We start from the raw sequence: 247,392 nt of genomic DNA, 5'->3' as shown, positions 1-247,392 counted from the left end.
TTTTCTCTTTGTTTTTAGTTTTACAAGTTTTACTATAATGTAACTAGATGTGGTTTTCTCCTTCTTTTTAAAAAATCTGTTTGAGATTGGTGAGATTTGTTGAATATATGGCATATCATCTGTCATCAACTTTGAAAAATTCACATTCTTTCTTCAAATAGTACTTTTGCCTCATTCTCTCTCAAATTTGTGGTATCTTCTTGCTGTATCTTTTTTCTTAATCGTTGCCTCTATGTTGTCCATTAATTTATCTCTTCACAGTTCATTCTGAATTATTTGCTCTGACCTATCTGCCATTTCACCAATTCTCTCTTCATCTGTCTTAAAGTCTTTGTTCAATCCATCTACTGAGCTCTTAATTTCAGTTGTTATCTTTTTCAGTTCTAAGATTTCCACTTGGTTCTTTCCTATAGTTTCCAGTTCTCGTCAAAAATTCCCAGTCTTTCCGTTTGTCTCTCTGAACATAGTAAACAGTTAATATAAGACTTTTCCTGATACTAATTACCATATCTGAAGCTCCTGTGGGTCGGTTTCTGTAGTTTGTTGTTTCTGATTTTGTTCGTTAGTTTGTTTCATGTTGTCTCATCATCTACTTGGTTATTCTTTATTGTGTGCCCAACGTTGTATTTGCAGCATTGCCTGTAGGATCAACTTTAGGTCTAGGGTGACATTTTCCTCCAGAGAAGAATACCACCAATTTGTTTTACCTCAATCCAAGCTCAGAGATGAGCTCTTGTGAAGTTGAGCTCCAATCCTTGTAAGGCGTTTCTAACTCCAGTTCACCCTTATTCCTAGAGTAATCTTTTTGGGGTCTCAATTTAGAATTCACCAGAGGTCCCCTTGGTGAGCACTAGTCCAATATGACTGTCAAAAGTGACCTTCAGCCTTTGAGCCAGCTCCTTCAGAGTGGCAAAAGTCCCCAGGGAAAACCATCTCCACATGCTGGGTCATTCCTCAGCCTCTCTCCTCTAGCCTGGGAATTCTTTGTTATCTTCATTCCTCTCAGATGCTCTCAAGCAGGCATTTAAAATATTTTGTCCCCCTCTTCTAATTTTCCTCAGTGGCTGTACTGGTTTAAGTTAGCCAGTCTATCATTACCAGAATCTCAGCAATTTTTAAAAAATGAGTATGGAATCTACGTAATGACACCACATCATTACATCACTGAGGTAAAAAACGTATATCTCAGTTCCAGAGTGATGTATTCCATTTCTATACCAATATTAGAGTATAAAAATACTTTTTCTTATATTAGAAACTAGGAAGAAAACTGCCAAAATTAGAGTCACAATTTGGGGATTTCCAATTTTTTTCTTATGGTATGAAGTAAACTGATATAAGATGTCTCTCTCTTCCCATTTTCAGTCTTCAACTCTAATTTTTAAACTTATTTTAGATATATTCTCACAGGGTAAAAATATATAAATGTAGAATTGCATAAATTTGGTTTGGCCTCTATTCTTTTAAGGAAAGTGTGAAAATGTTTTGGCCCTTGAAAAACTCAGACTTCAAATTTTTAAAAATTCTATATTTCTAAGATTTCTCCTCCTTCCCAAAGAGTATTTAGGTCCTTTCTCACTGGTGGCTATCTTGTGCCAGAATCCCGGGGAATCCTCACTTTAGAGGAACCAGCATCATGGTCATAAGACAGCAGTAAACGTGGAATTTTAAAAATTTAAAACAGGCAATGGTATCTAAGGTCTGAGATGACCAGAGTCCAAGGAAATCATTGAAATTAACATGTGCTGGAGCCTCTGGAATTGGGATTGAATAATTCCTGAGCTCAGTATCTTGTCAAAGCAGATTGAAGAATGGTTTTTGCTTGATATATTTTCCAATTAAATAATCGTATACACTATGCTTCCCCATAACTGCACCATTATAACTGGATTAGAGCATTTGGGATTTGCTTTCTAAAAAATCAAGCAATTTATATGTAGATTGGAAGATTTGGACTTAAAAAGTTTGCCCAGTGCAATCTTGATACTCCCTTTACTGAGGTATGTAGATTAGAAGATCCTTTCAAGTAGATGGTGTCTCCTTTCCATCATAGCAGGTACCTCTAGTTAGGTGAGTGAGTGACTGACTGACTGTAACTTCCTGAATGAACTATTGTTGGAATTAGAGCGTAACCATCCTTGCTGGAAATGCTAACTGGCCACACACCAAGATCAAGCAATCCCAGTCAAAGTTGCCTATTCATTTTATTCATAAAAAACATTTATTGAGTACTTCCCATGTACCAGCACTGGGAATAGAGCAGTAAAAAGTCAGACTTGGTCCTTGTCTAATGGGACTTATGTTCTAATAGAGGAAATATGATAATAGTACTTAGCAGATAAGCTAGAGAATTGCAAGTTGTGCTGTGTCATCAAAAAATAAGCAGGATGATGTGAAAGAGAGTATACAGAGAGGCCACTTTAGATAAGGGGATAGGGGAGAGTCTAAGGAAATCAACCTTGGCCGGAGGCATGAGACTGAGCCAGCCATACAAAGATCTGGGGAGAAAGAGGTCCAGGCAGAGGGAACAGCCAGAAAGGTATAGTCAAGGCCCAGAAAGGAGGCCCCATTAGAATATAGAGAGAGCAGGAAAAAAAAAAGAGATTAGGAAGGTGGGCAGGAATCGTGTTTTTAGGGATTTAGAGGCCTTTGTAAAGGTTATATGTGAATCTAATGGTGAGTGAATATTTTCTCAGTATGGAGTGATCCAATATCCTCCCCATAAGGCCAAGGAAATTTATCAGGATTGATCTGTCATAAACTGCCTAGAGGTCTGTATTCTATGGGAAAACACCGAATCACTAAACCCAAAGTCAGGCCACCTGGAGTATTGGTCTCAGCTGTGCTCATAGTAATGGGATCATAATGATACCTGGCCAATCCATTTCATGAAGGTCTTATCAAGTCTAGATGGACAAACTCATCTGAAAGCACTTGTCAACATGGAGAACTGCATGAATACACAGTGTTATTCTTTTGATTTCTGGCACAATCTATCACCTGTAATGATCCTTTCAAAGAAATTTCAGAGGAGTGACAAGCCATCTGGGTGTTACATCCTGGGTAAAGCAGAAAAGCCTGTGCCCACCTACAGGGCTGTAGGAAGGATTAAATGGAGTGGCCTGTGTGTATGTGGCACCCCCAACACCGGCCCCAGAGGCTGTGGCCTCCGCCTCCTACCAATCTTGGTTCAGTGCCTTCTGTTCTATGTTTATATATACTATATCACCTCTAGTCACCACTTCAAAACATACCTGTCCTTTCCTGATGAGTAGTGATTTGAGCATATTTTCATAGACCATTTTTATGTCTCCTTTTGTAAAGTTTCTGTTCAAATATTTGCTTAGTTTTTTTTACATTGGGTTGTTTAGCTTTTATTGTTGATTTGTAAGATTTCTTTATTCTAATTTTTTCTTTATATATTCTTGATATGGAATTTTTGTTTTAATCCATGAAAAAGGTAATAAACAAAAGCTTAGATGGGTACAAGGCAAAAACAAAACAAAACAAAAAAACTTACCTATCCTGTGACCCATGTTCTCATGATTCTTCTCTGTAAGGTAAAGAAGGATTTATTTATGATATTCCCACCAAATTATACCACTCAGATAAAATGCACTAGTTTCCAGAAGGCCTAAGCAATAACTTTGATTTGGGGAATATCAGGTACTGCAGAAGTCATCAGTAAGACAGAGAGAGAGAGAATTCTGGATTTTTCTGGACTCCCCAAATTACATGGAGTGCATAGCTGTTGATTCTGCCCATAGGTAGTGTTGGCTTTCTCCAGAATGTTAGGCAAAATCAACACAACATTGATTGTCCATACATTTTCCCCCTCATTTGAGTCTTATTACCCAATTCCAGGCCAGATCACCCCAATTAATCTACTGCTCTGACACTCTCCACACTTAATCCAACATTTTCAGCAGTTTTCTCCTACCTTCCTCACTAGAATACCTATAGCTAAGGTGACAATATATATCCCAGGATGATCATGGATTCTACCTGTTTTTCTGGCATAATTATCAATATATTGATCGCTCTTTCAAATGTGTGCTAGTTTGGAAAATAAAATACATGGTAACCTTACCTGTAACTGAATGAATTTGAGCGAAGCCTGAAGGCATATCTAGGGTGAGGAAAAAGAAAAAGCAGAGCTATAAGACCAAGTTTAGAAGGTGCCAACCATTGTCTCTCCTGCATCCCCATTCCCCTACTCACTGGTCCTCAACCAGATTTGCTGGCATCATAGTGGGGATGAGACTGGTTCTCAGGAAAGGTGTCTGATAAGCAAACTGAAAGCAAGAGATTCACAGAAATTAGAGGTGAAAAGACTCAAAAGATAAGGGAGGATGGTCTTAAGGGGGCATCAAAAGGTTATATACACCCCATGAGGATGTGTGAAGACAGCATTTTGTTGCTTGAATTTTATCTGCATTCCCGAGGGGTTGGTGAGGTGCACAGTACTGGCATCTGGGCTGATTCCCTTTTCTCCTTACCACTCAGGTGTTCCTGCCAAGGACCATAGAGGACTCACCCTGACCAGGCAGGTTGCCAGGATTAGATCTGGTTGCCTGGACAAGGAGGTAGGAGACCATTTGTCACTTGGTGACCATGAGAGTTATTTTCACTTTGATGAGCAAGTTTTTAATCTGCAAAGTAAAGAGAGCTAAACCAGATAGTCTCTAAGGCAATAGTTCAAAATATTTGTATATTGCTTAAAGAATTTGAAGAACTTTCTCCCTTAGGCAATTTTACATTATTTAAAATGTTTCTTTAACACAAGATGTAATTTCCAACACATGATAAATATGGACATTTTAAAAACCTTGTTACATCATTCTTTAAAATGTATCCAAATACCACAGCCATTTTATACCCACCATCATCATTTTGAAAATATATCAAAAAATTATTCTTAAATACATGGAAATTTTACATTGTTCCCTTTTCAGTTTGAAGTCATTTTATTCTACTTCCCCCAAAGAATTTTACCCTTGATATAATTTATCTGTATGCTTGAAAGCTTTTTAAAAAAATTACTCTCGGGGCTTCCCTGGTGGCGCAGCGGTTGAGAGTCCGCCTGCCAATGCAGGGGACGCGGGTTCGAGCCCTGGTCTGGGAGGATCCCGCATGCCGCGGAGCAGCTGGGCCCGTGAGCCACAATTACTGAGCCTGCGCGTCTGGAGCCTGTGCTCTGCAGCGGGAGAGGCCGCGATAGTGAGAGGGCCGCGCACCGCGATGAAGAGTGGCCTCCGCTTGCCGCAACTGGAGAGCACCCTCGCACGGAAACGAAGACCCAACACAGCCAAAAATAAATAAATTTATTTAAAAAAAAAATCACTCTCTCATTCTTTGATACAACAAAAGTGTGTGAACACATGGAAATTTAAACAATTTCCTGTGACCATAAAGCTCAAAGGTAAAAAAAAGAAAAAAAAGAAGAAAAAAACTTTAGATGGAATTATCACTACAATTGATCTGACCAACTGTAATCATTAAACATAAAAGTAAAATTTTATTGGAAATGTATCTCTTGGTAAGATAGATAGAGCTGCCTTAGTTTTTGTTTTTTAATAAATTTATTTATTTTTCGCTGCATTGGGTGTTCGTTGCTGCGCGCGGGCTTTCTCTAGTTGCGGTGAGTGGAGGCTACTCTTCGTGGCGATGCACAGGCTTCTCATTGCTGTGGCTTCTCTTGTCGCGGAGCACGGGCTCTAGGCGCACGGGCTTCAGTAGCTGTGGCTCACGGGCTCTAGAGCGCAGGCTCAGTAGTTGTGGCACACGGGCTTAGTTGCTCTGCAGCACGTGGGATCTTCCCAGACCAGGGCTCGAGCCTGTGTCTCCTGCATTGGCAGGCAAATTCTTAACCACTACACCACCAGGGAAGGTGGGATTTGCCATAGTTTTTAAGCAAGTTCAGTTATTTATGGTTGAGTATGATTTGTCACATCAAAGTTATTCCCCTTTTTTTGTTTTTACAAATGTCAATGCTGAGGAACATTATTTATATACGAGCAGATGGCAATGGAAGGATTTTTCTTACAGCAGTATCACTCTTTTCTTCGAAGTTCTGAGTTATATGTAAAAAATGGCCCTGTGATCCATTATTAAAAATAATTTTTAATGTTCTATCAGCTGATAGCTCAATAGGTCCTCTTTCAATTATTTTGAAAGCCAAAACTTGGAAACTACCTTTCGCAAGAAATTAGACTTGCAAAAGGATTTATTTCCCAATCTTTAAAGTTGTTCACTTTCTCAAAACCAATGCCAATATTTTGAAATGTTCTTTTGTTTGGCCTCCCAGGGGTCTTCCCTATCTGGGCAACACCCAGAATAAAATGCAGGACAGGTGAGACTAACTTTTGTCAAGTAAGAAAAGGAGGACTGGGAGAAAAGAAGTGAGAAAGTAGAACCAGCCCGGCAAGGTACTTTCCCAGACAAATGAATTTTAGGCACGAGCACTTGTATTCATTCTACATCTAGAAACTGATTCCAGCCTCCTAACCCATGAATATACACCCTGGAAGAAAATCTTCCTGATCCTCGGGACTACATGAACCTCAGTTTGAAGATCCAGCTCTAATATCTAAAAGTCCAGACAGTGTTAAGTTAAAGCAAAACAACTGAAAGAGAAAAATTTCAAGTTCATTTTATTTATTTATTTCTGATTAGGTAATACATTCACCTGGTATAAAATTAAGAGGCATTGAAGCACATGCAGTAAATCTCCATACCCCCAGCCCCTCCCTGTCAGCCATCCATTCTTTTCTCCAAGCAATGGGTGTAAATGTGCCTTGTGTAATTTGTGGAGATGATCTATGCATATTCATGCAATTATGATCAGAGATATTCTTTTCTTCCTCCTCTTTCACAACTGCTACTGTACTGTACATACTGCCTTGTACCTTACTTTTTTATTATTGTTTTGCTTAGAAATTACATTGCAGGTTTTTTTTTTAATATCATCATACAAAAAATACCCTCATTCTTTGTTGAACTGAAGAGCATTCCATTGAATGTTATAATTTGCTTAAACAGGTCCATATTGGTGTCCTTTTAGGTTGTTTCCAATTCTTTCTATTTAAACAGTATTGTGATAAATATATTGTACGTATATCACTTTGCATATGTGTGAATATATTCATTGGGAAACTTCTAAAAGTGGAATGTCTGGGCCAATGGTCTGTATGTATTGATTTTTTTTTTTTTTTAATGAGGATCTTGAATCAGATGCGTATGTTTGATTGATTGATTGATTGATTGATTTTGGCTGTGCTGGGTCTTCGTTTCTGTGCGAGGGCTTTCTCCAGTTGTGGCAAGCGGGGGCCACTCTTCATCGCCATGCGCGGGCCTCTCTCGTTGCGGAGCACAGGCTCCAGACGCGCAGGCTCAGCAGTTGTGGCTCACGGGCCCAGCCGCTCCGCGGCATGTGGGATCATCCCAGGCCAGGGCTCGAACCCGTGTCCCCTGCATTAGCAGGCAGATTCTCAACCACTGCGCCACCAGGGAAGCCCTATGTATTGATTTTAATTAGACGTTAGTAAATTGCTCATCTCCAAGGAGGATATACCAATTTAATCTACCACCAGAAAGATATGAGAGTGCCTATCTTAGGTATCTATAAATTCTGTAACTACTCCTATAACAAATCATCCCAAAACTTAGTAGCTTCAAACATCAGTGATCATTTCTTATCTTTCATAGTTTCTGTGGGTCCAGATGATGAGTCACTTGGCTGGCTCATTCTGGTTTGGGATCTCTCAGGAGGTGCATTCAGCTGGTGGCTGGGGTCATTTCAAAGACTTCTTCAGTCAAGTGTCTGGTGCAGGACTGGGAAGAACTGAGTCTCCAGGTGATGGAATTGTGGGGACCACTCCGGTGTCTCTGTCCTTTCATGGTCTTTCTACATAGTCTCTCCAACCTGGTGGCATCAAGGTCGCCAGACTTCCTTTGAAAGAAAGAGGCAAGAGAGGTCTCTGGACCACAGGGTTTAAGAGGGCATTTTTTTTGAAGGCTGACCCTACACTTGCACACCCTTGAAGAGGAGTGCTTTCTGACATTTTGCGCCCTGGCCCCTCTCTTGCCTCATCCTATTCCCAACCCTGCTTCTATGTCACGTAGCATCTCTTCCACACTCCATTCTTCAGAAGAGTTACAAGCCCAGAGGCAAAGGGAGGGAACCCAGAGGGAACTCCATCTTGATAAGAACAGTGTCAGTCACATTGTATAAAGGGCATAACGGATATATGCTCAAGTTTTGTACCTTTCCAATCTGAGACATGGCTTTCTATGTTTTTTAAAATGAACTTCTTTCTGAATATAATTGAATTGTGCTTTTAAATTTGCATTTCTCTTATTGTGAGTGAGATAAATATCTTTTGAGTGTTTACTTCCTCTTTGGCTGTCTTTAGCAGCTTTGTTCATTTTACTATTGGTTTTCTATTGGTTTATGCCCATTTTTCTATTGGTTAAGCCAATGTGGGAGGAGGGGAGAAAGCTAATTGTTCTTTTGTCTGTGATGTGAGTTACAAACATTTTTTCCAGTTTATTGTTCACCTTTTGACTTTGCTTATGGTGGCTTTGCTTTTTTGTTTTGTTTTGTTTTTAATTTACTTTTGGCTGTGTTGGGTCTTCGTTTCTGTGCGAGGGCTTTCTCTAGTTGCGGCGAGCAGGGGCCACTCTTCATCGCGGTGCGCGGGCCTCTCACTGTCGCGGCCTCTCTTGTTGTGGAGCACAGGCTCCAGACGCGTAGGCTCAGTAGTTGTGGCTCACGGGCTTAGTTGCTCCGCGGCATGTGGGATCTTCCCAGACCAGGGCCCGAACCCGTGTTCCCTGCATTGGCAGGCAGATTCTCAACCACTGCGCCACCAGGGAAGCCCCTGGCTTTGCTTTCTTTTTTTTTTTTTTTAAATTGAAGTATAGTTGATTTACAATGTTGTGTTAATTTCTACTGTACAGCATAGTGATTCAGTTATACATATATATACATTCGTTTTTCTTTTCCATTATGGTTTGTCACAGGATATTGAAATTAGTTCCCTGTGCTATAGAGTAGGACTTTGTTGTTTATCCATTCTATATATAATAGTTTGCATCTGCTAATGCCCAAACTCCCAATCCATCCCTCCCCCATGCCCTCTCCCCCTTGGCCACCACCAGTCTGTTCTCCATGTCTGTGAGACTGTTTCTGTTTTGTAGATAAGTTCATTTGTGTCATATTTTAGATTCCATACATAAATGATATCATTATGATATTTGTCTTTCTCTTTCTGACTTACTTCATTTAGTATGATAATCTCTATGTCCATCCATGTTGCTGCAAATGTCATGATTTCATCCTTTTATATGGCTGAGTAGTATTCCATTGTATATATGTACAACATCTTATTTATCCATTCATCTGTTGATGGACATTTAGGTTGTTTCCACGTCTTGGCTATTGTGAATAGTGCTGCTATGAACATAGGGGTGCATGTATCTTTTTTAATTATAGTTTTGTCCAGATATATGCTCAGGTGTGGGATTGCTGGATCATATGGCAATTTTATTTTTAGTTTTTTGAAGAACCTCCAAACTCCTTTCCATAGTGGCTGGACCAACTTACATTGGTGGCTTTTCCATGAAAAAAAATTGTGTGTGTGTGTGTAGTTAAATTTCTCTTCTTTTAACCTTCTGGGTGTTTTGTCATATTTGGAAAGGCTTTTCTCACTCTGAAATTGTGAGTGTTCCCATATTTTCTTCTATTCTGTGTGTGTGTTTGGCTTGGTTTAGTTTTTGCATTTTTACCTTTGATGCAGTTAGTATTTATTTTAAGGTGTGAAGTGTGGATTCAAATGTCCTGTTTCCCAATGGCTAACCAGTGTTGCCTGTGTCATGTTACATTCATGAGCTCTGCATGTCTTTTCCTTCTGTCCCGCTTGTTCCTGTGGGTTTTTATGTGATGGTCCCACACTGTTTTGAGTATTGTAGCCACATCATGTATTTTAACACCTGGTAGGACTACTTCCCCTTATTTATCATTTTCCTAATTATCTAGGCTATTCTTTCTAGTTTATTTTTCCATGAAAACAATTTCTTAAGTTAATTGCATGGTGATATTACCGGTCATGAACTGTGATTAGGCTGAGATATTTGGGATTTTCTGCACATAAAAGAAGGAAATGGGAGGTAACTTGATGTCCTAGAAAGAAAATTGGCACTTACAGGGACAAATTTCAATCTCAAATCTGCAAAATATTCTGTGGCCTTGATCTAAGCCATGATGATACTTAAATAGAAATGACCCAGAGCAGTAAAGATTAATGAGGAAAAAAAAAAAAAACCCTAACTTTTTATAAGGTCATTTTCCTCTCTTAAGAATTTTAGTGTGCCAACTCTCTCAGGGTAATTGAATCTTTCTTAATGATTAGGAATCATGCAAAATTTCTGATTGTTTGTCTGTATTACAGTTTGGATCTAGTTTGCCAAAAAAAGCAAATTGTTCCTGAAAGCATGGTAAGGGGGTAGTGGATGGGATTCAGTCTTTAGAGGTTTTATTCACAAATATTGTGTTAGGCTTTTCCATATTTGTCAACAAACCAATGAATCTAACGAAAATCTCTTAGAAGTACATTTTTGTTACTTTTCCATTTCAGTTTCAGGGTTGTAAACACTCACATTTCTGTGTTCTGACTAATGTACAACAATAATAAAATCATAGAACTTGGCTCTTATTGCAACTTTCCTACTGAAGGGATCAAAGGCATTTGCTATTGTTCCTTCCCTGTTCTCCTGGGATACTGTGAGATCCTTCAGAGTCTCTTGCGTTACATACTTGTAAAATGCCCTGGATTTGCAGAGGTTTTGCTATTATTATTTAATAATATGTCTCAGAATTTCAGGATTTCTATCATGGGAAAAAAACCAAAGCTCGAAAGTTCAAATAAAGCATGAATAAAAAGCAAACAGAAACTGAAAACTGTATTGTATATCGAATTGTGGCTCCAAAAAGAGAAGTCCAAGTCCTAACTTCTGTACCTGTGAATGAGACCTTGTTTGAAAATAAGATCTTTTTTTTTTTAAGTTAGTTCTTAAATTGAGATATAATTGACATATAACTGTGTAAGTTTAAGGTATAAAACATGTTGATTTGATACATTTATATATTGCAGTATGATTCCCACCATAGCTTCAGCTAACACATAATTATCATTTCTTTTTTGTGGTGAGAACATTTAAGATCTAGTCTCTTAGCAATTTTGAAGTATCTAATTCAGTATTATTGAATATTGGAAATAGGGTCATTGCAGATGTATTTTAAGTTAAGTTTCTCAAGAGGACATCATCCTGCATTTAGAGCGGGCCCTCAATCCAACAAGTGGTGTCCTGGTAAGGGAAAGGAGAGAAAGATTTAACACAGAGAGACACAGAGGAGCAGTTGGTGTCAAGACGGAGGCAGAGACGGGAATGATGTGTTTACAAACCAAAGAACACTAAAGACGTCCAGGCAGTGAGCAAAAGCTAGGAGACAGGCATGGACTGGATTCTCCCTCAGAGCCCCCAGAAAGAACCAACCCTGCTGACACCTTGATTTCAGACTCCTAGTCTGCAGAACTGTGAGAGAATACGTTTCTGTTATTTTAAGCCACCCAGCTTGTGGTAATTTGTTATTGGCAAAAAAAAAAAAAAAAAAGGCAGACACAGGAAACTAATATAGACCTCTTTACCCATCAAGAGAGGCTGAGCAGAAAAGCTTTCATTCTCAGAGTCCAGGAAAATCGTGAAGTAGAAGAAATACCTCTACCCAGCTTCCTCGCTCCCCTCAGGTCCCCCCTATTGGGGCTCCCAAGCCCCAGCACCCGCTCTGCAGGCCTCACTCAGACTTCTCCTCTGTGATTCACTCTCTCCCAGATTCAGGAGTATCCTCACTTCCTCTTCAAATTTTCTCCTGTGCCCAGACATCCACCCATGATCAGCTTACAACAGCTTGCGAGCTTGTTCACAGCATGGTGGAAACCAATAACGTGGGGTGTTGACCTTCTCAGGAATAGTTTTATTTTTAAAACAGTTGGAAAGGGCCCTATCACAAAGGAATTCTCTCTCCTGGAGGAATCTCTGGAATTGGCATGTGGTGGGGTGGATAATTTTGCAGAGGGTCTTCTCCACCACTTAGTCCTCCCTGCCTTCTCCCCGTCACCGCTTCCCCAGGACCCTGGATTCTGTGGCTTCATCAGAGCAAAGGAAGGATCCCACCACCTCCAGCTGCACAAATGCCCTTTCCAGGCCCAGCGCCCTGCAATGAGTGGAGGCCCGGGTGGGCAAGGCAGATTGACCTGGAGGTTAAGGCTTGTGGGGTGCTGTGGAGAAACTGCTTTGAAGGAAAGGAGATCTTCCATGAGGGTTGTGTGGCCAGAACTGGTTACATAATTTTCAGGGCCCAGAACATATTGAAAATATGAGCCCGTTGTTCAGACTCATTAAGAATGTCATGATGGTGACAGCCGAGCACTGAACCATGGCAGCGCCCTTCTTTTTTTTTTTTTTTTTTATGGGGTATAGTTGTTTTACAATGTTGTGTTAGTTTCTACTGTATAGAGAAGTAGAGTTCCCTGTGCAATACAGCAGGTTCTTATTAATCTATTTTATACATATTAGTGTATATAGGTCAATCCCAATCTCCCAGTTCATCCCACCCTACCCCACCCCTGCTTTCCCCACCCTGGTGTCCATACATTTGCCCTGTACATCTGTGTCTCCATTTCTGCCCTGCAAACTAGTTCATCTGCACCATTTTTCTAGGTTCCACATATATGCGTTAATATACAATATTTGTTTTTCTCTTTCTGACTTACTTCATTCCGTATGACAGTCTCTAGGTCCATCCATGTCTCTACAAATGACCCTATTTCGTTCCTTTTTGTGGCTGAGTAATATTCCATTGTATATATGTACCACATCTTCTTTATCCATTCATCTGGTGATGGACACTTAGGTTGCTTCCATGTCCTGGCTATTGTAAATAGAGCTGCAGTGAACATTGTGGTACATGACTCTTTTTGAATTATGGTTTTCTCTGAGTATATGCCCAGGAGTGGGATTGCTGGGTCATGTGGTAGTTCTATTTTTAGTTTTTTAAGGACCCTCCATACTGTTCTCCATAGTGGCTGTATCAATTTACATTTCCACCAACAGTGCAAGAGGGTTCCCTTTTCTCCACACCCTCTCCAGCATTTATTGTTTGTAGATTTTTTGATGATGCCCATTCTAACCGGTGTGAGGTGATACCTCATTGTAGTTTTGATTTACATTTCTCTAATGATTAGTGATGTTGAGCAGCTTCTCATGTGCCTCTTGGCCATCTGTATGTCTTCTTTGGAGAAATGTCTATTTAGGTCTTCCGCCCATTTTTGGATTGGGTTGTTTGGTTTTTTGATATTGAGGGCACAGCCCTTCTAAACATGGGGCCCTATGCCACCACATGAGTTGCATGCCCATGAGGCTGGCCCCGCATGGGAGTCACCAAAAGCTTTGAATCAGAAGTGAGGGGCTGTGGTAACCTGGGTCAGTGGGCATCTATTTGTGGACTTGAGCTCATTCCAGAAACTGTGTAGCACAAAGAGAAGCTGCCACCATCAAAGACATGGGCTTGGCAAGGGGACCTCAAGGGAGGTGTTGTTCAGGCTGCCCAGATGAGTTGGTATAGGTGATGGGGAAAAAAAAAAGTAAAACAAACATGATCAGGTATTTAAAATTCCTCTAGCAGGAACGCTCCTGGTAGCTAAGGAAGCTCTTGTTTTTGGACCCCAAGGTCATCTTGCCTCTGCAGGATGCTCTTGCCTTTGCATGAACCAAGGGGTAAGGGCGTTGGAATGGGGAGTTTAGGGCGAGGGGGAAGGTTAGTTTGCTGATGCTGAGGGAGCTTACAGGGAAGGTGAGAGATCTGGGAAGAAAGACACATCTAGGGGACTTTTCTAAGTGCAATTCTGTGTGGGTGGTGTAAACACACTGCTTCTATGCCCCTGGGCCCCACTCCCACCCCACACCCTGGCAAATCTTCAGTAAAGGAATGACTTCTCAGGAATCTGTGTAGTGAGCTTTCTTTGGGGGCATGAAGAGAAGGGTTTAGTTCAGGTAAGGGCAGAGAGTTGGGGTGAGGGCTAGTGTATTGCAGCCTTGTTAGCACAGAGAGGTAAGCTTCTGCAGAAGTCACTGAATTGAAGGGGGCAGCTGAGCTGAGCAGCCTCAGAAAAATCTCAGTGAAAAAATTTTGCATTTCTTTTTGGTCCCTGAACTTGGAAAAATCAGGAGGGGGAAAAATATGGCTGGTGGGCCCAGTCTGGTTGGGGTGGGTCCAGTTACTGTGGAGAGAGGTGTGTGTGCTGGACTGGTGTTGGCTTAGTTCTGGAAGCCAGGGGCAGAGTCCGGAACAGTACTGAAGCCTCAGGCTCCCTCCTGGTTGACAGCAGATAAGGCCCTGAGAGTCCCTGGGGCTAAAGCCAGGTAATTTCTATTCCTCCTGCCAGACTAGCTTTGGGCTGTTTCCTAACCAGGTTCAAAATTGTTGCACTGTTACATTCGCTCTGGCTCCGGATATTTTGCTGATGGGTATAACCTTATTATTTTCCTAGTCAGCAAACACTGGGAACTGGTATTTAGTCTAGAAAGTGTTATCTCTATATAACTAGTTGGTGGGTTGTGAGTATATTTGGTTGAACTCACTTGTCAAACTGGTCTGAGGCCAAAGTACACGTTTTAGTAACTGTCAGTTCCTGAAACGAACTCAGCATATTTTCTCTTTCAAGTAGCACAAAAAGTTTTTATTTGTCTGAAGTAAATGGCCAACAATGTCCCACCTAAGCAGGTTCTGCAGATGAAATACCTCAAGATATAATGTGCCCCCTAAAAACCCTGAGAATGTGTCCACTAATGTTTAATTTCTGTAAACTACACTGGTGTGAACGAAGCAGGAGCCGTGGTTGATGTTTGTCATTCTTGTGTTGGGTGGAGCAAGGTATTTCCAGTTACCTGGTTCACCTCTGAGGCCACTTTTCTGAGAAACACCACCACCTTTTACCGCTCTTCCAAACTAAAACCTTAGCTGACCTCAGCTCTGGTGAAATTCCCAGGCACAGCCCACTTGCATATGACACAGCGGGGGGGGGGGGGGGGGGGGGGGGGGGGGTGGGGGTGGCGGGGGGGGGTGGGGGGTGGGGAAGACATTTACTCCTAGCTGGCAGGTTTTACCTCCAGTTCTCAGGCACAGAGTTAACTCAGGGGGCTTCCCTGGTGGCGCAGTGGTTGAGAGTCTGCCTGCCAATGCAGGGGACACGGGTTCGAGCCCTGGTCTGGGAAGATCCCACATGCCGCGGAGCAACTAGGCCCGTGAGCCACAGTTACTGAGCCTGCGCGTCTGGAGCCTGTGCTCTGCAACAAGAGAGGTCGAGATAGTGAGAGGCCCGTGCACTGCGATGAAGAGTGGCCCCCACTTGCCGCAACAAGAGAAAGCCCTCGCACAGAAACGAAGACCCAACGCAGCCATAAATAAATAAATAAATAAATAAAAATTAAAAAAAAAAAAAAAAGAATTAACTCAGGTATGTAATCTTCTAAAGCTATGGCTTCAAATCTACTATATGTACATTGGTCTCTGCTTATGGAATTGCTATTTGTATTCATTTAAGCAGGCCAGAAAATGTTAATATTATGAACTCCTAAAATGTCATTTGGTAGCAAAGTTTAAAAATATATTGTGCCCTTAAGCCACAAAAATATAGTAATACTTAATTTTAGGACTCTATATTTTAAGTTAGGGTTGTATGCGGCATTTGATCCCTGAAAAGTGGTGTTTGCTAGTTTCAAGTAATCCTCTGCCTTTTTCATCCTTTACCACTTGTTATCTCTCCATTCCAGCCCACCACTCCTCCCTCACCCCCCACCAAGAGAAAGCCTGCAGGAGGCCAGTGGTTTTATTCCATTGTTTAAAGGACTGAGTGAAATCAACCACTTGGGGATTCCATCCATCAAATCCAATGTTTGGGTTTGTGTCGTTTGGTAGATGAAAAAGTCCAAATTGGCTGTTTACCAGTCCATTCTATATACCACCATGTGAAAGCCAAGACCAAGGGTCCTCCCGGGAAACAATAGAAAATAGGTAATTCTGTGAGCTAAGAGGCCAACAGTTCTCCATCTTTCCCACCAAAGCCCTTTCAAATTCCAACATGTTTGCTTGTCCATAGTCTCCAGAAGTGGAGGGCAAAGGAGCAGTCACAGCAGCCAGGTTCATTCAATTCATTCATTCATTCATTCCAACAAACATTTACTGAGCACTTACTATGTGCCAGACACTGTTCTGGGTCTTGTGGCTACAGCTGTGATCAAGATGTTGATGTGGAGGAAGAAGGTTCAAGAACCCACAAATCATGCCATAATAGATGTAAGGTCAACCCCGGAGAGAATTATAGTCTGAGAACCTTACGCCAAGGACATTGTCATCTACTGTCTCTGCCTCTGCCCTCCAACCCACATCCATCCCACATCCATCCCACATCCATCCCAACAAGTGAATATGGCCAATGGCGGAGACCTCTCTCTTCTCATGTAAGACTACCCTTCCCATCAGTCCCAGCTTTGCCCCCTAGAACTTTACAGAACCATCATGCTGTTTCTCCCTGTGATCACCCTTCCACCGTTTGAAAGCAGCTGCCATGTTTCTATTATTCTTCACATGAAATATAGGGACAAGGGTGTGGGAGGATAGCCCCAACTGAGTCCATGCTAAAGTGCAGAAATGCCTGGGCTTTTCTGGAAACTGCTGGGGTGTCTCCACCAGAAGTCTGTTTGAATGAGAATGCGAAGATCCTATTAGGAATGAATTCACCCAAGGAGAGGAGTAAGACTAAGGTAACAGCTTGACCCACCGCTAAGCCTTAATCACTGGGAGAAAGGGACAAACCTGAACAGAACTCTGGGTCCCAAAACAGAGTTTTAAAATACACAGGTGTGGGACTTCCCTGGTGGCACAGTGGTTAAGAATCCGCCTGCCAATGCAGGGGACATGGGTTTGAGCCCTGGTCCGGGAAGATCCCACATGCCACGGAGCAACTGAGCCCGTGCACCACAACTGCTGAGCCTGTGCTCTAGAGCCCGCGTGCCACAACTACTGAGCCCATGTGCCACAATTATTGAAGCCCGTGCGCCTAGAGCCTGTGTTCCAGAACAAGAGAAGCCATTGCAATGAGAAGCCCGTGCACCGCAAGGAAGAGTAGCCCCCGCTCGCCGCAACTAGAGAAAGCCTGCACACGGCAACAAAGACCCAATGCAGCCAAAAATAAATAAATAAATTTATAAAAAAATAAAAAAATAAATTTATAAAAAAATAAAAAAATAAAAATGAAAAAAAAATAAAAAAATAAAAAAATAAATAAAAATGAAATACATGGGTGTGTATATGCATAGAAAAGGAGGTAGACAAAATGGTGATTTTTCTACTTTCTGAGAGGTGGGGTGATTTTTAATGTTTTCTTTATACTTTAAAATATTTTTAATATTTTCTACAATAAATACATAAAACATACTAATAGAATAAAATTTTATTTAAAAAATCATGTAGAAACTAATTTTCCATAGTGATTGACTTTCTCCTCCTTTTCACTGTAGAACAAAGGCCCTTTAGTTTACATAATAAACAACCTTCGTAAAATGCTGTTGAGATCAGCAAGTATGCATTGTACAATTGTTCCCGTGTTATCTGTTGGTATTAGCCCTCTCTCTCTCCAACTGTATGACAGAAAGCACCTGGCACCAGGTCCGTAAAGACACTTTAACAGACCTTAATGACTTTCTTTAAACAAGCTGCCAGCAAATCTTCATTAGCATCTGTATAGTTTGAAAAAATAAAAGTGACCACCAGTAAAAATCTATTTCTCCTAAAAGATTGCGAATGATCTCTCTGAGAAGGCTGGAGACCAAGACATTAGGGCAAAATTTCTAGAGCAGTTAAGCACTGCTTCTTAACACATAATCACGTTCAACTAAAATTGATTTTCAGACTTTTAAAAGATTTACAAAAGTGATCAGAAACATTCACATGTTGGAAAATGACCATCCGGAGAACTTGGGTTGTAGTTACAGGATTTAAGGAAAGAGTAACTCTAAATTATATTTTGCGACCAAGTGATATTGAACGCATGGGATAAGATTTCTGGTAGACATCCTAATGCTTCCAATACTATGAATTCCGTTTTTCTTAACTCTGATTGTTGGGTGGTCATCAGATTCTGTTTCTTTCTAACGTGATGGTAATCACACAAACATGCTGTTTTCTATTTCTTTGCTGGGTTTAAGGTTACAGGGTGAAAATGGTCACAGTATACCAATTTTAAGGCTGGCTTACTTCAGACACATGTTTCCAGATGGGCCCTGGGATGGGATGGGATCTCCTTGGAAACCAGAGGCATTGAGAAGTTCGACAAAACGGGGTTAGGAGTAAACTTGACTCATTGACATTCCATTGATGGTCTTTGGTCTGGAAAATGCTCTTTAGTGTAACTGAAATAAGTATTTCAAAATCGAAGTGGAGCGGGGAAGACTGAAAAGGTTAAAATTATTGCCCAAGACTTGAGGTTTTATGGACCAGTTTTTTTTTTTTCTTCTTCTCCAACTCTTATTTAGTCTTTTTTTTTTTTTTTTTTTTTTTTAACAAATACTTTTTTTTTTTTTGGCTATGCCTTGCAGCTTGTGGAATCTTAGTTCCCCGACCAGGGATCGAACCCGTGCCCCCTGCAGTGGAAGTGCCAAGTCCTAACAATTGGACTGCCAGGGAATTCACTATTTAGTCTTATATAATGATGACATCTTCACAGTTGCTACAGAGGTAACTAATTTAAATGGGACACATTGAAGTGACTCTTGTTCCGAGAAGGAAGTATTGTATACATGAGGGATGACTCTCACCTCAGATGCAAGGTGAGTTTAGGGAAAACAAACTTGGAAAAGTTCACTTTTTTAGCTTTAGGAAAACATATTTGGGATCCTCTAAAATTAACTTGAAATGAACCCCAGGTTGCATCTGAGCTAGTGATCTAGTAGTTCACCCAAACATTCATTTAAAGTCAATTCTCAACTGTTAGTCAATTCTCAACATTCTTTTGTGTGTTTGGGAGATCTTCTTGCTAGAAGCACAATTTAGTGTCCAAAACTTGAACTCTGAAACCAATCTGAGTTCAAATCCCAGCTTCATTACTTACTAGTGTGACCTTGAGCAAGTCACTTAATCTCCCTGTGCTTTGGTTTTCCACATCTATAAAGAGGAAATAATAATAGTAGCTACCTCATACAATTGGTGTTAGGATTAAAAGAGTTAATATACATAAAGCAGAGAGAATAGTGCTTAGCGTATGGCATGTAACTCCTCTCTATGTTGTTATTATTATTATTTTTAGAATTAGCCCTTTCTTTCCAAAATGTGTGAAAAAATAAGAGTAACCACTGTTATTATTGTGGCCTAAAGGAATGAATATTCTTCCGGAAGTTTCTAATTTATTATCAAATTGAAAATCGAGCATTGGAGAGAATGCAATCCCATATTTCAAAATCATAAAGGTATTTGTTTCTCTACAGGTTTCTTTTTTGTGGTTCATTTTCAAATGTGTCAGATGTGCCTTTTTTAAAGGGGTATTTGACGAATTCTGTATATGGGAGAAAGGCTGGAAATGTCAGTTTTTTTCAAGATAATAAAGCAGTGAACCTAAATGAGATTTTAATCTAAACCTTCTATAGGAGTAACAGCCCTTGCTATCATATTATATCATCTTCCCGTTCACTCCAGCGTCCTGTTTACCATTTTTTCCTGCAGCTGTTTGTTGTTTGTTGACACTGGAAAATCCTCTACTCCCAGGACCCATTTAGCCTTCCAGGTCTTCATGAAACTCATTCTTCCCCGGACAAGATAGATTTGTTTTGTTTTGTTTGCTTTTCTTGTCTTTGGTTCACTTTTCCTTTTATATTTTCATTTCCTTCAAGAGTTTTAGTGCAATTCTTTCTTTTCTCTTCCATTCCCTTTAATAGTTACTTGGCGTTTCCTACATGTGGGCTACACTTTCTGAACTCTGTTGCTCTGCACCTCTTTGGAAGACCTGCTTTCATTTTTCCTGTCCAGGTCATTTGTGCAAATCATTCAAGTTAGAGAATTAGTACTAATGACTGGTCAACTCCATCAATGCAGTCTTCCCTCTGTGAAAGTTTACTTTCCTGGTTCAATGTCTTTTACTGCAAAGCTTGTTAAGAGCCGTTATTGCTTGAAGAAGGTGCCTCCTGGAACCTTAAGACTTCCTATTCATGCACAGGGCAGGGCCCCGTTGAACTCTTGACAGTGTGGGCAGCTCCTGAGCTTTGCCGAAGAGCTTCAAGTAGGATCCAAGAGGAACCACGACTGGGACTTAAAAGCAAGTGTCTGCTTAGCTGCCATGTCTCTGCTAGAGGCTGTGAGAAAGCACCCAGCCAGAGCTGGGGACAGATTTGGTGCTGCCAGTAGAGAGGGCTGCACCAATGTCAGGGTCCCAGCAGGGCTGCCTTTGAGTCTGAAAGTGTCCCGGCTCTGGAAGAGGAAAAGTTACCCTCTTCAAAGTCCCCGGGCTGAGTGGATAAAAACCAAGGACTGAGTTCCCATAGTCGTGGAACCAGACAGACTGTTGTATTTAGCGCCTGTTCATACAAATAGTGTTTATAGAAAATCCAGACTTCCCCAAATCCCTTCAGTGTCCACCAGGGTCTAGAGGGGTCATAATCTGTTTCCGCTAGAGTGTGACACTTGTCACAGATCTGAGCAGGTCTGCAGGAGCTCAAAGTCTTCTGTCCCCTGCTGAGTTTCTAAGCCCTACTCTGTATCAAATCCTCCCTCTCTATAAAGCTGTCCCTATGGAATAATTGTTACTCACAATGCCAGCAAACTCCTGTCTCCAAGCAGGGGATCTCTTCCCAGACTGGGGAGTGGGGCGCTTGAGGCTAAATTAATCATTGGAAGCTGCTTGATGAAGCAGGATCTCAGCAGGGAGTCCTGGAGAGGAGCCAGGACAAACCCAGCAGGCTTGCCCCCATGGTGTCAAGTTTCTGGGTCAGGAAGAACCAGATGAGGCACTCGCCCACATGGCCAGAGCAGCAAAGCCAAGGAAAGAGTGTGCATTTTTCATCATGCAGGAGGGAAGAAAGCCATGGATTCAGGACCAGCCCCCTGAGGGGGTCTCACCCAGGCCTGGAGAAGCATGTGCCCCTAGAATGCCCACCCTCCGGCCAGGTTCTTGCTAGCATGGCCCTGAATAAAGCTGGCATCATCTTGCTTCCTGGTTCCCTGTTATCCGGGCTCCACACCATTCACTCCCTTCCTGTCGGTGCAGTCATATTCCAGGTAGCAGGTGAGACACAGCTCTGTTCCAGTATAGTCCTCCTAGATTAGACATACAGGGTTAGTATGTGTTGTATTGTTAAAGCCCACCGCCAGTATTCCTTCTAACCAAGTTCCAACTGCGCAATTGTAGAGAAGAGCAAAAGACTCCTTAAGGTTATCATGTCTTCCTCCTTTTAAAAGCCATTTTCATCCTTATATGCTGGCCTCACAATACTGCTTATCTCTTACCTCAATAATCCTGTGTAATAAATGACCACAAAATCTCCATGACATATAATGGTAACCAGTGTTTTGCTTGGGTGTCTGGGGTGGTCAGCCAGGCCATCTGCTGGGGTGCCTCACACATCTAAGAGTGGGCTGGCTGTTGGCTGGGTGACCAAGGTGACTGAGTTCAGCAGGCTAGCCCGGGCGTGTTCTCATGGCATGGTGGAGGAACACAAGGGAGGGAGTGGAATCACACAAGCCACTCTATTTTCTGTTTATGAGGTGTTGCTAACATCCTACTAGCAAACTCAGTCACACGGCCAAGCCCAGATTCAAGGAGTAGGGAAACACATTGCCTCTTTAGGGAGAGGGGCCATAGAGTAACATGGCAAAGGGTGCTGGATACAGGGAGGGTTGCAAATATCACCCCCATCCTGTGGGTCTCAACTGGGGTTAGGCTCACTCCATAGAGAAGATAAACTCCCACAGTAGCAATCCCAACATAGTGATGAGTTACAACCCACAAAGTCAAATCTTTGTCCCCATGAACGATCTAGAGAAAGATCGCTTTGTTAGAGTGTTAATAACAAGAAATATTTGCCACAAAGTTGGTTCTGGTTTTTTAAACAAGTGTTGGGAGATAATTCTCCATGGATCGCTCTCATTTCTTCATGTCTTGTGAATAGAGGCACTAACTGCCATTTGTTCCTAGCTGTATTTCCAAGTATGTTTATATAGCAAATAGACTTGGAAGGTAGAGTGGCTCCCTGTGGAGCAGGGTCAGAGAGCAGATGTTTTCCTCTAGAGCAAAAGCCACCAGACCTGCTTACTGCCCACTATAAAATATTCAAGCTCCCCAAGCCCAGGGTCTCAGTTGTGACACAAGCCACTATCTGTGCACATTCACCTGTGTCCCTCAGCATTGCCCCCATGGGATCTGGGAGGGAGGGGGTGTCAAGAGGCACCAATGCAGATGTGAAGCTCATGCTGCTTGCTGTACCATGAACAATAAAATTTTTTGTCTCTGGCTCAGGAGTCTTCTACCAGCATCCATGAAACTATGGCAGGCTACTTGGTTAGTTTGTAATTTGGGCAAAAACTCAGACCCTTCATGATTCTTGACAAGTCAAGTAGCATCTTCCCAGTCATGTCCATGTATCTTGCTCCTAGAAACACCATGATCTATAGCCACTACCACAGAGCCCTCCCTGTTGGCCAGAGCACCCTGATTGCTGCCCTGTCCTTCCCGTCAATTATGGCAATTCTGTCTCCTTTGCTCTGATGGTTAACTGCCACCATCCAGTCTGTCATTTCAGAATTCTGTCATTTCCATTGATACTAGGGAGCCCATTTCTGTGACAGCATCTCCTACTGTCAACCCTGGTCCCTACCAAGAACAACCACCACCAAACTTCTCTAGGATGTCAGTGCCTCCCTCACCTGTACCCATTATTGCCTTAGTGAAGGGAACTTTCCCTTGGTCATCCTGAGGTGTATAGTACATTGGTGGCTCCTATGGTCTTGCACAATAAATCTGTTCTAACATTCCCACATATCTGAACTTTATGACCTCTTCATCAACACAGTGCCAAGGCAATTCAAACATTTCCACTTCATTTCCTGTGGCCATTGTTTGGTGCAAACTTCAAGGAGCTATCCCAGCAGTATATTAGGAACAGTCCTAGATATCATTTCCCTGATGTTCAAGCATGGGAGAGGGCTCCTATATCAAAAAATTCTCCCCTCCAGCCTTGTATTCTGCTCTTGCCACCAATTCCACCTACCCACCCCTGCCCCAACGGATTCATTTAAGACCCACCCCTCATGTGATCCTTGGTTCCTACTGATGCATAATAACCAGGTCCTGCAATGTCTTTGGTGTGTAAGATTTTTACTCCTGGAGAAGGAGCTGTGTTTCTCTGCTCAGACTATGTTGGGACCTACTCTTTTTTTATTATCTGGAGACAATAAAAGGAGGCAGGGTAATCTTGAGGCACAAAGACAGCACGGACGTGTCTGCTCTCCTCTGCAGGGGGAGGGCCTTCAGAGGAATGTGCTTCTCAGGCCCATCAGTCCAAATATCCCCAAACCAAATCTCAGGTCTTACCCTTTTTTTTTAACCCTGACTTTGACATGTGAGATTTGTTGAAGCTGTGATTTAATTTCCTCTGCAGCTCTGCCATTTTTATAACTATTCTGGGGCCAATTTTGAGCACATTCTATCCTGCAACTGCTGCAGGCCTTCTGGCTTTCATATCATACCTTCAGTTGATAGTTGGCTAAACTGAATCATTGGTTTTTCAAGGCTTCCAGAAAGTTAAAATCGGGCCAGCTCCCCAATCTTTTAATTTCCCTTACCGCCATTCCATTCAAGTGTTATAGCTGCCATATAACCCAGTGTTTCATCTTTTACCTGTACCTGTACAGGTGAGTCTTAGGGACCATGATGCTACTGCAGGCTGGGGGTTATCCCCGCCACACTCCAAAATCCCACCTGGAGAGCCTGCTTTTTAGGACCACTGCTACCAACTCTCTTAGCCTTGGCTCTCTTAAAAGCAGAGTCTGAGACAAAAGCTCATGTCAGCTGGTTTTCTTGGGAGTGACCCCAATGAGTAGGAGTGAGGAACCAGGGGAATAAAACTGGGAAGAAAGGAAAGCCAATGAAAGAATACAACATATAACAATGTTTGCTCTACCCCACTCCTATTAATGATTGAGTGCTCCACTATTTATGTCTTTAATATTTTGATTAGAATATCCTTTCTGGGTAATTTTGAATATTTTTAATGAAGTTGCAATCTTTTCCTCATGTTTTTAAATTGCTATTCTGTTTGAGATTTTTTTCTTTCTGTTCTTTGTTCATTTATTTATTAAGATCCAGGCTTCGTTTTTTAAAAATATCTTCAACCATTTTTGTAGTCACTCTTATACATTACTAGTAGGATAAATATTGATAGAACATTTCTAGAAATGTTTTTTGCAGTGTGTATCAAGAATTTTTAAAATGTTTCCACCTGTTGAAATCTCTCTAAGACAAGCCGGACCCAGGGCCCTGGAACAGGGTAGGTTTCAGGGAGCATGGCTTAAGGGTCTGGGTAACACAGGGTTGACTTTTCATGGTCACTTTCGCCTAATTTGTTGTTTGTATTTGTTGTTGTTATTGTTAGTGATATTTCAGGGCATTAGAAATTTTAAGCTTTTATCTGTTCAAACCTGTTGACTTTAGAAAGGCATCCCCCACCTGAAGTCAGAAAATTTCAACCATATTTTCTTCTAGATTTTTCTCCAAAGATTTGATATTTTAAAAACATTTAACTCCTCTAGACCTATAAAACCACTAACATAAAAAATGTAATAACACCAAGTGCTGGAGAAGGTGTGGAGAAACTGGGTCTCTCATACGTTTCTGGTGGGAATGTAAAATGGTACAGTCTCTCTGGAAAACAGGTTGTTAGTTGCTTATATAGTTAAACATTACCATACAACCCAGCAATTGTGTCCTTGGGCTTTATTCCAGAGAAATAAAAATTTATGTTTACACAAAAACTTATATGCAAATGTTCACAGCAGCTTTATTCACAACAGCAAAATATTGAAAACAGCCCAAAGTCATTCAATTGGTGAATAGGTGAACAAACTGAGGTACATCCATACAACAGAATAAATACTACTCAGCCATAAAAAGAAATAAGCTATTAATGGCTGCAACTAGATGGACCTCAAGGGCATTATTCTTAGTGGAAAAGGACAATCTCAGGAGGTTACCTGTGTGATTCCAATTATATATAACATTTTTGAAATGACAAAACTGAAAGATAGAGAACAGATTAGTGATTGTCAGGACAGGAATGGTGGTAGGTGGGAAGTAAAGGGTGTTGAGGAGCCCAGGGGAGCGGAATGGTTGGGGATGTGTAAGAACATAAAGAGGTAGCATGAAGGAGTTGTTTTGTGGTGGTAGAACAATTCTGTGCCTTGTTTGTGGTGGTGCTTACACAATTCTACTCATGGGATAAAATTGCATAGAACCGCACAGTCACACACACATGCACACACATACACACACACAAATGCAGGTTTTAAAAAAAATGGTAGAAACTAGGTATAGTGTGTAGTTTGGTTTAAAAGTAACTTTTCGTTGTCAGTTTCCTGGTTTGTACAGCAGCTATGGAAGATGTCATCACTAGGAGAGTCTGGGTGAAGGGCACTCAGGACTCTACTGTTTTTGCAACTACCCATGAGCCTATAATTTTTTTCAAAATAGAAGTTTTAAAAAATGTAACACTTTAATTAATCTGAAACTTATTTTATAAATTGTATGAGGTAAGAAGCAATTGATTTATATCCACATGGTTACCCAAGATCCTACTGTTATATCTTGACTAATACTTTCCTGCCCCACTAATTTATGGAACCTCTTATGGTTTTCATTGAACTCTTAAAAATTCTGGGATCTCTTGCTAAGTTACCCAACTCTACTGTTCTATGTGTTCTTTCATCTTGTGCCAAAGTCTCACTGATTTAATTGTTGTGACGTTACAATGTGTTTCAGTAGCTGATAACACTAGTGATTCTTTATTGCTCTTAATAATAATAAAGAGGAAGGAGGAGGAGGAAGGAAAGTCATGTTTCCTGAATACTTACCATGATCCAGATATAGAACTAAGATCTTCACTTGGATTGTATCACTTAATCCTCCCAATACTCATATGAAGTAGGTTTTATTATTATTTCCCTTTAACGGATAAGGAGTGAGAGATTCAGAGAAACTGGGCACTTACTCAGGATCACAGGCTAGTAAGCAGCAGAGCCAGGATTCAAACCCAGGCCTGTAGGATTCCAAAGACTATTCTTTTAACTACTGTAACATACTGTCTCTTTTTTTAAAAAAAGAAAATTTATTTCACTTGTTTATTCTTCTAGTTCAACTAACAAAATTATACAGTCATGTTCTGAATAGAAAAAAATATTTTGGTTGTATATTCTCAAATGTCTAAATTAATTTTGAAAAGAGTTAGCTATCTTGACATTTACTTTTCCTATGCATGGTCATGGCATTCAAGTCTTATATCATTCAAAACAGTCAGTTTGATTTTAAAATTACTTTAAGTATCTTTGAATAGGCAATTCAGGTTCATGATACAAATGTCAAAAGTACAAAAGGGTACACAGTGAAGTGTAAGTGTCCATCCCAGCCCATCCCACTGTTACCAGTCTCTTATGTGCCCTTCTAAAAATAAACGATGGAATTGTAAGTGTATATGTGTATATAGTCTATACATACACACATACTATTTTGCAACTTGATTTTTTTTTGTTTAAAAATCTTAGAGTCTATTCCATGTTAGTATATAGGGAGCTGCCTATTCTTTTAATGCCTACATTGTTTTCCATTGACTGAGTATAATAAAATTTATTTCACCTGCCCACATTGATGGACATTAAGGTTTTCATTTTTTTCCTATTATAAATAATGTTATAAAGAACATCCTTGCACGTACTTTATTTCATACATGTGCAAGAATATGTGTATATTAAGTCCCTAAGAGTGAAATTTCTGGATCTAAGGGTTTGTGCACTTATAATTTGAATAGGTGTTTTCCAAACTGATTTTCAGAAACTTGAACAAATTTACACTACCACCACCAAGAGAGTGCCTGTTTTTCCAGAGCCCTTATTGAATTCTTTATCTTTGCCCATCTAATAAGTGAAAATAGTATTTTATTATAGTTTTAATTTGCCTTTCTCATATTACAAATAAGAGTGAGCCTGAGTTGTCAGTCATTTTCTTAATGATTTGTAGGAGATTTTGTATATTAGAGGATTTTACCCTTTCCTTGTAATTTAAATTTTTCCCCTTAGTTTGTCTTTTTTTTTTTTTTTAACTTTTTAAACTTTGCTTATGCAGAGGAGTTGCCATGCAGAAATTGTTTCTTCTCATGTAGTCAAGTCTGTCAATCTTGTCTTTTATGGTTTCAAAGTCTTGTGTCATATTTAGGTTCCTCTAGTAATTGTATGGTTCTTTTAAGCCTTTCACTTATCTAGAATTTATTTTGTCTTTGTTTGGATGACTACCCCATTGTCCCAATATTATTTTTAAAGTGAGCCATTTTTCTTTCCTGATTTGAAATGCCAACTGAGTCCATCTATACTAAATTTCTGTTTGTATTTGGGTCCATTTATGGACTTTCAAGGCTGTTTCATTGAACTTTATGACAATTCATGTGTCAATACCTCACAGTTTTACTTATTATATTTTGATAACATGTTTTATTGTCAGATAAAGCTTGTGTCTTCACCACTTTTATTTTTCAAAACAGAGAGTTTGCTTATTCTTAACTGTGATGCTGGGTCCATACCTCAGGGCTCCAGCCAGCTCATATATTCTTCCCAGGCCCAGTCCTGAGTCAGGGTCTCTATTTCTTGTTCTCATGCACACTTAGAAGACTGCTTAGCAGAAATGTGAGCCCCCTTTACTCATCCCCCTCTGGCAGGGGCTTCCCTAAAGGCCTTCACCAATAGTGCTTCCACGTCCTGGAGGGATTCACCCTCCCTGGATCAAACACAGCGCTTGAAGTACTTCTCTTGCTGAAGTTCTCAGAGTAAGTTCTGAGGTTTGATGTTTTTCTCCAACTAATGTCAAATAGCAGGCCTGTAATTTTCCCAAATTTAAAAGCATTTTCCCCTGGCTTCCTGGCTGGCTCAGACTTGCAAAAATAGTCTCGATTTCAACCTCACTTCCTCTAACATTGTGCAAGACAGTGTGTGGCAAAGCCTTAGAATATAAAATGTTTCTGACATTTTCACTCTGTGACTTGCCAGTTTTTCATTTGATTCTTTTTCCTTTTTATAAAGACAAATTAGAAAGCAATCACTCGGTAACCTTTGGCTTTGTTATTTCTTTATCCTTTGTGCTACCCAGTTCTATTTCCTTGTCTATCACTCTTCTCTATTGATTTTGGATGGTTTGGTGTTTGCCTTTGTGCTTTGCAAAGAGAGCCATTGACTTTGAACAGATCTAGAAATGTTGGGAGCTTTTGGTGACATAGCCAATCTTAGTGTTGCTACTAAAAGGCATTAGAAATTGCCTTGCAAGTGAGTTTATTGTCTCAGTGTATGATTATGGAAATAAAGACTGCTGACGGTTTTTGGCAAAGACCTTCAGAGTTATCATCTGCCTATTCATGACAACAAGAACCAAGAATGACCTGTTGAATGTCCTGCTGAACCACTGATGGCAAATGTGTCTTCAATTTCAACTCTAAAAACTAGGATATGCTGTAATGGAGAGAGAATTTTGGAAGGAGAAGCAGGAGAATATAGTCTTAATGTGCTCTGGCTAGATGGAATACCTCACCACGCTCTGGAGAAAAAGGCTGCTGAACAACTCATAAATAGGAGGTTGTATCATACAGACTCTTCTAGATGGTCCCTAAATGATAAGCGCTGGGGATAATGTGAATAGTGAAGGCTACCTTATTTTTTTCACCTTTCTTCCTCACAAATCATCCCCCAGATTTTTACCCAGTCTCTTGCATACAGCACATGAGAAATTAGTGGCCAAAGGGCAAGCAGTAGAAAAGAGTGAAGGAAAAAATTTAAGTCATCCTCAGGCTGTATGACTAGATGCTAAACAGTTGAAAGTTTCCTTTAGGGACTTCCCTGATGGAGCAGTGGTTAAGAATCCACCTGCCAACGCAGGGAACACGGGTTCGATCCCCGGTGCGGGAAGATCCCACATCCGGGAAGAACCCACGTCCAGGAAGATCCCACATGCCGCGGAGCAACTAAGCCTATGCGCCACAACTACTGAGCTTGCTCTCTAGAGCCTGCGATCCACAACTACTGAACCCTCGTGCCATAATTACTGAAGCCCGTGCGCCAAGAGGCCATGCTCTGCAACAAGAGAAGCCACCGCGATGAGAAGCATGCCCGCTGCCAGGAAGAGTAGCCTCCGCTCGCCGCAACGAGAGGAAGCCCGTGTGCAGCAACAAAGACCCAACAGAGCCAAAAATAAATAAATTAAATAAATAAATTTAAAAAAAAAAAAGAAAGAAAGCTGCCTCTAATTATATAGCAAGGATGATGGTGAGGGATGAGCTCAGCCAGCTCCCCAGCCCCAGAGATGGTGCCCTGAGAATGACCACAATGAAGCCTTTGCCCAGGAGCTAAGGTACTTGCTGCTGGCACATGTGGACCCTGCCAGGCTGACCAAGCATCCCCTCCCTGTCACTGGCTCTGCCTCTGGAGAGGGAAGGAGCAAGCCCTCCATATAAAGTGCTTAGGGATTCACGGGCTGAAGTATGGTGATGCTCCAAGCTAAAGGGAGTATTTCAGAACAAGAAGAGCAGCTGCCCTTTGACTCAGCAATTCCTGGGTGAAAACCTGTGAGGACATTAATTTGAAAAAATGGATTTTTCGGTTGCTTGGACTGTGGTGCAAAATATGCCTCCCCACCGAAATCATCAATAAATTCTATGGTTCTCATGAAAGCAGTAATTTTTTTAAATTAATTAATTAGTTTATTTATTTATTTATTTTTGTCTGTGTTGGGTCTTCGTTTCTGTGCGAGGGTTTTCTCTAGTTGCAGCAAGCGGGGGCCACTCTTCATCGCGGTGCGCGGGCCTCTCACTATCGCGGCCTCTCTTGTTGCGGAGCACAGGCTCCAGACGCGCAGGCTCAGTAGTTGTGGCTCACAGACCCTGTTGCTCCGCAGCATGTGGGATCTTCCCAGACCAGGAATCGAACCCATGTCCCCTGCATTGGCAGGCAGACTCTCAACCACTGCGCCACCAGGGAAGCCCGAAAGCAGTAATTTTAATGGCAGCTGAGGAAAGAGCTCACACATAAGGTGATGGGTGAAGAAACGGGTGGCTGCATAGTGAGAGGTGGGCTGATGACTCGCAGGTTTGTGAACTGATTCACCTGCCAGTCAAGCAAGACTGTGTCCAAGACAGTGAAGGTAGAATGAAGAAATGTCTCATGAACACTCACCCATATCATCACAGGCTGAATCATTCTTGGTTCATTCAGATTTTCATGTGTTGGCTCTTCCTGGATATTCAGGGAAGCAGGGGTCCTGTGTCCAACTAGAAGTCGGAAATCTTTTGGAGGTCATCTTATTCTTGATTTTCATCTAATGGGGCATTCTCACATAGGTGAGTCACGGTGTCTTGGGTCAGCTTTCTAGCCACATCTGTCTCTTCCTCGACCAGACCAGCCCTGACTCCTCACTAATCACGGCAGTGAGTGGGGTGAGGGTGGAGTGGGGCAAGGAGCAGAACAGACATCCTTTCTCCCCTGGTTGAGCACATCTGCGGGTGGCCAGGGAGAGATCCTGCCTACCCCACACCTCAATTTTCATTACCCAGCTCTTCCTCCCTATTGATGAAACGACTCCCTCACGTTTACTCTTGGTGGAGTATCTGGAATCTCATAATCTCATAACATTCATTCCAACTTGTTATCTTCCACAATTTTTACCTCACCCAATATTTGACATAAAAGGACATAGGCAACGTGACAACTTGGATATGAACTCAGTTCAGGGAAAGAAAGTAGTCATCTTTAACCTGATAAAGGATACTTAACAGAATCCTACTGAGCATGGTGCAGTACATAATGGAATATTACCCAGCAGTGAAAATAAATGAATTACAGCTCTGCAATAAAATAGGTAGGTCATAGAAACAATGTTGAGTAAAAAAAATGTAATTCCCAGGATCTACATATATAATAATTTTATGAAGATAAAATCTAGCTAAGATGAGCTAGATAGATAGATATTTTACTAGTACCTATGTGCAAAGCACTATATATGTGTATTCATTTCCTGTGGCTGCTATAACAAATTACCACAAACTTGATGGCTTGTGATGACAGATTATCATTCTCTCCCAGTTCTGGAGGCCAGAAGTCTGAAATCATTCTCACTGGTCTAAAGTCAAGGTGTCAGCAGGGCTGTGCTTCCTCTGGTGGCCCTAGGGAAGAGATGGTCCCTTGCTTCCCCCAGCTTCTTGCAGCTGCCAGCATTCCTTGGCCACATCACCCCAATGTCTGCCTCCAAGGTCACGTTGTTTTCTCCTCTTCTACAGTTAAAGCTCTCTCTGCCTTCATTTTATATGGATACTTGTGATTGTACTCAGGGCCCACCTGGATAATCCAAGCTAATCTCCCCATCTCAAGATTCTTAACTTAGTCACATCTGGAAAGTCTTTGCCATATAAGATAACAATCACATGTTCCAGGGATTAGGATATCTTGGGGGTCCATTATTCAGCCTACCACTACTGTGTGCGTATATATATATATACACACACACACACACACACATACATACACATACTTTTTTTTTTTTTTTCCTAGAACGATAAATACTAAATTCAGGATAAGTGGTGCTGGGACAGGATTGTACAGTCTTGTAAGAGCTGGTTCTGCACATCTCTTCCCAGCTCCACACTCAGTTACTTCAGCTTGGTAGCTTGAAATCAGTCATTTGGGAGTATATACATTGCAGAAATGGATGAACACTGTAAATGAGAGCTTTTCCCCCAGAGAACTAGTTTATACCGTCAGGAGCGTGATTACTCTCTTGGTGGGTGAGGCAGAGGGGTGAAATTGGGTTTGGTAATGCTCTAGTTTTTAAATTGGGTAGTGTGTTTATAGATGTTGGTCCAATTATTATGTTTTGAACATACATATATATATGTACACACACACACACGCACCTGTATAGAATATTGATTTTTTTTATTTAAAGAGAAAAAAAAATGGAAGGTAGTAGGAAGTTTCTGATCTTTCAAAAAAGAAAGAAACCCATACCAATGGCTGGCAAGGATGTGAAGATACTGGATCTTTCATCCGTTACTAGTGGGAATGTAAAATGGTAGAGCCACTCTGGAAGATGGTATGGCAATTTCTTACAAAACTAAACATCCTCCTATTATACAACCCAGGAATGGCTGTCCTGGGAATTTATCCTAGAGAAATGAAAACTTGTGTCCACATAAATCCTGGACACAATGTTCATAGCAGCTTTATTGGCAATAGCTAAAAAGTGGTAACAACCAAAATGTCGTTCAGTAGGTTACTGGTTCAACATACTACTGTGTTTAATTACTGATACACGGATGGACCTCAGAGGTATTATGCTGAGTGAAAAAAGCCAATCATAAAATGTCACATATTGTTTGAATCTATTTATATTATATTCTCAAAATGACAAAATTATAGAGAACATATAGTGGTTGCAAGGGGTTAGGGTTGGTGGGGAGAAGAGGGGTAGTGAGCGAGACTATAACAGGACAGGAGGAAGAGGAGTGGTGGGTAGCAAGAGGGAGATCTTTGTAGTGGTGAGATATTCAGTATCTTGATCATTGGGATGGTTTCATGAATCTATGTATATGATATAATGGAATAGAACTATATATATGCATTGTATCAATGCAATTTTCATGGTTCTGCTATTTACTCTAGTTACCTAAGATGCAGCCATTGAGAGAAACTGGGTGACAGAGACATGGAACCTCTCTTATTCTACCTTTGTAACTTCCTGTGAACCTGTAATTAAATTCACAAAACTAATTAAAGGTAAAAGAAATTTAAAGTTTTCAAAAGAAAAAAGCGAAAGGCTATCATTAATTTTATACCTTCCCCTGCAAACTCAGCTCAAAACCTAACTTCTGTGCTAATATTTCCTTTGATTTTCCCCAAGTCACCCTTCAAATCAGGGTAAGTGTCAAATCAGAGCCCCCACAGTTGTTCAGCATCATCACCGAGCACCCCCGCCTCCCTGTGTAATCTATTTCTTCTGAGAGTCATCATTTAAGATGCCTTTCACGCGTTTCTCCTTGTCTCTCCGATGTGTTTATGTAACCTCTCTCTGGCTCCCTTAATCACACCTTATCTTGAGTGAGCATCCCCCAGATCTCCCTAGGACAATCTGTTTATCAGTATGGGGAACAAACACAAGGTTTCTTCCTTACCCTGACTTGTTGGAAGTTTCCTTCTGCAACCTGTTCTTAAATCTCTGTCCCAGCCTGCCTTGCTACCTTTTGTCAGACACTGACCACTGGAAAGCAGGTTAAAAGTATTTTCTGACAAAAGCAGCCCACTGAGTTGTATATATTTCCTCTTCTTTTATTATCACATTCCCATTTTCCCTAGCCACCGGGTCAATAATAATTTTTTTTTTCTCTCTTCTCTTCCAATAAGTGAATTCCAGCCAGGATCAATACATCCCTGAATAGGCCAGGAAATTTTAACTTTGATAAACCAGGAGGTAGTTAATGGAGGACTTTCTGATCAGGGGCTCTCAGCTTATAACATACAGAGTTACAGGCTCTTAGGGGAGGGGACCTTGCAGCTCTCACACATCCCAGAGGAGGATGCCTGGGACCAGGGCAATTTCAGGCTATGATATTCCTCTCGCCATTCTTTCCTCAACCATTTCTGCAGATTCCTGCTGAGACCAATGCCTGTTGATGAGGTTTCCACTTCCTGCCTCTTTCTTTCTTTTTGTAAATTCACTTTTTGTCTACATGCACAAAGTTAAAGTCAAATTGTATCACAAGACTTATGAAGGAAAACAGCACTCCTCCACCTTCTACTCCAGACCCATTTCCCAGAGGCAACAATTTTGAACTCTTTCAGTGGTTTCTCCAGATATTTGCCATACTTACCTTGCTATTACAGACATATCAGTTTTTAGACATACCCACATTATCTGTTGACTTTCTAACCAATGGTAGAATGGGGATTGAACTTTCTTTCACTACCATCCCTCCTTCCCCTCCCCCAATAAAATATCAAAACTTTTAAAAAATGTAATTGACATTTAGTTTTTATATTATGTTCCCAGCCAAGCTAAGCAGTGTAAGGTAATTATATTTCTTCTCTTTTACGATTTTTGTCTTACCTGCAGTTATTTGCCTTTCCTTTTTCTTAGCTTGTATATAATTGTCTCTGAATCTTTCTAGACTCTCCCACAATATTGTAGACAAATTCCCCTTAAAACAATTTTCCTCATGGTAAAGACAGGTTTTCTGATCAGGTTTTTGTTTGGTTTTTTTTTTAATCTGGAGGTTACCTTCTGGGAGCCTGAAGGCTTTCTACCCTTATGTGGGCTGGTTACTCACCAGGCCTTCTGAACGACCATCACTCTAGGGCTCCTCTTTACTCCTCTCCTTGGTCCTGGGCCAAGTTGGATCCTTTGAGGAGGAGACACTAAGATAGAGTTAAGAGAGCAAGAGATTTATTGAGGAGAAATACCAATGCAAGGAAAGGGAAGAGCAGGACTGGACAGGAGAGCTGTCAGATTGTGTTGCAGACGCGACTCTACCAGCCCTATAAGGAGTGCCAGTGCAAACAGTGTCCCCTTGGGAGGCCCCATGACAGTGGAAATGGCTCAGTACTCCTATCACCACCTTGCTCAATTGTTGACCAGGGGCCACCCGAAGAATGTAACCTTGGCTCAAAGCTGAAGCATAACCCAAAGGAGCTACCATCTAGAGGCTGTCAGCTAACCACACTTCTTTCAGTTGGGCAACAAGTCATTTTCTGAAGGGGGTCTGAGCAGCACATTTCTAGGTCTGCACAGATCATATTTTCTGAATCCCATATCTTCCTCTTTCTTATTTTACTCCCTCATTCTGTTGGAGCACACTCTCAGTAGTTCCTTAAAGCACTTAGAATGTAAATTTTTTTGAAACCTACAATATCTATAAATGTCATTATTCTATCCTCATACTTGATAGTTTGGTTGGGTATAGAATTCCACATCCCTTTGACTTATAATTTTGAAGTAATTGTAAGAAGATAACTGCTCTGTCGTCTTCTAGATTCTGATGTTGCTGTTGATAAATCTGATGCCATTGTGTTTCCCAGCCCTTGTATTTTCACTTTTTTTCCTACTATTTTCTCTCTCTGGAAACTTTTCGGATCTTTATTCCCAATGTAATTCCCACTGTAATTTAAAATGACATGACTTGGTAAACTTTTTTATTCATTAGGCTGGGTACATAATGGGCATGTTGAATCTGGAGGATAATGCCATTATACACTGAGAAATTTTTTTAAATGACCTATTTAATAGTTTTCTTCATTTAATTTTTTCTGTTCTCTCTTCCTTGAGCATCTGTTAGTCAGAGGTAGAACTTTCTGGATTGATCCTCTTTTGTGATCTTTTCTCTCCTATATGTATCTTTTGTCTTTTTTCATAAACTCTCTAAAAAAGATTTTATCTTCTAATCTGTCCATTGAATTTTTCATTTCAGCTGTCATGGCTTTCATTTTCAAGGGTCTTTTTAAAATTCTCTGATAATTCATTTGTAACATCCTGTTCCTGTTTCATACACACAACATCTTCTCCCATTTGTTTGAGGATGTTAGAGTTTTGTTGTTCTTTTTTTTTAAAATTCTGCTCTCTGTATTATCTCAATTTCCTCCAGGTTCCTTTTTTTTTTTTTTTTTTCCCTTTTCTTGTATATTCTGTTCTCTGTCTTTCAGGTTGAAGGTTTTCTTCAATATCTGATGATCTTTAGCTGTCTGATCAAATTTAAGAGTGAGATACTGTAGAGCTCATTGAAAGGTATACAAGTAGGCTTGTTAAATGGTAGGCTCTGCTCTGGAGAGACCAAGTGGCAAGCTGACCTTTTAATTGGGGGTCCTAAAAGGTCAGGATCTATAGAACTTTTCTGTGGAATCTTTAAGTTTCTCTCAAAAAGAAAACTCTAGTCCCCTATCTGTGTGCTGCAATCCTGGCTGCCATTGTTTTGAAAGCCAGGAGGGAGAGAGACTGAGGGACTCTCCATTTAGTACACAGATTTTTATTCAGCCTCTGTTTTCAATAGGGCATATCCCTCCCATCCTCTCCTAAGATCTAAGATGTGCTGGTATCCCAGAATGGGGAGCTTCTTATGTTTACATGTTCCAGAGAATAAACATCTAGCTTCTAAACTAGGGGTTGGGGGTAGGAGGTGGTTGCCTGCTGGTCGGGGAGAAGAAAGACATGGAGCTATAAATTCTCTTTATACAACTTTCAACTCGTCCCCTGTTTTCATTTCCATACTTAACTGACATTTTCCATAACGCCTAACACTCCACTTCTTGAGACTTTCCAGGGTTCTGTAGTGTGAACTGTCTTGCTCCTCACTGTGCCTCTCTCTGCAAGTACATTCTTACATTCAGCTTTCTCCGCTCTGCTGTATCAGTCACTTCTCCTATGTCTACCTCTTCCAAAATTTTTATACATTTAAGTGGCTGTTGTCTTCTTTAATTTGGAATATATATATACATATTTGTTAAATATCTTTACTAGCGCTTTTTCAGACAGAAGAGACATAAATGTATATATTTAACATACCATGTTTAATTGAAAATCCCTGACATGAATTTCCAGTGGGTTTACAGGAAGACCATAGTAATTTCCCGTTAACTTTATTCCAATTCTTGCAAACATTTGGGCATCCTTATGACACAGGGAAAACAGCAGTTCCAGAGTCCCATGACTCTCTGATAATGCTGTTTCCTTGATTGTCCTGGATGTTACACAGTGTTCTTCATGCAGTATGCTTGTCAAGCAAGACTTTGGTTCAGTTATTTTCCCAGCTCTTTTGGAATGTACTATGCCATGACTTTGTTTTGTGATTCATATTCCAAGCTTTGGTATTAAGGGTGGAATAGGAGTGAACATTGTGTAATATCATAACTTCCCAGTAGAAATTCACATCATAAGTCCTCAGATTTTTAAACTCAAAGGCTAAGCGTTGGCTGCCTAGAGACTAAATGTTTCCACAAAAGGAAAAGAATAACCTTTTTGCAAGCATAAAAGTGTGTTCTCTACCTCTTCTAAGATAAACAAAATTGCTCACGGTGAAAAGGACATGAAAAGTTGTCCAATTCAGCCACTCATACAAGACTTAGAGCCCCCCACTCCCCATCATCCCCATCAACCTGTAAAAGGAGGGTGGAGACCGTGCTTGAACTCATCTGGTGATGAAAATTTACTCTTCCTTTAGGCGACCTCTTCCCCCTTCACAACTCTAACTCTTCTGATTTTTATTATCTACCCCTTACTGAGCACCAATGATGAGCCTAGCTCTCTGCCATGAGCTTTACAAATATCTCATTTAATCCTCACCACAGCCCTGGAAGTGTTATCATTCCCATTTTGCAATTCAGAAAACTCAGAGAGATTAACTGTTTGCCCAAGATCCCACAGCTAGTGAGAGGCAGGGCCAGCAGAACAGTGGTCTCTCTGGCTATAACTCCTCATTTTTTCTATTGGTTCTTCCTTTTGTCAAGCCCATAATACCCCCTTTTGATAGCTTTCATCCACCAGGGCTATTTCTGTCCCTTGGGAGCATAGAGGGGAAAAACCTCACCTCTTTTCCACATTAACACTCTTCAGCTATTTCAAGATATTTATCTGATGTCCTTTCCACTCCAGGCTAAAGCTTTCTTAAAAAAAAAAAAAGAGGAAGAGAAGAAATGAAGATCAATATCTGTTTTAAAGGTATTAAATGTATTTCTCCCTTTAGTTTCTGAGTTCTTTTCCTACTTGTGACGCTGCAGGACCACTGGTCCAACCTCATAATAGGGCATACCCTGGATCTCTTCAGTGTGTGGTTGGAAGCTGCTGCCTAGAAGATAGCTATGACTCTGCCTCAAACTGATGGTTGCAAAGGGCCAAGATAGGCCTATATAAACTGGGAGCATCTAATACATCAGCCTCTGAAGTTGCACCAATCATAATGGAATTCCTTCGGGAAGAGACCCAGATGAGTCCGGGGCAATATTAATTGCTTAATAAAAGAGTTCTTACGTAGACTTTGTTGTGTGCCCTAAAGCAACTTCAAATTATAAATTGACGTTGAACCACTGCCCATATAAGTTCCACCAGATAGCCTGGTTCCTTGGTTGCAGGTAGATTTGCTTTATGGTGCTGTTGCCCAAATTTGCCTGATCATAAGCCCCTGGGATCTTATTTAAACTACAGAGTTCTGGACATCACCCCAGACCTCCTGAGTCAGAATCTGCAGGGGAGGGATCTGCAGTTTTAATAAGCCTTTCCAAGGGATTCTCATCATCACCAAGTTTGGAAAACACTGTTTTGAGGAGTTCATTGCCTGAAATTCCATTCCTTGTTTTTAAAATTTGGAGAAGAAAAAGAGTTGAATGAAGATTATGAGGGTTAATTTTATGTGTCAAATTGGCTGGGCCACCATGCCCAGATATGTGGTCCAGTGTTATTCTGGATGTTTCTATGTGGGTGTTTTTGGATGAGATTAACATTTAAATCAGTGAACTTTGAGTAAAGCCAAGTGCCCTCGGTAATGCAGGTGGGCCTCATCCAATCAGTTGAAGGCCTGAATAGAACAAAAGGCTGATCCCCTCTGAGCAAAAGTGAATTCTGCAGCAGCCGGCCTTAGACTTGAACTACAGCATGGCTCTTCCCTGAGGGGGGTGGATAGAATAGTTGAGAAGAGAAGAAATGAAGAGAGCCGTAGTATTGTTCTGAAGGGGCAAGGGGAATTGAAAGGTACAAAAGAGCTGTAATAACCTTGTTGTGACAACAACCCGTAACAAATACTTTTGGAAAGCAGCAGGAGTAGAGACTGAGGCCTTTTTAAATACTAAATTTGTTTTTACATCAGACTAACTGAGGTATAATTTAAACACAATAAAACCTACCCTTTTAAAGTAGAAATTAGATGAGTTTTGATCAATGTATAATATAAACTCATGTAACCACTATAAGAATCAAGATGCAGAATATTTCCGTTACCTCAAAAGTTCCCTTGAACTCCTCTTTAGCCAATTCCCTCTGCCATACCTGGCTCCTGGCAACCACTGATTTGTTTTCTGTTGATATAGTTTGATTTCTAGAATTCCAAGTAAATAGAATCACATGGAATGTAGTTTTCTGTGTCTGTCTTCTTTTACTTAGCACGATGCTTGCAAGATTTATCTATAAAAAAATTTTTTTAAGTAAAAAATACAAAATATTTTAAAATACATAAAATAAATTAATTTTTAAAAAGTTTTTTTAAAAAGATTTATCTAATACTGATGCATCTATCAGTAAGCTTTCCTTTCTGTTGCTGACTAGTACTCCACTGTATGTACCGCAGTTTATCTATTCACCAGTTAATAGACATTTAGGTTGTTTCCAGTTTGGGGCTAGTATGAATAATGTTGCTGTGAGTATTCCTACTCAGGTCTTGGTGCAGACATGTGTCTTAATGTCTCTTGGGTAAATACCCAGGAGTGGGATTGCTGTGTCATATGTTAAGTGTATGTTTACCTTTATAAGAAATTGACCAACTATTTTTCAATGGCTGTACCATTTTGCATTTGCAACTGCAACGTAGTACTGAATTTTTTTGACAAAGACATGATGTAGAAATGTACAACAGTTCATTGCAGACAGATCTACAAACACCTTTCTTTGGTGTCATCAGTGTTACCGAGTCCAAGCTCACTCTGCTTGCTGCACAACAGGCCAATAAATCAGGAGACGAGGTGTTGAGGCAAGGAATAGCGACTTTATTTGGAAAGCCAGTAGACCATGAAGATGGCAGCTAGGTTCCCCAAAAAACCATCTTATCGGGGTCTGGCTACCAGTTTCTTTTATGGAGCAGAGAGGGGGAGGAGGTGAGGAAGTAAAGTAAAAGAGCCATTAGTTTTGCCTGGCTTGGCCAGCATCGGGGAGGGGATGTGTTCATTTCTTCTTTTCTGCAGCCATTCACAGGTGGGCAGGGTCAGATTATCTCCCTGTGAGCTGAACAAAGGCATGTTAGTTTAACATTCAGGCAGAGGGGCATGGTTCCCTGAGGCAGACCATTCTGTATGATTATAATAGCAAAAGCAATGAAAAGCAAAGAAACAGATCCAACATGGGGTCAGATTTTGCTCTTCCCTGTTACATCAGCAGGGACAGAGAATTAGCTTTGTATAAAACACTGCTTAAGAGCACTGGACCTGGAGTCAGACTAAGCTGGGTCCATCACTGGATTCAACAATATTGCTTCTGTAACTCGGGAAAAGTCACTGGATCTCTCTGAGCCTATTTCCCTCATCTGTAAAATGGAAATAGTAATAGTTCCTCTCTGCTTAGGCATGTTGTGAGGATTAAATGAGATAAAGCACATAATGTACTTAGTATAGAACCTGGTACATAATGAGTGGTCAATATAAATTACCCTTATTGCTCTCATTACCTTCTTTGAAATAGTATTTGTTGCAATAGGGTTTAACTATGTGAGAACATGGACTATGAACTTGACTTCTTTGGAGTTTCTTTTCGGTAATAACTTAGAACTCAAGAAAACCATAGGAAGCTGGAAAGGATGTTTTGTCATTGAAAGAAGGTATTTGTGGTTATCTGGAATGAAAAACCAGCAAGTCTTTCTACATCCTCTCTAAATTTTCTGGCTTTAGTTTCTTAATCTCTAAAGCACGGGTAATAATTCTTGCCCTTTCTCTCTCACCGGTTTGATGTGGCAGTCAAAGGGAAAACACTTTCATTAGAAAGTGTTAAGTGTTACAGAAAAATGTGCCACCAGTGAAAGTTTTAGAAGATAGCTTTCATAAGAGATGATTTAGTTAGAAATAATCAGAAAATGGTGTCCTTTAAAAATTTCCTTTTTCCAATGTTACATTGGAAAAAATAACCTGCTAGTTGGGGAAAATTGCAACAAAATGCTATTAAAGTAAGACTTGTAAGAAATTGGTACCAAGAAGATCAAACTACCACATAGGTCCTCAGCCAGCACTAATGTACCTCTAATGTAAAAAAGAACATCATACACCTGGTGCCTTTCAAACCTACAGTAGGCTAGCAAGCTGAATTCAACATGGTATTTTAGTGGCTACAGGAGAATGGTTTGTCTGTGTATGCATCCAAACATCTGCTTTCAGTTATAGTTAGATGACACATGAGTTTGAACATGCGACTTGAAATTTTTTTGAGACCCTATTAATTGCGTGAAAAAAGCTTTTACACAATGGCATTTTCTACAGTCAGGAAAGTTTTAATAGAAGTATATATTATGTAACTCTCCATCGCAACCATGTGAAGAACAGAATATAAAGTACAAAGTTGCATTTGGGAACAGAGAAGTAATGTGTATTCAGAATGGAAAAGAATTAATTGTGCCTTCCATAATTTATGAGCACTGCCAGCAGTCAGCCTAAGCATCTAAGTCATGTTTTTCCCTCAGGATCCAGGTCATCAGGGTTTGGTCCTACCTGTTCTGTGGAGGAAGTCTAATTCCACCTTATTTCCCCAATAGGAAGAGGAGAGAGAGGAGAGAACCTTTGACACAGCTGCCCCCAGCCTTATCTAGGTGATGTGGACTCTCAAATGCAGATACTTAGCATTTCTTATTTAATAAGTTGCTTTTTTTAACCAAAGTCAGAGCATTTATCATAAATTATTTTTAAAACTCAGAAATAAATGAATGAAGTTGTATTTTTAATATGCTAATGGATAAACGTATTCATCCATTTTTTTTCTCCTATAAATTTTTAGTGTGGACATTCTGATATTTACTATGTGGACTAAAATTATTATGTGTGACCAGAAATATAAAACATGTGGTTTACTCAGAACTCAGCCCAAAATGTCACCATTCAGAAGCATACACTGAGCACCCATCTACCTCAAGAATACTTAGAATTATCATGAAAATGAAATATGATCATGTTTGTGAACATGACTAAATATTATATATACTAAATAAATAAATAATTATATATATATATATATATATATATATATATATATATATATATATATATATATATATAACAGATGAGGAAACAAAGACCCAGAAAGGTACAATAACTTACCCAACATTTCACAGCTAGTAAGCAGGAGAAATAGAATTGAAATTCAGGTCCTTCTATTTGGCTGTTGCCAAATAACAGATGTATAACCCAAAAAACTCAGGACATGAAAACTCTAGAAATATATTTTGACCTGTGACCCCAAGGAGAACTGCAGGAATACCTCAGTTGTTCTCCAAGGAAATCAACCTCAAAATTAAGACATACATCTCAAATATCACTACTTTCCTTAATAACCTGAATAGGTCTGTAATCTATAAATTTCTTAATATTTCCTAAATTTATTTCTAGTTCCAACCCGGAATATCTCTTGGGATAAGAAGTACCTTAAGTTTACTAGCAGTTGTGTTTTTCAGTATTGCTTTTATATCAACATAAAATATTTTTCACACTTCAGTGAATATTCCCCATTTCTAGTGTTCTGAATTTTGGGGTACATAGTCTTTCCCTATCCATACTTTCAGAATTTTATAAAGGTTGCTTGTATCTTCCTCCCTAATTAAGAATACTCAGTTTCTGAGTCTGTCTGAATCTGGCCTCATAAGCAAGTGTCTTCATTGCAGAAGCTGACTCAGGGCATCTTGCAGATGAAAAAAAAGATAAAACCTGCCTACCTGGCCTCCTTCACAGGCCTCCCCCTGGTTGGACATGGTCTCCTTCCCCCTGTGTCCTGCAGGTCTGCCTTTAGGACACCTACTCCCTTCTCTTCTTTTCACTCAAGGATTAATAACCAACTAGAATTTAGGTTCTTTCTTGCCCTTCATTATTTCACACAGTTAATAGGTCACAATATCTCCTACCTTTCTGATGAGTGCTAAAATTTTAGTTTATGAAAACTGTCACATTACAAAAAATTTTTTTTAATGAATCAAGCAAAGGATGTGGGAGAAAGAGAGAGAAAAAAACCCACTATCTTTGGCAATCAAAAGTTCTGTGCTACTGTATAGCACAGAGAACTGTGTTCAATATCCTATGATAAACCATAATGGAAAAGAATATGTTTTTAAAAAGAATGTATCTATATGTATAACTGAATCACTTTGCTGTACAGCAATAATTAAAACAACGTTGTAAATCAACTATACTTCAATAAAAAAACTAAAAAAATAAAATACAATAAAGTTATTTTTATAAATTTATTTTTTTATTTTTGGCTGTGTTGGGTCTTCATTTCTACGTGAGGGCTTTCTCTAGTTGTTGCAAGCAGGGGCTACTCTTCATTACAGTGTGTGGGCTTCTCATTGCGGTGGCTTCTCTTGTCGTGGAACACCGGCTCTTGGGCTTCAGTAGTTGTGGCATGTGGGCTCAGCAGTTGTGGCACATGGGCTTAGTTGCTCCACGGCATGTGGGATCTTTCCAGACCAGGGTGTGAACCTGTGTCCCCTGCATGGCAGGCAGATTCTTAACCACTGCGCCACCAGGGAAGTCCCAAAATAAAAATTTTTAAAGGAAAAAAAAAGTTCTGTGGATCACAAGTGTGGTGGGCATCAGAAACATCTGTAGATTCCTTGGCTCAACCCCAGACCTAATAAATGAAGCTCTCTAGGGTGGAGTCCAGGAATCTTGAATTTAACTGGGTCCCCCCAGGGTGATTCTGATATAAGTGGTCAGAAGCACTGAAATGGTGTGATGTGATCAGTCAAACCATTCTCTTACGGAAAGAGGCAGTGTAGCTGATCTAAAACTAACACTATTCATGACTTCTCACTTGTGATAGAAAATTCCACTTAAAACTATGAGGGGGCTTCCCTGGTGGCGCAGTGGTTGAGAATCTGCCTGCCAATGCAGGGGACACAGTTTCGAGCCCCGGTCTGGGAAGATCCCACATGCCACGGAGCAACTGGGCCCGTGAGCCACAATTACTGAGCCTGCGCGTCTGGAGCCTGTGCTCCGCAACAAGAGAGGCCGCGACAGTGAGAGGCCCACGCACCGCGATGAAGAGTGGTCTCCACTCGCCGCAACTGGAGAAAGCCCTCGCACAGAAACGAAGACTCAACACAGTCATAAATAAATAAATAAAAGAACGTGAATTTCTTTAAAAAAAAAAAAAAAAAACTATGAGCAATCTGGGGCTTCCCTGGTGGCGCAGTGGTTAAGAATCCGCCTGCCAATGCAGGGGACATGGGTTCGAGCCCTGATCCGGGAAGATCCCACATGCCACGGAGCAACTAAGCCCGTGCACCACAACTACTGAGCCTGCGCTCTACAGCCTGCGAGCCACAGCTACTGAGCCTGCATGCCACAACTACTGAAGCCCGTGTGCCTAGAGCCCGTGCTCTGCAACAAGAGAAGCCACCGCAATGAGAAGCCCGCACACCACAACGAAGAGTAGCCCCTGCTCACTGCAACCAGAGAAAAGCCTGTGCACAACAACAAAGACCCAATGCAGCCAAAAATTAAAAATAAATAAATCAAAAAAAAAAACAGAAACAAAAACTATGAGCAATCTTAGAGGCTCTTATTCTTCTGAATAGTCTAAAACAAAAGACTAAAACAAAACAAACGAAAATATCCACACATCGAATCAAATAAACGCTGCCTGAAGCAATAGCAACCGCTTCTTGCCCATGATTTGGAAAGAGTGTTTTTAGTTCTTCCCCATAAAGTAGTAGAAAAATAAATGAGTAGAGATCTGTGGGCTCCTCTTTCATGGGCCCTCTGGAAAACCTTTGGTTTTTGCCCTGAATGAGAAATGTTTAAATGTCCACATGCACAATCAGATAATTTCCAAAATGCCTTTCCCCTGGTCTAACTCAATTCAGATAACTGTGTTTGTCTGTGAGAAACCCTCAGGGAAAACATTCAGGCCAAATGATCTCATGCCTGGATTTTGCAAAACAATATGTGCACAAGAGCAGAATTTATATCATCATCGAATCTGTGCCATTCCCCAATCCAGCCCCGGAATATTCTTCAACAACGTGTCTTCTTCTCCATGTCTGAGTCATTTCCTAGGCCTGGATCCAGGACAGCCTGCAGACCCCTAGCCACCACTCAGGCCACATGGGGAAGCACTTCTGTACTATTTCTAGGAATGGCGTCTTTTAAAATTATTTTACACTTATCTCACCCATTTTGTTATCCCAGATGGTTTTAAAAGGGGGAATTGCGTGGCTGAAAGTGATGTTTTACCTTTCCTCAAAATAATTTAAAATTTCTATTGTGTCCAACTGAGAGAAAAGTCAAAGCTGTGCCGTGGTGGTTATGACTGTCCTTGGAGATATTGGACTAGTCTCTTGGGGCAAAATTCTGGAGACTTGTTTACTGCCTTTGGAAATTAGCTGTCTTTGCACCCCTGTTTCGCGGGACATCTGGGGTACTCAGACTCTCTTTTTCAGGGAGATAGAAGAAGCAGGAAATGTTGTTCTGGATAGAACCTCTGACCACAAACAACTGATAGTAATATTTCTTGGTGCTTGAGTTTATTAGACTACATTTTTGTGGTTGAAAAGCTTTGGCATCATTTTCCTGGTTGTCACCTCCAGAAAGGCACATAGCATGTGTGATCTACATGTATATTTTCCCACTGGGGAGAAGAGTCAGGGAGAGTTACTCTGTGCTCTGCCTCTGGAGAGGAAGCTACAGTTTTCAGACAGGCCTGCTCAGAAGATTGTCCTGGAGGCCGGTCTGGGATCCCCCGAAAGGGAGCACATCCAATTTGGTGACTGCAGGGTGAGACTCAGCCCAAACTTCCCCACACACTGCCTGTTCCAATTAACTCTTTTGGTTTGGTTATAAGTTCTGAAATCTCACCATTGGAAATTCATTTGAGTTGATAGATCTCCTCTTTAAGAGGTCAAATAAGAATGAGTTGGGGGCCTAGCATGTTCTTTCTGTAGCTCTTGTTACCTTACCAACCGGGTCCTATAAAAATCAGGTATCACCTCTTGCAGAAACCTCTTTCTGGTCATTGGCCCTTCTTTGAGCTCTCATAGTCTAGGGCCGTGTCGTCACTTCCTGTCTGCGGCTAATGTTCTCTTCTGGCCTTTCTGAAGGTAGGAACTGTGTATGTTCATCGTTATATCTTCACTGGACCTGACACATGGTCTTCACTCTATAGTAGTCGAATGAGCCCCAGTTTCTTCCGTTGTAAAATGGGGTTGATGGTGGTAATGCTCCCCTTCTCAGGGTGTCTGTGAGCATGAGGTGAGATAATCCATGTCGAAATGTTGGTCAACTATAAGGAACTGTGCAAATGGAGGTCATTATAATAACCTGAGAGGAGGTGGGAGAGAAGTCCCAAAGAGGGACACACAAACCTCACCATTCTGGATATTTTCCTGGGGCCCATTCTAAGTGATTACATGTAGAAGTCATTATATATTGGACTTCGCTCTGTCTTTATACCAAGAGCCTTTGCTCTGTGTAAACCTGAAAGGAATAATCCCATAGATGTTCCCCAGAGCTCATCTTTTTGTAGAATGAATAACCAGAGGTAGGAAAATCAGATACTAATTTTCACAGAATCTGTTTGATACCTGCTTCGGTGGATAATGGCATTAATTGTTAAGGCTAAGAGCAAAAAGAAACCGGAATCTGCTCGTTACTCACATGGACCATAGTCGAGCAGGAGACTGTAGCAAATTGTAGAAGAGATGCCAGTTGCTTCCTCCCCACTCACATCTGCTCATTAGAGAACCTGCCTCCCTTCCCAGCCCTGTTCTCAGCTGTTTGGACAGGGCTGGAGAGCCACGGTTCAAACCTTCTCACCTTAGAGAAGTAAAGTCATGACAGGGCTATGCCATTTGGATTATTAAGAGTTTGAACAGAGACACTGAGGAAGAGTCTACCTTGGAAACATGAACAGGGAGGCTATGTTGTGCTAGGCTTGAAGCACCGGTGCACATCAAAGCAAAGAGAGCCAGGCCTTGACCCTGACCTGCCATTTTACCAGGCCCTGTCTGTTACCATTTCCACTGTCACCATGCCAAGGTCAACTCTAAGAAAGGATCTGTCATTTAAAAGGTAGCTGAAATGTAATGGGAATGAAGAAGACTAGAAAGCAACACACCTGTATTTAAACAAGACAGGAAAAAAAATAAGTAAATAGAAAAAGAAATAGTGTTTATTTATGATAAATGCTAGAGCATGCAGCAGTAAACTGATAGAGATTTTTTTGCATATTCTGGATGGAATTTCTAGGCTGGTTTAAGTTCTTTAGGGACTGATGGTGCTGGTGTCTTATTATATTTATTCAGGTTAAGAAAAAATAAATTGCCTAAGGCAAAAGTCAATGTCATATGAAAGGTGGAAAATGGAGGTAAAAAAGGACTCATGTCCAAGATTAAAACTGAGGAGATGAAGGAAGTGGTGAGGAAGTAACAGAGGAAATGTTATTATCCAAGCTTGTCATCTGTGCCATGTAGTTTGGCCACCCTTTGGAGTTGGTGGCAAGAAGGATTTTGATGGGGGTAAGGGTGTCAGAATTGGCTATGACATGGCGTAGCATTCTAAGTCATGTTTATAATTGAGTTGTTCTTACTTGGAGATAGTATTTCTCCTTGAGAGAAAGAGGGATTCATAGGAAATCTGGATTGCTGTCACAATGTAAACATAAAACACCAAGCTGTACTTATAAGACGCATATATGGTATACCTTTAAATTTCAAGACTTCCCAAAAGACTTTTGCTCTGTGGTTATATTTTTACTCTTTTTGCAGATAGAGCTTCAAAGGTCCTCCTCTTTTTTAAAATTTATTTATTTATTTATTTTTGACTGCCTTGGGTCTTTGTTGCTGCGCGAGGGCTTTCTCTAGTTGCGGCGAGTGGGGGCTACTCTTCATTGCGGAGCACGGGCTCTAGGTGCGCGGGCTCAGTAGTTGTGGCGCACGGGCTTAGTTGCTCCACGGCATGTGGGATCTTCCCGGACCAGGGATTGAACCCATTTCCCCTGCCAATGCAGGCGGATTCTTAACCACTGCACCACCAGGGAAGCCCCAAAGGTCCTCCTCTTATACTTATAAGGTCCTAGAGTCTTTATTTATACTCGTGCTCTCTTTTCCTTTGCTAGTCCTTAATCTTTTTTCTTCTTTTTCCACGTATTGTATTGTTTTTTCACTTTTGCTTTTCTTTCTACCAACCTCCTTTTTGCTTTTTAGATCTTTATCCATTTTAAAAAGTAGCTGGACTTCTGAAACATGCAGTCAGGAAGAAAGCAGGCAGTCTCCCTTCCTGTTTATCCACCTTGCTTGTTTTTTTGGCATAAACCTCACACTCTTATGGTATTTCAGGCCCACCAGGTATTAGAATAATAATGTGAAAAGTTTAAAAGAAGTGTAACCCTGAGGCCATTTGCAAAGTGTTCATTCTCCAAGTACAAAGTTTAAGTGAGTTTGAATGTCAGCTTATCTCCGATTCCCATTTGTTGTTCATTTAAGTGATAAATCTACTCAGTTTATTGCTCTTATCTTGTGCTGGCTGAACTCAGGATCTGCCTGAACCATTTGTGGTCCTTTTCCAAGTCTACAGCATTTCCACTGATTGCCTCCTTATAGCTCTTCACTGTGATCCAAGGTTCTCCTTTACTTGCCAAACTGCATATTATGTGGGGAGATTGGTGGTGCTGGGGGTTTTCTTTTGGACTACTTCTTTACTTTCATAAATAAAAAGTAAGCTATGTAATACTCTCAGGCAGTAGGTAATCAAATCTATTTTTTTTCTTTAATCAATTGCTCTGTGAGTGCCTACCCTGAGCCAGGCACTGTGCTTGATCCTGGGGATGTGGTGATGACAGTCATAGAAAAGGTGACAACAATGCACCTGCTCTCATGGTGCTCATGGTCTAGCACATGTATCATAAAGAGAAGTAATAAGAGGGCTAAGGTGCAACCCCTAGAGGCCCAGTTTTACACCAACCTCATAGAAGAAGATTGCATTATTCAGAGATTTAGTTAGAAAATATTTTATTACATCCTCCTGAGGGTCACTCTGGACATCACTGTTGAATTTAAGACTATTTTTTCTTGTTCTCAACAGCGGTGAAGACCTTCTGCTCAGTATCCTCCTAAGGGGAACTCTATATATTTTAGTAGAGTAGCTATTAAGCTGCCCTTTTCTATTTTTCTATTGTACCATTTATCTCTTGAAGGTCTTATTTGTCAGGAGTTCCTGCAGAGCTCATGCATATTGTCAAGCATCTAACTGGTCCCTAGGGGCTTTCCTTGACTCCAGAGAGAATAGAGCACTAGGATATAACCTGAATAATAGTGGACAGCACTTTAGAAAGAGATTTTTAATTTTCAAGGGGGAAAAGATTATGTTCTGGAAGTATAACATGCATTTTCTTTTAGATAATGCATTTGCTCATTTGGGCCACTAGGTTAAAGGAGGTAAGAAGCCCTAAGTAATATATTTTTCATCAGAACTACTACAGCCCCAAATCATGCTAGGTTTTATGTAGCATCCAAATGAAGTTTAATGCCTGACCTTATATAAACAAAAGGTGTCATTATTATAAGCAGGGCTGTTGTTCCAGTCTTGTGTTACTAATGGCCTTTTGCTGAAGGTAATGGCTGACTCTATATGTTTAAGCAATTAAAACATATAGAATCCTACAGTAGAATCCTACAGTGTTATATCTTGGTTTCCATGATCTGTTTGTACATTTCCATCCCATTACCTTTTGAGGAAGCTTACCAATACATGCAACAAGCCTAGTGCTTCTACCTTGTGAGACCCTTTGGATTTTCGAAGGCAGCTGCTCTGCAAATCAAAGACTCCCTATTTTCCTTAAGAATTTCTTACGTACTATCCTGGCTGCCTGCTTCCCAATCCAACTGGGCAATAAGTCCTACATTTCTTCCTTTGCTGTATCTTTTACATTGGTCCCTTCTTTCTTTGTCTTCCAACACCTTTACCTGTACTTCTGTGAAAATTCACTACCTCTCCCTAGACATGATCAGACAGTTGAAATTTTGGGAAACATAACATTAGGCTCAATTTTATGATTGTCTTTTGGAGAATGTGGGAACAAAACAATGTGTATCATCACTACGAATCATTCTGGGGCAAGATTCAACATGACATTTAGTTGTAGCTTCACCTGCAATTTGCAAAAGAGACTAGGACTAACACTTGTAGACACAGAAAAGTGTTATACCTCCTCCAAGTCTAATTCTGACAATTCTAGGCAGAGCAAGTGCCCACTGTAGAAACACTTTTATATCACTTAGAACTTCTCCCCTCCTCAAAAACCATCAGTGGCCTCCCATCACATAAAGTGTAGAATCTAAACTTCTGAGCTGCCTTTCAAGCACTAATATACACAGCAAAATTCGTCTAAATTATTTCTTACCTGTCCTCCCCAAAATAAAAGCTCTGTGCTTTCCTGCCTTTCCTCTTTGGTTACAGCTGTTTCCTCCATCTGAAATGCTGTCCTTCTTCTCTCTGCCTGGCAAAACCCAACAATTCTCAACACTGATGACCTCACTCAATCACCTGTGCAACTTAAAAAAAAAGAAGAAGAATTCAGCAAGTAGATCCCCACTTTGAGGGTAGAGCCCAGCACATATATTTCTTTCAAATGCATTGAGAACCACTAGCCTACCTAATCCATTAATATTCAGTTCAAATCCCACCTCTTCTGGGAAGACATCCCTGACCATGCCAGGGAAGAAAGTCCTTCCTGCTTGCCAGTATGACTACATTCAATGGCACCTAACACTTATAGCCTTATATGACCCTGCATTAGCTCAGAAGTTCGTGGACCATGAAACCAAGTCTTATAATCTTCTATTCTTGGGCCATTAGTGAAACTGAGTCCCCAAAAACCAAGTTCTCTTACTGAGTTTAGGTTTAATCTCTCTATCCAAAACTTTATACCCTTTGGTGTCCCACCCTGTTCCCCTCAGGATCGAGGAGTATCAAAGAAAAGGGGTAGATTGAAACCAAGCAGGACTCTTCGGGGCCTTTCCAGGTACAAAAGCCCCCCTGTGTCCCTCATTTCTTGTTTGTAGGGAAAAAAAGGCTTTAGTCTCCTAGGCTTTCCCCCAGTTCCAAAGAGCAGACTCAAGCAGTTAATGATTAGAGCAACAGAGTCACAGGACTCCTAGTTCCTCCTGTAAGGAAGTAGATAACAACCTTTGAGTTGTTCTGTAGAAACTAAGATCCCCACCCAGGTGGAGGAGAGTGACTACTTGCTGACCACAAGCACGTAGACCCCAGAGAGGCTGAAGCCAGAAGGCTGAGATTCCCAAAACATCCCCCTGTTCCTGTAACAGAGAAGAACAAACCTGACATCATATTGGATCTATTCCTTTAGTTCTAACCCCTGTGCTCTCTCGCCTACACTTTAGTCATGCTGGCTCTGCACCTTTGTAAAAGAATGTTGCCTACAACCTGAAATATACAGGATAGCCCATTCTCAAGGCTCTGACCTTTAAAGGTATAATACTTTTCCATTCATATAAAGATAAAAAGTTGCAGAACAGAGAATAACATTTGTCTTGCTGGAGGTTTACAGGGACATTGTGAAGAGCTATGTGAACAGCTGCAAGAACAAAGGATTCCTGCACCAAGAAATCTGCAGCAACCAACCACACCCCCTCCCCTTTTAGTATAAAAGAAGCTTGAATTCTAACTCTGGTAAGATGGTTCTTTGGGACATTAGTCCACCATCTTCTTGGTCTGCTGGCTTTCCACATCAAGTTGCAATTCCTTGCCCCAACACCTCATTTCCCGATTTATTGGCCTGTCCGGTGGCAAGAGCTTGGATTCAGTAATATTACTTCACTACCAACCAATCAGAAGAAGGTCCATAATGCATCCTTCGACCCTCTCCCCTAACACTGTATTTAAAAACCCTTGCCTGAAAGCCATCAGGGAGTTCAGTTCTTTTGAGCATGAGCTGCCAGTTCTCCTTGCTTGGTTCCCTGCAAATAAACTCTTTGCTGCAAACACTCACTGTCAGAGTTTGGCCTTCCGTGCTGCAGGCACATGAGCCCTTGCTTGGTAACACTAGCACAGCGCCATGCCACAGTGACCTTTGTAAGTATTTCCCAGTTGTTTGCCACAGGCTGGAGGGGCAGGTGTAACCAAAAATAGATATGGAGCATGTGATGGAAGGAGACCAAGGCAGGATGTGGGAGCAACAGGGAATTCTCTAACACCTTATGTCCACAAGCGAAGGCAAGCTGCAAGAGGGCAGGAGCTCAGTTCAGGCCAGATGAGCCCAGCGTGGGATCCTCAGAAGTGGGGCGAGGTGGAGTGAAAGTCCATGCAAAGTTCTAAATGCACTGCATTTTAGAGGCTTGGGGAGGCAGCTTTCAATTGGAGAGAGGCTGCCCTCCGGTCCAGGCAGATAACTTTGTTACTGAATTAAGTCCTATGGACCCTGCTCGGGCTCTAGCCCAGCTGAGGCTCTCTGCCTTAGCAGGGGAGGGTTTGTTTTCTGTTGGGGTTTGAGCAGCCAATAACGAAAGTGAAGCTGAGATGGACACAGCAACAAGCTTTATTCACTGGCCAAAGAACAAAGAAGCGGGAACTAAGTTCACAGATCAACTTCTCACCCACTTGGTGAGAGGTGTCCTGTAAAGAGTAAAGACGGAGGAGGAGTGAGGCTGATGATGGGGAGGCATATGCATTAGTCTAGTGGGGAAGGGGCAGTGCTTTTTCCGAGGGAGTGGGGTGCCACCACCTTTTTATCCTTTTTTTATTCCTTAATGTCCAGCCCTGGCCTTTGGTAGGTGCGTTGTTTAATATGCTAATGTAGTAAAAATCAGCGTATAATGAGACTCAGGGTTTGTTGGAGGTCCAATTTGTCATCATCTTGGTCCCAGCTGGTTCCATCTGGTTTTTTGTCTGTAGCTTCCTTTCTTATCTCTGGACCCTCTAACTTAAAGATTTATGTTAACTCCTGCTAAAGGTGTGGGTTGGCAGGTTTTGATCAAAGACCTGGAGCAGCTCTGACAACAAGTTGAGTCTCCAGGGTGGGTTTAAGGATATTAAAGAAGAGATCCCAGACTTGGATAGGGGGCTGAAAGTAAAGCACAATACAGAAAAGGAGCTGTTCCAAGATGGAGTTGGAGGAGGAATCAGGATTTGGGGGGTAGAAGAAGCAGGCCCTCCTCAGAGAGACAGATAAACTTCTGGAGTCATGTTTTCATCATTCATGAGATACTTGAGTACCAGACTTACATATTAATTGATTCCTTTTATTCCCTTTCCTAATTCCCAGAGTAGTCAGGCACTTTAAAAATGGCCAAGCCTATGTGCTGTGCTGCAGTAAAAGGGGCAAAGAGAGGGACCACTGCCCAAGGCCCTGTCTGCTGAGAATCACCTCTTCTCCAACTGCTGTCCCACACTCTGTGGACTTGCCCGGGGCAGGCCAGCCAGAAAGAAACCTTTGAAAAGTCACCCAAAGAAAACTCTACAAAGAAACCTTCTGTTTGGGAATGGCCTGGGGTGCATGTTTCATCACAAACCCTTCCATTTCTGTGATTCCACACATGGTAGATATTTTTTAAACAGAGAAGCTAGATCTTTCCGATAATACATTCACTGAAACATTCCCACCCTCCCACAGCTGGAAAAGTCCTCCAGCCCTAACATTTGATTGGAAACAAATTAAGGAAACTCAGACAGTCTGCTGGCCCAGGGGTCCCTCTCGCCTCCACGGGTGGGTGTCAGGGTAGTGAGGACCCCTGAGGCCTCTCCACTTAGGCGTCAAGAAGGAAGCCACCCAAATACTGGCAACTGTGCCCACTTCCTGACCTTAAAATCCTCTGTCTCCAAACTTCTCCCCTCAGTTCCCTGAACACTTGCTCTGTGGTGTTATAGGGGCAGCGTCTTATAAAAGGAGCCTGAGACCACCACCTCCTATGTGTCGGCTGAGAGCAAGTCCTGTAGCTGCTCTGCTTTGAGTTCATTTAAATGTCCATCCTCACAGCAACCCCGTGAGATGGGTGTTATAAGACCAGTTTTAGAGGGTAGAAAACTGAAACATTGAGAGGTTAAGCAAGGTGCCCACTGACATTTGGGAACAAGTAGAAAATGGGGGCTTCCAGCCCAGGGCTGTCTGTTTCTGATGAATAATAATAATAGCTAAAATGTATTGAGTATTTATTACCTGCCAAGCATTGTTATAAGTCCTTGACATGTATGTCCTCACAGCAAACCTACAAGGTAGGAGCTAGTATTATCATTTTCCTCCTTTTACTTATGAGGAAACTGAAGTACAAAGAGATTAAATAACTTGTCTGAGGTCACAGTGTTACATAGTATGGCTGGGTTTGAACGTAGACAAGTAGTCCAGGCGCTTCACTGCAGGCAGGCCTGGGTCTTCCTTACTCTGTTTGTACTGCCTGGGCCTTCTGAGGCTGGCGGCAGAAGGTACCGGGTATCAGCAATGCAGGACGCGTGGTGTGATAGAAAATTGAGGTGTTTTTAAAAATGATTATTGAAATATATAGGGTCTTAACAGAGATGAAATCCATGAGGATTGGAGTGGACAGAATTTTTACTAACATGAGGAAATGTATAGGTCAAGGTGTTAAGTGAAAAAAGAAAGTGACAAAGCTACCTACACGGTTGAGGGATATCTGAGTATGATCTCAATGATATAAAGAGATACATGAAAATGATGAAATAAATGAACTTACAGTTTTTTCAAAAAAGATTTGTTAATTTTTTAAGTCAAGCAACGAGAAAGAAAAATCTTTCCACTGGTCTATGTTATTCTAATTCAGTATAGTTCAACAAGGATTTTTGTGCACCTGCCGTGCCGGTGGCTCAATGACACAGGCGTCTTGGCTTTGCCCTGAGAAGCCTGCCCACTGGTGCAGGCTGGAGGGGCCGTGAAGTCTCCTCCCCACTACCGCCCGATCCTGGGTAAGCAGACTTAACCCAGCCTGGCTGGGCAAACTTTTGAAGTAGGCAGACGTTTCAGTTGTACATTTTCTACCATCTCCTTTCTGCATCCTGCTCCCACCACCCAGCCAAATTTCTGGCATATGGAAGGAATTTTAATGTTTGTAAACTAAAAACACATCTCTCCCTGTCACTCAACATAAAAATGTTCCTTAATGCTGAATAACTTTTTTTTAATTTGCTAATCATTAACAAATAACCTTATTAAATAATAACAAATAACATATTATTTGTATTGAAATTAAATCAGTATTATATATGTACAAAGAAAAAAGCCTTACCACCTTTCAGTCTCACCTTTCTATTTTATACTTTCTCAAGATAAACCGGTGGCTTTTAAAATAGGAGTGGAATTGTTGGGTCATGTTTTAACCCCTATGTTCAACTTTTTGAGAAACTGCCAAGCTGTTTTCTTAAGCAGCTACATCATTTTACATTCCCACCAGTGATACCTGATGGTTCCCATTTCTCTGTATCCTCACCAACACTTGTTATTTTCTCTTTGTTTTTTATTGTAGTCATCCTAGTAGGTATGAAGTGCTGTCTCATTATGGTTTTGATTTACATTTTCCTAATGACTAATGATCTTGAGCATCTTTTTGTGTGCTTATTGGCCATTTGTATATCTTCTTTGGAGAAATATCTATTCAGATCTTTCACCCGTTTTTTTTTTTTTTAAACGGCTCTGATGTCCTGCTAGCCATCTTTTTTTTTTTTTTTTTTAATTTATTTTATTTATGGCTGTGTTGGGTCTTCATTTCTGTGTGAGGGCTTTCTCCAGTTGTGGCAAGCGGGGGCCACTCTTCATCGCCGTGCACGGGCCTCTCGCTATCGCAGCCTCTCTTGTTGCGGAGCACAGGCTCCAGACGCGCAGGCTCAGCAATTGTGGCTCACGGGCCCAGCCGCTCCGCGGCATGTTTCACCCGTTTTTAATTAGGTTGTTTGTTTTTTTGTTATTGAGTTATAAGAACTCTTTATATGTTCTGGATACTAGATCCTTATGTACAGAAGTTTTAATTTTTGATGAAACATAACTTATTTATTTTTCTTTTTTTTTCTTTTGACTGCCATATCTAAGAATCCATTGCCAAATACAAGCTCTGGAAGATTTACTCCCATGTTTTCTTCTTAGAATTTTATAGTTTTAGCTCCTATATTTAGGTTCTTATCCATTTTGAATTCATTGTTTTATATGGTGTGAGGTAAGGGTCCAACTTACCCTTCTAATAAATACTTTGAGAGGTTACTGGAAATTGGTCACGAGACATTGAAGAGTAAGACTTGAGTCAGTAGACACTTGGTCTCTTCTGGAACTTCCCACTCAGCAAATTATATCATCATGAGTTTGTCTCAATGGGGGATATAGTCTAACATAATTTCTCTCAATATGTAAATAAAGTGAAACCTAGAAATGAAACTTTTAAAAGCATTTCCTCACAATCCCACTGCCATATAGAATGTTTGGTTAGGTTACTTTATTCAAAAAATGGTCTATAATTAAATCATGATCCTGATTGGATCATGATTTGGACAATAAATTGTGAGACAAGAAACCAATGTTTGGTTCTCCCATTCTGCCACTAGCTGAAATGGCTCAAGATAATAACTGAACCATCACAGCTACAGTTTGTACTTTGTAAAATGCTATAAACTACTGGTAATACTTTCCATAAAACTCTGTGAGATTTGGGGTTTAAAAAATGTAATAAAACTTTGAGTTCATTAAAGTTCAATGTATGCATATAAGCAAGCATTATTAAATGGCTTCATTTTGCAATATTGAGAAATGAGAGACATTAATACATTTTCTCAAGGTAATTTCATAAGTCAGCTCCTTGAAGAACACAGTAAATGCACAAACAATCTCTTACATTAAAATGTTAGCAGGTTGCTGGCATTGTTACCTTCAGGCATTGGCAGATTTCCTTTACTTACAATGTCATGAGCTTGGAAGCTTTAAGAGGTGTTCTGGGCTGAGAGAACGAGAAGCTATGCTTCTGGACCACAGCCAGTTTCAGACAAAGAATAAGAAAGATTTAACAATTTGTTTTCTAAGTTTGAAATGTTTCTCCTGGATTCCTTTTGTATTATCAGTAAACATGGCAGTTGCTTTTTCTTTTGAGGTCTCTGAGGTTAAAATGCACTTTAAATAATGGTTTAGTTCTGAACAGGCATATCATATTGTCTTTCTATTGCTGAAGTGGCTAGTTTCTATCAGGCCAAAGAAAGTTCAGGTTTCTAAGAAAACATTGCACTGACAGGAAAAATCCCACATTAGAAGACACAGAGATGGTGTCTGATGTAACTTTATTTTTAGAATATGTTTATCGATTATTTTTTCATGTTAATTTTGATCCCATCAGCAATCACTAAATGCATTAAACCTTGCATTGAAACTTTATTTTGACTTGAGGATCAATAATTCCTTTAGGATTTGAGGGCCTTATCTGGTTCACAAAGATATGAAGTTTTCTAAAGCAGTATTTTGTATAATTGCAAAAGAACAACTCAGAAGAAGGGAAATTTTCTTTTTACTTGTTATTAAGTTGTTGAACTAGGTAATGAGGTGACACCCATCAGGAATACTGCTTTAGACCACTAGTAGGTTTCACATGTCCCCATAATAAATGACAATGATATATAATTTAACCCAACCAGGATAAACTTCTAAAAAGAGTTTCCCAGCCTCTCTCAAACCCTGGATCATAAAATCGCCTGGGAAACTCTTTCCCACAGCCTGTTAGCTGACATTTTTCATTTGGCTGGAAAGCATGCAGTATGCCAAGATTTATCAGCACTATGTAATGTTGGTGTAGTTCAAGTTATTGAGACAGAAGCTGGTATCTTCTAGCGCCTGAAGGCCTGTTCCTGGCTTGAGTACCAAGGAAGGTATAGCTGAGCCCAACTCCACCATCTTTTGGCAAAGGGAAGGATTTGACATTGGTCTTTAAAGTTTCCAGGAGGGAAGTTCCAGTGTCACATATCTGTGGCCCTCCCACTCATAGGTGGGGTATGTCACATTCACCATGCCTCTCCGGGAATCTGGTCACTTGTCCCATGTTTGCTGCCTCTGTGGCTGACGCAACCTGCTATGCATCCCCCAGCCTGGAAACCTGGAGGCCATCCTTGACTTCTTTTCCTTCACTGACCACCCAGTTGGTGCTGCAAGCCCACCGCCATCGCCATTGTAAGTCCTCATCCCCTCCCCTGGAAGGTAGGTCTCTCCATTCCCGGTATAGCTCTCATCCAATCCATCTCTTCACATAGCAGCCAGAGCAATCTGTCTAAAACAAGATCTGATGGTTCCTGGGATTTAAAACCTTCAACGGCTTCCCATGGACCTCGGATTGAACTTCTTAATGTGACTCCTAGGGTGTTAGTGGTCCCACTGCCATCCACCCTCCTTCCCCAGTCAACTTCTTCTCATCCCTCGCTTTTCCTCTCTGAATACCCTCAGCCATACATTCTCTGGTGCTTCGGGGCCTTTGTGCAGTCAGTATCCTTTGTCTGAGTGGACTGCCTTCTACTTTTCACCTTGCGAACTCTTACTCATCTGTGAAAACAAGGTCACAACCCCCAGAGAACCTCCTCTAATACCCTGCCCTCTCCTCACATGTTTTCACTGCTGCTGGGCTCCCATGGCACCTGATCTTATCACAGCACTTTTACCTAGATCCTTCCTCTCACCCCCAAAAGGCTGGGTGCCTTTAGAGGACTGGGACATGCAAACTCTGTATCCCTAAGCTTAGCACAATGCTCAGCATTGTGTATTAGAGGAATGCTATGTATTACAGCTATTTATTTAATCCTGGCCCCACTGGCAATCAAAATATGCATTGATCTTCATTGAACTACATCCATTCACTAGATTTTATGCTCTTTGAGGATGGAGTCCATGCTTAGTCATCTTTGTATCCTCCCTATGCACATTAAGTGTTTAGCAAATGTTTACCAAAATAATTCCTGGTTGTATCTGATAGCGCAACCATTTTCTCCTATCATTTTTCTTTTTTTTAAAGTGAGATGTATTTCATGTACCATAAAATTCACCCACTTCAAGTGTATAGTTCAGTAGTTTTTAGTATACTCACAGAGGTGTGCAACCATCACACAACCTAATTTTAGAACATTTTTGTCGCCCCCCCCCCAAAAGAAATCTGTACCAATTAGCAGTCGCTCCTCACTTTTCCTTACCCTCAAACTCCACCCCGGCCTAGGCAACCACTAATCTATTTTCTATTTCTATAAATTTGCATATTTTAGGCATTTCATATAAATGGAATCGTACAATATGCAATCTTTAATCACTGGTTTCTTTCACTTAGCATGTTTTCAAAGTTCATCCATGTTATAGCATGTATCACTTCTTCATTCATTTTTATGGCTGAATAAAATGAGAGCATATTGTGTGTATATATACCACTTTCTCTTTGTCCATTCACCAGTTGATGGATGTCTGGATTTCCACCTTTTGGCTTTTATGAATAATACTGCTTGAACATTTTTGTACATGTTTTTATGTAGACATGTTTTTATTTCTCTTGGATATATAACAAGAGGGAAATTTCTGGGTCATATGGTAATTCTATGTTTCACCTTTTGAGAAACTATCAAACTGTTTCTCAACATAGCTACACCATTACAGTCTCACCAGCAATGTTTGAAAGTTTCAGTTTCTCCATTTCCTCACCAATACTTGTTATCATCAGTCCTCTTTATTTTAGTTATCTTTGTATGTGTAGTGTGGTTTTCACTGGCATTTTCCTGATTGCTAATGATGTTGAGCATCTTTCCAAGTGCTTATTGGTCATTTGTATGTATTCTTTGGAAAAAATATCTATTTAGATTCTTTGCCCATTTTTTATTTTATTATTATTATTATTGACTTGTAAGCATTCTTTATGTATTCTGGATACACATCCTTTGTCAGGAACATGTTTTGCAAATATTTTAACCCATTTTATTTTTATTTCCACTTTTTTGATGGTGTCCTCATGTCACACAAAAGTTTTTAGTTTTTATGAAGTACAATTTATGTATTTTTCTCTTTTGTTACTTATAATTTTAGTGTCATGTCTAAGAAGTTATTGCCTAACCTAAGGTCATTAAGATTTACTCCTATGTGTTCTTCTAGGAGTTTTATCGTTTTAGCTCTTACATTTAGTTGTATGATCCATTTTGAGCTAACTTTTTTGGTATGCTGTGAGGTAGGGATTCATATTCCTTGTTTTGTATGTGGATATCAAGTTGTCCCAGCACCATTTGTTGAAAAGACTATTCTTTCACCATTAAAATGTCTTGGCACTTTGTTGAAAATCAGTTGATCATAAATGTGAGAGTTTATTTCCGGACTTTCAATTTTACTGCATTGAGCTATATGTCTATCATCATGATAACACTACAGTGTTTTGATATTCATATCATTTTTAAAAGGAAGACCAGGAAAGCTGTGTATTGGCAAGTTGGGAAGAGTGGTCTCCTTGAACTGGGAGAAGATTCTTTTTGCAAGAATATGGATGTCAGGGAAGGAAATAAACATCTACTGAGCACTATTATATGTTAGGCATTATAGTAGACGCCTTCACATATGTTGTGATAACAATCATGTAATAGTTGTAATAACCCCATGCAATAGGTAGAATTATCCCCATTTTAAGGCAAGGAAACTGAAGTTTGGAGAGGTTAAGTATCTTGCTTAAAAGAATTTAGTAACTGGTGAAAGAAGTGGGATTTGTACACAGTCCCTAGGACTTCAAACCCATGGTCTTTTCATAACAAGGAACTTTTCTTACCGCACATCTAGTGAACACAAGCTGCATCTGAAGGCAGTGGAGGGACTTGAATTCATTAATATCAAACATTTTTCTCATGACACTCTAGGAAATTAAAGGAGTACTTGTAACTATTTTGAGACAGTTGTCTAACAGCAAAATTTCACAGGATATTTCAAGAAATCACTCTTCAACTATAAAAACTAGCTTTGTGGTTAATTTTAACTTCACAGCATATATTATTCTCATTTATATGACCTCAAAAGTATTGAACGTTATTTTGTATAATTAGCATAGCACAATGCCATCCTGTTGGAAGAAAAGCTAGAACTAATCTCAGCTATGTGGGTGGATTAGCCTTGTCCTTAGTTCTTGTTTTCATTGAAAACCTTCCCAAGGTTGTTCTGAAATGAATACAGGTCATAGTTGTCAAATGAGTTCTATGTGAAATAATAGAAGATTTAGAATTGAGAAAGATTTGTGAAGTCAACGAAGAAATGGCATCATTTTTTTTTTTTGCATAATTCAGTTGATACAAGCTCCATTCTTTTTCTTTTCTTAAGTGAGAGCACAGAGAGTATCTTCTGGGTCCCAGAGTCTGGGTAGAAGTTAAGTTTAGATAATGCAGATTCAGCCATGACAGAAACACAGTCTAGACAATTCTGTCATCTCTTGTTAACTTTTTACCCTCTCTGCTCTGCAGGGCAAGAATCTGTTGCTTTCTTTCAGTGAAGATGCTGCACCTAGATGTTTAGATTGTCCAGTGTCGCTTATGTAAAGATTCCCATGACTCAATTCCTCTTAGAAGTTAGTGCCAGGAAAAAGTTTGCCTAACTTAAGAACAACTGTGATGTTTTTGCCAGACCATGAGAACTATATTATTCATTGTATGTCATTCTTGTCTTGACTCTTGGAAGCCCAGAGCTAAATTTAATGTTCAACTATGCTAAACCAGGACCCCAGCAAGAGGATCTCTTACCTCCTTCTGTTGTTTTTAATAACAAGTTACTCCAGGGCCATTTGGAAGTAGGTAGAGTACATGTTATAATCCATAATACTAAACATTTTTATTATCAATAGAAAATAATATATATTCTAACTCTAGCACTGTGTGAAAATAGGGTGCCCAACAGTTGCTAGTTTTACAGATATACATGTTTATGCTCCGTGTTTCCAGAAAGAGAATTGTAAGAGAAAGAAAAAGAAAAAGAAGTTTCTTATAGGCCAGGTTTTCAGATTGGAGATTAGGTTTTTTCAGTCTGGGTTATATTAGGCACAAATATCCTCTTCACAATGCAAGAAAACAGCAGGAATTTCCTCAAATTCTCATCCTAGCATTGTTATTAAAACAGGCTGAATATTTTCCAAATTTCATTGTAGGTACTAGTGAGGGTAACAATAAAACCTTACCTGTTAGAGGTTTTGAGAGCAACACATAATTCATAATCAAAAACATAAAGCTCCTGAAAGCACAAATCAGGGACCAGATGCACAGCATTGTTCTTATAAAGGGCTACAGCATGCTTTCTCGGGGTGGTTTTATGTGTGTCATGAATACTGTAAGACAGCTAATCCCCCAAGCTTCTTTGTATTTTGTACCTCTTCCGAGAAAGGTTTGTAATCCAGGAAAATGTCTGCAGGTGAAGATTCAGAGTGAATAAAAGTTCAGTGAATTGAGTTTGCCAGTTACATACTATTGAGCAGCTAAGAATGTTGCAGAATTTGCATGCAACTTATAAAGTAATATTGCAATAAAACATTCTCTCATATGGAAATTTCCACCTCGCTTCACGGTAAGCTCAACTGGATGAGAGCCAGATACATTTGTTTATGGCCGTGATGACATAATAGGAGGAAATAAATGAAGCACCTTCTTGGGTTTAGTTTTGCCAGAGTCACATGGAGTCTAGTTCTGGAACTAGAGGCAGGAAATTTGACGATTACTTTAGGAGAAGTCAGTGGCAAATTAAGACTATTGCTTCATTGATAGAAGAAAGGGAGGCCTGGAGGTAGATACTGTGGCTGGAAGATAAAAGTGGCTGACAGCCCTCAGTTTCTTCCAGAAGAGAACAAATGTCCACAGCTCAGTGCTCTTATTTCTCTCATGACTTAGCCGTGGTATATTTTCAGGGCCATGTTTCTCTTTGGCTTGAGTGTGGACAGTGTCCTTAATAGATCCGTGAGGGAAAAGGAAGTCTTTTCTACAGTTCATTGAGATTTCATCAGGAGCCCATGGCTGACTTGGTCCTACTGCCATCCCTTTATGTGGTTATTGGAAAATCCTACATGCTCATCTGCACTTGTAATATTTGTTCTCAGTTGGAGACATTTTGCTATCCTCATTCAACAGATAGTCTAGCACCTTGGTAATGGGGGGAAATTTCTTTTGTATTTACAGGCTCAATTTTCACCCTTGACTTAACTGCCAGTTGGAAGCAGAAATTGAGATATGACATTACTAAGTCCATTGGAGACTTTGGCCAGGTCATTCCTATGGCCCGAAAGATGGCTTCTGTCTCACATAGATCAGAGAGCACTAATTTTAATTGACAGAGCCCTTTTAAATCAGTAGAGCCCTTCAAAATTGCCTTTTATCAACATGTACTTGTCAAGGAAAATGGATTCTTAGAATTTCAGATGGCTTCTTTGTATAATTCGATCCCTGGAATAAAAAGGCAGAATGAAAATTTTTAAGAGAGTGATTTTTCAGAGGACCCCAAGTTGGTAAACTATAATTTTGCTAGTTTCCTTGAAGAGATTCTCAGCTTAAACTGTTTCATTTTTTATGTGATCTTCAAAAGACATGGATTTTCAAGTTTGTGTCTAGCACTGAAATCCTATGATCACAGTTTTAGGAAACAGCAAGCTCTCAGAATGGGGGGGTGCTGGTTCTGAGTGGTAGATTTTTATGAAGATGAGGAGACAAATTTAAAGTTAATCAACAAAATAGAGTTATTTGTAGTGAGGTGGATGGACCTAGAGTCTGTCATATGGAGTGAAGTAAGTCAGAAAGAGAAAAACAAATACCATATGCTAACACATATATATGGAATCTAAAAAAAAAAAAGGTTCTGAAGAACCTAGGGGCAGGACAGGAATAAAGACGCAGACGTAGAGAATGGACATGAGGACACGGGGAGGGGGAAGGGTAAGCTGGGGCAAAGTGAGAGAGTGGCATGGACTTATATATACTATCAAATGTAAAATAGCTAGTGGGAAGCAGTCGCATAGCACAGGGAGATCAGCTCTGGTGTTTTGTGACCACCTAGAGGAGTGGGATAGGGAGGATGGGAGGGAGATGCAAGAGGGAGGAGATACGGGGATATATGTATATGTATAGCTGATTCACTTTGTTATACAGCAGAAACTAACACCAATGTAAAGCAATTATACTCCAATAAGGATGTTAAAAAATAAATAAATAAAATAAAGTTAATCAATATTCAGTATGCTGACAATCATAATCTATCCAATGTATCTGTCATAAATGCATAGTTTATTTACATTCCAGATTCATACTCAGAATAGGATAAAAAGTGTTCACATGAAAATACCTAGCTTTGTTGATGCCAGTTACACTAGGTGGGGTATAATGTTCAGAGAAGTGAGTGATCTGCACAGGCAGGTAAGTTCAGAATCACAACATTTTAGCCAGGCACCACTGTAATTTTACCTTATGACCCACTGGCTCATAATTACTTTCTCCCAAGGTCTTCTTGTCATCTGACCAAACATTGTAGGTACCCTTTAATTTCTTATAATTTCCTCCTCACTTATCTCCCAGTAAATATTTCTTGAACATTTGGCTGAAGCCCATGATAGAAGCAGCACTCACAATAACCCAAAGTTCCCACTATTGTTCTTTCTCCAGCCCTGCCTTTCCAGAGAACTTGGCAGGCACTTTCTTCTTGAACTACACCTTTTAGCCTCTCTCTCCTTCTGTCCTCCCTCCCCTGCCCATGCCTATTTTCTTGCTTCCTGTTAAGCATAATTTATCTACTCTTCAGATCCAAATGATCCTATCTGGGGATACTTGCTTTGATTATAGTCCAAATAGCAACAAACGTGGTTCTGAAAAAAACTTTCTTTTTAGATTTCCCAGGTGGTTCTCCTGTGAATTCAGTAACACAAGGTATAAAATGGGTGTAAACTCCCTTTTTTACACATTCTGGTAGGTATTTACTGTGTCAGACATTGCAAAAGATACACAGATATGAGGCTTGACTCTAGCCCTCAAAGAGACTAAAATGTAGATGAGGCATCAATTCAAGTTACATAGATATGAAACATAATACAACTCAATAATACGGATCATCCTGTGATGCCATGTTCAAGTACCCACCGTCCACGAGGGCAGACATTTTTGTGTTTCTCTTTATTCGCCGATGCATTCCCAGTGCCTGAAACAGTCCCTGGCATATAGTAAGTGCTCAACAGATGTGTGGAATGAAGTAGAATCTATTTTCTAAGCATGGAATTCAGTACAGTACAGTCTACTCTGTTACCAGCATGTTTCTGTAATGAAAGCATGTGTAACAGAAATTAACTCATTCATGACTGATATGTAGGGAAAGAATATTAGTAAAATGCAGTGGTTGTGTTGGTTCATATGCAATTGTTGCCAACACCTTAATATTCTGCACCATCAAGAAACAGCAGCTGCAAACAAAACACAGCAGAATGCCAGTTGGGGAGGACACACAGTGCTATGCCCGATGTTCATTCACTCCATGTTCTTTCTCTTGGATTGGTTTGACCATGAGCTCTAACTTGGGAGGGGTGAATTCACCTCTTACTTGTACATTTTGTGCTTACCTTCCTAACTCAGCAGCCTCAAACAACTCTCCTTCCAATCTCTTCATCAGTTACTTCCATCTTTTTATAAAGGTAAAGTCCTATATTTATTTACTGTAATATTTATTAGGAATTGAACGTGGCTCTTAAACTCTGCTAGCATGTTTTTTGGAATGGTTACTGTTTTTGTTGGTGCTCTGGTTGCAGTGTTACATAACTTCTGAGTTGTTTCTTATCCTATTTCCCCCATAAGCCTTGTTATTTCTAGTGCATGATTTCAAAAGTGGGAAGATCACACACATCCTTTTATAGAAGAAATGTTGTACTACAAACTTCATTTTCAACGAAGATAAGTGGGATTTGGCTGTGGGAGAAGATGAAAGACAGCATTCCAGTTCTGGCAAGAGCATCAGCACCTCCCATGTTTCATACAGTATGGAACCTTCGGGGGGAGGGGAGGATCCCCCCCCACGCTGGTGAGAGTGCCAGGCTCCAAGGAGTGGGTAGGTGGATGGCTTCGAATGGAAAAGTTTTTAAGTAATTCATAATTTTCTGTGGCAAAGTGCCTCCTAGAGCTTCTAGAACAGGAAGTAGCCTGCCAAAGCGGTGTTCTAGAACCATTAGCGTGTAGGCTAGGCGTGTGCAGATGGATGCCAGTGCAAAGAGGGCCAAAGCAGGGAACCAGGGAGGAGGTCACTGAAGCTATGAAATCCCGAATCAGCGAGAATTAGGAAGGTGGCAGGGGGCTTGGAAAGGACGGGGCAATTGGAAGGACCTTAAAGAATCAATGGGAGTGGCTATTGGCAGTGGTGGAGAAAGGCCCCAAACTGACTGCTAGGGTCTGAGTTCAGGCGACTGGTGGCTACAGGTGACCCAGACGAGAGGCTGAGAAGCTGAGGACAGGAGCAAGTTTGCCAGGAAAAAAAGACAAGAAGGGTTTGCTTGGCAAAATGCTGCGTCCCGACGTTGAAATCACAAGGAATCTTGTCACCTTAATTCGTGGCCATTTAACTCTGGGTTCTTTGCTCCCCACCCTGGGGGCGGTGGGGGGCAGTTAGTGAGTCCCCTCTCTGGGCAAAGATGCCTTTCCAGACTATTAGCTAAAGTGCCTTAGAAATTCACCCCGAAACCATATTTTAAGTTCAGGGGAGGATGTTTCAGGATCCCAAGCAATCAATTTACGTATATTCTTTGCGGCTGTTCGCACTGAGTTTCCTTTCTCAGAGACTCCCAGGGCGAGGAAATTTACGCCCGGACCCTCGACTCCGGGCGAGGAAGGCGAGGATGGGGGTCCAGGCACCCCCAGCCCACCCTCCCGCTTTGGATTCTCCAGGACCAGCGGGCGGACATTCTTCCCGCTCGGGCCCCGCCTGGGGAACCGCTCCGGGCGCTGCCGAGCACGCTCTCCGCCGAAAGAGTCCGGGCTCTCACCCCCGACGCCGACTTCGCCGTTCCCCGCCTCCCCAGCCGGGCGGTGCGCGCTCTCCGGGCTCCGAAGACGATTTCCCGGAACTGTGCTCGGAGGTTTCCCGGCGCGGCTCGGGGGACTTTGGCGGGACTTCGGGAGACGCTGCCGCCGCCCGGCGGGCGCAGGGACCGGCTCCCAGGCCCCCGGGCCTCCGCCCCTCCTCTCGGGGATCCCCTTTCGCCCACACCCTCCCGGGCCCCGCAGGACACTCCCCCCGGAGGCCGGGCCTCGTCCGCCCGCCCCCGCCGCGTCCCCGGCCGCCCGCCCCGCCCCGCGCGCCGCGCCAGGAGAGCCCCGGGCCCCGACCCCTCCCCCCGACGCCGCCCGAGAGCGGGACGCGGCGGCGATGGTGACTGGGCAGCGGCGCGGGGCCGGGTCCTGGGCAGGGAGCCTCGGCGGCCTCTTTCTTTCTCTGCCCCCGCCCCTCTTTCCCCTTCCTGCGTGCTAGCCCCGGCAGCGGCCGAGGTCGGCGCTCTCTCCTCGCCTCCTCTTCCTCCTCCTCCTCCTCCCCTGCCCGGGGACCCTCTCCCCTCCCTCAATCGCCCCCTCCTCTCGCCGCCTCCTCTCCTCTCCCCACCCCTCCCTCCTCCTCCTTCCCCGAGTGGCCGGCCGGGCCAGAGAAAGAGAGACCGAGAGAGAGAGAGACAGAGGTGGCTGCGAGGAGGCGTAACGGTAAGCCCCGGCTTGGGGAAGGCAGCGGGCTCGGAGCCGGGATCGCCGAGCCGGGACCGGCTGAGTTGGAGTCGCCGGGCCCGCGCGCTCTGCGGAGGGAAAGCCCGCAGCCTCCGCCAGGTAGGGCACCCGGCGCGGGGCTCGCGGAGCCGTCGGTGACCAGCGGAGTCCGGGTTGCGTGCGCGGCGGCCGGCGCGGGAACTTCTTCCCGGCGCCCGAGGAGCCCGAGGGGAGGGAGGACTGAGCCGGGGAGGCGCTGGCGGGACGGTTGCTGGACGCTGGGAACGGGAGGGAGCGCCGCTTCGGCTCTGGTCGCCGTGGTCGCCCAGCAGAAGTGGAAAAAAGTTGTGCCTGGAAAGACGATTTTCCGGGAAGCCGGCGCGAGCACAGCTCTCTCGCCTCTGCCGGCGGACTGAGACCGGCGCTCGGGTCCCGGGCGCAGCTTGGCGCGGGGCTCGGCGCGCCTGGTACCGTGCCCGGGGGCCGCCCCGCGGTCGCCCCCGCGGGGCCCGGTCTGCGGCGTGTGGGTCACGCCGGCCACAGACGTCAGCGGCTTCTCAGATCTGGGCTGCATTTTTGTGGGCAGCGCAGGGATTGGGGGTGCGGGCTGGAGGAGGAGGAGGTGGGCGTGGAGTGGGGAAGACCACATCTGGCCTGAGTGGGTTGAACCCAAGGGATGGGGTGAAGGACAGCGGGGGACTCTGTGTTTCCGGACGTTTTTTAGGCACAGAGTTGTGTGTGTGTCCTTTTTCCGCTTTCATTCAGCGGTCTGGTGTCCTTTGAACTCAGAAGGGCGAAAGCATTTTCTTCAATCCTGTTCACCTTTTCTCCCGTTTCAGGAGGGTCGTGAGTTTTATGAGAATCCTTGAGCTGTTTCCTCAATGGGAGTAAAGTCTCACCCCCCCATCCCACCCCCACCCTCACTCCCACCTGGGCCATTTCCTGTATTTAGCGCGTTTTCTACTGTGATTGTGTGCGTTCATGTAGGTTTCCATCAGCGACCCACAAGTAAAAGGAGAGCTTCTGTCTGAAATCGCAAAGCGGCCTCTGTAGACAAGTGTGTGCTGGAGCCCGAGCGGGGAGAGGTGTGGGCGGGAGGGAGAGGGGGAGCTGTTAGAGCCTGGTGCGGAGAGTTAAACCTGAGTAACCGAGTTCCGAGGGACGGTTCTCCTCCGCACGTTGCTTTTGCTTCGCTCATTCGCCTGAGAGAGCTCCACCCGCGCCAGGTTTAAGCGATGATGGATGCGAATTTCTTTGGCGTTGCTCTTTCCCGGATATTCCTCTTTTCTACTGGTCCTCTTTAAAAAACGACTTCTCCTTTTCAAATGTAAGAGATAGGGAACACATGCTGGTGGGGAGATTAAATGTTTTTACAGATAGGGAAAAGAAAACCCAAGATTCTCATTTCTTTTTGCTGTCATACTGTGATAGACTTGTTATTAATCTTTGTCAAAGATCTGATTCTGATGAAATAATATAGAAAGAGTTTGAGGTAATACCAGATAAAACCCAACGTCATGATAATATTTTTCCTAAGTGGTCACACAGGGAGCAGATAGTGTGTGTGGATTGTTGTGGTGTGTTTGCAAAGGGTGCAGCAAACATTTTATGCCAGGAAAAAAGACATTGTGTGGTGCAGGAGTTGATGGGGTTAGGGAGGGGAAATCATTTGTCTTCAGAGCAGTCCAATTAAGAAGAATAATTACACTGCAAATGAACATTCTTGAATATATGAGTCGCAAGACATGAACCAGTACTTTGTCTATAGGAAGGAAAATGAATCTTTGTGGATTAGAGCAAAACGGTGCCTTCTGGAAAAAGTAATATATGCTCTTTATGCATGTGGATGGGCTCAGATGTGTGGACTGACGAATTAAAGAGATTTTACTGCATGTAGTGTTTGGGCAGGGCAGGGAGGAAAAGTCCATAGTAGGAGAAGATAGAAAATATATAGAAAAGTATCCATTTTTAATGGACAACATATACAGCCTCTCAACTTCTTTATTGCAAAGAATTGACGAAAGAGGAGACCAAAATGTAGGAGACCCAAAATTGGGACTATTGAATTTCCAGAGGTGTCACTTACTACCTGAACCTGGGACAAGTTATTTAATTTCTCTCAGCCTTGGTTTCTGTGTCTGTAAAATGATGGTAATAAAGTTCAAGTCAAAGAATCACCTGGAAGTTTAACTATGATTATGTAGTTTTGCATAGAACTTAGGGTGGTCCCTCACGCTGGGTAAGTGCTCAGAAAATGTTGATGATGGTTGTCAAGTATTTCAAATGCCCGGGAGAAAGCAGTGCCATTCAGAGAGCCGGGCTGCAAGGGGAGCTGACTTTGAGCGACTGCTGATTTTAGGTCGGCTGATGGTCGACCCTTAGTTGAGGCTGTCCCTGTGCCCCCAGCAGCCCACACTCAGAAACATTTGATCTTTCTAGAACTTGTAGGCTGCATCTTTTTGGCCCCTCTAGTCAACCTTTCCTGGGACTCCAGCTGTGGGGAATGTGTAGTGCAGGCTCCGTGTGGGTCTGAGGACCTGAGCACAGGTGTGGCCTGTAATTCCAAGCCTCACTGCCCCCTTGCAAAGGCACCTTCTCAGGTTCCAGGTGCCGCCAAAGTCAATATCGACATTTTATTTAAGAAAAAAAAAGAAAACTTGAGTGATGGACATGGTGTCTCTCTTGGGAATTCTAAAGCAGTGTTTTCTCAGTGTTTACGGCTCTTAGAAAAATACAAATAGTAAGCAAATACGTGATCTCTAGAATTTATTCCAAAAAGCACCTTTAAAGTATGTCTTGGGGTTAATGGAACATTGCCCAGTTTTTCCTAAGGTTGTACCTAGTTGCAGAATGAACAAAAGGCATTCTTAGCAAAACAGTAGTATTTGGAGCTGGGGAACTATGCTGTATATTTCTTTTGTAATCTGGGAGGAATGCCTGTTTGCTCATTCATCCATTCTTTTATCCAGTCATTCAGCAAATACCCATGGAGCCTCTTGCATGGTCCAGGCTCTGTTCTGGCCTCTGGGAGCATAGAAAGAACCAAGAGCAGGCCTCTCCACTCACAGAGCACTCATTCTAGTTGGAGAAGCAAACTCTGTGTGCGAAGGACCTCCATAAACCCAAGAAGCTCTCTTTTTTGTTTAGAAGTGCCTGCGCTGGGAAAGCAGCGTGCTGGGCGTGCTTCTCTTCCACAAGCCAGCCAGCTTGGAGGGAAGTGATCTGGCTGGGGGTGGTGGCCGGGGCCAGCTGGTCCTGTGGGTCCTCCACAGGGAGAAGGAAGAAGGGGGAGCCTGTTTCTTTCTGTGCTTTATAATAAAGCATGTGTCCTGTTTGAGTAGAATCACCAGCCAAAGTGCCACGAGAACAAACGGGTTTTTCTCCGAAGTGAGACTTCACAGCCTTAGAAAGGCAAAGAAGGAATCAAAGGTCAGATCTGATCATCAGCTTATAAAACCCAGATTGTGTCCAGGGAAGAGTCTGGTCTGGTACTTAAAATACTGGACCCTTTGCTGTAGGGGGCGGGCCCGAGAGTAAAGGGAAGAGTGGAGACTTAGTCCCTCATGTACCTTCAAGGTTTTTTTCTCCCATTACTTTTAAGGTTACAGTAATATCTGGTACAGTAAGAATGCATTATGTTTGGAGTCTAGAAGGCTCGAAATGCTATAAGGTCATCAGGGCACTGAGAGTAGCTGTTTGGACTAGAGGCAAAGTGGTGTAGGGAAGTCCCTGAGGGTGCTGGGTCTTGGGTGCTGAGCTGGGGAGTCTGAACTTCAGCTCGAAACCTGTGTGGAAGATGGGGAACTTGCAGCAGGTGATTGACCTGATCATATTGTGCTTTAGAAGGAACTCTAGGTGGGCTCGGTGACTAGGAGGCCAGGGCCGGGGATAGCAGGTGAGCCGGGAAGTTAGTACAGGAATCCCGGTGGGACTTGGTGAGGGAGAGCGGGAGAGACCTGGAGAGACTGACCGCACTTCCTCGGTCATGTCCCATGGGTGGGCTCTTAGTAAGAGGGAGTCCAGGGTGACTGGAGTGGGTCATGGCGCCTTTCACTGAGTTAAGCAGCTATGGGAACCTCAGTCTGGGGAGATGGCGAGGAGTAATGAGTTCAGTTGAATCCACAGCTGAGTTGTGAGCCATCCAGGGAGAGATGCCCAGCAGAGCATTGGATCCGCAGGCAGGAAGAGAGGTCTGGAGCTGGAGATGAAAGATGGAGTTATTTTTACAGTAGCAGCAAGTGGTTGGCTGGTCTCTTGCGGTTTACTCAAGAGTGAATAGTGAATAGTGAATAGTGTTCAGGGTGAGAGTAATCTGTGTCCTTGTAACTGAATTTTTCTCTTTCATCCTTTCAACGGGACTAACGGGTAATCAAGCCCCTGACCTTGGCCTTCCATGACCAGACTCTTACTGGTGTTATTTTGCCGACTTGTGAGACCTGTTTATTGTTTTGAACTGAGATAATTTAGAGGAATGTACATAGAATGGCTCTGAACATTTTTAATAGCTAGGATGTACAACTGATAAAATCGATCCTCCTCCACCCCCGACACATCTACATATTCTGGACAGACTGTGTTCTTCCCCGAATTCCTAAATAGAAACCCTAATCCCTCATTGTGATGGTACTTGGAGGGGGCACCTTTGGGAGGTAATTAGGTTTAGATGAGGTCGTGAGGGTGGAGCCCCCATGATGGGATTAGTGTCCTTCTAAGAAGAAGGAGAGAGTCTGGAGCATGCTCTCTCCACCATGGTGAGACTGTGGCCATCTGCAAGCCAGGAGGAGGGCTTTTCCTAGGAACCCAGTCTGTAGGCACCTTGAGAACTTGTACTTGGAGAACTAGTGTTTTCCTTTCCACCAGGGACAAGGCTTATCTGCCTTCTTTTTTGAAGTTACCATATGGCCCTCAAGGGGCTGTTAATTTGAATTTCATTCATTTGTGGAATAAAATAACGTGTGCAAAGTAGGCCCCAGTGAATGCCTGTTAAAGGACAAGCATGCTATTTGATTTGTGTACAGCCTTACTCCTCTTACTGTTGTGGATTTAGGGTACGGCCAGTGGGAATTATTAATCATCGTTAGTCTGTGTAACCAGCAATAATGCCTCGCCTTGCTCTTGCCTGCCTAACTGATCTGCCATTGAAAGGAAAACTGGTAGCCTAGACAGACTGCAAGGATGTAGGCTAAAATTATGACTGGTTATTTTGGACTCGTGGGGTTACAGGTGACTATTTTCTTTAGTTTTCTGCTTTTCAGATTTTTAAAAAGTAGATGTTACTTAAAAAACCAGAACAAAACAGTTGTTGGTGTTTTCTTCCATTCTTTTTTTGTGCAAAACCGTATCAGCAGTTTTGGCCACAGCACTATACACCTTACACCTGGGTTACATCCATGGTAAAGCAGGTCTCTGTCTTTAAAAAGACTTGAAATTCCTATTTGTTGTAAATGTAGTTGTGGAGGAATGTAACCAGGCCTGGGTCCTGTGACCCAGAGCCAGAATGGGGCAGCTTCCTCCCAACAATAGGGAAGGACCCACTCCTTCCTGTCGGTACACTTTGTATGTTTTCATAAACACTGTTAAGTGTGATCTGAGAGGTGTTTCACTTCTATATCTAAATGTGTAAACATCTGTCAGATTGATATGTACCTAATTAAATATCTATAAATATATACATATATAAATATACTATACTCACATGGGAGTTTTGTTTTTTTTTTTTCTTGTTTTCAGTTGTTTCAGTGTTCAGTAGAACTCAAACCAGCAGTGAGATCTTAAATATCCCTTTAGCATCAACTTCCCCACATTCCCGGAAAGTTAGAGGGACTCTCTTTCCTCTACTGATTCTATTGTTCAGCAATTTCTCTCTTTCCACACTGAGCTGTGTTGTCAAGGGCACCTGGAGTTCAAGCTTCCTTTCTCCTGGGGCAGGCTGCAGTTGGGCTGAATTTCACATGTTGTTTTCCAGTTTTGAGGCAGTTAGCCAGTTGTTTAAAGACGCCTGTAACTGCATAGACAGTAGCCACATTTAATCTTCAGATAAGTGGTGCATGACATACTTATTACTCAGGACAAATTAACCTCTTAAAAATTTATAACTTTTCTCTCACCCATAGGGATCAAATTTTCTGAAATTAAAAATAATAGACTGGCCAGTCTCGCAACTACAGACTTACCAGTAATTGGTGTTTTTGTGTTTATAAATGGCTACCCTTTGTATATGAAATATACACGTAAGGAAAACACGGCTCACAACTTGAAAAACAATCTAAAATCACATCTTTTTTTTTTTTTTTAATGGCTAACTGTCCATTCCTAGAAGATGGTTCTGCACAGGGAAGTATGTCTAAACAGATATTTACTCTGTCATTTGCTCATTCTTATAGTAGCCATTTCAGGGCTTTTCTGTGCTGGAAGCTTATAATTTACCAACCTGATTACGATTCTGCACAGATCCGGGCTGTAATATGTAGCCTAGGGTGCCGGCTTACTACACAGGTGACTGTAGGTCTTTGGGTTTGAATCCTTTCGGTAAATGGGTTGCTTAGGTTGTCTTGCCTTTTTTTTTTTTTTAAATGTGTTTTTTCCAATTTGTGTTTGGGTCTGTTGTTCTTTTCTTGATTAGTAAAGAAAAGGCAGCATTAAAGGGAGCTAAGCTGATGTGGGGAATGTTTAAACTATAATCCGAAGCCCAAAAGAACGGTAGCCGGTGCAGAGGCCATACTGAATAATAAGAACACAAGTGGTGGTAGCGATGAAGAGATGGGGCAGGTTGTGTATACACCTGTGTGGACAGGTGGCCGGGGGACTGTTGAGGATAGTCTGGTCAGCTGTGCTGCACAGGGACCACTGTTCCCCTTGGTCTGGAAACTAGACTCATGGACCCTAAGTATGTTAGCTTTCTTAGCAACTACATTAGTCAAAGAAACTTACATGTTTTTAAAAAAAATTTAAACATTTTAAAACAAGAACTGTCGTTAGGTTAGATTTCCTCTAGGTTAGACTTCCTCTAGCTTACATATGTGTATTTGATTTTTTTTTTAAATTATTTATTTTATTTTTGGCTGTGTTGGGTCTTTGTTGCTGCACGTGGGCTTTTCTCTAGTTGCAGCGAGCGGGGGCTACTCTTCGTTGTGGTGCGCGGCCTTCTCATTGCAGTGGCTTCTCTTGTTGCGGAGCACGGGCTCTAGGAGCACCAGCTTCAGCAGTTGTGGCATGTGGGCTCAGTAGTTGTGGCTTGCGAGCTCTAGGGCGGAGGCTCAGTAGTTGTGGCGCACGGGCTTAGTTGCTCCTCGGCATGTGGGATCTTCCCGGACAGGGCTCGAACCCGTGTCCCCTGCATTGGCAGGCGGATTCTTAACCACTGCACCGCCAGGGAAGCCCGTGTTTTTGATTTTTAAAATCTTGGCCATAGGGCTTCCCACTTCTTGTCAAATTTCAGCTTTCTCATCCTGGTGTGTATTGTTCAGCCCATCGGGATGATTTTGAATTCTCACCGGTCATCTCTCATGTCAGCCACCCCTCTGGGCTGAGTGCTGTTCTTTGATCCATTCTGCTCACCAGTCATCCAAGTTCTTTGAGTGCTTTTCTGCCTCTGCTCTGTTCAGCCTCCCCAGTCATTCTCCTCTTAGTAACCAGGGGCGTGTCAGCCTTTGCAGGCAGCTAGAGGGCCGAGGGTTGGAGTCTGTGCCACGATACAGAGGAAGCTAATCATACTCGTGACCTCGACCTCATTAACATTGTGCTGGCCAGAGCGAGCCAGCATTCCGTAGTATTGTTTGACTTTGGATCGTCTCTACTGATTTGTGGTCTTGGGGTCCATATTCCTGTCCCCTCAGGGAGCCTGATAGGTAGAGGAGCCGAAGGACGTCAGTACTTACAACCTCCTTTTAATGCCCTAAGGTGGGGCTTTGGATTGTCAGCTGTCACTGGGCCCCCGCTGATGGTGATCTGGCTCCAAGACAAAGCAAGTCTGAGAAGACGTGTGTAAGGATTGTGAGGGAAGAAGGCCTCTTTGTGGAGTCGCAGTGGGTGGGCTGGTGAGCTGGTGCCTCTCCAGGTGGGTGAAAGTCTCCCCGTGGTGGCACTCTCCATGCCTTAAAGCAGGGCTTCTCACGCTTGAAGGTACACAAGAATGATGTGGAATCCTGTTAAATGGCAGATTCTGACGAAGCAGGCCTGGGCTTCTGCACTGCTGATAGGCTCCCTGTGAGTTTGGTGCCACTGGTCCTGTGGAGCAAGGCCTCACATAGACAGGGACACGGCTGAGGCTGCGGATTGGTCAGCCGGGGACTCAGACCTGTAAAGGCTGACGCCGGGAGCGCACCTGTAGGGGCTGGTTTAGAGTGTGTTGCCGGCTTCTTGGGGCTGTCTTTATTGGGATAACCCTGAGGGCTCTCAACCCTGTCACTGCCATTCGGCCTGTGACAGCCCCAAGGAGAAGCTGTGCGGTGGGGATTCCCTTCCATCCTTAGGGCAGGGACGGAGGTCATGGAAGGTCTTCCCGGTGGAATATGGTTAAGCTAAAGGGAGAGGTTTTGTTTTTGCTACATTTTAATGAAATTGACTTCCTCATTACCTGATGATTATAGTCCATAATTTTAACTACTTAAAGAAGGCTCTGACTTCCTCCAGTTAAGCCTGCCTTTTCTCACGTGCAGTATCACTTTGAAGTTATGTGACTACAACGTTTTAAAAAGTTACATATTGTTTCCTTTGGAACGTTGTTTCTGAAACTTGCCTGACCGTCTGCTGGGTGCTGGTTAGACCTATGTGTTCTCAGACCCTGCCCTGGAGTTTTGACTTCATAGGTTTGGTGTGGGTCCTGGGAATCTGAATTTTTTGAACAAAGTGTCTAGATGGTTTTTATAATTGGGCACGTTCTAGAAACACCATTTTTGAGTAACATCAATTTAGAAACCTGTCCATCTGAGCCTGTGTTATCAGTCATGTCTGAGGGGCACCCTTACCTGTTCTTTTCCAGGCCTCTTAGATACTTGGTTGTGAAGGGCTGGCTTTTGTCCCATTGGACCCACTTCAATTTTTATCTTGACTCATGTTTTCATTCTTACAGTAAGGCTCTTTCTTATCTTGGATGGGACCAAATCAGAGTCCCTTGTCAACAGTGTAAGAGTCAGTTCTGAAGCCGTTATTTTTAGGAAGGTTTTACAGACACTGATTATGAAGTGCTTTCGGGCATTCTTGGAGATACTGGGCTGTACACTTTGGTCCTCTGCAGAGAAAGGAATGTCTTGAGGCCGACTTCTCTCACTCTCTCCCCTGCTTGGGTTCATACACTGGAGATAATATTAGCGTGTCCCCTTCCTCAGTAAGCGCTGACCAGAAATGGATGGAGAAGGGATCCTCATCCTTCAGAGACAGTTTGGTTCTGACCCAGGTGAATTGACAGATGGAGGAGATGGACTTTGCACGTCATTGTATCAACACTAACCTCCATTTTTACAAATGCAGGATCCATCTCACCTCCATCCTAGGAGGTGGAGGTGTTTTCATAAGCTGACACTTATGAAACGAATGAAGTGGGAAGTGGTCAGTGTGATGGGATTGGCGGAGTGTGGAAGGGGCTCTGTAGCGAAAAGCTGGAATTCACTTATTGTTGTGCCTAAAATTTTACCATTAGAGGAATTTGGGTGAAATGGTTCTCTTTAAACCTCTTATTCAACATGTAAGCATCCATAGAACAGGCACTACATTAGTTACTTAGGACTTAACAGGAAGAATTTCATAAAATGCCAGCAAAGATCAGGGTATGAAGAGAGTGGACTTTGATGGGGTGAAGTGTGGGCACTGTGAGGGCAGGGCTGGGGCAGGGCCACCGAGGACAGCTCAGGTGTCCGGAGGAGCCCAGGATACCTGGTGGTGGGGGGCACTAGGCAGAAGTAACTCTCATTCACTTAATATGTGTGTGTGTGTGTGTGTGTGTGCGTGTGCGTGTGCACGCGCGTGCGCACGCTGTGTAATAGGGGCTTTACTATCTTTGATGATGCATCTGGCATACTTCTTTCTATCTAGTGTGGCCCTTTCACATATGCCTGACCAGTTGTAATGAAAAGCCAGGTGATCTAGATATGAAAGTTAAGGTTAAACACCGTAATTGTGCTTGGGATTATGTTGCTCTTTTTTTTTTTTTTTTAGTCCATTTAATTTTGAGAGAGAAGCTCAGGAAATGATCCAGTTTCTGTACCTGCTTATCAGGAGAACTTGGCCAGCAGCAGAAACCTTTCCTTCTCCACTAAGGGCCTTTTCCCAGTCAGTTTTGAAGAGGGCTTGACTATTCTGAGACCTCATGCCACCTAGAAAGTGCTTTAGGGCATGCCTTCTCTCTCATAGCTGCAAAAAATATTTACATTTTAAAGAATTTCTCAGCTCTTAGCTGGCTGAAAGAAACTCTGAACTTGCCCATTCTGGTGCCCAGCTGAAGCTTGTCTGAGTGGTCTAGGGTGTTTTCAGAATAGCGTGGAGATGGTGGGGAGAGTCTTTTTGCCACTGCTTGACCAACAGAGAAGTTACACACAAGTACATCCCAGGGACCAGAACTCTGGGAACTTTTACAAACTGACCCTCTCCAGAAAGAAACTTGACCCTTCGATGAAACCACGGGAGCTTTCTGGATGGCTTCATTGTTTCTTTTCTGGAGTGGTCAGATTCTGTATCTGGGTGGGAGGAGAAACATTGTCCCTGTTCCTGAAGCTGGAGTTTCCTTTGTCTATTCTGAAATAAAGGAGGGCCACAGAAAAGGATGGGGCATTTCTTAGGGAAATGAAACCCTCCTGAAGTACTACATCCCCATGCCAGAGGTGGGCCCGTGTACTCTTCCCCATGGTCCACAGGGCTAGCATCATTTCTAAGTATCGATACAAACAGCATTGTGTGCACTTCCCTGGTGGTCCAGGGGTTAAGACTCCACACTTCCACTGCAGCGGGCACGGCTTCGATCCCTGGTCGGGGAGCTAAGATCCCGCATGCCTCGCGGTGCGGCCAAAAAAACCAAAAAACCAAAAACAAAAAACAAAAAAAAAAGCTTTGTGTATTTCCTTTTAAGCATAAATGGACATCACAGTCCCTGTAGAGTGTGAGGCCTTGAGCACGGAGGTGCTGTTGGGGTGTCAGACCGGGCTATCTCTGTACCCCGTACTCTGCTCACCGCCACCCCCGTGCTGGCACTGCCCCCACTTAGTGCTTGCTGCCTTTAGGGAGCATCAGAATCACCCAGAGGCTGGTTAAGACACACACTGGCTGGACCCCACTCCCGGAGATTCGGAGTCACTAGGTCTGGGATGGGCAGAGAATTTGCATCTCCAACGCATTCCCAGGTGATACTGATGCCGCTGGTCTGGGGAGCACAAGTGGAGAAGCACTGGGACACCAGGCACTTCTCCACCTTCTGGAGGGTGTGTTGGGACGGGCAGACTCTGCTCCTGATGGCGTGTCTGCCTGGGTGGAATCACTTAATGCTGGAGGAACGGGTAGTTCAAAAGCCGTGGTTTACTGGAGGGAGCCCTAGCCCTGTCTTCTTACCCTGGGGCCTTCTCTCCTGCTCGTTCCCACAGAAGACCAGGGATGTGGTCTTTGGGGTAGCTGAGGGGGGCATTCCTTGCCTCCTTTCTTTTTTTTTTTTTTTAAATCTTTCGATTTTGAAGCATTGGCTCTAATTCACATTTTTAAAGATTTTTATTTATGTTTTTTATTGATTGATTGATTGATTGATTGCTATGTTGGGTCTTCGTTTCTGTGCTAGGGCTTTTTCCAGTTGCGGCAAGCGGGGGCCACTCTTCATCGCGGTGCGCGGGCCTCTCACTATCGTGGCCTCTCCTGTTGCGGAGCACAGGCTCCAGACGCGCAGGCTCAGCAATTGTGGCTCACGGGCCCAGCCGCTCCGCGGCATGTGGGATCTTCCCAGACCAGGGCTCGAACCCGTGTCCCCTGCATTGGCAGGCAGATTCTCAACCACTGCGCCACCAGGGAAGCCCTCCTTGCCTCCTTTCAATCCCTTCTCTCTGATGTTGCAGAAAGCTTTCTGGACCATGCCACTCTCCTACAGGAGACCCTTCATGGGCTTGCCATTGGCCTTAAGAGAAAGTCCAAACTCTCCTAAAATGACTGCCAGTCTCCCTCTCGGCCTCTGAAATACTCCTTTTTCTTGTGAACTCACTATGTTCTTCTTGCTTCCTGGGCACCCATTTTGCTGTTTCCTCTGCCTGGTATGCTCGTAGTCTGGCCACCTCTTGCTTATCAGACCTCAGCTTAGCCATCACCTGCTCTGGGGAGCTCCCTTTGACCTCTCTGGGGTCAGCTGGTGCCTCTGCAAAGGCTCCATGTCACCTTGTATTTTCCTCACTTCAGCTTCTCTCAGCTGCGTCAAGGTCATGATTACCACCCATTGACTTCTCTGTCTTTGTGGACTGTCGGCTCCCTGAGGGCGGGGAACCCATGACATGGTCATTCACATGACTCCAGGCTTGGCATGGTGCCCGGCATATCGAAGGCCTTCTTTTTTTTTTTATTTTTTATCTTTATTGGAGTATAATTGCTTTACAGTGGTGTGTTAGTTTCTGCTTTATAACAAAGTGAATCAGCTATACATATACATATATCCCCATATCTCCTCCCTCTTGCATCTCCCTCCCACCCTCCCTATCCCACCCCTCTAGATGGTCACAGAGCACCGAGCTGATCTCCCTGTGCTATGCGGCTGCTTCCCACTAGCTAGCTATTTTACATTTGGTAGTGTATATATGTCCATGCCACTCTCTCACTTCGTCCCAGCTTACCCTTCCCCCTTCCTGTGTCCTCAAGTCCATTCGCTAAGCCTGCGTCTTTACTCCTGTCCTGCCCCTAGGTTCTTCAGAACCTTTTTTTTTTTTTTAAGATTCCATATATATGTGTTAGCATACGGTATTTGTTTTTCTCTTTCTGACTTACTTCACTCTGTATGACAGTCTCTAGATCCATCCACCTCACTACAAATATCTCAGTTTCGTTCCTTTTTATGGCTGAGTAATATTTCATTCTATATATGTGCCACATCTTATCCAGAGAGTTTTTTTTTTTTAAACATCTTTATTGGAGTATAATTGCTTTACAATGGTGTGTTAGTTTCTGCTTTATAACAAAGTGAATCAGCTATACATATACATATGTTCCCATATCTCTTCCCTCTTGCGTCTCCCTCCCTCCCACCCTCCCTATCCCACCCCTCTAGGTGGTCACAAACCACCGAGCTGATCTCCCTGTGCTATGTGGCTGCTTCCCACTAGCTATCTATTTTATGTTTGGTAGAGTATATATGTCCATGACACTCTCTCACTTTGTCACAGCTTACCCTTCCCTCTCCCCATATCCTCAAGTCCATTCTCTAGTAGGTTTATGTCTTTATTCCCGTCTTACCACTAGGTTCTTTTTTTTTTTTAATTTTTATTTATTTTTATTTTATTTATTTATTTTTGGCTGTGTTGGGTCTTTGTTGCTGCGCACGGGCTTTCTCTAATTGCGGCGAGTGGGGGCTACTCTTCGTCACAGTGTGCAGGCTTCTCATTGTGGTGGCTTCTCTTGTTGCGGAGCATGGGCTCTAGGCACGCGGGCTTCAGTAGTTGCAGCACGTGGACTCAGTAGTTGTGGCTTGTGGGCTCTAGAGCACAGGCTCAGTAGTTGTGGCGCATGGGCTTAGTTGCTCCACGGCATGTGGCATCTTCCCAGACCAGGGCTCGAACCCATGTCCCCTGCATTGACAGGTGGATTCTCAACCACTGTGCCACCAGGGAAGCCCCCTAGGTTCTTCATGACCTTTTTTTTTTTTTCTTAGATTCCATATATGTGTGTTAGCATACAGTATTTGTTTTTCTCTTTCTGACTTACTTCACTCTGTATGACAGACTCTGGGTCCATCCACCTCACTACAAATAACTCAATTTCGTTTCTTTTTATGGCTGAGTAATATTCCATTGTATATATGTGCCACATCTTCTTTATCCATTCATCTGTTGATGGACACTTAGGTTGCTTCCATGTCCTGGCTATTGTAAATAAAGCTGCAATGAATGTTTTGGTACATGACTCTTTTTGAATTATGGTTTTGAAGGCCTTCTTGATCATTCTGTGAGATAGCTATGGCGGGGAGGAAACCAAGACACAGGTAGGTTAAGTGCCTGGCTTACCATTACCCTTCGAGTTAAACACCAGGATTCTCCCCCACTTCTCTGATCCAACCCCTTGGCCAAGTGACGCTGGCCAGGTTTTCTGCTTTGAGGCCAAGGAGCCTTAGGCACGGTCTGCAGGACTCTACTGGGGCTGTTAAAAGACTGGCTATTCCAAGTTAACAAAAATGGCCCTCTCCTGTTGTTTTTCAGGTAAACTGGGAAGCAGACTCTTGAGTTCACAGCTGGCCTGTGGTTTTGCACCTCATCAAGGAGCTCCTCCTCGTACAGGTAAGGGGTTGCTTCCTGGATCTGCTCATGTTCAGGCTGGTTGTGGGAAAACTCCAGCCATGCGATGCGCTCTGATAACCACCCCAAGTTCTCATGCATTAAAAAGAAAATCCTTAAATATAGGGTGGCAGCTCCTCTAAGAAAGGTGTAAAGGGACTTCCCTGGTGGTCCAGTGGGTAAGTCTCTGCGCTCCCAGTGCAGGGGGCCCGGATTCGATCCCTGGTCAGGGTAATTAGATCCCACATGCATGCCGCAACTAAGAAGTCAACATGCTGAAACTAAAAGATCCTGCCTGCCGCAACTAAAAAAAAAAAAAAAAAGATCCCACGTGCCGCAACTAAGACCTGGAGCAGCCAAAAAAAAAAAATTAAAAAAACGAAAGGTGTAAAGTGGTCATCTGCCCCATTGAGTTATTGGGTGAAGATGTTTATTGACCTGCCTGTCTTTCTCCTGGATGTTGCTGCCCATCTCAGTGCCCAACGCTCTTTCCTTTTTGCTGGGTACCCTTCACCTCTCCATTTGAGTTGGTGCTTTAGAATTCCTTTTCCTCCTTTAAGGCTCAGCCAACATTTCACTTGTTATTTACAAACTGTCTGAAAGAGAGGGTGTTCGGAGCGTAGCCTTTTCCCAGCTTTCCAGCGGAACGAATCGCTGCCCCTCTGCTGACACAGCACACTGCACGTGCCCGTGGTGAGCTTTACTTACTTGTTTGTACACGTCTTTTCCCCTAGCGTGTGAGTTCGTTTGCTACCATCTCCTATCTCGCATGGTTTCTGGCATGGAACAGACTTTCAGTAAATGAGTGAATGTTCATCTGAGAAAAAAAAAAAAAAAAGCCCTAGTAAACTGAACTGAGGCACAGCTACAAAAAAACGATAATGTATTCCTAAGCCCATGAGCGGATGTGTAGAGTGCCTTTTTGGATTAATGACGTGGCTGTTTGCTCACATTACCACGGGTAATTGAGAATGAGCCATAATATGTTGAGTCGGCAGGAGTTTAGATTCTTACCCCTATTGAAAAGGATGAGAAGTCAGGAGTTTTTGTGTCATTGTCAGTAAGGTGCTAACTGACAGCCTGGGACCCTGAGCCGCCAGCCCCCTTGGCCGCCCCGGGAGAGACATCTGTCTGCCAGCCCCTGGGAGTCCTGGGCAGCCCCAGGATTGAACGTGTAACCAAATGTATGGCAGTAAGGGAGCAAACAATTGACTTGACCAATTTATAACCCAGAGGAAATAAAAATATTTCTAAAACACAGTTTAGGTTTAAATAATTTTAATAAAAAGCTTTTAAATCATGCATTTCCATTTCCCCTGTAGTCTTAGTATGCTGGGATCTTTGAGAGACACACTGATTGGCTTGATGCCATTTTGCCTCATCCTGTGGGTTGGGAGTAGCAACCCCCAGGGCAGTGGTTTACCTGAATCTGGAGCCAGAATGGGGCCTGGGTCCTTTTAGGAACTAGCAGGTGGCTGAGTTCCCAGAAGCCAGGGTGGAGGTGGGGCGGGAGGGACTTCAATCTGATTAAAGACCACGGTCACACAGGAGAATGCGGTCTTGAGTGTTCGTTCCTGCCTTTTTTTTTTTTTTTTTAAATTTATTTATTTTTGGCTGTGTTGGGTCTTCGTTTTGGTGCACAGGCTTCTCATTGCTGTGGCTTCTCTTGTCGCAGAGCACGGGCTCTAGGCGCGCAGGTTTCAGTAGTTGTGGCTCGCGGGCTCTAGAGCGCAGGCTCAGTAGTTGTGGCGCACGAGCTTAGTTGCTCCGCGGCATGTAGGATCTTCCTGGACCAGGGATCAAACCCGTGTCCCCTGCATTGGCAGGCGGATTCTTCACCACTGAGCCACCAGGGAAGTCCCCGTTCCTGCCTTCTTATCCTGCCTCTACATGAACAATACTCATTGTTCAGCCTTTCCATTTGCTTTGTTTGGCTGTGTGCAGCACGAAAGCAAAGAGAAAGAAGTTGTTTTCTGGTTTCTGGGTGTGCTTTCCACAACCTAGTAGAAGTACCAGCCAACTAGTCTCACATAAAAAAAGCGGTCATGTCTCCATGGTTTCTTCTGCTTGGTCCTGAGCCCCAGCCAGAGAGCTGCCTAAAGGAGAAGTTAGTGAAAGGCGAAGGAGTAGAGGAAATTTGACTCTCACCTGACCCTGTTCATCTTAAAGTTTCCTAGGGCTTGGGTAGAGGGAAGGTTTCAGCTTTGCCCAGGGATTTCTAGTCTCCATGGACTCCATTTTGTCTATCATACTTGAAAAATGAACGAAGAAAATTACAGTTTAAAAGCTCAGATATTAATATATGAGTGAGTTTTAGCTTTTTAGTAGGTTATGGAATCTGAGATATTACCAACTGTTTTCTGTTGTACCATGCCTGCAGAAGCTGAGTGCAAGGTGGTGAGTATGTCTGGTCTTCATGCCGCCAAACACATGGGGAGTACTTCCCAACTGATAATAATTGGCCACTCACTGAGCCCTAGGAGATCTCTGATTCTCAGAGTGTCTCCTGTTTTATGATAACAATTCTAATCTGGTTAGAAAAAAAAAATGAGGCAGGTTAAGTCATCACATTACTGAGCTGGTCCCCCTCCACCCAGGGCATCTCACACATCAGTGTGCGTTTGGGCACACTTCACAGAGCTCTCTCATTGAATCTTGACAACCCAACATCATCCTAATTAGAAAGTCCAAGAAGTGATCTAGTTCCTGAATTTCCTTAGAGCTTCTGAACTTTGTTTTGGATTTCTAATGTGGTGTTCTTCTTTCATTCAATTAAATGTTTACTGTTTCTAAAGAACAGTTTTACTAAGAACTGCTAGTGCCCCAGCAGCAGTAAAATTGTGTTATCAGGGTGCGCGAGCATGTGTGTGTCTGTGTGTGTGTGTGCGTTTCATATAGCCATTTTGGAGCCTTGGCCTTGATCCAAAGACACTGTCCAGCATGGGCCCCTTGTATCCAGGGCAGACATTTGGGAGCAATCAGAGCAAAGGCAACTAGCAGACACAGCAACTGGTCTGCTGGTCCCGGGCTCCAGTGTCGTTAGCATGCTGGTTTCTGACCAGCCAGTTCCTTTATTGCTGAAATGAGTGGGAACTCAGATTGCAGCTGCTGACAGATACACACACAAAGTGTCACATCCTCCCTTAGGTGTATGGTTTTTCTGGGTGAAGCCTTTATCTTCAGCTTCAGGTGAGCCTTTATCTTATCTTTCTCTTAAAGGAGAAGCAAAATCTCCAAAATCGGTTTCCAAGTTTCATTGTAAAGCTGCACCCAGGTATTGACATCTCTGGGGAAGAGTTTGCTTTTTTCTACTTCCAGAACACAGTTGATGCATAATTTGGGAACCACTTTCTACTTTGATCACGTCACTTGTCAGCTGTGATTTGATGGCTGGTTTGTCTTATCTACTATGGGAGTTTTGATACTGATGTGAAAGAAAAACTTAGAAGTACTTGTTTCCAGGGAACGTTGGTTTTAAATGGAATATCTTAGGCTTTTGCTTTACAAAAGGACTGTAGGTGTTGTTTTAGATCACTCTCATGTCCTCTTTCAGTTACGAAATGACTATTTTCTGTTTCTTAAGAGTCTTTTTACGGTTATTTATGGATCTGAGTTGGAAGGAGGCCTTCAGATAACTAGGTAATAAAAGTAACTTTTTCAAATAGGCAAAAGAGTGAAAAAATTTTCTCTTCCATCTCTTAATGAGAAAGAGTAAATTCCCTCCATTTTAAACGCTTCCTTTTCTCTATAGAGCATTTCTTAGAAGGAGCGGTTTCTGAGGCTTTCGGAATTCTCTTCTCTCAGGTTCCTTCTTCAAAGCTAGAGGAAGCCTTCGCTGGCTCCCTTTAGACTGATGCCACGGATGCTTATCTTTCCTCTCCTTTATTTCCTGGTGGGCAAGCCCTGCTGCTCACCTCGCCTGTGTTTTATGTGCCTGCCTGGGGTTGCTGCAGAGAAGTGCTTCTACCCTTTATGGCTACAATCTGAAAAAGAAAACAAATAGCTGAAGCTCCATCAAGTCCCAGCAGGCTGGGGAAAATCGTTCTCATCCTCCTTGTTCCTGGGTTCAAAGTGCACTTTGCATTTTACGGGGGTGATCAGCCCTCCCAGGGTGCTGGTTTGAGTGGGCCTGCGTTTGAGCCTGGTGGACAATTAACCACACCGACCTCCTCCTCTTGCCTTTGCCTTTCTGGCTGAGTTGACATTACTGCTCTGAGTGAGAAGCAGCTGCTGCTCCTTTGAGCGGAGCACCAGGCAGGGGTGGGGGGACATTTGATCCTGTTCAAAGGGGATGTCTCTGAAGCATGAAGATTGAACTGATTGTGACCCCACCCGAGGGGGGAAGCAGAAGCGCCCTCTGGAGAGCCGGCCAGGAGGAAGCCATCAATTACTAATCCCATTGGCCTGTGGGGTCTTCAGGGTCTCATATCCATTTAAAAGAGAGAGAATTAGGGTTGAAGATAATAAAATAGGCCTTAAATTAGAGGAGCAGGGGGTCATTCTTATCAAATTTTGTGGTTGTTACGGAGGAATAAAAGGCAGAGGAGATAATTTTGTTAGCCCCTTTAAGATCTGTATCACAGGGCGATGGCATTTGGGGATGGAGCAGAGCCTCACAGGGGCTGGCCAGTTGCCTCCTGGTAAACCTAGAGCCTGATTTCCATAGCACTGGGGAGGGCTTGGGAGGCCCAGTGATCATTTAGGGCACTGTGGTCAGGAAAAGAGTTTCTCCTGCTGCAAATGAGTTAGCGACGTCAAACCAGCTGATACAGGTCTTGATGGACCACTTGGCCTGTTACTCAGGAACATGGCATTCACACTGAAAATACAGACATCCGCCGGACAAGAGAGCTCGTTCAGAGCTCTGGGACGGTGTCTTTACCTCTGAGGAAGGCTTGCCAGTCATCTGTCGTCGAGGTCACTGCTTCAGAGCATGATGGCCCCGGAATTCCCGCGAGCTGAGCAGTGTTCAGGTGCCGGGGAGTGAGCAGAACGGTGAGGCTGTGCCTTCTGTTTGATGAGCCCTGTTCTGTTCACGGCGTACTTGCACTTCTGCTGCTTCATAAAGACCCTGCTGGGTAGGCAGGTATTTCTGTCCATGTTTACAGAGAAGGGAGCGAGGCAGAGAGAGGTTATGTGACTTGCCCTCTCTGGGTAGGGAAGTGGGGGGTCTGGGATTCTGTCCCTGCACTTCTGACTTTCAAATTCAGCCCTCTGTGATGGTAATGAGAAGAAACCGCGGGAAGAGGAAGAGGGGGTGAATGATAGAGAGTCCTCCAGGAGAGGGGAGAGAAACGTTTGATGATCAACAGATAGTTCTCTGTACCAGCCACCAGCTGGCACCATTCCCCAAGGCAGCCTGGTTTCCTTCTGAGGGTGAGCAGAGCGATCCAGGAGGGCAGGGCCAGGGAGGTGGGAGTTGGGGGAGGTTGGAGAGAGGGCAGGATGGGACGGGCTCTTTGTATGTATGAAACAGTCCTAAGTAAAGTGCTGAGTAACGTCTGGAGAGCCTGTGTCTGCGATCAGAAAGGCCAAGGCCTCAGCTGTCTGCATCACTGCTTCTGGGTGGTTTATTCCCAGGGCCCAGCCTTTTCCGTGTCCATCTTCATTTACACTCTTACTATCTCATATCTGCTTGCTTTCCAGTCTCCAGCTTCTCCCTCTCTGCTGTAGACATTTCCGCTTAATATTTGTGAACTTAGCTCTGAATAAAAAGAAAACTTCTATTAAGATGTGCTAATAAAAACCTCAACCACTAGTAAGTACATTTAATCATAGCTTCAGTTTGTATAGTTCTTATAAAATTCTATCCCCCCCATTGGTTCAGGAGCCAATATTTCCCCGTACAAGTTGGTAACGGAGACCATAGATGCCTCCCTTTTGGGTGGGCGTGGTGCTCTTGGGAACTCCAGCCAATGTTTTCCTGAAATGTTGTCTGAGGGGAATTTCGGGGGTTGGAGGAAGATTTTCACTTGTTTCACTGGTGCTTCTCCATATCCTGTACAAACATCTTTGCCCTTACAGTCCTCAGAGGCCCTCTTACTTTGGCCATGTACTGTTCTTTTCCTTCATTACTGAGGCTAATCAGAAGTTGGCTGGACTTCAGTGACTCTTAAAAGCCTTTCTCTCTGGCTGTGTCCAGGCAGTTGAAGTGCAGTGTCAGAAATGATGTGAGTTGATGAAGAAGAAATAAACAAACCCAGGCAACATGTGAGGAAGCCTTGGCAGCCCTGCTCCTGTTTTTCTGTAGTTTTGATCTCAAGGAACCAGATTGCCTCTGTGTAGAAGGAACAAGGCCGTGAGGGTCCCTGTGCCAGGAGCCTGAGCTGTGCCTGCCTGTGGGCCTTCTGTGTTAGGGCTACACTTAGTCTCCTAAACTCTGGGATGAAAATGAGTCGTTTATGTTCGGCAGAGTGCAGAGAAGTCACACGTCTGCAACCTGAGCTATATGAATATGGAGTAAAAATAGCATCTGTTCAGGGAAGCAGAACATTCCAGAATGCTTCAGTCCCCTCTTGGCACCAAAGCCAAGAGTGGAGAATAGGAGAGCTGGGAGGGACTTGAAAGAGCTTCTTGTCCAAGCCTTTTAATTTCAGTCCAAGACACTGAATGACTTGGCCCAGGCTCTGCCCAAGCTCTGTCTTGTTTGGACAGCTTCATACGTTTGGTCCCTGGCATGTTTTATAATAGGTGCTTCATGTGCACTTGTTAGGTGGGTGAATGATATACATGAAGCTATGACTTCAGACTCCCAGTCTAGTGCTCTTTGAGATACTTTTATAGGCTGAAAAGTCTGTAAGAAGTGGTGTCAAGTAGCTTGTACATAGTTGAGGCTTTCTTGAGATTACAGGTAGGTTAGAAAATTGAGACGTAGCAAGATTAAACTGATGCCTTAAAGTTGGTGGTGCAGTTGACGGCAAGACAGGCTTTCTCAGGCTTGGGGGTGGCTGGGAGGCAGGATGCCACGTGGTAGCCTGGGTGAGGGGTGCCCTGTGGAGTTGGGCGGAGCCTGTGCCTTGCGGAGGTGGTGGTCCCAATCAGTCCGGAGGAATCAGGACAACTGTGGAGGGTGGGCTTGAAGTTGCCCCTCTACCCAAGAACAGTACCTGACAGCCAGAGCCCACCCTCCTTCTGTGGTTCAGTGCTTCCTTTTCAGAGGGACATGCTACTTGGAGCTTATCACACTTGCAGTCTGTTGGTGGACGTGTGTGTGCGTGTGTACACGGTGCTGTGGGTATGAGCGGAAGGCCCAGATACGTTTGAGCGCCGTAGCCAGAGGAGGAGGACTCAGTCCTCCACACTGGTAGATGCCACTGACCGGTACATCAGGCTCTCCGCCGCTCCCAGCCTCATTTTGAAAATTGCAGCCCTGCTGTCAGTGGCCCCAGCCAAGTAAATAAACCAAGTTGTGCAGTGTCATGTGCCTAGAGACCCACAGTGGGGGCAAGCACACAGCTGCTTTCAGGCTGGTAACTCAGAGCGTTGCGGTTCATCTCTCTCCCTTATTTAACCTCCCAGTTAACTCACAAAGAGATTTACCATTGCAAGCGAGTTTTAAACTTTAGAGTAGTTATAGGAGATTAATTCAAGATGAAAAGTTGCCAAAGAGAATTTGGAAGGTCAAGATATTCTGTTTGAATTCACCATCACTGAAGAGATGTCATTGTTTACTGCTTGGTTGGTTTCATCCACCCACTCTGGCCCAGCCTCCTAGCCTGGCTGAGCATTTTGCATCTTTTTAAATTGACCTCTAGGCTTCACCACGTGGCCTTGGTGTCTGGGCGTGAGTGTCCTTCCTCTGGAACACTTGGCACCTGACCACTTTCAGGTGGACTTTCAGTGCTGCCTCAGAGAGAGAGAGCACATTTCCTTCTGGAAACCTGTTCCAGCCGACAGTCCCTTCACAGGTTCACCAGACCTCTGCTGATGCTGGCTTTGCATGACATCTCCTTGCTTCTCTTCAGGAAATAGGCAGCAGACATCCAGTCTCCTGGTGGGTCTAACCCTGATTGATGCCTACAGGAAGGTACCACTGGGTTATCGGCTTCTGCTCTGTGTTATAGATCACAGGGCTTATTGATCTAAAGCTGGCAGGCATTCTGCAGGCCAGAGGTGGGCCTGACCAGGTCTCCATAGCAGCAAGAAGAATGATGACTGTTGGATAAGTTATTAGATCTTGAATAAAAAGAACAAACTTAATCTTGCACAGTGGCATTAATCATTACTTTGTTTTTTGGTGAAAGTCAGGCCTGGGGAAGTAATCTTGTGATAGTGCCAGCACGGTCTGGTGTTTGAACTTCTCATGGGGGCTGTTCCTTGGCACTGATATGGTTCTTTGTGATCCTATGCTGTTCAGTGCTAGCATAGTGCATTGGAAGTGAACAGTAAATATTATACTCGAACCCAAAACATTTTATATGAAAAGCCATGCAAATTAGAAACAAATTCAATTTTTAAGAATACATATATGTTGATAAAAACAGTGTGTTTGGAACATCTGGTTTCTTGAATTCATTTACATGTGGGGAAAACTTGATTATTCTCTTTAGATTTCTTGAAAGTACAAAGAAAATTGAGGTGGGAGTGCCTGACTTCCCAGCTATGAGCCCTGAGCTTTTATTAAGGGTGATTTAGAAAGCAAACCTTTTAAATTTATTTATTTTATTTTATTTATTTTTGGCTACGTTGGGTCTTTGTTGCTGAGCACAGGCTTTCTCTAGTTGGGTGAGCGGGGGCTACTCTTCATTGCATTGCGTGGGCTTCTCATCGTGGTGGCTTCTCTTGTTGTGGAGCACAGGCTGTAGGTGCGCGGGCTCAGTAGTTGTGGCGCACGGGTTTAGTTGCTCCGCGGCATGTGGGATCTTCCCAGACAAGGGCTTGAACCTGTGTACCCCGCATTGGCAGGTGGATTCTTAGCCACTGTGCCACTAGGGAAGTCCCAGAGAGCAAACCTTTTAGTGGAGAAGTGTTTTGATACTGCCTGTTGATGAAGGCATACTTTTTTTTAATTTATTTACTCATTTTATTGCATGTGATCATCGTTTCAATTCAGTAGTTCTCTTTCTCTTTTTTTTTTTCTTTTTAAGCAATCTGTGGGGATTTGTAACCACAATGGCAAAAAAAAAAAAGCTCATGGAGGTTTATCTAGTAGTGTTCATGTTTACAAAATTAGATGCTGAAATGTGATGGAATCCTCTATTCATAGGGTTCCAACTTGCTATAAAAGTTTAATAAGTTAGAAGATTGATTCACGTTCATGATTTTCTTATTGTAAAGTGAAATCATAGTATATATGTACATTCATTGGTCACTCCCCAAATAAGGTATAAATCATGTAGGTACAGTTTTATAGGGAGTAGGAGAGTAAGAATCAAAGTTTGTAGTTATTTTGCAAGCATCTTGCTCCTGTTTTTGTAACACAAATCCGAGAAGTCTTTCATGCGCCCATCTGTTTTTCTTCCATTTATACCTTCTGTATTTTCTGTAGGTGATTTCCTCCCTTGCCATGCTCTTTCCCCAGAACCAGTATTAAATCCCAGATCATCACCCCAGTTTCATCACCCTCTGTTTGTAAGGCCTCAACCGTAGGGTCTTCATGAGAGGACCAAGTTCTTCCTCCAGTCAGGCCAGGTCCCAAGGATGTCTTTGGTCTGTGTCTCTGGGTCCTTTCTGGATCCCAGTTGTACCTAACAAGCAGCCCAGCTCACCTTGAATCTGAAGAGTATGCATTTTCTATAGCCTAAACTTGTTAATGATTAAACACACAGGATTAGATGTTGTTTGGTGAGTATGCAGCCTGTTTAAGTATATATTTTACCAGTTAACAAACACTAGAGAGCTATATATCAGGCTCTTTGGAGGAGAGAGTGTTTGGGAGACAGCCCTTCTCAGCCCCATGTTGTCACAGGGGGGAGTGGGCTCTGTTTGGGCAGGATCTGGGATGGGGCAGAACCAGCCTTGAGTCAGGCAGGCCTAGGTTCCACTCCCCACTCCTAGGATCCATGGCCCTAGGCAGGTTACCAATCTCTCTAGGCCTTGGTTTCCTTATCAGTGAAATGGAGAGAATTGTTATAATAATAGAGGCAACCTCTGTAAGGCACATCTGGAACACAGTAAGTGGTGGTTATCACCACTATTAAAATAGGAGCAAGTCAGCTTTAAGTAATCCAAGAACTCTGGAAGTTTCTCCCGAATTGTTGGCCCCTCAAGCCAAGGTGCTCAAAGCGTTTTTGTAGCTGACGTTTTCAGGCATGTGGTGTGTTTAATGCTGGTGCCGCCCTTTCCATATTGAAGCTCGCTGTGAGTTTCCTGGCACTCCTTGCCTTGCTTGCCCTTTCTTCAGCCGGCAGCTTCTGTAATCTGGCCTTTCCCAGGGCTTCCTTTGCCTTAAGGATCAAAGGAGTGTGTATTTTGACATGAGGTAAAATTAATAGTCGTCATTTAAAAGTTAGTCCTGTGGTCAGATTTGTTAGTGGGTATGTGTTTCTCAGGAGTGTGGGCCACGCTCCATGGTGATGTGTGGGATAGCTAAGGTTCTCCCTTCTGGGGCAAAAATCTTTGTTGGAAAGGGGGGTTCAAAACCCAAAAATTGTATAAAAAGTGTTTATGTTTATCCTGGGAGAATGGCAACACATCACGTGCTGTTAACGGGCCTGGCCCGCACTGCAGTTCGTGCCAACTCAGCGAGGTAATTTATTTCACTGAGGGAATTGTGGGGTTTTTTTTATGCTATGGATGGGTGTCATTGAAACCTTATTTTAAGAGGAAAATAGCAATTAATGTTAGAAATAGGAAATAGCTTTACAAATTTGTGGTGGAAGAGACCCAATAAAAATGACTGTCAGAAGTTCCCCAAAGGTGAACATCAGAATTTATGAAAAGTGTTTTCTGCCTGGTAAGTTGACAGCTTTTGATTTGTAAGTATAAACCAAAGGATGAGTACCATGAACGGAGCAGAGCATGTGTGAATGTTACTGTAGGGAAGAAAGTCAGTCCCTGGGCTGTTCAGTCATCTGTGTTATCTTACGGACAGGTGGCAGAGGACCGGCTGTGTTTGGTCAGATTAGGCCATGTCTGTGTCATTGTTGCTATTGTTCTCCTGCTGGGAGATGACAGATGGGAGAGGCTGTCCTGAAAGAGCGGCTGTTAATCTGTAACTCCGGGTTTGCTCGCACCCATGCATAAACGTTTCAGCTCATTATTTTAAGAAACAAAAGACCACAGCATACGGGAGCCCCTGAGTTCTGATTTGTTTAAAGTTCGTTTTTTTGGTTTGCCTGTCTGTAGTATTACTGATGTGACTGGGTCATCTAAATTAAAAGGGACTCTTAAAAATTAAGTTGAAGAATGATTTCATGATGAGAATTATGATTTTCAGACTTTGAGGAGAACTCTTTTTTTAAAATGACATATTCCAGTGGAGCCATGGCATCTGTGCATTTGACTCGTAGAAATTCAACTGTACGTGCGTGGTGCAAAAACAGGAGAGAGAAGTAACAATGAAAATGATGGGGAACTGCTAACGGTCTGCTCAGTGAGAGTGTGTGCTTTAGAGCAGGATTTCTCAACCTCGCCGCCGTGGGCATTTTTGTGCTGAATCATTCTTCGCTGTGGAGGCCGTCCTGTGTATCGTAGGATGTTTAGCAGCACCTCTTGTCTCTGCCGACTGGACGCCAGCAGAACTCGCCTCCCCCAGTTGTAAAGATCCGAACTTCTCCGGACACTGCCCCTTCTCCCCTGTGGGCTGGGGGCAGGGAACGGGGAGAAGCAAGATCATCTTGGCTGAGAACCACTGCCTTAGAGTGAGAGTGTTAGGAGGTTCTTTTCACTCTGTTGTTACCTCAGGTGACCTGGGTTCCAGGTCCTCTCACACATCATCTTGCCTTACTGGGTATGGTTGAGTTAAAAGAAAATAAAAACTGAGGCCTAACAAGTGTAAATTGCAAAGGATAACTCAGAGAAAATGAGTTTAAAGCATTGGGGATTATGCCTCAAGGGAGAGCGGCCTCAGTGAAATCTCTCCTAGAAGTTTCTGAAGGCCAAATCCTTATAAAGAAAAGCAGCTGGTCCAAGGGGGAAGGGGGGAGGGTGGGAGGAATTGGGACATTGGGATTGATTTATATACACTATTGATACTATGTATAAAATAGATAACTAATGAGAACCTACTGTATAGCACAGGGAACTCTACTCAGTGCTCTATGGTGACCTAAATGGGAAAGAAATCCAAAACAGAGGGGATATATGTATACGTATAGCTGATTCATTTTGCTATACAGTAGAAACTAACACAACGTTGTAAAGCAACTATACTCCAATAAAAATTAATTAAAAAAAAAAGAAAAGTGATTGGTGCTTTTACACAAATCCTTGCCTTGTCAGTTCAGAATTTCTTGGTAATAGTTGGGGCTCATTGCCAATTTCTAAACCCCAAGTCTCTTTATTGAGTCTGGATAATACCACTGGGCTGTTTCCCTGCTGTTTTTGACCAGTTTTCTGAAAAGCAGTCACTGGTTCCTTTTTCTCAGGCTCAGCGTCCCGAAACAGGCAATTCTGAATGGATATGTTCAAGGCTCGGTGCAAACTACCTTTGTCAGAGTCTTTGAATTATTTTTCATACAGTGTGGCTGGGGAGGTTCTGGATTTTAAAAACAAGGTTTCTTTCCTTGAATCTGGGTGGGCTTGTCACTCCTCTCGCCAGTAGAGTGTGACAAAAAGTGTCAACATGTGACTTCCAAGTCTAGGTCATAAAAGGCCATGCAGTTTTGCCTTGATGGTGGGAACACTGCTCTTCAAGTCCTGAGCCGTCATTTAAGAGGTCTGCCCTACGGTCATTGTGGCAGGTGCTCCAGGGGACAGTCTCAGGTAAACCCAACCTTCCAGCCGGCCCCACTGACATGTGAATGAAGCCATCTTGGACCCTCCAGACTAGCCCATCCATCTACGACCTAACGACCCCTGCCATTGCTGCCTGGAGTAGAAGCGTCACTCAGCTGCTCCTTGCCCAGATTCCTGGCACACACAGTGTGAGACGCTATCAAAGTTGTTGTTTTAAATGACCCCTAATAAAATAAATCAACCACTTTGTCTGGTGTGCTATAAAACTTATTCTAGAAGCTTCTTGAGAGGTGGTTTCTTGGTCTTCTAAAGAAATTTTGAAGGGTAATCATGACTGCACATGTTATGCCTCATTGCCCACTGTGATGCCTCTCGGGCATTAAAAATATTTTAATTTTAACAAGTATTGCTTAATAACAACTATTCAGCAAATAAAAGTGAAGTTGCTATGGTTTAATCTGGAGATAAGGGTCAGAGCCCTTGCCTTCATCTGGTGCCTTATCCCACATTAATGCTCTCTTTGCCCAAGGCAACTCTTTGGAACCTCCCTGAAGCCCACAGTTTGAAAGAGCTTTTCAGTTATTCTTACAAGATTAGATCAATTTGCCCTAAAGCCAGTACTGGGGTTGCATGCACTCTAAAAGGTATGTCTCCTGGAGGTGATCAGAATTAAAGTATAGGTTGTAAAAATGGAATCTTTGGGAGTATGGCTGCGTGTCTGTGTGCTTGTGAGCAGCCAGAATGACTATCCCTTAGGCTGACCCAGTTAGGGAGGGAAAACATACAATTATTTGTACTTACCTTTTTCTTACAAGAGAACTGATAGTGTCCTTGTAAATGTGAAGTTACTGGCACTTTTAAGAAGCCTGGAAATAACATAATGACCATCATAAGAAGAGACTTGTGATGCTTCAGATTTTAAGTGTGCATAATGAGTTCTCCCAGAAGCCAGGGTTTGCTTCAGGAAAGTCAGGATTAACAATTCACATGCAGGGATCGTTTCTCCTAATTTAGGGCAGGTGGGTGGGGTGAGCTGCCCACATATAAACAAGTCCAGGTTGTTAGGGGTGTGGGTGACATCCGGGATGTCACTGTTGATGCTGATGTCAGTGACGAGCATCATACTAGTCTCAGGAACTGTTGGCTGTAATCTGACAAGGAGGGTGGTAGTTACCTTCTGCAGAGCCGGGGAGGACTGCCGGTGAACATCAGGCTGCCTTAGGGCGAGCTGGAAGGCTACCCACATTCTGAATTCCTTGTAGCATCCTTTCCTTTTCTCTCTGGGATATGTCAGTTCACAGTCCAGGGATTAGGGGGGCTGAGCATCTGTTGGCATGGTGTTCTGAAATTTGGATATGACTACCTTGGAATTCTTGCCAAAATCCCTTTCTGGCTTTGTGATTTTTGTGTTAAATGTCCTCAGAAGCAATCCATAGTCAGAATGGCTACAAAGAAAACCTGAGAAAGGATGTTTGCATTTGCCAAGGGAATGGGAGAGTGGGGAAGAGAGGAATAGAGGGAAGAGTGAAGGAGGAGGACAGGAGAGAGGAGGAATGGGTGAGGGGCTGGAGGACACAGTGTGACTGTTGGTCCTGAGAGCATGAGTACCACTGGCCCCTTCAGATCCCACATCCCGGCGCCAGCTTTGCAAAGGTGAGCTCCCTCTGTGTCGTCATCTAGGGGAGTTACCTTTGGGTGGTCCTGCTGGCATGTTGCCTCATCAGATGGCAGAGAAGAGAGGGCAGGCTGAGGAAGGAGTGTGGTTGTGTTTCTTGCATATCTATCATTATGACCATCTTGGTTATTTGTATTTTTGGAGCCAAGTGAGCGGTTCCCTTTGTGTCAGAATAGAGGTTCTTATTAATTGTAGTACCAGGTTTTGGCTCCAAATTGGATTTTTTATTTTTGGACAATCTGAGTTCTTTTGTGTTAGTCTGAACAAAGGGAAGGGCTTCTCATCTGTAGATTGGAGATCGTCTGGCAGGTCCTAAGTTAATTTGAAATCTTGGGCTTAGCATTTATGAAAGAACAGATTAGGAATGCCTACCATATATGGATTTGTTTTTATTTTTTTATTTTTTTAATATTATTGATTGATTGATTGAGTTTTGGGTGTGTTGGGTCTTCGTTGCTGTGCGTGGGCTTTCTGTAGTTGTGGTGAGCAGGGGCTACACTTCGTTGCGTTGCGTGGGCTTCTTATTGCTGTGGCTTCTCTTGCTGTGGAGCCTGGGCTCTAGGCGCCCGGGCTTCAGTAGTTGCAGCACGTGGGCTCAGTAGTTGTGGCTCACGGGCTCTAGAGCGCAGGCTCACTATTTGTGACCCACGGGCTTAGTAGCTCTGCGGCATGTGGGATCTTCCCGGACCAGGGATCGTACCCGTGTCCCCTGCATTGGCAGGCGGATTCTTAACCACTGTACCACCAGGGAAGTCCCTATATGGATTTGTTTTTAGAAAACAGTTTTCTGTCAGCTGCTGAGTCCTGATGACTTCTCAAACATTTGGATTGTTTTTAGTCTAATTGCCAAACTAACAATGCAGCGTTGAGGCAGGGGAAGGGAGGAAATATGGTATGTGTCTTCTTCTTGTCTCTCCTTTCTTTCTTCATCTGCCTTTGCTTTCTAACAGGTATTTTTTGTTTCAGTTTTCTTGATGTCCTTTTGATTTGCTTTTCTGTTTACTGTAATGGTTCTAACTGAGGCAAACCCACTCTCCTCCCCTGCCCCTCCACATTCCAGGGGTGTTTGCATCTGGAAGGGAGATTTTAGGATCCCCAAAGGCTTTGTAGGGTTTCCCAAAGGCTTTTAGGAAATAGGGACCAGGGATCCTAAATGTCTACATAGCAATCCCTCCTGAAATGTTAATTAATACTGCCTGCATTGTAGATGGCAGTCAAAGGCTCTTCCACAATTTGTGGTAGAGAAAGAATCTTGACCCTTGATTTATAAACTGTGACTAGCTAAGATAAAACAAGCTAGTCGAGTTGAGTGGTTAAAAGGCCAGGCTTTGGAGCCAAACTGCCTGGGTTTGAAACCAGCTCTAACATTTGCCAGCTGGGTGATCTTTGGAAAGTTAACCAGCTCTAACATTTCCCAGCTGGGTGATCTTTGGGACACTACTTAAAGTCTCTTTGCTTCAGTACCCTCATCTGTAAATAGGGGCTAATAATACTTCATAGGTTTTTGTGATGATCGAATGGGTTAGAATGATACTGGGAATATTTTAAGTATTCAGTAGTTACTTCTTTCTGATAAAATATCATTCTAAATGATCTCAAGGCCTTAACCCTATTCTTAAATCTTTTAGTCTTTTGTTTTCTTTTTCTAAACATGAGCTATATTGATGTTCAGATGTTTATATTTACAGACCCAGTATGAATTTTACCACAATTTTAAATTCAAATGTAACAAAATGATTTAAGAGTATTTCTTTTTTAAAAAATAATTAATTAATCTATCTTTGGCTGTGTTGGGTCTTCGTTGCTGCACGTGGGCTTTCTCTAGTTGCGGCGAGCGGGGCTACTCTTCGTTGCCGTGCGCAGGCTTCTCATTGCGGTGGCTTCCCTTGTTGCAGAGCAATGGGCTCTAGGCACGCGGGCTTCAGTAGTTGTGGCTTGTGGGCTCTAAAGCGCAGGCTCAGTAGTTGTGGCGCATGGGCTTAGTTGCTCCACGGCATGTGGGATCTTTCCAGACCAGGGTGTGAACCTGTGTCCCCTGCATTGGCAGGCGGATTCTTAACCACTGTGCCACCAGGGAAGTCCCTAAGAGTATTTCTTAAAGACTTTTAATGAAATTGGGTAGAGTCTTGCAATAGAAACAATGTTTGTATGCTGGATACCGTGAGAAGAACTTATAATAGTCTGATTTAGGACTGCTTTTGTAATTCTAGAGGTGGCGCTAAAAAGTAGATTCTTTCTCCTTAAAATGAGTGGGCTTTACCCAGAGCCTCAGATGTTCAGAGTATGGGTAATAACGAGCTTTCTTGACCTTCCGCACCCTCCTGAGACCCAGTGGAGATGAGCCCCCCTAGCCACGGAAGGTGGGTAGAGTTGTTCTAGTAGCATTTATCTGTTGGGCCCTGCTTCCTAGGGGTCCAGCTAGAAATGGTGCCCATGCAAACCAGGCCAGTCTGCCCATCGGCATTGAGGGAGACCAGACCAGATTCAGGGCCAGGACTGTCCAGGTATATTTTACCCATGAAGGCTTTTAAAACTTAGAGCTAAAACACGTCATCCACTAATGTTTCTAACATAGCATTGCCACCCAGGTCATCAGTCAGCAAGCATTGTTTCGAAGTTCTGTTCTTCAACTATTGTAGAGTACTCTCTGGTGACCTAGGAAAGAAAGTGCTGTTATTATTATTTTTTTTTTTTAAATTCTATCTGTCTATCTATTTATTTATTTATTTAAGCCGCTCTGGGTCTTCGTTGTGGCATGCGGGATCTTTAGTTGGGGCACGTGGGATCTTTTAGTTGCAGCAATGTGAGCTTCTTAGTTGCGGCATGCACGCAAGATCAAACCCAGGCCCCCTGTATTGGGAGTGTGGAGTCTTACCCACGGGACCACCAGGGACGTCCTGGAAGTGTTGTTATTAAGTGGCATTTGCTTGGGGTGTACTAGGCCCCAGGGAGGATACTGACCAGGGCTCTTTTACAAAGGCAGCTGTTGACTCCTCCCAGTTATTTTCCTGGTAATCCTTTAATGGATCATAATATTAACATCCCCATTTTGTACCTGATGAAACTGAGTCACAGGTTTAACAACTACTGCCCGCAGCCTGCCCCCCGCCCCCCCCCCCGCAAAAATAAGCTTCCTAAAAATTTCCTCCCCCCCAAACAACTTCCCCCATCACAAACAATTCCACCCCCCAAAAAGTTTGTACAGCCAATAAGTAGGAGAACTGGATTTTGGACCACATCTCTGTTAGATCCAAAGCCTGTTTTAAATAACTACTTTGGCCTTTCTCTTAGTATGAAATAGACATGGATAGTCCATTTTGAAATGGATTTAAAAATTTGAAACTGAGAATAACAAACAAGCACAGAGAGATGGAAATTACTCATGATAGGAGAAGGTTGACTTTATGTAAACAGAAGACAGTAATAATTAGCATCTGTTTTATGCCAGTCTTCACGACCTCCCTATGGAGTATTAGATCCATCTTACAGATGATGCAATAGAGGCTCAGTGAGTATAAGTAACTTGTGTAAATAACACAACCAGTAGGTGAAAAGCAGGGATATGAATTCTTTTCTCACCACACCATGCTGTGAAAAGGCTGGGAAGGTCTCATTGCCTCATCACTTCCAGTCACTCCTAGGGTACATGGGACAATCCTGGAATTAAGACCCAGGAAAACCAAGTGTATCTTCCAGGCTTCTCACTGTCTTACGGAATCAACAGCCTTTACCTTAAATTCATTTCTCATCCAGGAAACTTATCCATGGCTAAAGAGAGAAATAGCCCACAAGGGAGGAAGAGGACTGACAAGGGAGGCATGACCTCTAAGTTGTCGGTTCCATGGACTTGGCCTTGTTCCTGTGGCCTCTGCTCTGCAGAACCTGGAAAAGAGCCAGTGAGAATTGACACTCTTTGCACCAGCAAATGCATCAACTTTGATGCACAACTGCCTGCCCCACTGAGCCACCCCATCTTTCTGGTGCCTTATCTGCCAGGAGGACCTGAGGGTTGCCAGGTGTGCATGTGTTGGAGCTCACTGGGGAGGAGAGGCTGGGATGTGTCTGTCTGTCCTGGAGCAATTAGTGGACCATCCCACGTGCATCACGAAGGATGGCTCTTTGCTCAGCCTTAATTCATTAGGAAATCGCTATCTCCCCAGCTCATTTGGTGCTGGCCTTAAGGGCAGTGTAAATAGAGGACCAAGTACTGCTATAAAATGGAGTCCAGTGCTTTTGATTCAGCCCCTGGCAGTAGGCCTCTGAGCCATCATTACAGGAGCTGGTTTCATAGCAATAATTCTGGATATTGGGGCAAGGAACGGCAGCCTTTGTGTAGGGGAAATGTGCCATGGGTAGGTAGTTGACTGCTTATTAGTTTACTCTTTCAGCCAAATTATTTTTGTTGCTGTTAAAAATTAATTTTAATAATTGCTTTTGGATCAAGCTGTTGAAAAACTGAGCCAAGTTTTCACGCCCAATGAACTTTTATAGCAAACTCTCCTCTCTTTATGGGGTTATTATGAGGATGATACTTGTAAAGCACTTTAACTGCTTAACAGAAGGCTCTGGATAAATAGTGGTCGTACTTTCAGAGTTTTGGATTATACAATGGCATTCCAGTCCTAAAAGATGCAGATCATACTCTCCTACTAACCATTTACTTCAGTGGCTATTTTCCTATTTTTAATTTCTATAGAGCCACCTATGCAAAAGACTTGGAGTGATTTTTATTTTTCCATGACTTTATTCAACTGTTTAAAAAAAATCTCTTTGAGAGGAAATGTTTTCAGAGTATCAAAGTTTGAATAGTAAGTAGATAGTTGAAAATGCTCTATTGTCAATGAACTTTGCATTAGTTTGTAACAAAATGTCTAGTGAAAGGGGAGTCCTTCACTATCAAAGAATGTTTTTTTCCTGCTATTCTCTTCTGTTTTGCCTGTTGTCTTAGGGAAAACACCAAAACATAAAAATTGTTGTTTTGTTCTTTCAGAGAGAAATACAATCCCTAAAAGGGACTAGCATACAATGTACTGTGGGTTTTTAAAGAGTGAAGCACCTATTTTGTGTGTGTGTGTGTGTGTGTGTGTGTGTGTAGTCTAAGGGCTTGTCTGTACGACATGTGGGGAAAATGGAATTAGAAAAAGACTCCCCTTTGTGGCCTCAGTACATTCTGAGTTTTAGCTATAGATTTTCAGTAAGACTTAAAAGTTTGAGCTCCCACATGATCCATTATACACACAGCAGCTGTCGGGATTGTTAAAAATGTAAATTAGAGTACATTCATTCACTGCTTAGAATCTTCCAATCCTTTCCTGTTGCACACAGGATAAAATCCAAATTCCTTGGCATGATGCATGAGGACTGGTGTGATTTGGTCCTGTCTGCTTCGCCAGCCCCAGCTCATCCTGCTCGAGTCCTGAGACCTTTTTCCTGGTACTCAGCCACCAAGCCCCTGCCCTACTCAGGACCTTCACATGTGGCTCTTTGCCCGGAGATGCTCTTGTCCCAAGTCTCTGGTGTGCCTTCCTGAGGCTTGGGGTTAGCACTACTCCCCAGGCTCTGGTGTGTCAGTTATTGAGAAAAGAGCTCAGAAGCCTCCTGGGCCAGGGTCAGATGGTGATTCTTATCCCAGCAGGGTGTAGGGACGGACAAGGAACAGAGGTCAAGGCCCAGGCTGAGTTCCACTTTGAAAGTCTTTCTTCTATACCTCAGCCTACATTGACCTTGCCCTGCTCTGTACTGTCCTTGGAGCCAGGCCACACAGTTTAGAGCTGCCTGTTCCCTGGCCCAATCTACTGTCAGCTTTCTGCTGGCAAGGCAGGGACTGTCATCCGTTGCTTGATGAACACTGCCATTATGTCTTGTTTGATTTTAAGAACTAGTGCCTTGGAAGAATTTTTACCCCTATCCGTTTGTTTGATGGCTTGTAGCAATTCATAAACTTTCTTTTTTTTTTTTTTTTGCAATAACTAAGCAATGAAAACTGAATCTGGAGCTGTACCCCTTAACTCTGCTTCTTGCTTCTTGGGAAGAAACACTTATACATCCTATTAATGCCCAGGCAATGCTCCTTTCTTTATTTAGGGTCTAATCATCTTTTTTCCACGTGATAGATGTCAGCATATTGGTATAATCCCTGAATATGACCAAAAATCACATTTTTAAAACAAATTAAGAATTATTCAGGAATGCACAGGAGAGAGAGGGAGAGGGAGAGAGGAAAGAATGAGAGGGAAGGGGGTAGGGAAGGGAAGGGGAGAGAAGAACAGTAACTGCTAGAGAAACTCTTCTTTGCTGCTTTAATTTTTAGAGAGATTGGACTTTGAGGTTGGTCTGCATTGGAGAGACTACTGATGGCGTACTTTTCCCTGGACTGTGTAGCCTTTTTGCTTAATATCTTTCTTATTTGCTGATGCTCTGCAGTTTTGGAATATTTGAAGAGGGGCTTCTCCCCACCCACCTGTAGTGTGTACCACAGTTCTAGACCCATAGTCGGCCTCCATTAGGGACCTATTAACTGGTAATTTTTTAGATCCTTTGCTCCTTGAATGGAATCTTGCCAGCACAGTTTACCCTTGAACAATGCAGGGGTGAGGGGTGTCAACCCCACCTTGCAGTTGAAAATCTATGTATAACTTGACTTACCCAGAACTTAACTACTGATAGCCTACTGCTGACCGGAAGCCTTACTGATAACTTAAGCAGTCTGTTAACACATATCTTGTATGTTACATGTATTATATTCTGTATTCTTACTCTAAAGTAAGCTGGAGGAAAGAAAATGTTAAGAAAATCATAAGGAAAATACATTTACAGTACTGTACTGTATTTATCAATACCGTAAGTTCACATCATCTGTTTACAAGATGAATCGTCTGTCAATACCTACATCAGTATTGTCTTATATGATACAAAACACTGTAGATGTTATATGTATTGTTAACGCTAGACATCAGAAATGAAAAGAGTGTGAAAAAGAAATTCATATTTATTTATAGGTGTAACGATTCATGCATTGATAATGAAGAAGAAGCAATGTAATTGCTTTATGGTGGCCTAGTGTAATAATCAATGTGATTGCTTCACAGTAGCCTAGCCTATACACTAATGAGTGAACCGTTATACAGTTTTTATGGCATACAGTCATTAATAGTACAGTATTGGAAACATTGTTACTTTTTAAAAAAATCACTTACCTGTGATGATAGACTGATACAGTTTCTCCAGTTACAAGAGAGAGAGGCATACTCTACAGTAATGTAATTCTTTGAAAGCAAAGTTATAAAACCATAAGAAAACGAACACATTATTAGTTTTATATTAAATATTACTCACCTTAATGCCCATGTAAGTATAGACTAGTATCTACTTCTATACATCCATGACCTACCCGACTTTTTCGTAATTTTTTTTGATATTTCTAGGCTACGCTGTTCGCCTGTAAATTTTTTAAATTGTCACAAATCTCCAAAAAAGTTGCCAGTACATTTATCGAAAAAAAGCCTGTGTATAAGTAGACGTGTGCCATTCAAACCCGTGTTGTTGAAGGGTCAACTGTATTTGGTGGGTGTGCTTAGACCAAGTCTTTTCCAGTGGCCACGGGCTGCCTTCTCTCCTCTCTCTTCTTTCATCACCTCTGGGTAAAGTTTCATTTTAGCACCATTCCCTCCCCGGACAGAGCACATGCCGAGTACAGAGGGCCCGCCTGGCATTCCCTGAACTAGGACCTGCGGTTCCACCTGCCCCTCGTGGAGTCACGGAGCAGGAAAGTGCACGTGTGCTGCCCAGGAGGCTGGTCCAGTGGGCTCAGGTGGGGCAGACTGGAGGCAGCTCTGCCCAGCTCTGTCCAGGCCAGTCTGGCTAGATGACTCCAGGAGTGCTGGGAGCTGTTAGCCAGGCAGGCTGTTTCTCCTCAGCAGCTTCTGATGTATGGCAGTGAATTTTCACCCTATGAATAAAGGATGACTCTTACTGTCTTTAGAAAAAAATTCCTGGGCTTCCCTGGTGGCGCAGTGGTTGAGAATCTGCCTGCTAATGCAGGGGACACGGGTTCGAGCCCTGGTCTGGGAAGATCCCACATGCCACGGAGCAGCTGGGCCCGTGAGCCACAATTGCTGAGCCTGCGCGTCTGGAGCCTGTGCCCCGCGACGGGAGGGGCCGCGATAGAGAAAGGCCCGCGCACCGCGATGAAGGGCGGTCCCCGCACCGCGATGAAGAGTGGCCCCCGCTTGCCGCAACTGGAGAAAGCCCTCGCACGAACCGAAGACCCAACACAGCCAAAAATAAATAAATAAATAAATAAATAAGAAAATCCTTTAAAAAAAAAAAAAATTCCTTTTTTTTTTTTTATTTAAAAGATGTATTAGTGACTCTTTCTCCCCCCAAATGGAAGAAGCTTAATTTTCTGGTTTCTTTTCTGTTGTTTCAAAAAAATGCTTAATGTAGAAAGTTCAAACAATACAGAAAAGTACAGGTAGAGGGCAAACCATGCCAAGTACTAACCTTCTAAAGATAATTATTGCCCATATTTTTGATGATTATCATACATATATACACACAACCTTAGATACATGAAGATACATGAAATCATATTACAAGGCATTGTTTTATTCTTTCCTTCACAATGAATTGTGGTTGTCTTTCCATGTCAATAAATTTAGACACCTCCTTTTTAATATCTGAAGAATATTCCATTTTATGAATGTGCTGTGGTTTATTTAATCAAACTCTTATAGATGGAATATTTTCCCTGTTATGAATAATACTCCATTAAACGTCCTTGTACTATACTTTTCTAATGATCTCACAGGGTAAATGGATTAAAACTACTGAGTCAGAGTATTTTGGATTTTCATGCAGGTTGACCAACTACCATCAGAAAAGTTGAACCATTTTTTATTATCCCATAATGAAGGAAAGCCCTTGCTGACTTTCTTTAATGTTGTACTTTAATGTATTTTATTTTTTAAAATATTTATGTATTTATGTATGTATTTATTTATTTAATTATGTGGCTGTGTTGGGTCTTAGTTGCAGTACGCAGGATCTTCGTTGTAGCATGCGGGATCTTTCGTTGAGGCATGCAGGCTCTTCATTGTGGCATGTGGGTTTCTCTCTAGTTGTGGCACGCAGGCTCAGTAGTTGTGGCATGTGGGGTCTCTAGTTGTGGCGCACAGCTCTAGAACACGCGGGCTCAGTAGTTGAGGCACATGGGCTTAGTTGCCCCACGGCATGTGGGATCTTAGTTCCCCAACCAGGGATTGAGCCTGTGTCCCCTGCATTGGAAGGCAGCTTCTTAACCAGTGGACCACCAGGGAAGTCCCTTTAATGTATTTTAAATGATTACATTTTCCAAACTTTTTAGCTACTTTTTTTTCTTGGCAAATATATTTGGGATAACTACATAAGAAGAGATTTAATGATTAATTTTGTAGCTTCAGTGGTTAAAAACCAAAAATGAATATCCAGTGTACATTTTCCCTCACATTATTCTGGTATGCAATTGTATCTTTTTTTGGCTTTCATACTAAGTAGTCACCACATTGGAAATTATGTAATTAAAACAGTGCCCTTTTTCAGTCTTTATTTTGAAGAGTCTGTCATGCTCCATATTTTTGTATTACTCCTAAAACTTTGCCAAAGAGGGCTTTTTGACAGTAAAAGTAGCAAAAATACTATTTTGCAATTTGATAGGGATTTAAAAAAATAACTCTTGAGTTCTTATTTGGAGGTGTAATCTTCAGGTGAGTATTCTAGCATTTCTACCAAGGAAGCACTGCTTTCATGACCATCTCTGGTTTCTTCTAGAATGCTTTCTCCATTCCTTTCAGTCTGTGAGAGTTTTCCCAGATCCATGTGATTCATGACCTGTTGTTCCACCTCTTTGAACTTTTATCTCCTTGATCTCATTTGTCCATCCCCTGGTGTCACCTGAAACTTTTTACCAGTTCATTGGTTAATTGCTTATCTTTCTTTTACACTTTCTTGAGTTCATGTAATGATAGGGAGGGATATCATGTATCTTCTTAAAAAGCTTTTTTGCTGTGTGTTCTTTTACTGCCTGGAGTGATTTAACATTTGAAGTTCATTATGTGCTCCCTTTGTCTGGGCCTTACACAGGTCCACAAAATGCAGACTTTGGCTGTTGAGATTATTGCAATACTGAGGTGTAGGCACCTTCAGCTTAAGGGAAAAAAACAATACCAACTTCGTTTGTTTGGAACCTTATTTGGAATTTGAAGGGATGAGTTTTAAAGTAGTTTGGGAGAAATTTTTCAGTGTCTTCTCTCCTCATTAGGTAAAGCCTTCCAGAGGAGACAGACTTTTCATGTTGAATTTTGATTTAAAAGACTGGGGTCACTAACTGGAGGGCAGGGATAGCTATTGAAGAGGCTAGTCTAGAATAACATGGGAATGAGAGGTGGGAAACAAGAGGAGGGGAGTAACACAAAAAAGATGCACAAAAAATACATCTTGGAGAAGGTTGGTGGAGCAGATATGGCAAATTTTATTTGTAATTAGATCATAGCTTATTTTTAAATGTCCTTTCTTCACGTCAGAGTGGCAAAATATAAACCTATGGAAGGAGATGCACGCCAACTTTGGGTGTGGATTCGTAGAAGAGAGGGGTCTGTGATAGACCCAATGAGGCTGCTGTCTTTTCACACCCAGTACTCAGGCTGCAGGGCAAACCAGAATGGGGGGGACTTTCACTGGGGATGTTGAATAAAGTGCTTGCTCATCCATCTAGCTGAATGCCAGGGGTCCAGGCTAGAGTTGACTACTCTGTGACAGTTCACGCTGTTTTCTAGCAAACAGCTGGATTCCCCCAGTGTCTAAGCCTTCTCAGGGTGAGTTGTATGAAAACGACTCTTTCAGGACACTAGGGTACTAATGAACTGTTGCTTTAGTGCTATTTAATAACTCACAGTCTTAGTGCAGTAAGTGGTAATTAATTACTGACTCTTTGAGCCACCGGGGGACCATTTGGTAATTACTGCTTCATTGCTGTTTAATAAATTTCTGTTGTACATTAAATAGCCCTCTGCAATAATTCATGGCCTAGTCCCTAGTGGCAGAAAAAAGTTAATGCTGCTTCTGGAGATGCTCATCTGAAACCAGACAGTCACTTAGGCAAGGGAAAGTAAAGGTGCAAGAAAATCTTTCAAATTAATGGTGCCTGGACTTCTGGACTTCTGGATTTCATGGACTAGTTTTCTTGGTTTTTTTTGTTTGTTTGTTTTGGGGTTTTTTTAGTGTTTAGAGACATACTTAAGGTTGTTAAATTTTTGATTTTGTCAATTATTTTTCCCCTAAAGAAGCCTGACTTGAGAGCTCATTGCCTAGGGCATAGTGGGCACTTGGTAAACACCAGCTGAGTTGAATGGAGTTACGCATTTTAGGACAGACTTTTTGCTGATGACACCTGTCTAATTTTATTCCTCTTTCATCAGAGCTCATACTGGAGATGTTAATTTTGTAAAATGTGTTCTTGAATATGGCTGACTAAGGAAATTTCACTTTATGTGGGGATTGTGAGGGTTAAATAGCAAATGTGAAAGCTTTGGAAGGGCATCAAACCAGATTGTAAATGTAAGGTAATTAATATTGTCCACTGACAGTACTACACAGAAATGATTAATCTTGGATTATATTAAATTCTGGGGAATTCTAAAATGTAGAGCTGATTAATCTAAAGATAACTCATCCTCAGGTTGTTGTGTCTTGATTCCTGAGCTAAATTTATGACAGCTCAAAGGAGAAAGTCTTAAGATTGATTTAATTAAAATTGATACTTTAAAAAAGAAGCATGAAGGCTGCCTTTTCTGTGATTTTGCCTATCATAGAAGCCGGATGTGTCATAAGGTGACCTGTCTGAATTCTATCCAGTTTAGGTGGTATCGTGGTCATGGTGGTGGTAATGGTGACATAAAAAATACTAAAAATCCTGGTGAGTATTTTGAAGGATGGTGGAAGGAATGATTAGCAGCTAATGACATAGAGAAGTGGCCCATGGTTCCTGGAATGGCTGATGCCCAGGTTAGTGCCATCTATTTCCCAGATAGATGTCATCCTGCTTGGAGGCTAAGTGATGCATTAGTGCATGTCTTGCTTCTAATGACCACCAGCTTTTGAAGTTGCATTGATTGCCTGGATGTCCTGTAGAATGTCTCATTTTGTCAGCTAATCAACAGTTAATTGAAACACTTTTCATTAAACTCCTCTTTCTAATAATGTTTAAAACATAATTTAAACCCTAGGCAAACCATGGCTTCTGTCAGCTGGCTTCAGAAGCCCATTAATACAGGTAAAGTCTACTACAGTGGGGCTGGAAAACCTTTTCTTACCCTGGAGGTAATGGAAACCTCCCATCACATTTTCTGATAAAACACATTTTAAGAGATGAGTTTTCAGACGCATTATTTTGTACAGGTTCATTCAGCAAATTGCTAATGTATGAAACTGTAAACACATTGATCAGACATAAAGTTAAGTACATTCTTGAGAAAATTCACCATATCTTTAACCCTAGCGGTTTAGCGGTTTAAGTAGAAGGGATTTAGAGAGTTCATAATAAATGCAGGGAATAGAATAAACAAAAAGGATTAAAGGAAATGTGTCCCAAGCAACACTGATGTAGAACCTCGTTCCTCATTACTCTCCCCAGGGATCCTGCTGGCTTTATTGTAGAGCCAGGCTTCAAGAAGCCACAGAGCAGACAGGTATTTTAATAACACAAATTAAGAAATTAATTTTAATGGTCAGAGTGTGCATGTGATGTTGGCGTGAATACAAGGTTCTCTGATCACATAGCAATCTATTACGTGTCTTTGTTTTGACTTTTTACAATTTGTGTTTGTTCAGTAGCTTTACAATCACCAATCAACAAACTATAGCAGATTGAATTCTCATGTCTCTGTCTCTGCTTTTGGTTCTGAGATTGTATCCATGTGAGATTGTTTTATGGTTTTAAGTGGTGAGCAAGTACTATTGTATTTAAAATATTTACTGTTGTTGTAATTTACATTCCATCTAGATGCATGAACCACATTTAGCTCACTTTGAATAGCCCATTTAAGAAACTGACCCTTGAACAACGTGGCAGCTAGGGGCACCAGCCCTCCACGCGGTTGGAAATCCGCATACAATTTATAGTCAGCCCTCTATGTCCGTGGTTCCTCCGTATCTGCAGATTCAACCAACCGGGGATCATGTAGAATTGTAGTATTTACTGTTGAAAAAAATCTACATGTCACTGGACCCGTGCAATTCAAACCCGAGTTGTTCAGGGATCAACTTGTATTTCATCGTTTTGTGTGTCATAGTTTGCTCAACTAGCCCCATATTAGGGCATTGGAACTCTTTCGGTTTGAGGCTGGCATAAATAATCCTGCTGCAAACATCTTTAAGCAGATTGCCTTTCCCATTGGAGTTCATTCTTGGGGCTGTATTTCTCCAAGAGAAGTGCCTCCTGGTAAAGGGTGTGGACTCGGGTAGCTCTTGCTCCATTTTGCTACTTCCCATTTGCTTCAAGCGCCCTCTGAGGAGATGTAATGGGAAAGAGAAATACGACTGGAAAGAAAAGGAACTGTCTCTGAGGTGTGGAACCTTTTTATTGGTTCAACTATCTGAGAACGATAGTTGTCGGATCTCTAAACTGAGGCTCTGCCTGCTGTGAGCTAACAGGTGAATTAGGCATTTGGAGGTAGCGGTTCAGAGCACAGGCTGTGGGGTTAGCCAGGCGTGGCTTCACCTCCGTGGCCTCAGTTTCCATTTCATAAAATGCATATGTTAACACCTGCCACATCGTGGGTGGTGGTGAGGTTTAAATGAAAGGATGTGCTGTAAAGTGACTCACTGACAAGAGGTCTGGCTCATGTTCAGTGCTCAGTGCGTGCAGCTGCCGTGATTTGCTCTCACTTGGGGCCTGTGGCAGCAGACCTCTGACATGGAGTCATGCAACGTTGGCAGGTTGGTCCCCAAGTCCTTGGACTCTCGGGTGTGTTGACTGAACCCCAGGTCAGCGCGCTTCTGACTGGGCTAAGTCCTCACTGTACGACTCATTCTCAGGTTTATACGTTGAATGAACATTGGTGGTGAAGGGCCTCTGTGGCTTAGACTCCCGCACAGAACTAAATCTAATAAGAGTATCAGCATCTCTGTGTAGCAAACTTACACCATCCTTTTTTAGTTTGGTGAAAAAATGGAGAATTTGAGAAGGATGTGTTCCTTTCAATCCTGTATTCTCTTAACTTGAATAAAATGCCTTTAGAGAAGCGGGCAGGTAAGAATTTTAACTTATTCGGGTTTTATAAGAAAATGTTGCACCTTTCACTTTCCTGTGACATTAGAAGGAATCTTTCTACCTTAAAACCACCTAATTTTATCAAGTCCAAGAAGTGTCAATGTCATTTGGACCTTAATTTTTTTTTTTTTTCTTTTCTATTTCCCTTCTTCAGTGCCTTCATCGTCCCCTTTAACCATATGTGTACTTTTGGATCCATGACTTGTCTTTCTCCAGAGTTTGTATCAGATATGCCTTCCTTTTCTGGAAATTTCAGTGGAATGTCTTTTAAGTATGGTACCATATTTTGTTAGTATTTTGGGGGGGTTAGAGTATAAACTTATGTGTGTGTTTTCCACATAACTATGTTTTTTAAAAGCACTTTTCAATTTTTTGGTTTTAAAGAGTTAAACTTCCCCACCCATTTACTCTTTGGTATTGAGCGTCCAGCCACAGCACAACATTTACACTTGTTCTGCACTGTTTAAGTAGGAATGTGGTGACTCTCTACACCCGTGTTTCCACTGCTGGAGGGACTGAGGATCTGAGGAAAATGACTTTAGGGTGAGGAGACTAAAAGGCTGGAGAAGAAGCCCCCGTCCCTCCTCAGTCCTCTGGCTTCTCTTCTTTCTCCAGCGAGTTAGCCGGTGGCCTGAGGAGAAGGCAGCCAACATGGGGGGTTTCATCCTGTGTTGGCCCTAACCCTGAGGAATGCTTGTGAGGGGTTGGAAGGTTTTGTATTGTTTTGGGTTTTTCCCCTTCTAATGCTGTTGAATTCATCAGTGGTATAAGTTTGCTACATAGAGATGTTGATACTCTAATTAGATTTAGTCCGTATCTGTTGGTTCTTAAAGAACTGACATCTTTCTGTTGGGGTTCTGCCTCACTCACCAGAGCCCTTCACTGTGAGTCTTAATTCCTATACAAACCTGAGAATAATTTGCATTGTTCATGGGCACTTGTCCTGGGCAGAGGAATTCAGTGAAAGATCCATGACTGTGCACTCTTGGGACTGTCTGCTCTGGGACCTGCATTCTCAGTGGTAGTTTCGTGACCATGGTAGACTCATCTCAGCTTAATAAATCTCAGGCCAAACCACATCACCCCTTCAAGAAAAGGCATTTGTTCTGTTACCTCACTGTCACAAAGAAGTCAAGGGTCCAAATATTTATCATCCTCACTGACACCTCACCTCTCCTTTCATCACCAGACCAAATGGTAGGCGTTGTTCTACTTAATTGTATTTTCACAGTTTTTCCTCTGAGGCTTCCCTGCCTGCTGTTACTTGATCTTTCAGACGTGAGTGCCCTCCTGGCCTGTGGGGTCTGGCAAATGGCAGACCTGCTGGTCAAGTGTTGGGCAGATTTAGATGTGATTCCCTTTTACTTTTTAGTGTTTGGGGAGTTTCAGTTAATTCTTTTGCTTTTTTAAACAGCTAATTTAAGTTCAGACACAGGCCAAAGTAGAATGTTGTCCTGGTTGTCTACTGTTTATGTTCATTGTGGAAAGTATTTTCTCTGAACATTTACTTTAGTTACTAACTTCATATTATTTTGTTGGTACTGTCTCTCTGAAGGGGCAAGTATATTGTCTGCTTGAACTCATTAGTCATTTCTCTCTATGAAAGCTTTATGATTTGATTTTTCAAACTCACAGTAGAGAAACTATCCTTTGACTTGGGTTATAGTTTTAGCTCCTTTTTTTCATAATCCCTAACCCCAAACTGAAGGGCTTACTGATGAGCTCTTACCCTGAACTTTGATGTGGCCGTATATTGGGAGAACACCATGAAGTAACAGGGCTTTTGTTAGAATTGGTATCTAGTTTGCTTACTTGACAAGAATATATCTGTAATTTTATTTGAAAGGCTCACTTTTAAGTGAAAAACCTCACCTTGAAATTTTCTGTAATTTTATTTGAAAGGCTCACTTTTAAGTGAAAAACCTCACCTTGAAATTTTCAAAACTATTTGGGAATTTAGTAAGTGCAATTCTTTCAATTTCAGTCTTTCAAAATAATTTTCATACATGAAAAACCTCCCTTTATTTGATCTCCTCTGTTTCCCTAAGAAGCATCTCTTTCTGAAGAGTATATTGCCTGCTCATTATTAATCTAAGTGAGAGATTAATTGCTGAAAGTCACAATTAAGATTTGCTTGGCCACTTAAAATTTTCTTTTAGTCAGAGATTTGACTTCTGAACAGTCACTTCAAAAATTCTATCTTTTCAAGCATTTTCTGAAGAGAACTCCAGAAACTGCCAATGATTTGGGGGACAATTTGAAAAAATCCTAGATTTAAGGGCTAAGAAGCATTCAGAATGGCTGAGGTGGTTACACATGCCAGAAGGACGTCTCATTTTCTACACCAAGTCACAAGTAGACAAGATCCCAAGGCTAGGCAGTAAACCTTGATGTTTCTTATTCATTTAACTGTTGGGCTGGCAGGCAGAGCCTGTGTATAGACGTATGGCCTCCTCTTAACAAAGTTCAACCTGCTAGGAGGAGGGTTTATCCTTGGCCATTTAATCTTGGGAAGTTTTTATCTCTAGGAATCATGGAAGTCACAAATAAAATACATTTCACATTAGTTGAGAAAAGAAAACTATATCTATAACCCTTGGAAGGACAGAGGAATGACATAACAAAACAAAGAGCACGGCTGTGTCAAAAAGGGGCTGGAGATCAGGATGCTGGGCTGACAGTTAAGCACACCAACAGTTAGAGCTCAGCATTTCCTGTGACTTGTTGCTTGAAAAACTAGGGATAACTGGACCTGGATTAACTAACACGCCTGTTACTGAAATGACTGTATGTTCAAATTTTGTGAAATAAGACTTTCTCATATCTGTGGGCTTTGCATAAATGTAATAATGCTAACCAAGAAAACAATATCCTTTATTTTTTTAACCTTGGAATGTTATTTGAAATATAACATGAAATAATTCATGAGGTTATTGGTTAATTGGTGGATAGACATTCATGATTATCCATTGTTCTCACTTGAGAATACTTAGGAGAGTACTATTCTGGAACTCCACTAGAATGCTTTCTCTACCAGAATGCAACATTAGACAGATCTGTTTTGATCAAGTGAATTAAATTGTGCTGTGAAAAGAATCTCATTGTGAGGTTGCCTTGACCCAGAAGTTCCTAAATTGTCCCTGTCTTGGTGCCCTAAGTGTCTTGATAATGTTTTCAAAAGAAATACCTAACAGTTTTGTTTATTAAGTACTGATAGATAAGTACAAACAACCTACTAAGTATTAATGTCCTAACAACTTAGTTGCCATTTGAAAAAGTAATACCTATAAATTGAAAAAAAATATATGTTTTTCTCTTTACAAAATTTTAAAATTTATTTCATTCTTAAATACCCACCATTATTTGCTAGTGGGATGTGTCACTAAAACCTTGGAATTAGATTGGACACTCCCACCCTTATTTTTTGCTCCACATTGATTTTCAGATATACTTGGCTTGGTATCATAACAATTGTAAAAAACTCAATTTCACAAAGATAGGATGTCATCAAAAGTACAATCTGTGAATTAACTTGAACTAGTCATTTTTACAGTGTCCAACACTTCACTCTGTTTTCTTTGAAAAATTGAAATACCCTTCCATCCTCCTGTGAATTCACTGTGGCTCACCAGGGCATCTTGGCACATACTGTGGGAAACCTGGTGTTAACCTGTATTTGTTCTCTATAACTAAGTTGGAGTTGCCTGAAAGGGCCTGTGTATTTAACTGCATTATCCAGAAGTTGCCTCCCATTGTTATTTAGTTTGTTGTTGTCAATTTTTGATGAGCAACAAAAACATTTCTAGACTTGGCCTCCTAGAAATTATTTTTTTTCCTTTTTTAAAAAAATTATTATTGGAGTATAGTTCATTTACAATGTTGTATTAATTTCAAGTGCACAACAGAGTGATCCAGTTATACATACGCATATATATATTCTTTTTCAGATTCTGTTCCATTATAGGTTATTATAAGATATTGAGTATAGTTCCCTGTGTCATACAGTAGGTCCTTGTTTATTTTATATGCCTCCTAGAAATTCTTATTCTGTATGTTTGGGATGAGTGGGTGGAACCCAGGTATCTGCATTTTTAACAAGCTTGCCTGGCAATACTGATGCATGTGAGGTTTGAGAACCACTGAATTCCATCACAGATCTCTTAAGTTCAGGGACCATGTTGCTTTTCACTTAAACACCTTCTTATGCCTATAATATAGCATAATGTACATTTGACAAATGTTAATTGAATGTATTGGACTTATTTATTGTCTCTTACTTCACTTCTCTCTCCTTCACAACTTCTTTTGTTCCGTCCCTTAAAAGGGGGGGCCGGGGGAGCGGGAGGAAGGATTGGGTCTGAGAGTTTTGTGACTTTCCAAGCCTCCTGTCCACAGTCTTCCCTGTCTACCCTGCCAGTTCCTCACTCTCCCACACATATCCTTTCATCTTGTTGAATCAGTAGCCCGTATTCCCTGAGATACACTTGATATGTTTCTCTCTCTATCTTTCCTTGCTTCTGTCCCACACTAAGAGATGTAAGTTTCCTAAAGTGGGAAAAACTCTGGGTTTGGGAGAAAATTGAAAAAATTTATATGTTAGGCTAGAAGAGACTTAGATTATGATTTGATACAGTACTCCCATTTTAGACTTGAGGAAACATGGGGAAGAGATGTGATGTACTCAAGGTCACACAGGGAGTGAAAAGCCCCACTTGGAAAGTGCATCTCCTGGCTCCACGCTCAGGGCTGTTTCCACTCCCCGCCAGACCCACCTCATTTCTGGGGGTGCTACAGGATCATCTGTGAGTTTTCCAAGTCCCACAGGTAATTCTGGTATGGACCAGAGGCTGATAACTGGGCTTGGAAATACGCTTTGCTCACACTATTATCATGCGTAGTATGTTAAACATTACTTTGTGTTTTATTTAGTCAATACTTAGAAATTGTTTCCTTTTAAATGTCTGAATTTTCATTTCATATGAATTTACAGACTGTGGAACATGGACAACTTAGAATCAATGTTTGTGTTTTAATGGGAAGAAGGGAAAAACTTGAACAGAAGAAACTATCAACGTTATCATAAAAGGAGGAATTTGTCTTTTCTGGATGCTTATTTATAAATTACATTCTGCCAGCATCCAAATGTGGTTTGCTGACCAGCCAGCCGAGCATTTCCCTGCCCAGAGCCTCTTTCTCCTTCTGGATTCCTCGCTGGGGTCTGAATGTTTGGGCTCTGGGGGCCTGACTTTTGGACAGGTGGGACATGGCTGTAGTGGACATTTTCACACAGCGGGGTGACGCCTTCACCCCTAGGCAGAATTGGAGTGATTAGATAAGACTCACGAGGATTGCCCAAGGAAGATCAGTGATTTTTACTGTGCTTCTCTTTATCACATTTCTGGTATGTTTTAGAAGAAGTAAGACCAACTTATGTTGAAGGAAAATTGGGCACTGTGAAACTCATGAAAAATACTCTTGGAACTTTGGAATTCCAGGGCTACTTCATTCAGATATTCTGTCACTCATTTGTGCCTGCATGCTTCACTCATTTACTCAGCAGAATTAAAGTCTCTCCGAGAGCTCATCCTCCAAGAGCTTCTTACCTCCCGCGAGATGATGCCGAGCTAGGTTATCTTAAGCAGGAGTGTGTGTCCTGGAAATCCAGCCTTCTCTCTTGAGAACTAATCTTGTAGCTGTGCATCTTTTCAATTCAACTTCAAATAATATTTGTTTGCCTTTGAAGGTAGACATTATAATGACAGTGGAGGAAAAGAAGTGTATAATTTGGATGTCATATGAAGTTGCTTGTAATTTATTATCTCCTGTGACCTATTTCTTCAGTCCAGAATAGCTGGAGAATTGAGAATGCCACTTTTTTTTTTTTTTTTTAACTGATGAAGGAATGTTTCACCTTTATTATCTAATATAATCAAGAATAAATGTAACTTAAATCCACAGAGAAGAGTGATACCACTTAATACCATTATTGGTAATGTAAACCCCCCTTTCCCTCAGACTGCTCTTTCCCAGAGGTGCTTTTAAGGAAAAAAATGCTATTTGGTATTGGGTTTCTTTTCTGGTTTTTCCTTGTCTGGAATCTCCTCTAAAGATGGGCAATTTCAGAGAGAAGGAATGCCGTAGATTCTCCTGATGCCATCCTGAACAGCCAGGACTGCTCGTCATGTCTCTCATCACTGAGACATCATCCGTCATGATAGAAAGAGTGTGCAGACTCCAGGCGGCAGAAATCCGTCCACTCACTGCACTAGAGTTGCCTTTAAGCACTGATGTGGCTTAAACTGCGTTTGACCTGGTGCTTCGGATTCAAGCCAGTAGGTGACTCATTATTTCAGATGTTTGGTTTGTGCTCTTATAGTTGAAGCACTCTGTAAGGAAAATAGAAAAGCCTGTTGTAGAAATACGGTGTGTCTCCAGGAAGGAGAATCCCTGACTCCTGACCGGGGGTGGGATGTCAGCACAGGGCTGGCTCATCTAACTTGTTGCTTTACTTTAAATCCTGGTTTGAAGTGGTGCTGGCAACTGTCCATCAGCGTGTGTGTCAGCGGCGTTGCTGGCTGTGGTTGCATTCTTTTTTTTTTTTTTTTTTTTTTTTAAATTTATTTATTTATATTCATTTTTGGCTGTGTTGGGTCTTCGTTTCTGTGCGAGGGCTTTCCCCAGTTGCGGCGAGCGGGGGCCACTCTTCATCGCGGTGCGCGGGCCTCTCTCTGTCGCGGCCTCTCTTGTTGCGGAGCACAGGCTCCAGACGCGCAGGCTCAGTAATTGTGGCTCACGGGCTTAGTTGCTCCGCGGCATGTGGGATCTTCCCGGACCAGGGCTCAAACCCGTGTCCCCTGCATTGGCAGGCAGATTCTCAACCACTGCGCCACCAGGGAAGCCCTGTGGTTGCATTCTTGATTGTGAGTTCAGAACGTGCTGGGTACGAAGTCTGCTGTCTGGTCACTGAGGGAGAGCTGTTCACCCTGAGGATAGGCCAGCCAGGCACCGGTCACCAGGCTCCATCCTGAGGGGGAGCGACGCTCTAAAAGGTTAACCTTGTCAGATGCTTTCTCTCTGCACTTTGGGATGTTATGTGCAATTATGTTCTTTCTTTGGTCACTGGAGGCTGTCCATTTTCTATAGGTGATTTAGTAATTGTGGAATGTTTAGCTTTCTAGAATCAAACTAAGACTATTGTAAGATGTTGTTTTAAAAATTATCTTCAGCTCTTGCATTAGGTTTTTAAGTGAAACACTCTGCTAACTTGTAAATTTGTCTCTTTTTTCTTATGTCTTGGTTCTTAACTATCCCAGGGGAACACTTAGGAAAAATTATCGAAGCCCTCCTCCAACAGTGTGGTATAGGAACTGCTGAAGATTTGTAGCTCTGTGGCTGTGAACTCACCGTTACATGCCGTTGTAGACTTACAGCCATTATTACTTTGTTACAGTATTTTGATTAATTTATTAGATGGTGACTGTGTGTCAGATGCTTGTTTTGAGAGCTTTCAGCTGGTTGAATAATAGATTCTGACTATTGGGTATGTGCCAGGAGCCCCATTTAATCCTCACGGATACACGAGACAGCATAACTTACAGATACAGCGAATAGCTAATTCTCAGAGAGGTTAATTAACATGCGCACGGCCACACAGCTAGCAGGTAAGAGCTGGAAGAGTTGACCTCTCACCCACGCTGGCGTGATGAGAGGATGTGTCTCAACCAAAAGCTCTACTGCCTGTCCCCTAAAAATGAGGGGCAGAGCTACCATGCCACCTAGTGCTGACCGTCCGTCAGCCTCTCAACTTGTCTTCTTGCAGAAGAGCAGGATAGCATAATGGTTAAAAGCAAGGGCGATGCCCAAATTCCACACTTATTAGCTTTCAAACCTTGGGCAAGTTCCTTAGCCTTTTTATGTCTTCCTTTCTGCATCAGTGGATAAGACAGTGCCTGCGGTTGTGATGCTCAAGTAAGTTAATATCTTAAAGTATTAGAAGAACAGCTCATAATAAGCAGTGTGAGAGTGTCTGCTACTCTTGTATATTATCTTGAGGTCTGACTAGAATCAAAAGTCCTCTCCATCTCTCTCTTTCTTGCCTTATCAAGCAGGAAGCCCTGGGTCAGCTCGTGGGAATGCTTCAGAGCAGGGAGGGTCCTGAACTGTCAGTTGGTGAGGGCGGCCCCCTCAGGCCCCAGTCCAGTCTTTACCCTCTAGACCATGTGTGTTGCTCCCAGGTTCTTCCTCCCATCCTTGGTCTGTCCAGTCTCTGGTCCAGTTCCCTGTTCTCCCCAAAATGTGTGTGTCCTCAACCTCTACCACATGTGCTATAAATACACCATTGCCCATCAAACACTGATTGAGTATCCCAGCCTGTTGACCATATGTTTCACCTAGTGTGGACACAATGATGTATCATAAATTATGACCTCCCGGAGGCAAGGAACGAGTCTGTGAGGACCTTATAGAGCAGTTTTGTTTTGTTTTTTAATTTTTTAATTTAATTTTATTTTTTTTACAGCAGGTTCTTATTAGTCATCCATTTTATCCACATCAGTGTATACATGTCAATCCCAATCGCCCAATTCATCACATCACCACCACCACCCCGAGGCTTTCCCCCCTTGGTGTCCATACGTTTATTCTCTGCATCTGTGTCTCAATTTCTGCCCTGCAAACAGGTTCATCTGTACCATTTTTCTAGGTTCCACATATATGCGTTAATATACGATGTTTGTTTTTCTGACTTACTTCACTCTGTATGACATTCTCTACAAATGACCCGATTTCATTCCTTTTTATGGCTGAGTAATATTCCATTGTATATATGTACCACATCTTCTTCATCCATTCGTCTGTCGATGGGCATTTAGGTTGCTTCCATGACCCGGCTGTTGTAAATAGTGCTGCAGTGAACATTGGGGTGCATGTGTCTTTTTGAATTATGGTTTTCTCTGGGTATATGCCCAGTAGTAGGATTGCTGGGTCATATGGTAATTCTATTTTTAGTTTTTTAAGGAATCCCCATACCGTTCTCCATAGTGGCTGTATCAATTTACATTCCCACCAACAGTGCAAGAGGGTTCCCTTTTCTCCACACTCTCTCCAGCATTTGTTGTTTGTAGATTTTCTGATGATGCCTATTCTAACTGGTGTGAGGTGATACCTCACTGTAGCTTTGATTTGCATTTCTCTAATAATTAGTGATGTTGAGCAGCTTTTCATGTGTCTCTTGGCCATCTGTGTGTCTTCTTTGGAGAAATATCTATTTAGGTCTTAGGCCCATTTTTGCATTGGGTTGTTTGTTTTTCTAATATTGAGCTTCATGAGCTGTTTATATATTTTGGAGATTAATCCTTTGTCCGTTGATTCGTTTGCAAATATTTTCTCCCATTTTGAGGGTTGTCTTTTCATCTTGTTTATGGTTTCTTTTGCTGTGCAAAAGCTTTTACCTTTCATTAGGTCCCATTTGTTTATTTTTGTTTTTATTTCCATTACTCTACGAGGTGGATCAAAAAAGATTTTGCTGCGATTTATGTCAAAGAGTGTTCTTCCTAAGTTTTCCTCTAAGAGTTTTATAGTGTCCGGTCTTACATTTAGGTCTCTAATCCATTTTGAGTTTATTTTTGTGTACGGTGTTAAGGAGTGTTCTAATTTCATTCTTTTACATGTAGCTGTCCAGTTTTCCCAGCACCACTTATTGAAGAGACTGTCTTTTCTCCATTGTATATCCTTGCCTCCTTTGTCATAGATTAGTTGACCATAGGTGCATGGCTTTATCTCTGGGCTTTCTATCTTGTTCCATTGATCTATGTTTCTGTTTTTGTGCCAGTACCATATTGTCTTGATTACTGTAGCTTTGTAGTATAGTCTGAAGTCAGGGAGTCTGATTCCTTCAGCCCCGTTTTTTTCCCTCAAGACTGCTTTGGCTATTCGGGGTCTTTTGTGTCTCCATACAAATTTTAAGATTTTTTGTTCTAGTTCTGTAAAAAATGCCATTGGTAATTTGATAGGGATTGCGTTGAATCTGTAGATTGCTTTGGGTAGTATAGTCATTTTCACAATGTTGATTCTTCCAATCCAAGAACATGATATATCTCTCCATCTGTTGATATCATCTTTAATTTCTTTCATCAGTGTCTTATAGTTTTCTGCATACAGGTCTTTTGTCTCCCTAGGAAGGTTTATTCCTAGGTATTTTATTCTTTTTGTTGCAATGGTAAATAGGAGTGTTTCCTTAATTTTTCTTTCAGATTTTTCATCATTAGTGTATAGGAATGCAAGAGATTTCTGTGCATTAATTTTGTATCCTGTAACTCTACCAAATTCATTGATTAACTCTAGTAGTTTTCTGGTGGCATCTTTAGGATTCTCTATGTATAGTATCATGTCATCTGCAAACAGTGACAGTTTTACTTCTTCTTTTCCAATTTGTATTCCTTTTAGTTCTTTTTCTTCTCTGATTGCTGTGGCTAGGACTTCCAAAACTATTTTGAATAACAGTGGTGAGAGTGGACATCCTTGTCTTGTTCCTGATCTTAGAGGAAATGCTTTCAGTTTTTCACCATTGAGAATGATGTTTGCTGTGGGTTTGTCATATATGGCCTTTATTATGTTGAGGTAGGTTCCCTCTATTCCCACTTTCTGGAGAGTTTTTATCATAAATGGGTGTTGAATTTTGTCAGAAGCTTTTTCTGCATGTAGTGAGATGATCATATGGTTTTTCTTCTTCAATTTGTTAATATGGTGTATCACATTCATTGATTTGTGTATATTAAAGAATCCTTGCATCCCTGGGATAAATCCCACCTGATCATGGTGTATGATCCTTTTAATGTGTTGTTGGATTCTGTTTGCTAGTACTTTGTTGAGGTTTTTGCATCTATATTCATCAGGGATATTGGTCTGTAATTTTCTTTTTTTTGTAGTATCTTTGGTTTTGGTATCAGGGTTATGGTGGCCTCATAGAATGAGTTTGGGAGTGTTCCTTCCTCTGCAATTTTTTGGAAGAATTTGAGAAGGATGGGTGTTAGCTCTTCCCTAGATGTTTGATATAATTCACCTGTGAAGCCATCTGGTCCTGGACTTTTGTTTGTTGGAAGATTTTTAATCACAGTTTCAATTTCATTACTTGTGATTGGTCTGTTCATATTTTCTATTTCTTCCTGGTTCAGTCTTGGAAGGTTATACCTTTCTAAGAATTTGTCCATTTCTTCCAGGCGGTCCATTTTATTGGCATAGAGTTGCTTGTAGTAGTCTCTTAGGATGCTTTGTATTTCTGCAGTGTCTGTTGTAACTTCTCCTTTGTCATTTCTAATTTTATTGATTTGAGTCCTCTCCCTCTTTTTCTTGATGAGGCTGGCTAATGGTTTATCAATTTTGTTTATCTTCTCAAAGAACCAGCTTTTAGTTTTATTGATCTTTGCTATTGTTTTTTTTGTTTCTATTTCATTCATTTCTGCTCTGATCTTTATGATTTCTTTCCTTCTGCTAACTATGGGTTTTGTTTGTTCTTCTTTCTCTAGTTCCTTTAGGTGTAAGGTTAGATTGTTTATTTGAGATTTTTCTTGTTTCTTGAGGTAGGCTTGTATAGCTATAAACTTCTCTCTTAGAACTGCCTTTGCTGCATCCCATAGATTTTGGATCGTCGTGTTTTCATTGTCATTTGTCTCTAGGTATTTTTTGATTTCCTCTTTGATTTCTTCAGTGATCTCTTGGTTATTTAGTAACGTATTGTTTAGCCTCCATTTGTTTGTGTTTTTTATGTTTTTTTCCCTGTAATTGATTTCTAATCTCATAGCATTGTGGTCAGAAAAGATGCTTGATATGATTTCAGTTTTTTAAAATTTACTGAGGCTTGATTTGTGACCCAGGATGTGATCTATCCTGGAGAATGTTCCGTGTGCACTTGAGAAGAAAGTGTAATCTGCTGTTTTTGGATGGAATGTCCTATAAATAGCAATTAAATCCATCTGATCTATTGTGTCATTTAAAGCTTGTGTTTCCATATTAATTTTCTTTTTGGATTATCTGTCCATTGGTGTAAGTGAGGTGTTAAAGTTCCCCACTATTATTGTGTTACTGTTGATTTCCTCTTTTAGAGCTGTTAGCAGTTGCCTTACGTATTGAGGTGCTCCTATGTTGGGTGCATATATATTTATAATTGTTATATCTTCTTCTTGGATGATCCCTTGATCGTTATGTAGTGTCCTTCCTTGTCTCTTGTAACATTCTTTATTTTAAAGTCTATTTTATCTGATATGAGTATTGCTACTCCAGCTTTCTTTTGATTTCCATTTGCATGGAATATCTTTTTCCATCCCCTCACTTTCAGTCTGAATGGTCTGAAGTGGGTCTGAAGTGGGTCTCTTGTAGACAGCATATATATGGGTCTTGTTTTTGTATCCATTCAGCAAGCCCGTGTCTTTTGGTTGGAGCATTTAATCCATTCACGTTTAAGGTAATTATTGATATGTATCTTCCTATTACCATTTTCTTAATTGTTATGGGTTTATTTTTGTAGGTCCTTTTCTTCTCTTGTGTTTCCCACTTAGAGAAGTTCCTTTAGCATTTGTTGTAGAGCTGGTTTGGTGGTGCTGAATTCTCTTAGCTTTTGCTTGTCTGTAAAGGTTTTGATTTCTCCATCGAATCTGAATAAGATCCTTGTCAGGTAGAGTAATCTTGGTTGTAGGTTCTTCCCTTTTATCACTTTAAGTATTTCATGCCACTTCCTTCTGGCTTGTAGAGTTTCTGCTGAGAAATCAGCTGTTAACCTTATGGGAGTTCCCTTGTATGTTATTTGTCGTTTTTCCCTTGCTGCTTTCAATAATTTTTCTTTGTCTTTAATTTTTGCCAATTTGATTACTATGTGTCTTGGCGTGTTTCTCCTTGGGTTTATCCTGTATGGGACTCTCTGCGCTTCCTGGAGTTGGGTGGCTATTTCCTTTCCCATGTTAGGGAAGTTTTTGACTATAATCTCTTCAAATATTTTTTTGGGTCCGTTCTCTCTCTTCTCCTTCTGGGACCCCTCTAATGAGAATGTTATTGCGTTTAATGTTGTCCCAGAGGTCTCTTAGGCTGTCTTCATTTCTTTTCATTCTTTTTTCTTTATTCTGTTCCACAGCAGTGAATTCCACCATGCTGTCTTCCAGGTCACTTATCTGTTCTTCTGCCTCAGTTATTCTGCTATTGATTCCTTCTAGTGTATTTCATTTCAGTTATTGTATTGTTATCTCTTTTTTGTTTGTTCTTTAATTCTTCTAGATCTTTGTTGAACATTTCTTGCATCTGCTCCATCTTTGCCTCCATTCTTTTTCCGAGGTCCTGGATCATCTTCACTATCATTATTCTGAATTCTTTTTCTGGAAGGTTGCCTATCTCCATTTCACTTAGTTGTTTTTCTGGGGTTTTATGTTGTTCCTTCATCTGGTACATAGCCCTCTGCCTTTTCATCTTGTCTATCTTTCTGTGAATGTGGTTTTTGTTCCACAGGCTGCAGGATTGTAGTTCTTCTTGCTTCTACTCTCTGCCCTCTGGTGGATGAGGCTATCTAAGAGGCTTGTTGAGGTTTCCTGATGGGAGGGACTGGTGGTGGGTAGAGCTGGCTGTTGCTCTGGTGGGCAGAGCTCAGTAAAACTTTAATCTGCTTGTCTGCTGATGGGTGGGGCTGAGTTCCCTCCCTGTTGGTTGTTTGGCCTGAGGCAACCCAACACTGGAGCCTACCCGGCTCTTTGGTGGGGCTAATGGCAGACTCTGGGAGGGCTCACGCCAAGGAATACTTCCCAGAACTGCTGCCAGTTTCCTTATCCTCACGGTGAGACAGAGCCACCCCCTGCCTCTGCTGGAGACCCTCCAACACTAGCAGGTAGGTCTGTTTCAGTGTCTCTGGGGTCACTGCTCCTTCCCCTGGGTCCCGATGTGCACACTACTTTGTGTGTGCCCTCCAAGAGTGGAGTCTCTGTTTCCCCAAGTCCTGTCGAAGTCCTGCAATCAAATCCCGCTAGCCTTCAAAGTTTGATTCACTCCCGTTGCCGGATTCCCACATTCGGAAGCCCGATGTGGGGCTCAGGACCTTCACTCCAGTGGGTGGACTTCTGTGGTATAAGTGTTCTCCAGTTTGTGAGTCACCCACCCAGCAGTTATGGGATTTGATTTTATTGTGATTGCGCCCCTCCTACTGTCTCATTGTGGCTTCTCCTTTGTCTTTGCATGTGGGGTATCTTTTTTGGTGAGTTCCAGTGTCTTCCTTTCGATGATTGTTCAGCAGTTAGTTGTGATTCCGGTGTTCTCGCAAGAGGGAGTGAGAGCACGTCCTTCTACTCCGCCATCTTGAACCAATCTCGAGTCAAGCAGTTTTTTTTCCAAAGCGTTTAATCACGAAAATGATATTATTATGGGACCTTGGGCGTGAAGGGAGAGGCACCTGGGGAAGACACTCGTGCCTTTAAGTTCCCAGGCCCCATCTTCCTCAACCATGAAGCTACAAGGTAGACTCGTGTCCCCAGGTATCCTAGGGCCTTGGGCTCTTGACTTTAGCTCTTCCCCCTTCCTTATTCAGGGAACCTGCAGGTCTTATTACCCATCCCCCTTCAGGGCAGTGAAACATTTCTCTTCTGATTCCCACAAGGAAGAGAAGTGAGTCAGGCATTCCTGCTGTAGAAACTGCTCCTGGGAAAGGACTCCATGCAGGGAGTGATGGCCCAGCTCCTTGGGCATCTCCTTTCACCCCACATAAATGTCAGAAACTGGTGGGCACCTGGCACTGCTGTGGAATGCCCCTCCCAGCCAGAAACCTTCAGTGATGGAGGTTGTGCACAAATTGCCAAAACCAGGTGTGGAAACAGCCTGTTGCTTTTTGTTTTGTTAATTGTGGTAAAATGCTCATAACATAAAATTAACCATCTTAACATGTTTAAGTGCACAGTTCAGTGGCATCACGTCCATTCGTGTTTTTTTGTGCAGTCATCACCACCATCCATCTCCAGAACTCTTTCTTTCATCTTGTGAAGCTGATGCTCTTTACCCATTAAACAGTAGCTCCCCACTCCCTCTTCCCCCAGCCCAAGGCAGCCGCCCTTCTGCTTTCTGTCTCGATGAATTGGACTACTCTAGGGACCTTGCAGAAGAGAGATCATACAGTGTCCTTTTGTGACTGGCTTATTTCATTTAGCATGATGTCTTCATGGTTCATCCATGTTGTAGCATATGTCAGAATTTCCTTCCTTTTTAAGGCTGAACAGTATTCCATTGTGTGTATGAGCCACATTTTGTTTATTCATCTATCTTGTGATGGTCTGTGGGGTTACTTCCACCTTTTGGCTATTGTGAATAATGTTACTGTGAACATGGGTGTACTGCCCATTGGTTCTTGTTCTGATGGGACCTTAGGGACCCAGGAGTAGATTCTGTTCTGACTGGTTGTGTAAAGGAACCTCTATTTGTACAGCTTTGAATCTTTTTTGAAATTCAGAAAGAACAACCGCCTGATTGTCAGGAGTGATTCAGCCATGTGTGTGTTTCTGTGTACCTGGATTTTTCACTAGTTGAGGAGTGATCGGGCAGAACTTAATGAGGATGAAGTTAGAAGGGAAGAAAGCAAAAGATGTTCCAAAAGGGTCAGTTTGGCACCTAATTGTGAAACTTTGGTAGAGAAAAAGGGAAAAAGAACTTCACTCCCCTCACAGAGAATTTATGCAGTTTACCTGGAGAACTATTAACCACCTGGGAGATAAACCCAGGTTAGCTCTTACTTTGTAGAACTACCCGTGTATCTTTTAGAGCCAGGAATCCCCTCCACATGACGGGCTGCGGTTTGCAGAGGCTTCCTTCTGCGGTCTGAGGCATTCATCCTCCCACTCCTTTGCTGGAGGTATGCCCTGTCCTTCCTGAGCTGTTGGGACCAAATGCCTTGCCATCTCTGGCTTCTTCTGGCCTCTTCCAGAGTTCCCTGGCTGGAATTCTACTGCCACACCTATATCTTCCCTTTGACCTCTAACTGTAAGTCGGTATTGCTTGTTAAAAAGAATATTGTACTGTATGCTAATTCATTAATACATATTCTTGACCATTGAAAAGATTACCAAATGGAAATGATTTGAAGGGGACCATTTCTTTTCAGAAAAACTTTCCAGGTATAGTGTTCGGCACATCCTTCCAAGCCTTCCTCGCTGGCTGTCAGTCCTGAATTCAGATGGGAATCAGTCTCAGCTCATCAACTGTATGTTCATGCCAGTTGTGTGTGCCCAGATAGAACCATAAGAAAATTTGATGAATGTATGCAATGCCCATTATTTTTTTTCTATCCATGTTCTAAATCATGCCTAGTTTTTGTTTTTGTTGCCTCAGCCAACCAGCTTCCCTTACGTTCCTTTAAGCCATCACAAGACAACTACCCCTGACTACCACTGACTTCTGCCCCCCTCACTTACCTTCCAAAGGACTTGGTTTTAACAATGCTAATTATTCCACAAGAATGTCTGTGTTTGATAGTTGTCAGAATGAAAGAGCTCTGTTAAGGTGGGAGGGAAGAGATGATGATGTGAAGGATTACAGGGCCAAAAGGATTGCAGGCATCTTCTTTCCGTTGGTCTCAGGATTTACTTTGAATTGCACATTGCCATCCTATGTTTCTATCCCAACTCTTCGGCCTTGCTCTTCCCAGATGATTTCATTGAAAAGCAATGGCAAATTATGACTTGCCTTTTCTGCTAGAGCCTTAACAGATAGTTTATTCCCAACTGTAAACATTTTAGTAAGCCTTTTGTTTAGTGACTCATTAATTTGATGAGGAAAATGTCCTAATAAAGATAAAGAAACTGTAAGCTGTTTCAAAAGCTGCAGAGGGAAAAATGTTCGGGCCCTTGTAGGTCAACTGCTTCCCCTTGTTCCTTGCATTTTGTCTGTTGCTTGGTCATGGGAACAGACAGAGTGGTCATTTAGGGGTTATGTCCTCATCTGAATTCCCTTCTGTGAACTTAGACGTACATGCCAAGAATGATGTCTGACTTCTGTGGAGTCTTTTTTCTATGGACAGAGACTATATCCGAGGTGGTTTTATGAAAAACAGTCATTGAGATTTCCCCCTTCCACCACAAGCTAGTGCATTAAATGTGTCACTAGGTTAGCACCAAGAAATACTTGGTTAATTTTTACTAGAATGTCACAAACCCCCAGGTATAAAGGGTCAAAGATCCTAAAATAGATCAGAGGCTTAAGAGACGAGGAAACCTCCTTAGCTATAAGCCTGTGGTTGCGTAAGGCAGAATCTGCATTCTCCATTTGTATAAAATTGTTCTGGGGGAATTACGACCTTACATTCTACATAATTTTGGTAAGACTCAGTGTTCTCGCATGGATATAACTATTTCTTCGTTTTACTTGAGTGTCTAATGAAGTATAAACTTATTTCGTGTAAAATACTCTTTGTGAGAAAAATATAACGATCTTTATTAAATCCAAGAGTAAACATCATAGATATTTCAAAAACAATTGTCCAGGGATTTTTCACTTAAATGTCAAGAGGCAGTTGTATGTCTCTGTGATTCTCAACCTTTCAGGAGGAAGACGTAATTGAAAACCGGAAAGAAAAAAATTAAATAACACTCTCCAAACTTTCTTTGATAGAAACTTTGCTTGCAGTATTCATTAGTTGTAAAAATGTATAAAGTGAGAAAGGAAAAATGAGTTTGTAAAAATAAAAAATCAAGAGGCAAGGTCAGTTGAGGCTCTAAGTACATTATAAAGAACTTGGATTTTGTTTTACTTATATAATCAGTTAGTACCTTTATCTAAGTTTGTATCTACTCTCTTGCCAGGTACTTGTTAAAAGGAAATCTAATGATCCAAAGGTAACCTTTCATTACAACATACCCTTAAAAGTATTGCCCAGTGTTTTATTGCTGACGGGGTCTTCCTGGACTACCTCGGCCCCCCTGCCCCTGCCCCCCACGAAGAAAAAAGTGGCATAACACAGCCATCTGCGTGTAGTGTGTGCATTTGTATCATGATGCAAGAACATTTCATAGCAGACACGACAAGTCAAGTTTGATAATGATATAAATATGTTTTGGTTAGATGTCTTTGTAATTACATAGAATTATGAAATGCTCTTTGTGAGGTGTGATCTTGCATACTCCACAGGTCGTATTCTGCAGTGACACCCTGCAGGGGCCAGGTTTAATTCTGGACCCCCTTAACCTCTCATGATTGTCAAATAAACCAGTCTTTGGTGTAGCAGGGACTGCGGGAAGGGCCAGGATTCATGCATCCATTCGGCTGACAGCATGTGCCCTGCTCTGGGCTGGGTGTCGGGTGGGGCCTTGGGCACATGAGGTGAAGCAACTCATGGTCTCTTGGAGGAGAAGGAGACAGACAAGAGCCCGCAGGTGTGCTGCTACGCCACGGGTGCTGCCCCGGGGTCCATACAGGCTGGGGCGGGGTGTGCCACAGGAGCCTCTCTCGCCACTCACTGCGGTTAAGGAGCGGCGGGGAGGGAAGTCAAGGGTAGGTGCCAGCTGAGCTGAGCCTTGACAGCTTACGTCCAAATATTAAAGCTGTTTTTTTACAATAACCTTTGAACCACACTGCCTATGTAAATTAGGTGACTTTATAATTTTTTTAGGGAAACCTTTATTACACCCCCCCTTCATCTCTAAATGGAAACAATGCAGTGGAAAACATAGTCTGGGCCATTCAGGCCTGACTTTGTGTCCTGGCTGCCACCTAGTAGCCACTTGACCTTTCTGGACTTTGCATGAAAGGGGATAATGAAATAGTCGGCACGTGTTGGTTGGCAGCATTACATGAGGTAGGCTACGTAACGATCATTATTAGCCCCCCCCTTTTCCCTTAGCACACCAAAGTTGAATGCCTCGAAAAAGATATTTTATTTTGAAAGGTGCCTGATGAACTCAAGAAAGAAAACAAGGCTAATGACAGGATAACGAGAGTGACTAATATTAGGCACCGTTTATTGTTCCTGGCACTGTTCTAAGTGCTTTCTTTACATTTCCTCATCTAATTCTCTCAGTAATTCAGAGTTAGGCGCTGTCATCTCATCCCCACTTTACAGATGAAAAAAGTGAGGTTAGAACAGTTACGTAACCTTAGTTAACCCTGTCCGTCTGGCTCCAGAGCACTTAACTGTCAGAATGGAGCTTCCAAAGAGGATAATGAGGCTGACAGTAATAATAGTGCTTCATCCTTCGAGGAGCACTTCTGTGTACCTTGTTATGTTTGTTCTTCATAAGAAAAAAAAGGGGATGGCTAGAAATGGGATTAGAAAACTGAGGCCCCCAGATGGGAGGTGATTTGCCCAGGGTTACTGAATCCGTACGTGGCTGAATTGGTGCAAGAATTTTCCTGCTTGATTCTTGGGAGCGTTTATGGAATGAAGATAGATCAGTACAGGAATCCTTTTAATAAGTGAATGCTGTTAAATTTTTAAAATACAGAACAGACTCATGGAGGTTAATTGCATTGTTCAGGTGTCACATATCACTGTCACATTGCTGTGGCCAACTGTAATGACAAAGGGCATATCAGCCCCAGAGCCACACGGCTTCTGAGCAACCCAAGTGAAAGAGGTGGGGAAGTACCAGTGCATCTGTCTTCTGGTCCCCTTGGAGCCGGGGTGCCTCCTCAGGCTGCCTCCTGGGATTCTGAAGCCACCAGGGAGGAACCTCACTGGCACAGGCCCCCTCACTTGTTGTTATAGCCCAAATTGCCTCCTGCTACAATCGGAAGGGAGATGGTAAGGATTTGCCGGGGCCTGTGTGGTGAGGGTGATACGGAGGACCTGGGCCCCCTTCTTCCGATGCTAATCAGGCTGTCTGCAAGTTGAAGGCTCAGCGCAATTTTAGAGAAAGCAAGAGAGACAAGAAACCAAATATGGTTGGGTCAAAAGCCTCTTGGAATTATGTGGTGTTTTGCCCTGTAGCTGGAGATCCAGTTACAGATGACTGTGATTACGGCCTTTGCAAACAGTTGTCAGAGAAATTCATCAGATTTCCAAAGGCTGCAGAAGAGCAGATGTGGAATTAAATTTCAAGCACAGTTACTTATAATGGCTTACATGTGGACATGGAGTATTTAGGATTAAGGCCTGAGTCCTTGTGTCCAGGAGGTGTGGGATGCTGAGACTGGAGGTGTCAGCATTTTCTGGTGGTCTTTTCCTGTAGTATCAATTGTTCTTGGCCCACAGACCCTTACAAGTGGTGAAATTCTTCCACAACAGCTAGCTCACAGTGCCTAACATTGTCATCCTTTGTCCTATTTAGTAAGAAGACTCTAACTGGCTTCTTTGCCAGCAGGCATCAACCATGCCAGCAGATAGATTGTGGAAAGCGTGAGTCTCTATGGCCAACTTTAATTGGCCGTGAAACAGACATTTTCATACTGTTAGCAAAGTTCAAAGTATTCAGGCTTGCCTTGTTTAATATGTTTTTTCACAGTTCAAATGGCAAGGACTTTAATGACTGTAAGAAATACCTTTATTTTATTACTAATAATGAAGGTCAAGATCGAAAGGATAGGTGTAATTATAATAATCTAACAGTTGTTCCTTTTGAAGCAATAGCTACTAAGTTTCTCCCATCTCCAATAAAGAGGTAAGCTTACTGAGTTAAAAAATCTAGTAAGTGTTCATTAGGCAACAAAAACAATTAAAAAGAACGTTCCAAGCCTTAGTATATATAAAAAGAATATTCTAGTTCTTGTTATATTGAAATGCCCTTTTCTAGAGCTTTTCAAATAATAATTGCTAGAAAACGCAGCTTATACTATGTTAATAAGCAGAGAACCTACAGTGAGCGGTGGAACAGAATTTAAGGATCAACTTTTTTTCCCCCTATAAAATCTGGAAGTTTCTGCCGTTGCTTCGTTGGATGTGTGCGCCTGCTCTGTGGGGAAGAGAGCTGGAGAGCGTGTGGGGCTTGTGTGGGATCACGCCTGGGACACCTACACGTGCCACGTGGGAGTCCTCTTCGCACACTCGGCTGCCAGAGTGTGTCCCCATTTTGCGGTGACTGAGACGAAGGGTAGAGGGAGGAGCGGGGGCTGCGGGGCGGGGGCACACCAGCTCTGCGACGGCTCTGTGCGCGGGGCCGCAGTTACTGCCCGTTACTGCAGTCAGACGCTGCTGTGCCTGAAGTACACGCACTGCTTCTGCAAAACCAGGTGCGGTAGCGCTCTTCTGCAAATGAGGCAACGTGAAACTCCAGTGCGGTAACGTGGAATAACAACCGCCAGTACTTGCCTACTGCTTCATGGTGAGGAAACCATCTCATTTAATCCTCACAGCTGCCCGCTGAGGTAGCATGATGATGAGCTCATGTTAGGAGGGGAGAAGCTCTCAGAGGTTTGAGTAACTCGCCCCAGGGAAAGGAGACCAAAATGGACAGTTTTTGACCACCCGTGATCATTATGTCCCCACACCGAAAATGGTGAAGGTGGTACTTAAACCCAACAATTTGAACCCCAGAGTTGATGCCGTTCCTCCTCCTCAGGTCCTTTAGAGAGGCACAAGCATTGTGTAAGAATGGCCTTGCCATCCCTTCCATGTTAGGCTCCGGCATTGCATGGCCTTCTAGACCACTGGGAGGTCGTGTGAGAAGGGTCTGACCTCAGGCCCCATCTGTAAAATGGAGTTAATGGCTTGTCTCATGTAATTGTTGTAAGTGATCCGTGGAGGGCCAGGGCTCAGTCCATACGTGATGAGGAGGAAGAGGATTGTTGCTACTGTTAAGGTGCTCCGTGCTCTTGAGGTTTTAGTTGTGGGAGGTTCTGTCTCCCTGGATGCATGGCTGGGACGTTTCTGTGCTGAACATCCACTCCTGACCCTCCCATGCTACACACACCCACAGTAGCTTCCTGGGGGCTGGTTTCCAGGGATAACAGCTTTTGAACCGCTCTCATCATCTGTTTCCTATTCATTCCACATACCCGAGTTCAAACTTTAAAGATTCTTTTTTTTTTTTTTTAATTTACCATTTTTTTTTTTTTTTTTTTTAGTGGTGTCTCTTTTTTTTTTTTTTTTTTAATGAGGATCTTGAATCAGATGTGTATGTTTGATTGATTGATTGATTGATTGATTTTGGCTGTGTTGGGTCTTCGTTTCTGTGCGAGGGCTCTCTCCAGCTGCGGCAAGCGGGGGCCACTCTTCATCGCGATGCGCGGGCCTCTCTCGTTGCGGAGCACAGGCTCCAGACGCGCAGGCTCAGCAGTTGTGGCTCACGGGCCCAGCCGCTCTGCGGCATGTGGGATCCTCCCAGGCCAGGGCTCGAACCCGTGTCCCCTGCATTAGCAGGCAGATTCTCAACCACTGCGCCACCAGGGAAGCCCAAAATTTACCATTTTTTAAAAAAATTATTAGCACCTTTAATTATTATTTATTTATTTATTTATTTTTTTGGCTGTGTTGGGTCTTCGTTTCTGTGCGAGGGCTTCCTCTAGCTGCGGCAAGCAGGGACCATTCCTCAGCGCGGTGCGCGGGCCTCTCACTATCGCGGCCTCTCTTGTTGCGGAGCACAGGCTCCAGACGCGCAGGCTCAGTAGTTGTGGCTCACGGGCCTAGTTGCTCCGCGGCATGTGGGATCTTCCCAGACCAGGGCTCGAACCCATGTCCCCTGCACTGGCAGGCAGATTCTCAACCACTGCGCCACCAGGGAAGCCAAACTTTCAAGATTCTTATACCTCATCAAACAGTGGAGACAGCTGGGCCTCTGGTTCTTGCTGACCCCGACACTTTCTTAGGGCCAGTGGTATTCATAGCCTCTGTCCAGAGCTAATCTTTTAATTCATCCTTTAAAGGTTTATGGAACATTTTTGTCCCGAGCAGAACCGAATGCTTTATGTCCCTCTGCATCACTTAAGCAGGAGTGGACATGTATCATCTTATCTCATTTCCTGGAAACAGGCAGAGACAGGCCCCCAGGAGGACCTAAAATCTGAGGTCACACTGCTTCCCTCATTTTCATTGCCAGCGAGAGGTACTTCCCAGCAAATGCTACTGTTCTTCTTCTTACCTTTCTTAAGTTTTTTTTATCCTGGTTGTCTTTTCTTCCTCATTTACTTATGGGAAATTGAAAGAACATAGGAGCCTCTGTTCCTACTTTTTCAGTGTTAATCTAAATTTTGTGAAAATCCTAAACTGGTCAGTTCCTCCCCTTCCCAACTGAAATCTCCTTGAGCTTAGAATGCCATCTCCATTTACAAAGTCCTTCTCATCAGCTGCTTGCCGAGAGCTAGAATCACTTAGGTCGGATTGTTTCAACATGAAATAAGACTGAAGATCCCTTATTTATCATCTAGAAGAAAAACCATTTATAAAACCATCACTCCTTTAAAAAAAAAAAAAAAGAAAGAAAGAAAGAAAGAAAGAAAGAAAAACTGAGCCATTGGTACTAGACTGAATCAATGAAAATTTGAGTGGAATGGGGACAAAATTCGTTGCCTTATTTTTAATTGTAGGGCTCCTGTTTATGCAAAGTGGCCCAGGGATAAAGAAGAAGCCAGTCTGAGTTGAGCTGGATAAAGATGAACAAAAGGGTTGAAGACATTTATTGAGTTATTTATTTGCCTACTCATTTCCTGTTATTGTTAACTGAATGAATTTCTCTACCAGCCTCTTCCTCAAACATCTTCCTTCTGATTATTATAGTTGAGGAAGCTCCAGGGACTTGCTTGGTCTTTTCCTTCACCTAAAGATCCCTGTTAAAGTCCTTGATTAGATATGATAAGCTGGAATATAAATGAAAAGTGGTAAATGAGATTCCAGGAGCAGTTTTTCAAGAGTCCTACAGCTCCATCAGTCCGCTCAGTCAACCAGTATAAATTACGCAGTATAGTGGGCATTTCGACAGATGCATCTTTCTACTTGGCTCAGTCCTGAAATCTGAGAATATTCCAACCACAGCTTCAGTAGTTGCTCTGCTTTGACCCATGCTGCAGGAAAATGGCCAGGCCAGAATCACTCAACTTGGGGCCCTTCATAGGCCTGGTGAGGGCCTTTTTTGCTTTGTTTGAGGGCAGTTTTCATCTTTTTCTTTTTTCTTTCCTTTTTTTGCAGGCTCAGATTCAAAAAGGCGGAGGAAATAAACTTTTGTACTGAGATTTGAGTGTCGTACCGAGTGTGTTACTGAGTGTACCTTCTCAGAAGGGTCCGCTCGAAACACAGCTATTTATGAATAAGCAGCCTCCCTGCCACTGAATTGTAGCTTCTAGGCAACAGAGAGCTGGACTTGGAGTCTCTGAGCCCTCACAGTGCTCACGTATGTTGTTGATGGATCACGTGGTAGTTTTGTCCTTGTTAGAGGACATGTAGCTAAGAGCAAGCATGCTACTGCGAACCTAGTGTGTGAGATGAGTGGAGTGGAATGGTGTTGGAAGCCTTATACTGAATGATTCCTGGAAGAGAATTCCTAGAGGAAATTGGCAGTAAAGTGAAGCCATTCATCTCACCCCTTGATCTCTTAGCAGGGGAAAGTACCTGTCCCCAGGTGGACTTAGAAGCCCCTGAAATATATATGACCCAACCCATTCCCAAACAGGTTTCCATTTGAAATGGAACTGCCAGGAACCTTCTTTCTTGCAAGAAAAAGGAAATTATCAACTACACCTGGTTGTGGGTGCTCAATTCCAAACCTCTCCAAATGCCCCCTGCGAGAGGGAGCCTGAACTCAGCCTCATTTGGACACCAATTGGCAAAAAGTGGTCTCATTCCTTCTTCTCTCTGCCCCTTAGGTCATAGTTTTTTCCTGTTCTCTCATTGCTTTTGAAAAACCCAGTAATATTCCTTTTATTCTTTCTGTGATTGACATCTTTTTTTTTTTTGTCACAAAGGTAGTGTGCTGGCATTTCCTATCTTTACATTGATCCTCTGAAAAGGTGAAGTGCAAACAACCATGCCAGAGAAGAGAACATACTTAATATCTTTGCGATGCTATCCAAATTCTTGAGAAACTTATTAGAACTGGATTATCTTGGTGTTGGCCAGTTGAGAACAAGCCAACAACTGTACTTGTCTTTCTTTCCCAGAGGGCACAACAAGAAAAGACAGAAAAGTTCAAGGAATTAAAAATAGAGCTTTCATTAGGAGGTCAGGTAAACATCTCTTTTGAGTTTCATTGAAAAATTCCAGGAGGTCAAGGGCAAAATCTCCAGAAGACTTGTTTCAAGGGGTAGCTCAGTGGAAAGTTCACCTTAAAAAAGATTTAGGAAACCTGAGCATGATATTGCTTAGGGGACTCTTAGAAAAACAGAAAAGGAAAAGGACACCAAAACCCAAAATTTCTACTCATTTGGAAAGTGTGGAAGACCTGGGAATGATTTTCACCGGTGACTATGAGAGACCTCTTCATTGCACATGAGTTTCCTTCTTTCCAGAAGCTGTAGAGTCATTTCTTAAACTTGTGAATTTGAGTGCAGACACCCATGGTGCATATAGGGTCATCTGGGCGGAGAGAACAGCATAACCATCCTTGTAAGCCAGGCACATTTCTGATGTCTGTGGTTTAACCTATAGCATAGTTCTTGGTTATTCACTTTGTGTTGTTCCAGTTACTAGTTTCAGGGTTCAAATGACATCTTTTAACAAGAGTTAAGCTCTTGTTTAACTTTTTTAAAAAAGTTGAAATAAACAGTCACCTTTGACTCTGAAGGAAATTAAACCACAGTTCAGGTTACCAGTGGAGATTGTGGAATTTCTGTCCTGGAGATCTTCAAAAGTAGAACATGAAAATTTAGGTCACTTAAGTAAGTCTGTTTGGAGGCTAACCAAGGTGGCATCTTGCAGAGTTCCCAAGTTTAGAAAACAACTCATGTTAATATTCATATATCCTTAGAACATAAGGAAAATCAGTACCATTGTCTTTTGACTTCTTAAAAATGTTTGACTTCCCCATGCCCTGAAATGACTGTGTCTCTCATTTGTGTTGTATGCTAATGTTGCTTGTGGAAATTTGGGAGTGAGTAGGAGGGAGGAAGGAAGAAGTCCTTTTAGAAGATGACATTTGATCTTTTCAGAGGGTGGCGCTGGGAGCTCACTTGGCTTCAACAGAGCTGACTTGACTGAGCATATTAACAAACTCCCCAAAGAGCAGTGCTTAGCTTGAGGGCACTTCCTGTAAAGAACTATTGCTTTACTAAATGATCAAACTTGCTGGCTTTAAATGGTCTATAAAATGCGAAGAGGTTGGTTGGTTCAGTGACATTGGAAGCTATTAACTTAAAAAAGTTAAGAAGATTGTCTGAAACAAGATTTTTAAATCATCTGGCTCCAGTAGGAGTCTAGAATGACAAAAATGAAAAAGTCAAGAAAAGTTTTTGTGGCATGCCAGACCACAGTGAACATAGTTCTTAGTGACTTGTTGAATTCCCAGTGTCCCCGGGGCTGGCCGTCTACTTCTGCAGACTGCATCCAGCTCTAGCCTACCACATAGTGACAAACCAGCTTCCCTCCCACCTACTGACCTTAAAGACACACTGTTCATTGGCTTTTGAGCATCTGTAAGAAAGAATTGGTTTTTTAGAAATGAGAGACGTTATAAGTTATTAAAGGTGCTCAGCAGACAGGAAAACAAAAGGTAAAATTGGAGGGCTTTTGTGTGTGCATGTACCAGTACCTTATGAAAAGCTTTCTTCCATTCTTTTTAGTGAAGATAGATTTATCTTAAGAATTTTAGTTAGGTCAATGTCCTATGTGACTCTGTTTCTTGAAATTGCCCAGTCAATGTAATATGGATTTAAGACATTCCCAGGGACCTAGAAACTAAAATATACTACCTTCCCTTTGTTTTTCTTCTCTTTGTCTTTTTTGTTTGTTTGTTTTATTTTCCTGGACAGGCAAAAATAAAGGAGAGAACTCTTAAGCTATAACATTTGGTTTTAGTGCTGTTTTCTTTCCTTGTTCCATTTAAAAAAGGACACATTCATTAAAGTAAGACCCTATGTTTTTAGTTCTTTCTCTCTTTTAACTTTCCATTTATTTGAAGTTGGTTCTGCCATGTGGTGGTTTTCAAGATGTTTGTTTATTTACAGTGAAACCCTTTCTTTCAAATGAAATCTTGTGTTTAATATATGAAACAGATAAACTGCAGCTGTTCTGGGGGTTGCCCCTCGGCCTCCTCCTGCCTCATGGTTCCTGAGACACAGCTGAGTAACCCAGGGCCCTGAGGAACCTGGTTTTTAATCCCCTGGCATGAACACAGGATTAGGAGGGAGTGCCCAGTTTGCTGTCCCCAGCTTCGCCACCCAGACTTTTTTGTCACTTCTCTTCTCTGGACTGAGTTCCCTGTTTGAAAAAATGATGGCTTTGTATCAGATCATCTCTGAGGTTCTTCCTGCCTTAACAGTCAGCAGTTCTGAGCTATACACAGAGAGCTTTGAGGCGCTGAAATGTTCGGTGACTGAGGAATACACACAGTGAGAGCAGGAGGCCTGGCTAAAGGAAGAATCGTCCTGTTCTAGCGTGAATGGTTCATGTAAATGAAAGGTCAGGAACCAAAACTGATGCATCAGCAGAATTGTCTCTGAGGAAAATGTTATCTGGAGATTTCAGTGAGGCATCCTCTAACGCAGAAGAGTGTTGCGGAGAGAGGGATTTAAACCAGTTGCAGGTTGCTGTTTACCATTGATTGTAGTTGAATTTGCTGCTAAGTGCTTAGCTATTGATATTAACAAATAAAATAATATTCTCTCCCTAGAGAAAATTCTGTCCTATCACTGTGTGTGTGTGTGTGTGTGTGTGTGTGTGTGTGTCTGTGTGTCTGTGTGTTGGGGAATGCATCTGAGGCATACATAGTTCAAGAATCTGCAGCCACTTAACACATTTGGTTAGAGAATGGGGTATGGTGAAGCCAAGGTCAGGGTTCAGTAGCTCTGGGGGCCAGTTAGCTGGGCAGGGCTCTGGGGCCAGACTGTACTTTTAACCCTGACCAGCTGCTTCTCACATGTGTGCCATGGGTCACAGGGAGGGTTAGAGAGCCTGGAAGGATATCCGAACTCAGCTTTTCCTCCTGGGACCTTGCAGGCAGGTCCTGGTTATGGAGGGCTTGGCGTCTCATCTTGGTGGATGGAGGGCACGCTGCCTACATCTTTAACAGCTATGAGAAGAATCTTTTAAATTCTCCCTGTGAGCCAGGGTCTCAGTGCCTGCTGCTCGTGGGTCTCTCCAGCCTGAAGACAAAACTTCCAAGGCTAAGTTAGAGTAGAGATTACTGAAATAATGCTCTATAGTTCTTGCTGTGACAGTACCTTCCTCTTTTTTGGGAATTGGGAGAAGGGTTGGCATTACAAGAGAAATCTGCTTCTATTTTAACTCCTTAAAGTCCATTGTTCTCTGTAGCTGTTCTCATTTCTTCATGGAAATACCATTTTGTAATTAAAATTTGAAACACTTGGTTTTCATCTGTAAAAGAATAGCGTACAGGAATCTTATGAAAGTTGTTTGGAAAAATATGATTCCAGGGCACACAGTTCCCCCAGAGAATGGTTCTGTATGAATAGATTTTTACTACTAAATTACACACAGAACATTTTCTCTTGTTTCTTAGCATACATGCAGTCATGTATGAGCCCTCAGTAGGATTTCATTTTTGCCCAGGGAAGCAATTAGATTTAGCTGTAATCTGTCTTCTATGAAAGATAAGGAAAGACAAGTCATCTGAACTAACGTTATCTCGAACACTTCTTTGATGAGAAAAGTTATTTGTTTGCGTGATAAACATTACAGAAGTATAAAACTTAAGTGCCTCTTGATCTCTGCACCAATCATCATAGTCTTGAGCCAATTGTGAAAATGGGTATAAAAATTAGAATTTAAAAACGTCTGTTGATTTTTTTTTTTTTTGAAATTTGAGTCTCAGATTTTTTTTTTTAATTTTATTTATTTATTTATTTATTTATTTATTTTTGGCTGTGCTGGGTCTTTGGTTCGTGCGAGGGCTTTCTCCAGTTGCGGCAAGTGGGGGCCACTCTTCATCGCGGTGCGGGGACCGCTCTTCATCGCGGTGCGCGGGCCTTTCACCATCGCGGCCCCTCCCGTCGCGGGGCACAGGCTCCAGAAGCGCAGGCTCAGCAGCCGTGGCTCACGGGCCCAGCCGCTCCGCGGCACGTGGGATCCCCCCAGACCAGGGCTCGAACCCGCGTCCCCTGCACTAGCAGGCAGACTCTCAACCACTGCGCCACCAGGGAAGCCCACGTCTGTTGATTTTTATCCCCGGAATTAATTTACTCCAGGTCAGTGGCTTCCGAAGTGTGTGTTTTCACCGTCGAGTGCTTTCGTCAAGCAAGATTTTAAGTGGAATTTTAACGCAGAAGAAAAAGATAAAAGCAGAGACCCCGAAGTTGTAGCTGGGGAAGCACTCTGCTCGCTTCCTCCTGCACCCCGCCAGCGGCACCCCTGGGGCCCTGTGCTCGAGGACCCTCTGCAGCACGCTTAGAGCAGGCGCCTTGCCCAGTTGCTTCGGCCCCTGCGCGTGTTGAGGTTGGGCCTTCCTTCGCCTCCTTGACTGACTCTTCTGAACGGGGCACTCACGGTGACGTGTGTTTCCCATTGCTGATTCTGGGTGGTTATTTTTAGTAAAGCAACTTAAAAGCAAACCACCTAAGCCAACCAGTGATTTTTTTTCTATCCTGAGATTGGACCTTTACATTTGACTCATCTTTTGAGTTTAACTCAAATGCCACATTTGTCACTGCTTTTAGTCTGTGCCAGGAAGTTTTTCTCCTTGTGGATTTACATTCAAACCTGTAACTACAGTGCTTGTGCCATGGTGGACGCTCATGTTCACTGACCTTGTAGGAATGAGCTTTTTCCTTTTATACCCCATTCTGAGTAATTGTGTTCCTGCCTGCTTTCTTTCCGGCACTGGATAATAACACATAATGCAGCGTTATTCCACACTGTAGATAACGCTGGAGTATCTCTTAATCTTTGATCAGACTGGACTAACTCAGAATCCTACATGAGAAAAACAGCCTTGTGTAAATATACAATTCTTGAATCCATGTTGTGCAGGTAAGGTGGCACTGAGGATGGTTGGTCTTAGTCTTAATAGGTGTTCATATATTCATAAGTATTTTCCGAGCACCTGTTGTCTATAGAGTAATTTGGCTAAGCCTCGACGAGACAGATCAGATATTTCACATGCAGTCACTCCTTTAGTATGCACCCCTGTGAGGTAGATGCTATTAATTTTTTTTTTACTATACAATAGCCAGCTCTTCCCTTACTCCAGGGTAATCTCACCCTTAACTATGGCCCCTACTATGATCGTGTTACTGTCGTTTTCCCCTTTTATGGCTGTTCGTATTTGCCTTATGTATTGAGGTGCTCCTATGTTGGGTGCATAAATATTTACAATTGTTATACCTTCCTCTTGGATCGATCCCTTGATCATTATATAGTGTCCTTCTTTGTCTCTTGTAATAGTCTTTATTTTAAAGTCTATTTTGTCTGATATGAGAATTGTTACTCCAGCTTTCTTTTGATTTCCATTTACATGGAATATCTTTTTCCATCCCCTCACTTTCAGTCTGTATGTGTCCCTAGGTCTGAAGTGGGTCTCTTGTAGACAGCACGTATATGGGTCTTGTTTTTGTATCCATTCAGCCAGTCTATGTCTTTTGGTTGGAGCATTTAATCCATTTACATTTAAGGTAATTATCAGTATATATGTTCCTATTACCATTTTCATAATTGTTTTGGGTTTGTTATTGTAGGTCTTTTCCTTCTCTTGTGTTTCTTGCCTAGAGAAGTTCCTTTAGCATTTGTTGCAAAGCTGGTTTGGTGGTGCTGAACTCGCTCAGCTTTTGCTTGTCTGTAAAGGTTTTAATTTCTCCATCAAATCTGAATGAGATCCTTGCTGGGTAGAGTAATCTTGGTTGTAGGTTTTTCTCCTTCATCACTTTAAATACGTCCTGTCACTCCCTCCTGGCTTGCAGTGTTTCTGCTGAAAGATCAGCTGTTAACCTTATGGGGATTCCCTTGTGTGTTATTTGTTGTTTTTCCCTTGCTGCTTTTAATATGTTTTCTTTATATTTAATTTTTGATAGTTTGATTAATATGTGTCTTGGCGTGTTTCTCCTTGGATTTATCCTGTATGGGACTCTCTGTGCTTCCATGACTTGATTAACTATTTCCTTTCCCATATTAGGGAAGTTTTCAACTATAATCTCTTCAAATATTTTCTCAGTCCCTTTCTTTTTCTCTTCTTCTTCTGGGACCCCTATAATTCGAATGTTGGTGCGTTTAATGTTGTCCCAGAGGTCTCTGAGACTGTCCTCAATTCTTTTCATTCTTTTTCCTTATTCTGCTCTGCAGTAGTTATTTCCACTATTTTATCTTCCAGGTCACTTATCCGTTCTTCTGCCTCAGTTATTCTGCTGTTGATCCCTTCTAGAGAATTTTTAATTTCATTTATTGTGTTGTTCATCACTGTTTGTTTGCTCTTTAGTTCTTCTGGGTCCTTGTTAAACGTTTCTTGTATCTTCTCTATTCTAGTTCCAAGATTTTGGATCATCTTTACTATCATTATTCTGAATTCTTTTTCAGGTAGACTGCCTATTTCCTCTTCATTTGTTAGGTCTGGTGTGTTTTTACCTTGCTCCTTCATCTGCTGTGTGTTTTTCTGTCTTCTCATTTTGCTTAACTTACTGTGTTTGGGGTCTCCTTTTTACAGGCTGCAGGTTCGTAGTTCCCGTTGTTTTTGGTGTCTGTCCCCAGTGGCTAAGGTTGGTTCAGTGGGTTGTGTAGGCTTCCTGGTGGAGGGGACTAGTGCCTGTGTTCTGGTGGATGAGGCTGGCTCTTGTCTTTCTGGTGGGCAGGTCCACGTCTGGTGGTGTGTTTTGGGGTGTCTGTAGCCTTATTATGATTTTAGGCAGCCTCTCTGCTAATGGATGGGGCTGTGTTCCTGTCTTGCTAGTTGTTTGGCATAGGGTGTCCAGCACTGTAGCTTGCTGGTTGTTGAGTGGAGCTGGGTCTTGGCATTGAGGTGGAGATCTCTGGGAGATTTTCACTGTTTGATATTATGTGGAGCTGGGAGGTCTCTTGTGGACCAGTGTCCTGAACTTGGCTCTCCCACCTCAGAGGCACAGCCGTGACACCTGGCTGGAGCACCAAGAGCCTGTCATCCCCACGGCTCAGAATAAAAAGGAGAAAAAAGAAAGAAAGAAAGAAAGAAGAAGGTAAATAAAATAAAATAAAGTTATTAAAATAAAAAATTTTAAAAATAATTATTAAAAAAATTTTTTTTAAGTAAAAAAAGAAAAAACGGACAGACAGAACCCTAGGACAAATGGTAAAAGCAAAGCTATACAGACAAAATCACACCCAGAAGCATACAGACACACACTCACAAAAAGAGAAAAAGGGAAATAATATATATATCTTTGTTCCTGAAGTCCACCTCCTCAATTTGGGATGATTTGTTGTCTATTCAGGTATTCCACAGATGCAGGTACATCAAGTTGATTGTGGAGCTTTAATCCGCTGCTTCTGAGGCTGCTGGGAGAGATTTCCCTTTCTCTTCTTTGTTCGCACAGTTCCCGGGGTTCAGCTTTGGATTTGGACCCACCTCTGGGTGTAGGTTGCCTGAGGGCATCTGTTCTTCGCTCAGACAGGACGGGGTTAAAGGAGCTGCTGATTCGGGGACTGTGGCTCACTCAGGCTGGGGGGAGGGAGGGGTACGGATGCGGGGCGAGCCTGCGGCGGCAGAGGCCAGCGTGACGCTGCAGCAGCCTGAGGTGCGCCGTGTGTTCTCCCGGGGAAGTTGTCTCTGGATCACGGGACCCTGGCAGTGGCAGACTGCACCGGCTCCCAGGAGGGGCGGTGTGGAGAGTGACCTGTGCTCACACACAGGCTTCTTGGTGGCGGCAGCAGCAGCCTTAGCGTCTCATGCCCGTCTCTGGGGTCTGCGCTGATAGCCGCGGCTCACGCCCGTCTCTGGAGCTCGTTTAGGCAGCGCTCTGAATCCCCTCTCCTCGCGCACCAGGAAACAAAGAGGCAAGAAAAAGTTTCTTTCCTCTTCGGCAGCTCCAGACCTTTTCCCGGACTCCCTCCTGGCTAGCTGTGGCTCACTAGCCCCCTTCAGGCTGTGTTCACGCTGCCAACCCCAGCCCTCTCCCTTGGATCAGACTGAAGCCGGAGCCTCAGCTCCCAGCCCCGACCCGTCCTGGCAGGTGAACAGACAAGCCTCTCGGGCTGGTGAGTGCTGGTCGGTACCAATCCTCTGTGCGGGAATCTCTCCGCTTTGCCCTCCGCACCCCTGTTGCTGCACTCTCCTCCGTGGCTCTGAAGCTCCCCACCTCCGCCACCCGCAGTCTCCACCCGCAAAGGGGCTTCCTAGTGTGTGGAAACCTTTCCTCCTTCACAGCTCCCTCCCACTGGTGCAGGTCCCGTCCCTATTCTTTTGTCTCTGTTTTTTCTTTTTTCTTTTGCCTTACCCCGGTACGTGGGGAGTTTCTTGCCTTTTGGGAGGTCTGAGGTCTTCTGCCAGCATTCAGTAGGTGTTCTGTAGGAGCTGTTCCACATGTAGATGTATTTCTGATGTATTTGTGGAGAGGAAGGTGATCTCCGCATCTTACTCTTCCGCCATCTTGAAGCTCCCTGCCCAAAGCAATCTTGAGAAAGAAAAACAGAGTTGGAGGAATCAGGCTCCCTGACTTCAAACTATACCACAAAGCTACAGTAATCAAGACAGTATGGTACCGGCACAAAAGCAAAATTATAGACCAATGGTACAGGATAGAATGCCCAGAGAAAAACCCATGCACATCTGGGCACATAATTTCCGACAAAGGAGGCAAGAACATTCAGTGGAGAAAAGACAGCCTCTTCAATAAGTGGTGCTGGGAAAATTGGACATCTACATATAGAAGAATGAAATTAGAACACTACCTAACACCATACACAAAAATAAACTCCAAATGGATTAAAGACGTAAATGTAAGACCAGACACTATAAAACTCTTAGAGGGAGAACACTCTTTGACATAAACCACAGCAAGGTCCTTTTTGACCCACCTCCTAGAGTAACAAATAAAAACAAAAATAGACAAATGGGACTTAATTAAACTTAAAAGCTTTTGCACAGCAAAGGAAACCATGAACAAGACGAAGAGACAACCCTCAGAATGGGAGAAAATATTTGCAAATGAAACAACAGACAAAGGATTAATCTCCAAAATATACAAACAGCTCATGGAACTCAATATAAAAAAAAACAGACAATCCAGTTAAAAAATGGGCAGAAGACCTAAATAGACATTTCACCAAGGAAGACATACAGATGGCCAAGAAGCACATGAAAAGATGCTCAACATCACTAATTATTAGAGAAATGCAAATCAGAACTACAGTGAGGTATCACCTCATGCTGGTCAGAATGGCCATTATCAAAAAATCTGGAAACAGTAAATGTTGGAGAGGGTGTGGTGAAAAGGGAGCCCTCTTAACACTTTTGGTGGGAATGTAAATTGATACAACCACTATGGAAAACAGTATGGAGTTTCCTTTAAAAATTAAAAATAGAACTACCATATGACCCAGCAGTCCCACCACTGGGCATATACCCTGAGAAAACCATAATTCAAAAAGAGACATGCACCACAGTGTTCATTGCAGCACTATTTACAATAGCCAGGACATGGAACCAACCTAAATGTCCATCGACAGATGAATGGGTAAAGAAGATGTGGCACATATATACAATGGAATATTACTCAGCCCTAAAAAGAAATGAAATGGAGGTATTTGTAGTGAGATGGATGGACCTAGAGTCTGATACAGAGTGAAGTAAGTCAGAAAGAGAAAAACAAATACTGTATGCTAACATATATATGGAATATATATATTAAAAAATGGTACTGATGAACCTAGTTGCAGGGCAGGGATAAAGAGGTAGACAAAGAGGATGGACTTGATGACATGGGGTGGGAGGGCGAAGCTGGGGTGAAGTGAGACTAGTATCAACGTATATACACTACCAAATGTAAAATAGTTGGCTGGTGGGAAGCAGCAGCATAGCACAGGGAGATTGGCTCAGTGCTTTGTGATGATTTAGAGGGGTGGGTTAGGGAGCATGGGAGCAAGGCTTAAGAGGGAGGGGATATGGGGATATATGTATGCATATGGCTGATTTGCTTTGTTGTGCAACAGAAACTAACAAGGTATTGTGAAGCAATTATACTCCAATAAAGATCTGTTTAAAAAAAAAAAGCCTCTGTGCAAATAGAGGCTACCCTCACCTGATCTCCTTTTCCCTCTGGGTTTCTTGGCCAAGATATTATCATCTACCCATACATGTATTCATCAACTGATACTAAGAACTCAGTCTGTCTCAGGTGCTAGTCCAGATATTAGGGGTCCATACAGCACAGACTCAAGCACATTCAAGACCTTGCCTTAATGGAGCTTACACTCTAGTGGACAAACAACTGACTTAGGAAAACTCTGTATCTGTACCTATATATCTAAATATGTCTGTAACTACCCATTCATCCCTCTGTGTGGATGGCTGTCAGGCAGTGGTGAGAGCTTGGAGAAATAAAGCTGGGTGAGGATGGCAGGCAGTGCTGGAGAGTGAGAGGATGTATGCTGTGCTCTTCAGCTCGGGCGGTGAGGGAAGGAGGTGACATTCGTACAGGGACTTGAATGAAGTGAGAGGGTAAGCCATGTGAATATCTGTGATCTGGAGAAGGCCTCTGTTCCTAGTCAAGGACTTAGTCATGGCCATTTTGTAATGTTGCCGAAGCCACAGTTCGTAAATGTTAGCTAGCAGATGGATGGATGTACCTGGACCTGGGAGTCAACCAAGCAAATAATTATTACCCAGTGTGCTGGGAGTGACAGAGGCATGCTCAGAAGTCTGCATGGGCTCAGAGGAGAGAGGGGTGGGAAGAGGTCAAAGGCAAGAGCAAGTTTAGAGAAGGCTCCGTGGAAGATGACGCTTGAGTTGGGTCTTGAGCAGAGTTCCACGTATGGAATTGGGGAAGATATAGAGGCGAACGGGCAGATTTGGAGGACACAGCATCAGATTTGGGGTCAAAGCAGGCCACGAAAGAGGGGCGCATAGCCCCATGACTTGTCATGGTGAGTGGTCATCAAACCCAGGACAGGTGAGCTAAGGTCAGGTGTGTTCGAAGAGGATGCATTCATTAATCTGACCTTGAATGCTGTCCTTGGGGAAGAAAGAACGGGAGAAAGAATCTTGGGTTTTCCCCTTTTCTCCCCTTCCCAGGTGCCCCCTTGAGAGTGTTCCTTCCCCACGTCCCCCTTATCCTGTGTCCTTTTCTGATTTTAAAGACCGCTTCGGCAAGTTTCCTGTTCTGAGAGCTGTTGCAGAAGTCTCTGCCATCTTGGCTGGAAGATCAGTCATTTATGTGTTTCGAGAAAGAACTCCACTCTGTGGTGCCACGGGGAGGGGCCTGGCTGTGATGCCTGAAAGCTTGAGGGGGAGAGGACGGGGCTCGGCCTTTGCTTCTGACCCAGGGTGCGGCTGTCCTTTGCTTCTGACCCAGGGTGAGGCTGTCCTTTGCTTCTGACCCAGGGTGAGGCTGTCTCGGTGGGGGGCTGGGCGGGAAGGACAGGCTGTGGCTCTCCTAAATGAGGGGTGTGGGCTCTGGGGTCACCCTTGGTCTGGGCACTCATTGGGAATGGGACGAACGAGCAGCGGGGACTCTGCAGAAAAGCTCTGGCATCTTCCACATGCGGCTTTGGCATTATTTTGGTTTTAGTGTGTTTGCCTTCATTTTCTCTAATCTATCAGGGTAGGTTTCCTCCACCTCCCACTTTAAGTTTTATTCGGAAGGCTTTATAAATACAGTGATTCTGTGATAAGATTTCTGTCATGTATAATGGCTTTTTTTTTTAAATTAATTTATTTATTTTTGGCTGTGTCAGGTCTTCGTTGCCGCGCATGGGCTTTCTCTAGTTGCAGCGAGTGGGGGCTATTCCTCGTCGTGGTGCGCGGGCTTCTCGTTGCAGTGGCTTCTCGTTGCAGAGCATAGGCTCTAGGTGCACAGGCTTCAGTAGTTGTGGCACATGGACTCAGTAGTTGTGGCTCATGGGCTTTAGAGCGCAGGCTCAGTAGTTGTGGCGCACAGGCTTAGTTGCTCCGCAGCACGTGGGATCTTCCCGGACCAGGGATCGAACCCATGTCCCCTGCATTGGCAGGCGGATTCTTAACCACTGCGCCACCAGGGAAGCCCCATGTATAATCGTTTTTATTCTTTAATACTAAGTCATTGTATTCCTTTGTGGTGTGCACATTCCTCTGCTTAGGCAAGCAGAGCTGTCCGAGGAGATGTCGGGAAATTTCAGTACCCACCTCCTTCTCTCCCTCCTTAGAGTGCAGTGGCTGTGCTCCCCTTTTCCTTGTGGGGTGGTGGTTGTAGTACAGGCCTCATTACAGGACTCCACCGCCGAGGAGTATTAGGATTTATTTTTATTGATAAATTATACTGTACATTACTATGTGAGATTTAGTGCCAGCTAAGAATATTTTATTAAAGGTTCGTGTACCCTTTGTTTTGTGGTGATGCAGATTTTTACACATTTCTTGAAATTTTTTTCTTCCTGAAAGTGAGAAGCGTTTGAAGTGATTTTATTCCTCCGGCCTTCATTCGGAGGGTGTCCTCACGCGTTCCCCGGTGACACTGGCCTTCTGGGCTCTCTCTGGTGTAAATGAAGATCCTCTTGATTGTCTCTGTGCCACCAAAATCCTGTTACCTGCTCACTAATGTCAAAAGTTTAGCAAAGCTCAAAGCATTTGATTATGAAGACTGAAGCTTAAGGTACACATACCAGCAGTGACCCACACGCGTTGTGGTATAAGCAAAGGCTGCCAGCCCTTCCCACAGTATAGGGGTCTTGGGGGCACAGCGCGGGGGCATCGAGGCAGAGAATTGCTAACAACACACGAGAGGGAGTACTTTCCTGGAAAGTAGCAAGGAATGCCTTGTTCGTTTTGGTCTCCCCGGTGCCTGGCAGATATTTTTTGACTGGGAGTAGATAAAATAATGGACAGATAAATGCTTTTATGTATATGTAAGATAACGAAAAGGGTAAATATTTAAGCTGGGGAAGCTGGGCTTCCTAAAGCAAGCTATCCATTTTACCACTAGAGCTACCTTGCTTAGAGGCAGACTCTCCCTTTCTCTGATTTCTTGCCTGTGTTTTCAGGAAATTGCAAATCCTTTAAAGGGAAGGCATTTCCACAATGGTGCGTTGGCCTGTCCTGATGGTGTAACAGCCCTGCGCCTCAATGAGCTTCACCTCTGTGAAGGCGATGCCATGTGAGGGTCTCCAGGAAGCATTCCATAGGTCAGACAGGCTGATTCCTGGGCTTCAAGGGGTTTGTCATTGACGGCCAGCCTGGGAGCAGGGTCTCTAGTTGCTGTATATCTGCCTTGGCCTGTGTGAGTCCGAATTACCCTGTTTGGAAATCTTTTTAATGAGTAGACGTTCTTTATTTCGAGTTTTAATCTTGCCATCTGTTTTTCAGAAACACTGGTCTGTTATTACTTAAAGTTTATTCCCAGATTTGGAATGCAGACTGCTAAGAAACGTCAAACAGAAAGGGCTCGTCAGCACTTTTGGTCCAAGTTCCTAACGGGGCCGCCTGTTTGCCTGGCATGTGCCCCGGCTGTGCTGCGCTCACCTGCCCTCCTGTGACAACCTGGATCTGTCAAATATCAAATGACCTGTTCGTGAACAAGTGGTTGTTGGAGTACTGGATGAGGTTTACTCATTGCCAGTGCCTGACGATATTCACAACTGTTTCTCTCTTGCAAAATGATCACATATCTATACTCAAGTTTAAAAAACAAGCAGGAATATTGAGTAGTTGTCATCTGGAGGAAGGTTTCTCAGAATTACTTAAAGAGCTCTTTATTTTTATTTATTTGTTTGTTTGCTTATTTATTTAAAAAAATTTTTTTGGCTGCATTGGGTCTTCATAGCAGCACGTGGGCTTTCTCTCTAGTTGCGGTGAGCAGGGGCTACTCTTCGCTGCGGTGGCTTCTCTTGTTGCGAGCACAGGCTCTAGGCATGCAGGCTCAGTAGTTGTGGTGCACGGGCTCAGTAGTTGTGGCAAGTAGGCTCAGTAGTTGTGGCGCACGGGGTCTAGAGCACAGTCTCAGTAGTTGTGGCGCATGGGCTTAGTTGCTCCATGGCATGTGGGATCTTCCCCGGACCAGGGCTCTAACCCGTGTCCCCTGCATTGGCAGGCGGATTCTTAACCACTGCACCACCAGGAAGTCCCTAAAGAGCTCTTTAACTGTGCACACTCACTCCGTTAGCCTTCTCCACCACCTGTATCCTAAGGATACTCCAGGACAGAAGACATTATGCACCGACTTGAGGACTCCCCTGTGAGGACAGCATAACCACCACCCCGTACTCCTCCATGCCTGCTGAGTTACCCTTCACCTCTGGTGTTTTCTCCTCATTCTGGAATTCCTGCTGTCATCTTGGCTTGATGATTTTCTCATTCCTATTAACCCAGTATTTCTCTCTTTCCCATATCGTGCCTTTTCTATCTGTGGCAAATTTTCCTAATGCGATCATCCATTCGTTTACACGGTAAACATTCATGAAACATCTGCCCTGTGCCTTGCACTGTCCAAATGCAGGAGATAAAATCCAAGTAGGCTATTCTGTGGTGCGCAGATACTTAAAAACTTACCCTTTAACACATTCATGTTGATGTGGGGAGTTTTGGATTGAGTCATTTCTCCTTCCTTACGAGTAAAAGGAAGTTTCTGTGATGAACATTCAGCTTGTAGTCTGTGAGGTCTTTGGAAACTTGAACTTCAGGCATTCCCTGTGTGGCTGAGTGGCAGGGCAGGCATTGCAGAGGTTCAAGTTCCCAGGATTTCACATGAGTTATCACAGTCCAGCCTTTGGCAGTCTGCCACCCTCTCTACTTGGTAGACAGGTTTGTGAAATTTGACACTCTTACGTCTTTCCTGGAAAATCTTGTAAGGTTCAGCAGTCCTTCAGTGGCTGACCCATTTCTGTTAAACTCCTGTTGTCAGACCCAAGGTTATCCCGGACCTGTTGTTAGAATAGTCAGTGCATTCCATTGACTTTTTTTTTTTTAACTCCCAGCCTAGGCTTTGAGTGACAGTTTATACTTTGGATGCAGAAATGGGACATTCCCCTTTTTTTTTTCTTTCTTTCTTTATTTTTTTGGCTGCATTGGGTCTTCGTTGCTACGTGCAGGCTTTCTCTAGTTGTGGCAAGCGGGGGTGCCCTTCATCGCGGTGCACGGGCTTCTCATTGCGGTGGTTTCTCTCTTCTTGCGGAGCACAGGCTCTAGGGGTGCAGGCTTCAGTAGTTGTGGGGCTCGGGCTCAGTAGTTGTGTCTCACGGGCTCTAGAGTGCAGGCTCAGTAGTTGTGGCGCATGGGCTTAGTTCCTCCATGGCATGTGGGATCTTCCCGGACCAGGGATCGAACCCATGTCCCCAGCATTGGCAGGCGGATTCTTAAGCACTGCACCACCAGGGAAGTCCCGGGATACTGCTCTTTGTGTTTGTTATGTTGCCCCTAACTCCCCTTAAAATGTGAACCGACTGCCCCAAGCATTTATTGTATCAACATAGCACAGTAAAGTAGGATTTGGACAAATATTCCTTTAGTGGACACATGTAAGCGAGAGAAGTGTCTCTACCAAAAATATAGAGTACTTCTTAGTGAGGTAGAAGGGGTGGTTTGTGAGAGTAGTAGGGCTCTTACCATATTTTGCTTTCAGCTCATCTCCTTTGGTATTCACTTCCGTGCTTCACATCTTTGGGACCCATCATTGCTCCTGTCCTTGATGAATAAGTATGGTCTTGGTTGTTGCAATATTGCCTAGTTGGAAATACCCTGGACTTGGGAGTCAGAAGTCCTGGGTTGGAGCCCAGATTATAGTGTTTACTGTGTGATTCAATTTAAATTGTTCAAATTCCTAGTCTGTAAAATGGGAATAATAAATGATGTCTGTTCCCAACCCCACTCCAGCTACCTTCCACTCCTAGTGTTGATCAAATGAGAAAATGAATTTCAAAGTGTCGTGTAACTTACACAGTTCTCTGCCGCGGGAGCCCCCATCCTTACCAAGTATGGGCTTTGTGAACTACCGCAGGGTTCATGAAATGCCTCTTTCTGTTACAGGACGGTTATTGAGACTTTCCCCTTCTACGGGCATCTGTGATCACAAGCAGCTGCCTCTTCACCCACCCAGAGGCAGCCTGGACCTCTGTGGGACAGCTGTTTATGATGACATTCTTTCTTCGGTTAAGCTGAAATCTAGCCTTCTAACTTCAAGATAACTTACACTTCTTGGTTCTAGTTTTACAGAGTAACATGAAACAGTTCAAATCAGTGCATGTCAAGTTATAGAAATTTATAACTGAGAAAGGGGTCTTAAACTGAGCTTCCTGTTTTTGGCAATTCAGTTCAATAAATAAGAGCTGGGGCCTGTCACGTGGGTGCTGTGCTCCCGCACTAAAGGCAGCTATTGTTTCTCCTCCTGATCTCCGGAAGTGGAACCAAAGGGCAGGGAACCAAATGGGGATGAATGGGAAGCAAAAACTTTTTAACTCCTTAATGTGCAAAAATGTGGTGGTTTGAATTTTTTTAAGAATCCTTGCTAGAAGAAATAGTACCTGTATTTATTGGGCTATGAATAATTTAAATAGCTCAGCAGACTACTAATCTACAAATGAACATATTTACAAAATAGAAATAGAGTCAAAAATGTAGAAAACAAACTTATGGTTACCAAGGGGGGAAGTGAGGGAGGGATAAATTAGGAGTTTGGGATTGACATATATACACTATTATATATAAAATAGGTAACTAATAAGAATCTACTAGGGACTTCCAATGGTTTAAGACTTTGCCTTCCAATGTAGGCGGTGCAGGTTCGATCCCTGGTCGGGGAGCTAAGATCCTACATGCCTCTCTGCCAAAAAACCAAAACATAAAACAGAAGCAGTATTGTAACAAATTCAATAAAAACTTCAAAAATGGTCCACATCAAAAAAATCTTAAAAAAAAAAAAGAAAAGAATCTACTGTATAGCACAGGGAAGTCAATACTCTGTAATGACCTATATGGGAAAAGAATCTAAAAAAAAGTGGATATATGTGTATGTATAACTGATTCACTTTGCTCTACAGCAGAAACTAACACAACATTGTAAATGGACTATACTCCAATAAAAATTAATTTTTAAAAATCTACAAAAATGAAGACAAAAGAATGATAAATAAGAAACATATTTCTAATTTTTATAAGCTCCCATGTGTTTAACAACCTGTAAATGAAAAACATATTTGCACATAGAGAAATGGAAAAATGGTGATATGGCTGCATGATAATGCTTTTGTGAGTGCTGCACTTCCAGTGCAGGGGGTGTGGGTTCGATACCTGGTCTGGGAGCTGAGATCTAAGATCCCACATGCCTCTCAGCCAAAAAACCAAAACATAAAACGGAAACAATATTGTAACAGATTCAATAAAGACTTTAAAAATGATCCACATCAAAAAAAAAAAATCTTTAACAACACTGTAAAGCAACTGTACTCCAATAAAATTTAATTAAAAAAATAATAAAATTAGTGGGTATATTTAGTACCTACTTCAGGGTTTTTGTGAGAAATAAATGAGTTAATTTCCATGAAGTTCATAGAACAGTGCCTGACAGTTAATGCCTAATACATTAACTATTTTTTATGAACTTTTGAGGACTGTGAGATTTGACATATTTTCAGTCTACTGTATTTTTTTGAAATAGCATTAAAAAATAAAAAACTATATATAACACCCTACTTACCAACCATATCCAATAACAGAATTGGCATGATTCATCTTTCTGATCACTTTGGTGGTTTCACAAGATGGGACTTGGCTGTCAGAAAAGCTTTATCATGATACTGAAAACTTACTCCCAGATAGCATACTTCTTTGGACCTTAGGCCAAATTTATGTATTCTAGGAGGTGCTTTTTCTCGGCAGTGTGAGTTTGGAGAACTTTAGGTGGGAATCAGGATTCAACCCTGCCTTCTCTGCTGTTAGGGTCTCGAGATGTGCCTTAACTGTCCAGAACTTTTGCTTGCCTTGTATGTAACCAAAGAGATTTTTAAATGTTATCCTTGATTTGGAGGTGTGCTAATTCAAGTATTTTTGTGACCCATTTAGCTTTTAGAGGTAATGAAACATCAAGAACTTCATTTATAACAGACCCATTCATAATAATCCTAGTGGCTTATTTCACAGAAGCTGTTTCCAGATAAAAATACTGATCATGACTTCCCATGATGTTTCCTGAAAGGGTAAAATTAAACTGTGGGAAATTCTTGGAATTTAACTAGTAATTAACTTATAAAGAACCTTTTTAAAAAATCATAACTCCCCCAAGCTATTATATAACAAAGGACCTTAGGAATTCAGAATTCTTTTATGTATGTATTTTTTCTCAACTGAAACCCAATGAGCATTGTCCAGTATCTTCGAGTTTGTAACTGAACTAAAATGATTTCTTTATATAGAGGAGCCTTTGAGTCCAGTATTGGCTTTTCAACCTCAGGTCCAGTCTGGATTTATACTGATGCTGCACATGTTAACCTAGTTATCTGGATGTAAGTTTTTACTTGTGTACTGTATTATGTTACAATCCTAAATGGCATGATTAGGCTCAACATTTTTAAACATGCAGAAAGCACAAGTTAATTTTATCTGCTAGTCGGTTTCCTTTCCAGACTTTTACTTTAAGGAATGTCAGATTTCTATTTGGGGAGGTGATGAATAGACTACATAGAGTGAAAGGAGTGCCTTCAAGGGGCCACATGGCAGAGTGAAAAGAGCATGATTTGGAAACCCTGGATCTGTGTGATACTGGGGAAGTTTCTCTGCTTCTTTCAACATCTGCTTCCTCATATGTTAATGGACATACTCCCTGTCTGGAAAGGTTATAATCTGATGCCACACAGTCCTGGGGGCACAATAAATTCCCAACAAATGGCAACTGTGATATTTTATATAAGAAATTTGTTCCATTTATGTTTAATATTTCAAAGCAGTGCTGAAAGACATTTTGGTCTATTTTGTGACCGTATTAAATAGGCTTATAATTTTAAAAGGTTATCTAAAGACTTTGAGAACACCAAAAGGAATACTTGATTTTGGAATAAACTAACTAATCATTAAAGAAATTCTTCTTCTCGATTCCTCTGTTTACTATGTGAGGGTTTTAATGACCATTTCCCCATTTCTCCAATTTTTGACATCCTTGTGAATTTAGCTTTAAAAAAAGTTAACAGAATAACTGAAAAAGGATGTAAAGTGCTGCCAGGATGGATTCCTCATTCACAATTTTATATTTCATTCCATAATTTGTTTTTGGATTATTTGAGCTTTTTATGTTTGTTCATAAAGTGCCCTCAAGGTCACAGGTTGTGTTTTCAAGTTGATCCCCTTGTGAGGGGAAAGGAAAGGATGTTGTAAGGTGCATGTTCATGGGCTGCACCTTCCTCCCTGCTCTCTTATTTTTTTCTGGTTCATCAGTGGTTTGGACTTTGGGTTAGTGCATCAGTGTTCCCAGGAAGGGGTGGCTACATTGTAATGCAAGCTGAACTTATATGCAACCTGGGGGCCAATATTTGAAACATCACATATTTTAATGAGACATAAAATTGTATGGTAAGCCTTTCTTGTGTGTTTAAAAAAAAAAGTAATGTTTTGTTCAATTTGTTTCTCCAGGTGGCATTTTTCTGAAGTTGTTCATTGAGACGTCCCAGCATTCCTGCAGATATAATAGGTGAGTCAATGAAATCAGATACCCTTACTATCAGTGATTCTTTGGAAACCCTTTCGAGGTGGGTGGCAACTTACTTCTTGAAAGAGGTTCAGTGTTCCAAACTTTGGGGCCCTGAATGATGAACACTAGTTTTTTTGTTTTTGTTTTTGGCTAGAAATACCACTTTGATGAACGTACACAAATGTTGTAAAGGACCCTGTAAAGTTTCACTAATGATACTAAGTTTAATGCTGTAAATTCCGTGCCTTCAGTTCTGACATAGTTTGTTCTGTCACCATTTACAAACAAGTTTAAGACCTCTTTATAATGGGCACAGCTGGCTTTAAGTTGTCTTTCCTTTTGAGCTTCTCTGTGGATCATTCACCCTTTGTTATCATTTCTCTCTGAAAGGGGAAGTAGAGATGGCCAATTCGAATTACCCAATTTTAGTTTTTGATGACAGCGTGGGTAGAGGAATTGCCTAAATAAAAGTTGAAAACAGTTGACTAATAGGTGATTTATGATTAACTCTATAGATTTTAATTTATAAAGGTCACTTTGGGAAAATATTAGTAACAGAAATAGGGGCTGAGTAACCTCCTGCAGTATGCATTCAAGGAAATCAAAGTGGAAAGTTAAATAATTGTCCCCAAAGACTTTGATCCAGCTCTGTTTCTCAAAACAGAGAGGCCTGTTCAACCTGGTCCTGTAGGGGCCTTGCTCTTGTCATGAACTTGAGGGTGGGGCTCAGGCCAAGGGAACCAGTGCATGGTATGTACTTGGGACTGACCCACACCCTGTCCAGGAGGGTCTGCCACGTGCAGGGGATTTGAAGAGTATTTTCACAGATACCGTCTCATTTGTGGAAAGGTGATCTTTTTTGTTCACAGATTCTGGGGAAGGAAAAATTGCTCTTATGTCGTGAATTGAACTATTGATTTCTCAAATGTTTTTAAATTGTCCTAACAACTGTTGGTTGGGTTAGGTGAGGAAGCTTGGCTTGTTTTTTGTTTTTTGTCTTTTTAAATGGGAACTGTAAGCACTTATGAGTTATGAAATTATTTGAGCAAAGTTCCTGCTCATGGGAAAGCCGAGGCTGACCCAAGACAGGTGGGTGTCCTGTTGGCACTCTATCAAACTGATAATCTTTAAATATCTGCTCCATGTTTATTTAGTGGGGGGTGGGAGAAACTGATCGTCTATTAATAAAGACTATTAATAAAAAATACATACCTTTCCCTGAACATTGGAAATAAGGGATTTATTACTTCTGATTTTCCGAACCAGGTGTTCATAAACCTGTTTAAAATTTGGCTAATAATAACAGTCTGCCATGCGCTGTTCAGATCCAGAATTCCAGAGACCTGCCAGCCAGGTGATAATTGGGGTTGCTGGTGAGGCCTGCTTCTGCTCATACAGTTCTATGAGGGAAATATTCTCAACAGAGACAGGCTTGAGCTGGTGAAGGGTGTTTCTTTCCACTCAGAGGCACTGTCTGCTTGAGTGAAAATAGGTCTGATTGCCATTTTGCCTGTTATGTAATGAGTCGAGTGCACCCCCGAGTTAAGGGGCTCCATGTTTCCAGTGTATTCCAATGATGATTTAGTCCCCCTCTGTGAGTTGTCACCCTGGATCAGTTCCAGGCTGGCCTGTTTAATCCAGCTCTGGGGAAAAGCCAATTCCATCTGCCAGTGCCTTCCGCAGCTAATTCGTGTTTGCCCTTGAAATCCCTGTCTCTGAAGATTTAACCAGATAAAACCAACCTGCTCTGTATCTTTTTTGGTTTTTGTTTTTTGAATTGTGAATTCATCCCATGTAAATACAATAAAACTTTACCAAATCGGAAGACATAAGAACAGCCACTCTGATTAACAGCATCTGAATTACGAAGAAATCTGATCCTACCTTCTGCTGTATATGGTCGCTCATGTCATATCAGCTTGGTAGAAGGTTTCTCTCGAGCAAAGAGAGTCACTGCGGTCTGGGGAGAGTCTTATCACCAGGAGGCCCTAGGCTGAGGCACCACCTCGGCCGGACGCAGACCTGGGTTGGAATTCCAGCTGTGGTGCAAGCTGGCTGTGTGACCGAAGGCAGCCTTCCTTACCTGATGGAACTCTCATCTCTTTATGTGTGGATACGACTTCCTTCCAGAGTGGTTTGGAAGAGTGAACAAGGCGTGATGGCAGCATGCGTGGTACATAGTAGACGACAGGTACCCCCTGCCTGGCTCCTGACCCCAGGCATCTTAGAAAAGGCATTGGACACGGGGTGGAGGGACTGCTCTGCTGGGTAGCTCCTGTGTCTCCCTGGTGAAGTACAAGGCGATTCCTGCTCTGTTCTGCCCCGCCTACTCCGTGAGAATTGTGAGGAGCCTTTGAAAAGTAGGAACTTAGGGTGTGTGGTTAGAATCAGAGGGCTTCTATGGCAGGCTTTTTTTTTTTTTTTTTTTTTAATCTGACTTTCTGGGCTTGAATCCTAGCTCTGCACCTTATAATTAGGTGTATGACCTTGAACAAATTATTAACACCCTCTCTGGCTCTCACCCTATCTCACAGGATTGCTGTGAGATTAAATGATGTACTGTGTGTAGAGTGGGGCATATGGAACTAGTACCTGGTGAATCTCAAGAAACATGCCAGTAAATTTGCCAGAATACTTTTAGAAGGGAGACAGAGAATCTGACTCAAAAGAATATCCGTGGTTTTAAAATCTCTCCAGTTTGAACCTCGGCTTACTGTGCTGCCTTTTCTATCATGTTATGATAGTTTAGACCAGGGAAGGTCATCTTTGTCCTGAATAAACTAAGAGTGACCATATCCTGCCATGTGGGACTCACTCATTCAGAAGGGCAGAGCGTTGGGAGTTAGTCTTCCTGGATTTTCTTCATGAGTAAACAGATCTTTCCCCATCTGGAAGAATTCTTACCAGAATTGACCAGATTTGCGAAGTGAAAGCTCTAGACCTGCATTGTCCAATATGGTGGCCACATATGGCCATTATGAGTATTCAAAATATGGCTAGTATGACAGAGGCACTGAATTTTAAATTTTATTTAATTTTAGTTCATTTAAAATTTAGAACTAATAGTTAATTCAGTTATTGGAAAACTTTTACGTATGTGTGGGACAACTTGGGCATCTACTTTTCAACTGTAAATTTTTTAAAGTTTAAATCAGATCAAGTATTTCTGATGAAAATTTAGTGCCTGAGTTGAGATGTGCTGTAAGTGCAAAATACACAACAGATTTTGAAGTGTTACTGTGAGAAAAAATTATGTCAATATTTTAATACTTTTTATATTGATTCTATGTGGAAATGATATTTTGGATATTTTGAGTTAAATACATTATTACAATTAATTTCTTTTTGCTTTTTTAATGTTGCTCCTAAAATTTTAAAATAATGTACATGGCTCACAAAATTCTATTGGACAGTGCTGCTCTAGACGATCCTTGAAAGAATCGGATAATTTCTAATTTATTAAGTGAAGTACAAGTTTTTCCAATAGACTGCAGATTATGAAAGTGGTTTTTTTCTTCTTTTAAGGTTTTTGTTTCAGTTTACCAATTAACAAGTTCAGAGGAATTTTTTTAAATACTTAAAATTGGAAAGAAAAAGAAAAGGCACGTAGCAGATGTGTTACCTGAACCTTATGTGATACAGCCTGAGGTTCCATTTAGACATCTTGGCTGTAGTCTTTCCCCTCAGCCGTCTTACGAAATGTACGAAGGGAGGCACTCATAGCCGTCCACCAGGATGTGAACCCACACACTCTTTTTCAGCTAAGTATTCTGCTTCTTTGATGATTGTTGGCTCTAACATTTGATGCAGATACCTTGCTCCCCGGGTCACATTTTGCCATGCCCAGGAGATCGGTTTAGGAACTGTCATCCAGGAGAAAATAACTTTTAATCACCTATAGCAAGTAGCACTCCCTTCTTACTGCAGTACCAGAAATATAGAGATACATTCCTAAGGGAATAATTGCTGGCTTGATGTTTAGTTGTAACCAGTGTGTGTATGAAACATGAGAAGATAATACAATGAAAATCATCGGTATTCTGTTTCACATGTATGCCCTGGGTGACACTTAAGTGTATTTTAAGTGGTGGGGGGAAGAGTGTTAGATTCAGAATCATCTTGGTCTGGGTTTGAGTCCTGGCTGTGTCACAAAGTGATGGTAGTGAGGTTTCCTAACTTCTCTGATTGTGTTCCTGTGTAATTGGTGCCAGCAAACACCAGTCACTTTCCTTGTCAAAATTCTTCCATTGTAAGTACTTTATCTGTGACACCCGCACCCCTTTCTGTAAGAAACATGGCAAATACCTTGCCGTCCTCATACTTTTCCATACTGAGCAAGTGAATGAGAGAGTTTACTTTCCAGTACTGTAAACTTTATCCAGGAATTAAACAGGATTTGATATTTATATATTAGATAGAAAGCATTATCAAATTTCATGAAGAATCTTCAGCTAAAGAAAGGTAGCTTTTCCTTGCAGAGAGTTTAACTGTTTTTAAATTCCAGTATTAGAGTATAGAATTCATTTCCACCAGCAGCTTGAAAGCAATTAATAGGAGAGGAGAAGCACTTAGTAAGAGAGGATATTATAGCTTTCTTCTTTTACTGAGGGTAAATTGGATGAAATTTACATTCTCTGGATAGAAAATGATAAAGTATAAGTAGGCAGTGGTTTACAAGATGTAGCAAAAGCAAATCAAAGTAATTAAATGCATTAAAGACTTAAACTGAGCGCAGTTCTTTTTCTATTCCTGTTACTTGCATGTTGACAGGTTGTCTTTTTTCTGGTCAGAAGTCTGGCTGTAGACACTGTGCCTGTCTGAAGGAGAGTCCTGAGCGTTCTTCACAGCAGGGGCGTTCCCTTTCTATGAAGAGTGGCTTCCCCTGGTAGACTGTAAACCTCCTGAGAGCCGGTCTGAGTCTTTTATTATACCCTCCGTGCCCAATACAATGCCTGATGCGTGGTAGGTGCCGAGTGAATATCAGCTGAATGGAGGGAGGATAAATGATGCTTAGACTGTAAGAGCTGGCTCTGTAACATTCTCTGAAGAGAACTCTGCTTCAGGTACATTATATAGGCTGCCCAGCACAGTGCCTGACACGTGTTACGTGCTCAGTAAATGTCGGGCAAATGGAGGCCTGAATGTGGGCTTAAGTATAACTTCCAATTTATAAAGGACTTTTGGGAGTATGACCTGTTTGTTTATTGTTTTGATATTTAAAAATATCTTTATTAACATGAGGTCGGAAATAATTTCTTAAGAGACAAAGAGCATAAGTCACATAGGAAACAATTGATAACTTTGGCTACATTAAAATTATGAACTTTATCGAAAGCCTATATAGAGAGTGAAAAGATAAAATATTTAAAACACTCGTAAATTCACAAAGAAGAATATGTAAAGAATGCCTGTGAATCAATAAGGAGGATAGGCAACCAACTGAAGCAAAAATCCAGGAGTGGAGAAGGGTGGCGAAATACTTGAACAAGCACTTCATAAAGAGGAACCGCAAGGAACCAGTAAAATGAAAAGTTGCTCAACCTCTTGAGTAATGTGATTACAAACCCCCCACAAGATACACCCTCACCTCCACCTGATAAGCAAAATGTTTTTAAGTCTGATAATGGCAAATCCTGACAAGAATGTGGAACAGCATGAAGTCTCAGATACTGCTGGTGAGAATCAAATTATTAGATTCACCCACTTTGTTTTTTTTTTTAACTGAAAAGAAGTTGACATACAGTATCATGTTAGTTTCAAGTAAACAACATAGGGAATTGACTTTTAAATACATTATGAATTGATCACCATGATAAGTCTAGTAACCATCTGAATATAACCCATTTATAATTTGGGAAGCAAAGAAGGTTCTTTTAAGCAGAGAGTTGAAGTTGAACATTAAGAAGGCACCACGAGTGACAGATTGACCAGAGGCCAGGAGCCCAGGTAGGAAGGTGTCAGTGGCAAGAAACGACGAGGGCTGGGGAGGAGAGGGTGGGCAGGGCTGCAGCTAACTGATGAAGCGCTGTCCTGGGGGAAGGGGGAAAGGCGCCTGCGGGGTTAGCTCTGGGCAGGGGCTGGGGCAGCTCTGTGGCAGGGGGGGGGGGGGGTTGCAACAGGGTAAGATTAAAGTACAAGGAGTAGATGTTAAGAGAATTCCCACGTGGTGGCCTCAGTTCTTTTGAGAAGTAGAAGTTCATCTGCTTTGGGGAGAGGAGGTGAAGCCTGGGGTTAAAAAGAAGAATCCATGATTCCCTACATGGAAAGGAACTCTTCTCAGTGCTGATGTAGCCATCTTCCTATGAATTCTGGTTCTTTGTCTGATGGATTATTCCACAGGGAATTCTGGTTCTCCATCTGATGCAGTTGGTCCACAAGGACCTTCTGGATCTCACATCAGTAGACATAGTTTTGTTGTGATCAAATGCCTAAGTCTATGAAAAACGCTATTTGCAAACCCTCCAGCAAGTTGATTTGGTTACAGCTGGTACCTCTCTTGTCCGTCCCATATACATGGAGAAATGCCATAATCCTTATGTAGAAAGCTTTTCTGCTTTAATGGTCCACTCTTTAAATTGTTCCTTGAAAGGAAGGGGGTGAACTGACCTCAGGTGAATGAATATACACTGGGATAGTGTAGAGGTGTCTCCCTCATTATCACCATAAAATATATTTATGCTTTTATATGAAGCTTGTTAATATAGGTAAATAGTAGCTGCATACGTTTTTATTTGGTATTCTTTTTTTTTTTTTTAATCATTTGCCATGTCAAACCACAGCAATCCATGCTTACCACCAAAGAAGGCCGTAATATAGCTCTGAAGTTCCAAGATCCTGCCCCCATAAACACCCTCTCTACTCTTTGAAATTTCATCATGGCTTTGTAACAGAAACTGACTTCTTCTGAATTAAATATTGATTTAATCTACATTTCCTTTTGGATTAATTCAATAACCAAAATAAAGTGTTCGTTATCTTTTCCCTGTCTCGTGCTCTCACGCTGTGGGGAGACCACTCGTCATACAGCGGTCCCCTCCTTCCAGACACCAGCATCCGCTGAGCCACGGGGCAGCCATTTACCAGGTATTATAGGGCTGGGGTGCCAGGAAACCTGTAAAGGTGGGACTGGCCCCCAATCTCTGTGCCTTATGTTACCAGCCCAGAACAGCCTGTGCAAAACTCTTAAAGCTAATTGGCAAGCTCAGATGGACTTGGAAATGTACCTTACTTTGATCCAAATTATTCTATATACACAGCCAAGTTGTGTTAGGAAATGGACACTTCCTGTCATTAACTCACAGCTAATGAAGACAAATATGACTGCAAATCCACTTTAGAAATCTCGTGTGACTAATCTGTAGGAGCTGGGTTCTCTCTTATTGCCTCACTGCCTCATTTCTCTCTTCTTCCTTCTTTCTCAAACTGCATTCCTGATTCAATTAAAGTTCAATCTATTTTTCTCCTACTCTTCATGGAATGACTATGAATTGGAAAGGCACATTCAGCCTAGGGTGGTGGTCAACCGCTGTCATGGACTTATCATTGTTCAAGGTCAGGGTAACCAGTTTATTGTCCATTTACACCTCACATCAAGTATATTTAAGTCTGCTTCTAGAAACTCAGGCATTTTGGTACGAGGGTAGTTACAGAGAAAGTCACTTGGGCAAAAACCCAGGAATTACATTTTTATTCAACTGCTGTGATAGTCTATGTTTTATGCTTGTATATTTATGTCATCTGCACATCTTAAAGATGGGTTTGTTTGTTTTTTACCTGCTCAAAGGTCACACCTCAGTCTTTCTTGTGCCCTTGAGCACTGTATACTCTTGAAGCCAAGCAGTAGTCCTTATGTACTTACTCTTGTGGCTGGACTAGAATTGCCAGAAGATATTTGTATGTGTTTTTCTCCCGATTATCAAAATAATCCATGTTCATACAGAAAAGTATAAGAAGGAAGGGGGAAAAAAATCAGTTCCTTTAGGGGTCACCACTGCCAATCTCGTGACAAGGTTTTCTTTTTGTACATTCTTTTCTTCACATAATTGAGCACTTATTCTGTATGCGACTTTATATTCAGTTACTTTTTTGTTTAATATTATAAGCATTTCCCCATATCATAAAAAGTTTCTTGTTTAAAAAAAATTTCAATGGTTGAATATTGTCTTATGGTATATATTTAAATCATTTTAACATTTTATTTTTGACATTCGAGTTGTTTTCTGATTTTTTTTAAAACCATTAAATATAAACTTTGAATATGCTTTTATAGATATTGATTCAGTTTTAAAAATACATCCAGGAAAGTTGGGCTGTCATTGGCAGTATAAGAGAGTACTTGTTTTGTCATGCCCTAAAGATGATCAGATCTTTCATCTTTGCCAGTTTGGGATGTGAGAATGGCATCTGATTTTAAATTTTACTGTTTTTATTACTAATGAAATTGAATATTTTTCATAAATAGAAGAGTCATTTGTTTTTTCTCTTTTGGGATTGTTTTTGTCCTTTTCCAGTCAAATTGTCATTTATGATAATTGTGACATTTATGATTTTCCATTTTCCTAGAAGGATGTTTTGGAATGCGTAACTTTGAGCATGGTGTCTTCTCACTGATAGTTAATTGCGTGCCAAATTGGCCTGTATTTGAGGGGAAATCAGGCATGGAAGTGTCAAAGAGAACACACTCGGAGGTCGTGATGTGGCGTGTTGGTTGTGACAGTCAGCATCTGGAAAGTCAAGTCTACCCAGTGAGCACCCGTCCTCCCTCACCCAGACCTTGTGGGTACCCCATCATCACCCTGCATCCTGCCCTGTCCAGGCAGACTTGGTATAATGCCTGTTGACAGAGGAATAATAAAAACACAACGTGTTGGCTCATGATGAAGTGTTCATTGACCCCTTGAAGTGATTCTGACCTGCTTCTTTTCTGCCCATGTTTCTTCTCAGGCTGCTTGGCTTACTTTTCTTGCCTACCCCTTAAGATAGTTTCCAGGCCGTCCTTGACCCCGTCTCTCCTGCATCTCCTTGCATTCTGCAGGTTCTCTACCGTACTCCGTGCCTTCAGTTGCTGCCCAGAGGCCGGACCTCCCCAGACCAAACCTCTTCTCCAGTCTGCAGACCCGTGTAGCCGTCTGCCTGTTGGGGGTTTCCGCCCGGTGTCCCACTGGCACATGTAATGCAGCGTGCCCTCCAGTGAACCTGTCCCCTTTCCCTGGCTGGCCCTGTGGCCTGGATTCTATCTGCTGGTAAGAAGACCTCTACGTCATCTTCCATGCTACTCAGACACCTGGGTAGCATCTCGAGACCCTGCTTTTCCCTCACTGGCAACATCCCATGGGTTATGTGAAGTTCTGTCACTTCTGCCTCCTTCACATCCTTCATCTGCATCCCTCTTCCTCCTGCCCTAGTTCAGGCTTCACTCCCTGAATGAATGATTATCACTTTCCCAATTAGAGACAGTCTTTAAAAATAAGTAAATCAGGTTTCTCTAAAGTAAGATTGATGTTTTGCAGGGCATGGTATTGTAGTGGAATATTTATTAATTCTATGTGTGAAGTAAATCCTCACCCATTAATTTATCTTTTATAGAAACCTGAATTCTTCACCTACTTGCTTGGCTTAAAGCAAAGTACGCCTTGAATAACCTCTAACACATATTAGTCAAGTGAGAGGCCCTGGGCATTACTCTCTATTTAAAGGGTTTTTGATTTGAGGACTTGACATTTTTCCTTTGGGTCTTAATTCTTTCCATATTCCACATGTGTTGTTTTTCTGTAATATTGGAATTATCCTTTATTAGCTAGTTTTTTCAACTTCACCTCCCATGGAATCAGGCAAGAAATACAATTATTTTCATAAGATTCTTTAAGGGAGTAAAATTAATATTTTGGAGAATGAAAATATGGTGAATTGTCTCCTAAGGATTGAAAGACTTTATTAAGATAGCAAAATATCCTTCCCCAGGGTTACGTTTTTTTCAGGGCTTATTGGAAATATGGTGCTGGGAAGAATAAAAGGAAATTTAATACCATGGAAGCTGGAAACAGCCACTGAAATCCAATCTTTAGAACACATATAATGCACTAATTCCCAGAGATTTAAGACAGCTCCATTCGCTTCTTGAGGCTCTCAGGCTCCTTATGACCAAGACATGAAAAGGTTCTTCAGCACGAATATACCATGACATATTTTGTTTACTATGAATACTGACTACATCTAAATATGGGATGTCCCAGGGTTCTGCCTTCCCTTATCGGTATCAAGTTGCGTCATTGTTGTACCTTTCTTAGATGGGGTTCCCCCAGTACAGATCCTGTGACAAAGATTCAAGCACAAGTAGGCTCCCTGGGAGGTTATCCTGGAAAGCACTGTTAGGGGAATCGGCATGTGAAATAGGGAGGAGAAGAAAGCCAATAAAGGAATGCTCTTGAGCAGGTTGCTCAATCCCTGGTGAATTCTAGGAAACATTCTTCAGAATCATCCCATCTGAGGGGCCAGCAAGCTGGGATATGTCTCCTCCAACTCACATTCGTCACTGATGGGTGCTCCTCAGGCCAGCGCTTAAGCTCTGTTCCTTGCTGGGGCCAAAAAGAGAGCCCTCAGGTGGAGGTCCTGGGTGCTTGCTGTACACATGTTTAGGAGAGGGGGCTGAGGGCGGTACGACTGGGGCACCAGCAGTGCCTGTTGAGCGCACTGCTTTAACATTCTTAACATTGACAGACGAGGTCGCTAGAGAGAGAGACACCTCGGGCGGTCAGAAACAAAGCACACGCAGAGACTGTTAGTAGAATGTACTTAAGTCGTATCAGTGCCTGATAGATGTCGGAGTGAATTTAAAAGATACTGAGAATTGGCCATTGATCCTGAAACGGGGAAGGGAAGATGTAGAGGGAGTCTCTGAGCGGTGTCTAGATGTCGTTCCTAAGATGACACATCATGCCTCAGTCACAAAGGCTGATAAGCCATTACGGTAACAAGTGGAACAGCTGGATTGTCCCAGCTCCTTATAGGGTCACAGTTTCTTCAGTGCTAATCAGCCTACAGAATTATAGCTAGGCCCACAAGGAAATTACGATATTTTTTCCATGCACTCAGATCTGGGAGAAAACAAAAATCTGGCGGAAATCTGTGGCCAGCCAAGTGTGAACAGGGCCACCTTCATTACTTGGGGAAATTCCTGGGGAAGGAAAAAAAGGTGGAATCCTGTGCTGGTAGTGGACCTTAAAAAGAATCCTTCTTATTATACAACAGTCTTGATGATACATCTTAACATGGAAAATACATCCTAATATCCTGTTGTCTGTTCTGTTGGTATCATCTAGGGGACAAGGGGAAAAGATCTTGACGCTATCAGGTGTCTAATTACTTAGACCTGTTTCATGATGGCGGAACAACAGGAGAGTGTCCCTGCCCTAAAAGAGTCCCCAGTGCAGCCATGAGACAAGCAGAGAAGTAGCTGCCACTGTGATAAACTGATTATATTGGGGACAGAGGAAGGAGCAATTCAATCTGCGGTTTGGGGAGGCATCCCAGAGCTGTGACATTTGACTTGGGCCTTAAAGATGACTGGGTTTCACTCAGGGATGAAGGAGGAGGATGGCAGTCCAGGCAGAGACCAGTGAGGGCAAAGGCAAGGGGCCTGAAAGTGCAGAGCGTGGTCAGGCAGCGGGGAGTGGTTGGTGTGAGTGAGATTGTGCCGGCAGGCAGAAGTCAGCCTGTGAGAGTCCTGAGGGCCTCGCCCCTGCCTGTGCCACCTCCCCTGCACCATTGTCAACAGGTAGTAACCACTTACAGCCACACCATTTCTACTGGCTCATGTCCACGTTCCCATCAAACATCCTGCTGTCGTAGAAACAAACAACTTAGGTGCAGGATGATGAATGGCGCTTATAGAACTTGTGTGAGGTTCGGAGTCCCATCAATGCAGCCTTTTGGCAGTGAAACCTACATTTTGTGCTAAGTGGCTGGTCAGTGATCCCTGTAAAGCCTGTGGATGCCTTGTTGAAGGGGAAAGTGACATGCTTCAAACAGGTGGTGAATATTATGCATAAAGTATATTATTTATCCTCTCTTTGCCATGTATTTTCTATCAGTCCATCGAGCCCCAAGTGTTCTGTGTTCTAAATATCTAGCTATGTTTAACAGTACATAGAATTAGTTACTTCCTCTTTTATCATTTATGGAGTGTTTTTCCCCATGGAATTCCCCACTCCTCTGTAGATTCACTTTCATTCCCTCCTTTGAAACTGCATTCAGGCTTCCAGGAGATGTTTCCCTAATGATTTCATAACCTAAGATGAAGACTTAAAAGTAGTTGATGCCAAAGAAAGAAATGTGAGGACGTCTTGAGTCTGATTTAGTAAATTGGCCCCTGGCTGCTCTGTATCTTTGGGTGAATCACTGTCCTTTAGTGAGTGAATGTAGGAATAATCAAGTCTAAGAAACAGATCCAGCAGCCAGACACATAAACCCTTCTCTCTACCCCTTGTCAGTCACTCTCCCCAGCACGAGAGAAAAAACAAAAGTAAATAGGATATGTGTTCAGTTTTGTATTTAGCATCCAGTTTGCAGTGTGCCTTTTTCTGCACACTGGTACTCTTCTCCAAGTGCAGGGACTGGGGTGGGGGTCTGGTCCTTGAATTTGGGGAGATTGCTCTTGTCGTTTCCAGTCTGATAAGTGCTGTCATCCTAACAGCCCTAAATCTTGATTTGACCTGGCCTTGCCCACATGAATCTTCACCCACTATTGAGACCATCATAGTCCAATGACCAGAGTGTTAGATTTATTGTTTCCGTATCATAGCCATCGAAAGCTTCCAGTGGAGAACCTGGTTTTGAAGATGGATGAGCTTTTTTCTTTCTGCATGAGCAGAAAATTGTATGGGAGGGTACAGATCGGTGGCCAATAGATAAGAATTAAAGTAGTTCTTGAGTGGTTCGTCAGCCCCTTGTGGAGGAATATTGGCTATGCTATTTTCGCTGAATTTTAGGCTTGTGAAGGTTTGAGTGAACCCTAACATCCATTCTGTAAGAATCAGGGCTTTTGTCAATGCTCAAAAATATTATATCTGAAAATGAAGACTCCAAACCTTTGTGTATCAACTTTGAGGAAAATTTTTTAGGGCTAATCAAGATGATTTTGAGTAGAAGTTTCTCCCTGTCTAATTACCTGAGAGATAACTGTGGTGATCTTTAGTTTTATGACCTCAACGCAGGACTTCTGGTAGTATGTGCCACTTTCACACATTAGAGAGTATTTTGGACACATATGACATTGCTGGGATGTTCCAAAAGACAAAAGTATGCTAAACTAGAATTGTTCTCCAAATCCAGGATTCATGACCACACTTTCCAAAATGCTGTTAAAAGTTCCTTGGCTTCTATAAACATATCTGTTCATCATGAAACAAAGTTAAACAGGATTTATTTTTATTGTGGGACTTCTCAGAGACTTTACCATGCTAGTGAGTACAGTGGCTTTTCAGGGGTGGCGTATAGGATTCGGCATTTGTCCTGGGATCCCTTTGATCTGAAAGCACCTGCAAACCGTCTCCCAGAGCTCATGTCACTCTGACACAGTGGGGGAGATGCTGACATGTGGTAGATTTAAAGTCTTCCCATCCAGGACTGGAGCCTATTTCCCTACCCCTTGAATCTGGGCTGGGCTTCTGACTTGCGTGGAGTGATAGATGCAGCGCAGGTATTGTGTGAGTTCCAGAGTCCAGTTCTCTAGAAGTCCGGCGGTTTCACTTTTGCCCTCTTGGGGCTTTGCCCTGAGACCTCCATGTGAGGAAGCTGGTCTAGCCTACAGGAGGATGAGAGGCCGGTGGAGGAGAGCCTAGGTGCCCCCATCAACAGGCAGTGTTAACTGCCAGATGTGTGAATGAAGCCTTCGAGGGCCTTTAGCACAGCTGACCCAACTGGGAGCAGTGCGTGAGTGAGCCCAGGCAACCCACGGAATTGTGAGAAGTCATAAGTCACTGTTGTTTTAAGCCACTAAATTTTGAGGCTCTTTGTTACACAGCCATAGTCAATGGATACACTAACATAAGCAGTAGCACCCGACAAAAACTTTGAAACAAGACAGAAAAAATATGGTTGTTTATCTAATCAGATACTTTCTATGAAGCTTTTCTAGCTTAAAACTAAATTTCTGGACAGGGATTTTCCAGAAACCCGAGTCACATGAATAGTTAACAGGAACCTAAAATGCCTGGCATGTGATTCGCAGCACCGGAAAATGGCACCGAATCACAGACGGAGTGGTCCAGGGCGGTCGTGCTAACACTGCCTCCGGAAGGTTAGAGGAACTGAAGGAGCAGTTGGAGCCCGTTCACCTGACGTTTTCCCGAGGGCTGGCTGACAGCTCTCTCTGAAGGTGACCAGTGTCACTTAGGGCTCATCCTTCCAGCGTAATGGTTAGATTCCAGCAGACATCTGTTCCACCTGCCGACCAGCTGTGGGGATGTGAGGTCTCCTGATCTCGCCAGCATTCCCGGCATAGAGCTAGTTTAATTTTTCCTGGCTCCGTGGAGCAAATCTGATTAGCAGATGTCGAAGGGGCCCGTTTTCGGCAGGCCCTGGTGAGATGTGGAAGTGGACGAGGCCTGGGTGCTGCCCGTTGCCAAGGCCTGACTGTGGAGGGCCCGGGCCTGGCAGCACTGGGTCCTGGGACATCACACCCACCGTCCTCTCAGTGCTTCAAGGCCAGGAGGAGCTGTGGACGGGGACGTCAGGGCTGCAGGCTCGTGCACTGCAGCTGGGAGGCCTCAGGCAGAGCCATGTCAGTCGCTACGTCCGGGCCTTAAAATGCTCGGGCTAGAGGGTCGTGACAGTCAGGCCACAGCCATGCTGGCCGCAGTGAGTTGGGAAGAGGCAGAAGGATGCGAGAATCATGGGAGCTGGAGCTGGAGAAGACCCAGTTGGTCATGAAGCCTCTTCCTCCGTCATGGCCAGATGGTTCCCCCGGGAAACTCTGGAGTGCTTTGTAAAATCTGTTTCCGAATGACTCAGGCTGGGAGTCTTCCAGCTGTTCCCTTGGGACATGGGGTGGCTTTTTCTGTGAAGGAAATACTTTCCTCACGATTGGTTGGGACCTTTTCTTGGTTGGCTGCAGCCCCATCACTCCTGGCTGGTCTCCCTTGGACCACCCTGGACAAGTTCCCCTCTCCCTCTTGCCTTCCCACAGCTAAATCTCCATCACACTTCCGCTGAGCAGCAGTGAAGCAAAGGAGGAGGGGCCTGCTTCCCAGTCTCCAGGCTTTCTGAAATGACGACTTTCTCCAGCTGCTTCAGTATTCTGACCCCCTACCCCGAATCGCTCTCATTTTTTATCCCTGTTACATTTCACATATGTGAACCCTGGGCTGGTAGTTCACAAGCACTGTGAAGAGTATATATTCCACCACGGCCATGTCATTTTCAGTGAAAATTCTTTGGAGTTTTGTTAGATTAGATCGACCCTGGTTTATATGTCACAGCCCAAAGGGTGCAAAAAAAACTCTGAATGGAACCTGGCTCCTCCAGAAACCAGTAACAGCGATATCCTACATCATACACAGCGACTGGCATGGCCGTGTGAACACCGTGGTCCTAGGGCATTTCTTTTGGGGGTTGATGTATCTCAGGGTAAGTCAGTAAAACAAAGAAAATAAGCCTGTGTGTCTGCACAGACCACAGCCACGTTAGGGACAGTTGGTAAGCGAGGGATCGTGGTTTTGTGGGTCTCTGACTTTGCTGTCACTGATGAAACTGGGACACGAAAAGCCGGAGCTCTGCAGTGTGACTTCACGGTCAGGGCATGTGGTGTTTGTGGGCCATGAGGACCAAGTTGCAAGAGCGGTTTAGATCAGGGTTTTTCTGAGCATGTTGCAGAGTGCTGCAGTTCCTGGGGGCATTTTAGGGGCTCACTGGATGTACTGGTTGTGACAGGAGCAAGGTGGCCCTTGTCAGCTTCCTACTTTTTAATCAGCACAGCTCTGCTTTGATCTGTTTCATATACAGAACTGGGGTTGCTTGTCAGATTCCGTTTGATAAATAGTCTTCTATGCTCAGAAGAAAGTTTGCAAACCGCAGGTTCAGAGGACTGACTTCTAGTAAAAACAAACACAGAGAGAAGCCTCCTTAGCCGAGCAAGTAACGATTACATTTCTGGGATCCACATAGATCAATCCGCAGACATTTGGAAGCAGCGAAAAGCAAAGAACTAAACAAATAGATGTTTCTGGGTAACTGCTATGTCATCAGGAAACTCTTAGTCAATATAAACAGGACGTGTAGAATGTGACCTAAGTGGCAAGGGGAACAGGAGGCCAATTCTGGTCATCTGTGCAGGTGACTCTGCCAGAGAGTGTCGTTCTTAAGTAATAAGCCCCAGTGTGCCGTGGAGCAGAGGTGATAAGAGTCACGTGATAAAAGCTACCATTACTGAGAGCTTTCCATTTGCTGAGAGCTGTGCCTCGGATACATGTCCGTGGTAGTAAATGTAGGTTCTATTATTATCCCCATTTCACACATGGGGAAACTGAGGCTCAGAGACTGAATAACTTGCCCAAGGTCACACAGCTGATAAAGTAGTGGAGCTGGGGATAGGTCCCTTTGGTTAGAGTTTATGTGTGTAAATGTTCTGCTACATCGCCTCTCTCTGTTCGTCCCTTTTTAATTTTTATACATGTGTGTGTTTTCCTCCCTAATGGTTTTGCTAAGTGGAGTACCTAAGGTTACCTAGTTTGAAAAATGTCTTTCTTGTCATAGTTACAACTTTATGATCAACCCGCTCCAAGATGACTCCATATAAAGCTGAAATGTAGTGTTGCGTGTAAATGATCCTCATTGGTTAAAAAAAGAATGTAGAGAAAAGGAGCTAACAGTCTACCCTTATGGGGGGGTACTAATACTAAGCAGGCACGTGCAGCTCTGGAAGTGTGTGTTTGTGCCTGGATTTAATGGCTCACAGTCACTCCACAGTTTACTGGTGCAGGAGAAATTAGGACTCTTGAAGCCACAGCAGCAGGTAGCGTTGCTAAGGCAGGTGGGAATAACCTTTGCACAGGTTTTAAGTTCTTAAATGTTGGGTGTTTTTCTCAGATGGTAGCTCAGCTTCTCCAGTCCATCCTCTGTGTCACACACGGCCTTCGCAAAGGCTGGGTAAGGGTAGTCTTTGTGAGGATCTGCTCTTCACTTACTTCGTGCCCTTCCAAATGTGCGTGAACTATTCCTTATTTCTGCCAATGACCACGTGGTTCCAGTGAGAGCGTTAGGTTCTGCTGGAACTTCTCTCCAGTCAGTTGACGCTGCTGGAGCAGAGTAGTCTCCTAAAGAGTGAATTTAACAGGCATTTAGTTTTGTTTTTGTAGGTGCATTTGGAAAAGCTGGAACTGTTTGAGCAGCTATTGCACAGCACATCCAGGCAGCTTGAACAATCTGCCTCCGTGCAACACACCAATTTTAAACAAGACTGAAGCCTGTGGTGCGTTTCTCTCACGGAGCCAGTGAGGCCCCCCGGGAGAAACATGAACTTGTGTGGGTGCTTAGGAAGTATTGAGCAATAACTCTCTCAAGCCACGAGGGCCCCATCTGCCTAGCAGAAATTTATGAACAGGGCCCTAGTGGCTTATACAAGTTCATTTTTCTCTCCCAAGTGCCTCGCTCACTTCCTGAAAGTAATGTTTTCATCGAAAGATTTGACCATACTGGATCTTTACAGAGACGCCTGAGAAATCCCACCCTTGATGCCGTAGCAGATGACGATGACTTTGCTGAGATAGGGCCTTGGATGTGGCCTCCTGGGGGGGAAAGTGTTGGTTAAAGGGGACGTGGAGAAAAGGTTGCTAAATAACAGGTATCTGTCTGACCTGATCTAACAGTTACCTGAGGTCTTGCAGGTCGTGGTAGAGCTGGGTAGTTTGGACCTGAATGGTCGTGAGAGTGCCTCACAGTGACGGGCAGCTTGTCAGTGGTTTCCAAAACATCTGTCTCAAAGAGGGCGGTTGAAATTCCTACTGGGGAGCGTTTCCAGTCATTGCCCATGAGAAACGAGAGTGGGAGTAAGTGAAACAGATCAAGAGGAAATGAGTCTGTGCTCCACTTGGGATTACATGCAGATGAATTCCATATTTTGGTTAGGGAATGTTTTCTTTTAGAAAAGAGAAGACAAGAAAGAAAAGCTTAGAGTCTGACCGAGTTACTAAAAAGCAGACTGAGATGCAGATTAATGCCGGCCGAAACAGTCGCTTCGGTTGGCCGTTTTTGTGTTCTGGTGTGTGTGTGTGTGCGTGCGCGTGCACGAGAAAGTGACCCAGGACTTACTGGCACGCTTTTCCGCCCTTGGCCTGACATCCCCGCCAAGGTGGCCTGACCTCGCCAGAACGAACTGTTTTAAAACCGCTGTAGTCAGCAGAGCTGTGTCTCTTCGCTGCATCTGCACAGATCGGGGACTTGAAGATTCAGACAAATGCAATAGCCGCCCACCCCTGCCTCCACAACCCCATGCACGGGGGACACGATCCAGGACCTCCGGTGGATGCCTGAAAACTTGGGGGGGTGGGTACCAAACCCCGTATATCCTGTTTTTTCCTATCCACACACACCCGTGATAAAGTTTAATTTACAAATTAGGCATGGTCAGAGATTAACAACAATAATTAATAATAAATAGAACACATAATAATACACTGTAATAAAAGTTATGTGAATGTGGTTTCTCTCTGTCAGAATATCTGACTGTGCAGATTTAATGCCTTTTCCATCTTAACCACTTGTCACGCACTGTGTCTGTAACTTTTGCAGTTTGAGGTGCAACAGCCAAACCAGAACGAATTTCTTTTTCCTTCTTCACAATTTCGTAGATAGAAGATTCATTCTTACTGAATATTAGCAACCGCAGCATACGATTTTTTTTCTTTCCTTGTTAAGTTGAGAACGTCTACCTTTTCACTTAAAGAAGAAGCCTTTTACGGCTTTTCTTTGGCGGATCCGAATTGCCAGTGTCACTATTCTTGACTTTGGGGCCACTGTTCAGTAAAATAAGGGTGACTTGAGCACAAGCACTGTGATACAGCGACAGTCAATCTGACAATTGCAGCAGGGCTACTAAGTGACTAACGGGTGGGACGAGCTGGACAAGGTGATGATTCACGTCCCGGGAGGGACGGAGGGGGACTTTGGGAGATTTCGTCACACTACTCAGAATGACACGCAATTTAAGGCTTGTGAACTGTTTATTTCTGGAATTTTTCATTTAATATTTTCAGACCATGGTTGACTATGGGTAGCAAACCACAGAAAGCGAAACCATGGATAAGGGGGAACTGCTATAATATGTATTCATCCTATTGACAAAAATCACAACTGAGGTTTTCCTGACTTAATTACAAGAAAGTGTCTGTCGATTTTGATTTAAAGATTTTATTTGCCCCCTCTGTCCCCTGTGTATAAATCATGGAATGGAGACGCTGATTTGCTCTTTGCCCGTTGTGTTCAAAATGTGCTACTTCCGATGATGCCAAACCAGACCTGAGCTCTGTTTTGCCCGCTGAGGAGTCGTCCAGCAGGTAGTCACGAGACGCCAGCTGTGTGCGCCAGACGCCGTGTAAGGATATAATAGTGAGCAGGGAGACAGATGGGGCCCTGGCCCTCCTGGAGGTCACGGTCTGCAGCCGCCTGGCAGCGGAGCTCTCGCAGCCTGGGGACTTGGAGTAAGGGAGGCCCCGGGGAGCCGGGCAGAGCTGAGAACCTGGAGACGCTCCGTTGGCAAGTCGGGTGTCTCCTCATTGCTGCCCTGGCACTGGTGGGTGGTCAGTGATTTTCCTAAGCTGCCCTCGGGCCCCCAGCTTGCTCTCCCAGGTCAGTGGGCGGTGCTGTCAGCCCCTCAGGACCACCAGGGAAGGGAGTGCTGCGGCTCCGCCCCCGCCCGGGTCTGCCTCCAAGGCGGTCCCCTCCACTGTCTCCACAGTCACCTTCTCCGCCCGCAGCTCCCAGACCACGGTGCCGCTAGGCCTTGCCTCATCCTCCCGATACTTTGTCCTCATTGTCACTATGCAGCTCTCCCCGTCTCCTCACCCCTCCATCTGTGTGGACCTGAAGGTGACCTGACTGGCTGAAGAAGGGCTCTTTTTTCAGCCCCTGCACGGCCTCCCTGTGCTTGCCTGTGCTTCTGGGACCTGCACGGGGGGCGGCCGAGGTGGGGCTGGAGAAAGAGCTGCAGCAGCTCCTGGCCCTATGCCCCTGCACCTAGGAAGCCAGGCCTGGGGGCTGGAGTTGTCTCTAGGGATAGGGCTGAGAGCGGGGCCATCCTGCCACTCTCCGTCCTCCCAGAGGGGCAGTGAGACAGGTGGGAAGCCCAGAGCGCCTGGGCGGGAGGCCGGGAGGCGGGGGCCCGGCGCCTGGCCCGCGGAGGCCTGCGGGCTCACCTGCCCTCCCTGCAGGCGGGCCGGCGCTCTAGAGGGGCGCTGAGCGGAGACTGCGTGTGCGGCCCTGTGGGGATGTGACACCGAGTCAGATGAGGGTTCAGAACTAACGTGTGGACTGTCCAGTAAGGGAGAAAAATCGTGTTCTTAAACCCACCCTGCTCTAGAGAGTGCTGTGCCGTCAGAGGGGCTCCAGTAAAACCTGGGCCACCCGGTGGGGGAGACCGTCTAAAGGGAAAGGCTTCCTGGAAGAGATGGCATTCGAGCTAGACCTTGAAGGACAGGTGGGAGGGGGATGCGAGGAGATGAAGGGGTGACGAGATAACAGCACCCAGGTGGGCACGGTGGGGGGAGCCCCCCCCCCCCGTGGGGTGATTCCTGGAAATCCCAGGAAGCAATTCACAAGTGGCCTTTGCTGGTAGATTCCGCAGAGGGACAAGGGCCAGTGGCTTTGGCAGCTCTGTAAAAGTGGGTGTGTTTGATTGTCCTGCCGCCGGGGCCAAAGCCATGTCCCCCATTCAGAAACCCGAGCCTCTCTAGGGACCCTGCTGGAGGAAGCGTGCTCTGGGGTAACACGAGGGCCCGTCGATTGTTAACTTTTCTTTCCCTGATGGCAAATCAGAGCCATCACACAATGCTGGAGGATTTATTTCTGAAGGATACGGAGGTAGTTGGACAAAAGCTTAACTACAATGGTTTTTTTTTTTTAACATCCAAGGTCACAGCTATTAAATTTCTGTAAGTTAAGGATTCTAGAATTACAAATGGCTTGCCTCTTCAAGTGCACCCTTGTCATAATTCAAACTCAAAGCATTCTAATGCCATTTCTTCTACAGAAATACACTTTTTAAATGGGGGTGCTATTTTTCTTTTTCAAGTTTAACTTAAGCTCGGTTAAGCTCAGAACCAGTGGTTCTGGTTCCCGTCCTCTGTCGGCTAGGTGGGCGCAAGCCAATGACGGCTCTCACTTCTGTAAGTTTGCAGGTACTCGGCAGTTGCTTTAATTATTACCATTTTCCTGTGGTGCACGTCTGAACTGTAAGTTCTCTTTTCTGTGGGTTTTGCAGCACAGTATTATTTTATGGGTTTATTTTTTATGTTTTCCCCCCCTTTTGAGTGTTACCGGATCCCCAGTCACCAGAAGGCCAGGATCTGTTTCAGTAACTGATTTATCAGGTGCTAGGCTGGTGACATTGCGAGAGTTTATGGAAGGGCCCCCACCTCCTTTCCCCGGGGACTTTGTGACTGGCTCGGCCGTGAGCGCAACACCGAGTGTGTTCTCCACACGGTGGAAGGTGAAATGGCTTCTACGAGCAGTGGTCGCATTTGAAGTGGGAGCTCTGGAACCTCCTCCAGCGGCTTCTGTGTCTCACGCCTGCACTCAGGGGTCATTCAGGCGGAGTGAGAAACTTCAAAGGAAGTGCCACAAGGCCTTGGGCCTCTGGTCACAATGTTCGTAGTCTGTTATCAGTAAATACTTGGAAGATGCTCTCCCCACTCTCTCCCCCTCCCTCTAGTTCCCCAAATGTTTCATCTCCTCCACCTTCACTGCTGGCCAACTGCGAGGTCCCGTTGGACGACTTCTTTCAAAGCGGCTGATTTAGCGTCTGTCCTGAGGGCCAGCACCAGCCAGGTCTGGGGTGAAATGGGGGTGATGGATGGTTGGGGAGGTGAGGCTGCAACTCCCTGGTGACACCTCAAGCAGTTAATCAAGGGACACACTTCCTCTCAGTGGGAGGTAAGGGATTTTCAGGCCATTTTCCCTCCTGGACACCTCAGGCTCTGCTCAAAAAGGCTTCCGTGGTTCCCTCTGGCAGTGCTAGAGGTCAGCGTTGTTCCCTCACCAGAGACACAGGGAAGTCACAGACCTTGGGTTTTCCTTGTTGCTAAAGGCCACGAATGTGGGATATCCTCTCTGTCCCCATGGCAAGGTAGCGGCTGCCTTACCGGGCTGTGTGGTTTGTTCAGACAAGCAGACCATTCCAAATCGGCCCCAGAGAGCCGCTTCAAAAAGACCATTGTCTGCCCCACGGAGAAGCCGTTGTCAAGGGCTGCCATTAAAACAGTGAATTTTGGAGCTGCTTTAATGTGCCACTTACAAGTCAAGGCCGGTTTCGGAGCGGCAGCAGCAGCGGATGTTTGAATAAGTGCCATGGACCGCAGGTGCCAGGTGTGATCCCAGACACCTCTGTTTCCTCCCCATCTCTAGGAGACTAACAATGGCCAGGGTGGTTCTCTTCCCAGCCAGTTCCCGCTGGTGACCACCAGGTCCCCCCTGCATTCTGCAGGCTGTGAATGGGTGGCCACCGTAGTTCCTAAAAAGGATGGCTGAGGCCAAGGTCTGTGGCCTGTTGAAATCAGTGACTGATATTTTAGAGCCGAAAAGAGGAGCTTGCATGGAAGCTTGCATTGCTTTTGGAAAGATACATGTTTCTTCCAACAATTTTGCAATGTTGGCAGACAAAGTGTTGCAGCTCAGAGATCATCACCAGTCCCTTTTTAAGGAAACAAGCAGGACAGTGACCCAATTCAGTCCCTTTTCATTTATTTTACAGTGTATGGGTCAAACATTACTGAAGAAAACTGGACGAGTTCCATTTCATAGTTTAGTTAACACGAAGCTCGTCTTTTAGAACACAAGGGGATGGTTACGGATGGGCATGGCATGTATTGTGTTTGTTATGTGCTTAGCACTTTGCTGGTGCAAAATGAATGCCAAGAAAGGTCTGTTTTTCCTGAAACAAGGAAATTGTTGTATATGGACGAGTGTATAGGTGTGTGTACTTTTAAAAACACCTTCTGTTTGCCACACAGTGTGCTAATCACCTTGAGAGGCCACTTAAGGGTTTTTCTATATGAAACGTGGAGAGAGCCTTAAACGCTGAACTGTGTGGTCCCCACCAAGTGCAGTATGAGATCAGCAAAGGGAGAGCTTTGTGTGGGTTGAAATGGAATTTTAAAATATACCTTATTAACTTCAAGGCAGGCATATAGAAATGCTAATAACTTTTCAAAAAGCACAGTGTTTGGCAGGTTTGTGTAGAAGTTGTGAGTAGGGGTGAGGGATAAATGCCAGGCGTGGCTGTGTGGTTTTAGGGCTCCATCCCACGGGCCCACATCCTCTACTGCTGATGTGGGTAGCCTGTCCGGAGACCAACCCCCAGAGGCTACAACACCTCATTCCCTCCCCTAGGTGTCAGTGCAGAGGGTGTGAGAGCTGACCGTTTCTCTGGGGAGGGGGATGGTCCAAGGTGATGGGTCAGTTAATCAGTTAACAAATCTTTGTTGAGCACCAACTGTGTATAATGATAGGAATAGCCACTTTTATTGAGCGCATAGGTATGCGGGGCACTGGGCTAAGCACTTGGCAAGCAATCTTTTGTTTATTTCCTACAATAACTCAGTGGAGTACTGAGTTAAGTGCTTCTTCTCAGTTCACAGATGAGGAAACAGGCTCAGGGGGAGTTAGTGGCTTGCCTAGGGTCATCACACTGCTACTGAGTGGCAGAGCTAGCATTTGAGCTAGGTTGCAAACAGCATTGTGTTTCCTGATGTGGGCTTGGTGCTGGGCACTAGACAGTACAAAGGATATGTGGTGTGTGGCTGCAGACCCCAGCAACCTGTGGATCTCAAACAGGACAGGAACGGTATGAAGAGGCAGCTCACACAGCACGTGCTCCTCTCCCCAACACAGGGATCATATGGAGAAGGGGAAAGTGCCGATACAGGTGCAGTTGCTTACCTTCAGAATTAGTACAAAGAGTTGAATGTGAAGGTGTGTGTCATGGGCGATGGTTCTTGTCAATTTTGGAAACATAGTCTCTATGATGTTATAGTCACATATTCAGGTAGGCAGCTCAAAGAGTAAAACAGGCTGCTGTACTGTAAGGCAATATGGAGTAGTGGAGACTGGGGAAAATTGGAGAACTGCCCTGTCTAAAGAGAACAGCCATTACTCAACTCCAGTCATCTTTTGTCATGTGGAAATGTAAGTCCAATATTGCCAGTGTACTGATTTTTTTTCACCTGAAAGAAAAGCCAGAAATTTGGATTTTTACATTGTCTTCCAATCTTTGAATGTTTGCTACTAATTTTTAAAAAGTTTAATGGATCAACTGTTGTATATAAGCCTCCAGTTTTTGAAACCTCTGAAAGAGTTGGAATAGAAGTGGGGATGTAGAGGTTGGAAACCCCAAGATAGTAGACCAGGAGTGGCAAGTGCATCTCACATCAGGTCCAGCTTGCACCAGTGTTTCTCAAACTTCAGTGTGCATGCAAATCACCTGGGGTCCTGTTCAAATGTGCATCCTGGTTCAGGAGTTCTAGGGTGGGGTCTGTTGAAAAGATTCTAAGGCAGTTTCTAGGCTTAGTGGGGAAAAGCACTGTGATAAATTAGTGTCGTCTACTGTGAGCAAAGAAAAGGGGAATGGCCTGACATATTTGCCATCCCTGTAGTACAGCAAGGTGTAGTACAGCAAGGTGATAAGGTGATACAGTATCTAGGCTTAGTGGGGGAAAGCACTGTGATAAATTAATGCCGTCTACTGTGAGCAAAGAAAAGGGGAATGGCCTGACATATTTGCCATCCCTGTAGTACGGCAAGGTGATAAGGTAAATTGAGCACTTATGGTCATTTCCAGGGTTCCCCTAAAAAGTCAGAATTTGAGAACACAGCTAGGTCAGAAGTTTTTGAATTTTACATCCTCCCTTATTTATGCATGCTTCTCCACATAAGAAGAACTTGGATTCATCTCTCTATCATCTGGGAAATTGGGATAAGACTATCAAACTTTCAACTTGGGTGGGATAAAAGGAGAGTTAAGTGATTGGCTCTCTGTTCTTTCTGCTGTATTTTGAGGGTTAAAAAAAATGTCTTGCATATGTTGGTGTTCTGTTACTTCCACGTGGCCTTGGCATCCCTTCAGCATGGGGTCCATGGTGGGAGGAAAGGGTGGGTGCCGAGGAAATTGCTTTGAGCAGAAATCATCTTGTTTCCATTCACTTAGAGCTGTTCTTGGAGCCCTCTTCTGGTCCCCTGCCTGTGTTCAGTGCCCTTGGAGTTGCATGCCAGGAAACAAGATGATCTTTCTAATTGGGCAAGTGGGAAGAGAGGGACTGGGTGAGCCAGGATGGGCTGGCAGTTGACGCCTAAAAACAGATCTTTTTCCTCATGAATAAACATTTTTGGGGGGCAAAACGCCTTGCTAACCGTCCCGGACAGGTCAGCAGAGGAGGCCATCAGGGCCAGGGTGCAGCCAGGTGGGTGGAATGCCAGCCAGCATGGGGTTGCCATGGCAACAGGGCCCCTTGGAGGAAGCTTCAGTGGCCTCCAGGGAGTGAGGGCTGATCTCAGATCTGAGGCCAAAGTATATGTACAAGCCGGGGGTGGACGGGGGAGTGGGAGGGTGGGAGGGGAAAGGGGTCTGAGATTCTGCGGTTCTAACGAGCTCCCAGGGGATGCCGATGATGCAGGTCCAGGGGGGCACACTTGGAGAGGCAAAGGGTTCGAGTCCACCATGATCTTCAGGACTCTGAGGAAGGGTGAAGGCACACAGGCAGGGGAGTTAACCCCATTCCATTTTTTTTATCATCTTGTATTTGGCCTAAGCTAAAAAAAAAAAAAAAAAAAAAAAAAAAATGGCAGTGCTTTAACAGCTGTTTCTCATCATACTGAGATGTTTTCCTTGCCTGGTGGTGGTGGTGACACTTTAATATAACAACAAAATTACAAGTGTTGTGTATTCTAATTTTGCTGGTAAAAATGTATATGATTGGGCAGACTCTACTGTCGATGTAACAATTAATTCAGTAAAATGCAGCCTGTGCTAGTTGATGTATGACTGAGGCTCTTCTAAAATAATGGGGCAGATTTTGGCAACATTTTAAGAGCAAAAGAAGAGCTCAGACACTAGAGCTGGGAGGTGAAAGTCATTTTGATAATTTAAAAACTTTGACGAGAATGTAGGTAGCTTGCCCTGTGCAGGGGATAGAACCATTCCTTGAGAGGCCAGGGTCCTTATCCAGTCTCTCAGAGAACGAGCATGACAGGCTGGTCGCTTGTGTCTGGACAGTAGAGGCACCAGCAGTTTGCAGGGCCATGGCCAAGGCGGACCTGAACAATGGCATCCTTCCCCACACCCGCTGTGCGCCCACTCTTCACGTGATCCCATTTTCTCCCTGCGCCTGTTCCCAGGCTATGTCATGGGTCTGTTCTTGACGTGGCCTCCTCAGAAACTGTAGCAAAGTCTGACCGTGGAAGCCGTGACTGGGTGACCATAGAAGGAAGCCCAGCGAGCTCCCTTTTCACGGGTCTTTTGGTCGACTCCCAATTCCCTCATGGGAGGACGCCTAAGTCCCTTCCAAGGGTATCAACAGTCAGTCTGATTATTAAAACTCTGAGACCGGGAGGCTCCAGCTTGTGATTTTGATTGTATTCCAGAGATGGTTATCAGTTTGTGTCAGGATCCAGAGCCCATTGTGGAGGGGAAACGGTGCGGTCAGGGCTGCGGAGGAGCCCACAGCCTGCCTGCCCCTGGGGATGGGGTCCTGGAGTGACGGAGTCCAGTGGGCAGCAGACACGACGTGTCTGTGGTTATCCACAGACACCCCCAGCCGGGCTTGGCAAGGGAGCCAGGGCTAGGCCTCCCTACTTCCTGCAGGAGGGCTCGGGGCCTGGACAGCCTCGGCAGAGGGGGTGGGGTTGGGCATCAGCAGGCGGAGCTGGGGGCCGGCAGCGGGCTGACAGGGAGGGGCCCTCTGCCTGGGGTTTCTCTCCTGGTCTCATCGTGCTCCCATGACTCTGGACAGCTCTGGTGGAGACGCCGGGTCCTGGTGCTTCTCCGTCCCTGGCCAGCTCCCGCTGGCCACTGTGGACGGTCCCCTCCCTGCTTTGGGGAGCATGAGACTAGCAGAAGCAGGGACTGAGACGCGAAGGGGGTCTCTGCACCAGAGGGGTCCAGAGGGGGTTTTCTGAGGGTCGTCTTTATCTCTCTTCCCCCCACAGTGATTTGCTCAGGGTGAGAGTTGAGTGGGACGCCAGGCCCTGTGCACGTGGGTGCTGAGTGTCGTGCTCCGGGTCAGAACCGCCTCTGCAATTCCTTGGCAAAAAACCACCGTCTCTGGGACCCCATTCCTCTATGTCTGACCCTGTGGTATGACCCAGGACTCAGGTGAAGCCTCATTGCCCTTTGTGGGATACAAAGAACTAAAATGTAATGGGGAGCAGTCCTGGGACACTAGGAAAAAAAAAATTTTTTTTTTTTCTTTCCTTTTCACTCCTAAGAAGTTGATGGTTTTTCTCCCCACATTCCAGCACACTTGTTCAACTTGAAACAAAATGCTATGAAAGCTTTTAAGTTTTTGCAATGGACTTACAGTACAGGGTGAAAAATAATATTCTGAGATTTGAAAAGCTTAAGTTGAGGTGGCTGGGTGATTTTGGCCGTGTTTCTCTATGTGAAATCCCCGGGCCTCGTCCCAGCCTCTACCTCCCCTGTCACGGGTTGGCAGGAGCGGTGAGTTTTGCCAGAGCGGAGGGGGGATGGCAGGAGCCTGCTTGGGCAGAGGAGTCCCTGGGGGCCAAAGCTTGGGCCCCAAGGGTCTGCAGCCGCTTTAGTAACACGGGAAGTAGGGAAAATGGACCCCACGTCTGGAGTTCTGCCTTTGTGTTCCTGTTTTTCTTTGAATCGAAAGGGTGGTTGGGAAAAGAAAACCCAACGGTCACAACATGCTTGAGTCAGCACCAGGGATGGGTGAGGCGTAGGGACAGGGAGTCACTGAGTCACGGGCGCTGCAGCTGTGAGAGTCCTCCACAGCTCCCTTTCTAGCTGCCTCATTGATGGGCCTGCCACGGAGGCCCTGGAACAGCAAAGGACCCGCCCAGGGACACACAGCTGGCTGGGGACGGTGCTGGGAGAGGAGCAGGTTCCTGGAGTCCCAGGCCAGCGCTCCAGCATGATGCCCAGGATCCAGTGACTTGCCCATCCTCCCTGTGGCCCTGAGCACACTGCTGGGTCCAGGCCCAGGACACTGCCCTTGCCTGTTCCCTCGCTCTCTGGGCCCTGAGAGCCCCCGCCGCGTTCCCTCCAGGAGGGAGTGCAGGGTGATATGATGCCAGGGCTCTGGTTCCCAGAGAGCCCCCCGCTAGGACCTTCTGGGGCATAGTGATGAGCTTCCTTGTCCCCGTCCCTCCTCTCCCTCCACCAGCATCCAGCGTCAGGTGGAGGTTTGGCTGCAGCTGCCCAGCTTCTCCCTCCTGGGATGCCATCTGGGGTGCTGGTCTCTCGGGCTGCCTAGAAAGGCCGGGTGAGGAGCATCCCTGCAGAGGCTTAGCGGGGGAGCAGTGGTGTCTGCGTCCCCACAGGGCTGGGAAGGCTCAGGGGCCTCCACTCTTTCCTTGTTCTAAGAGCCTCTCTGGCTTTTTTTGTGTGTGTGTGTCCCTTTCTTTCTTAGAGTAATGGCTTAAAATCTGAGGCAGTGACTGCAGGTTTGGAAGGGAATGGTGGACCTTGGGCTTAAAAAATTTAATAAAACAGCCCTAGTTCCTGGGAATGAAAAGAAACAATTTAAGGTGTTGATAAATGCTTGGCAGAGTTCTTTTCCTCTTTTCAGAGCTGATCCTGCAGATTAGGGTTTTGGCACATGGCTTATTGCTTAACAACCCATACAAGCAGGCAGAAATGTAAATGACGCTTTCTCTTCTTTTCTTCTGCTGAAATGGGGGCTCTGACCTTGGAATACGAGCCTTTAGTTTAAGCACTGACATCTTTCCAGCGGGAGACGACTTTTTCCCCTTATTTCCTTTGTTCAAGAAGATTGAAGAGTCCTGCTTTTACTTACCTTTCCCAGGGTGTCCGCACCTCCCAGCCCCAGCTCTCACAGTGTTAACAGACCATTTACAAACTGGTACTTGTATTGTTCATTCTGATTGATTCTCACATATATTTGTCACATGTCTTCTAAGGAATGTCACGGAGCAACACTTTGTTCATATGGTTTGAATTACTGTTGTACCTAATGGAACAAAGCTTCATTTGTTTAAAAAAATCCAATAGTTAAGGTTTAATGGTCAGTGCTTCCCAGTTGTATCTTCCTATAGGAGTGTGACTCTTTTGTAGGGGGAGCTATGCCAGGAATGTGAAAGATGTCTTTCTCAAACCTTGGTTTTTGAGAAGATGAACTGCACTGAGTTAGGCCTAAGTTAATTTTTCCTGCAGTTGAGTGGTGAATCCCTAACGTCTGTGGAAGCACAGAATTTCAGCCTACTGGACCCCATTTGTAAGGATATAAGTGGACTCGGTGAAGGAGAAAGCAGGAGATGAGCCTCTGAAATCAGTCATGTGCTGCCCCGTCTACACAACAGCAGGTATACAGCGAAGCGGGGCTCATTTGGCACCCTTGGCTTGACTCAGCGTGTCTGCCTGTCAGCACGCAGCAGGCAAGTGTGCTGTCAGCCTGCTCACCATCCTGGGAAATGCTCCCAATCCGTGCATGTCTTTTCCTGATTTTTGCCTCTGTAATTACTTGGAGAGCCTGTGAATTGGACCTCATAATAGTAAACTGACACTAGAATCATCTGGATGGAAACACCGGTGTTTTGGTTAATAAGATGGAAAGAGAAGTATCTGAGATGGTGGCGGTACCTCTCAAAACAACCCCACCTAAATGGCTTTCTCGTGGTGTTTCAGTTTTTGTTCTGTTTTGTTTTTTAAGTACTCCTAGTGCAGATGACCCTTGAACAACGTGGGTTTGAACTGCATGGGTCCACTCATACACAGATACTTTCCAGTAGTAAATACTACAGTACCGCAAAGTCCGTGGTAGGTTGAATCCACAGATGTGGAGGAACCGTGGATACCAAGGGCTGTCTAACTAGAGGGGTGGGATAGGGAGGGTGGGAGGGAGATGCAAGAGGGAGGGGAATATGGGGATATATGTATATGTATAGCTGATTCACTTTGTCATACAGCAGAAACTAACACACCGTTGTAAAGCAATTATACTCCAATAAAGATACTAAAAAAAACAAAAACAAAAAAAACCCAAAGGGCTCGCTACGCAGATTCACCCCTGTGTTGTTCAAGGGTCAACTGTTCATTAGTTAAGAACTGCACTTGTCAGTTAACTGAGACGCATTTACAGCGCTTTAAACTAAGAGTTTGGTTGTTTTCGTGTAATACACAGTCCTGAGGTAGGCCGATCTGATGTTAACTTCGTGATGTTGTCAGGGACCCAGGCTTCTCTGTCCTTCTGCCCATCACTAGCGCAGGACTGTTCATCCATTAAGTCCCCATTGGGGCCTTATGGTCACATTCCCCAACCATAGAGGAGCCAGTGTCAAAGCTGAGTCAGGTCCTTTGTTTTTTTTTTCAGGTTTTTGTTTTTCAGCTTTATTGAAGTATAATTAACAAATAAACTTCTAATAATATATATAAGGTTACAATGTGATTATTTCATATACATTTTACATTGTGAACGGATTCTCACCATTGAGTGAATTAACACATTCATCACCTCACAAAGTTTTTGTTTTGTTTTAGAGGGTTTTTTTGTTTATTTGTTTGGTTGGTTTTTTTAAAATTCTTGGTGAGAGAGCCAGGTCCTTTTTAATAGCTTTTGCAGAAACCCCTCCCCATTTCGTCCACTTAAAGCTTATTGGCCACTCCATCTGCAAGGGAGGCTGGGAAATGTGGGTTTTTTTAGCTGGGCACATTGCCATCTCCCCACTCCCCATCCCCCATATGATAGGGTTTCTTTCAGAGCCAGGAATGAGGTAAGGCAAATAGAGCATTCTTCTTTGGTGTAAAATGTGAGGGAGCACCAAAAAACTCAGTAATCAAGATAAATGATGTTTTAATGCAATGTTACAGTGCCATATTAGAGCCTGAGGCAAAAGAAAAAATTGCTAATGTTGATCCAGTCTTTATTTAAAATTGTGACTTTTTTATACTGGATTTTTAAATGAGTTAAAATTTTTTACATTATTGCTTATTAAAGTATTTATCATGATTAATCAGTTTTGGGCGTTCCCTGAAATTTTGTGCTCAGGGCAAGTGCTTTACTATCCTCACCCCAGTCCCAGCCATAGGTTTTTCCTAGTCAAGAAGAAGAGAATGATACCGGGTAGGAACAGCAATAGTCTCTGCCGAGGAACGATCCCATTGCTTACCCAAAGCCTTACCCACTGCTGATTGTGAATGAGTAAACTTGTGGTTGGCCGGGGGGCGATATTCCTACAGCCTGAGAACTGCTCAGAAACAACCCCAGTCTTTCGGGAGTAAACTTGCAGTAGCACCTTTGTATCTGCAGGTAGAATTCTCAGATGGGTGTAGGTGCTTTTGGTGACCAAGGATGAGTGTGTGTGATCAGAGTTTGGTGGCCACTTTAGGGTCCAAGTGGCAGAAGCCTGACCGAATAGGTACAAAGTCAGCAACCATGGAGCCTGGAACTTCTGGGAGGAACCTTGACAGGACAGCTTATCAGCTGGTGTAGAGCTCAGGGCAAATGATCTCACTAAAGGATGGGCCCTCACTGGGAGAGAAATTAATGAAGAGATCACCTTCAGGGTAGAACTCTTCAGCTCCCCACTCCATGTGTGGACACACCTCTCAGTATGAATGTTTCTGATTCAGCTTGGTTTCGTGTGGGCCTTAGTGGTTATGGCCTTCCACAAGGAGTATTGGAAAAGCAGTAGACAAAGGCCACGTGTGTGTGAAACCAGAAATAGTTAATTTGCTGTTTTTAAATCCTACAACGTACAGTTGACCCTTGAACAACACAGGTTTGAACTGTGCTGGTCTACTTGTACAAGGATATTTTTCCAATAGTAAATGCTACAGTACTATATGATCAGCAGTAGGTTGAATCCGCGATGTGGAACCCTGGATACAGGGGAACCGCGGATGTGGAGGTTTGACTATAAGCTATACTTGGATTTTCCGATTGTGCAGAGGAAAATCCCCTGTGTTGTTCAAGTGTAAACTGTAATTTGATTATTAGATAGTTTAGAATTTTTTTAATAATTTTAAACAATCATCTAGCGTTTCAGAGAATTTCATTTTAAATTTCATGACAATCATTTGTAGTTTTAGAAAAGTTCTACTGACGGTGTTTAGTTATGAATTGGAGTGCCTTTGAATATTTATACTAAAAATAAAGTGTCTAGTGGATCTTATGGCTTAACTTGGTATCATGAGAAAGAGTAAGATGATAATCTCCCTTTTTGGTAATACTTCTGGTGTAAATAAAATGGCATGCGAACAATCTACTGTGCTGGGGTTGGAACTAGTTTCTTTCTTTCCCCCTTTCTTCTCCTAGTTTCCAGAAAGTTTAAACCTTCAGGTAGATTTCTTAAATTATTTTTACAAATTGTTAAATGAGTCAGTACCTAAAACAAAAAGACAAGTGCTTTTGGAAGTGTTGCTGCATTCACAAGGGCGATTTTTACAAGGATGTTAAAAAAAATCTTGTGGCTATGATTCATACCCTGATGCTTTTATAAATTCTTGCATTGCAGAAATTCATGATTCAGTCTGTCAGATGATTTCCCTTCTTGAGACTCTACAGTGTTGCGAAAATTCAGTGATTTGTTTCACAAATCCTTTCATCTGTGTCCTCACGTAATGCTTTGTGTTTTTAAAGCTGTGAGCATTTTATCACCCAGCCCCACCCACTCCAGCCTTGCTGCATGGCCTGGCTTCATCCTACACTAGGCCCTGTTGCCTGCAGACTGCAAAACACTTTTCAGAGGCACTCTGTGGCTTCATGCTTCAGGGAAAGTACTATACTTTGTCAGTTCTTTTCAGCCTTTCACAGGAATGCTGTGACAGTGAAATGAGGTCATCAGTAAAAGTACTTTTCAGTTCTTAGGAAGACACCTGCTATAGGATTCCAGGTGTTGGCACGGGTGAACTTTTAATTTTAAGGTATGAAGGGGCTTGCCTTTGACAGGAGTCTGCCAGTTAACATTTGGTTGTGTCCAGTTGAAGAATTAATTTCTAAAACACAATTTTTCAAAATTTGTTAGCATTAGACTGATTAAAATAGAAGTATCTTGGTTGTCAGTATTTATTAGCTCTTTCAAATGTGGACACTGTATCTTGGCTGTTAGACAGAATGCTCTGTATTTATTGATTCGATTAAATGGCCCATGCCTCAGTTTCCCCATCCATGGTACAAGATCCTAGCACCCACCTAAAAGCTGAGAGGGAGGAAGTTGAGCAGCAGTGCATGCATGGTGCACGATTAGCCCAGCGCCTGCTGCTTTATAAAGCCTGTAAATGGCACGACGGCTGTGAGTTGCTGCTGCCTGAACACGTTCTGCATCAAATGCACAAACATGGCGATGAGTTGAGAAGAATACAGTAAAGGACAGTGAGAGCATAAAGTAGGGAGCATGCAAACAGAGTTGAGGTAGGACCATGGTACCTATTTTATGCGGCGTCTTTTAACTCAGAAGCCCGCAGCAGCTACAGTTCTGTGGCTAAATGCCCACATGAAATGCATTGGCTTAAACATGTCAGGGTTTTCGACAGATGGTGGTACTTCCAGAGATCGACTGTAATCAGTGAAAGGTCCTGGCAGCTGTCAGATTCAGAAAATAAAGAAGGAGAGTTATCAGAACTGAGAAACAAGAGAAATGGAAAGTAGAGATTGATGAATATTGGGTGTTGCAGCTCCCATCCCTGCTCACTCTCTTCAGGACTTGAGACTGGAAATGTTGGTGACACCTCACATTCTCATCCAGGCAGTTCAATAAACATCATGGATCTGGATGAATAAAGCTGGGGGGTGGGTGGAAGGGTATAGCTGATTTTTCCAGTTGAATGACATTGGTCAGCTTCTCTTTTGATGAGATTAAAAACTGTTGTAATAATGAAATTCAAAAATTTCACCATCTTTTTTCCTTCCTCTCCGTGTGAATGAAGTAAAATCTAAAATCCTTCATTCCTTGGCTCCCCTAGAAGTACAGTGAAACTGGCCATCTTTACCAATTTTTAGGCAGGGAACTTTGTGTATCAAATTGGCAAACACAGAAAGGGTCAGGTGAAATCATGAGATAGGAAGCTGATCCAAATTTTGATCCTTTTGAATTAAAAATTGTCCCCAGCACTGGGGGTGGACAGTGCCTCCTGGGAGGCCGTCGGAAAGTCATGGTGCCGTTTATCAGCCTTCCTCACGGCTGAGCTCTCCGGGACTTCTCATTTGTACTTTTGAAAAATCTCCTCAGCATTAAGAGCTTCCCTGAAGCTGGATCTTCAGCGTCTTGCATCCTGATTTCCAGACAGAACTGAGTTAAAAACATAGTAACTGACTCCGTTTGTTTTTCTGTCTCCAAGGTGTTTGGCCCTGATTCGTCCTCCCGGCCCCTGCGGGAGAGGAACGCTTAGTTACTCACTGACAGGAACAAGCTCTGGAAATGGTGACTTGATCAAATGTTGGCTGGGGGAAGCCCAGTTCTCCCTCAAGCAGGACTAAATGTTTCCCAAATTAATTCTGACACAGTGAGTTTAGATTCAACTTTCTGGAATTTCTCAAAATGATTTAGGATATTTTAAGTCAACTCTTTATTTGTTGCCTGTTTTTCCAGTGTCTAACCCCTACTACCTGTTGGGTGCTTCATTTATGTCAAATATTTTACTTTCTAAGCTGTGCTGTGGGAGTTTTTATTGTGTAAAAATCTCCCTGGAATGTAAATGCCCTGTGATGTCTTTGATTTGATGTTGGGGTCAAATGCAGGCCGCTGTGTGGCCTTCCTTCAGGAAAGAATGGAGGCTTGTCTTGTTTTACTCATTTGGTTCTCAGCGTGCATTCAACCGACAGCAACATAATAGTGTATCGGGGTAAAAAGTCACTCGCCTGCACGGGGTTTTCGGGTGGGCAAGAGTTGGGCTCAGAAGATTATAGATGTACGGACGCAGGGTCCCATGTTAATGTGTGCAGCCTTGAACGCTGGGCACAAGCCTACTACTATTCTGGGTTATTTATTTTACTTTAATGAGCAAAGAAAAATATGGTGCATTTGAATGACATAATAATAGACAATTGCATTTTCTCGAGTTATAAGTAAATCATGGGTCAGAAAAAGACAGTGAAGAGGGTGTTTCACTAAATATGTTCAGGCTTTGTCTCACAAAGACTTGGTTGTATTTTGGAATGGCTAATTAGGAGTTAGATCCAATTTAGCGTTGCATTCTCTGTGAGTCAGATGACTGTTTGAAACAGCTTATTTCAGACTTCAGCTACCGGATAAAGTCACCGACTGTTTCCAAACCCAAGACGGTTTGGATGCTGATTGACTCACAGTGTTTGCGTTCTGATTGTTCCATCCAAACCCAGGACGCGTGGGAAGCACAGATGACATGGGCTGGGCGGGAGAGGCAGTCCTCTGTTCCCCGGCTGTGGAGGGGAGGTGCAGGTGGGCCCTGGGCGGGGGCTGAGAGGCGCGGGGGCCCACTGAGCAGTGAAACCCCACCTGTCCCACCGAGGGGCCAGGGAACAGCTGGGGGGAGATGTCCTGGTCTGAGGTTCCTAATCACTCCCTTCAAAGGCAGTGGACTCGGGGCAGCCCTGGGGGCTCTGCCACCCTCCTCAGCGGGCTTGGCTGTGTTTCTGGGATCGAGCTGTAAGACAGCTCCTGGCCACAGAGGGCATCTCCAGTGCTCGCCTTTCCCCACTTCTTTGGCATTTGCCTGCATTACTTTTCTTCTTTGCTGCTCCAACTTAGGACTGTCCTCTTCTCCTTCCAGTGACCAGCTGTCACTATTTAGATGCTCACCAGCTCTTACCATGGGACCCTGACCCCAGATTCAGCATGTTGATTTGATTTGTGGCCCAAGTCATTTTTTTAAAGGTGTGAATTTTTACCTTTTTCTCTTTGTGCCAGGCTGTTTCTCTTTGGTCTGTAGCTTTTTTTTTTTTTTTCTTTTCTTTTCCCTGTATGCCTACCCTCCTTTCGTCCCCACAGGGATTAAAGCAACTTGATTTTCTCAGGGTTAGTACCATAGTAGTTGTGTTTCTAACATTCTAGCCGTAAGTGCCCTTGTAGAGACTGTTTAGACGTGAGCTATGTGCGCAGCTTGTTCTTACCGGATGGACAAACAAATGACCTGCTCAATTCTGTCTTCAAGGTCATGGGACTACAACTCTCTTTTTTAACAGAATCATTGCTGCCATTTACTAAAAGCTTACTGTGTGTCAGGCTGTGTACCAAGTATTTGACATTAATTTTCCCATTTAATCTTCATATCAATCTCATGAAGTAGATAGTATTATCCCTATTTTGCAGCTGGGGAAATTGAGGCACAGGGAAGTAGTTACTTGCCCAGCTTTATTCTGCTAGTATATGCCATTTGCCAGGACTTGAATCTCATCTCGGTCTACGTCCTGTGCCTTAACCACAAGTGGGTACCTTCTAGGGCAGAATTGTCTTTCAGGGACATATGGCAACATCTAAAGACATTTTTTATTGTCACAACTAGGAGAATGCTACTGGCACGTAGTGGGAAGAGGCTAGGGATTCTGCTAAACAGCCTCCAACTACAGGACAAAGAATTATCCAGCCCCAGATGTCAAAAACGCTAGTGTTGAGAAACCCTGTTATAGATAGAGCAGACAATTTGCGTTTAACGGTTAAGGGATACCAACCAGGTGATGTTCTGAAACTTTAGTTATTTCAAGAAATATTCCTCGAGCGATAGAAAAGCTCAGTCTTTTGGCAATAGCAATTGGAGACTTAAAAAAAAGAAATATTCCTCGTTTGCATAGTTTTAAAAAATATTTTTAAATTGCTCAATAGGGAGAAAATATATATAACTTTACATCTTGTGAACTTCCTAACTTTTGAAATGCAGAAGGGTGGCTGACAGTTCCTGTACCTCCGTTGTGATTTGGTTATTGGAGCAGAGCATGCCATTTGGATAATTACATCAAGAGTTTTTCTTTGCTTCCCACTTAGAGGCTTCGTACACATAAATTCTCTGCTAGATGTCAGCAAAAAGTTTTAGAATTGTGAAATTTGGTGTCCCGGCCTCGTTTGGGTCTCATGAGTGCGTGAGGCTCCTGTGGTCCCACAGGCCATGTGCGCAAAGCCCCATCGACCAGCCGGGGAGGGCGCGGGCTTGGGGAGCAGGGTCTGCGGGGCCTCGGCTGCCTGCAGGTTCCGGGTGGAGCAGTCCTCGCAGCCTTAATCACAACCTTCTGTTTCTGTGCTCCAGCCATGTGCTCAGCCCCTCCGCTCAGCAGGCAAAACTGAGCGTTCCCAGTTGGAGAAGTTTAAGGTCTTCCTGTTTGTCTGATACTCCTGGCAGCGAAAATGTCCACATCTGTGCATTGTCCGGCCCGTTTCCTTCCCCAGCACCCCTCCTCACGCCCCCAGCAGCCTCGAAGCGCTGTATTGTTCACATTCGTCCTCATCGTGACCTTGTGCTAACTGCCTGTTTATTGTAATGACTCCTCAGATAAGGTACTCCTTGGGACTTTTTTGCATTTAATTAAATGCTTGGGGCCGGGAAATTGAGGATCTAGCTAAAGTGCAGCGCACAGCATTTTGAAGTGTATCTCAGGCCACAGTGAGACTGACCGGCTCCTGCTTAGCCGTCTCGTTACCTCTTTCTAGGATTCTGTGTTTCCTGGGTCGTGAACGGCCCTGTAGGCCCTGGTCTCTGCGGACCTCGGGGACCCGCGCCCAGCTCCCTCCGCCTTGCCCTCCAGGACACGTGGTCCCCTCTATCTTCCCCACTGGCCTGCGCTCCTCCATCCCTTTGGCAGTTTTATCCTATACCCAGGGTACGCCCTGTTTCTCCTGTCTTCTTACTTCACAGCGTCACTTGGGAGATCTCATCCACGCCCCTTGCATCCCTTACGCCGGAAGACCCCAGAGCTCCCAGTGCCTCGTGTACGTCCGCACAGACCTCAAGTTCTTCTCCACCCAGACTAGACTCGTGATCTCGCCCAACATGTCCCTCCTCCCATATTCCTACTCCAGGCAATGGAAACATCCAAGTAGCTGTACAGAAATCTGGGAGTCCTCCTTGACTCCTCTTCCCAGTAACCTCCAGGTCCAGTTACTCTCTGAGTCTTACTGCCCCTCCTAAACATTTCTCAAACCTGCCCCCTTCAGTGCCGTAGTTCTGGCCCTTACACTTCCTTGCTTGGATCCCTGCCAGAGCTTCCTAACTGGCCTTCCTGGCACTACAGATGGGCCCCTTTCTACATCACCGGCAGCAATCCGCTGGATGGAGGGGGCCGCTGCCCCCGTTGAACAAACCTGGTGGTCCCCAGCTCCCACTGAGCCTGCGCGCAGCTCTGGTGCAGCTCTGCGTGCACGTGTGCAAGGGGCACACGCAGACACTCACTCGGGACAGGTTTATTCCTTCCGTGACTTCCTTAACCCTGGAAAGTGTCCACAGAAATGATCGACAAACAGTCTGTAACAGGAATGGGAAAGAGTTTTATTTGAGCTGTACTGAGGAGGATAGCCCCACAGTCTCTCGGGTAACCCCGAGGAACGGCTCTGGAGAAGCATGGTTTTCAGCACAGTTTTTTTTTTTTATCTTGTCAGAACAAAGAGCATCAAACAAGTCAGAGGTACATTCCTTCAAGGTTTTAAAAGAAAAGCAAAAACAAAACAGGGAGTCAGTATGGCCTTGGCATCTGGGAAGGGAGTCTTATCATGGAAGGAATACCAGCATTGGCATCCCAGGAGGAGAGGCATTTAATCTTTATTTTTAACATGGACATTCTTTACTTCTGGTCAATGTGCCCTTTTCTTTAATAATTCAAGTAGATGTACAGTGTATGTTTGATAGACCACCAGCAGGCTGTTTTAGTTAGCATAAAATTCGAGTTAAATGATGTATAAGCCAGAATGACTTCCCCATACCTCAGTATGTGAACATTTCTTCCATCACAGGTATCCTAGAGATGAGTTTTCTAAAATGCAAGTCGGATTTTGTCACTTTTATGCTGAAAATACTATAGGGGCCCCTCATCATAATGTATAAAACAGAGTTCAGAAATCCCAAACATGACCTATCCAGTCCCTCCCAGGATGGCTCCTGCTCTCTCCTCCCGCCACGTTTCTGCTCCCCCCCTCCCCCCGCCCCCGCCAGCTTCGAGGGATGACCTTGACCCTGACAGGCCATGTGCTCAGCACTTGTCCCCATGGCCTTCTCTGCCTCCAGGCAGAACAGGGCGCCCCTCTTGACTGCTTCCGTAGCACCAACTGCTCTGTGCTGGGCCCACCTGCTGACTTCGCTGTCGCCCCGCTGGCCTGTGACCCCTTTGAGGATGGGGAGTCATCATTTTGGTGTCACAGCACTGGTTCCAAACCAGGCACGTGAACAGACTTCAGAAGTCACTGTATGTGAATGTGATCTTTCACTCTCAGAAATGAGATCATATGGTTTCTGAGGAATGAATACTACCAGCCAGCCTGCTTCAACTTTGCTTTGTTTCTGATGAGGAAATTAGGGTACCCATAGCCATTGAATGTCTTACATAAAATGAAAAACTTCTAGTTTTCTTAACCACATCCATTGGAGCCCCCTTCCTTCCTCTCCTGAAAAGGTCCCAAGTGGTCAGGAACTGAGAGAGAATTTAGTGCGAAGGGACAGCTTGAAAAAAGGGTTGCAAATTCCTTTTGGGGATCACACTTAATACTTACAGACTCTTCCCCTAGCGTGGTCATTTATTTTTTTCCTGAGCCGAATTAATGCATATTTACTCTATCCAGTGCAAACTATTTCTATGAATGATAAAGAGTTTCACTAGCAGCGTTTTTTAAGGACCAGAAGATATCACGCTCTGAAACAGGCGGAAGAGGGCAAAGCACACCAGCCTCCTAAAACCATCTGGGCTTCACGTCAGGAGCGTATTTATCTTTTAAAGCTGTCGAACTCCATGTGTCCTGGGAGTTTCTTTCTTGATCGAATTTGGATCAGAAAGCCAGACTCACTTAAAGGTCATCCTAGTTCCTTGAAATCATTATAAAAAGTTCACAAATAATCCTGTAAGCTAAAAGTGAATTTGGGGACTTCCCTGGTGGTGCAGTGGTTAAGAATCCGCCTGCCAATGCAGGGGGACATGGGTTCGATCCCTGGTCCGGGAAGATCCCACCTGCAGCCGAGCAACTAAGCCCATGCGCTACAGCTACTGAGCCTGCACTCTAGAGCCCGTGCTCCGCAACAAGAGAAGCCACGGCAATGAGAAGCCCCCTCACCGCAACGAAGAGTAGCCCCCGCTCGCTGCAACTAGAGAAAGCCCGCGTGCAGCAATGAAGACCCAACTCAGCCATAAATTTAAAAAAAAGTGAATTTGGGTAAAGGGACTGTTAGAAAATAAGGTTAATTTTCATTCTTCTGTTTAAAATTAAAATTCGTCATACTAAATAGCTAGCAGATATGCCTGGATTAATTATCATTTCATTCACCCTTTCAGCTATCATTTCTACTTACACACACCAAAAAAACGTGAGGGTTATCAGCCACTTCTGTTTTGCTCAGAGCATAAGCAATGTCAGCATGATCCAGCCCTTTAGCTTTCTTTTAAGAAGTGTTTTTATGCCACCATCCAGGGTTATCCAACAGAAACAGAAAAATTCCAGCCTTTCCCCACCCCAGCTGTGACTCTCCCATTTGAACTAACGATAGATTTACTTCCCAATTATTATACTCCTAATAAAACCTTACTGTGTTTTCCTCAGGCTTCTCCCTGATCTAGTACTGCCCTACCCACCGCAGCACACTTCTCAGTGGCTAGTCACGCTCCGCTCAGCCTTGGTCTGTGTATTCTGATTCCAACTTTAAGGACATTTCCATGAGGCCAGTAGGAGTATCTTTGTGTCCTCCCCCTCCCTCTCCCCCCCCCCCCATTACCCAGTGTGTCCCCTACACACCTTGGACTGTCAGATCTTGGACAAGGGCACCTGCCTTGTCTTACTTCTTTAGAGCTTCAGTGCCTAATTCAATAAAAGTTAGCAGTTGCTAATCACCGTGATAAACAAAGGTCAACAACACATTAATAGAAATTCTCCAGTTTGGGAAGTCCACAATATGCGACTCCTTTGTAAGTGCTTTAGTTTCAGCAGATGTTTTATGAGCATTATTTTCAAAGAAGGGTGGGACTTAACGAGATAAGGACAGAGGAAAAATCCAGAAATCAAATATTCTGGGTCCTGGGAAAAATAAGAGCTATTTTTGCAGAATTGGTGCAGTTTCACCCAGTACCACAGCAGTCCATTGCTTCTGATCTTTGAAGCCTCTGGGCCCTTGGCTTCTTGGCCGGGGTGGGAGGTGTGTCTGTGTGTGCACACCTCAGTCATCAGCTCGTTAGTCGCCTACACAGAGTGACCTTAGGAGGGCTGCACTTTTCTTCTTGCTCGTATCACAGAGGCTGAATACAGTTCAGCCCTTGCTTTTGTGAATGGCCACCTCCGCTAAAAGGCAGTTTGGAACAAAGATCAGGAAGTTAGGAGAAGTGAAACTGGGCATGTTTGTGAGTGGTGTTCCTGTTGACGTAGCTTTCTTCTTACAGCCCATGTCTGCAATTTAGGATCTGTGTGGTTGACCGCCAAATAATCTGTCTTACCAGAACCTCTCCCACCCAGGCCTTTTCTATCTGTGATTATCATTGTAATCAGATCAGTTTTACTGAACCTTGGTAAAATACTGCCTTTGACACCCCTGAGACCAAAATTAAAAAAAAAAAACAAAACTGTTTTTTAAATTCTATCCATGATCTCACTGATAGTACCAAGTAAAACTGAAAATCGCTTTAAATTTATGTCAGCTCAGCAGCTTCCTCACCAGGCTGTTGGGTTGGAGTGTTGGATTTTTAAACATCATTTGAATCATTTCAAATGATCGTAACAAGACATTTTATTATATCATTAATAAGAATACTTATCAGAAATAAGTGCCCCTCGATGGATGCAAATCAGCCTTCTGGGGCCATTTATAACTAATGAGAGAATTGCACTGCTTGACTTTAATAATTCACCAAGAAACAGAGAATAAATAGCAGCAAACATTAATTTTATTGGACAGTTTCATACAAGTTTATGTTTTGAAATAAAAGGGATATGACTTGATTCCTGCCTGCAACCAAAGCACTTAAAAAGGAGTCTCTCATGTTGTTGGCATCTCCAGCCGGAGAACTTGTACTCAGATGCCTTTTTTAATCAGTTGGCACCCTTCTTGCAATAAACAGGAAGCCAAAATATAAATACTTTAAACAGTGATCAAAACTTTGTATTCTATCATGTCCTTTGGCGTATGGCTATGAAATTCCTTATAAGCAAGCATTGTACTTGTCTAGAACAGAAGCTAAAGTATCTAAGAAAGGAAGGACCCTCTTTATAACCATGGATTTTTCAGAACCAAGTAAGGGTTCTTTAATTGCTGGCTCCATATATGAAGCTAAGGATAGAGAGGACCTCGTTTTCAGTCGTTAGCCCGAAGACCGGAGTGGGGACCGCTCTGCTGTGTTTCCAAGAATGCGAGAGACACTCTGCACCTGGAAATGAAAGGTTACAGGTGGGTTCGCCCTCCCCAGAGGAGAAAGGGGTTGATAAGAGGGAGCCAGTCTAGCCCACGCCCTCTGACCGTGACCCTTGGACAGCACCCTGTGCTCAGATGGACCTTCTCTTCTGCCTCTGCACTTGGCACTTCTCGTAAGCGTGTCTTTCTCCCCTGCAACCGGAGCCATAGGACTTAGAAAGCCACCTGCTCCAGGGGGAGCCCCTGGTCTGGGAGAAGATGATAAGGGTGGTCATGTTCTTGAAATGACTGAGTTTGGGAGCTAGAAGTGACAGTGGCGATCTGCAGCTCCAACACCCCACCACTTTCTACCCGAGACCCTGAAGCCAGAGCAGCTAAGGATGCCACATGTGGTCACACACCATTAGCCAACAGCCTAGAGCAGAGCCTGTGTTCCCCTGCTTCCTGTCTAGTGTCTTTGTTCCCACCTATGACTTTGCTATTTGACGAGCTTCAGTCTACAGAAGGATATTGATAGTAGAAGGTGATTTTTTGTGGCTGTGTGGAGACAGCCCACCAAGAGCATAAAAATAAGTGTTGACCAAATATGATAATAGTGATGATTCCTACTACCTGTTGAGTACTTCAGATTATACCTTGCTTTACATGCACGGATTTTTAATCCTTGTAACACCCTTTGGAGTAGATACTTTGAACACCTCCACGTCATTGTTCAAAGACACAGAGCTAAAGGTACAACCAGGGTGATAGCGTTGAAATAGGTCTTTTTTATCCTTTTTGTATCCATTTGTATCCTTTGTGCTGTAGAACTCTTTTTACCTGGAGAAAATTGATATTTGATGGTGAGGCTAATTACTCACATGCCAGGTGGGCCCTAGAAAAGGGAGATGTAAATGGGGAAAGGAATGCCGTGGTGTGACTTCAGAAGTGGCCTTGTTGACGTGGGATTTGGGGATGGGGAGGCTGGATCCTGCTCCAGAAAGTGTACTCCACCTGCCTGGAGTACTTACCATCCACCAAGCACTGTTCTAAGCTTGTTACTTACTGTAACTTAGTTGATCTTCACAACACGCCTGTGTGGTAGGTTCTATTCGTATCGCCATATTACAGACACGGGAACTGAGGTACAGAGCCACATTTGGGCCCAAGGTGACCGCCTAGGAAGTGGTAGAACCAGGATTCAAATCCAGACAGTCTGGCTCCGGACTGAATCACCACCCGAGGCTGCCTTTCTGGATGAGCTCATTGGCTGGAAGAGTGGGGCAGTGGGTTTGGTAGCAACCTTGAGAGGGTGACTGTTGAGCACACCTTCATCCTGTGCGTGAGCCTGAGAGACCTTCCCCCAAACATTGTCCTGCGCACGTTTTCTGCCGGGACCCAGAATGATCAGCCACCCTGCTCATGGGGGTTGGCACGTGGGATGTGGAGAAAGGGCCTTTCTCTGCCACATGTGGATGTCTTCTCCCAAGGCCCTTGGTCATCAGAGCCGTGGGAAATGTTTGCTGTAATGAAGTCTGTTAGCTCCAAACACCTCAGAGTAATATGTGTCAGCACCCCAGGGTGCTGCTTTTTCTTACCTAACCAAAACACAGTCTTACTTTTCCCCTCCCCTGATTGCCTGGGGCTCCCTTGCCAAGCACCTTTCTGTTTCTGAGCCACGCGGGTTCAAAGGGAGGTGCCCACGGCGGCACCTGGTGTCCAGGGCACTGGACATGTGTGTAAACTGGGACAGGTCCCTCTTGGCCCCCCTGACTTAGCAGCCCTTACAGGTGAGAAGGTGGGGAGCAAGTGGTTGCGATGTCTCAGGAAAGTGAACCTAAAGCCGTTTGTATTCCCAGCCTTTCCAGCACTTTTGCTTTTGTTTTCAAGTGGCCTGGTCTTCTGATCTGTACTCTCTTCTTCTGAGTTCATCTCTGTTTACGAGGCCGCGCTATTGTTAGAAGCTGTAACAATAAGTCCCTGTTCCCAGAAAGAGTCTTGGATCCTATGAACAAGGACAAGTGTTCAAACTTCCACAGTGGGGTTTTCTGTGACCGGCTTGAACTTTGAGTCTGCAGTGACTTCATCTGAGCTGCAGTGAGAAAAGCTCACTGGGCCTCCTCCTCCCACCTGGCACATTCCTGAGTCCTTAGGCCAGTTCAGAAATGCAGGCCGAGGCCTTGCCTGCCTTTAAGGGTGGTCCCAAAGCTGCTGGCAGCTCCGTGTTGAACTTGCTTTTCCTCGAAGGGTGTGCATCCCTTTGGGAACTACACTTAAGCTCTTCCGTTTTCAAAACACAGTTTGAATCCTAAATGTCTGGGGAATTCCTCTAGTTAATAAATGAAGGAAGTTTAAACCTGTCTATGGTTTTGAATTTGGCATTCTCATTAGGGAAGGTTGAAAAATGCTGGGTGGCTTGCTATCTGGCTGTGAAATCACTGAGATGGATAGTGTTTAATGAACTGGGCATGGACGCAGCATACAAATCGGTCCTGCTGACTTTTTAGATGTTAAAAACATCTAACATTACAAATGTGTGTGAATGTGTGTCTGTATGTCTGTGTGCATTCCTCAAAACACAGTATTTCATGGGTCTTACATATTTGAGAGAAGTAAGGCACTAAAGAGGGGAAATTTTTGATGCATGAATGAAGAGCCATGTTTGTGAATATCCACTTGTGCATTTTGTTCTTTATTGCTTGTGTGTTCAATACATGAAGTCTTAGGCTGTTTCCAGATCCTTCTCTGAGCTCACTGGCTTTCAGGAAGTGTGTACTGTGGACACAAGACAGGGCAGTTCAGACGTTAAGGCTGCAAGTTGTACCTTTGGTTGTGAAAAACCAGCGTCGGTGTGAGTGAAATAATAAAAACAGTGAGTTTGAACATTTCAGTGATGCTTTTAGAAGTATGAACCAGCCTACAATAAACTTTGGCCCTTTACTTTAAATCATTCAAAAACTTTCTAAAATACCACTACTGCTTAGCAATGTTGGTTAGAAACAGAAGTGACCTCAGTGAGAATATAGAAGGTGTTGTGTTTTGTTTTTTTTTTAAAGTGAGCAATGGCTAGCATTGTCTTGGTCCCTGGGTAAATCCCGAATTAGGTCTTGGTTTTTAAGGATGCGGGTTATCTTACATCATTAGGCCCATTTCACTGATAACATCCTTTAGTGGGTAATTAGAAATGCGTCACTCTGCTGAGAGCTTTGCAGGTAAATCCGATAGCAGTGCAAGCCTTGTGGTGTTTGTTTTGATGGGATTCTGGGTGAAGGTTGCTGCTGTTGCGAGCTGCTCCTGCCCTGTGCCCTCCAGGAAGTTCCTGGCTTGGGCTTTGGGCTGGCACCCCTGTCTGTGAGTCATGCAGCTGGCCTGTCCCCTGGGCCACGCTGGGATGCCGCTGCGCTCACGCCCGTCACCGCCTTAACGGCTGCTTGGAACCTTGGCACTAAGGCCCAGCTGGAACATTAACCACTCCCGTTTCTTCTGTCAGTAGCACTAATTGGGTCAGGTTTTCAGGGCCAGTGGAGATACAAGGAAAGAAAACCGTTTTTGCCATTCTTTAACTACCTGTGACTATTTCCAGATTAACATTTTTGTCTACTACTAATTTTTGAGTTTATAAGATGATACCACGTGTGTGTGTGTGTGTGTGTCTGTGTCTATATATACAGACTTGGTTCAAAAGGAGGCGATACCTAACTTAAAACAACTGTATTTTTAAAGTGACAGGTGTTCTCATGAGCTGATGAACGTCTTCCTCACGGAAGCCACCAGTTTTCACCCTAATGCTATGTTCTTCTCCTTCATCTCTGAAATGACTGTATTCCTGGAGGGAATATTTGGATTCTCATGGTGGAGATGACCTGAAACCAGTTAAAAGTGTGGTCACGGCCGTTTGTCTGCCTGTGACTTGCTTCTTCCACCTCATGCCCCATGGGCTCAGCTTTTCACTCTCTCCGCGTTTACTGCCCTGCATCCTGGGCTGTCGTTACTTCTTGTTTGCAGCCAGAGGCCCAGGGCTTCGGTCATCCCCACTGCCCTCCTCCGTGATCTCTTGCCCCCTTGGTTTGTGGATACCCTCACTCCAGCCCCATGGGCTCCATTCCTTGGAAAGACCTGGCCTGATGCCCATTGGAGACAGGCCCCTGGGCAGCCCCGCACCTGCGTCCTGGTCTGACACCTGGTACCAGCTGGCCCTGGACGTGTCTCCTGCGCTGCTGGTCTGGCTGAGCCTCCCTCCAGGCAGAGCTGAGAGCTCCCTTCTCGTGTTCGTTAGAAGCACACTTCCTAGTTGCCATCCTAGCTGGCGGCTGCACAAGGTAGCTGGAGCCATCCCAGGATGGAAGAAATAGAAGGAAAGCCGAGGCAGCTCCGTGTGAGTCAGGACTCTTTGGAAAGAGGCTCGGAGAAGCGCCTGATGTGGGAAGCGATTCTTCCAGCTGTCGCTCTCAGAGCCACTGCTGATGTCCTCATTTACTCAATTGGGACTTTTTCTTCTTTCTTAGTGCTTCCATTCATTAACCCTAAAATAAGTATATTAAGAAAGTGAACTTTTTATCGAAGCAGTTTACCTCAGTGAGTTGTACAGTGAATGTTTCTGAGATAGTTGCCAAGCTTTCATGTGTCTCACTAGATGAATTTTATTGTTGTTAAATTTCAAACGGTTCTTCGCCGTGTCTGTCGTAGGGGATGGTGGAGTTGAATGGATCCCGACACCAAAGGCAGGATGCACAGGCACTGGCTCTGCCAGGAGCTCAGCCCTCAGAGGAGGTTGCGTTGTTCCGTGACCCTAATATCTCAGCATCGGCAGCAACAGAGGTTTGGTTTTTTTCACCCACACTGCATGTCCGTCAAGGGCCGGCTGTGCCTCTGCTTCATGTTGTCAGGGACCCAGGCGGATGGAGAGGTCTCTGTCTGGGATTTTTCTGATTTCGTGGGAGTGGGACGAGAGCTGGACAGCCAAGCACCAGCTCCTAAGCTCTTCCGCCCAGAAGTGGCATGTGTCACTTCTGCCCATGTTGGATTGGCTGAACAAGTCCCGTGGTCAGGTCTGATGTCAATGGGGTGGAAAAATATCATCTTCCTCGAAGAAGAGACAGAATATTTGAAAGTATAATACAGTCCTTCACAAGAGCTTTCCCAGAAGCTTCCAGTCAGGAAGGGACTCTTGTTCTAGTTGATTCTTGAGTTTACTTGGTGTTTTATGGGCTTGTGTGAGAGGCTCAGAAGTGACAGGTGGCATAATCCTCTCCACTGACCGTGGTTGGACCTTCCTTAGCTGCTGGAGGGGAACCCGGCTGACGGCCTTGTATCTTGTGCACAAGCAGCAATTCTTTCTGCCTCTGTGCAGAAGGGACAAGAAGGCCTGCAGTTGCTGTCAGAATGAACATCCGCGCTCCCCAGTGCTGGGGCGGGCTGCCCAGCTGCCCACTTAGATGAGCCAGAAGCCCATCCCCTAAGGGTTATTTATCCTCAGAGTTGGGTCACTTAAGCAGAGGGCATTTGCAGTCCCCCTCCGTGGCACCAGGAAGTTCATGAAGCAGGAAGTATCTTGATTTTTACGTGTAAGGTCTTAACAAGTTTTTTGTTTTCCACCCTGTGTTACTTTTGTCCATTAAAACTCTCTGCTTTCTTATTGATCCTGAAAATACTAGTGAGGCTTACGTCATGGCTTATATTTTGCCAGAATTCATTATGAATATGAAAAATACCTTCGTTTAAAATTATGTAAAACAGTAACATTAAAAGGCATCTCTTGAAGCTCAAGTTGTAATTCCGCTTCAGCAAACGTGAAACCTCTGACCCCACACAGTGCGTACAGGGCATAGGCATGTGGGCCCTGGCTAGCAGGACCTTGGTGCCCACCATGGAAGTTGGTTCTTCAGTCTCTCCTGTTGGACAGAAACAGAAAGACACATAAAAGAAGACTTGCCTCCTGCAGACTTTTAGATGATGACATTTGTAGAAAGAAAAGGAGTTATAAAATGTGTAAGTGGGGGACTTCCCTGGTGGTCCAGTGGTTAAGAATCAGCCTTCCAGTGCAAGGGACGAGGGTTCGATCCCTGGTTGGGGAACTAAGATCCCACTTGCCGCGGGGCAACTACGTCCGCGCCCCGCAACTACTGAGCCTGCGCGCTCTGGAGCCCACGCACCACAACTAGAGAGAAGCCCACAGACTGCGACTAGAGAAGCCCGCGTGCCGCAGCGAAGGATCCCGCATGTCACAATGAAGATCCCACATGACGCAAATAAGACCCGACACAGCCAAATAAATAAATCGATAAATCAATAATGTGTAAGTGGGCTTGAGAAATCTTAAAGAATGGATCGTTTAGAAAATAGGACCGGACAGGTGGACCTGTTGTCCCTGGTTGCTGATGCCTCAGGACAGAGTGTAAAAATGACCCCTCTAGAAATGTGTGCTCAGAAAGCAAATTGATTGGATACAGAGGAGTTGGAGTGGGCATCGAGGAAGACACATGTGACCGGCCAGGACTGGTGAATTAAAAAACAAACTTGACAATGAGCGGCTCCTCAACGAGTGATCAGACCCGGAAAAAAGAGGCTTGCTGAGGGTTCCGGAGAGTGGAACCGCCACTTCTCTGGAGGGCCCGCCAGGCAGCTGAAACCACCTCTGGGTTCAGTGGGAGAGAGAAGCATCTTGCAGAGGGGAGCCAAGCTGGGGTCAGGTGACAACTGGAGTGCCTGAAATTACTTAGGTCTACTTGGTAAGTTCCTTGAGATTCCCTGACATTTGCAGTGGCCAAGGCCACCCGAGCACGTACTGAGTGGCTAGCCCAACTCTGGAGAAGGAGAATTCAAGAGAAATAAAGGCCATGTGGCCAAACTTGCAGTTTCGAGAAGCCCCATTTTGCCATTCGTAGAGTAGAGATTACTGAAAACAAAAGCTGATTTTCGTTTGTGGTCCAGAAAAACTGCCAGGGCCCCGAGAGAGGCAGGGTCAAGGTTCTGTCAACTCTGGCAAGTTGGATTCCACGTCCTGTCAGCCTGACATCTTGGACATACAGATTAGCTTGGACCTTAAAAGAATTTTGCAGAAAAACGACTGCAAGTGTACTTAATTTAGTGAATACTCTGCATGTCCATCCAGATGACAGAACATGACGTGCTCATTAGAGCAGACCTTTCTAAAGTGTGGGGATTTTCGAGCTCTGTTTTAAGTTGCACCTACAAACGTGAAGACTGCAGGAAGGCCCCAGAGTGGGGCTGTCACCCTCCACGGCCCGACTTGCTCTGCTGCGGGAGGGCCGGTGTTAGCAGCACCCTTGACCTCTGCTCACTACATATGAGTAGCACCCCTCCCCACTCCACGTTGTGACAACCGAAAATGTCTCCAGACATTGCCAGGTGTCCCCTGCAAGGGGGGAGGGGCGCAGTCGCCCCCGGTTGAGCAGCACAGCTTGAGGATTTGCCCGTGGAGTCAGAGGTGGGATGGAGCGGAGGGGTTTATCCCTGAGGAAAGGATATTGGCAATGAGCAGGAGGTGTTGAGCATGTTGGGGCTGTAGCCTGAAGAACAGTGTAATTATTAGTGTACTTGGACCCTCCTCTTTTTTTTTTTTTTTAAAAGGTTCTGGTTTTATTTTGTTTATTTATTTATTTATTTTTGTCTGTACTGGGTCTCTGTTGCTGCACCCTGGCTTTTCTCTAGTTGAGGCGAGCGGGGCCACTCTTTGCTGCGGTGCACTGGCTTCTCATTGCAGTGGCCTCCCTTGTTGCGGAGAGCCGGCTCTAGAGTGCAGGCTCAGTAGTTGTGGCGCACAGACTTAGTTGTTCTGTGGCATGTGGGATCTTCCCGGACCAGCACTCGAACCCATGTCCCCTGCATTGGCAGGCGGATTCTTAACCACTGCGCCACCAGGGAAGCCCGGACCCTCCTCTTAAACAGAGTCAAGGTGTCTGCATTTCCATAGTGTATTTCAGGGAGTGACCAGGACAAATGAGAGTTTGCAGAACTTCCTTTGGTAGCTAATTTTTTTACAAAGATCGTGGAAGGTGCTGATCTGCTCACACCAGCGCTGTCTCTTCAGTTCTAACACCGCTTGTGCTCCGAAGAGGAGGTCGCAATGGACAGGGGGGCCCCGCACGCCATCCGAGGATTCCCGGATAACACGTGAGCGGAGGCGTGAGGGGGCGGCTGGTTTCCCTGCAGAGTCGCCCGCCCCTGTGACTTGCGTGGCTCTGCGAGCTGTGCCGGGGACAGCTGGTCCGGCTGTGTCCTGATGCGCTGGGCCACCCGCCTCCTCGGCCTTCTCTTCGGCCTCAGCGCCCGCCGCCCACGCCCCCTCCCTGCCCCAGCACCAGGGAACGGCTCTGTGCAAGCGGACCGCACCCGTGTGAGACCTCCTCCCAGCTGACGAACTCTCAGAGTCCAGTGTGTAAAGAAGCTATTGGGGGCTCGTTAAAAACGCAGTTTCTGGCAGCACCTCCAGAAAGTTTGGTTCAGTGTGTGGGAACCAGGAACTTAGGCTTTTTGAAACAGGTGGCCCACATCCCCCTCTAGGAGCTGGGGGCGTCCAGGGACCACACTCTTAGAAGTAGCACTCCAGAGGGTCTTTTCAACTTCTGGAAGGCAAAAGCACATAAATTCTCCTTTCCTAATCCTCTTATCCTTCCGGGAGACGCCCGGCTGGAGGCCATGGTGTTGAGCCTTTGTGGGACTTGTGCATCTGAGGGAGGTGGTAATAATGAACACGGATATTGGCCAAGAATCTACCCGTGGTGTGGGAGCAAAGTGCAGTCTGCTCCGAAGCGTATCGCTTGTTTGGGCCACGTGGGTCAGTGTAGTAAATGTATTATTAATCACAGGAGTTCCTATTTTTTTAGTACTTACTGAACCACAAAGACTATGTAAAGTAAAATCCCTTTGGTGAAGGATTTCTTTAGCTTCCAGGATGGCCTCTCTCAAGACAGGGCGTCTTCACTGTGACATCAGAACGACCACCACCAAGTTCCCCCCCCGCCCCCCCCCCCCCCGCTTCCTGCCCAGAGCAGACTTGTGCTCACTGCCTCACCAACATTTGGATTTTTTTAGGGCCAGAGAGGACCAGACAGACTGTTCTGTCTGTTTCTGTCTCTGTCTTTCTGTATACACACACATACACTTATGCATATGTATGTATGTGTAAAGTTACTGATTCTGAGGTGTAGCCTCAATCATATTCCTCCCAAATGTGATGCAGTAAGAATTACGCAGCATCACCTACAAAGGATTCTCACCAAAAATGTTTAAGCTGAATCTAAACTAGCCTTTAGATTTAACCTCCAGTTTCTCTACAGCAGAGGATAGAGAACAAGTTTAAATGGCAACATGAGGAACTAGACAAATTGTGGGGTATCCTGTAAGACAAGTGGCCTGGTATCTTCAAAAAAGGCAATGTCAGAGGAAAAAATGCAGGCGGTACCGGGGTAGGTTAGGGACGGAAGGACTATTTTTGACTAAAAGAGACTAAAGACATAACGAAATGCAATGCATGAGCCTTGACTGAGTCATGGTTTTAAAAAAACAGCTATAAAAATTGAGGCAGGGTAGGGAAATTTGAGTGTGGACCCAGCTTTTGGATATAACGGAATTATTATCAGTTTTCTTGGGTGTGTTAATTGTACTGTGGTCACGGAGGAGAATGTCCTCAGTTTTAGGAGGTGTATGCAAAAGTATTCAGGGGTGAAGTGTCAAGACATCTGTGACTCATGTTCAGACGGTTCAGAGAGAAGATGTGTGTGTCTGAGTGTGAGTGTGAGTGTGTATGCTACGGATCTGTACAACGGATACGGCAACATGTTAACCGGTGTTCCGTATGCGGTGTTCATTGTCCGTTCTCTTCACCTTATATCTATGTTTGCAAATTTTCTTAATGAAGTTGAAAAACAGAACCAAGGTGAGTAAGGTGGTGGTGGTCTTCAAAACGTGGTTTGCAAGGGTCTCCTTCTTGGGCTTTGCTGTTGCTGTTGCTGTGATGGTGGAGAGTGTGGGCATTTGACGCAGCTGTGACTGAAGTGCGCTCGGTCTGCCCCACCTTTCTAGAAGCTGCGACCTTTGTTCCCAGGCTTCTGTACTGTAATCTCCTAGTCAACTGATGCTGGGCGGTTCTGCCTCACATGCACTCTCTTCCCTTTGCACTGACAGCACGAAGCTGCCAAGGAAAGGATCGCTTTCAGACCCCTTTCAGAGGTGTCAGCTCTGCTCACACCTCCCCCTTCTTTTAAATATTAGGGCTCTTTGGAGAGCTATGTATGACGATTCCCATGGACCAACCATCTGTCACTCCTCCTGGCTCTGTATTCTGACTGTGGTATATTACCCTAGGTTTCTGCAGGAGTCTTGTTTGTTTTGGGTTTTTTTCTTATTCCTTGCTAAGAGGCTTTCCTCTGTGGACCTTTGTGACAATCATAGCATCTTTTTCTGAAAGTCAGAGGGCTGTCCACATTATCCATCAGGGATGTGGTAGTAAAGCCAGGTGTCCTGGAGGGGATATGTATTTAGTGGTCCACGGAGAGAAGATGTTTACATGGAATGTCAACAAGGGTCTGGTCTTACTACAGGATCTTTGGAGGAGTGGGAATCACAGTGAACAGCAGTGTGGTGCTAAGGAGATCTGTGCTGAATCCCTGGGTTAACAAAATCTGTGACAGGGATCTGTTTTCCCATGATGTGGATGTTATCTCAGTACGTGACTTTCCCTGCACACCTGATATGACCAAACTGGGGCAGTTTACCAGAGTACAGAGCACTGTAGAAGCCCCTTGCTGCACTTCCAGATTTTCCCCTGTCCCACCGACCCGAGGGCTTTTCTTGGATCCTGAGGAAAGCCAGTTTTTGTCAGTCAGCCTTGCATATTGTGGCTGTTCCGCTAATAGTAGTAATTAGCAGATTTGCTGACAAGACCAAAACATCTTATCTCCCTGTTGCAAACAGAAAAATGAAGGCGTCATTCCAGCCACTCTGGTGTGGATGTGAGAATCTGGTGTAGTGGAGGGGGGAATTGTTTTAGTACAGATGGACAGGGGACTCGACTTTCTGAATTTAAGCACAGGGGTCCCTAAATAATCCTGCCTCAAATTTGGCATGAACCATTTTGCTAAGCCTGAATGTGCCATCTTCCTTTCTCCTGAAGTTTCACATCCTTTCTCTTTAGAAGTTGCAACCTAATTGCATCCCTGACTCTGAGGTGAGCTTGCTGACCAGAACAGTATACACTTCGCATATTCATTAAGATCCAAGTCACCCGAGAGGTTGTAGCAGAGTCTGAGGTTCTGCAAGAGGGCAACTATGTAGAGGTTTTCTATTCATATTGAAAAATTGCCATTCAACAGTAGAGGGTCAGGGATTGAGAGCATCTGGGCCCATCAGTAAACTGGCTTTCTAATCAGATGGGAAGATCTTGTAGAGCCTCATTCTCTCCTAACAAGCAGACTCTCCACCTGTAGATTGAGAGTGTTTGTAAGCCTGGTGGGTGGGCCCAGCTTGCATGGGGTGGGGCGTCCTCCCGGGAGTCATCCTAGCTTGTTTCCTTGTTCTCATTTAGAATGATCACTTTCATTATACACAGTCTCCTCCAAAGCTCTTTTGTATTGGTAACTTTTTACTCAAAAGGCATTTCTATTTGGTAATATTGGGGGTTGGGGGAGGTGAGAATGAGTGAGTGGGAGTAGGTTATACTTCTGGCCTAATGCTAATTTATTTTCCCCAGCTGAGCTTGTCAGCTGTGTTAGGCAGTAGGGAAACAGGAAGTAAGACCAGGACCTCACCCTCAAAGCCCACCAGGGAAGCTTTAGACATGAGTGACCTCATCCATCTCTAAATAGCCTCTGCTTAATCTTTTAACGGCCAAGTTTCTGTTATCCACGGAGCACTTCCGTTGGTTAAACAGCTGTCTGACCAGTGTCATCCATGTTAGGGGAAAAGCTTCTGAGGCAAAGGAGTTGATATTTACTAAGCACTTACTTTGCCAGGCGCTGTGTGAGGTGCTTTCACAGGATGTTGCTTATTTCTCACAACAGTATTGTGAGGCAGGGTACCCTTTCTTTCTTCATGTGTCCATGAGGAACCTGAAAGCTAAGTTTCTGAGAAGTTAGATGTCAATATGGCCAGTCTGTGGTGGAGCTAGATTTGGAGCCCAGACTTGATGAACACCAAAACCCTTGCGTGCAGCACACCACCTCTCCCTTCCCCAGTGCCACACACACACATACACACACACACACACACAACCATGACAGTTAAGTTCCTCTGTTCCTAGCTTTGCGCTAATTTTGCAAAATAGCATCTTGTATAAGTGCAGTGATGTGAGGATTGTTAAATACACTGTGTTTTATAAGGTAAGTAATCACCTCTAACTAGGATGTTAGCCAGCATGGTGGAGGAGCTTTGACACCCACTCCCTTCTTTCCCTACTTCCCTCCCTCTTCCATTACTCCCTGCCCAACCATTGCCCACATGCCATGAGGCTCTTTGTAGTTCTTAGGGAGTTGAGATGACCTCAGTTAATAAGATCTAATCATTCAGAACAGAGCCATGTGCCCAGATGTCAGATGTGAGCTGTGCGATTCTTCCTGACCTTGGTGGGCTGGGGGCGGGGGGAGGCGGGCAGTAAATGGGGCTGTGAGGAGCCCTGCGGCCCATTTCAGGGTTCAGGCCTCCCTGAAGGAGGTTTAAGCCATTAGAGAGAGCCCTCTGGTAATGAAGCCGTTTGTCCTTGGGAACAGAATGAGTCCTTGTGAGATCAGAAACAATGCGCATGTTGAGTTTCAGACCTGGGGTGAATCGAAGCTCAGGCAGAGAGGCACATGTGATGAATTGGGACAGTTCAAGGGACGCATTCTTCACAGGCAAGTCTCTGTTGTCAACAAGTCCCCTCAGTGGTAATGATACTTAGTCAATGGTCATTAATGCCTCTGTTTTGAATAATTTCCCCGAGTAAGGCATCAGTTCTTCTTGGAGCTTTATTTTTCTTCTTTGCATTTTAACTTGTGTAGTTCATTTTGTCTAAAAATCACCCTGTGAGAAATGGATGAAAAATAAGTTTGGGTGGCAAAGTTTTATTATTTGTCATGGCATTGTTTTCCTTTTAAATTCTCATTTACCTCTGAAGCAGAGACTCCCTCCTATGTCTCTGCTAGTAATTTGATTCCCAGGAAATAAAGTTGGGTGTTAACTACTCTCTACTGTTAAGCAAAAGGTTTTGACGCAAGTTTTTCTAACTTAGCTCATCTAATACCAAAACAGCAGGCAAAGAGTCCTGTAAACTTTAAAAAAAAAACGCAGGCAGTCCGTTGATACAGTTCACTGGCAGTCATATTTCGATCTGTCTGGATCCCTGTGCTATTGGACTTTTTCTAATCAGATGTAAGAGAGCAGGAGCCACGTCCCAAGAGCATGCAGCTGGGGCAGGAGCCCCACGCGCAGCGTGCCCCCGGGTGGGTGCAGGGACTGGCATGGGCCCCTCTGTCGTGCTGCCGAGAGATAAGGGTAACCACAGACGTCTCTGAGAGCGCGGTGAGGGAGACCTTGAAACAAGAACACCGGCCGACACCGCCGAGGACGGCGGCGTGTCGGCGGGGGCGCAGGATTCGCCGGGGCAAGGTTCTGTGGGCACGAGGGGCGCCGCCGGGCAGGGCTGCGCAGGGCGTGGGGCAGCCGTGCCGCGGGCGCGCACCGGCGTCTGAGCACCGGCCGGAGTGCGGGCGGCCGGGCGGGCAGGCGGCGGGGGCGGGGCCGGCGCCGCTAACCGCTCTCCTCCCGCCTCTCCCCCCGTAGGTGAGGCTTGCGGCCGCGCGGAGCTGCGACATGGCAGCATGACAGCCCCGGAGAGCGCTGCCCCACGACGCCGCCGGGACGAGGGAGCCCCCGAGCAGCGGCCACTGCCGGCCCGGAGCGCCTGAGCCTCCTTCCCGCGCCTTCCCCACCGCCCGCCGGGCTCGCCTGTACAGTTCACCCCGTGGCCTCCCGACTCCTGACGCCTCGAACATCAATATGTGTCATGTCATTGTCACCTGTCGCTCGATGCTCTGGACCCTCCTGAGTATTGTGGTGGCGTTTGCCGAGCTCATTGCCTTCATGAGCGCAGACTGGCTGATTGGAAAAGCCAAGCCCCGCGGCAGCGCCGAGCCCGGCGAGCAGGGCGGAGGCTCCCCAGAGCCCCACCACCCCACGCTGGGCATCTACGCCCGCTGCATCCGGAACCCCGGCGTGCAGCACTTCCAGCGGGAGACGCTGTGCGGGCCCTACGCCGAGACCTTCGGAGAGATCGCCAGCGGCTTCTGGCAGGCCACCGCTATTTTCTTAGCCGTGGGCATCTTCATTCTCTGCATGGTGGCCCTGGTGTCTGTCTTCACCATGTGTGTGCAGAGCATCATGAAGAAAAGTATTTTCAACGTCTGCGGGCTGCTGCAAGGAATTGCAGGTAAGCGTGCGCGGAGGGCGAGGGGGCCTGAGAGCCATCCATGTGTGTGCACCCTCACTGCTCGTTCATTTGCTGCCACACTTGAGGAGGACGCTCTTCTGTCCGGTTCCAGGCAGCAGGCGCGCGCTGCCCCCATCGCTCCCTTTCCCTGCGTCACTCCCCTGAAGCGAAGGAAGTGTCTGTTCCGTGCTCTCACCTGCTCCTCTTCCTTGCTTATTTCCTCGGGTTGTAAGTTGCTGGGTTTTGTTTGAGTAACTACTCCTACTTTCTGCTTTTCCCATTAAATTAACAGCATGCTTTCCGCGTCGTGCGTCCAGGGAAGAACTGCGGTGTGTGAGGCCCCCCCTGCAGCGGGCCCTGTGTGCTGGGATGAGCGTGAGCCTGGGGCGTTCATTCACAGGCAGTGAGCCTGGTGCTGCCACCCACTCTCGGCCCCATCCCCGGCCCCAGGATGATTTCAGCTTTCGCAGGCGAACAAGCTGGCTGGAAGGGAATTAGTATCAGCTGCTCTGTGTTTAACAATGTTCTGCTTTAAATTGTCTGTCTCCTGGAGACAATTGTCAGAATGTTCTGTGCACTCAGATCAGAAATTACAATCTTAACTCTTCCACTTTCTGGGAGTTTCTCACTAATGAGCTTGTTAGAAATCAGTGGAAAGAAACGTATGAGCACTTTACAGGGATCCCAGAGGGGAGGCCGTGAGCTCCAAGAAAACTTCCATGGCCACCCGCATTTTCATAGGCTGTCCCATGTGGAGTTGAAAAGTGGATCTGGAACCAAGAGGGTATCCGTCTGTCCACGCTCAAGGGACTTGTTCTGAGCAGCAGAAACACACACACACACACACACACCAGAGTTTGACACTGACACACACACACACACACACACACACACACACACACACACACCCCACACCCCCCCCCCCCCCCCAGAGTTTGAAGACATCCTCAGGAAGCAGAGGAATAGACTCTTGCTTTGATTCTCAGGAAGAAAATTCACTTTTTAAACAACCACAACCAAGGTATTTATTAATCTGAACTCTAACAGGAGAAACAGCAATCCACTTACAACCCTCACTGAAGGGCACATCCTGTAGCTGCGTTCACGGGGCTGCTGACAATGAAGATAAGCACTGAGCCTGGCATCCAGGCCTGTAAAGAAGCAGACCTCGAATGAATTAGCTCTTGCCTGCCTCATAGCAAACTCTTGAGCTCAGCAGGGCCGGCTTCCAAACAAACAGGTCAAACAGCAGTTTTTTTCCCAAACAGCTGATAAGATGATGTTTTCTGTTTCTCACACCTTAGGGGGCCCCATGTGTGTATGTGGGGGAGAGGGTAATGGGCCCAGAGAAATGACAGAGGACCTGCTTCACAGTCATGCTCTGTTTCAATGGGGGATATACTCGTGACAGATCTCAGGACCCCTCATCTCTTTATCTGCCAGGATCAGCGGTACCATGAGAGACCCAGGCACTCATAGGCACTCATGGAATTTGGGAGGCCAGGATTCTCATTTTCAGTTTTGCTACTAACTTGCAGTTTCACTTGAGATAAATGCACCAATTCTGTGGATCTTGGCATTCCTCTTCTGAAAGATAGGGAGATTGGAAAATATGATCCTATCTTAGATTTTTGATTCTGTGAAGCTCATTGTCCCCCTTTTGATTCACTTCTCAAATCTGCAGTTCATCCCCTAAGCTTGGATTTTCACTTCCCAGAAATGTTCATTAAGGTAGGTTTCCATACTGGTTCATCTTTTTCTTGTCAGAGAAATGCCTTTACTTTATCCCCCCAGGCACACAGTGCCTCGGGGGGCATGTGTATCTTACAGCTTGCTGAGGAGTGTTACCAATGTGTTACTAAAGCTTTTGAAAAGTCAAAATAAACATGTAGATGAAGGGAAGCCAGTTTACACAAATAATTAATCCTGTTGAAGAGTCCTGGTTGACCAGAAAGGCGTATTTCTGCTCAGTTTGCCCTGACTATATTTTATTTGCTTATCTTCGATGACTTAATGCCTTTATTATGAGTTTTGTCAATATGCTGTTATGCAGATCAGACTCCTGGTTTGTCATCGGTAGGAATGCTTTTCATCTTGAGAAACTTAGTGCTTTCCAGCAAAGGAATGGCCGTTTACAGTAGGGTGGGACATCTTGGGCCATACCACCACAATCGGTCTTTTGCAATCAATTTGCAGAAAATTAGATGTCTTTCAGTCTCAAAGACTGTTTACATGCAGTTTTTAATAAGGTGTTACTCCAGTGAATTTAGTCTCTAAGAATGTGGATTAGTGCAACAAGTCTTCTGGTGCTCTTGTTTGCTATTTCACATAAATGGCAAGAGTGTTCATTTTGGCACAAAGATGAGTACATATTTTAGGTATTATTCATACACTCCAGTGAGTTATTCTTGACTTTTCTCTTTCTCTCTGCCTCAGGCCTCTAGGAAGAAGGGCTGGGGAGAAGGGAGCAGTAGCACACCCAAGATGCTGGGCTGTTGGTCATCTGTCTCCCCAAAGTCTTGATTTTTCTAAAAGAAATTTTTCTCCTCATCCCCTTTCACTTATGTTCCCTATGCATACATATGGCATCTCAAAACGTCTGAAATTGCTAAAAGTTGGCCAGAGGCAGAGATTCCTGTACAGTGAGATTCTGCCTCTCTAGGGGGCCACTGATCTAAGGCTAAGAACTGAAATACAGGAAAGTGGATTCTCTTCACCTCCCAGCCCAGCAGCACCCCTCTGAGAAGAAATCATGGGAAGGATGGACTGACTGAACGCTGGTCAGCTGGCTCCCTCATGTTGGGGAGGGGAGGGGCACATCTTTGAGGGATGCTTAGTGGGCTCTTTCTCCAATAGTAGAGGTCTCCACCAGGCAGTTCAAGCCAGCATCGGTGGCAGCCGTGGCCCTTGAACCTATGGCTTAGAGAGTTGCCCCCTGGGTGTCTGAAGCAGCTGACTTGCTTTCTGTCCTCTTGGCCGGTCTCTAAGAGCATCTGGTCAGCCCCAGCCTCAGCCAAGGGCTTGCTGCAGCTGTGAGCATCAGTCTCTGCTCTCCCCACAAGCCCTCTCTCAACTCTGGATCCGTTTGACATTGAAACAAATGGTGAGAAAGGAGACTGTTGCCAAAGCAACGAAAGGATCCTTCAGAAAGATACTCAGACTGTGTTTGTTCTTACAACTCGCATTGGCAAAAATGACATTTTTGTCAAATGTAACTGGGTGACAAATTACAGGCTATCTAGTATGCCTTTACTATGCCTGATCTTAAAGGCCACAGGCTGCATAGCTGTCACTGTCCATAGTATAACAAAAACCATCAAAATCTTAGTATTTTGATTTTAGAAGTCGGGTGTAAAAGAATCTGCTGCCTCAGTGGAAATCTCAAAATTTGGGTTACTTAAAAAAAAAAAAAATGAAAATACACGTATTGACTATTAAGCTAATTCAGATAGCAGGGTTCGCCTTCAAGGCCTTACCTAATGGTGGGCACCCAGCTGACACTTCTCAAATGCTCATGTACAAATGCCCCGGCTGTTCAGTAGGCGCTCTCAGCAGCAATTAGAGCTCAAACCTCATCTGGCCCTGGATCAGCCCTGACCTCACCTTAAAGTGTCTGTGAAATGTTAACCAGTCTGCCTCATCTCTAAGCCTCAGTTTTCTTACTTGGAAAATGGGTATAATAGTAGTACATATCTCAGGGTGGTTTTGAGGATTAAATTAGATAATATATGAGAAAGGCTTCTAAGCACACATAGTAAATAGTAAGTGGTAGTAGCTATATGATGATTATTAAAGTATTTATGCTTTCTTGGCAGGTTTTAGTACATTCTTTTGTGTTCCCTACAATTGCTGCATTCTAAGGAATAGGATCTTTAGAACTGACCTTGTTCTGTCAAAACCAAATGTTAACTACATTGTAAAGTGCCATTCCTGGCCCCTTAATAGCCTGCCTTTGTTGGGACTGAAGAGCACAGAGCCGTCCTGTGGCTCCTACGGGCCTCTGGGTGTCCTCAGGCATTTTTTTAAAAGCTGAATTGATAGGAAAACAAAGAGCTTCTTCCTCTCACTCTTCCTCTGACCCGTGCATTCTCCATCCGTTCCTTTCTGGAGGCGGCTTCTAGCGGTTGAGTCCTGATTGCAGGTGGCTTCTCAGGCTCCGCTTGCAGAATAAATCACAGGCTGATTGGTCTTCACTGGGTGAGGACTCGTCCGGGACTTGGCAGAGCCAGAAACACACGTCAGTTCATAGCCCTCTGGGATTCATTACAAAAGCTGGGGAATCAGCCAGCAGGGTCGTTTTCGCCAGCTGCCTTCCTTAGGCTTTGACCTGGATGTGGTCCACAGTGAAAGCGTAGAATGCAAAGATCCAGGTTTTGCATGACAGCATCAAGCAGTTTGGGTTTGGAAATGCATGTAGGGCCCCCTTAGAAGTCTGTGGAATCCCCGGTGACTCAGGTCTGGGACGGGGCCACGGCAGTGAGCTCAGGAGTTGGCGCACTGCTGCTGGCCCGGGCCGTTCCCCTGGGGTTGCCACGAGGCTTGGACTAGCGTGTGAGCTTCTGGCCTGGCTGCCTGCTGTCTTCCAGTCCTGCCTCGCCGGCTCTGTGCTGCTTCGTGTCTGGTTGGCTCTCACGCTGTCCAGTCCTTGTAGCCCTCTGTCTGTCTGCACCGCGTTCAGCCCAGCAGGATGGCCTCAGCGAGCTGCCCCACCAGTCTGACTGGATAGATCACTGTGACGCCACCCACGCTCACTGGCGTCGCTCTCTGCAGCAGGGGGTCAGGGCCTGCTGTGCAGACTCAGTCTTCTTGGAAGTGAGCAATGATTGAGGGTGAAGGAGAACCATATGAAAAAAAGAAAGGGCAAGGAATAAAAGACGGATCTTAGAGAGAAGACAAGTGGAGGGTTTTGTCTCTGCTGCTTGCAGAATTGCTTTGTCGTAGTCCGGCACGCGTGGGGAAGTCGGGGTGGGCATGGGAGATACACCATGACTGCTGTCTGGGTCTTGGCATTCTCATTGCTGTCTTTCAGAGGGTGAAAGATAACCACGACTCAGCCTGGTCGCAGCGTCCGCTTTGACTTATCCCATGCCCTACCTGTTCACTCCCAGTGACCACGTCGGTCACTGGAGAGGAGAGAAGGAAGAACAGGACTTGGGAAACCTGGGGAGAGGGGAGGAGATTCCTGACTCTTTCGGAGACCTGGCCCCATTTTACACCTGAAAAATTCACCTTGCTTTCTCTGAGAAGGTGGTGTGACGTTGGTCGCCCGACTTCCAAATACCTTCAAAGAAAAGACGTGAGGGAAGCAGAGGGAGCATCTCCTACTTCTCCTTAGAACGAGGCACTGGAAGCTTCTGGCTGTCTAAAGGAGGCTCTGGATTTCTGGCTCTCCAGACAGATAACGCCTCCACCAGAAGTCACGTGTAACCGTTCTATGGCTGAGTCAATTTGAGTACCCCTGACGATAACGCATTTACTCATTCATCAACCTTGCGGAAAACTAAAGAATGCCAAAATGCTATAAGGCAGGCCAGAATTAAATTTCAATCCAAGGAGCTTTTATTGGATGCCCAATACATACAAAGACCTATAGACTCAGGTCTACAATTTCTTGAGTTTCTGCTCCAAAACCATATTAGAGAGTCATTGCTTTAGAAGCTGTACCCTAGAAAAGCAAAAACAAAACAAAGTATCATCATATATAAAGGGAGCAAAAGAATTCAACTGTATCATTAGAGGAGAAACAAAACTACTGCCTAAGAGCAAGTGGACCAAGCAGGCATTAATCTGAGTAAATCTAGGGACTGGGATCTCTTTTTAAAGAATCAGTTGGGAGCCGGCCTGAGCCGGCTGGCGTTTGGCGGGAGCTGCGTCCAGGTTCCTGGAAGACGCCCGGGCCGTGGGGAGCTGGGAAGGCAGTAACTTCAAGCTCTTGTGGTGGATACAGATTCTTGCTTCAAGGAAATAACACTGTGTGGACGAAAGGCTCTTGGTGCTCCAGCCAGGCATCAGGGCCGTGCCTCTGAGGTGGGAGAGCCAACTTCAGAACACTGGTCCACAAGAGACCTCCCAGCTCCACGTAATACCAAACGGCAAAAATCTCCCAGAGATCTCCATCTCAACATCAAGACCCAGCTTCACCCAACGACCAGCAAGCTACAGTGCTGGACACCCTATGCCAAACAACTAGCTAGACAGGAACACAACCCCATCCATTAGCAGAGAGGCTGCCTAAAATCATAATAAGGCCACAGACACACCAAAATACACCACCAGACGTGGACGTGCCCACCAGAAAGACAAGATCTAGCCTCATCCACCAGAACTCAGGCACTAGTTCCCTCCACCAGGAAGCCTACACAACCCACTGAACCAACCTTAGCCACTGGGGACAGATACCAAAAACAACGGGAACTACGAACCTGCAGCCTGTGAAAAGGAGACCCCAAACACAGTAAGATAGGCAAAATGAGACGACAGAAAAACACACAGCAGATGAAGGAGCAGGCTCAAAACACACTGGACTTAACAAATGAAGAGGAAATAGGTAGTCTACCTGAAAAAGAATTCAGAATAATGATAGTAAGGATGATCCAAAATCTTGGAAATAGAATAGACAAAATGCAAGAAACATTTAACAAGGATGTAGAAGAACTAAAGAGGAACCAAGCAATGATGAAGAACACAATAAATGAAATTAAAAATACTCTAGATGGGATCAATAGTAGAATAACTGAGGCAGAAGAAAGGATAAGTGACCTGGAAGATAAAATGGTGGAAATAACTACTACAGAGCAGGATAAAGAAAAAAGAATGAAAAGAACTGAGGACAGTCTCAGGGACCTCTGGGACAACATTAAACGCTCCAACATTCGAATTATAGGGGTACCAGAAGAAGAAGAGAAAAAGAAAGGGACTGAGAAAATTTTTGAAGAGATTATAGTTGAAAACTTCCCTAATATGGGAAAGGAAATAGTTAATCAAGTCCTGGAAGCACAGAGAGTCCCATACAGGATAAACCCAAGGAGGAACACGCCAAGACACATATTAATCAAACTGTCAAAAATTAAATATAAGGAAAACATATTAAAGGCAGCAAGGGAAAAAAAACAAATAACACACAAGGGAATCCCCATAAGGTTAATATCTGACCTATCAGCAGAAACTCTGCAAGCCAGAAGGGAGTGGCAGGATATACTTAAAGTGATGAAGGAGAAAAACCTACAACCAAGATTACTCTACCCAGCAAGGATCTCATTCAGATTTGATGGAGAAATTAAAATCTTTACAGACAAGCAAAAGCTGAGAGAGTTCAGCACCACCAAACCAGCTTTACAACAAATGCTAAAGGAACTTCTCTAGGCAAGAAACACAAGAGAAGGAAAACACCTACAATAACAAACCCAATACATTTAAGAAAATGGGAATAGGAACATACATATCGATAATTACCTTGAATGTAAATGGATTAAATGCTCCCACCAAAAGACACAGGCTGGCTGAATGGATACAAAAACAAGACCCATATATATGCTGTCTACAAGAGACCCACTTCAGACCTAGAGACACATACAGATTGAAAGTGAGGGGATGGAAAAAGATATTCCATGCAAATGGAAATCAAAAGAAAGCTGGAGTAGCAATTCTCATATCAGACAAAATAGACTTTAAAATAAAGACTATTACAAGAGACAAAGAAGGACACTATATAATGATCAAGGGATCGATCCAAGAGGAAGGTATAACAATTGTAAATATTTATGCACCCAACATAGGAGCACCTCAATACATAAGGCAAATACTAACAGCCATAAAAGGGGAAATTGACAGCAACACAATCATAGTAGGGGACTTTAACACCCCACTTTCACCAATGGACAGATCATCCAAAATGAAAATAAATAAGGAAACACAAGCTTTAAATGATACATTAAACAATATGGACTTAATTGATATTTATAGGACATTCCACCCAAAAACAACAGAATACACATTTTTCTCAAGTGCTCATGGAACATTCTCCAGGATAGATCATATCTTGCGTCACAAATCAAGCCTTGGTAAATTTAAGAAAATTGAAATCGTATCAAGTATCTTTTCCGACCACAACGCTATGAGACTAGATATCAATTACAGGAAAAGATCTGTAAAAAATACAAACACATGGAGGCTACACAATACATTATTTAAGAACGAAGTGATTACTGAAGAAATCAAAGGGGAAATCAAAAAATACCTAGAAACAAATGACAACGGAGACACGACGACCCAAAACCTATGGGACGCAGCAAAAGCAGTGCTAAGAGGGAAGTTTATAGCAATACAAGCCTACCTCAAGAAACAGGAAACATCTCGAATAAACAACCTAACCTTGCACCTAAAGCAATTAGAGAAAGAAGAACAAAAAAACCCCAAAGCCAGCAGAAGGAAAGAAATTATAAAGATCAGGTCAGAAATAAATGAAAAAGAAATGAAGGAAACAATAGCAAAAATCAATGAAACTAAAAGCTGGTTCTTTGAGAAGATAAACAAAATTGATAAACCATTAGCCAGACTCATCAAGAAAAAAAGGGAGAAGACCCAGATCAATAGAATTAGAAATGAAAAAGGAGAAGTAACCACTGACACTGCAGAAATACAAAAGATCATGAGAGATTACTACAAGCAACTCTATGCCAATAAAATGGACAACCTGGAAGAAATGGACAGATTCTTAGAAATGCACAAACTGCCAAGACTGAACCAGGAAGAAATAGAAAATATGAACAGACCAATCACAAGCACTGAAATTGAAACTGTGATTAAAAACCTTCCAACAAACAAAAGCCCAGGACCAGATGGCTTCACAGGTGAATTCTATCAAACATTTAGAGAAGAGCTAACACCTATCCTTCTCAAACTCTTCCAAAATATTGCAGAGGGAGGAACACTCCCCAACTCATTCTACGAGGCCACCATCACCCTGATACCAAAACCAGACAAAGATGTCACAAAGAAAGAAAACTACAGGCCAATATCACTGATGAACATAGATGCAAAAATCCTCAACAAAATACTAGCAAACAGAATCCAACAGCACATTAAAAGGATCATACACCATGATCAAGTGGGGTTTATCCCAGGAATGCAAGGATTCTTCAATATACGCAAATCAATCAGTGTGATACACCATATTAACAAATTGAAGGAGAAAAACCATATGATCATCTCAATAGATGCAGAGAAAGCTTTTGACAAAATTCAACACCCATTTATGATAAAAGCCCTGCAGAAAGTAGGCATAGAGGGAACTTTCCTCAACATAATAAAGGCCATATATGACAAACCCACAGCCAACATTGTCCTCAATGGTGAAAAACTGAAACCATTTCCACTAAGATCAGGAACAAGACAAGGTTGCCCACTCTCACTACTATTATTCAACATAGTTCTGGAAGTCCTAGCCACAGCAATCAGAGAAGACAAAGAAATAAAAGGAATCCAAATCGGAAAAGAAGAAGTAAAGCTGTCACTATTTGCAGATGACATGATACTATACATAGAGAATCCTAAAGATGCTACCAGAAAACTCCTAGAGCTAATCAATGAATTTGGTAAAGTAGCAGGATACAAAATTAATGCACAGAAATCTCTTGCATTTCTATACACTAATGACGAAAAATCTGAAAGTGAAATTAAGAAAACACTCCCATTTACCATTGCAACAAAAAGAATAAAATATCTAGGAATAAACCTACCTAAGGAGACAAAAGACCTGTATGCAGAAAATTATAAGACACTGATGAAAGAAATTAAAGATGATACAAATAGATGGAGAGATATACCATGTTCCTGGATTGGAAGAATCAACATTGTGAAAATGACTCTACTTCCCAAAGCAATCTACAGATTCAATGCAATCCCTATCAAACTACCACTGGCATTTTTCACAGAACTAGAACAAAAAATTTCACAATTTGTATGGAAACACAAAAGACCCCGAATAGCCAAAGCCATCTTGAGAACGAAAAATGGAGCTGGGGGAATCAGGCTCCCTGACTTCAGACTATATTACAAAGCTTCAGTAATCAAGACAGTTTGGTACTGGCACAAAAACAGAAATATAGATCAATGGAACAGGATAGAAAGCCCAGAGATAAACCCACACACATATGGTCAACTTATCTTTGATAAAGGAGGCAAGCATATACAGTGGAGAAAAGACAGCCTCTTCAATAAGTGGTGCTGGGAAAATTGGACAGGAACATGTAAAAGTATGAAATTAGAACACTCCCTGACACCATGCTCAAAAATAAACTCAAAATGGATTAAAGACCTAAGTGTAAGGGCAGACACTATCAAACTCTTAGAGGAAAACATAGGCAGAACACTCTATGACATACATCACAGCAAGATTCTTTTTGACCCAGCTCCCAGAGAAATGGAAATAAGAACACAAATAAACAAATGGGACCTAATGAAACTTAAAAGCTTTTGCACAGCAAAGGAAACCATAAACAAGACCAAAAGACAACCCTCAGAATGGGAGAAAATATTTGCAAATGAAGCAACTGACAAAGGATTAATCTCCAAGATTTACAAGCAGCTCATGCAGCTCAATAACAAAAAAACGAACAACCCAATCCAAAAATGGGCAGAAGATCTAAATAGACATTTCTCCAAAGAAGATATACAGATGGCCTACAGACACATGAAAGAATGCTCAACATCATTAATCATTAGAGAAATGCAAATCAAAACTACAATGAGATATCATCTCACACCGGTCAGAATGGCCATCATCAAAAAATCTAGAAACAATAAATGCTGGAGAGGGTGTGGAGGAAAGGGAACACTCTTGCACTGTTGGTGGGAATGTAAATTGATACAGCCACTATGGAGAACAGTATGGAGGTTCCTTAAAAAACTACAAATAGAACTACCATATGACCCAGCAATCCCACTACTGGGCATATACCCTGAGAAAACCATAGGTCAAAAAGAGTCATGTACCACAATGTTCATTGCAGCTCTATTTACAATAGCCAGGACATGGAAGCAACCTAAGTGTCCATCATCGGATGAATGGGTAAAGAAGATGTGGCACATATATACAATGGAATATTACTCAGCCATAAAAAGAAATGAAATGGAGGTATTTGTAATGAGGTGGATGGAGTTAGAGTCTGTCATACAGAGTGAAGTAAGTCAGAAAGAGAAAAACAAATACAGTATGCTAACACATATATATGGAATCTAAGGGAAAAAAAGAAAAAAAAGGTCATGAAGAACCTAGTGGCAAGACGGGAATAAAGACACAGACCTACTAGAGAATGGACTTGAGGACATGGGGAGTGGGAGGGGTGCGATGTGACAGGGTGAGAGAGTGTCATGGACATATATACACTACCAAATGTAAAATAGATAACTAGTGGGAAGCAGCCGCACAGCACAGGGAGATCAGCTCGGTGCTTTGTGACCACCTAGAGGGGTGGGATGGGGAGGGTGGGAGGGAGGGAGATGCAAGAGGGGAGAGAAATGGGAACATATTGTATATGTATAACTGATTCACTTTGTTATAAAGCAGAAGCTAACACACTATTGTAAGGCAATTAAACGTCAATAAAGATGTTAAAAAAAAAAAAAAGAATCAGTTGGAAAATCTAGACGAAAAATTGCAAACTCTCTTAAAATTCAGATAGAATATGCAATTGATATGCAAATAAAGTACTTTGCTATGGTAACCACTTAATTGTAGACAAATAATCTCAGAGCCCTGGATGATCTATGTTCCGATTCCAGTAACAAATCATCACGTTAAGTATGGCTCTGAATATTTATACAAGTGGTTCAGGCACTCTGATTTAAGAACTTAATGCAACGGTGGTGTTCTTCTAAGCTCTGAGGTCACTTCAGAAGTAATCTGTGCACTCTTATGTGCCCAGGCACAGTTAGCCATAGGTATGAGTTCAGTTGTTGTATAGAGGCTTCCCAGTAGCTTTATTAATTGGCCCTCAATCTCATTTATTAAAAGATAGCCCCCAGTACAGATGAAACCTAAAATACACATATTGAGAAAATGAAGCCAATATTTAAAAACTTCAAACCAAAATACTCAGTGGCTATATGTTCAGAGTCGAGAGGCCAGCCTCAGGGCCCTAGTGTTGAAAAGGTGGCACCTGCTTTGTTGCAGGAATTATTTAACATTATCTGGACCCCAAAACTTTAGCAGGCAAGAAATTTACTTACTGTTCTGAAAATTTCAGAGCTCAATAACAAAATTTTTTAAGTGTCTTTTATTCTGCTATGCACTGCATTTGATTTTGGGGCGGGGGGCAGCTTACTTTGAATTATGAGTGTATTTTGGTTAGAATCAAACAGGAGCTCTTTCTAATCCTACATGTTGGATGAATAATTTATCAAGAAATAGTTTATAAAGTTCTTCCAGTTGCATAGAAACAGTTTAGGAAACACCTTCTCACTTGGAATGCAAAGTAAAATTTTATCACTAACTCACGGGAAGGAATAATCTGACTAAATTAGTTTGTTAGGATGCATTTTAACAGGTAAGAGTTAAAGTTTTAGAAACTGCCAGGAAAGTAATTTGCATATAAACATGAATCATTGCTGAGAAAGGTTTAGGGAGGCTTCAGCGTGGGAGAAACTGCATCTTTCTTGTGGATTGTTTCCCCACATATTCTAGGGGCATCTGACAATTCTTAATTGATGGTCATTAATTTTGAGAAATTGTAACAGAAACTTCCTCTGGGGGGCTTGGCTGTAAGGTCTTTTTATGACAACTATGCTCTGATTGTCTTCCAAAGAATTCTCTTTATTGCTTTGTCATCCGTTCTCCACCCACCACCCTGGAAGAGTATTTTTCTTGCCAATTATAATTCTATGGAAGTGTTTTTAGTAGAAAACAAGTACCCTACTAGACTCCAGGGAGACGGTATAAGCATTAATACAAGCTTTAAGTAAAAAATTACTGACACCAATCCTTCACTTTTCTTCTTCCCCTCAGAAAATCTTGTTGGTTAAAAACCTCTAATGTTATTGATCATGTACTAAAATGACATGTAGATATAATCTGCTCTGTAAAGACACTGGTTATCAGCTGAAAACCCTTTTCATTACCAGTGACCTCCCATTTCTGACCTCCCATTTCTGATCTGGCCTTCAAAGCAGAGTTTTTAAATGTCAGTTGGGCCCAGTCTAGCTTGTCCATAAATCCTTGAAACTTTAAAATGAGGTGCAGTGAAAACTCTTTACCTTTTTATTTATACAGTAAACAAACAGGCTTCTTAGAAAGATGTCCCCATCCTAACACACACACCCCAGTGGCCTCTCACTGCCTTTGAACAAGGGGCGGGTCCATTCTACTAAGGTTTGTCGACTGAAAAATAAAAAGAAAAAAGCACAACGTGAGAGTTGTAAGTTAAGTTTTATTGGGGGCAAAATGAGGACTATAGCCCAGGAGACAGCATCTCAGATAGCTCTGAGGAACTGCTCGAAGAGGTGGGGGGGAAGGTCAGTATATATGTGATTTTGGTGAAGGGGGTACATGCAGTCAGACACACATTTTTTGCAGAAGGTTGCTGCTAGTCTGGTGAAGGTTACTGCTAGTCACGAGGAGAAAATGTCTCTGTTAATGATTTTAGTGCTTTTCTAGATAAGAGAAGATGCAAGAATTTGGGCTCATAAAATCTTCTCCTGCAAATATCTATCTGAAGGCCTGCCTGTTCTGCCAGTTTTCCCCAGAACACAGAGTGCCTCATTCCTGATCTCCACCCTGAACTCCTCTCAGGGGGGGTTGAAGGTCAGCGGCTGCAGTGGTTTGTGACTTAGTCCTTGTAGAGGCAGATGGCAAGCGCCAATTTTTAGTTTCCACCAGTCCTCAGCGAAAACGAGAAAAATAAGGACAATGTTGTAAGATTTCGTAGTGCTAAATGTGTTCAATTTAAAGAACTGTCCTTTATTCTTAGATTACATCCTTTACCCTTTTTGTGTTAAAATACCCTTTTTTATGAAATGATAATGAGAGGAGATAACGGTTATTTTTAGTGTCCTTATATTAGCAAAAGAAAAAATATTGACCTCCTCGTAATTTTTCTGGAGATTTTGCTCGTGTCTGAAGTCCAGAAGCTTGGGAACCACTGTTCTAGAATATGAGCAAGGGTGTGGATTGTGACTTTTTCACAGCTCTCTAACGTTCAGAATGGGGCCTGCTACATACACACTAGGTGCTCAGTGAATGTTGTTCACTGACAGAAACATAGTCTGTTCTGTGCTCACTAATCCGTGCTAGAAACTGTGAGTTTCTAGGCATTTGGAAAGAGTAAAGGATGTAGTAAATGCTGCTAAGTCTCAATCCTAGCATGTACTCTGCCCTCCTAGACAGAGCATAAACAAATGAGTCATCATCCAAAGAACCAATAAGAATCATTTCAGAACTGGCAGTCACTAAAACCAAATTCTGTTTGGGTTTTGTAGAATAAATCTTCAATGAAAATTTGAAAAGCCTTAGTGGGCAAAGTGATTTCAAAAGTAGAGATTAACCAAAGGTGGCAGTTCTTGGGCAGAACTCCTTGATTCATGGTATAACTAATACTTTGTTATATTACTCTTATTTATAAATACTGTTTGAATACCCCTGACTCTGAATGGCTAACTGGCATTTGGTACTGAGGGTAGTGTCTTGGCATCTGGAGAAGTCAAGCAGGCTGGAATAGCATTGTTAATTTAGCTTTGGGGCTTGGGAGGCAAGGACCAGAACTCTTCTTGGGTAGAAGAGACCTGGGGGGCCCCATCCTGGAGTCTGTAGTTGTCATAAGCAAGATTTCATGAGAGCCTGATGCCTTAGATTGAGAGCAGCATCCCCTGAATGTAGACATTGAGACAAGCAGATCTCTTGTTAGCACAGGATTAACTAAAACCTACTGCGTACAGGTAATGGTGAATGGTGCAAGGGTTCAGGGTTAGGAGGAGGTCAAAACAAAGATCCTCAGCTCTGTTCTGTGAATTAAGAAAGGCTACTTGGAGGAGGCGGGATGGTTAAACCATGGCCCCGGCTGCTGGAGGAGGGATGTAATTTGGGGGCTGTCTGAGAATGTTCTCAGTGCTCGATTTTGTCTAATCAGCTACAGATGTCTCTCCTGGAAAGTTCATAGGATATGGGTTTTTTGTGGACCATTTTGTGTACGGCATTAGTATTCTAGGTAGATGTGCAGTTTCAGATGGTTCTCAAGTGCACAGAATCTCAAAGACTAAAATGTAAACAGGTTATACGGCTTACATTTTCTCCCTCTGGTCTGATGGGTTTTGTGCTTTATTTCCAGTTTTCTGCTCACACAGATTCTTCAGGAGAGGACATCATAGCGAACATTATGTTGGTTTGACCTGTTCGTAGGTTTTCTTTCTAGAAGTTTTTTTTGGCCAATGGCAGCCACTCCAAGGTGACATCTATATTGCAGTAAAGGAGGCTGATGACACTCAGATTGTAATGCAAGAGAAGGGGTGGATGGAAGTTCTTTATCTTGCTGTTGTCTTGCTATGGGGTTAGCAAATCAACCTGCCTGAGAATAGGTGAGCCTTTATTTTTGTGCAGCCTTCCTCTCCCCGTCATCCCCTTACAGCATTCCTGTGGTTTTTTCCACTTGAGAGCTGTTCGTCGTCATCTGCTCTCTAACGTCTCGTAGGTATATGCAAGCCAGCTTTTGAGGATATAGCAACCTCCCCTCTTCAGCTGCACAGATGCTTTTGTTTTGGAAGCTAGTCTTTGGTGTGCAGTAAAGCAGCAGCCTGGATTTGAGTCCCAGCTCCACCACTGATTAGCTGTGTAACCTTACTTAATCCCTCTGTGCCTCAGTTTCCTCATCTGTCAAATGATGATATTAATAGTACCAACCTCAAAAGATCCTCTCACGGAGAGAACTCTGATTTGAGTTATATTTAAAGTGCTTAGCCAGTGCCTGGCACATTGTAGTGCTTAGCACTTAACTGCTGCCGTTGTTATTATAACAATTATCATTATGATCACTAAAAGGTTCTAATCACCTGTAGAAACTTCCAGCTTTAAAGTCTTAGTTGCGAATGTGTAAAATTGGGTGAGAGTGTTTATAGCTTAAACTCCGTGTCATCTTTGCTTGGAATCTCCCATTTTTACCATAGAAGATCTTTCCAAAATGTTCTTCCAAAAATGAGAAGACTAGAAAGGAAATGGGAGTCAGCAATGACACGTGCAGTTGGTCGACAGCACAGTATGTGTAGAGGGCTGTGCTGGCTTTGGGGTGGAGATGGAGGTGGCAGCCGAGGAGCAGAACACACCCCCCACTGCTGTCCAGTTTATAATCCAGCGGGAGTTCATCTGAGCCAAATGTACGTACTTTGAGGCATCTAAGAGACCTTGGAGCCAGTGCTGTTCTATTATGGGACAAATGCATAGTATGTCACAGTAAGATTCCTAGTTTTTACTATCATTGTTCTGGATAATTTTCCAGATAGTTGGTTAACCAGTTACTTGTAATTTTTTATTTAAACTTTTTACCCATGAAATTCTGAGTTGCCTCTCTTCTTGAAAGAGTGTAGGGGACCTAGTTCAGCCTTGCCTTGGTGAGTGAGAATGATCACTACAGGCTGCCTCCAAGGTCCCTGCACAGGAGGAGTACACAGGTTCATACTGTGATCTTTGGAAAGAGAACAGCTTGATGGCAAATTCGTTGGTCTGACATGGTGCCCTCCTCAAAGCACAGTCTTAATAATACCTGACAGTTTGCCTTAGGGTATTGTGAAAGAGAAAAGGTCCCTACCTAGCAACAGTTGATGACTTTCAAATAGCTATTAGGGACTGCCAAAATGACTTCCAGCTGTCAGCATGGAAGATGACTCGGGAAAAAATAAAAATTTAGACAGAAAAGAGAGGTAAACATACAGATAAATGTTAACTAGCAGGCCTAGGTTGTTGTGTATCACTCTGTACATCAGTTGTACCACATGATGGTCCCAGACTTAGAGTTAAGTAACTAAATGTGTTATTCCTCTTGGAAGCAGAGAATCACCTCCTCTCCCTCCCCTGACCGCCCCCCCCCCACCATCACTCCACCTGCGGTTGATCTATGACACTGTCCTCAGGGCTGCTGATGGGAGTGGGTATTTTCCTGGGCCGTCAGCAGTTCTACATTCCTGCCTTCAGTGCCGGCACTTTCTGTTAGTCTCTCCATTCTCCAGGCTCATGCTGCTTCTAGACACCGCCCTTACCACTTCTGCAAACTGCCATGGTCCACCTCCCTCCTCATTCCCCCTGGTGTACCCTTCTGCCACCTGCCATTTTCCTGAACTTCTCCAGGTTTATCCCTGCACTGCGCCTCCCTTCCCAGCTGGCGTCCGGGGCAGTTCCCACAGTCAGCCACAGCGTGTCTTTATAGATGTCATTACCGCAGCCAAGCAGAGTTGGAAACAATTTCAGAGTTTTGAGGCTAAAATGATCTCTAGATTACTGAAAACTTATTACATTTAATTGACTTACTGCTTTTTTCTATGTCCTCTCCCGACAAAGATCTATTTTCTGTAGCCAGAAAGGAGATATTCACTGCTTGCAGTCAAGTAGAAGGCCAGTCCCATGGTTTGGCCCCTTTGCGTGTTTCATTAGTAAGTGTGGCTGGTGGGCTGTTAGGCAAAACTGCCGAGCCCTGGGATCCACCGTTATCGAATGCAGCTTTTCCTCCAACCATTTAAAAAACTTGGCAAGAACTTAAAATGGCTTCATTTTAAAATGTAACCATCCACATCACAGCACTCTGTCTTTTCATTCATCCAACAAATATTTACTGAACACCTATTACACGTCAGACATTGTTCTAGGCAATTGGGATACATAAAGAAAAAACTGCACAAAGTTCTGTATCCTCATGGGGTTTACATTCAAGCTGGTGGAGACACAATAAACCAAATAATTGTACAGTATGTTAAAAAGTGATGGGTGCTATGGAAGGAAAAAACAAAAGGAGTAGCCAGGGTAAGAGAGGTTGGGTATGCTGGGGTGATAAGGGGGGGAAGTTGCAATGTTAAATAGGGTTGTCAGGGTAGGATTCGGTGAGGAGAGATTCAACCAGAGACTTTAAGGAGATAGAGGAGTTAGCCATATGGGCAGTCAGGAGGAAGAGCTCTCCGGGCCAAGGGAGCAGCTGGAATGAAGGCCAGTAGGCTTTGCCGCAGAGGGATGTGGGTCCTAAGAGAGGAGTCAGGGAGGATTCTAAGGGTTTTGACCTGAGCAGGTCTAAGAATTGGACTCCCATTTGCTGAAATGAGGTCCACAGGGCAAAGGCCAGGTTTTGAAGTGGGGAGTAGGAATCAAGAGTTAGGTTTGGACATAGTTTTCAAGTACCTTGTTAGATATCCAAGTGGAGGTCTAGTAGGCAGTTGGATATGCAAACCTGGAGTTAAAGGTGGAGATCAAAATTCAGGAGATGCCAGCCTAGAGGCAGTATTTAAAACTGTGGGACCGAGTGTGATCAATACGGAGAATGTGGAGAAGAGGACAGAGGATTGGGCCCTGGGCCCTCCAGTGTTCAGAGATTGGAAAGGTGAGGAAGAACAGCCAAGGATACGGAGAAGGGACAACCAACATGGCTTCCCATCTGGAGGCAGGACACTGGCAGATGATCATGCAAGGAGCACTGCCCTGTCTCCTTAGCTTTCCTTTACTACAGTATTGTCAGTACTTTCTGAACTTGCTGATAGAAGCTGTCACCCCCAGTAAGCCTGGAATGCTCTCTGAGCTGTGTCCCGGAATGGGGATGGGATGCAGGAAGCCAGTCACTCTCCCGTCTGATTTGTCTTGCTTCTTGTTAGAGAGATGGCCGCCTGGGCAGGAGGTTGAGGGGCAGGGGGTGCGGTGACAGGGGCAGCCTCCTGGCACAGCTGAGCTGAGCACCGCAGAGACTGGAGCTCAGTCTGAGTCACAGGGTAGACCTGATAGGGATAAACACCACCAGGTGAATTTTTTTTTTTCCCCCAGAGCTATGTTGAATGGGAAATGGATGTTTGATAGTTAGATGGTTTCCTGCTGGGTTCCTAAATGAGTCAGTGGCTGTTTCAAAGCCAGAAATAAGTTGAACTCTTGACCTCTGTTACCCAAGGTCAACTGTGTGACATACCCATCAGAGTTTTATGGTAAATGCTAAAGATAAAATTGTGATGTAAATCAAGAAGGATAAAGCTTTTCTGCCCTCAAGGGGCTCAGAGTCCTGCTAGGGCATTGCTCTATCCTTAGGGCCGAGAATAATGCCTGCCACTTAGCAGGTAACTCAGTAAATTGAGTTGAATATACAAAAATAACATACGATAAAGAGCTGAAGAGGGGTGTGCACAGGGCAGTGGGAACACACAGAGAATAACATGCTGGCAGGAAGTGGTGACAAATGTCACACAGAGGTGACGTTTGGGCTGGGATGGGGGGAGGGTATTTCCAGGTGGATGAGTGCCCAAGGGGTCAGCATGAGTGAGACCCCTTGTTCAGGGAGTGGGCACTCCTCAGGAAGACCTAGTTGGAGCTCAAATGTATCAAATGATGCTAAGCCTGCTATCCGCTGTCTGCTGTGAACTCGCTCTCCAGGGATATTAGGATATTTCAGAGCTTCAGAATGAGCTTGTTACGACCTCGTGGAGGCTGAGTGTGCGGCCCTCACTGGGGGCTTCTCCACAGGCTGCTGGTAGCGGTAACAGACGGCCATCTTTCCTTTGCAAACTGAGGTCTAGTCAGTCTTTACTATTTAGTCTGGAAGCCTGTCTGCAGAGGAGGCAGGAGTATGATGTCCAAAGACTCACTTGTTATTCTGTACAACAGGGGCCAGCCTCTAGTTCTCACTTGTCAGGCCAGGAAAAAGGGCCTCCTTCTGTACAGACAGTGGGTGACCCACAAAAGGCAAGAAACCTGGAGTCCGTTCCCTTGGCCAGCAGGTAGTGAAAGTGTGGGGTGATTGGGTGACAGACTGGCAGGGAGGGAGTCGGGGCCGACACAGCCAGGGAGAGCCTGTGAAGTAGGCACAGAGCCTTCCGCGCTCTTCCTTCACAGGCTGACGGGCAGTGGCTCAGACTCGGCTTCCCCATTCCTAGCGTCCCAGATGCTTAAAGCTGGAGGTGTGGTCACCTTCAGACCAAGTGAAATATTATTTATTGTATTCAGCAACTCCTAGTCTTTCCAAAATTGGGGGCTTGGCAAGATTATGGAGGTTGTTTCCCCCACCTAAGGGATTTGATTAAAACTTATATTTGATAACATACTATTTGATTTCAAGGCAGTAGCAAGAGAATTACCTAAGATATATAATTTTGTGACTGGTCTAATCACAGTCACTGCTGACTGTTGATCAGGAAGACTATGACTTGACTTTTCCCAGGGTGTTTCATTCATTTTATTTTTTAGCACCTTTTTTAAGGCACTGGGAACTCAGCCATGAAACACAGCTCCTACCCTCTCCCTTTCAGAGCTCATGGAGTCTAATTATTTGAATTAAACCCAAACCACGTGTTTAGGTCACCCATAGACTCTAAAAATTCCTGTGTAGCAGGATAGAACTGCTGGGAATCCAGGGTTGAGTCTGAAAGCTCCTTCCAGGTAGGGGAAAATATTACTAAAATGGCAGAGGGACATGATGGGTGTTGCAATGTGATAGCTGGTGCCCATGAGAGAGCCAGCACCCTATGGTGAACCTTGGTAAATTGTCAGGGCTCTGTCTCCAACCTGGCGTGGCATCTGTGAGGTAGTCCAAGTGACTAACCATCCGTTCCCTTTCATTAATTTCTTTCTTAATTAATTTCTTCCCCAAATAAGGTTGAGTCATCCCCCGGGTGACCCCCATGGTGAGCATATGCTGGCATCTTCTAGTCCTCTTGGTACAATGAACTGGGAGGCTGTTAGCAAGAGAAAAGACAGGCTACAAGGGAGAGGATATCTCTTAAGGCTGGGGAAAATGGTACCTTCTTGGGTATCATCAAGTCGAGCCACTGCAGAAGTTACCAGCCCTCCGAACTGCCTGTGGTTTCTTGCAGTGGTGGCTGTTTTCTTGGGTAGCTGGCCAGCATCATCCTGCCTGCCTGCCTTTCCTCCTCCTCCCAGCTGGGCCTGTCACAGCTCAGCCAGGCACCAGGAAGAGATGCCAGTCAGAAGAAAATCACATGCCCACTGGCCTAGCCCCTTATTTTCTCTGCCACCCTCCCAACACACATTCACACACAACCAAAACTGTGATGTATTAAGGCAAGGAGATGGAAAGGCCCCCGAGATAGGCTGGCCTCACTTAAGGAGCTGCGGGGGAGAGCAGACCATTTTCTGGTGTGGCTCTTATATGAAACTCAATCCAGAGCACACCGCAGCTGACAGTCCCTGGTGCACTCCAAGTTGATGACTAGAAAAGCCACGCCACATTTGCAGCAGACTTGGTATATGTCTTACTGTGTTCTCTTGCCTGCTGTCTGATGTGCCCATCTAAGAAGTCGTGGACTTTAATTCTGTCTCGGTAGCTGGTGTCATCAAGCCTATTTGGAATCTGGGGCGTATGTCTGCTTCTAGGCCCTGGGATTCACAGGCCTGGAACAGGCAGTGTGACAGGAGAAGCCAGCCAACCAAGAGTCTCTGCATCTCCTTTCCTGCCGGGATAACTTCATTCTTGTTGATTGGCATCTGCCAAAGTTATTTTACCCTTTCTCCCCAGGGGCACTATGGTTTAGAAAAACTATTGCAAAACAGATTGCACTGACGTTGATAAAGTTTTATTAAGAGTCTGCTCTGTGCCAGGCACTATTCTGAGCACCACCCTCGTGGAGCTTAAAGTTGAGAATGGAGGTGGATTAACAATCAGAATAACTAAGTGAAGTATCAGGTTGAACCACATGAAATGACCATTTTTGTAGGTAAAAAGTGGACAGATATTGACAGTTTCATATGACTCAAAGTAATATATTCCATTTTTCAGTAATAAATGCTAAGGAGAAATAATAAAGCAAGGAAGGGGGATAGCAAGTTAAGGGAGAGGTAGGTGTTTGAAATTGTAAATAGACGGGTCCAGAAGACCAAGGAGGTGGCATCTGAAGATGGCTGGAAAGCTGTCTGGAAGAAGGGCGCTGCAGCTGAGAGGAGCACAAGAGCGAAGGCCCGAGCGTGGCTGATGCTAGCGTGGCTGGAGCAGAGAGCAAGGGCGAGAGAGGCAGGTGACGGGGAACCGGGACACACAGGACCTTGAGGGCCAGGGGGGGAAAACTGGAGTTCACTGTGAGAGCTGGGAAGCCATTCTGGGCTTCTTGATAATTTTACTCGGAAGCAGAAAGAACCTGTTGAGATGACGGCTGTGACTAAGGAGCGCTTGTCAGGGCCCAGGGGCCGGTGCCCAGGCTGCTCCGAAGCTGCGCCGGGCCCCGGGAGCAGTGGAGAGTCCGGGCCCAGTGAGGCGAGGTGAGGTGAGGTCAGGGCCGCGTGTGGCCGCCTGAATCGTGAAAATTTCTGGAATTCCTTTGGTAGAAGTTCCTTTTTTTAAATACCTAGAAAGATGACAGATGCTTGTTCTATTCTTGCTCACCTGACGGCCAGCTGTTTTCTCTCTCTGACTGTCCTGTGTTTTCATGGCATTAACCAAGCTAGGGGCAGCTCTGGTGAGTGCTGGGAGGACAGGCCCACCAGCCAGGCTGCCCAGGTTGGGAGCCTGTCGTTTGGGCACACATCACATGCACTGGGGCTTGCAGACATACCAGAGCCACTTTCTGTCACCCTCCCGGGGGACTGCCCTATGGGCTTATAAATAATCAAGCTGAGGATTCTGACAGACTCTTAAGCAGGCACCCCTTTTATGATAAGTCTCCCTGCTGTCCTTATTCACAGATCGATTGGCCAGTAGCAGCCACAAGATTTTAAGAAGGCCTGAAGCACTTCAGGAACCTTATCTGAGCTACCAGCAAAGAGAACAGCTAAGGAGAAGTACAGGGGTGAATGTTCCTGAGTGTTCTGCAAAAAGGGGTCTGATGATATTAAAATAATAGTTATTTTAAAACTGCTGGCTTCCCAGAAGGATCTGAGACAGCCACATTATTTTGTGCATCCTACAAGCCAGAGCCCAGCACAGGGTAGTAGAGCTGCTACGTGACAGCAGACTCTGTGCTTTCTGTCTTCTGTCCCTAGCCCCTATCCAGTGCAGGAAAGGGCGTGGAGAAAAGGGAACCCTGCTGTGATGATGGTGGGAATGTAAATTGCTAACAGCCACTCTAGAGAAGGGTTGTTAAGAAAAGTATTTTGCCATAAAGCGAAACCCTTACAATTCAAGGGTTATAATGCATATTAAAATGCATTAATTTTACTAATTGGACTTGTTTAAGCCACATAATACAAACGATGTGTGCAATTAATATTCAAATATAAACACTATGGTCTTTTAAAAGAGAGAGCCGTTAATACTCCCTTGCCCACAGGCTGCGTGCTCGAAGTGCCTCTGAATCCTTACACAGGTCCCAGCGATGGTGCCTCTGGTTTCCAGTGCAGTAACTTAGGGCCTGAGGGAGGAAGCTCCCAAGGTTCCATGTGCCTTGGGTGAGGTTTCCTAGGGAACAAGGTGGGACTTAATCGGGATTTATCACAGGCTTAGAAATACAAAAGAATTAGCTCAGTCATCGTAGATCCCCCCAGCTGAGTTACATTTGTTCGGATGGAGAGTAGTTTATTTTTTCAAGGGGTACTAACTGTAGCCTCCTCTCCCCCAGTTATGACACCTTTCAAAATATCCACCCCCGCCCCGCCCCCCCAATAGGCCGGCCTGTCTATTCAGAACTGGTGAACTTTACACTGCTTCTGCTTCTGCAACCTGTTACCTAGCGCTAGTCTGTGTTCCAGGTTGTTGTTAGGGACACAGCAAGTACTCTTTACAGACTGTGTAATACTCACACCCACCTTATGAGTTAAGGATTAGCTCACTTTACAGGTGAGTAATCATACTTAGGTTCAAAGACTTCTCTAAGGTCACCCAGCTCGTAGAGGGCAGAGCTTGGATTCAGACCTCTATCTTACTCCAAACGTAGAGACCGTTAACTACTAAGTGACCGAGCACCTGGTGAGTTGCTGCTGTGGTCCACCTTCTTGCTGGTTTGTGTCCTAGCCTCACACAGGGACGACAGGGGCTTTTCTGCCATGTGACTTCTAGCCAGACATCCAGACCAGGATTGCTGGTCCGGGACTGTGCCTGTGCCAGAGCACCAGCACATTCTCCACGGGCGGCCTGATCCTCGGGAGGATTTGCTCCACGCTCCCGGTCATTTCTAACCACCAGCATCTCTCCAGGTGTCTGGGCTGCTGCTGCCTTCACTGACGCCTCCCAGCGCTGGACCGCATTTCCCTAGCTACGGATCACTGCCACCCGGCTCCCAGCACCCCGCCCTTCGGAGAAATAAGGGCTGCACAGTTAGAAACACTTCTTTGGTGAATCGCTCTTCTTCAGACCGTGAGCGTGTAAATGGACTCCCTCTGTTCCACCCCTGCTAGAAAGCCCCACAAGGGCTTCAGGGGAGAACAAGGGGATTAATTTGGGAAGTAGGGACAATCAGACCCCAAAACCCACTCTAGTGCCATGATCGGGGAGAAGATGCTCTCCATGACAGCTGTGATCTGTGGTCTGGAACACAATCTTCCTCAAACCGAATACTAGCACAAATGCAGTCGTGTCCTTTTTGTCAGGAAGTTGCTGTAAATGCCTCGGAAGCTTTGGTGTGGTAACCCCAGAGAATTTCAGTAAAGGTAGGAAAAGAGAATTTAGAGTAAGCTTAAATTAAGAGGACAGAACTGCTAGTCCAATGGATCTAAAAAAACAGGTCTTTTTGACTGTGAATTAGTGATCTTGATTATGTAGGTGACATTCTTCAAAGAAAACTGTTTCTTCCTGCTACGTCGAATAAAGCCATCTTCTTCCCGCAGCACCCTTTCTACCAAGAAAGTTTTGTCGGTAAGACCTGAGGCCGCTCAGTTCCCTTCGTGGTCCGGGGATCCGGACGGCCTGTAGGCAGCTTCCGCCGCCGTGCGTCGGGGAGGCGCTGCCTCCCAGGCTGCCGCAGGCACAGAGCAGGCACCTGGGAGCGACTGTCTGTGCCTCACTCGCCTTGCCTTATCCTGCCCTGGAGTAGCTCCTAACCCCCAGGGCTGGCAGGAAAAAGAAAGAACTCTCAATTTCACAGTGAGCAGCTGGAGGAAGAGAAAAGTGGGCTTTAGTATGGCAGTGCTGTGGGGGCGTCAGCAAAATGGAAGCGGAGCTTCTTAGTGTCTCCTCAGAGCTGAGTTTACTTGAAGGCTCCCGGACCAACGTCTTTAGGGAGTTTGCAGGTGGCCTCTCAATGTACATGTAAACACAGAGGTCTCTGTCCTAGGTATGCGGCCGGTGAATGCCAGCAACCAGACTCCTCGTGGGTTTATCTTTAAAGCATGACACCCAGCTTAAGATGTGGTCTCTCGCATTTAACCATGGTTCTCTGTGAATTCCCTCAGACCGGGGTGGGCAAACTTCTCCTGCCAAAGGCCAGAGAGTAAATATTTCAGACTTACTCTGCAGGCCACGGTCTGTAGCAACTCCTCACCGTGCTGTTCCCGCACAAAAGCAGCCATGGGCAGTCCATAACCGAACAGGCATAGCTGTGCTCCAATAAAACCTGATTTACACAAACAAGACCCCACTTGACCTTAGTTTGCCGACCTCTGCCTTAGACCAAAAGGGAACTGCTCACTGCAGTAAGAGCCCTGTGGGAAGAAGTAGTAACAAGGTTACCTGCTTTTCTAGAAGAGAAGTTATTAGTGGGTTCACATTCCAACATGTACAAAAGAAGCTAAAAATATTTTCAACAAAGTGATTGATTGTCTTGATCAGGCCAGATTAGTTGCCTAAAACAGTCCCTAACACTTGTTATTGCAGAACGGATGCCACTGCCCAGAGCAGGCAAATCAAGTAGCCATTACACAGATCGGTACAGTTACTCACTTGCCATTGGAGAGCCGTGGGGCTTTCACCTGTTTTTCTTCTGCCCTGCAGGCCTCTTCCTTATCCTGGGTTTGATACTCTACCCTGCTGGCTGGGGCTGCCAGAAGGCCATAGGCTACTGCGGACACTACGCGTCGGCCTACAAACCCGGAGACTGCTCGTTGGGCTGGGCCTTCTATACCGCCATCGGGGGCACGGTCCTCACTTTCATCTGTGCCGTCTTCTCCGCACAAGCAGAAATTGCCACCTCCAGTGACAAAGTACAAGAAGAAATTGAAGAGGGGAAAAACCTTATCTGCCTCCTTTAGTTTGGAAGAGACATCAGTGCCATTTTCTTGCTCGTGTAACCTTGTGAAACACTTCACTTCTGGTTCTGTCGTTTGAATCAAGTGAAGAACTAGCCTTTACCTACCAAAGCCACGTTCCACAGCCCTGAGCCTTGCCAGGACCAATGACAGGCGACACCCAGCTGCACAAAGTGACTGCACAGGAGGGCCACAGTGCAAACTGTTAAGAGATGGAACATGAAAATAGTACATAAACCCTGACATGCAGTTAAGTTCTGTCAGACTCCATCTCCCCCCAAGGCTCAATGAAGGATGATGATCTAAACCATTAAAGCAGCAGTTTCTCTGGTAACAGAAGAGACCATTGGCCAGATTTGCAGGCTGTTTAGAGACGTTTCTGCACAGGTTGCATGCCTGTGAGCATCTCTGCCTCAGAGTGAGGTTTGGGGGTTGGTGCTTTTGTTTCCTCCTAGTTCTTTCAAACTGTCTCAGTTGGAGACTACAATGAAGACTGCACACCCACCGGGGAGAGGATGTGTGCTAAAGGGCCGAGCAAGACACTGTCTGTCTGTTGCTTAGCTGACCCGAGGGGTCAGCAGGGACAGTGTGGAATTCTGTGGTGGGACTTATTCTAGGCTGAATTCCAGAGTCAGGTGGATCAATTGATCTGTCACTCCAAGAGTTGAGTAAAGGAAGAATAAGGACCTGTCCAATCATGAGAATGAAAGTACAAAATCCTGCTAGTGGAGACAAATTCATTCCACTCCCCAGCAGCCAGGCTAGCACCAGTACTGGCCTCGTCTCCTCTTCCACCGGAGATCACGTGTTGTTCTTCTAGGGCTAGGACTGTGCTTTGACTGCCAAAGGAAACCTCACTCTGTTTCCTGATTCCAGGGACAGAGGTCTCCGAGCCAGCTGTGGCTCATTCATCTGGTGACTGGGAGAGCTTACCAGAATCTCAGCGCTTGCAGGGAGACCTTTTCCCACTGTGTGGTAACCATGCTGTATTCAGCTGTATTCCCACCCCCAGTAGCAGCAGGATGGCATTCTGTGCAGAAAAAGGAGCTAGAGACGGGAGTTAAGTTCTTCTAGTTACTGGTGTTGGTCCTGAAAGCAGACTGAAATAACATTAAATTGCTCTAACTGGTGAGTTGCATCAAAGGCTTCATTCTCAGGAAAGCACAGAGTAGACAGAAAGTTAATGCAAAATGAGAGCTAGACCAAGCTCATAGCACCTGCCTATACCTGTTTACAAAATGAATGAAACACCACTATTAAAAAGGATTCAGGGGCTTTTAATCTAGTTTCTATAAATCACCAACATAATTGATTCAGGAAAATGATATTGGCCATCACTTCAAACTTACTTTGGAAGGATCAAAGTGACCAGAAAGAACCTAGTCTGGTATTATCCTGAGCTTCAGAATTGCAGAATGCGGTAGAAACACTTCTTTGCAACTTAAGCAAATGGAGTGGACCTGCCAAATTTCTGGAAGGAGTAAAAGGACAGGTCTCTTTAGGCTTATGAATCTGCTTACTTGAGGGCTTGCTTTGTTTTGAAAATTTAACAAATAACTATGAACCTTGTTTGGGCAAGGTATTGTGTGCTAAGCACCACCAGGCATAGAACCCTGATTCAGATTTTACAACCCTGCCCTGAGTAAATCATCTTAAAGCTGCGTGAGTCTAAAACCCTGCCTTGCTGCAGAACAAGTAATTGCTTTAGTTGTTCCATTCCAGTTTAATTCCATTCTAGCCTTCGGCCTGTACCAGAAACCGTTTTCTCTCACAGATAATGAGCTAAAGGGCAGGAAGGCGGAGGCATGGAACCAGGTCTTCATGAGCTCACCATTCTTAGACCAAAGTGCAGAGTAATAAGCAAGATGTACATCTGTGACTTCAAGGGGTAAACATGTATCCTCATAGCAGCCTGTCATAAGAGCTCGGGACACAAGCGATAACTGTCTGACGCCACACAGAAATAATAGGTTATGGCAGCCACTGTGCAGGACTCCTGTCCCTTACTGTGCAGGACTCCTGTCCCTTACTGTGCAGGACTCCTGTCCCTTACTGTACAGGACTCCTGTCCCTTACTGTGCATCTGTATGCTCTAGCCAAGTCCTGATGCCATCACGGTCACTGATTTTTAACCCTTGGCAAGAATTTTCATTTTAAAAAAAAAGCAATTCCCTCCATCAGGCAAATAATTTAAAACCCAATTTTTTTTCTTAAATTTATCATCACAAGATTCACTCTACTTTTTCTTCTATACGAGATAGATAGAGAACCCATGTTATAACACTAATTTTACAGTCTCACTCTCCTCGCAGACAAGTCATAAGCCTAGAGGATCCTCTAAGCACGTCCATCATCTTTATTGCCTGACTGCGCCTTCACTAAGGGGCGGTGGGGGGGGTGGGATATGCCTGGGTCACTCCGATAACAGAAGTCATGAGTGAAAATGTGACCTCTCTTGGCCAGAAGAAAGTCACTTGACAGTGTTTACTTCATTAGTCTGAATGCTACAGAAGACCAAAAAAAAAAAACAGCACATGCACACAAACAAAACCCCAAACCACTAAAAACTGCTTAAACACTGATTTGTTAAGCAGAGCAGAGATGAAATTTCTCTAGCAGAGAAAGAGTAAAAAGGTAATGTGGGCCTTTTAAACCTTTAGTCCATTTAGCCAGGCTTCAGTTGGGATAAATGGAATATCAAAATCATGCTAGTCTAGACGAACACTGCATGGCTGTTTAAAAACCACTGAATAGGAGGAACGTGTTAGAAGGAAAGAGATTAAAAAACAGACAATCATTGACCCGCACCTATTTTTCTAATAAACTTCTATCAATCATGTAATTGCCTCAGTCTAAAAATCTAATATACCTGGACCATTACTACTACCAGCAAGTCTTATTTATTTTTTGCCTGCGTTTGTGCTTAAAGTTTTGTGATGGGGCTGGGCTTCTCAATGAACTCCAAGAAGGCAGAAATGTTTGCTTTGGGTTCTGTGGATTTTTTTAAACCTGTGTGCTAATTCAACAATGTTACATTAATTGTGTAAGGGTTTTTGTATAGTTATCAAACATCTGTGGTGTAATGATCTTTGTTAAACATGTATTCTGTAAAGTGCCATAGTCTTTTTTATGTGTAGCATATTTAAAAAATATATATGTATATTATACATACACAAGTCTGTGTGAAAGATGTGCAATAACAAAGGTGTATGTATGTTTCGTTTTTTGGAAACTGGACAGGAGTCAGAACAGAGATTGTTTCTGTTTTGGCAAAGGCGAGTTAAACATTTTGCCTTCATGGCCTAGTCTTTAACCCATAACAATTTTAATGCTACACAAACCTATGTGAAGAAAAGACTGGTATGAAATCATTTTTTCCTGGGTCTAAATTAAAATAATCACTAGATTTATGTGAAAGTTAAGCCAGCAAGACAGGCCCAGTTAATGCTAGTCTTTCATGTGAAATGTGAAGCTGCCACGTTGCCTTTTCTGTTTGTGTGATAACTAGTAGCTGGTACATAATCACTAAGGAGCTATTTCTTAACATGCTTTGATAGACCACGTTAATGCTAGACCACTATTTAAGGGCTAATCTCACACCGTCTTAGCCATAAGGGTCTGCTTAGAACAGACCTCTCTGTGCAATAACATGTGGCCACTGGAAATCCCTGGCCTGCGTTTGTATTTGGGCAGCAATGACTCCCAAGGGCCAAAAGAAATAAAAGCACGACTGGGATTTCTTCTGAGACTGTGGTGAAACTCCTTCCAAGACTGGGGGGTCATGAGGTGCTTTGGAGGAACTCAGCACCATTTGATATTCAACAGCCACTTGAGCCAAATATAAAATTGTATTACCGCTGATGGACTCAATTTGAGCCTTTGAATTTCTGGTTATCCTATTATATTGTAAACTAATACATTATTTGTCTAGCATTGATTAGGTTCCTGTGCATATGTATTTTCACAACATGCTCCCCTACCCTCCCCAGATATGAATTAAAACCAGATTTTGCAAACTCATTCAAGTCTCAGTATATTGGTTTCAATATAATGTGTATAATTTCATCAAGAAAATATCTACCAATCAAATTTTAAACACTAACTTATATGTAATAGTGATGACAGGAAAAAAGATATTCAGGTATTTTAACTATGCCATTCACTAGTAACATATATACACCTACCTTAGGTTAGCTTTAACTTCAAGATAAGTATATATTTCTTTCTTGGAGAAGCACTGATGTAATTATAAATAGGGAGAAATAAAACCCTCTCAAATACTATACAGGTATCTTAATTTTAAAGTAAAGAAATATGGAAATGCTTCAAAGTATTTAAAAAGCTTTATAAACAATGTAAAGAAATGTGTATAACAAGGGAAAAGTCAACAGAAGGACACATTCACCCCTTCCAAAATACCAAAATTAAAAGCCGGTCATGGAGCAGTTCACATCCACATTTCCTGAAGGTAATCCTGCCCATAAAAAACCTCATCTAGAAGCAGAATTCTAATTTAGAAACTCAAAGAAGACACTAACAACCCTTTTCATAAACTCTTACTCAACTCTCTGTATCGCGTGAAGCACTTAGTGATAGAACATACAAAAATAGCTATTTATTTTCCTGATCTAGGGCCTGTGACAGCTGAAACTACATGTATGCTTTGGCTTCTAAACATACCTGACACATGCCAGATTTCTAATAGGAATCAAAATTAAAACTGACAAAATTACCCAAATCAATAAAGGCAAAATTCTTCCAAATTATGATCTAAATAATCCAAGCGAAACTGGACATTTTCAGTTGCTTTTTCAGCTGTTGTTACATCTTCCTCAAAAGTTAATCCGCAGGAGAAAGGACCCTGGCTTTAAATTGAGGCACAGGCTGGGTAACCTTCACCTGTGCTTCCCATTTCATCCTTAGTTTTTACTTAGCAATTTTGCTACCGGATCAACTTTCCATGATTGGTCTTCCTGGAACACACTGCATTCAACTTACTCCTAGCTCACCTTAAAGTCTTTGCTTAACATAATAACAGTCTTGACTATCCTGGGCATTTCCTTTAAGTGGGTTATTTCAGTAGCTTCCAATAATTCAGTACCTTTTTAGACTCTCAAACACTAAAGGGTACGAGCATCAAAGCAGCCTTTTAGCCTCCTCTCCAAAGCAGCAAGAACCAGTAACTGTCTTGATTTCAGGGCCCTATCTGGTTGCTTAGTCACTTGGCTGGGGCCACCCGCTGCTGCCCCTGCTATCTCCTCCCTTACAGCTTCCTCCTCACCCTGCACAGTTCTGCAAGATAACTCTCTAAGACATGAACGGCTCGTTTTGCTTAGATACACAGGATGTAAATACAAGCATAAATGAATAAGAGGAAGTAGTAAAACCACACGGAAAAGAAAAATCAATCAAATTAACTTGTAGCTCTTAGTGGCTCTTTGGCTTTCTATAGCCAAATATCCTGAAAAACCTGATACCTATGCAAGCAGTCCACCAAGTGCCCGTGTTTGGGAGAAACCACTAAAATTTATTCTCAAGAGAAGGAAGCCTGAATTAAGGCAGGAGATGATAGTGAAGACAATGAGATGAAGTGAGTGAGGGAGAAAGCAGGGACAGCTTGGGGACTGACTGGAAGCAGCTGGGGGAGGAGGGGAAAGAGTCTAGGACGACTCCCAGGCATGTGGTTTGGGCACTAGGCAGAAAGTGGTACCAGCACCTAGATCGGGAATCCATCGGGGACAGAGACAGTGAAGGTGTGACGCCTCAGCTTAGGCTGCCAATGGCGAAGTCCTGTGTGCAGCTAGGAATACACCATGGAGAGAAGACCAGCTTGGAGACAGAGATCTGGGAGTCTTCAATACACATGGACAGACAATAAGGATTTTTAACCATTATGCACTTTTCATGTGCAGGTACTGGGCTAAGCACTTCCTTTAATTCATTTATTCAGCAAAACCCTATGAGTAGAAATGATTATTATCCTCATTGTATAGATACATTAACTATCACCCAAGCAACTTAACTGAGGTTAAGTAATTTGCCCCACATTAAAAAGCTAGTAAGCCAAAGCTCAAATACAGGTTTGACACCAAAGTCTACATTCTCAAACAGCTTTCTACCGAGAATGTACCGGGTGAGAAGGCAAATATAACACAAACCCCCAGGGGACACCAACATCTCTGCATAGTAAACTCTTAGAATAACCTCCAAGTTCAACTCCAAAAAGACCGCACCGTAAGATGACAACTGATGAAAACACTGCTCCCTTTCAGAGAAAAACCTGGTAATTTTTCATACTTTTCAAGATGACAACATACGTACCAATTTGCTCAATCCTGAAAACAGAAACTAAAAATTCATCAAGTATATGACAGTGGTAAAAAAATGACAGTTTTCTTTTCTTATTATAAATAATCTCTTAACAACAAGGTCCTACTGTACAGCACAGGGAACTATATTTAATATCCTAGGATAAACCATCATGGAAAAGAAGATAAAAAAGAATGTATATATGTGTATAACTGAGTCACTTTGCTGCACAGCAGAAATTAACACATTGTAAATCAACTATACTTAAATTAATAAATAATCTCTCATCCAGGATAAGCAGCTATTATGATCACATAAGAGGCCTATTTTCTTCATAGCCAATCTAATAATTAAATAAGGATTTGTTTTCAACTAAAGTTTCTCCAAACACACACACACAAATGCCAAAGACCATTTAGTAAGTTAGCACTGCTGTGAAGAGCAGGCAGCAGGTACTCACCCACACGTGTGGAGCTAGGCCTTGGTCTGGAGATTTCAAAAATAAACGTTGTAATTTTTTTCTTGATTACTGAATTTTTTTCTAGGGTCCACTGTCCCTAAAGGATGGATATGAATCACTGGAAATGTGGAAGGATGAAAAAGAAGTAGAGGATTGGAGAGAGGTGGTGCCATGTGGCAGAAGCAACCCCATGCTTGGCAAGAGTCACGGGACATTGGTCTAGCTGCCTCTCCCTAGCCCATCCCCACCACTCACTAAGTGACTGGGATAATTTCCTTTTCCTCTATAAAAATGGGGCCAATAATAGAAATACCACCATAGGTTTGGTGTGAGGATTAAGTAAGTGATGTATGTGAAGCATTTAGTACAGTCTCTGATATATAATAAGTCCCCAATAAGTTATTAGAAGAAAACGAAAAGAATCTTCTGTCCAGACTGCTATCATTTGGAGTTGATCTTAAAAATTAAGAGTTGTTCTAAAAATTGTGAAAAATAACATAACCTGTTGTTAAAACCAATCTAGTTTTGGGACTTCTCTGGTGGTCCAGTGGTTAAGAATCTGCCTTCAAATGCAGGGGATGCGGGTTCGATCCCTGGTCAGGGAACTAAGATCCCACATGCCGTGGGGCAACTAAGCTCGCACACCGCAACTACTGAGCCCGCACGCCACAACTAGAGAGCCCACATGCCACAACTAGAGAAGCCCGTGCGCCATAACAATGACCCAGCACAGCCAAAAAAACCAAAAAAAGCACAATCTAGTTTTACCTAGAGAGGCTCAATGGATTGGCTACCTAAGGGCACCAATTTTTTCCATCCTGTACTAATCATCTTTAGCTTAGTGCTTTCAGGAAGTGGAAGATTTCTCTGTGGATACAAGATACATGGTCACTCCTATTTAGCAAAGCTAAAAAATAAAAATGTAGTGTCAGGTGAGCCCATCATCTCTGGGAAACCAGAATGCTCAGAAAACCTCCTGATTATTTG

At 43.7% G+C, this 247,392-nt stretch overlaps 1 protein-coding gene across 4 annotated transcripts; it reads left to right on the top strand.

Moving 5' to 3' along the window:
• Positions 1 to 67,636: 67,636 nt before the first annotated feature.
• Positions 67,637 to 243,656, top strand: LHFPL2 (LHFPL tetraspan subfamily member 2). Of its 4 annotated transcripts, XM_057540091.1 has the most exons (6): positions 67,637 to 68,002; positions 82,366 to 82,443; positions 155,999 to 156,056; positions 165,091 to 165,298; positions 212,710 to 213,355; positions 239,383 to 243,656. In XM_057540091.1, the coding sequence occupies exons 5-6, from the start codon at positions 212,926 to 212,928 to the stop codon at positions 239,637 to 239,639; spliced, it is 687 nt and encodes a 228-aa protein (XP_057396074.1). In that variant the 5' UTR covers positions 67,637 to 68,002; positions 82,366 to 82,443; positions 155,999 to 156,056; positions 165,091 to 165,298; positions 212,710 to 212,925; the 3' UTR covers positions 239,640 to 243,656. The 4 variants fall into 4 exon arrangements, with proteins under 4 accessions (XP_057396074.1, XP_057396073.1, XP_057396075.1 ...); XM_057540090.1 differs by lacking the exon at positions 165,091 to 165,298; XM_057540092.1 differs by lacking the exon at positions 165,091 to 165,298 and having other exon boundaries at positions 67,986 to 68,122.
• Positions 243,657 to 247,392: the final 3,736 nt, after the last annotated feature.

This window comes from Balaenoptera acutorostrata, chromosome 2 (genome assembly GCF_949987535.1).
Source record: "Balaenoptera acutorostrata chromosome 2, mBalAcu1.1, whole genome shotgun sequence".
Lineage (NCBI taxonomy): Eukaryota > Metazoa > Chordata > Mammalia > Artiodactyla > Balaenopteridae > Balaenoptera > Balaenoptera acutorostrata.
The sequence above is the reverse complement of the archived record's forward strand: the minus strand, read 5'-3'. Positions and strand labels throughout refer to the sequence as shown.

What these genes read in the sequence shown, in the direction of transcription:
- LHFPL2 (XM_057540090.1), top strand. Translation starts at nt 212,926, where the DNA reads ATGTGTCATGTCATTGTCACCTGTCGCTCGATGCTCTGGACCCTCCTG. An exon ending in GCTGCTGCAAGGAATTGCAG is followed by an intron (nt 213,356 to 239,382) that starts GTAAGCGTGCGC and finishes TCTGCCCTGCAG; the next exon opens with GCCTCTTCCTTATCCTGGGT.